The sequence below is a fragment of the Pristis pectinata genome, chromosome 12 (assembly GCF_009764475.1).
Source record: "Pristis pectinata isolate sPriPec2 chromosome 12, sPriPec2.1.pri, whole genome shotgun sequence".
Lineage (NCBI taxonomy): Eukaryota > Metazoa > Chordata > Chondrichthyes > Rhinopristiformes > Pristidae > Pristis > Pristis pectinata.
In genome coordinates, this window is record NC_067416.1 from 22,887,685 (window position 1) to 23,103,082 (window position 215,398).

General features: G+C 39.4%; 1 protein-coding gene across 7 annotated transcripts; it reads right to left on the bottom strand.

Moving 5' to 3' along the window:
• Positions 1-1,741: 1,741 nt before the first annotated feature.
• On the bottom strand, positions 1,742-141,405 carry c12h10orf90 (chromosome 12 C10orf90 homolog). 7 transcript variants are annotated; one of them, XM_052027884.1, is made up of 11 exons: positions 141,173-141,405; positions 136,504-136,606; positions 125,622-126,402; positions 121,388-121,468; positions 55,739-55,818; positions 47,243-48,386; positions 39,151-39,356; positions 21,721-21,925; positions 13,104-13,167; positions 4,191-4,290; positions 1,742-3,438 (listed from the first exon to the last, which is right to left on the bottom strand). In XM_052027884.1, the coding sequence occupies exons 4-11, from the start codon at positions 121,422-121,424 to the stop codon at positions 3,406-3,408; spliced, it is 1,869 nt and encodes a 622-aa protein (XP_051883844.1). In that variant the 5' UTR covers positions 121,425-121,468; positions 125,622-126,402; positions 136,504-136,606; positions 141,173-141,405; the 3' UTR covers positions 1,742-3,405. The 7 variants fall into 7 exon arrangements, 6 of the variants coding, with proteins under 6 accessions (XP_051883844.1, XP_051883845.1, XP_051883846.1 ...); XM_052027885.1 differs by lacking the exon at positions 136,504-136,606 and having other exon boundaries at positions 126,151-126,402; XM_052027886.1 differs by lacking the exon at positions 136,504-136,606 and having other exon boundaries at positions 47,243-48,383.
• Between the last annotated feature and the right edge of the window lie 73,993 nt (positions 141,406-215,398).

Sequence of the window (215,398 nt, forward strand, 5' to 3'; positions counted from 1 at the left end):
TTCCACTTGCCATTTATGTTTGATATCATTTTCTATTATAAGTTTCTGTGAACATGCCAACACTTTTGAAATTCATTCCCATTTCAGGTAAACGACATTCATAATATGTGTTAAGCTGCTGGCATTGCTGCATACCCTTCCATGCCTTGTTAGAGGTTGATTATCTCATGTGCATCATGTGAGCATGCCCAAGGTTAATCTTGATGGAGTGATGTTTTATTCAAAGGTTATAGCCTCATTGCTATGGACTTCATGATTGATCCTAGGAGATGCAGAGGAGTATGAGGGATGCTGGAGGCTGTGATGGAAAATCCACTGCCCGTGCCCATCATCGAAGATCTCCCTTCCCCCAAGATGTTGGTAAGGCCACATTTGGAGTACTGGGTACAGTTCTGGTCACCCTGCTTTCGGAAGGATGGCGTTAAACTGAAAAGGTACAAAAAACATTTAGCAGGAATGGAGGGCCTGGGTTATAAGGAGAGGGTGGATAGGCTAGAACCTTTTTCCCTACAGCATAGGAGACTGAGGGATGACCTTATAGAGATTTATAAATCATGAGGGGCATAGCTAAGATGAAATGTCAAAGTCTTTTCCCCAGGGGAGGAAAGTCCAAAACCAGAAGGGATAGGTTTAAAATGAAAGGGGCAAAATTTAAAAAGGACCTGAGGAGCAACTATTTCACACAGAGGGTGGTGAATATATGGAACAAGCTGCCAGAGGAAGTGGTAGAGGCGGGCACAATTGCTACATTTAAAAGGCATTTGGACAGTTACATGGATAGGAAAGGTTTCAAGGAATATGGACCAAATGCAGGCAAATGCAAGTAAACTAACTCAGTTAGGCAACTTGGGCAGCATGGACAAGTTGAGCCAAAGGGCCCGTTTCTGTGCTGTCTAGCTCTATGACTCTATGAGGATCCCAAATAAGTCTATGCTTTTCCAGATGAGAGTAGATCCGATTCCTGAAACTCTTCTCCAATAATTTCCATTCCACTGGCCTATAATTTTCTGGTTTGTCTCTACTGTCCTTCTTAAATAGAGGAACAACATTGGTTATTCTCCAGTCCTCTGGGGCCTCACCTGTGGCTAAAGAGGATACAAAGGTCTCTGTCAAGGCCCCAGCAATCTCCTCACTTCCTCTCTCAATAATCCCCATGAAGCCCTGGGGGACTTATCCATATTAATGTCCTTCAAAAGACCCAACACCTCCATGTTGTTCTCACTATTCGCCATGTCCATCTCCTCAGTGAACACCAATAAGAAGTACTCATTTAGTATCATACCCACTTCCTCTAGCTTCAGGTATAACTTCCTTCTTTGTCTTTGAGTGGTCCTACCCGCTCCCTAGCTACTTTCTTATTTTTAATGTATGTATAACATGCCTTGAGATTCTCCTTATTCCTACTTGCCAAGGAAATTATTACTTCACTCTATCTGTACTAAGAGAGTCATGTAAATGAGTATGTGCTTAATGAACAGAAAGCGAGCAAGTGCAAGGTTTACTAATGGAGAAAGGATAGTTTTCTCAAATTTTAATGCTAATGTCTTATACATTAACAGCAAAATGTTTCCTCACTAAGGGAAGAAGAATTGGCTAAGACTCTATTTGCCAAGAAACATGGTATATGCCATTTTGCATTGTCCTAGTCTATAATAATTTACAATTACAAATGTGGTGGAATAAAACAACATTTTATTCATTGAAACAATGGAACTGTTCTATGTACAGCCAGCCTGCCAAACTCAGTAGAACAATCCTTTTGAATCATCTTTCATTTGCAAGAATAATACATAATATAGATACAGTATGCTGTGACAGATGTTTCATTAGATAAAGGAAAACAAATACAATCTATTCATATAGTGGGTGACTGATCTAAATGCAAGAAAGAAATGAAAGTTGGAAGTTCATCAAGATTTAGTCCCATTTAATATCATTAATAAAATGTAACAATTTACCCTGATATTGGACAACCTTTGAATTCAATACATTCAAATAGATAATGAAATTGGTGATTCATATTGATTAGTTGGGCAATTTCAAACTACCTTGTCAAATACAGTAAATAGATAACTTAAAATTGCACATCATGAATACTAAATGTGAACCTGCCTTGTCATTTATAATTTGCGACACTAAATTTCAGTTAAAATATCTACAATTACTAATAATTATTGCACCAGGTCATTACAAAATGAGTAAAAATTAGCAGCACTGCTTTAGCACATGAACTCAAATACACAAGATTTCAAAATGGTTTGAATTTTTTTAAGCAAAGCTGCACGTATTTTTTCAAAATGTAAGAAGTATAGCAAAATCAAAAGATTTATCCTTGGCCAGGTTATTGCTTATTTTTGGAAGGATTTCTATCTATATGTCATATCATTCCTCCTATTTTACAATAATTTTTTTCTGGGGCCTGCTTAGGTTTAAAAGCTTCATATAAATCACCACTGCTGGAGTGCATTGGGCCAGAAGGGTAATTTCTACCATTTCCTCTTACTGTGTCTCCACATTTATCTGTTTGCATGGTTGTTCAAGATGCCATAAGATACTCCTAAATTCTACTGGTCTATTTTTTTTCTCAATATGCTAATTCACTATAAAAGTGAAGCCAGTCCGCACATGTATTGGAGACAAGTACAGAATTCAAAGTGCAGAGTAGTAAAGCCCCTTCCACAATAATTACGTTTGTAATATTTCTGTTTGAGATTTTGGATCAGAATGAGAGATTTTTGGATCTTTGCCTGAAATTAACTACATGCAAGAGAACTGAACCTATTCCTGTCTGAGGAGAGGACAATAGTCCAGCTTGTGCCTTGGTTTACAACCAAACGGGAGCTACCAACAGGGGTTGAATGTAAATATAATGCTTGCACCACAATATTTAAGCTTCATATATTTTGATAATATTTGCTTTTATATTAATATACTGTGGAAATATTCTATAGACCTAATTCTTCAAGCATTTAGTTAGATATTTATGTATTAGTGGGTTAGGGAGAACACCCAGGAATTTTCAATCTAGCTCTGAGAAAAACAAGAAATAAGTTCAGGTTTGTTGTCCTTATCAATATCTGTGGTTGAACTTCATTCCAATGGATGATTCATTCCAAACAATGAAACCCCTGAACTACTAAACATGCATTATTCCTAATGGAATTGTAGTTACATCTAATGCACCAATGGACTTAGATGCAAGTGCTTCTCAATAATAACGAACAAACATTTCTCAAAATGTGAAACTCTAAGAAAACTCATGAAAAATTAAATCAATCACCGATGGTTTAAAACTTGAAATGGTGGAGTTTCATACATTAGCATCTTATAAATTGCAATAGCTTCGATTATATGATTTCTCTGGTAGCCTTAGTAAAAGTTCTTCATGATGCTTCCTGAAAATTGTCATTGTTTTTGCAGTATTTGGTCAAGCAATTTCTGGAAAGAATGAGAATAAATTAACACCACTGAAAAAATTAATACCTCTAATGGAACACAGGTCGATAGGGTTGTTAAGAAGGCGTATGGAGTGTTGGCCTTCATTAGTCGGGGTATTGAGTTCAAGAGCCGTGAGGTGATGTTGCAGCTCAATAGAACTCTGGTTAGACCACACTTGGAGTATTGTGTTCAGTTCTGGTCGCCTCATTATAGGAAGGTTGTGGAAGCTTTAGAGAGGGTGCAGAGGAGATTTACCAGGATGTTGCCTGGATTGGAGAGCATGTCTTTTGAGGATAGGTTGAGTGAGCTAGGGCTTTTCTCTTTGGAGAGAAGGAGGATGAGAAGTGACTTGATAGAGGTGTACAAGATGGGAAGAGGCATAGATTGAGTGGACATTCAGAAACTTTTTCCCAGGGCGACAATGGCTAACACGAGGGGACATAATTTTAGAGTGATTGGAGAAGGTACAAAGGGGATGTCAGGGCTAAGTTTTTTACACAGAGAGTGGTGGGTGCATGGGACGCACTTCCGGCAGAGGTTGTGGGGGCAGATACATTAGGGACATTTAAGAGACTCTTAGATAGACACATGAATGATAGAGAAGTGGGGAGCTATTTGGGAGGGAAAGGTTAGATAGATCTCAGAGCAGGATAAAATGTCGGCACAACATTGTGGGCCGAAGGGCCTGTACTGTGCTGTAGTATTAATATTTAAATGGATGTGTATGAATAATTCTCCCTTGGTTATAATACCTTTTTGAAAACCATAGCTCGCAATCGATTTGTTTGAGAAACAACTTTCTTCTTCTCTTCCTCTTTTTTCTTTTTCACCTCCGGCAGCTTGTTATAAATCCTGTCATACAATTTTGAAATGAAAGCAGTCATTAGGAGTTATCAATCTTTATGCATTGTATACTATATAAAAAAGGTATTTGAGTTCTACAGGCAGAAGTTATATATCACTGGGAAATGAGAGCAAGTAAATGGACTGAGCATCAGGGCTTCATTTTAATATGATGCAGTTTATTGAGGTCATGATCATAATTGAACATTTTCTCTACTCCACCATTATCATAATTCATTCTAATATTTTTTCTTCTATAAAATCCTTGTTTTCTTCTTGTAATGCATTTGACTTGCTCCTCTTCCAAGAAACTCCTAAACACACTTTTGCTCTGTATGTACATCTCATTAACAATGATTCCCCACACACCAGCCCCTCCAGTGCTCCAATGCAGCACATTCTCATTCTCATTCTAAGGTTGTAAAAAAGATATTGCATTTATGTGGGGAATTCCATGGTTTCGGGACATCCCAGACTTCTCCCCTCTTTTGGAAAATTGCTTGTTTTCAGATTATTCATAAAGGGATTGCATCTTCAGTTTGGATTTATTTGCACACTCTGGTTACCCATTAGCTGCATTAATGTAATCAGTATTAATCGGTAATGAAATAGTGTAATTAATATACTATTGTAGCAACTCACCGCACTGGCATCGAACCGGCTCCCAACATCGCGAACGTCATCGGAGGCCCCGATCCAAGAAGGCATGGGGCCCTCCTTCTTCCCCATCGTCGGGCTAGGAAAGCCCGCGCGCGGGAAGGTCAGGTAACCTGCACATGACGTCAGCGCGGGAACTGTAGTTTTCGGATATTAAAGGGGCACCGTGCCCCTGTTGTTCATTCGACTCCTGATTTCAAACCAGCGACTCTGTGTCTTCATTTCGTAGTGTGTAGCTGGCCGCTACATTGGTGACCCCGACGGGCCCCAACGTTTTTGGACCCATGATGTCTGCACAACAAGAGGTATAGGCAGTAGCCCTTAAACTGCCCACCTTTTGGACCCTCAAGCCCTGTGTCTGGTTTGACGAGGCCGAGGCCCTGTTCCAGATTCGCCAGATCACCAGGGATGACACCAATTACTACTACGTGGTGAGCGCCCTCGACCAAGACACCGCAGCCCAGGTCGAGGACTTCATCCAGGCGCCCCCGGAGGAGGAGAAGTACGATAAGTTCAAGACTCTCCTTCTCGAGACTTTCGGCCTTTCCTGACGCGAACAGGCCTCCCGCCTCCTCCACCTCAATGGGTTGGGTGACAGACCCCCCTCTGCGCTCATGAACTAGATGTTGGCCCTGGCGGACGGGCACAAACCCTGCCTGATGTTTGAGCAGGCCTTCCTGGAGCAGTTACCCGACGACATCCACCTGCTCCTGGCGGATGCCAATTTCAACGACCCCCGGAAGGTTGCCGCCCGGGTGGATGTCCTTTGGCGGGCGAGAAAGGAGAGCGGGCCGTCCGTCGAGCGCGTTGCCATGCCACATACTCAGTGGCCCAGCAGGCCAGACCTGGCAATCGAATGCACCCCACCCGCCACCAGGCCTGAGACACCGACTGACCAATGGTGTTTCTACCACCAGCGGTGGGGCACAGACACCCGCAGATGCCGGCCACCATGCAGGTTTCTGGGAAACGCCAGAGCCAGCCGCTCTGGGATGGCCTCTTGCATGTGTGGGACAGGCGTTCTGGATGTCGGTTCCTAGTGGACACCGGAGCCGAAGTCAGCGTCATGCCTCCCAACAGCCACGAGACTCGCAACTGCACACCAGGACCCGCCCTCAAGAGTCGCCAACGGCAGCGCCATTCGGACCTTTGGCACCTGTTTGGTACACCACCAGTCCAGCACCTGCAACTTTACTTGGAAGTTCATCCTGGCCGCCGTCGCGCAAGCACTCCTTGGGGCAGACTTCCTTCACGCTCACAGTCTGCTGGTTGACCTGCGGGGTAAGCGTTTGGTACATGCCAGGACCTTCCAAACATTCTCGTTGGGTGAGGCCAAGCTACCGGCCCCACGCTTCGACTCCGTCACCATGTCGACCAACAAGTTCGCCAGGGTCCTGGCAGAGTTCCCATCCGTACTAACGCCTCAGTTCTCCACCACCTTGCCCAAGAATGGCGTCCAGCTTCACATCCCCACCCAGGGCCCTCCCCTCCATGCCCGCGCCCGGCGGCTACCCCCGGACAAGCTCCGCCTCGTGAAAGAGGAATTCAAAAATATGGAGGAGTTGCGGATCATCTGCAGGTCGGACAGCCCATGGGCCTCTCCCCTACATATGGTCCCCAAGGCAGCCAGAGGCTGGCGACCCTGTGGCAATTACCAACGCCTCAACGATATTACTACCCCAGACCGGTACCCCGTGCCACATATTCAGGACTTCGCTGCCAACCTGCACGGGCGGTCCATTTTTTCCAAGGTCGACCTCATCCGCGGGTATCACCAGATCCCGGTGCATCCAGATGACGTTCCGAAGATGGCGCTGATCACACCTTTCGGCCTCTTTGAATTCATCTGGATGCCCTTTGGCCTCAAGAACGCTGCTCAGTCCTTCCAATGGCTGATGGACGTGGTCGGGTGCGACCTTGACTTCGTCTTCATATACCTCAATGACATCTTGATCGCCAGCAGCAGCCGCCAGGAAGATTTCACGCACCTCCACCAACTCTTTTCTCACCTGAGGGATTTTGGCCTGACCGTCAACCCAGCCAAATGCCAGTTCAGGCTTGAGACAATCGATTTCCTGGGCCACCGGATCGACAAACACGGCGCCACATCCCTGCCTGCAAAGGTCAACGCCATCCGCCATTTCGCCAGACCCACCTCCATCAAGGGCCTGCAGGAATTCCTCGGTATGGTAAACTTTTATCACCAGTTCATACCATCCGTGGCCCGCATCATGTGCCCGTTGTTTGCTCTCCTGTCAGGCGGAAGCAAGGACATTGGTCGGAAGAGGCTCACACCGCGTTTGTTGAAACCAAGCAGGCCTTGGCGGACGCGGTCATGTTGGTGCATCCTCGTACGGATGTCCCGACTGCCCTCACGATCGACACCTCCAGCACAGCGGTCGGAGGCGTTCTAGAGCAGCTTATCGAAGGGCGTTGGCAACCGCTGGCATTCTTCAGCAGGCACCTTCGACCACCAGAGCTCAAATAAAGCGCCTTCGACCACGAGCTGTTGGCGTTGTACCTGGCCATCAGACACTTCTGATACTTCTTGGAGGGCAGGCCGTTTATACAGCTTTCACTGACCACAAGCCATTGACCTTCGCCTTCAACAAGGTCTCAGATCCCTGCCCAGCACGGCAGCAGCGGCACTTGTCATACATCTCAGAGTTCACCACTGACGTCTGCCATCTGTCTGGGAAAGAGAACATGGTCGCGGATGCACTGTCACGACCCACCATCCAAGTTTTGTCCGGGGGGTGGATTTCAGCGCCTTGGCGGAGGAACAGCGAACGGACATGGAGATGCCCAGCTATCGCACCGCAGTCTCGGGCCTGCAACTGCAAGACCTACTGGTAGGCCCCGGTGAGCGCACCCTGCTCTATGATATCTCCACAGGTAGACCCCACCCCATCGTCCCAGCTGCCTGGTGCCAATGGGTGTTTGATGTCATCCACGGCCTTGCACACCCATCCATCTAGACTACTGTCCGGATGGTGTCCGACAAGTTCGTCTGGCATGGCCTGCGTAAACATGTTTCCGAATGGGCCCGGTCCTGCACACACTGCCAGACCTCAAAAGTACAGCAGCATGTCAAGGCCCCCCTGCAGGATTTTCAACCTACCCGCCGGAGGTTTGACCATATCCATGTCGACCTGGTCGGCCCCCTCCCAGTCTCCCGAGGAGCGCGGTACCTCCTCATGACTGTAGACCGCTTTACCCGCTGGCCTGAAGCCATTACCCTCGCAGACACCTCCACCCAGTCTTGCACACGGGCCCGTTTGTCCACTTGGGTGGCCTGTTTCGGTGTCCCGGCACATATCACCTCAGACAGGGGAGCTCAATTCACCTCCGGCCTGTGGTCTGCCATTGGCCGACTTGTGGGGTTCCCGGATCCACCTCACCACCGCCTATCACCCGCAATCCAATGGGCTGGTGGAGAGGTTCCATTGACACCTGAAGTCGGCACTCATGGCCCACCTTAAGGGGCCCAGCTGGGTAGACGAACTCCCCTGGGTCCTGCTGGGGATACGTACCGTGCCAAAAGGGGAACTGCATGCCTCGTCTGCGGAGATGGTCTACGGAACACCCTTAGTCGTCCCAGGCAAGTTCCTACCAGCCCCTCAGGGGCCAGAGGAAGAACCTGCCGCAGCGCTCAACCGGCTGCGCAAGCGGCTTGGAAACCTGGCCCCGATTCCCACCTCATGGCACGGACAGGTCCCGGCCCATATGCCGACTTCCGTCCAAGACTGTAAGTTTGTCTTCGTCAGGAGGGGTACGCACCGAACACCGCTGCAGTGGCCATAGTAAGGGCCATTCTGGGTTGTCAGGAACAATGGATCTAGGCTCGTGCTGGACATTGGGGGGCGTGAGGAGGTTTTTACAATTGACCGGCTGAAGCCAGCACATTTAGACTTGGACCAACCCGTGGTGGTCCAGTGAGCACGACACAGGGGCAGGCCACCCAAGTCATAGTTTATTTAATTCTGGTTTTCACGATGGTATCGTCGGTTCTTGGGGGTGGGGGGGGGGCGTTATGTAGCGACTCACAGCACCAGCATTGAACCGGCTCCCGACATCGTGAACATCGTCGGAGGTCCCGATCCAAGATGGTGTGGGTCCCTCCTTCTTCCCCATCGTCGGGCTAGGAAAGCCCGTGCGCGGGAAAGTCAGGTGACCCGCACGTGACGTCAGCGCGGGAAGTTTTTGGATATTAAAGGGGCACTGCGCCCCTGTTGTTCATTGGACTCCTGATTTCAAACCAGCGACTCTGTGTCTTCATTTCGTAGTGTGTAGCTGGCCTCTACACTATAATATTATGTGAGTTCATGTGATTAAAAATCTTTTTTCTGTATTGACATGATAATGTTTTAACAATGAGTTCATATGTAGATTTAAACCTTGCATAGTATTTAAAAATAAACAATATTACTGTGCAGTCACTCCAGTCATAACAGCAGCAGCTCAGCGTGAAGTTAGAAATATGTGAGATTCACTGGACCATGCATGGCTGAGGGGGAAGGAGTGCTTTGCGGTAAAGGGTTCCAGACTAGCTCCAGGACTACCTTGGCCAACAATATTGGCCTATAATATGGGGCAATTGTGAGCCCCACTCAGGAAAATTTGGGCCAATGTGACGTGCATGGAAGAAGTGTGTGTAAATTTCTATGTAATCCAGTTAGTGAATTCATCAAAATATTTTGACATGTGTCCTAATGCCCTTTACTGAAGTGTTCAATAGTAGATTGGTAGATGGATAATTAAAGTCGAACATTAGCAAGAAGAAAAGCATACTTATCAGGGATATAGGAATCGATTCCAAGATGTGGATTATAAAGCTGCTTGCTTTCAGTGGAGTATGTTCTGTCCTTAAATTCGGTGACTTTCCAAATAACTACGTACTCAGCAATTAATTTAAACCTAAATTGACCTTAATTTTATCCTTAACCAGAAATGTAAATTATTTATGTCAATTGTTTTTCAATTGATACAGAAAATAAAACAAACTTTGGGGTGATTTACAAGGTAATAATTTCAACAAAAACTTTAAGTAACACTGTGCTTTGTATGATACTCAGAACCAAATTATAGCACAGGAATTTAAGCTTTGTACCTTTTACCATCCATAATGTCCGTTGCTTCAGCTGTATTTGTTATTCTGCACTGCAATGCAGCATTCATACCAAAGGATAATTTGTAGTCAATTTGTGGAATGCTCAACAAACTCTATACAATACATAATGTTATTACAGTCCATGAAACAAAATGCGATTCCTTGGAGAAATCAATGGACTAGATTTTTAAACGCCTGGCATTGAAAGTGTGGGAGGAGGGTGGGACATGGATTAAAATTCACTCTCATGGGATTTATGTGAAAAAAAAGTAAATAAACACAAAATTTATTTTATTTTCAACTCAGGTTTCTTGGCGTGTCCAGATGACATGGCTTAGTCTTACATAAAATTGCGATAAAGACTGTTTTCTAAGAAGGCCTGTATATAGTATTGGTCTTCTTCAGGGAAGATGTTAGTGCATTTGAAGCAATTCAGAGAAGATTTACTAGACTAATACTGAGAAAAGGTGGGTGATCGAAGGAGGAAATTTTTGGAAGGCTAGGCTAGGCTTGTATCTGCTGCAGTTTAGAAGAGTGAGAAGGAATGATTGAAACATATAAGATCCTGAGGAGACATGACAGGGTGGATGTGCAGAGGACGTTTCCTGTTGTGGAAGAAAAGGTAGAACTAGGGGATCACTGGGTAAAAGCAAAGGGCCTCCCATCTGAGATAATGAAGAAGTGAAATATTTCCTCTGTCACGGATCTTTGGAACTCTCTTCCTCTAAGGTCAATGGATATTTTTAAGGCAGAGGCAGGTAAATAATTAATAAGCAAGAATGTTAAAGGTTACCACTGGTAGATGGGAAGTTGAGGTTACAATCAGATCAGCCACCTGCTTAAACAATGGAGCAGGCTTGAGGACCCAGAGAGCCTATACTTGCTCCTAGTTCATAGGTTCCTAATGCTTCACCTTTGAAATTATAAACCTTATTTTTTTCAAGCATCTCTTATCAAAAAAACACTAATACATCACAAGATGAAACTACTGACCCAGTTGTTGAAGACCCAGCAGTCAGTGTTGAAGAAGTATTGTTTCCTGTTCACCAAGCTGACATTTTCTCACAAAGCTTCTGTGGGCTTTCTATCACTGATTTTCTCTAATCAAATATCTGTTCCAATGCACACTGTCTTAATAACATCTTTGGCACGTGAGAGCAGGACATAAAATAGTGAAGCTCTTTAACCCATTGGATTGAGAAATCCTAATGTCAATTTACAGAGTTTTTAAAACAGCATTATAAATTAGATTTAAATCACATATGGAAAACAAATTTCTCTGCAGTTCCCCAATTTCACATAATTGCCTGAAGTTTTACAGGCAGGACTTTGTGTCTTAAGAAATTTAAAGAAATACAATAGAGGACCAGGTTCAACTATTTGTCTTAGTTTTTTATTCTTGACATTGATGTAGTGTCTTAATGATGTCATGCAATTTAAAATGTTATACCTAAGAGCTTGCATTTCACTACCTGAATATTAACTGCTGAATAGTGCCAAGGCTCTGAAAAGGCAAAGGTCTCCATCCTGCCTCCATGATTATCTCTATCATTTACATCATATAGATGAATAATATATTTCAAAATAGAAAACAGGTAAAGCAACATTAATATAATGACACACAACACACTGTTCTATCATAACAATTTAGGCCATCGTCATTAAACTTCTCAGAACAATTTACATCACTGGAAACTAAACAGAAAGGCAGACCAAGCATTTATTTGATATTCACGAGGATTAATTTCAACACACACTAAGATCTGCTTATTCAGGCTGCTGGTCTGTACAGCTTTGGACTATAGAAAATACAGTTCCAGTTTACAGGATTTTGCTAGAGGATTACACGTTTCCATTCCTGAAGACATCAGCTATATCCAGGGATTCTCCCAAAGGAAAGGGAACTGAGGTCAGATCTGGAGCATTCTCATCTGATAAAAATGAGATGGAGGGATTCAAAGGTAACTCTTGTTCTTACTCCTCCCTTAATTTGAGAAGGTCCCCATTAGAAAGAACAATTAATATGTCAACCAAGTACTGAATCCAGCTATCCAGCTCAGATTGAAACATCTCAAAAAGGAAAGCAACAAGGTTATAAAGCCAAGTAGGAATATTCTTATTTTTGGAACCAATTTGGACACTGTTGTAAAAGAGGAGTCAGTAGTCCTAAGACCAACTGTCCTGCCATGGACAAGTGATCCATACCTGTGCTGTGTTAGATTAGGTGAACAGTCTGAACACAAAAATACAGGTGATTTCAGGTTAGTTTCTAGACATGCATATTTTTGACATTCAGCTTGTGAGGGTTACAGAATCAAAGCTTTTCATTCTTTCCATCAGCTGTTCCAACCTTTTTGTCACATTTTGACACAGCATATTGCAGACAGAAAACAAGCAAATAATATTTTGGTTCAAATAAACAGACTGGATAAAATGTAACTTTTGAGGAAGTTTGACAAAATTTTAAAAAGTATACATGGTTTAAAAAATATGTAAATGAGTTTCCATCAAAATGAGACATACACTGTCACTGCTGTGTATAATATGTAATTAGTTTCTTGTTGTTCAACAGAAGTTTCAAGATATAAAACATCTTCCAAAGGTGGATTAGATTGGTGTACATGTGGTGGATTTGGTTAAGGGTAAGACTCACTACAAGACAGTTGCTTACATTTAATTTTCTTAGCAAAAGCTAAAGCAAATTTATGTGGACTATATTTCTTTACAGAGTTCTGTTCAAAAGGTTTGTTGATTTCAGATCCGGGAGCATAGGTCAGTACTCAAAAGCCATGCTGTTTCTGGCAACTGATTTTATGATGTAAATCATGGTCTTCAGTCACTAAAATGAATGACTCCACATTAAGAAATGTAAAAATATATTGTTGAGTTGCCAACCCTTCAAAATACACTTCCATGAGCAAAACCCTTTACCAGGAATAGAACCTCAGAAGATCTGGTCATTGTTAAGCTGAATGGATAGTTTTCACAAAGAAATTGTGCTCAATTAAGTTGTCATTACAAATTTGAAAACTTTTTAAGAATAATTTCAAATTACCTTTTGGATCTCATCTGCATTTCCTTCTCTGGAATCATCCTCTCCTTTGGTTTGTATAGATTATCTAAAAATGGAGAGATGCATGCTTGATAAAAATGCCATGTTTAATCAGATTTTATACAATCGTACAATTTGAAAAATGAAACTACAAATTCTGTTCAATGATTGTTTACGAACCAAAGGTCGTTGTCACTCAACAACAACAAATGGGCAACACGGTAGCATAGCGGTTAGCACGACGCTATTACAGTGCCAGCGATTGGAGTTTGATTCCCATTGCTGTCTGTAAGGAGTTTATACGTTCTCCCGTGTCTGCGTGGGTTTCCTCCGGGTGCTCCGGTTTCCTCCCACATTACAAAGACGTACTGGTAGGTTAATTTGGGTTTAAAATGGGCGACGCGGACTCATTGGGCCGAAATTAAACTTTTAAAAAATTAAAAAGAAAACTTCTTATGTAGTCCAAAAGTTTCAAGATACAATGACTGTAGGCAGGGTTGAGGAGTCTTTTAAAGTTGAAAGAGAAAGAACAAGGCACTGGGCTTTAGCAAGGGAATTTAAGGGAATGTAATTTATGCATTATAGATTGCCATCAATGATGAAGCAAAGCTGGGAGCATGATGCACAGATGAAAGGCACAGCGTGGCTGTAATGTAATAGGGCTATAGGACTGAAAGAAGCTTCATAAGTGGAATTAACTGGTGGAAGCTGCACAAAGCAGTTTCTAAAGAAGATGAATATTTTGGATCATATCTTTAATGGAAAATGTTACTTTGTGAGCAGAAGATTACTGAATAAACACTGAATGTCTCACTGACATCCCGGTGAGGTAAAATATAGCCAGAACCTTACACATGATAAATCCTAAGAGGTGCCACTGGGGAAGAGTAGGGATGGAAAATGGAGTTGCATGGTGACAATGAAGGCCCCATTGGCAGAACCTTAAACATTAAATGGAGTTAATTATGTTTGTTGATCATCATAGAAGAGGATTAGCTGACTAGGATTAAGGGTAGATAGGTAATCTGTCACTGTGAAGAAAACAAATAGAGATAAAAATGTTGAATCAATGAACGTATCTCCTATTGATTAATGTTTACAATTAAATCTATAGCAATCACAGAGACGTTTGTATAAACTGCTTATAACTGTATGACAACAAACACTTTGTAAAAGAACATAAATATATTGAAATGAAGACTACAAGTAAAGTATATTTAAAAAAAGAAGAAATTAAATCATAAATCATACAGCAATTAATATAATGAAAAGAGTTCTGGCAAAGTTGCTGTCATTTTGAAATGAATGAATTGACCAGTGAAGCAGTAAATTTTTTGCAACAACCAATTTTGAAATGGTGCTATCCTCTCATCAGTTTTGGAACTGGGAGCAAAATCTCAAGCAGTAACTGTGTCAGCTCTAATCAATTATAAACTTCAGCCATCCTGTGATTGCACTTCAGTGTCCTAGAGTTTATTGAACACTAAATCTTCCATGTATTCTCATTGGTAGTACTCCTTCTGATCAAAAGGCTATAGGCATCAAAAAGTTTACTTTTACTTTTCTACAACTGAGAGATTCATCAGCATCTGCAAAGGCAAGTTAAACAGTTGCTGCGTGGCGGATCAAGAATATTTCCCTTGTGAGGCCATTGTTGAGAAGTTCTGCAGCACTGGAGGCCCACAACCTTAGGAGCTACTGAACTCATCTTACATAATGTAAGATCCTTACCAGCCCGAAGAAAATCAAGCAGAGGAATTGGAGCATGAGTTGTTGGGGAATTGAGCAACTAGGGATCATGGGTGGGTAGGGGTCAGTGGTCAGGAAGGGGGCTAGTGGTTATGTTGGTGGATGTTATTGGTAGTTGGATGGTAGGGCTGGCAATTAGGACAGTGTACTATTGTCGCTTCGGGAGGTGGAAATCAATATTTGGGGTGAAGTGCTTGGGGGTATTCCTAGTCATGAAGTGACATAGGATCAGAAAATGTAGAATTCTTGTGGGTAGATTTTAAGAAACTGTAAGGGTAAAAAGACCCTGATGGGAATTATATACAGGCCTCTGAATAGCAGCCAGGATATGGGGTACAAATTACAACAGGAGGTAGAAAAGGCATGTAAAAAGGGCAATGTTACGGTGCTCATGGGGGATTTCAATATGCAAGTAGATTGGGAAAATCAGGTTGGTACTGGATTCCAAGAGAAGGAATTTGTAGAATCCTACGAGATGGCTTTTTAGAGCAGCCTGTGGTTGAGCCCACAAGGGAAAAGGCAATTCTGGATTTGGTGTAGTGTAATGAACCAGATTTGATGAGGGAGCCTAAGGTAAAGGAACCCTAAGGAGGCAGTGATCATAATATGTAGAATTCACCCTGCAGTTTGAGAGGAGTAAGCTAAAATTGGATGTATTGGTATTACAGTTGAGTAAAGGTAACTACAGAGGCATGAGAGAGGAGCTGGCCAAAGTTGACTGGAAGGGGACCCTAGCAGGGATGACGGTAGAGCATCAGTGGCAGGAGTTTCTGAGAGTAATTTGGAAGATGCAGGATCTGTTTATCCCAAAGAAGAAGCAGCATTCTAAAGGGAGGATGAGGCAACTGTGGCTGACAAGGGAAGTCAAAGACAGCATAAAAGCAAAAGAGAGGGCATACAATATTGCAAAAATTAATGGGAAGCTAGAAGACTGGGAAGCTTTTAAAAACCAGCAGAAGGACATCAGACCACTGGAAAATGACACTGGAGAGGTAGTAATGGGGAACAAAGAAATGGCAGACAAACTGAGAAAGTATTTTGCATCAGTCTTCTCCAGCAACGTGCTAGAAATTTGAGAGAGTCAGGGGGCAGAAGTGAGTGCAATCGCCATTACTTAGGAGAAGGTGCTTGGGAAACTAAAAGGTCTGAAGACAGATGTCACCTGGACTGGATGGACTATACCCCAGGTTCTGAAAGATGTAGCTTAAGAGATTGTGGAGGCATTAGTAGTGATCTTTCAAGAATCACTTGAGTCAGGAATGGTTCCGGAGGACTGGAAAATCACAAGTTTCACTCCACTCTTTAAGAAGGGAGGGAGGCAAAAGAGAGGAAATTATAGGCCAGTTATCCTGACTTCAGTGGCTGGTAAGATGTTAGAGTCCATTACTAAGGATGAAGTTTTAGGGTACTTGGAAGCTCGTGACAAAATAGGCCAAAGCCAGTATAGTTTCCTTAAGGGGAGATCTTCCCTGACAAATCTGTTGGAATTCTTTGAGGAAATAACAGGATAGACAAAGGAGAGTCAGTGAATGTTGTTTACTTGGATTTTCAGAAGGCCTTTGACAAGGTGCCGCACATGAGGCTGCTAAACAAGATACGAGCTCATGGTATTACAGGAAAGGTACTAGCATGGATAGAAGATTGGCTGACTGGCAGAAGGCAAAGAGTGGGAATAAACAGGGCCTTTTCTGGTTGGCAGTCGTGTTCTGCAGGGGTCGGTGTTGGATCCACTACTTTTCACATTATATGTTAATGATTTGGATGATGGAATTGAGGGCTTTGTGGCCAAGTTTGCAGATGATACAAAGATAGTTGGAGGGGCAGGTAGTGTTTAGGAAACAGGGAGTCTGCAGAAGGACTTGGACAGATTGGGAGAGTGGACAAAGAAGTGGCAGATGGAATACAGTGTAGGGGAGTGTACGGTCATGCACTTTGACAGAAGGAATAAAGGCGTAGACTATTTTCTGAACGGGGAGGGAATTCAGAAATTGGAGGTGCAAAGGGACTTGGGAGTCCTAGTGCAGGATTCCCTAAAGGTTAACTTGAAGATTGAGTCGGTAGAAGGAAGGCAAGTGCAATATTAGTGTTCATTTCAAGAGGACAAGAATATAAAAGCAAGGATGTAATGCTGAGGTTTTATAAGGTGTTGGTCAGACCACATTTGGAGTATTGTGAGCAGTTTTGGGCCCCATATCTAAGGAAGGATGTGCTGGCATTGGAGACGGTCCAGAGGAGGTTTACAAGAATGATCCTGGGAATTAAAGGGTTAATGTATGAGGACCGTTTGTTGGTTCTGAGCCTTTACTCGCTAGAGTTTAGTAGGATGAGGGGGGATCTCATTGAAATCTATCAAATATTGAAAGGCCTGGATAGAGTGGATATGGAGAGGATGTTTCCAGGAGTGGGAGAGTCTAGGACCAGAGGACACAGCCTCAGAATTGAAGGAGGTCCCTTTAGAACAGAGATGAGGAGGAATTTCTTTAGCCAGAGGATGGTGAATCTGTGGAATTCATTGCTGCAGATGGCTGTGGAGGCCAAGTCATTGGGGATATTTAAAGTGGAGGTTGATAGGTTCTTGATTAGTAAGGGCATCAAAGGTTACGGGGAGAAGGCAGAAGAATGGGTTTGAGAGGGAAAAATAAATCAGCCATGATCGAATGGTGGAGCAGACTCGAAGGGCTGAATGACCTAATTCTGCTCCTATGTCTTATGGTCTTATGTCGGACAGCAGATCAATGGGTAGGGTGAGAGCTGGATAAGGGTTGCAAGCTTGGGGTGGTTGAGGGTGCTACCATGTAGCCTCAGGGAGAGATGGACAAACAGAATACTTAAAGGTGACCAAGCGGAGACCGGGTCCCCAGAGTTAGCCTGGAATCTGCTCTGCAAGCTCTTCTTTTAGACACTGAGAATGTCCACTTCTGCAATGCGTATGCCTGGTACAGGTCACACATTCACACTTTGAAGTTATGGACGTGACGTCTAGATACATGCTGCATGTTGTTGGAAGCCCTTGCACATATCTAGTTTGCTCCATGTGTTAGCACATCAAATGCACAGAGAACCCGAAATGAAGATCACAGACTTCATAATCTACACCCTAAATACCTGGTTTTTAATAAGGTTTATTTTTCATAGAAATTGAATCATGGCTGTGTAATTCTAATTTTTCAATGACTTGATTAAAATTTTTTAAAATGCTTTTCTTTTGCTACGTTTTCAAATGTTTTGCATTACAAGCACCACAACTGAAAATATTGAACCTAATGAGTTTTTTTGGAAAGGGCAGCTGGAGTAGAGGTCAGATATTGCCTGAAACTTGATGTTCTTATAATAATTTAGCTTCAAATTTTATTACATTTCATTATTAATTTTATGAGACATGCTGAACTTTGCAAATAAAACATGATCCTAAATTTTAAAATCTACATTAAAATTGTTTACAGTAAAATACAGGGGGTAGGTCATTGCAACAGTAAATGAAATACAGTGTATCCTTTGTCGTACTCTGAGTTGCAGATTTCCACTGTCATCATTATTTTCCTGTAGGCATTTGTCTTTATTTAACAAGATTCAAGTTTGAGTAATGAATGTTTAGTTCAAATTCTGGATGAAATCAGTCATCACATAGCTTATGAACAGAAGTTAAGATCCTAACCATGATATATGATGTAATGCCGGCTGTTTAGGGCTGCTTTCACACTATTAAGATTACTGGCAAGATACAAGGTTGCTTAAATGCTTAAAATTTGTTGGATTTCTTTTCAAAATTTTTAGGGCCATGTACTGAAATTAGGTTTTATTCTTGACCTGTAGCCGAGATCTCTCATGCTGCCTTTGATTTCACTGATACCTAATTTAGTTTTAAGTGTGTTAAGCATTTCCTTTTAGTATATGCAATGTGACTGAAATGCTTGTTGAATTCAAAATGGTGGTTGGATCATTTGTTCCCAGCCAACAAGCCTACTCTACCTAGGTGGTGTCTCATGCAAGTACTGACCAGTACTTAAAGCTTATCTTATGCAAGTACTGACCAGTACTTATGCTTAACTGGAAACTCACAGGGACTGTGAGAGAAATATTGATCCATTGCTCCTCTGCATATTGGCTAATTTTCACATAATATTAACATTAACAATATTAACATTATTTATTTGGTTCTTTAGGATAGAAACATATTGTGATGAAACATTATCATTAATTTGTTGGTTCATTCTCTTCCCAGACTTAATTAATTGTAGATTTTTCATAACAAATAATGGTACTAATTTGAAATTCTTTTAAATTGGAATGAAAGTTTCTGAATAATTACTGCTGAAATTTTTGATAAACAGACAATGTGCTAGCCTAAACAAACTTCCCTGATCTGAAATTCTGTGTTAGCCTAACCCTAACCCTGCATACAGATTGTAAAGTTTCAGGAGCCCTTGATTCTGGCCCTTACACCTCATCGTAACATAGATAGTCCTGCATTAGGCACCAGCAGAAGGCAGTTACATGGTAAATGACTGAGATGGATCACAATGATCTGGAAAAGAAATATTTGGCTGTAGTGTCTGTAATGGTTCAGTGATGAGGTGGGAAGATCATAGATCTCCACATGTATTGTTTGAGAGGAGGGCATTCAGGAGCATTGTCAGGGTTTGTTCAGAGTTGGGGCCAGAGAAGGGAGGAGGTTAGATGTGCCTGGAGGTCAGAGTCATAGTAAGAGTAGAGAAACGTCAACAGCAGAAGTGATTGGGATGTACCTACTTAATGTTTTACTTAAGTGATGTTAGAGCTGGCATTCACTGCTGCTGGCTGCCTCATAGAAAATCAAAACTGCAGCAAGGACGAGAAGCTTGCTGGTTTGGTTAGACTGCACGTGCACTCTGCATTAGTTTGGTCCCCACATTATCATAAAGGAAATGGAGGCATTAAGAGGGTGTATCCATTGATTTATAAAATTATATCAGTGGCACTCAGTTACATACATGAAGAAGGATAAAGCTGAGAAAGAAAGAATGGGGAATAAATTAATAGACCTACTTTTTGGGAAGAATCAGTAAAGGGTATTCAATAAAGTAGTCGCTAAGATATCAGATAGGGAATTCAGAAGAAACACCAGCTAGAGTACAGCAAGAAAGTGGAATTCTTTATCACAGAGAGTAGTTGAGGCAAACATTGTGGACACAGTTAAAAGGAAGCTGGATAGTACATGAAACAAAAGGGAATGTAGGATTTCTTGACAACATTAAATGAAAAAGAATGGGAGGAAGATCAAGTGGAGTATAATCAGCAACATGTACTCTTTGGGTCAAATTACCTTTTGCTGTACTTTATATTGAGGTAATTCTATGAAGTATTCCCTCTGCAGCATGAGCATATACTGTATATGTTGTTAGATTGCACTCTATGAGGAGTATCAGTGAATTTTGAAAAGTATGATAATGATTGCATAGTGACATGTTTCAGCTTTGAATAAATGTTTATTTATTCAGTTTTCTGAAGCTAGCAAATTTGTCTCCTATCTCCTGTCAATTTCTCTGAAGATTATAAAGGGCCATCTATGCCTATGTAAGACATACCCTCAACTTGCAAGCAAAGCAAGCCTCCCATGTTCTACAGGAATGAATATCACCACATTTACATTATTGAATACTGGAGTTCTTTGTGTAGATTGTGGTGTTGCTTTCCAATGATGCACATTTTCTACCATTATGACTTGATGCCTCCAAAACTCTTCCTGCTAACAAAACGACTTTCCCCTTTAATGTAAGTTGCAAATATGCTGGATTCCTTAACATGCCCCCATTTTTATCACTGTCAGTCCTGGTGGAGAACTTGCAATGAATTTAAAGCAAGGTCATCCACTAAAGAATTAATGCAATTGACAATTTTAATTTGTGAAATGCAAACCCCACAATTTGGCAATCTCTCAGTAACAGTGCAGGGACAAAACCCATTTCTCGTAAAAAAATTTTTATTGCATTGCACTAACATACTGTATACATACTGACTAACAAGAAGTGAGGATTATTAGTTTTTATTATATCCTATCTGTCAGCAGTATTTTTAGTCATGACAAGTTAGCCAGGCATAATATCGCCTGAAATTGACCTAAAAGCAAATCTCATTTTGAATTTCATTTGATTGGGTGTGCCTAAAATGACATTTCCAAAATCCTTCAAAAACTATTGTCGCTGCTACTGATGACTTACCTCTTGAAGGCACTCACACGTGGTGCTAAAATGGAATGATTTACATGCGTCATAATGCTGCTGCTGGTGGAGTTGTTGCCTCACAAGTCCAGCAACCTGGGTTCAATCCTGACCTCTGGTGCTGACTGTGTAGAGTTTGCATGTTCTCCCTGTGACTGCATGCGTTTCCCCCAGGAGCTCTGGTTTCCTCCCACATTCCGAATAACCATGGGTTGGTAAGTTAATTAGCCACTAATGTGTAGGTGAGGAATAAAATCAGTGATTGGAATGTGGGGAGAAGAGGTCACAGAGAAAATTGGTGGGGGAATGAGATTGCTTTGAGAGCCAGCATGGATCTGATAGGCTGAAACAACCTCTTTATATGTTGGAAGGAAATATGAAATGTAATTATGGATGTCTGCTGTGTAATGCCAGGTAGAGATGAGTGTAAATGTTCTATCAAATTTAAATGTTCTAATCTGAATTCATATGTGCTGAAACTTTATGGAAACATATTATCCAAGGAAAACCAAGAAGATTGACAGATAGATTAAAAATCAAAAGCAAACCTCTCAGAATGAAGTGATTTTTTTTGCTTAAATGAGGAAAGTATCGAAACGAATCCATTTTTCTGCACAATATCCTGCATTTTCTCTCCAATATATCAGTCGGGTTTGCAATGTGAAATAACCTACCGCTCAGAGGGTGTGGTATGGTGCACTGACGTTTTTTAAATGGAGAAGGTAATGGCATAGTCTGTACTAGTGGTCCCATTCTTTTCCTTCGCTGCAGCACACGTTCATCCATCTGTACTCTCCTCTGCTTTGCCTTAACTTCAAGTTCCTGTAAGCGCTTTTGTGATCGAAAGATAAAATCTGGCTTGTACAGCTCCAGTGCCTCCTAGTGCCGAAATAAAATAGAAGTAATTATATTATGACTTGCATGTGGTGTTATACAATACTGAATATATAACAACTTTCTTCTGACAACATCTGCTCCATATATAGTAAAGGAAAAGGCTACTGACATCCACATAATGATTGGGTAGAAGTCTGCATGCTTTCATTCGGACTAACTTACATTAGGGCAAAATGACAGGGCAGAGGCACTAAAATTAAATGGTGAGAATAATTCTTTCATTTGAATACCCAGTCCTCTGTTTATACTTCTACCATATTCTTTCCTGCGCTGCTACCTTTATTTATTGCCAACATATTTTGGTAAACTTGATCATCAGTTTCATGTTATAAACTACAAGTGAAATGATTTATCCCTATGTGCATGCATAACATCTTTTCAGTGACTTTATTTTCAATACATTAATAAAAGTTTTCCTCATCATTAGCTCAGACATTCTCTAAGTTATTTTCCTGCCCTTTTATATTTTTTGTAATGCCACTTTGTGGCCATCTGGCCCTCCTCCCAAATTGTATTAAAAAAAAATAATTTGTTGCAGGCAACACTGCAAGGCCATATTCAAAGAGCATTAAGAGTCAAATAAAAATAACATGTACTACAGTAAGGTAGGGGTGAACCACTTGGGGTTCTGTCACATTACAAATTGCGCATAAATTACCACATTTATTGGTTACTTTTATTATTCACCATGGTGGGATTGTGAATTTAAAATCTCTAAATTGCTTATCCAGAACCATAACCACCACGCCAACAGACCCAGATGTTCCAGATAATATTGAAGTTTTGCAAATAATTAGAAACAAAATATTTCATCTTTCTGTCTCACTGCACGGTGCCACAATATTTTGAGGGTGCAATTTTTTTGGGATTCTCCAATGTCCATTGTTGTGCTTGCAGAAGAACAACATAAGATTCCCTCAAATAGCATGAACAATGTTGACTTGTGACTAGGAACAAATTTGCAATAATATCTGTTTATAAACCCATGGAAATGTTTGAAATGGTATAGGATAGGATCCCACTAGATCTGGCCTATCATCAGTGTTTAACTCTCGTTATTTTTGAGGTCACACTTACATTTTGCAGCCCCGTAGGACTAATGGAGCGGAAGGCCTCACTGCTGAGGCTGTTTCATAAGATAGTGTGGGCCATATGTAGCAAATGACTCCAGACTTTTAGACAGCTCTTTTAAAACTGTTCAATGTGTCTGATGAACAATTAAAAACTGAAAAGATTTAAATAATCTTGAATATTATTTTTTTTAAATAATAAATTTACTTTACACCTTTAGGCTCCAGAAATTAACTAAAAACTTTAAGAATAAGTCAAGAGTAAAAAGATCCCTTTTCTGTTTTCACCTTTTCAATCAACCTTGGTAACCTATTCAAATGGATGGGGTTATTCTTCATGTGCTAGCCATGGCAGGCATAAAGCTGAGAAATCCTTGGCCCATGACTGCTCAAAATGGAGGAGCTCCCAGCATGGCCTAGAGTTTCTTTGTCAAGAACACATGGAAGTCCGGCGAAAATAGTGGAAAGAGCACCTGCCTGTCTGGTCAAACATCTCCTGCCCAACTGGTGGCAGAGTTAGTAGATCCCACATGGGCCTCATTTGCAAGCTCCACAATCTACAGAACAGGAATGGGAACAAATCCTAAATCCTGAAGTACCGTCAAAGAAGAAGAAAACAGAGGGACCAGGTGTGAAGTAGATCTGACTCCTCAGCCAAAATGTTATGCTCCACCGTGGACTCACTGTTAATTTATATTAGTCATAAATACACAACTCATAAATATAAATTTATAAAATCATGGAATGAAACAGCACAGAAAGATCTTATTTGGCCCATCATGCCTGCACTTTGGAAGAGCTGTCAAATTAATCCCACTCCACTGATTTTCCCCTAAGTTCTTTCAAGTTTTTTTTCCCAAATGGAGAAATGGATAAAGAAGTGGAGTGTTTATCTGTTTCTCTTTTCAATGTTATTTTTGAAATCTTCTTCGATTGTTCCTACAGGAAATATATTCCAGATTATGAAAGAGGAGATGTTGGCGGTCTTGAATCACATAGAAGAGGATTAATCCGTGGGGCATGACCATGTGTATCCTAGGATGTTGTGGGGAGCAAGGGAAGAAATTACTGGGGCTCTGGCCATGGCTGAGGTACCAGAAGACTGGAGGGTGGCTCATGTTGTGCCTTTGTTTAAGAAAGGTTGCAAGGACTAGCCAGGGAACAACAGGCTGGTGAGCCTAACATCAGTGGTGGGAAAATTACTAGGGGGATTCTGAGAGACAGGATCTATCTACATTTGGAAAGGCAAGGACTGATTAGGAACAGTCAGCATAGCTTTGTGCATGAGAAATTGTATCTCACAAACTTGGTTGAGGTTTTTTGAAGAGGTGACCATGAGTATCGATGAGGGTAAGGTAGTAGATACTGTCTATATGGAGTTTAGCAAGGCCTTTGATAAATTTCTGGATGGCAGGCTGGTCCGGAAGGTTAGACACACAAGATCCAGGGTGATCCAGCGAATTGGCTACAAAAATGGCTTGGGGGTAGGAGGCAGAGGCTGGTGGTGGAGGGTTGTTTTTCAGATTGGAGGCCTGTGATCAGTGGTGTGCACAAGGATTGGGGCTGGGGCTCCTGTTGTTTGTCATATATATATTTGAATGATCTGGATGAGAATGTTGGTGACATGATCAGTAAGTTTGCAGATGATACAAAATTGGTGGTATAGTGGACAGTAAAGAAGATTGTCTGAGATTACAACAGGATCAAGATCAACTGGTAAAGTGAGCCCTGGGGAGTGTGTAGAACAGATACAAATACATAGTTCCTTAAGAGTGGAGAGCAAGTTAGAAAGGGTGCTGAAATCCGCTTCTGCTTGTCATATGATTGCTTTTGTTACATTAATGTCCAAGAGATCCATTCTACTTAAATGGAAGGATTCTATACCTCCTACCACATTTCAATGGTTTTCTCAAACTATAACATGTTTAAACTTAGAAAAAATTAGGAGTGGTACTGTTGATCCTTTGTTTAAATTTGAGGAAAGTTGGAGTCCATTTATTCAGTATTTCCATATGATGTAAGCAGACCTTTATCAAATCCCTTTCAATAACCTTTTACTTGAATATAGAGGAGCGGAGCCAACGCCATAATAATGTTTTTATAACCGAAGAAATAACAGTCCAGCTTTTTTTTTGAAGTTTTTGGTTTGCTTTTGTTTATTTTTTTTAATTTTGGGGTTCTCTTTTCATATAATCAAATCTCTTTACAAATTCTTTTGTATCATGTTCACTTAGTAAGAGATTGGGAGGTTCAGATTATATATTTTACTCCCTGTGAGTGTGTATATTAACTGTTATTATTGTTATCCTGGTCTCTTCGCGCCATATGTATAAGCACTAATGTTATGTATGTTAATTTGAAATTAATTTGAAATTTAATAAAAAGATTGAAAAATAAAGAAAGGGTGCTGAAGAAGGTGTATAGCACAGTTGCCTTCAACACTCAGGGCATTAAGTACAAGAGTTGGGATTTTATGTTACAACCATGCAAGACATTGGTGAGACCGAACTTGGAGCATTGTGTGAGAGACTGGATAGACTGTGACTGCTTTCCTGCAAAGGGGGTTGGGGGATTAGTTTTTTGAAGGTTTAAGGTGGATGATCACAGTCTTTTTCCCAGGGTAGGAAAGTTTAAAACTAGAGGATGTAGGTACAAGGTGAGAGGGGAAAGATTTCAAGGGGACCTGAGGAGCAAATTTTTCACACAAAGGGTCATGGATATATGGAAGGAGCTGCCAGGGGAAGTAGTAGAGGCAGGTACAATTACAATGTTTAAAGACATTTGGACAGGTCAATGGATAGGAAAGGATTCCAGGTCCAAACACAGGCAAAAGGGACTAGTTCAGAAAGGCACTTCAGTCAGCATGGATCAGTTGGGCCAAAGGGCCTGCTTCTGTGCTGTATAACTCTATGACTCTAAACTAAATAGTTCACTGTGTAAAACAAATCTTTTTCATGTTATGTCAGGTTCTTTTTGCCAATTATTTTAAATCTGAGTTCTCTCTAAAATTGGCAACAACTTTTTCCTTATTTACTCTACCAAAACCATTCATGATTTTGTACACCTCCATCAAATCTCCTCTTAATTCACTCCTCTAAGAACAACAACTATTGCTTCTTCAGTATCTCCACAGAACCAAACTCCCTCTGTCCTGGCATCACCTTAGTAAATCTCTTCTACACCTTCTGAGGTCTTGGAATACTTCTCAAAGTATGGTGCCTAAAGTTCAATAAAATGTATACAATTTGTTACCTTTTGAAAGCAAAAGATGATTTAAAATTATCTTGCAATTATGGATTTTCTTTTCAGGTCTATGGTTTAGCATACTTAGAATCGTAAGAAGGCCCTTTAACTAACTGTACCAACTCTCAGGGAGGACGACACAGTTTTTGCTATCTCCCTGCCTTATCACCATACCCATTGATTTTTTTTCCAAATAATTATCCCTTCAAAAATTATGGCTGTTTCTGATTATCTTGTGTTCTTATACACATCCTTGTAATTTTTAAAAATCAATCCCTTTGTTCCATTTGTGATAATTTTAAATGTATGCTTTCTGCCGTCAACTGGAAATAGGAACTCAAGAACTATATGGCTTTTTCCCAGTTTTAAACTTTTTTTTAATACATCTGGCTGGATCATAAACTCAATAACTGCCATGAGATTCTTGGTCTCTATGAGAAACATATCTAGTTCTGTCTTGAATTTGATGATGCAGTTACCATTTAGGACAAATCATTCAGCTTCTTATCAAGTTCTCCAAGGATCCTATTACATTTGCCATACATGACTTGCCTTTCACAAATCTGTTCAGGCCGCCTTTAATAAACCCATGCGTTTGATGATTGTTGACTCTACCTTGCATTACTATAATCTCTAGAATTTATCCACTGCTGTTCTTAGGTTAACTGTTTAAGAGTTACAGGGATGATCCTTTTTTCCATTTTTCTGCAGAGAGATATTAATGGTCCAGTCTTTTAATGTACTGCTGTTAACAAAGCTGGGTCAAACATAAGAAATAAAAATAGAAGTAGGATTTTCTCTCCCATACCTGCGCTGCCATTCAACAAGATCATGTCTGATCATTTGCCTAGGTGCTGTTTTTTTGCCAGAACCCCACGTTCCTTGATTTCTTTAATATTTAATAAACTGTCGATCAAGTCATAAATATTTCTCCTCTGTCTATCCTCAGCTTCTAAAATGGGGTCTGCCAGGGCCCAACGCCTTCTGAACATTGGCTCCTTCAGATTTTTCATTATTTTTCCTGGTTGGTAACTACTTGGGTAGTCACTTTAATTCCTCCTCACGTAGTGTTTCATTTTGACTATCATATACTCCTTCACAAAAAAGAAGTTAATATTCATTATCTTTGCCACTCTTTCACCTTCCATGAGATTACCTTTTACTTTTCAATGATATAAATGCCCTACTGCATTTCTTATTGCACTTTGTCAACCTTTCTTCCCTGTCTTTCTTACACAATTAATCTTCCTGGTTTCTTCTTTAAGTTTTCTGTACCTCTTTGCCTGGCCATTGTGGCACTAAAGGAATGTGAATAATAATACCTTAATTCTAGAATGTTCCAAGTTACTTTCACAACCAATGAAGTCACTGATGTGTTGTGGGCCAATACGGCAAACATGAGGCCTTGCCCATCTGACTAGATGACCAATAACATCCAAATGATGCCACCCCTAATATTGTGGCACCCTCTCAGTAATGCACTGAAATGTCAACTATATTAAGTAGCGCAAGGCAGAATAAGATGAAAAAACAGATGCTGTTTGTTTCAATATTATCTTCTGATTAAAAATATCAACATCAGAAAATAAAATGCTGAAGAAAACATTCCCAGGCATTTTTGAATTTGTCAATATTGATGCTTTCAGAGTTAACATGCACAAGTAGAACAGTTTGTTCCCTACATGATTAACAAAGTAGGTAAAACTTAATGGACATAACAGGAAGGAAATGAATTTAGCCCTTCCTTCTACATCTGGGAAATGAATCAATGCCTATGACAGTGTGTTCAGCAGGATAAGCGGGAATTCCCACAGAATTATTTACCCTGTGGCATTAAAGGAATCCACTCCAAATAATGAAGAAAAGGTGAAAGGCAGAACCATTTGTACTGCAATATTATTAAGTATTCAAACTCTCAGCTAGATTTTTTTAAAGCGGGATTACTTCATATGTAACACCATCTGCATATGCCTCAGTGTGAAATCTGATAGCCTAATCATTTCAGAACCAGAAAATTAAGAGACCATGGAAAAATCAACGATCTGAACTAATTATGAAAATTAATAAAGAAAATTAGAAATCAAATTTAACTTGCAGGATGCTCCAAAAAGGATCAGAAAAACAAAAGAAACAAAGGACTGCAGATGCTGGAATCTAGATGAAAAACATGATGATGCTGGAGGAGCTCAGCAGGCCAGGCAGCATCTGTGGAGAAAAGCAGGCGATCAACGTTTCCGGTCAGGACCCTTCTTCAGGACTGAAAATAGCAAAAGGGGAAGCCAAATATATTGGAGGGAAAAGCAGAGCAGTGATAGGTGGACAAAGGAGGGGAGGCAGGGTGGTGGTAGGTAGATGCAGGTAAGAGATAGTGATAGACAGGTGCAGGGGAGGAGGGGAGAGCAGATCCACCAGGGGATGGGTCAAAGGTAAGAAGAGAGAGGGAAAAAGGAGGCTAGGAAAGGAAAAAAGAGAAGAAGCATGGTGAGGAGGGAGGTGTTTGTGGGGAAGGGGTGTGGGGATTACCTAAAGTGAGAGAATTCAATATTCATGCTGTTGGGCTGCAAGATTCCAAGATGGAAAATGAGGTGCTGTTCCTCCAGTTTGTGCTTGGAAATTTCCTGGCAGTGGAGGAGGTCAAGGACTGTCATATCAATGGAGTGGAGGGGGCCGAGGACTGGGCCAAGAAAAACAAACACTTTTTGAATATTTAATGATAGTTATCTAATATTTAACTGCTGATCCTCACCTCCATAGAGGAATCCTGAGCCACTGATCTTTGCTATTTGACTGCTGGCCCCTGACTAGACCACCACTACCTCCAGTATCTGATAGACACCCCTGCAACCCCTGCTTAGTCTACCACCTCTACCCAACATTGAATTGGAATGCTTGATTAGGCCACCATCACCCACAGATGATTGCTGCCAGTCTTTAAAGATCCTTAACAGCCAAACCCTTTCCTAACCGCCTTCTGCTCCTCAACTTAGCTGTCCAGTTTCTGAAAATCTCCTCACTCCCAGACTCCTCTAACTCATGACCCCATGAAACCCATCCAACCCTATGTTCCACTGTGGTGAGCATCAAGCAAAAGCCTTTGCTCCTGTAAGACTAATTTGGAACTATACAGGACCTGGACCCAACTTAGAAATGTTATTTGAGGGATAAATGTTGCCCAGGTCTCAAGGGATACCTTAAAGAAATAGCACCAAAATGGCCACAGAAGAGAGCAGAAGGGATCTTAATTTAAAGTTTCAAATCAAATTGGACACTTCTGATAGTGCAGGAGACTTTCATGTACACTAGAGTGTCAGGGTAGATTTTTCTGCTTTTGTTTCTGGAGGAGAATTCAACCAGGAGTTTTTGATTTAAACAAGAGTGGTACTAAATGAGCCTCAGGTAATGCATTAAACTGAGGCCTTCTCTCCCTTCTTAAATGGATGTAAAATATCCCACAGGACTTTTCAATAAAGAGTTGGGGAGAGCTTCTGTTGACCTGGCTAAGGCTACCAGAATGAATATCTGGAACTTTTACATCACTATTATTTGTGAAACCTTGCTGAAGACTAATTGGCTGCTGTGTTTCTATATTAAGCAATAGTGGCTTTACATTAAAAGCACTTTGTTGGTTGTAAAGTGCACTTAGACTCCGTGAAACATTTTGTATTAATGCGATTTCTTTTATGTTCTCTCTTTCCTTCACTTTAGATTTACCTATAATTAAATATTCTGCAGGTAAAGAAGGAAACTGTTGAGGCTGTGTCAACAGCATGCTTGAATCATACCATACTTTCTTTTATCCATACATGGCATGCAGACTGGCTTGGAACTGAATGACTTCCAAGGCCATTTCAGATGACAGTTATGAATCAACAATTTGATAGTTTCATGGCCATTGTTACATGTGTGTTTTTTTCCAAATTCCAATTGATTTAATTATTTACATTTAAATTCACCCAGTGGTGTGGTGTGAACTCATGTCTTTGGATCAGTAATTAAGATCTCCAAATTATTAATCCAGTAAATATACCACCAAATTATTGTTTACCTACAGATATAGCCCAAGAATGTCTTGGGATGATGAGTGAGCAGATTGTTCCACTCCCTGAGCCAACTATTGCTCACTGCCTTTCTTGATACAAGAGCCAACATAGTGGCTCTACTCAGTTTGAAAACATAAAGATCTTCCTTGATTTTATTATCTGCACTGTTCAAAAACAAAGAGTAACCATTTCTAGAAGTGTAAATTCCACATACAATAATCGCAGAATTCCAACAGCCTATATGCAATATTTTTTCCAGATCACAAATAATGGTTTATGGGATTGCATCTGTACTGATGTAAATATACATATTCATTACTAAATATTTGTACTGCCTGTGTTGGTAACCAATTTTTTTTATTTAAAGAAAATAACACAATGCACTGAATACTGAACAAACTGCTTAAAGAGTAATAGATTTCTCCACACCACTTCCCAGAAACTGATTTTTTAACCAAAACCATGTCACTTCTGTGCAAATTAGAGGCTTGATACTCCTTCACATATAAAGAAGGAAATAAATCAACGAAAGAGTCATACTAGGCTGCTTTCATGTCTCTTGGAGACCAGTTTTAAAGTTGCCATGCAACCCATTAGCTACATGTCATGCATGCCGATGGAGACCAAAAAAGGAAAAGGAGTAAAAAGCACCTTTTCAGAAAAGCCAACTAATAGAATAGCTTAAATTGATGCCCGGTAGTGTACACAAATTTGCAATTTCATCAAGAAAAATCATAGCCCTGATCTGATTTATGTAAAAGCTGAATCAATATGATTCAAATGTATTCATCAACAACAGCTATTTCATTGATTTATTTAATTTCATTACCTCATTCTGTCTTCTCTACCAACGCATATTGTTGCGGAAATGTGGTTTTAGTTATCTTACGTGATCTGCATCTACAAGATGTGAAGAAATTGATACTTTACCAAGTTCAATTTCTTCTTGACTCTCTGAAATTCACTTTAGTGACTAAAAAGCAATATTATTTGCTGTGCTGATACATTTCAATTGTATTCATCAACAATGCACATTTCATTCACCTATTTAATTTCGTTACCTTCCTCCAGACTCTCTCGTAATATATATTGCTGCAAAATGTGGGTTTTGATATCTTATGTGATCTGCATCCACAAGGTGTGAAGTAATTGAGAACACACACATTTCAATTTCTTCTTCATTCTCTAAAATTCATAGATCGGTGTGAAGTTTGATCAAATGATTCTTTAGTGGCTAAAAAGCAATATTATTTGCTGTGCTGAAATGTGAACTCCATCACTAAGTAATACAGCACTAAGAACTACCAATGAAGCAGGTAAACATTTCATATTTTCATATTTTTGAATATTTTTCATTATTAATGGAAAGAAAGGTTAAAGAGAAATTATCTGATTAAATTTTTGGAACTAATTCTCTTGCTATATTTTGCTCAACTATTGTCTGCAGGTTCCGTCAAATTACTGTTATATATTTTTTAAGTTTGCTTTATTGATGTTCATTGGTCAGATTTTGCTGACCCAGTCCCCACCAGCCCTCACCTCATCCACCCACCTGGAATCGCCATCCAGGGCCTCCTACGCCCAGACTTGCCTTTGCAGTGTTCTGGTCTGAGCAGCAACTTGGCTTCCAGCAGACTAGGGAGGAGGCCTTGGCCCTGAAACCCAACTGAATACCTCTGACAGTGGCAATGAGGTAAGCTGGGAGAGGACCTATGCCAGTTGCAAAAGCTGTAATTGATTATGAGTGTTTTTTTTTAATGTCTCTGATATTCATAGGTGTTTAAAAGCATGAATCTTTTGAAATGAAAATGGCTAAAACATTTAAAAAATAAAAATAAAGTTAACTAAAACAGCTAAAACGTAAAGTTAAAACATGAAAGTACTGCAGTGTCCAGTTATTCTGTGCAAACACAGAGGTCCATGTCTCACTGACAGGATTGATTACCTCTCAATGCTTTGTAGTAGTTCCCAGTTGGAGCCTCAAATCCAAATGGCCCGGAGGAATGTCACCAAAACTGGGGTCTGCTGCTATTCTCAAGTGGAGTCCAGGTCTGGCTTTTGAATCTGTCAAAAGGACTTGGGATTTTGCATTCGTACAGAATTACTGATTTACTCAAGTTTAAATGACTAATCAGCAGCATTTCAGATCAAAGCAACCAACAGGATGTGGTTTGTTTTGAGTAATCAAAATTTTACTTCATTTTTCAAGGAAAAACAAATTGCAAAGAGTAATACTTCTTTGGCATATTTATTTACAATTATGTTTAAGTAATATAATAGATAAAATGGATTTAGTTGGCCTTTGCTAGTGTGACAAGGGTCTAGTTTTGGCTGAGTCGTCAAGAAGCCAACCAGCAGAATTAACCCTTTATTTGCCATGGTGAAGGAAGACGAGTTTGAAGTCCAATTACCTCAGCTGTTTGTGTACATGTTTTAGCAGCTGATAAAACAATGAAAGTGCCCAAGGTATTCCAATAAAGCATGAAAAGTAGGAAGAAAAATTATTAAAACTGCTTTAAAATATGCTATAGTGCAATTTTAAACAAAGACTGATCCCAGTTTTGGCAGTGAGCATTGATGTGAATTTAAAGCACCCTTGCTGGTCCAGAAGTCAGGACTTTCATCTGTCACTTAAATCCCATTTCAGGTGGAACGTCACCAAGAAGCTGCAGAACATCAGGGATTCCAGAGACTGCTACCAAGAGTCAACAAGGGTTTGCTCTGGAGGGATTTTGCAATCAAGGAGGATGTATTTCTGCAGCAGGCAGTTCTCTTGTATATCCCAAAAGAGCACTTCTGCTCCTTCAGGGCCTATGAGGAAAGCAGAAAGAAAAATAACCTTTTGTGCTGCTCGATAGCTTGCCATTAAGTCAAAATGATATTTGGGTTCTAATGATATTCCTGAGACCCGACATGTATATGTTAGAAGGATCCCCATTGGTTTTGTGTAGGTGGCCTTGATGGCTTCAAGGCAAACTACGCAGTTTGCAGGATGGGGGAGGTGAAATGATTCCCTAGATCCTGCCTTACTAAAAATTCCTTCAAGGATATCGAGCAGAGTTTGCGGAGAGAAATAAAAGCGAGACTGTTGGAGTCTAACAGCAACTAATGGAGTGTAGACATGCAAGCATCTCTTCATTGACTCATTACTCCTCACATGGTTTGTTCTTGCAGTCTTCCATTAAAATCTGCAGAAATCAGTGAACTTACAAAAACTAAAACTATTTAGAAACAATCACCTTGCTATAATCAAAGAAACCCTAAAAATATTAAATTTTCTTGCATGAGATGTAACCTCCCTAGTTCTATAAGCATGAATTATCATTCCTTCAGATACCATTGGTAGTATCTACAGGAGGCGCTGCCTCAAGAAGGCAGCATCCATCATCAAAGATCCCCACCATCCGGGCCATGCCATCTTCTCTCAGCTACCATTGGTCAAGAGTAGAGAAGCCTGAAGTCCCACACCACCAGGTTCAAGAACAGCTGCTGTAGTTCCCTTCAACCATTCGGTTCCTGAATCAACCAGCACAACCCTAATCACTACAGTTGAGCAACACTGACCACTTTGCACTTAAATGGACCTTTTTTTTGAATTATGTTCCTTCTTGTAAAAATTGTGTATACTTTATGTTTAATTTATGTTTTTCTTGAGAATGCTGCTTATATAATGCTATGTGCTGTTGTAAGTAAATTTTTCATTGCATCTGTACATACATGTACTCGTGCATATGACAATAAACTTGACTTTGACTTGGAAATGTTTCAAAATTTCAATGTGTTTAACTTACTGACATTTTATTTATAGTTTTGTTAATCACTTGTACCTAAAGCTTATGTTCCAATTGTCATTTCAACTTTAAAAAGTTGACAACATTGCACCTTTTAGTATTTTGTTTGTTGTCTTTGTGAATTCTTCAGTGTGAATGAGCGGTCAGCCTGCTTGAGAACACTACTGTTGGTGGGTACTAGAAACCCCTGGAACTGATGAGTTTAGCCACATGGCAAGTACCAATACTTCACCACTGACCACAAAATCAGAACGATCATCAACAGACACTCAAATTATAAGAAAATAAGGGGCTCTGTTATCACACCTAAGTGAAATGATTAGGAGCCTGGACAGAAGTTGGATGCCAGGGGATAAATATAAGGATTGGAATGCCATTTACATAGAAATAGGAAGTAAATACTACAGAACAATTGAGGAGGAGCACACAAGTGCAACTGGTCAAGTATTATTGTAAGTCTGAGTTTCCTTTCATAACAGGTGCAGAAAATGCATCTGAGAGAAGTGTTATTGTGCAAGAGGTGAAGGAAATTCTGACTGAGGCCATGAAAATATCATGGAATGTGATATGTTCTATTAGAAAGATCACTGAGAATTCTCTGGTAGTTAGGAAATGATATTGAAGGAGAATCCAGAGGCTGGTCACACTCAAACAGATGAACAATTTGAATTGCACAGTCAGAGTGGGGAAACTCAATTCAACTTCTGGCCATTTAAGTTGCCCAAGATTTGGGCAACATAAGAGCCACAGGGCTCATTCCTACCTGATAGAGGAGATTGCATAAGCCAAAGGTTCCTTGAAGACAATGTCCTTATCATTTTGCCAAGAGATCAATTGAAAATGTCAATCCAGAACTATTCTCAACATAAGTTCATTGGGTGATGTCCCAGCTCAGAAGCCAGGTGCCAGTTCCTTTGTTCACAATATATACTGCAACTTTCCATATGGAAGAGGTGATCTTTCCATATAGAGAGGTGATCATGTTTAACGAATCTTGTAGAGTTTTTCGAGGAGGTTACCAAGAAAGTAGATGAAGGAAAGGCTGTGGATGTTGTCTACACGGACTTTAGTAAGGCTTTTGACAGGGTCCCACATGGGAGGTTAGTTCAGAAGGTTCAGACACTAGGTATCCATGGAAAGGTTGTAAACTGGATTGAAATTGGCTGTGTGGGAGAAGACAGAGAGTGGTAGTGGATGATTGTTTCTCAGACTGGAGGCCTGTGACTAGTGGTGTGCCTCAGAGATCTGTGCTGGGGCCATTGTTGTTTGTTGTCTATATCAATGATCTAGATGATAATGTGGTAAATTGGATCAGCAAGTTTGCTGACGATATTAAGATTGGAGGCGTAGTGGACAGCGAGGAAGGATTTCAAAGCTTACAGAGGGATCTGAACCAACCGGAAGAATGGGCCAGAAAATGGCAGATGGAATTTAATGCAGACAAGTGTGAGGTGTTGCATTTTGGAAGGACAAATCAAGGTAGTACATACACAGTAAATGGTAGGGCACTGAGGAGTGCAGAGGAACAAAGCGATCTGGGAGTTCAGATATATAATTCCTTGAAAGTCACATCGCAGGTAGACGGGGTTGTAAAGAAGGCTTTTGGCATCCTGGCATTCTTAAATCAAAGTATTGAGTATAGGAGTCGTGACATTATGGGTGAGGTTGTATAAGACATTGGTGAGGCCAAATTTGGAGTATTGTGCGCAGTTCTGGTCACCTAACTATAGGAAGGATATTAGTAAGATTGAAAGAGCGCAGAGGAGATTTACTAGAATGTTGCTGGGTCTTCAGGAGTTGAGTTACAGGGAAAGATTTAACAGGTTAGGACTTTATTCCTTGGAGCGCAGAAGAATGAGGGGAGATTTGATAGAGGTTAACAAAATTATGAAGGGTATAGACAGAGTTAATGTGAGTAGGCTCCTTCCATCTAGATTAGGAGAGATAAGTACGAGAGGACATGGTTTTAGGGTGAAAGGGGAAAAGTTTAGGGGGGACATTAGGGGAAACTTCTTCACTCAAAGAGTGGTGTGATTATGGAACGGGCTGTCATCTGATGTAGTAAATGCCGGCTCACTCTTGAGTTTTAAGAATAAATTGGATAGATACATGGACGGGAGAGGTCTGGAGGGTTATGGACTGGATGCAGGTAAATGGGACTAGCGGAATACCGTTTCGGCACAGACTAGAAGGTCTGAATGGCCTGTTTTCTGTGCTGTAGTGTTCTATGGTTCTATGTGAATTATTTTGCTGTTCCTTTAACTATAAATCCACCCACCATTAGCATCCTTCCACTGATAACCATCCCAATGACCTCTTGTTCAACCAGCACTAACTTATCCACTGCTGAACAAATTGGCACATCCTCCTCCAGATATATCAAAGCCAAGTCTTCAATAATGTGAATTACAGCAGCAGGCAGGCATCTCCCAGGGACAGGGCTGATATCTCAGGATCTAGCTCAAATAATAACACAAATCTCCAACATGTTTGGTAAATGCCAAGAAGCAGAATAATCTGCCAAGCTTGCAGTCAAGAGATAAAGAAACAACAAATAACAACGGCACAGAGCAGAAGAAGACCATGTCAACTTCTGCCCAGGTCATAAAGAGTAGCCTCATGATGACGCAGTAAGGAACATGCACCTCGGTGAATTACACTCATTTGGTCCCAATCAGCAAGGCCAGACACAGAAATGTCACTGTCACTTTTATGCAATACATTTTTGCCTCTGGCTTGAAGTCAGCATGATTAGTGGCCCAAGGAGCAAAATATAACTGGTCACAGGTGGTTTGGCATGGTGGTTGGGTGTGACGTCACCAATCACTTGTGAATGACTGATCCACACCAGAATACATGCAACTTTAACACAAAGCAATGTCCATGTCTGTGGGTCCATATTTGAAGAAGCAGGGATTCCATGGTAAGACAGACCATTAACTCTCCTCTAGAAAAGCTCTGCCATTAATGAAAAATCTTTCAGTACGATGCAGCCTTTCAGAATGACCAAAGGAGGTGTTAGTGTGATTGATACCTACTGCCTGAACTTACAACATTATCTTCCTGCTGAACAGGAACTTGTGCACATCCGGTAATGGGGGCTGAGTGGTGATGCTAAGTGGAGGGAGGAAAGGAAATTTTCTCTTTCCTGCAAATAAACTTTGTGACGAAGTTTTCCCTGCAGATTTGGAAAATTGAGCATGGCATTATGACAGGCCATGGCCGTGGTGACTGAGGTTATTGTGGCTGTGCATCACTTGGGGTACAAACTGTATACTGGGGGGAGGGGATTATGGATAGGTAGACAACAGCCTGGCTGGGGGTGGGGGGCGGGGGTGGCGGGGCGGGAGACATGTAGGGAGTAGGGGAGTAGTACGTTATTGGATCATGTGGGCCCAAGTATTCTAATTACCTTGCAGATTCTCCCAATGTGGCCCTGCATTTTTAAGACCATGTTGTCCCAGGGTGCTTGACAATTGGTGCCCCAGGGCAACGTGGTTCAAGTAGCCCCTGCATTGCTCCAAAGAGAATATTACCTGTGGAATAACATCATTCTATGCAGCCCTGATGTGTTTTAGTCTGGATTAACTTGATTAATTGCATAGGAATAAAAAAACAGAGGCAAGTGATCCAATGTCCAGGCACATATCATTTAAAAATAGCCCATGACTACCATTATTATATCTACCACACATTATCACCAAAATAACTCAAAAAATACATTCTGACACATAAACTCTGCAGCTTGTGTACGAACTCCCATTTATCTAACTTTCCTATGCATGCTGACCCATGTATGTTCTCAGTTGAACAAAATGTTTTATGTAATATTATTGAGTAATCTCTTCCAACCCTAAGAACTTCTGAGGTATTTGTGTTCCTTCAATTTTGCTTTCTTGATCCTGTATTGTCCAAGCATTGGTCATCTGTTCAAGTTGGATGTAGGACTAAATATTGTTTATTAATGATGATGTAAGGTGTCTTGTGATGTTTTACTCTTGTTCATGTTGCGTGAGAATTCCGAGGTCCAGGGTCTATTTTATGCATGCGTAAACTGATACTGAGAGGCACCAATGACTACAGCCAAATTATCCTCAAAATATTATTAATTTTGTTTCATGAACTTAGGCATACTGGGAAATTGCTTTACATATCACAGCAACATACCAGAACCAGTGAAAAGAAGAGACCCATTCATCTAAGTTATCATCAAACTCAGCTCGTAGAAATGTACTGAGCCAATAAACAACCCAAAGGGTAAAATCAAAAATGTTTTGCTTGCTGTACTTCTCCAACAATCTTCGTCCCTTCTTTCTCTCAGTTGCTGTCAACACAGCATCAGGTATCCTATGGTACCTCACATCAAGGCAGCTTAACAGGGAGTGTTGGCAGGTGATTTCACTGTGGTGGCTGGGAGTATGTGGGAAGGGTGGGGTGAGTGGAGAACATCACAGGATAACCTACTGCTTTCCACTCAGGTCCACAGCTACTTGGATCACTGGATAGCAGTCACCAGCAATAATCTTGGCCACTTATCTAAAGAGACAAAGCCAATTGTAGTCTGTCAGCAACCTGTTTCCCTATGTGAGATCAAGTGACTGAACACAGACTGAAGAAGATACCTGGGATTTTAATGTCTCAACAGCTCATTTAACAAACTCATCCCACAGTGCATTTAGAGAAAAAAATATTGTATTAGGTGCATTGGTCTGAAATAATTGTAAGAATAGAATAAATATCAACTTAATTGTGTAAAACCCATCTGGTGAAAAGTATTTACTGGTCCAATAGTGTAATTTCCTGAAAGGCAGACAAGAGGGCTCCCAAACAATTGTGTTTTGTTTATAGCAGGGGGAATAATTGAACAATAAAATAATTCATTTAGCTTATTTTCTTTAACTAGACAAATTACTTCTAATATTTACGACAAACTTCAATTGTCCTTACTTATTCAATAGTTCATGTCCAAGAATTGTGTATCAACTTCACACACAACACATCTGTGATAGGAACTTCTCTTATTGCTATATCCAATTATATTTACAAGGTTTGAAGCATCTTACCTGCAGTGTGAGTACTTCTGACAAAGTTTTCTTATGCTCAGCAGTGAGCTCTGACTGGTTGGTCTCAGCATCTTCCCCTTGAATTTCAGTGGAAGACCCTGTAAATGTTGTCGTAATGCTGAGGGTGGATTTCTCTCGGTTTTGTTTCAAAGTGTGATTCCTCTTTTCCATTAAATCAACATGACTGTTGGAAAATTTCGTATCAGCTGTGAAGAAAATCTCACATTAATTCATGCAAGTACTGTCATGTTAAGTCAATATATGGAGAACATAAAACAGTTTGAAATACAGCATTCTTGAAATATGCTGTCAAAGAATGTACTTAGTCACAGAAAGGAAAATTCAACCCCCTTTTAAAAAAATATATTTTAGTAGCTTACTTAGAAATGGGATCATTTTCCTCACAATTTATATGATGAGTTGACATTCAAAAATTAACCAGAAGAACATTTAACGTATTACCAGATGCTTGCTGATTCCAGTACATGCTGACTTCCTCATCCAACAATCTCTCAGAGAACCCTGGTGGTGCTGTTGGGGGAGAGGGTGGTGAATGTGGAGGGGCAAATTTACCAAACGTTTGACAGAGCTCTGTTGCCTAGGCAGGATTGGTGGTTTTAGTCAGGGAACAAAAGAAATTGAAACTCTGCTCGGAAATCAGCCTGATTGAGAGGCTTGGCTTCCAGTCAATGGGAAGGGCCCAGAAGCAGGTTGCTGAAGCAGAGAACCTTCAGCATTCAGAGCTGCAATCCCTAATCCCAGGAGCAGGAATGCCCACTCGACTGGTGCCAAAAAGTCAAGTGAAAGAAAAGTTAAATTTAATAGAGAAGAATGGATTCCTAGTGAAAACAATTCATGAATGGGCAATAACCATCTAAGCATGAGGTATGACCATGGTCGATTGTGTAACAGAGTTTCCAAGTATTATTTTCCTGAATCCTCAAGGATACAAAACACAGCCATCTAATTAGTCTTTAGTTTCCTTAGCCAGTTGTTGCCTAGCAATGTTGATAGTAATTTGCAGTTTGCAATTTGCAATTAGCTACAACCATTGGCAATTCTAATCATTGGCCATTAAAGCAGATAAGACACTTTATTTAATCTTGTACTTGTAGTACTTTGAGCAAAAAAATTGCAGATGCTGGAAATCTAACACAAAAACAGAAAACATTGGAACCACTCAGCAGATCAAGTAGCATCAGTGGGAAGACAATCAAAAGCACGTTTCAAGTCAAGGACCTTTCATTAGAACTCGAAAATGGAAGATAAGTTGAACAAAGTGGAAGAATGGGGTAAACAGAGGAATTGTCTGTGATAGGGTACAGACCAAGTTGTCAGAGCAACAGAGAAACTGGGAATTAGAGACCAAAGAGGGAAAAAACCACAAATTGCAACAGAAAGATAGAGCCATATCTGTGGAGAGAAAAAGAAAAAAAACCTGAAATTGTTAAATTCAATATTGTCTCAAGGCCTGCAGTGTGCCCAGACAAAAGGTGAAGTGCTGTTCCCCAAGCTTAGGAGGTTGAAGACAAAGAGGTCAGAGTGCGAGTGGGGTGGAGAACTAAAGTGACAGGAGACTACAAATACAGCGTCGCCCTTGCAGACTGAACAGAGGTGTTCTGCAAAGCAGTCACCCAATCCGCATTTGGTTTCTCCAATATGTGGGAAAGCACATTGTGAGCACCAAATGCTATACACTAATTTGGAAGAAGTGCCAGTGAAGTTCTGCATCACCTAGAAAGGCTGTATGGATCCTTACATGATGGGAAGGGAAGAGGTAAAAGGACAAGTGTTGCATCCCCTGTAGTTGCAGAGGAAAGTGCCATGAGTAGCAGAATGGTTGGTGGAGGTGGTGGAAATGGAAGAGTGGACCATGGAATTGCAAAGGGAATGAACCATATTTCTAATAAAACAGAAACAGACCAGATTCAAAGGGCCAAATGGCCTGCTCCTACTTCTTGTTCCGAGTGTGGAAGTAGAGGAGGTGTAATTGAGAGACCTGTCAACTTTATCTTCAGTAGTTCTTTAAAGTATAACTTGAGATGACATGTACTTTTTGTCAAAGGGAGATAGCTGAATTTTCTGCTACAAGTATCACTACCGATGGTAGAATCCCCTGCTGTGTCTTCATTCTTCTCTCCTACATTACTTTTCCTCCTCCATCCCACACATTCACCAAAATCGCAATGACCAAATTAATCCCTATTGCACAGTATATTTGTTCTTTGTTTCTCCTGCTCTTTGTTCTTTGTTTCTCCTGCTCTTTGATTCCTTGAATCAAAGTTGTAACTTCCTACAATTTTCAGATGGCTGTGAATTGAAACAATCCTCCAATTTCTTCATTGCTTCAGGAAACAAAACATCTTTGGCTTTCTTTGAGACTACTAGATTAGTTAGCATGTGATAGGTCTAAGAGCATATCTCCATTAATAGAATAGACTTTTTTTGTCCTTTCTAGCATTTTAAATATGATCGTCTACCTGTAACATATCATTTACTTAAAAGAATACTTCTATTCTCTGCCCAAATGCTGTGGAACATTCAAATGTTCAATTGCACACTACTATACATCCGAGAATCATAGTGTTATACAGCAGAGAAACCGGCCCCTTGGCCCAACAAGCTGACCATCAACCACCCATTTACAGGAATCCTTCACAAAACTAAATTTTTTAATCTTGTCTGCACACGTGTCATCATTTATCCTTTTCAACCTTACAGTGATGCTGCTGCAATCAAGACTTCTTTGCACTGTGTTCAGATTTCTTGTGTTTTTTTTATTATCAGCAATCCTTAACAACCAAGGTCTTTTTAATGCTGTTACTGAGCACAAGACACAAGTTTCCAGACTCACTGTGCACCAGCAATTGTTGAAACTTTGACATCTCAGCCATTATCTCTTCTGCATCTGTGGATTTTGCAACTTCTGTGGCCTGGGATGTCAATCATTGACCTTTTGGAGATTCAAAGCATGACATTTTTTCCTCTGGCCCTGGGCATTGGGTTTTCCTCTTTATTATTGTCACATGTACCGAGATATAGTGAAAATCTTAGTTTTGCAAGTCATCCATACAGATCATTTCAAAACATAAGTGCATTGAGGTAGTACAAGGGAAAAGCAATAACAGAATTTAGCTTATAATGTTACAGTTACAGCTACAGGGGAGGTGCAGGTACACAATAAGGTGCCAAGCTATGATGAGATAGATTTCCTTAAGTCTGGTGGTGTGTGTTTTCAAGCTTTTGTATCTTCTGCCTGATAGAAGAGGTGAGAAGAAAGAATGTTTGGGATGAGAGGGGCCTTTGATTATGCTGGCTGGCAGTGAGAGTAAAACACATAGATATCACAGATGTGCTAGTAATTTGTTCATTAATGGCAATTCCAACTGCTTCCTTGCATATTTGGAATATTCTTTTCAATAATGAAGTTGAAATCAAGAAATCACACTGACTGGCACCAAGCATGATATGGTAACACAAAGTATGAGCTGAAAACCACCCACAGACAAACTGTAGTTACCTCTGGGTTTCCAGCATACCACGAGACCCTAATACCCTAACCACATCCCTTCCCCAATCCATACACGTTCAACCCCAATCAGAGCATAGTGGGGGACATTAAAATCTAGGCTACTGTGTCGCATTTTGGAGGTAACAAGTTAGATTCCAAAATGCTGAATTCTTGATGTTAACCAGATTGCTGTGAGTTGATGCTTGGAGGCCCAAGGAGAGGAAAAATTAATGAGAGACTCATCATGTGTACAGGTTCTGCACTGGGACTGAAATGAAAGCTATATAAATGTTAAAATCTGTCCGTAATCACCCTAGCATATAAAGACACATACGTATAGGTATGCATATATTCAAATGAGGAAGGTTTGACCACACTGTAGGGCAAAGCAAAGAACAATGTAACAGTACAACATATTGTACCAGTTTTTTTAAACATCTTTTTTCATGCATTAAGGGTTAATGTTCTCAGATTTTATATCCAGTCATAAAAATTTGACTCCGTCATTAATTGCATCTTGCATCTGGAAGTGATGACTGGCCGGTGTTTATTATTAAGAATTAATTGATCGAACATATGTGAACCCTAATATTCTGACAACATATGGTCACATATTTTTCTGCAATTATTAAAAAGGTTCAATGAAAAGTCAGTGATATCATCATAAACAAATGAAATATATCTCATAGTTTGCTCTCTGCAAATCACTGAATTTTTCAAATCTATCATTGAACACTGAACCGCTGTGCTGAACTGTGATGATATATTTCAACATTTCTTTTCAGTGTTTTCAGTTGTCCTTTAAAGGCCTTTCAAATTTTAATGTGTTACATTAGCATTTGAATGCACAGCATGCTTGTTTAGCATTCCTCTGCTTGCTGTTTTAATGGAGGCACTGACCCATTTCTCCTAATCTCCTCAATTAGAATACTGAATAGGTTAAAGCCATTCAACTGTGTTAAATATTCACCTGCTGGTATCAGAAGCAGCACGTTGTAATGTTTTAGAATGATGAACCTAATGTTTCCCATCATGAGACTTCTGAGCACTATGCAGTGGGAGACTTTAATGATTAGTGATTGTGAACAGTGATTCTAACATGCTCTGCCATTCAACAAGAATATGGTTGATCTGCCGTATTTTGCTCCCAATGCTCACATCTTAGTGCCCAAAAATCCATTGGTTAGAATTGAATGCACTTAAAAACTGAATGTTCATAGTCCACTGAGGTATAAAATTCCAAAGATTTATAGCCCTCTGCATGTTGATATTTCTCCCTATTTCAGACCGAAATACCCAACCCCTTATCATCACGGCCCCAGTTCCAGATTCTCCAACTAGAGGACATAGCCTCTTGCCACATTCCCTGCAAATCCTGTCAGAATCTTGGATATTTCATTGAGTTCCCCTGAACTCCACTGAGGATAGGGTTATTTTCCTCAATCTCTCCTCACTGGATAATCAATCTAGAGAAGCTTTACTGCAAGGATAGGAAGTACAGAGACTAAAGCTGCAAGCAATACTCCAAATGAGGTCTCATCAAGCCCCATAGAATTTCAGCAAGATTCCCATACTTTTGTACTGCAACTCCCTTGTAATAAGGGTCAAACACTATTTGTATTACAAAGTGCTTGCTGTGTCTATATGTTCACATTCTGTGTCTGATGAACCAACAAACTAAAGTTCCTCCATACACCAAAATGTAGTGGTTTCTTGCCATTTAGAAAGCATTATGTTTTTCTATTCCTTCTACAGAAGTGAATAACCTCACATTTTCCCATTTTATTCTTCATCTGTTACCATCTTGCCCTATTTCTTGATCCGACAGTATACATTCTTTAAATTCTATACCCTTACATCTCACTTGCCCATCTAACATCATATCAACTTTGTTTGTTCATCCAATTCATATAAATTGTGAAGAGCTGAGAACTCTGACCTCACGATCTACCTTGTTGTGACCTTGCACCTTATTGCACTGCACTTTCTCTGTAGCTGTGACACCTTACTCTGTACTGTTATTGTTTTTACCTGTACTACCTCAATGGACTCTGTACTAACTCAATGTAACTGCACTGTGTAATGAATTGACCTGTACGATCAGTATGCAAGACAAGTTTTTCACTGTACCTTGGTACAAGTGACAATAATAAACCAATACCAGTACCAATACCTAGTACTTACATGTGTGGCGCCTCATTAGAAACAATCGGTCAACCTGAAAATAATCTATTTATTCATACTCTTTAACTAATCCTCTATAAACGTCAATATGTTACTCTCAACCCTGAGAAATATTTCAATTAACAATCGTTTGTGTTTTAAAAGCATTTAACAAAACTTATTATTTGTTTATATAACATCTTCAATAATATGAAATGTCCTGAAGTTCCTTCACTGAAAAATTACTAAAAATAATTGTCTGAGTTGTATCAGATGTTAATAAATATCAAAAAAGTACTGTCATCTCAATACCAACTTCTTAGTTTGCAATTCAAAGTTTAAGCTACCCATTCAATTTGCTGAGTCAAAATTCTGAAAGAGTTTTCACCAATCCTTAAAGGCTAACAAAATAAATTATTAAAAAATTGCTTACACCACATTGGCCCATTGGCTTCAATATTTTCTTCACTTCTTTCCTGACCCCAGGCTCCATGAAATTCAATAAAGCTTTGATTATCTCACTGTAATTATTCCGACTGCATCCAACTCTATCCCATTCACGTACTTCCTCACTTCTCTTCTGAATGGGGTAACTTCACAGCTAACTGCCAACTCCTAAAATCCTCTTGTGAGAATCATTACTTTCAACTGAGGAAGCAAAATCTTCCAGTGAAAGTAGATAATTTCAAATGCCGCTCACAATGAGAATTCTAACTCAAAATTATCTTGAAAGGAAATGATTTTTTCTAATATTATAGTTCCTGAACTCAATTATTTTAGCTAAATTGTAAAACAAAGATAATAATGAAGTAGACTAAATTAAATATTTTGAAATGTAATTTAGAATATGAATAATAAAACAAGACTTGATAAAATACTAAAGGGTCAAAAATCTTGAAACCAGTATCCTTTATACTAAAATTTAAATGTAGTTCACATTTGAAAATTTACTTCAACAGTTGGTATTCAACTTTGATTTCTAAGATCAAGATTTTCTCAAAATTCATATCTACTTATTAACTTTTTTGTATACTTATTCAAAGTTTGAGTTAAAATGTTAACAAATGCACAATGGAATTGCAATACAATGCACAATGAAATTGCAGTACAATGAACAACTAACAATATTACACATGAAACAAAATACTAAATATACAGCTGATCTATCAACATCTGAAAGTGAATCATCAAGATAATATCTTGAATGTAGAAAATCTATATAATACAAGAATTATCAAATTATTCTTCCTCTAGTTTCACCTGTAGCTCAATTGGTGAAATTTTTGCCTTTACGTCAGAGAGCTGGGTTTTCAAGATGCATGGCAGAGAATGATATTCCAACGCAGATGGATTTCTACACTGTTGTAGCACCGTCTTTTGGATGAAATGTTAAAGCAAGGTCTCATCTATCGGAGGAGATAAACCATCCCTTTTCAAACTGTGTTTCCCCAGTGCCTTAACCAGTAGTTATCCCTCAATCAACATCACTGCTGTTTGTGAGAATTTGCTCTCCACAAATTGGTTGCTTCATTTCCTATGATACAACAGTAGCTACACATCAGAAATATTGGTTCCATTGTCTATAAGGCATTTTGCCACATCCTAAAGAAATGAAAGATGCACATGAATACAAATCTTTCTTTTATTATCTGTTCCAATTGAGATGGAGACATTGTGTCTTTCCTACATTTTCAGCAGACTTTTAACAGTTGGAGTTTTCATTCTTTTTATATCCACTGACACGACTTTATTTTCACCCCTAAGCTCTTCAATGGAAGCTTTGGTGCAGTTGTATTTGAAACATTCAAGAGTCAAATTTATGCCAGTACAATCTGGGTGAAATTGGCTGAGTCCGCAAAGATAATCTGAGAAGTTTACATGTAAGTGAATCATACTCAAAATCATATGTTTGTATTGCCCACACTCCTTCATACTGTTTCAAGACCTAGTTCCTTCTGATCAGGCTCCATCCACAGAACTCTGGGGTCAAAGCTGTGAAGTTCCACCACCTGGAAAGTTCTTCAAATTGGTCTAATTTTCTTAGGTGCGTGGGAATTATTAGGTACATTTTGAAAGATTTTGCAAATGGAAAATAAATAATTTACTGAGAAAGTACCTTTAAACTTCTGCTTCAGTGTAGTTTTTAAAGTCAGTTCTAGCTTTTATAAAGTCAGGTTATTCACAGGTGAACTGCACACCCCTTCCAAAAATGCATTATACATCTATTTTCTGTTGTAGTACTAAACCTGCACCAGGTTACTATTCATACTTATGTGGAAAAAAATAAATATTTTTTTGTTTAAACAGCAAGATTGAGGAAGATTTTATGTACGTTTTGGGCATAATTTCCCAATTGTATCTATTGCAAAAATTCTACCACTCCATGTAATTTTAGGAAAGCAATATATTTGTACATACCTGATTTCCTAATAAGATCAGAGAAGGGGCACTGCACTTCACAGTGATTTGGCTTATACTTCTGTTCATTAATTAAATAATTTGTTCCTTTATTCATATTTGAAAGAGAAATAAAGAGGTAAGTCGACCTTTTGGGCGAACTTAGAGTTTCTGTTCCACCAGAAGGTAAATGTTCATTATATTGGCACATAGTCTTAGAAACTTCCTGGGCAGCTGATGATTGTTGCTGAGTAATATCTCTGGTTCTGAAGGATATATCTGGGTATTTCTTATCCAACATGATGCAAGCAACTTCTTGTTTTGAGCTTGTGATGAATGAAATTAATTTAAACATGCCATCACCACCATCTGCTGATGATTTAGAAGAAGTGCAGCTTAGTTTTAAGGACAGAGATGATTTTTGTTTTAATGCAGATCCATTGTTATTTGTAAGAGAGCAAAGATCAACCAAAAGAGATTTGTCTAAGTAGTAAGTACTGTTAAAACACTGTGGTGTGACAATGAAATATACAAAGGAAGTAGCAGGATGAAACTGCTGAGAAGGAAGATTGGTTTTGTCTTCATTGTTGCTTGGTAGCAAGGTTTCATGATACTTGCTTTCAATTTTTAAAGAGCTTACTCTATCTCCTGTTGAAAATAACATTGACTGAGACTGGGAACTCTCTTCTGTAACAGTACATCCCTTACATGGAAACTCATTGATATTATCTGTTTGGGAATGAATGCTCATAGTACCTTCAGAACTCTTGAAATTTTTCAGGACTTTCACAGATCTCTGATATTGAGGCGCTTTTTTCTCACGTGTAGAAGCACCGACAGTTGGCTTAGGAAGCTTATTAGCCGGGCTCACCATTCTTCGGGCAGTAATTGTAATGGAAGAAAACCCATTCCTGGATTTAGTCAATGTTTTATCTTTCCTGCAATATACTGTGGACTCAGGAATGCTTTCTGCAGTTGGCGTTGTCGGCAGTGTGCTACTGAGAAATGTGTTTGGGTATTTTAATGATTCCTGGGAGCCTTCACCCTCGGAATGCTGTAAACAAACAGGCAAAACACCATGATCTTTTTTTGCTTCCTCTCTGATTATCAGTGAGATTAAAGATGATGGATTCTTTTCCCTTGCTTTGCTGGATGTTGCATGCTGCTGAAAAGAAAAAAAGTGAATTTATTTTCAGTATTATGAAAAAAAAACAAAATAATTTTAGTACTTTAAAAAGAATATTTTCTTTCAGTATAGTGTTCTATAAGTTTCTTAAGTATCTTCTGGCCTAATTCCTATTCATTGAAAGAAAATGACTATTCATGCTTTAACCCCATTAAGGAACACAATGCATGTAACACTGAAGCCCTGGTTTTAATCACAGAATTCAGACAGCCATATTAGCTCCCCATATGTTAAAGCTGTAGAGGCTATTTTGGTTCAGCTAGGTGGCATTCAATTACAAGGAATTTCCTTTTTACATGTCATACTACTTGGCTGCAATTTAATTGAAATTTATATAATTTGAGAGATATTCTACACAATGATTAATATTACAATAGGGGAGGAGTAGCAGCAAAATTGCATTTAGTAATCCATGCAATTATGGAAGAAGTTAAGTAATTGTGGAATAGATCCAAATGTAACGAATGAGTATAAATATCAAGAGTTATGATTTTCATATCATGTACACTGCACATGTTAAGCCATTCCTACTTCATCAATTTTCCTTTACGTATTTTGAACATGTATTTTTAAGGGTAACATGCTCTGAATTATAATTGCAGGTATCTGAAAGGTACATTACTATTTCCTTGATCTCCCTCTGTATGGAACTAGCTGAGAAAAACTAATGTCTTCAGAAATTGAGGATGTTTTCCTTTCTTCTTCAGGCTTTTGTAACATTTTGTCAATTAGAAAATGACTATGAATTGAAGCTATTGTCCATTGTTTAAATTGTCTGTTACGTTTTGCCTAAGTGATTATGTTTTTGATTATTTGGAATCTGGAGAAGAAAGGGCACTGTGGTTGTCAGCCAAACTGAAACAAAAAAAAATCCATGAGCTCTGTTCTGAAGATAACAAAATGGCAAGTTTGATACATGTTGCTACTTGGTCATAAGAAGATCAAGCTAATCAGACCAAGCTTGGTGCAGCTGAAAGATTGTACCTGGCCTGTCACCACTCTTGGACTAATGGTACTTTTACTGCAACATTAGCAATGCTATTTCCGCATTGCAGCACAGCTATTGCTCTTTACTTCAATTTGGCAAACCAAAGCAGTGGTGTTTTGCAGTGGGCCATTAAGACACATTCAGATCTTTGTGTGATGTTTGAGTAGGGTACAAGTGACATTTAATTTTAAATGCTCCCAGAGTTGTTGTACAGTATTTTGTATAACTGAAAATTCTTCAGGTGGACCACACAAAACACTGTACTCAGGCAGCCAAATATTGAGATACACTTATCTCTGAAATGCAGGTTTGGCAAAGATTCACCCATTGTCGAATAAAAATGATTATTCTGTACAGCTTCTCATAATTTAAGAGCAACTTCATGAGTAATTAAATGATGACCACAAATTAAATGCTTATCATTATGCATGGCATAAAACTGGGTAGAGATGGGTGCAATGTTCCAATGGGAAATCAGTCAAGAGAATGTGAAATGAGAATATCCTGCAATGATTTTACTTGTTAATTGCCTCATTCTTTTTCCATTTTCAGTTACCCAATCAAAACTTCATATGCATAAAATAAATATAACATTCAGAAGGGCAGGGTACCCACTTTACATTGTCCTCGGAAGGACCATTTGGGAGGAATAGGGGCGCAGAAGTAGTAGTGCAGCTACAGAGCTGCAAGTTCTTGTGCTATGCTTCTGGTGTTTGCCATTACGTTCGACTGTTTGCTGAGAGACAGCTGGCCAAAAACCAGTAGGTTTACAGATTACATTCAGGCAAGACTTGTAGGGCTGGGAGTGTAGGTACAGAGAGAGGAGTTACAAATCTTCATTTTATCTTCTGCTTCCACTGATCTTCAGGGTGGTTCCTGGATCTCTGTAGATTATACAGTTTGAATGAGATTTGGCATCTGCCACCACCCCCGTTTTTTATCTTTGTTAATCTGGTGACAAATCTGGGGAATTTTCTGTCCTACCTAAATTGCATTCTACCTGGGGCCAGTCCTATAGATGGTGGGAACATCCAGAAATTCTCAGATAGTTTTGTAGCTGTGGAATCCATTCACAATTTTTTTTCCCTCTTTACCTTCTTGTTCTTCCTGCAAAATACTGTTAGCCAAATGCAACAGGGTAGAAAATCCTTTGCTAATCTCTTCATTCTTGGCAAAGTGTTGTCTCAGATCCAATTTATTCATTGTTTTTGATTCTAAATGTTCTAATTCCCTCTTAATTTTCCTGTAGTATTAATAGGTGTTGTATATTCATGCCTAAAGGCACTCTTTCAGTGAAAATTAAATAATTTTGAGTAAGCCGTCAAGCCAACTTTAACCAACAGAGAATGAAACTGAGGGAGGAAATGGGCTTCATATAAAAGAAAATAGCATGATTTTCAACAGGACCAGTTGCTATTTTATTGTATTTTCTACAAGATTTAGAGTGCCCTGTAAGTTCTGGCACTAAACATTTTTGAAATCTGCGCCGCAATCTACCTTAGTTAAATATTTAAATAAATGTTCCTAAAAATCAGTTATGAATTCAGCAAAGTTTTATAGACAAATCAAAGCTAATTTATTTAGGCTATATTATTATTGGTCTCTTAGATGAAAGAGTCTCTGTTTATAGTTGTCTGTAGTGGTTGCCTACTGAGTTCCTTTTTGGACACTATGAATTTTACATTCATGGTTGGTGTCTATCAAGTCTGAGGAAGGGAAACCTGCAGAAAACCAAAAAATACTGCTCAAACATAATCAAACTCAAAAATAATACAATATTTTTATTATCTGTACTCAAGCTGAAATTTAGTTAATTGCAAAGAGGGGCACACGTGAATTTAGCATTTAAGAAAAAGTGATGAGCTGTAATGTACTGACACATGATAAACCTTTATAAAACACTGGTTCAACCACAAATGGAGTCTGATGTCCAGTTCTGGCACCACACTTTCAAAAAGGTGTAAAGGTTTCTGTGAGGGTGTAGAAGAGATTTACCAAAATGATTCCAGGGATGGAGAAGCTGAAGTTGTTCTACTTGGAATGGGGGACCTTGCAAGTTAAATTGGTTTATTATTATCACATGTACCGAGGTACAATGAAAAACTTTGTTTTCCATGCCATCCATACAGATCATTTCATTACAACAATGCACTGAGGCAGTACAAGGGAAAACAATAACAGAGTACGGAAATGTTACATTTACAGAGAAGCTGCAAGTGCAAAGCCATAAAGAGGTAGATTGTGAGGTCAAGAGTCCATCTTATTGTACTGGGAGACAGTTCAATAGTCTTATAACAGCAAGGTAGAAGTTGTCCTTGAGCCTGGTGGTACATTCTTTCAGGCTTTTGTATCTTCTGCCCTATGGGAGGGAGAGAAGAAAAAATATTCGGGGTGGATGGGGTCTTTGATTATGTTGGTTGCTGTACCAAGGCAGCAAGAAGTATAGACAGAGTCCATGGAGGGGAGGCTGGTTTCCATGATGTGCTGAGCTGTGTCCACAACTCTCTGCAGTTTCTTGCAACCTTGAGAAGAGCAGTTATCATACCAAACCATGATGTATCCAGATAGGATGCTTTCTATGGTGTATCGATAAAAATTGGAGAGTGTCAAAGGGGACATGCCAGATTTCTTTAGCCTCCTGAGGAAATAGAGGTATTAGTGAGCTTTCTTGGTCATGCCATCTATATGGTTGGAACTGGACAGACTATTGGTCATGATCACTCCTAGGAACTTGAAGCTCTCAATCCTCTTGACCTCAGCACCATTGATATAAACAGGAGCATGTGCAATGCCCCCCTTCCTGAAGTCAATAACCAACTCTCTTGTTTTGCTGACATTAAGGGAAAGGTTGTAGTCATGACAGCATGCCATTGGGCTCTCTATCTCTTTCTTGTTCTCTGACTCATCATTATTAGAGGTTTGGCCCACTACAGTGGTATCATCTGCAAATTTATAGATGGAGTTAGAGCAGAATCTGGCCACGCAGTTGTGAGTGGAGAGGGAGTAGGGTGCTGAGGATGCAGGCTTGTTGCTGCCTATCCTTACTGATTACAGTCTGTTGGTCAGCAAGTCCAGGATCCAGTTGCAAGGGGAAATGTTGAGTCCCAGGTCTAGGATTTTGGAGATGAATTTGCTTGGGATTATAGAATTGAAGGCAGAGCTGTAGTCAATAAACAATAGTCTAATATAAGTGTCTTTGTTATCCAGATGCTCCAGATATGAGTGTAGGACCAGGGAGATGGCTCTAGGGAGGGGGACTGACAGAGGAATTTAAAATCATGATAACTTAGAGTAGATAGAAAGAAAATATTCCTACTAGCAGAGGGGTTAAGAATTAGGGGACACAGAGTGAAGGTAATTGGTAAAAGAATTAAAAATAACACAGGGAAGAAGTTTTTTTTATACAGTCAGGACAGCACAGTCTGGGGAAGTAGTGGAGGCTGATTCAATTCGAAAGGGAAATGGGTGAGTATCTGAATGGAAAGAATTTGCAGAGCTTTGGAGAAAGGGAAGAATGGGACCAACTGGATCATTCTCACATGGAGTTGCTACAGAATCAACCTGTGTTGTAATCATTCTGTAATTCTCCAAAGCGGGACTGTAATATTTCACTAAAATAAAACCAAGCATATTATCTCCCTTGACATTGATCTGGTCACTGTATGGAAAATCAAGAGTTTATTGAGAGCCAAGTTTCAAGAATTGATCACTGCATTTAAAATAGATTTATATCCTGATGCTACAGTACTGCTGGAACTGATTATTTAGTGTAGAAATTCAAGATCAGCCAATAAACTTGTGTTTAATTTGGCATAAGTATGTGAATTTGTTTTCAGCTCATAATGCATAATAAGGTACTGATGTGTGATCTCAAGTCTAAGCTGATCCAAATAGGAAATTAGAATTGGATCAATTTGAATCACGTTTCAAAGCTACTCTGGTTTCCCTTTATATCAAGTAATCAGTTCCCTTGAGTCCTAGGGTAGCTTTATAGTCAATTAATCAGAGACCAGAAAAGAGAAATAATGAACTGGAAGGCTGGTCCACTCTGCATCCTTTTCCAAAAAGAGCAGGTGTGATTCATAATATATATGCAGATTCATAATATATGTCATTCTGATGAGATTGGCCCCTAAAATTAAAATGTGTCAAATGCTTATTAAAACAGACAAATAAAATGCTATACAGGCAAGCAGGGGGAACTGCAAGCAGGGACCACCGAGAAATTATTGCACATCCTTTCCACACTTCATTAGAAGGCTAGAACACTCAAACAGAAAATTTTACTAGATCAGTGGAGACAATCATGCTGACAATTGCTGCAGATTGTAATTCACTTCCAACCCACAAAACACAGAGGCATAACTGAGAAAAAACACAAATTGGTCCTCTGTGCATCTGAACTGACATTTTCTTAAACCAACATGTGGATTGCAATTGGAGTAGAATTTTGTAATTTTCTTCCATTTAAATCATGTCAGATTTCCAATTTGGATGTGGTGTATATCCCTACAGATTTCCTTTTCTGGCTTCTAAGTAGACTTCTGATGGTATTTAATGGCTGAAATGGCACTTCAAATTTCCCAGTGCCTGCTATTCAGAAACAAAAGCAATCTGCCTTTTCCAAGTTACAGATGGAAAGTATGTTGAATGTCCTTGGAATAAGGATAAGGATGCTCCCACCATTCACAAGCTCTCACAGGAACTCACATAGAAACTGACCTTTCTAGACCTGGTCTATTTTATAGCCTTCTGAGCCACTCTCAACTGTTCCTCTCGCTCTATTTGTTACTATCCCATACAGTAAAGAGCAGTTCAACAAGACTTACTTGTGCAGTATTTTTATCTAACCATATATACAGTATATAATTATAAAAACATTTCTTTATTTTCTCACATTCCCCTATGTGTGTTGGATACCTTATTTAACTTTTTCTTTCTTCTAACATACTATGACTCAGTCTGTCCATTAATCCTTCCAATCATCACTTCTTTTTATTCCTCTTCCATCACTTAATTAAGACAGCAGCCCTTAACAGAGACGGGTCCAATATTGTTTATTAAAGCTAACTTTGCACATAGAAAATAGAGTCATTGTGTCACAGAGATGGAAACAGATCCTTTGGCTCATCGAGTCCTCACCAACCATCAAGCACCTATTTTTACATAATTCTACCTTAACCTATTTTATTCTCCTTGCATTCCCATCAACTATCCCCCAAGTTCTACCACTCATCTACATACTAGGAATAATTTCACAGTGGCCAATTAACCTACCAATGTGGAAAGTAACAGAAGCACCTGGAGGAAACTCACCCAGTCACAGAACGAATGTACAAATTCCACACAAGAGCTCTGGAGGTCAGGATTGAACCCTAGTTGCCACACTGTACTGCCTTTTGGTTGAAGTTACCAGCATTTATATTTCAATCACACATTACTCACTGCAGATAAAAAGATCATAACTCTTAGAAAACTTTCATTAATGTTGTGGAGCACAAGTAATATTCATTGTTATTTAGCCTTTGCATAATGATTCATATTTTGACATAGAGTGCAGCATCTTTAATTATTTTGGAATAGCGGACTCAAGATAAGGTGGACTTACAATAAGACTTACGATAAAATGGACTCTTGACCTTACAATCCATCTTGTTATGGCCCTTTTACCTTATTGTCTACCTACACTGCACTTTCTCTCTAGCTGTAACACTTTATTTCTGCATTCTGTATTGTTTTACCTTGTACTACCTCAATGCACTGTGTAATGAATTGATCTGTATGAATGGTATGCAAGACAAGTTTTTCACTGTACCTCAGTACAAGTGACAATAATAAACCAATACCAATTCAAGACTCCTAAGCTGTTGTGGCATTAAAGAAGCAATTCTGCATGAATCTAGGAGTGTTAATGTGTTTCCCAGTGATATTTTGGCAAAAAAGCTGGCTACTCCATTCAAATCTGGGTCAAAATTGGAACAAGAGGATCATTTTCTTTATTTTTGTCCCACTAATCCCTATATATGACTGAAAATGTCCATCATCAAGTCAAAAATTGTTGCCTTATCACTGTAGATCATAATGAAGGAAAATGAATAAAAAGAACTGATGACTGGATGGATAGATAGACAGACCAAGTTATAGTACGTAAGAAGAGGGAATAGGTTAGTCAGACAAGGAATATAACACAGACAGAGGAATGTGAGAAAGGAGTAAAATGTTTTAAAAATTATATATATAATGATCAAATTAATGCCAAGATCGCAAAATAACAAAATTCTACAAATTACATGGCAAAGTTGCCACCTATATTTTACGTTCGTAGCTTCTCATAAATCTTTACCTCAGATTTGGGCGCTCTGGAATGAGGATGTGTCATAAAAAAATAACTCTTCAAGTTATTCTCAGCTTCTTCAGATAAACCTGAAATATTGAAGATATTTAGAATATCACAAGTTTTATTTGGTGTAGTTTTAACAGCTTGATTATCAAAAAAAAATGTGAACTTTAAACTATAAACAAGTAATTGTATAAAGACACAACACAAACAAATGCTCTATTACTGCACAAAAACATGAAGAAGAGAATGAGGGAATGAGCCTTGAATCAAATGCACTTCCTCATAGTGAACTTTTGTTTGTCTTCCAAGAAGACTTGATTTACAAAACTAACATGTTTATAGCACACGTCTAAGTTTGAGCACAGACCACTGAGTGATGGGAGAAAATGGTTATATATTCAGTGAACTGTGAAACTACTGGAATGGTTTTGACGTCATGATAGTGATGCATTAAAAAAGATCAAAAAGACCATAAAGTTTCTCCTATAAATAATTTAATATTGTGTTCGTGTTCGTCGATGGACAGGTAATTTCATGGATGTTAGCAGAGTAGCCCGAGTCCCTTCTGCTTAGGGATATGGAAGAATCAAATATAAAAGTGGTGACCCTAGATACTGTGAAGTAACATCCTGGTATCTGGATGGTGCAGTATGTAATATACTGGTACTGCATGTTAATGTACTGGTGCATCATCTGCATCACTGATTTTCCATATATTGCGCTACTAAGCTCAGTCAATATTCCTAAGATGGAATGGGAAAGAAACAGAGGGGTTCACTGATGCCTCACTCACCCCTTAGAAAACAGCTCCAAAACAACACAAACAAAAAGAATTAACATTCTAGCTTGACTGGGGTTTAAATTTCCAAAACACCACAAAATACAGGTTTCTCCATAATAAGTGATCATATAAAATTTCAAAGTCTGATGATTTTAAAATTTGGTTTCTGAGAATATAACTTCATTACCTCATGTTTTATTTAACTCCATTGGTTGAAAGATGGATGTTATTGTGATTCACTTCAAGAAAGAAGAATAGTGTGACACAGTATTAGATAGATGGTGCAAATAGCACTTATAACAAAAATAGCTTACATAAAAGAAATTTCTAAACTGACTGCTTTCAGAATGGTCACTTGTTTGCTATGTTAACATGAATTCTAGGTCTGTTCATTCACAGCAAAATAGCAGCATTTTTATTTGACTTAACATAAGGTTATAGAAAAGAAGCTATTGAGCATCAAGAAAGGAAATGCTTGAATTCATCGACTTTGAATGTTCACAATCTCTGTCTGAAGCATCAGTTTGAATTGAAATGATTTTAAAATCTGTTCTCACTAGTTTAATAAATAACAGATCGGCAAACTATCTTTCAGGAGCTCCAGGCAAGAAATCTTTCTCTTCCCATCATTATGTCATTGAAGATAATGTTGACTTGAGATGATAATATAAAATGTGGGATATTAGCTCTGTCACTCATTAAACACCTGTTAAATATTGCTTCCATTGATTTCACTTGAAGGTAGTTTTCATGGGAGGAAAGTTTAAAGGAAGAGCTGTTTAATGAGTGGTCAAACCAATATTATGTCAAAATTACTCACATATATTCATTCGCATGGGATTCATTAGGGTTAGCCATATATTATTTTGTAATGATATTTTTTTATATAAAAAGTAAGAAACACTTGCATTTCTCAATTTCAGGACAAACTGTACAGCCAATGAGTTACTTTTGAAGTTCAGGGAGGGGTACATGGATAATCAGGTCAGTATTAAGAAGGAGGAGATATTAAATATCTTGGGATGTATAAGGACTGATAAGTCCCCAGGGCTGGATGAGATCTATATCACTTTGCCATGGGAAGCAAAGAGGGAGATAGCTGGCAGAGATTTTTGAATATTTGTTAGCCATAGGTGAGGTGCCACAAGACTGGAGGAGAGTTCATGTGTTCCTTAAGAAGGGGAGCAGGGATAAGCCAGGCAACTACAGGCCAGTGAGCCTATGTGAGGGGAAGGGAAATTATTGGAGAAAATCCTATGAGTTCGGATTTCTGTACATTTCGGAAGGCAAAAGCTGATCAGGGACACTCAACATGGCTTTGTGCAGGGGAAATCCTGCCTCACTAATTTGATTGAGTTTTTTGAGGAGGTAACTAAGAAGATCGATGAAGGCAGGGTGATAGACTTTACTAAGGGATTTGACAAGGTTCCTCATGGTAGATTGGTCCGAGAGAAACAAGGACTGCAGATGCTGGAATCTAGATGAAAAACATGATGATTCTGGAGGAACTCAGCAGGCTAGGCAGCATCCATGGAGAAAAGCAGACAGTCAATGTTTCAGGTCAGGACCCTTCTTCAGTCCTGAAGAAGGGTCCTGGCCCAAAACGTTAACCACCCGCTTTTCTCCACGGATGCTACCTGGCCTGCTGAGTTCCTCCAGCATTATTGCATTCTCGTAGATTGGTCCAGAAGGCTAAAGCATGTGGGATCCAAGGCAAGCTGTCTAATTTGATCTGAAATTGGCTTGGTGAAAGGAAGCAGAGGCTAATGTTGGAGGGATACTTTTCTGATTGGAAGGATGTGATTAGTAGTGTACCACAAGGATCGGCACTCGGACCCTTATTGTTTGTAATATATTAACAACTTGGATGTGAATGCATGAGACATCTGGATAACAAAGACATCTATGTTATTGACTATAGCTATTTATTGACTATAGCTCCACCTTCAATGCCAGAATTCCAAATATTTTTACAGGTGCACAATAGAAAGCATCCTATCCCATAGCATCATAGCTTGGTATTGCAACTGCTCTGCCCAAGACCACAAAAAAATTTCAGAGTTGTAAACACAGCCCAATCTATCACGTAAACCAACCTCCCCTCCATTAACTTTGTCTACACTTCCCACTGTGTTGGGAAAGCAGCCAACATAATCAAAGACCCTTTCCACCCCAGACATTTTCTTTTCACCACCCCCCCCCACACTTTTCATCGGGCAGAAGATACAAAAGCTTGAGAACATGTACCCCCAGTTTCAAGGACACCTTCTATCAATCTACCTCGTCATGGCCCTTGCACCTTATTTGTCTACCTGTACTGCACTTCTTCTGTAACTGTAACACTATATTCTACATTCTGTTATTGCTTTTCCTTTTGAACAAACTGATGTACTGATGATGTATGGAATGATCTGTCTGGATGGCATGCAAACAAAAGCTTTTCACTGTATCTCGGTTCATGTGACAATAATAAACCAATTACCAAGTATGATCAGTAATTTTGTAGATGACACTGAAAGTTGGTGGTATTGTGCATAGCAAGGAAGATTGTCTAAGGCTATAGCATAGATCAGATGAAGAGCTGGATGAAGCACTGGCAGATGGGATTTAATCCCAAGAAATACAAGGTGATGCATAAGGGTAGGACGTATACAGTAAATGGTAGGTCACTAAGGAATGTTAATGAATAGAAGGACACTGGGGTACAAGCCTATAGTTCCATGAAGGTGGAAACACAAGTAGATAGGGTGGTGAAGAAGGCCTAGGACATGCTTACTTTCATAGGTCTAGGCACAGAATATAAAATTTGGGATATTGTATTGCGACTTTACAACACACTGGTTAGTCTGCACATGGAATACTGTGTACAGTTCTGGTTGCCACACTACAGGAAGGATGTGGTTGCACTGGAGACAGTGAAGAGGAGATTCACCAGGATGTTTCCTGGATTGGAGGACCCTAGTTGTGGGGAGAGATTGGATAGTCTGGGCCTGTTTTCCCAGGAGCGAAGGCAGCAGTAGTCGTAACCTGATAGAGGTACATAAAATGACAAGAGGCACTGATAGGGTAGTTAGTCAGACTCTATTTCCTCATGGTAGCAGTATCAAAAATGAGAGGGCATAAGGTGAGAGAAAGGAGTTTTAAAGGGGATTTCAGGGGGAAGTTTTTTTTTGCACAGAGAGGTGCTGATATCTGGGACTTGCTGCCAGAGAGATGGTGGAATCAGATACAATCACTACATCTAAACAGACATGTAAATAACATATAGAAGAATATAGACCTAATACAGGCAAATGGGATTAGAGTAGTTGGGCAAAAAGGTCAGCATAGACATAGTGGGCTGAAGGGCCTGTTTCTGCACAGTACAACTCCATGTCTGTGACTCTAAAACAGAAAATGCTGGAAACACTCAGCAGTTCATGCAGCATTTTGCAGAGAGAAAAGCAGAGCTAATATTTAAGGTCAATGGGCAGTGCACTGGCACAGGTAGTGGGTCTGCTACCTCACAGCCCCAGTGACCCAGGTTCAATCCTAACCTCTGGTGCGTTCTGTGTGGAGTTGCACGTACTCCCTGTGACCACATGGGTTTCCTCCGAGGTGCTGTGGATTCCTCCTACATCCCAAAGACATGTGAGTTGGTCAGTTAATTGGTCACTGTAAATTGCCTCCAGTATATAGGTGGCGGAAAAGTTGATGAGAAAGCAGGAAGAATAAAATAAGATTAGTATAAATGGTGCTTGATGGTCGGCGCAGATTCAGTGGACTGAAGAGCCCATTTCTGTGCTGAACAACTCGATGATTCTATGGTCTGTCAACTGAAACATTGAGCCAAATCAAATTGATTGTTGCTGGAAGTTAAACCAGTCACGGATAAGTAAGCTCTGGACTTGGTGCCATTCTAAGTACAGAATGAGCTGAGTTTCAGATGCCAATGCATCTGGCACTCTACTGTTTCACTGAACTGACCATGGATTTCACTGAATTTCCTTCTGCAATTCTATGCTAACCAGACCTGCCACTACAATAAAATCCCAGATTCCCAATTTGGAGATTAGGAAGGGAAAGTAAACCCCATTATTTATTTTTTACTTACTTGCCACAGCCAAGAAAGCTCACCAGCGCCTCTACTTCCTCAGGAGGCTAAAGAAATTTGGTCTGTCCCCTTTGACTCTCTCCAAGTTTTACCAATGCACCATAGCAAGCATCCTATCTGGATGTATCACGGCTTGGTATGGCAACTGCTCTGCCCAGGACCGCAAGTAACTGCAGAGAGTTGTGGACACAGCAGAGCGCATCACAAACACCAGCCTCCCCTCCTTGGACTCTGTCTTTACCTCTCGTTGTCTTGGTGAAGCAGCCAGCATAATCAAAGACCCCACCCACCTGGGACATTCTCTCTTCTCTCCTCTTCCATCGGGTAGAAGATACAGAAGCCTGAGGGCACATACCTCTAGACTTAAGGACAGCTTCTACCCCACTGTGATAAGACTATTGAACGGTTCCCCTATACAATGAGATGGATTATGACTTCACGATCTACCTTGTTGTGACCTTGCACCTTATTGCACTGCACTTTCCCTGTAGCTGTGACACTTTACTCTGTACTGTTATTGTTGTTAGCTGTACTACATCAATGCACTCTGTACTAACTCAATGTAACTGCACTGTGTAATGAATTGACCTGTATGATTGGTATGCAAGACAAGTTTTTCACTGTACCTTGGTACAAGTGACAATAATAAACCAATACCAGTACCAATAATATTTGTAGGATGCTTTGTTATAATTGTAATTTTTTAATCATTATATCATTTTTTAGTGTCCCTGTGCACTAAATCTGTAACAAAACTAATAGACATTGAGAGAAGTGGGAACCCTTTCCCGAGTTTTGCTTCCTATCAAAGGCTGTCAGGCATTGCTGAGGTGCAACATCAGACGTACTGCAGCTGAGGCCTAGTTGTCACTGAGACCTCACCATTATCTGATTTCTGAGTCTGGACAACGAGACCCACACATCTGCTCCAGGTAGTGTAAGAGTAGGCTTGGCAAGTAAAGCAAGTAAAGGCAGGTGAAGTGAATTAAACACATTTTCAGCCTGTTGATTATGTTCCTGTCCCCACAAATGTTGGCTGATCTGCTGAGAGTTTCCAGCATTTTCTGCTTTATTTCCAGCATCTGTACTACTTTGCTTGTGAATTACTCCTGAAATGTAGGAATTATGGCATCCTGTTTGCACAAAAATGCAATTTGATAATCACTGTGTAATTTGTTCCCACGATGTTGATTGAGTGATGAATCTTGACCACAGGCACCGAGGGAATAAATCCCTTTAAAATGATGCTGCTTGACCTTCTGCAAAAGGATAGATAGGGGCTCGGTTTAACATCTTGTCAGAAAGATTGCACCTTGGAGTACTGACTACTGCATTGAATATTCTTTCTAGATTTTTTTGTGTTCAAATCTCTGGAGTGGGATTTTAACCCACAACCTTCTTGATTCAAGGGTACTCCTAACTAAGAAGCAGGCAATGCCATCAATCTATAGAACAATGGCATTGTGGAAAGGATAGAGATAAGCATTATCTGGCTGCATCACAATAAAGAGAGGCCAAAGAGCTATGCTGCCACTGGAACAGAGGTTTTTCCAATATCCCACTACAGATAGATTTGTTTTCTCTGCCCCTTCACCCCCATCATTCTCCACTCTAATTATAAACACAGAACATATGTTCATTTTATCATTACAACTCCCTTCTAACATTATCAAAACCCTTAGGGGCTTCACCACCCAGTTTGAAAACCTAGGCAATAGAGTCCAGAGAGAATGCCATTTCCTGAGTTATGTTGCAAATTGCTTAATGGGTCAGTGCCATAGGAAAGAGGCACACAAGGAATTATGTGCAAATTGAGATTCAAATATCTATTCAAGTACAAAAAAAGAAGCTAAAAATACATACACTTGATAGCACTGGTCTTCACATCTTTAAATTACAGTATAAACAATAATTGTTTATAGTATTTTAATATCTGTTGAACAAACAATATTACATCAATTGCAGTTTATTTCTAAGTACATTTAGCTCAGCATTGGAGTACTAATTGGGTCATTTTATCTTCTATTAAAAAAAATCAGTAGTACGGTAATGTCAAAGTAGTTTATGTTTAGCTTGTATAAATAAATCTGAAGCACCATTTATTTGTGTTCTATATGTAAATATAAGTTGCAGTAGTGAGTGACTTGTATATTAAAGAAGTTCAAGAATTTCCAGCTATTTGCTTTTACTGTGGTGGAAGCATGATTGATTCAGGATGTTTTGGTCATCTATCTCAGTCCTTCATCTGCTGTACTACAAATTTACTACAACTGATGTAGGGCCAAGATAATAGGCCTCTGCAGCCTGAGTTAATTACACTTGAGTACTGAAGAAAACTACAGTATTTATGCAGAAAATGTGCGGAGATAATAAAACAAGTGACTAATATAGTGCGATGCTACCTTTATCAAATAATGTATATTTATCATCAACTACTCTCTACACAGTTTTGGTACATGACAATAATAATTGTTGGGACATCCTGAGGATGGGCTATGGTATTACATAATTCCAATAGACATGGTTTTTTCCATATAAATGGCAAGCGGAAATGTAATTCATACATTATACTACAAATACTCAATATTTGCTTAAAAAAATATCTATTGGCATGATTTGTGATCACGAGAACAGGAAATCTGTGATACTGTGACTTAGATTGCCAAATGTGAAACAAGACACTGATCTTACTCTACGATCTAAAGTCAGCAAATTAATATACTCAGGACAAGGGTTGTACCATAACGTGTTCGTTAAATACTGTTCATCAATGTGTAGCTTGTTCAAAGATGGTGCAAGTCAGATGTGATATGGCAAATGATCAAGCTGCAGAGCTTTTTAATACACAAATATTAAAAATGGACAACATAATACAAATAAATATCTACAGAAATAGTTGTAAATGAAAAAAGTACTGACAAAAAATTACTCCTCTGAACCTGAGGGTCCACTGCATCTTAATGATACAGCAACACACACAAAATGCTGGAGGAACTCAGCAGGTCAGGCAGCATCTATGGAGGGAAATAAACAGTCGATGTTTCGGGTTGAGACCCTTCATCAGGACTGGAAGGAAAGAGGGCAGAAGCCAGAATAAAAAGGTCGGAGGAGGAGCACAGGCGGGCAGTGATAGGTGGGTGGGGGGGGGGTGGGAGGAGGTAGGTGGATGGGGGAGGAATGATGAATGGGAGTGATGTAAGAAGCTGAGAGGTGATAGGTAGAAGAGGCAAAGACTGGACGAGGAGGAATCCGGTAGGAGAGAACAGTAGACCATGGAATATAGGGATGGAGGTGGGGAATAGATGGGCAGGTCATGAGGGTGGGAGAGGGGAAAGAGAAGGGGTGAGAAGGAAAACAAAGGGAAGGGGGCAAGGAGGAAAAAAAAGGCCACGTTGAGGCCAGACGAAGGTTGGAGGAGCAACACCTCATATTCTGCCTTGGTAGTCTCCAACCTAACAGCCTCAACATTGATTTGTCTAACTTCCGGTAACCCCTCCCCTCACTTTGTGTGTGTTCCTCCATATTTCAGCATCTGCAGTATCTCTTGTGTCTCTTACTGACACAGAGTGCCTGGAGCACTATTTTGGTACCCCAACTGCATTGTGGAATGATGCCCTAATTTGAGCAAAAGTTCGAATCATGAGCATGTGTCGAACATCGTGGATCCACAAGCTCTGAGCTTCAAAGGGTGACATTCTTGACTTATGCCTTGTGGACAGCAAAAAGGCTTTAGAGTTTTAGGAGATACGTCAGTTATTTCAGGACACCCACACTTTGGCCTGCTCTTGTTATCACAATATTTATCTGGCTGGTCCAATTAAGTTTCTGGCGAGCATTGTCAGAGAGGACTGTCGGAGTAGCACATGATATCAAAACAACATTTGACAGCAATAATAATGACAATGAGGTTTTGAGGTTTGATTGTCTTCTTGGAGATTGTCAATGCTTGGTACCTGTGTGCTATAAATGTTCCTTGTCACTTATCAGATCAGGCCTGAATGTTAGCTAGATCTTGATGCAAGCAAGGATTGACTGTTTCATTTTCTGCGAAGTTGCAAATGGAATTAAGCATCATGGAATAATCAGTGAACATTCACACCTCTGGCCTTATAATCATCAGAAGGTCATTTGCGGAAGCAGTTTAAGATGACTGGCCTATCGCACTGCCTTAAAGAACTCATGAAGCAATGTCTTGTGGATGGGATGACTGATCTCTGACAACCACAACGTTCTTCCTTTGAGGTATGACTCCAACCACTGGAGGTGTTGCAGGTATTCACCCTCAACAACAATAATTGATTAGGCACAGAGAGAATCTGTATTAACTGACAAATACCTTTATTGGTTCAATTAACAACAAACATGCAAAGTACACAAAACTAAGTAGCTGTGCGCACACCCATTAGTTTCTCTGACCCTCCCTGAACAGTCAAAGACTAGAAAAGGTAATACTTGGGATTAGAACTACATGCTGGCCAAGTGTCCCTCCTGATCCCAATGTAATCTCCATGTTTCCAATGTGGGGTCTTCCACTTCTGTGATGATTGGTCTCCAGAGTTTGTTGCAAGTAAGGCTGAGCAAGGTGTCAGACTAAAAACAATGGACCTTCTGTGTCAGAGGCAGGAACAAAACCTGGTGAAAAGTTGCAGGGGAACATTGAGCAACATGGAAACATGAGAGTCCAGATGCCGGAATCTGGAGCAAAAAGTGAAATGCTCGAGGAACTCAACAGGTCAGGCAGCATCTGTGGATGGAAGTGGACAGTGGACATTTCAAGTCATGACCCTTCACCTGGACAATGAGTGACAGATACAAGCAGGCTGAGGAAGCTCACAGACTGAGAATAATGGACCCTCCTTATCAGAGGTTGAGATAACATTGGGAGAAAAGTCAGGGGAACATTGAGCAACAAATGCAAGATGTCAAGTCCCATCCCACTGCTGCCTGTAAGGAGTTTGTACGTTCTCCTCGTGTCTGCATGTGTTTCCTCTGGGTGCTCTGGTTTCTTCCCACATCCCAAAGACGTACAGGTTAGGAGCTGTGGGCGTGCTATGTTGGCGCCAGAAGAGTGGCAACACTTACAGGCTGTCCCCAGCACATTCTTAGCAACACAAAAAGACATATTTCACTGTGTGTTTCGATGTACATGTGACTAATAAATAAATATCTTATCTTATCTACACCTGAAATCCTCCATTCTTACCCTCTTTATCATCAGATCGAGCTGTTGTGTTTCAATTTCGTTGGCTCAGGCTCATCTGACTAACCTGTGTCAGCATCTCATTGGATCTGGCCCAAGGCAACGAGCAGTATTACTTTATTGCTCTTCCCCCAGACTTGTGCCTCAGGTAACTTTTTGTTTTTTTCTGAATCAGACCAGTTCAAAACAGTTTAGCCAGGTCAGCCAAACACTGGGCTCAGGTTACTTCAGGCCACAGGCTGTACTTTCAACAATCCTGCCATTTCTACCTAACCAAATAAACAGCTTCTTATTTGGTTTAGCCGATCGTCTGCAGGGACCTCATTGTACCCACTTGCAATTGCTCTGATCAAGCCATCCCTGAGCAAGAACCAGTTCACAAAACAGTCTCACAATATGGCAGCCTCCCTTCCTTCAACCACATGGTAAGGACAAAGACATTTGGTTTGCCTGCTTCCACTGTACTTGGTTCATTCCAGTTCATTGATTTGCAGATTTTAATTCATTTTGGCCAACAGTGTGTTTTCACCTTTGATGCCCATTGACCCATCAAGTTCAGTTTTACTAGGGCTTCTTGATGCTGCTCTCAGTCATGTGTTGACTTGATATTAACTGCTGTCTCTCTCACCTCATCTCTGGAATCCAGTCCTTTGATCCATGTCTGAGCTACAGCTATAATAAGGTCTGCAGCTGACTTCATGTGGCAGACTAAGGGCTGTTACTAGCAAAGTTCCAATAATCTAGTCCACAGACACACTTGCTCATGCACACAACAAGATTACTCATCCTTGTGGGAAAGAAACAGAAAAATATAGCATTAACAGGAAAGAAACAGAACAAATGATAAATCAAAGTTTATTAAGATTTCTTTATCAGTCACATGTACAGTACATCGAAACACACAGTGAAATGCATCTTTTGTGTAGTGTGTTCTGGGGGCAGCCCACAAGTGCCGCCACACTTCCAGCACCAACATAGCATGCCCACAACTTCCTGACCCGTACATCTTTGGAATGTGGGAGGAAACCAGAGCACCCAGAGGAAACCCATGCAGACACGGGGAAAACAAACAAACTTTTTACAGGCAGTGGCTGGAATTGAACCGGGGTCACTGGTGCTGTGATAACATTACGCTAACTGCTACACTACCGTGCCTGCCCATTCATAATAAAAGGGATAAATATGAAATAAATGTCAAGAAAAGGTGAAAAATACATAAAGAGATAAATACAAAAGCATAAAGAGCAGGAGAAAAATAGGAAATACTAGTGTTTTATTGGAGGCATTTCCCCTATTGTAACAGGACTTGGTTTTCACATATTTTAGCAATCTCTTCAATCTTCACAAGGAGACTAATTAATTTATCTTCACAAATGCAATAAATCTGAAAAGCTTATCCCATGCATGTCATCTAGGATTTAATGCCAACATTTCTCTGCATTATGTGCTTTGCTGACTGAAAGATTGAAATTGTAATCTGTTAAAGTAATTGGTTGTCTCTTAAGTGGGATAGTGGTAGTAAATTGAAGGTACTTGATTCAAATTAATTTACTTATTTATTCTTGATCATATCCTTGGCTGATACAATGTATCACTCTTTGCCATTTCTCCAAAACTGAAATCCCTTATCTTGCATTCCGCTACAATTTTCAAAATTTTATAACATAGGTTTTATATCAATCACCATTTCCTTATCTACTTTAACTTCATTTTAGTTTAGACATACTTACTTCCTTTAGACATACTTGTTCCTTCACCTGGTTTTCTCAATGAAAATGTCTACTTGAAGAGGTTGTAAAATTGAATGCAATTGGTAATACAGATGTCAGACTGGCAGTAAGAGAGTAACACCAAAGAGCCACTTTTCCAATCTTTCACACACCATTTATAAATGTGGACATTAAGTCACTGGAGTGATGGGATACTTGATTGGCATATTTGAATCAATCCCTGCCTGTGAAACTGGAATTTGATTTGAAATTTATTGTCACTGCACAGACTTAACAGGGGTCAGGAAACTTACCAGGGAGTAAGTTTACCAGGGAGTAAGTGCCTGTTTCACCAACCTTTGTGGGCTAACATGATCAGGTGTGGTCTCTTTAGGTCCCTCAAGGGAGCTTTCAACCTCCCTTGCCTTGATCAGCAGTTCTTTTCCCCCAGTCTCTCTCTCCTGATCGCCAACCTTCAATCCCAATTATCAGTCTTCCCCTCAATAGCCACAGTTCTTGATCAACCCCCAATTTTCCAGTCTGGTTTCCCCAGCTGCAACAGTGATCAAGGTAAATTCACCCATTAGCTTCATGAAACATTTTTTTTCCCAACTCGTGCATTTGCAATGCAAAGGTTTGGGGAAACAACTTGCACAAAAATTATTACAACCAATGGTTAATACCATTTAAATTACCAATTAAACCATTTTGGTTAATACTTCCTTTAAAATGGTGGAGAATGAAATATTAAATATTGAACCATTAGTTCAATAATTATGTTTTTTTGACATTACTTTTACAATATTATGGTGAAAATTACACATGACTCTCTTTTCCCTGCTGGATTATAAATGATTTACTAGGCTATTTTAATGACAATGGTAGCCTTATAACAAGAAATATATAGCAACATGGCCTTCTCCTTTGTTTCAAATGAAGTATATCACATTTTGGCAAATGGAAGACTTAATTCTGCTCTTGCAATTGCAATCCCAGTATTCTAAAGCTATCTTAGTCTCTGCTATTTCAAAATAGAAGAAAGTGATCTTGAAAATCATCAAAACAAAATTATACCTTGAGGTCTGGAACAGAGACCATGCTGAAACTCGCTCACATTCCCCTTTAAGTATATTGGGGTGATACCTGTTATTGCTAGTGCCAAAATCACTAAAATGGTTCAAAATGTAACTCTAATTTCCTTTTCTGAACATAGAGCTATAATGCAAGCAAGTAATTGATGCAATATAAGGCATGTGCCATTTGCAATTATTTAGAAAATGGAAGTCAGTATTTTTGAGCCTTTTACAGCAGTGTAGTGTTCAATCAAATCAAGTAATGCCTAGGATCTCCCAGTAGGTTCAGCATGCACTTCAAATGACACCATTGATTTTATGAATACTTCAGATGAACTTCATGGATATCAATCTATAACACAAGTAACCACTAAAAATAATTTGATGAATGGGAAGTCAGAGTAGTTTTCCCCAGATATAGGATTAATGAGTTGTGAGATTTGTATAAGAAGCTGTATTTGTTTAATTCCAGTAGTCAAACCTACACTGAATTCTTTTCATGCCAGTCTTCCAATATTCAAGGACCTAAAGCAATTTCTGCCAGATGAAATGAAAGTTGTAATCGGGTAATCAACCATCATCTTGGCTCCCAGTTTTGTGAAACATCAGGTGCAGCATTTCACTCAGCACTTCGAAAATTCTAATGAACATTTTCAGACAGCTGAAGCCTTATAAAAGGCATACTGAGGAGATCATGATTGCTGCATTAACAGTTTTGTATGACAGCAAGGTAAGGTCAGAGAGATGGTTCTCTATCTCTACTGAGAAATGGAATATGCTGCATAGAATATGAAGTAAGGGACATGAAGGTAGTGCGGTTGAAAGGTGCTTAAAATGTCATAAATTGCATTTGAGCATTACAGTTGGCTGTTGCATATATATTATTTAAAATTTTTGTGCTTTTACTAACCAAAAATAGCTATTTTAATGTTATCATTATACTTCAGATATGCTGAAGGTTATTTTCAATATTGAAGTGAAATAATGTAAAGAAAGTGTGTGGTGCAAGTAATTGTGAATCCTGACTTGAATAATTACTGCACCAATAACAAGCAAGCCGTAATTATATTTTTCCTACCATTTTTAACAAATTGAAACTTGTTAATTCATGAGTTTGCAGAATAAACTGTCATGCTTCAATAGTAACTCTTGAAGAAAAATGAAAGCAAGTAACCATTTCAGAGATTTTGTTGCAACGTAAAAAACAGAGCAACTCATTACAGCAATCTCCATCATGGCAATTATTAGCATAATGAAGACTAGAAGCCACTGATCAGAACCAGAAAATTACTCATCAATAAATTTTACCAAATGCAGAAATTGTTTCAAAAAGAAAATTGATTTTTTTCCTCTTATTAGAAATGCAACATTTGATACATTAAAAAGGTGTTAATTTATGAATCTGGATTTTTAATATGATTCATAACTCTGGCCATAAATTATGCCTTTCAAAAGAACTCTCAATGTATTACTGTAAATGTGGAATCTGTAATTTATGCTCCACTCTGGTTTTTTTTTAAATCATGCTACTGGATAGCCACTCAACCAGGAGTGGATTAGCTGTTTCAGGCAGAACCTGAAGTGATGTATGGGCATCCCATCTTATTTGCATTGTCCCTTTATATTCCTTGGACAGACCCATATGGATCAGCTTTAATCCACAACCCCCCTCCTGATTCTGATGGCCACATTAAGGGATGTATTTGGGGAGTTTTATTGACTTTACAAGGAAATTTTATTTCATATGCCCTATGTGGTGTTCAGTTGAAAATTGGAACAGCTCCAACATGATCTTTAGAAAGAGCCTGATTTTTGCTGAATATGCATCATCAATCCCAGAAGTGCTCCACTAGCTTAGTCAATAGAGACTATGCTCTATGGGGAGTGGTGATTATAATTCTCTCTTCTGCTCTCAAGAGTATAGAGTTGGGTGGAGATAGAGGGGCACATCTCAGCAGGAGGATTGCAAAATTACTCCACTCTCTTATAGGTACATCGGCCCTGTGTTACCGAAGCTCATTTGTGTTGGCAGGTGCACAGGAATCACGACTCCAAAGATCAGATGTTTAGCAAATCTGCAGTTCTCTAAATGCTGCTACTTACAATTAAAGATATTGAAAATATTTAAATGCTCTCTGCTTGCATTTGAAGATGAGAATCAGGTTTCAGATTGCTTTGGGTCCTGTTTTGGATGTTTTCGTCCAGGAAGTGCAGAAAAGGAAGGTTACATTCTTTAAAATTGCAAGCTGCTTTGATTAGCCAACTGGAAACTTTTAGGTCGATATGGCCATGTTCTCATATTCATTGTTTTGTGTCAGAAAACAAAAGGTTTTTTTTACTCTATACAGGAAGATAAGAATACCTAAGCTTTTCCTTCGCTTAGCCTGAGCAAACCTGATACTCTCTGAAATAGCAAGCACAGCCACCAAATATTCCAACTGCATTGCAAAGGCAGTTATTTGCGATACACACAAAGTAATATTTGTACCTTTGTTAGAATATGCATTTTTTAAATTGCTTTGCTGTTGATAGGATATTAGGGATAAGATGTATGTGATTAAGGATTCATTTTACATTGTAAATATAGTATCTGTAAACATTTCATAGAAAAATGTTTGAATAAGTTGAAAAAGCAGGAATTTCAAAAGGTGTAAATAGTAAAGCACACCTTCAATATTTGGAATATGAAATTATACCAAAAATGAGGGTTATAAAAGGAGCTACAGAGATCATGGGCAAAAAATTGAAGTTTATATTAGAATACAGAGACATGAAGATACCAACTTTTAAGCTTATAATAAGATAAAGATCAACAAACGATATCTCAGCCTGAGAAAGAAGCAGATCCATTATTCAAAAAAGATATTAAGATGTAAAATTGTTTAAGGAATATGTATTTCTTTCCCAACCATAATTGTATTATGCATGCACTGTGAAGACAAAGGATAAATAAATCAAAAGGAACAAAATTGATAAGATTCAGGAGGTTGGCAAGATATTCCATTGATGGAATACTTAACCTTAACATGGACGTTGAGGGATCATAAAACAGAGATGATAAGGGAAATGAGAAGGACTTTGGTAGGCATTCAAGAAATTCTGTTCAAAAGAAGGTTGTTGTGGTATTTTATGATTAGAGTCATTGCTAGAAGCAAGGAGAATTGATAACAATTGTGCCATCAAGCATGCATGCAGGACTTTTAGACAGTCTCGTTGTCTCTATCTCCACAATTAAAAGACAAAGAACAGATAGATCAAGAAGGATGTGCACTGCAGAAATGTAACTTTAAGGAGTGTAAATACTTTAGTCTAAAACTTAGTCTATGCTGAATAATTCAGATGCAGATCTCAACAAAAGAATCAAGGGATCAGGAATGGAAAAAAAACAATTTACTCAAGATGCATGGATACAGAGCCAGCAGCTATTTGGTCTGATCTGGTCTGGTAACATTGCCTGGATCATGTGTTTGCTTTGTTTAATGTATATATTATGCAAAGTCCTGATAATTGACTACATTGACTCTGTAACTCTGTTATCTGGTTTGCTAGCACTTTTTAAATAATTTTAAAATTTAGTACCTTCCCATCCCAAGATAATTTGATGCTATCCAAGTAACCCACAAAACCCTGCTGCCAGACATAGGTATAAAAGAACATAAGAAATAGGAGCCGGAGTAAACCAGATGATCCCTTGACCCTACTGGACCATTTGAAAGATAAGATTAATCTGATCTTGGCTTCAACTCCACTTTTCAGCCTGTTCCCTACTACCCTTGATTGGCCTCCGTACCACTTCATTCTATGAAATGGGCAGTCAAATTTATTCTCGCATTAAATGGAGGTGAAGTAGTATTATACCATAAATGTTATTAATGGAGTTACCTAACATTAGTTACTGAAACCTTAAGGACACATTTGTAGTATGGACTTCATTATGCAATAGATGGGAGAAATGACTTAAAGCTTGCTTGGCTGATATTGTCTCTCATGTTTGGCTGTCTGCCCTTGGCATTTCCTGTTTTTTGAACAAATTTAATACAATTTTAATGCAAAATAACTTGTATACAAGATGGATCACAAACCTGTTTGTTTTGTAATGTTCATTGCATTGGCCCTAACAAAGTATAGTTAGCCAGAGATACCACACAGAACCACTCTGCTACTTACTCTTCAGGTTTTACTTCTACACATGCACATTGCACCAGGGATGACTGGTGCAAGAAGTGCAACCCCATTCATTTGAATGAGTAAAAAACTATGAGTAGTTTACTTACACTACATTATCTTATTTGTGTTGCATCCGTACTTTGTGTTTTTTTGTTAGTCTGTTTGCAAGTATGTCAGTTCAAAAGGTCTTTGACAATGTCAAGCCTTTAAAAGGCTGTCAGGGTGGTTCAGGTACAGGGCTTCAGAACATGCCCCCAGGGATCTAGTCACCACTTAGGACCACTACATTTTGTGGGACAAACCTCAAGTATGGAGGGTCTGCTAGGTCAGGCCTCCATATCCACAACATTAGTGCAGGTGGGTAGGCACCACAAGTGTCATAATGGGTCGTAGGTCAGATCCAACATGATGCCTTCATTGTTGGGCTTCCACCATATTTCTTTGAAGATAAGGTGTGCTCTATCAGGAGAATGAGGAAGTGTACTGGGAACAAAGCATAAGTTTGGGAATTTAGGAACCTAGAGATAAAAAGGTGAAAGCCATCTAGGTTGTTTTTTTTAAACCATACTTAGAAATATATGATAATGACAATGAGGTTGTTGACTAATCAATCTCTAACATTCAGTTTGCAAGAGACCCACTCCTGTTTTGAAGAAAACCTTGGAGTTTTATGATATTACTGAGATTATGCATAGACATAAGCCCCAAAATAATTGGATCCAAGATCTGTCTATGCAACCTAATCCATGGGAATGGAGCAGATAGCTAGCTGAAAATCCCATAGTGTGTTACAGCTCAAGCAGGAAAAAGTTTACTTCAGATTAAAAAGTTAAAAGATTCAAGTTGCATTTGAAGGCCTGAGCATAATGCAACACATTTTCTGAACGATACTATGATTTTAAAGGCAAAATCATTTGCTTGACACGTTAAACTGAGATTCAGTCTTCTCATTCAGATGGATGTCAAGGATGGAGCAAGGAGTTCTCCAGATGCACATGTTAAATTCCTATAATGAATGCTGCAAAATTGTACAGCTGGATATTCAACTAATTGGTATTGTTTGTGGGATATTGGCAGGTGCAACTCTTAATATTTAATATAAAATGGACAGATTGCTTTTAAAAATTTACAACAAAAAAGGAAAGGTGTTTGTCTGGTAATTTAATCTCTACAGTATTTGACACAGTACGCCAATACAGCAGATAAAGAAAACTAAGTTATTTCTTGCTTTTTCATGATCAAAACATCTCAAAGTTCTTTAGAGTCAATAAAGCACTTTGAAGAGTAATCACTGTTCCAATGTAAGAAAAGGCTGACAATTTATACACAGGGAGGACTCACATACAGGGATGCAATAATGACCAGATCGTCTCTTTTTTAATGATGTTGACATGAGACAAGCTCAGAAAATTCTCCTGTTCTTTTAAGTAATTCCATAGAATCTTTTACATCTACCCGAGAGGGCAGACACTTTGACGACTTGTGTGTTACTTATTCCTTAGTTAACAGTTCATCTGCATGATGGCACTTCTAGCAGTGCAACACTTGAGTGAAGAGGAATCAACCAGGATTTCTGTGTTCAAGTAGCTGTGGAAGGACTTAACTCCAAAACCTTTTGATTCAAAGGCAAAATGGTTACCTGTTGAGCCACAGCCAGCACAAAACATTGAGAAGATTACAAAGACTGATAACGTTCATGCAAATATATGCAATATTATTAATCACTTCAAATTTATATTCTGCTTTGAGTCTGACAAGTTACTGATTGGCTGTTCAAATTCTCAGGTTTTTTGAGATTAAAAAAAATGTAAAAATGAAAAGCTGGCACTACCTGTGAGATCGATGATGAGTGAAATGCTGGTCGAGTGGGAGAGGTCACCTTGGGGGTGGCCATTTTGTGAGGGGCTGTGAGGTCGGGGTCAATGTGCTGGCTTTGGTGAGGAGGGTGAGTGGTGACAGTTGAGGTTTTTTTCTTTTCTTTCTTAATATAAGGGAGTGGGAATAAAGGATATGGAAGCTAGGACAATGGTATGCTCCTCCTGCAGGATGTGGGAGGTCAGGGAATCAGGGACATTTCCAATGACTACATCTGCTGGAAATATGTCCAGCTGCAGCTCCTGTCTAATTGCATCAAGCAGTTGAAGCTGTGGTTGGACTCACTATGAAACATCCGGGATGTGGAAAATGTTCTACACTGTACATTTAGTGAGTTAGTCATACCACATGTACAGAAAGAATGGAGATAGATGACCACCAGGAAGGGCAGTAAAGGGCAGATAGGTTGTGTAGGGGTCCCGTGTGGTTGTTCCCCTCTCACACGTGTATACTGTTTTGGATACTGTTGGGGGAATGGCCTCTCAGAGGAAAGCAGCAGCCACATTTATGGCACCAAGGTTGGCTCAGCTGTACAGCAGGGGAGGGAAAAGTCTAGGTGAGCAACAGTGATGGGAGATTTGTTAGTGAGGGGAACATACAGGTGTTTCTGTGGTCGAGTGGCAGACTCCAGAAAGTTGTCTCCCTATCACCAGGGTCAGGAGTGTCTTGGACTGGGTATGGAACATTCTGAAGGGGGAAGGAGAACAGCCAGAGGCAATATTGCACATTGGTACCAATGACCATCACTTGAGCATAAGGGTTGATAAGTCCCCAGGCCTGAATGAGTTTTATCCCATGTTACTATGGGTAACTAGTGAGGACATAGCTGGGGGCCTGAGGGAGATTTTGCATCTTCATTAGTCACAGGTAAGGTGCTGCAAGAGTAGAAAATAGCCAACATTATTCCTTTATCTAAGAAGGGCAGCAGGGATAAGCCAGAAAAGAACTCACCAGTGACCCTTATGTCAGCAGTTGGGAAATTATTGGAGAAAATCCTAAGAGGCAGGACTTATATACATTTGGAAAGGCAGGAGCTGATCAAGGATAATCAGTGTGGCTTTGTGAAGGGGAAATTCTGCCTCAATCTTTTGACTGAGTTTATTGAGGAGGCAACTAAGAATATTGATCAAGGCAGGGCAGTAGACATTGCCTACATGGAATGTAATGAGGCATTTGACAAAGTCCCGCATAGTAGCTGGTCCAGAAGGTTCAGGCATATGGGATCCAAGGCGAGCTGGCTTCATGGTAGGATGCAGAGGGTAGTGGTGGAAGGATGCTTGTGATCGGTGGTGTGATCACAGTGATTGGTGCTGGGACCCTTGTTATTTGTCATAATATATTAACAACCTGGATGTGAATGTAGGAGGTATGATTAGAAAGTCTGCAGATGACAGAAGTTGGTGGTGTTGTGGATAGCAAGGAAGATTAACTAAGGCTACAGCAGGGTATAGATCAGATGAAAAGCTGGGCGGAGTGTTGGCAGATTTAATCCCAAGAGATGCAGGGTGATGCACTTTGGGAAGTCAAATGGGTAAGGACATATACAGTAAATGGTAGGGCACTAAGGAATGTGGATGAGCAAAGAGATCTTGGGGTTAAAGTCCATAGTTCTCTGAAAGTGGTAAAAGTTAGACAGGATGATGAAGAGGGCATATGGCATCCAATTTACTTGTAGCATCACAGGCACATAGCATCATATAAGCAGCATTCACAAGAAAAACAAATTAAATGCAAGTTTTGCACAAAAGAACACAATAAGAACAAAAAATGTCCATTTTAGGGCAAAGTGGTCATAGTGTTGCTAAACTGTAATGATTAGGGTTCTGCCAGCTGGTTCAAGGGCATAGAATATAAAAGTTGGGACATTATGGTGCAACTTTACAAAACACTAGTTAGACTGCTGTGCAGTTCTGGTCTCCACATTATAGGAAGGACTTGGTTGTGCTGGACAGAGTACAAAGGAGATTCACCAGGATACTATATTACCTGGATTGGAGAACTTTAGTTCTTGGGAGAGATTGGATAGACAGGGCTTGTTTTCCCTGGAATGAAGGAGGCTGAGGGGGTGACCTGATAGAAGTATATAGAATTATAAAAGGCAAAGATCGGGTATTAGTATATTTATGGTAAGACATCACAAGCAAGGCAGCACGTTTAAGGTGAGAGGAAGGAGGAGGTTTAAACAGAGTTTTGGGAAAAGCTTTTTTTCCCCCTTACACAGAGAGGGATTGATATTTGGAGTTCACCGGCAGAGAAGATGGTGAAATCAGCTATAATCACTGTTTTTAAGGAATATTTAGACAGACATTTAAATAGGCAAAACATAAAAGGAGACAGATCTATTGCAGGCAAAAATGGGATTATGTAGATGGGCAAAAATGTCAGCATGACCCATTTCTATGCTGTACAACTCTTGGAGTCTAGGCCTGTTTAGAAGTATCAACATCATTGTGGACTTGCTTCTTTCTTGGAGAAAGTTAAATTGTCTAACCAGTGTCGTGAAATTGCTAACTGCCTTTGAGCTCTGAGCATTTCTTAAGTGATTGAAGCATAGTGAAGGCTACATCATTTTCTTCTAAAGGAAAGTTCACTGTAATGGATTAATTTGACTATGTAAAAAGTATCAGATAATTTTCTGCAATATTTGTTACAAAGAATAGATGGCTGAAGAAATTTAAGAAAACAGTATTAGCCTAATTACACAGTGATTATGTTATTAGATATACATCATTGTTTGCAGCTTGATAAAGATGGTTTACAGAAATTTTACTGTGTTACTATTATATCCTCTTTCACATGATCACTTTAGTGTGAATAAATGATCAACCACAGTCATTTGATAAAAGATGTAGAACCATCATATCAGACTTAATAATATGGTCCTTATCTTCAGAACTTCTGTGCTTTAAGTGACAGCTAATTATGCAGTCACCCTTAATGTTGCAAAGGGATATGTGAGATGAGAAACCAAAGTGCCATTAGCCATCTTAGGAATGTGTAAACTTGCAATATTTAGGCTTCTCGTACATGCAATTTATTTGACGCTTTATACATTAAATGGGGCATCTAATCAACACAGGGTTGGTAACACAACAAAGAGTAAAGTTGGTAAAGTGCAGTGGAGTCTGTTGATGGTGCTGTAAGTTAAATAGAAGTGCAGTTCAAATGTGAGTCATTCCAACTTCCTTGTAAAAGAAAGCTAGCTTATATAGTAGGATATTTATTTTGGCAATTGTGCAAAGCCCAGGAAATATCTTCATCTCCTGGGTTCAGACAGAGGCACATTCACTTGTTCTTGGACCTACATCCATGATGACTCAATGTTGTTCTTTGTTGCAGGTTGATCTCAATTAAAGATAGGCAGAACCATTCAAAGATCAAGAGGAGAAATATTTATTTCTACATAGCTTCCAAAGCTGTGGCATTAAGTGGAATATTTGCACCCTTTTCTGCCCCAAACTCCATAGAGGAAGGACAACTCTTGAACTGGAAAGCAGGTGTTTAGATCTGCTGGTAGCAGCTGACCCCACTAGCTCCCTGGCATACCTGGTAGATCATATGTAAACCACTGAATATACCATGAATAGGAAGGCAAACATGTGTCAGTCTACATTGGGGGAAATCAGCAGTTGAGAGAGTCAGCAGCTTTAAACTCCTGGGTGTTAACATATCAGATGACTGTCCTGGGCCCAGCACATAGATCCAATCATAAGGAAAGTGCACCAGCATCTTTATTTTCTGAGAAGGTTAAAGAGATTTGGTTTGTCACCGAACAGTCTCACAAACTTCTACAGACGTACTGTTGAAAGTATCCTTACTGGTTGCAACATGGTCTGGTACAGCAATTCGAATGCACAGGAACACAAGCAGCTGCAGAGAGCAGTGGACTCTGCCCAATACATCACAGGCACATCCCTCTCCACCATTGGCAGTACCTACAGGAGGCGCTGCCTCTATCAAAGATTCCTACCATCCGGGCCATGCCATCGTTTCATAGCTACCATCGGGTGGGAGGTACAGAAGCCCGAAGTCCCACACCACCAGGTTCAAGAACAATTACTTCACTTCAACCATTCTGTTCTTGAACCAACTGGCAAAACCCTAGGCACCACTACTGTTCAGCAACACTATGACCACTTTGCACTAAAATAGCTGTTTTTTGTTCTGTTTTTTTCTTGTAAAAAATTGTGTATAATTTATGTTGAATTTATGTTTTTCTTGTGAATGCTGCTTATATTATGCTATGTGCCTGTGATGCTGCTGCAAGCAAGCTTTTCATTCCAGCTGTGCATACATGTACGTGTGCATATGACAATAAGCTTGGCTTTGATTTTATCAACTATCCAATTTTCAGAAATCCCAATGGGTTGGCATCTGGCTCACTGGGTGCTGAATCCTTTCACAAACTAAGGTCCCCGTTCCCGAGCTCCCTTTAAAACACCAGAACTCCAGTTCCCACACTTGAAATAAATTCAATAGGGCTCCATTTCCTCTGCTCCATTTAAACTCACCAGGGTCTTCGTTCCACTGGTCCCTTTGAAATCACAGGGACCCCGATTTCCACAGTGCCTCCAGATACGCAAGGAGTTCAAGGCAGTTGCATTGAGTAATCAAATAGAAACAAAAGCAGAAATTTGGTAATTACTTTGCAATGCCAAAAAATGGTTTCATATGAAAATCCCACAATAATTTGAAAAGACAAAATCAAAAACCCCTTTGAAAAATGGTGATTGAAAAAAAAATCAAACAGCAGATGCTGTAAATAAAACAAAAGACTGGAAACATTCAGCTGGACAGGCAGCATTATGTGGAGAGAGAAACAAAGTTAATGTTTCAGGTCAATATGTGTTTTAATTTGCAGATTCGGACAGGGCTGGAAAGAACAAAGGGGATGTCTGTTAAAGGATGCCAACCAAGGTTGTCTGGGTGACACAATGTTTTCAAAGCATCGAGTTAATAATTGAATTTGGAGAAGCCTAATGTCTCTGGAACATAACTGTACCACTAAACATCAAGCTATTGTCTCCCAGATAGTCACTGAGCTCATTTCCCAAGAGATCTTCCCTCCACAGCCTCCATTTGCAACACCAAACCCTGCTCAGTCCACTTCCATCTCTTCCCCAAGGTCCACAAGCAGGACTATATGGGTAGACCCACAAGTGGGTAATCACTTTGCAGAAAACTTCCAATTAGTCTACAAGGACAACCCTGAGCTTCCTGTCATCAGTCACTTTAATTCTCCATCACACTTCCACTCTGAACTCTGCTTTTGGCACCCTACACTGTTCCAATGAAGCCCAAAGTAGACTTGAGGAACAACACCCTTATCTTTTGTTTGTACAAATTGCAGCTCCACAGACTTGATATGGAATTTAAAAATTTCAGGTCAACTTTTCCCATTTGTGTCAGAATTGGCCTGTTCCAGTGTATAGTCATTCACTTTAATTTCTCTCTCTCTTCATAGATGCCATCTCATCTGCTGGGTATTTCCATCACTCATTGTCTCAGATTTCCAGCACCTGCTCTGTTCTGACTCTCACTGCTCTAGCATGTTCTTTTGATTTTTTTTATTCTCTTCATCTATCTATTACCTGGCTGGCTCACCTGGACAATGTTGGTCTCCATCCTCTTGCAGACATTTCCATTGTTCTTTCCACCTCTCCCTTTCTCTGCAGTGCAAAACAGTTGTTTTCTCATATCTCTAGTTCTACTGAAGGGTCATTGTCCTGAAATATTGACTCAGTTTCTTTCTCCAGAGGATTCTGCCTGGCTTGTTGAGTATTTCCAGTACTTTGTTTTTATTTAAAATGAAAGGTGCTGTGCAGTTGAAAATTGGTTTAAGCAAGTTTAGAGTAATATTGCATGTGTTTCTGAAATCTCAGCATTCATTAGGAAATTTGACACCTGATAAACCATCTTTACTTGGTGTAAGACCCTAATTTATGTCAATAGTAGTGCAAATGCAAAGTTAATTTCCAGTGTGATTTTCATCCACATTGATCTGAAAAGTTCTTGTTTACTCACAAAATAGTGAAGTTTTACTAACCTCACTTCTCCCGAAAGCATGCTATACCAAGAGCTGATATTCAAACTCTATTCTTTGTTCTGATCTAGATTTGTGACCTTCTGCAACTTTAAATGCAGGTGTACATGTGCAGATGTATTTGCTCATGGAAGTCAGTGTCACAGTTACTCTTGCCTTCCTAGCCCCATGATCATTCCAGCCTGTATATGGAGATCTGTCAAATTTCATAGTTTGCTATAGGGATATCACCCAAACTCCATTGTCAACCAAAAGATTTGGTCCACCTTTCCTTCAACCCAGAGGATTGCAGGCATACATTGCTGCAGTCATGTGGTATTACTCCTGCCATCTGTACCCAACTGTAGCCTGGAGGGTTGTTATTGAATCCTTGCAAAAAACATGGCTTTTGTATCACTGTTCTTTAACAGCCTGTTCCCTGAAAGCACTCTCCTCCCATCTCTCATCATTGTGAAATCCATTTATTAAGTCGCTGGAAGAGTGCATGTTTCTTTAAAAACTGACTGTTGTGATCATGCCTGCAAGGTTAAATGCTGATAGGTGTGAGAACTTATAACAGATTAATAGAACAAAAAATTACACATTCAACGAGGAACTTGCAATTGAAGATCAATTTTTTTTAATGGGACTGCCACAAACAGCATTAGCATGGCAGAATGCTACAGAGGCAATTTAAAAGGTTGTAACTCCATTTCTACACAATTAAAGATGGTCCTGATCAGCAACAGAGCTATAAATAATACATCATCTGCTTATGACCCATTTGTTAAGTTTTTTGTGGAACATCCCCTTAATCAATTAAATTCATAAAAGCTCTAACTGAAATGGTCCCATCTACATGCAAGATATGGGATGTGCTATAATCTAACATATCTGCATCATTTTTTGCAATATCTAAACCAAACACAAGTCACATACTTTGCATTTAGTTGATTTTTAATTAATTTTTATTATTCATTTAAGATTTTAATTTATTTTTTGCAACCACTGCTAACATGTTAGAATCATAGTATGATTCTAATTCAATAGGTTTCAGAAAATTGATTGATTAACAAGGAGGAAACAGTTTACCCTACCAAAGTAAACAAGTCCCATAACCCTGCTGATAGTGGAGATCCCTGGCAAATATAACAATCAAAGCCCTCGAAACTATTTTGGTCATAGTTCAAAAGGGAAAACCGCTCAATTGATCCAAGAAGCAAACAGTTCTTAAGCAAAACTGTGTTCTCACATTCTTTCCTCTATTCTAGATTCCTGACAACAACAAATGTAAGAGCGTTGTCTCTGTTTATGGCTTTTAGATCATTCACAAGATGAAGCCCTCCTTCTTTTATACATGTGATCAAACAACTTCTTGTCATGTGATAAGACCTTGCTCTTACATGAGGAATCACAATAGCAAATCAGCTTTAATTAAGCCGTTTCACACATTAACCATTACAACACAAGTGATGTTTAACAATTTTAGTTGCACTTTTCACAAAGTGTTAATAAACCAAGTAGAATGTATAATGTCACAATTCTAAACCAATTACAATATTCTTATCATCTTTTGCATCACAGTACAGTTCTATCCAAAACCCCACCAAAATAATATATAAATATTTATAAAGTAATTCCAAAGTTTTTACTTCCATTACCCTTATCCAGTCCACACTAGATATTGAGAATTCATTAAAGGACTGCTCTTGGTTCTAAATTTACTTGAAAGCATTTGTGCCCTTGTCTTTCTTTTATAAGTTAAACTAGTGTTCTGGGTTTATGGTTTTCCAGTCCTTTAATTATCCATTATGCATTCATGCAATTCATATTTTTCATTTTTTATGTCTGAGAATGATTATACATTAGGCAGTTATGTACCTTGCCTTGTCTCACTCTCTTATCCCAAATGAGTTTCAAATCACCACCGTGAAAAACATCCAAATATATGCAAAATAAGTTGATTACTTGGAGGAGGAATAAATGCTATTTTGCCCATGCACAAATAATAAATGCCTAAAAACTGTTGAACAACTAAATGCTTCTTTGGCATTTAAGAGTGTACTGATGAATTTACAGCTAAACAAGGTTCAAAGGAATTAAAATTGTTAATGTTGTTAATTTTGACTCAATTGGGGATTAATAATTTGTGAATCAAAAGATGAAATTATCAGAATGTTTGATAAACTTTACCTCTTGTCTCTTCAACAGATGCAAAGACTGGAAAGGATCCTAGCCTGTCATTTAAAAATGCACTGAGACCAGTACAAATGCACTGAGACCAGACAAGTAAAATATTCATTGTTGAACTAAAAGCTGCACCATTACAAATATAGTTATGACAATTTTAGTAACTAGGTTCTACTGTGAATTGAGAAAGCACTAATTTGATCAGTCATGTCCTGCACAGCTGGTATCATTTCAGGTACATGAGAGACAGAAATTTAATTGGGGTAACTAATTGCTTTCCAGCATCTATCCCAACAACAGATGTCCTTCTGTAAACTGGTTCCACCACATGTGCTACAATTGATTTATTAAAGAAAGAAGTATAAATGAGTACTAAGGACTTTTAAAAGGCAAACTTCTTGTAAGTTGTAGCATTCATGTTCCTTTTCATATGTTGAGTATTTCCTGTTTGAGTGGATGGTGTTGCAATGCAGAAGAAAGTAAAACTTTCTGGCTGTGCTGGTATTTAATAATACTGAGGAAAACAGTAAAATTGTATTCAATGCAGCATTTTAACCATCACTGAGAGGATTCTACCTACTTCTGAAACCACTAAAGGTGATGTAGCGACAATATCTTGCTAACATTTTTCATAATTAGTTTATAAATAAATATACAAAAATAAAATGCTGATTATAAACTGGAAAGACATTCAGCATTTTTAAAGATTATTTTTTAATGTAGACCAGATGGGTAATATCCCAGATTTGCTTCTGAATGGGCATCATCTGCAGCCAGAGTACAACGAACAAAAATTAACCAACAATTTTCTGTGGCTCTAGAAATTGTTTCCAATATCAGTTTGCTTGTTTTCCAAAATATCATACCATTTGGCACCTTGTAATGACTTAATATACTTAATAATTAAGGCAATGACTGAAACAGATGTGAAGAGTCGTGAGCATCTAACTTCTAGATGTATCAGAAGAGCTCCACAAAGACTTATGTTTTCGGACGCTCGGCACAGGTCACCTTTAAGTCAGCATGCTATATGATCAGTAAGGTGCCAATGTAATACTGGAAAAATGCCGCCAAAAAAATTACAAACAAAATGTTAGCAACATAAGTGAATGAAATGCAAAATGTAATCTGCACTGTATTACATAATGAAGAAGGGCATCTTTTCTCATTCAAATAGAATAAAATTATAAGCAAGTTTCATACCTAAAGGGGAGAAGAATCAAGTAAACATAGCAGACTATATTAGATGAAGTGTTATTTAATTAAATAGATGTACACATTCTGAGAGTCTGTCAATCAAAGTGAAACAATTAAAACCCAAGTGCAGAGAAAATTGCATGTCTTGAATTTATGATCAGAAAAGCTACTACAAGTTGTAGAGAATTCGAAATACAGCAGTATTGTGTGAGAAGTTGCAGATTACTTGTTCAAACAACATACATGCATCTAATTATTTTCAATGATGTTAATAAGTGTAACATGCCGTAAAATAATATTGCCTTTATTCTGCTTGTTGCAATTAAAGGGTGCCATACAATGCCAGTCCATGAGGGGGAACTGTTTGAGGCTCTGCCGGGAATAAACCTATTCCATCCATGAGAAGACTAGATGCTTAGTAATTTATTGAGCTGGAAAGACTCAATATATCACACATAAATAAGCATTGATCTTCTAAGCTGGTATATTTAACTCTTTCAAAGTAAAAGATAATGAATGACTGGAGTTGTTTATGAGAGATCAGTGAAGGATATCACCATTGAACTGACTGTGCATCAAAGAGGTCTCAACTAATCTTAACAAGTGTGCTGCAGCAGAAAATTTCATCAATTAGAACTGGCAGAGAACTCCTTCTTCAAAAGGAATAGCCTTTAGCTTAAATTGCCTCAACAACAATGATCATGGACTTAAAAATGAAGCAGAAGACATCGTCCTTAATTCATGCAAACTAAATTTGCAATACAGGGCCTCTGTCATTTTGGTTGAGTTTTACCGAGTGCATTGTTTTCACTATGATGTGGAAGTTCTTGAAACAAATATGGCATTCAGTTGGATGAGTTTTTGGACTGTTGAAAACATCAGCCTAGAAGCCAACTGGTTCTGGGGCTGGAGCGGAGTCCAAGAATAGGAATATTGCTGTGGAAAGCGACCAGGGCATATGAGGAAGGGCTGTGTTTTGAAGAGTTTGGGGGGAGAGCCGGTTGAGGGATAGAGTTTTTGGATCTAGGGTCAGCTATTTAGAATCAGTGTCGGCAAGATGTGTGATCTAGTGCTTGGGATCTTGATTGGGGGGAGATGCGTTGGTGGTTGGGGGATATCAGGTCAGTTTGGAAGATCGGTAAATGGGGAATGTTGGGTCAGCAGATGGAGTTTTGGTCAGGCAAGAGTCTTGATCTCAGGAAAAAGCTGGGCAGTGCTTTTTAGTTAGGATTTGGGTGTGGTGGTATGGTTGGTAGTTGGTCCAAACAAGAGCCAGAAAAGTTACAAGTCAAGGAACCTCCCTAGGTCAGGCTTCTGTTGTTAACCAGGCACATCCTCAATAGCTCCCCTTTTAACTTGAGCTGAAGCAGGTTTCACATGTGTTGTGGACCATCGACAACATGGATCATGTATGTGTTAATGAAAAGTACAGAAGCTCTGTACCTGTGTTATGCACAAATCACACAAAAATATGTTTATACCCATTTGATGATTAAGTCCCACCCTTTAGGAGTTTGGACCAAGCACTTGATCATTCATTCTACTACTGGTGCCATTTTGCTATCACATTTCACACTCATGCTTATTGACCACAGAAATTGGATCAAGAGGTCCTAACCTACTACCTTCATTATTAACACTCAATAAACAAAGACTACATCATTCTGAAAGTAATGAATCTTGCACGATTTAAAGTGTTCCTTCTAGGACATTATTTTAATGTTTTAATTCCTCCTCAGTCATTTTAAAATATTAAAAAATGTAATTGCCGGTAACCTCAAGCAGAGAACTGAGGACTGACATCTTCATATGCCTTGATCAATGACCCCAGTGTTGCCCTGGTGAGTTGGGGCTATCTGTGGCATAGCATACAATTGTCCCAGTTCATGTGGCCAGTGTTGTGGGGTGGTATTCTTCATCTGGACACCCACGCTCCATTACATTCTTCGACTCTTCCCCCATATCACATTTCCCTGTGACTCCATCTGTTTTCTTTCATCTCTGTGGCAACTGCCTGTTACTTACACAGGTTAGGTATTAATGCTTCATTAGGGTGAGAAAACCACAATAATGATTTCTTTAAAGTAAGGCTAATCTAATTTTGTGATTTATTTTTCATGACATCTGATTTGATATTACTTCAAAGTGATTCATCAGCACTTCAGACACACAGAGAAGACTCATTTTCATTCTGAGTTACTTTATGCAATTTAGTAATGTTCCCAATATTTAATTGCATTTGTTTTTTTTTAAAATGTTGTAAAGGAATTCTGTAGCAAACAAAACCCCGATGCTGCCTAATCCAATTTTTAGGCAAGACTTATAGTGAAACATATACACATGTCAATACATTTATATCATATGCATTTGCCTTTAAATTTTTAATACTCATCGTATAAACAGTATTCCTCTGTCTATTTGTTACAATGAATTCATGTCAGAGTCATACATCACAAAAAAGACCTTTCGGCCCTCTGAGTATGCCAACCATCAAGCGCCAATTTGCACTAATCCTACCCAAATCCCATTTTATTCTCCCTGCATTCACCTCAACTCCCACCATATTCTAACACTCTCCTACACATGAGGGGCAATTTAGTGGCGAAGTAGTCCTTCAACCAAGGATGTGATAGGAATCAATAACACCTTGAAGGAAACCTATATGATAGCTGGGAGAACATGCAAACCCCATGCAGACAGCACCAGAAGTCAGGATTGAACCCAAGTCACTGGAGCTGTGAGACAATGACTCTACTGGCTGCGCCACTGCCCTACCCAAACAGAATAATGTCACAAGGAAAGTCCTTAATATAGTTTGTTTTGATATTCTGAAACAAGCTACTTCTGCTTAATATACCAGTTTCCCTCCCATTGTAGCCTTACGGCAAAATTCTTGTACAATAAATTAAAACTCTTTGAACATAAGGAATTTTATGTTTAACTCAAAGCAAAATATGTATCTGTTCTGAAAATCTATTTTTTGTTTTCTTAAAGTATACTGCACCATTGTACTTTGATAGTAGATTTAAAGTAACAGGATTTTTTTTAAAGTCATAGTAATCGGTGCCAAAGAATTGACAAAGGAGGGAATCTGTGGCCTTCTGTCTTATTAGCACCCATTCATGGTTGGTAGTGAGCCAAAATTTGCTGTTATATCTGGTCTGAATAGTTAATTCTTGAAATTATAGATGAATATTGTACTAAGAAAAGCCACCACAAAATATTGATCCCAAAATTTCCTAATGGAATGCAACCAGCACAAGTCTGTGTAAATGCTAACCCAGAGTTCATGTTTCCCCACAGTTAGTGACAAGTAGATGCCTCATGATCTGCAATTATGTTTGGTTACAGTTGTCAAGAAACAACTAGTAAGGATATATATTTGCCAGCTGTTAATCATCCTGGGTTAACTTCTTTCATCCAGTGTCTCTGCGAGTATAATATACTGTGATTGGAGAGCTTCTGAACAAGCTTCCAGCATCATGGTTAATCAGACATTCATGTAGAGTTCTCTGGAGTTTAGAAAGATGAGAGGAGATCTCATCGAAACTTAGAATTTTTATTCTAAGGATCAACAGGTTGAATCCAAAGAGGTTGTTTCCTCTGGCTGACTATACATGCAGTGGTCACAATCTCTATAGTAATAAGCTATATAGGACTGATATGCAGAGAAATTTCAGGGTTTCTGTACTGCAGCTGTAAAAATTGGTGAGGGTCAACCGGGACATGCTGGAGTTCTTTTGCCTTCTGATGAAGTAGAGACTTTGGTGTGCTTTCTTGGCCATAGCATCAGCACGGCCAGACTAGGACAGATTGTTGGTGATACTTGCACCTAGGAACTTGAAGCTTTCAACCATCTCCAACTCAGCACCATTCAGAGGCATGTACTCCACTCTGCTTCCTGAAGTCATTGACTAGCTCCTTCATTTTGCTGGCATTGAGGGAAAGATTGTTGACTTGACACCATGCCATTACCATAGAAAGCATCTTATCTGGATGTATCATGGCCTGGTACGGCAACTGCTCTGCCCAGGACCACAAGAAACTGCAGAGAGTTGTGGATACAGCCCAGCACATCACAGACACCAGCCTCCCCTCCTTGGACTGTCTTTACCTCTCATCGTCTTGGTGAAGCAGCCAGCATAATCAAAGACCCCACCCACCCGGGACATTCTCTCTTCTCCCATCTTCCATCAGGTAGGAGATACAGGAGCCTGAGGGCATGTACCACTAGACTTAAGGACAGCTTCTACCCCACTGTGATAGGACTATTGAATGGTTCTGTTATACAATGAGGTGGACTATGACCTCACGATCTACCTTGTTGTGACCTTGCACCTTATTGCACTGTACTTTCTCTGTAGCTGTGACACTTTGTACTGTTATTGTTTTTACCTGTACTACATCAATGCACTCTGTACTAACTTGATGTAACTGCACTGTGTAATGAATTGACCTGCATGATCGATTTGTAAGACAAGTTTTTCACTGTTCCTCGGTACAAGTGACAATAATAAACCAATACCAATTAGATTCTTCATCTTTGCGTACTCCATCCTGTCATTTTTTTTTAGTAGTTACAAATTTTGACTTTATTTTAATGGCACAGAAGGAATGAATTTGGCCATCATGTTCTTGGTGGCAAACAATAAAAGATAAGATATCTTTATTCATTACATGTACATCGAAACACACAATGAAAAGCATCTTTTGTGTAGAGTGTTCTGGGGGCAGCCTGCAAGTGTTGCCATGCTTCCAGCGCTATAACTTCCCACAACCTCCTAACCCATATGTCTTTGGAGTGTGGGAGGAAATGGGAGCACCCAGCGGAAACCCACACAGTCACCTAATCCACCTTCCAGCACTTGGTCCATTGTCCTGTAGGTCACAACTCTTCATGTATTCCAGTACCTTTTTAAATGTAAAAAGGGTTTTGGACTTGAGCACTATCAGGCAGCAAGTTTCAGACCTCCACTATCTGGCTAGTAACAATTTTTCCTCATATCCATTCGATTCCTTCTTTTAATCACTTTAAATTTGTGTCCCTGGTTTTTGACCTGTCTGCTAAGGGAAATAAATCCTTCCTATTTATTCCCCTTTCAGTCTCCTCCATATACAATCTTTCCACATAACTAAAGATTTCCAGTTCTGGCAACATCTTCAAATCTCCCTGCACCCTACCCATTGTAATAGCTTCTTTCCTGTAATGAGGTAATCAGAACTGTAAATAATTTTTAAAATGTGATCTAACTAATACTATATGCATTTCTAGTGTAGCTCCGAGATCTTATATCCTGCAGCTCATATGCCTTTAAACCAGTTTGTGTCTTATTCTGCTACCTTTAAGGATCTGTGGATATACGCTTCTAAGTTCTCCTGATCTTTCACAACACTCAATATCCTATCACTTATTATATTTATGTACTACCTCACCTCTCTGGATTAAGTTCTCATGTCTTATTGCACGTTCCTGAATGCATTGTCTAAAATTTCTCTGGATTAAATTCCATTTGCAATTTTTCTACTCAACTGACCAGACCACCTATAATATTCTGTTATCTAAAGCATTCCTCCTCATTGGCAACCAATTTCTGTAATTTTTGGGTCATCCACTAACTTCATCATGCTCCCTACATTCAAGGATAAATCATTAAAATATACATAACAAAAAGAAATCAAGGGATCAAGTAGTGAGCCCTGTGGATCTTGATCAGTAATTGCCTTCCAGTCATAAGAGCACCTAACAACCATAATCCTTTGCTTCTGCCACTTTCTATTGGATCCCACAAGATTTTATTTTCTGACCAGCCTCTTTGGTGGGGGCGTGAGGTTATCCTTGTCAACAGCCTTGCTAAAATCCATATAGGGAACAACAAATGCATTTCCCTGATCAACACTCCTTGCCACATCCTCAAAAAAAATTCAGACAGGTTAGTTAGGCATGTCCTTCTTTTAATTAAATCATGCTATCTCACCCTTAAACTGATTTATCATCTCTGATCAGCCATTGCAGCTTCCCCTCCCACCGCACCCCCCCCCCCACCCCCCATAAACAACAGTGCAACAATAGCAATCTTCCAATCTTCTGTTGCCATTCCAATAGCCAGGGAGGATTGAAAAATAATTGTCAAAGCCCCTGCAATTTTCTCCATAATCCTTTTAACAGACTTGAATACATTTCATCCAGTCATACTGATTTATCCACTTCAAGATGTTAAAACCTCTAAATACTTATTTTTTTATTCTGTTCATCCCATCCAACATTTCACACTCTTCCTCCATAACTAAAACTTCAAGAACATCCCCCTGTTGTGAAGGCAGCCATAAAATATTTTCAAGAACTTCATCCACATTCTGTCTTCACATAGATTACCTTTTCAAGTCTAATAGGTCTTATTCGTTATGTATTTATAAAACTTCTGTATTTTTAATTAATTTACTCGCCAGTAATTTTTCATATCTCTTTTAGCATTCTGAATTTCAATCCTACACTTTCTATATGTTTACACACTTTCCACTGCATTCAGCTACATGTGCCTGATAAAGCTTCTTTTTTGCTTAATCTTCCCCACCATGCACCATAATACTTTCCACAAGCCCAGTTTCATTCCATAAAACTAAATCCAGAACTGCCCCCACACATGCTAGTCTTGCCGCTCATTGACAAAAATCACAAAATGGAAAATGGTTCTACATTATTTTTCACTGTACCTTGGTACAAGCGACAATAATAAACCAATACCATTGAAGATCTCCATGCACTTCTCCGACTGGATTTTGCTGATCCAAAGCTCAAAAATCAAGAGAACTTGTTCATAAAATGCAGGCTAATATTGACGCATAGCTTGATACTTTTGTAATAGAAATTCACATTTATTTTCTACATTAATTTCAAACTAACAGTCAGAAATGTATTTAACTTTGATTTGATCTGCTTTTTCCAGAGAGGAAGTACTTGGCAACTTTCCACATAGGCACATCAATTTAGTGTCACAATTAGACTTGAATAATTCAGTTTGGGGTGGTGGTGGGGGGAATAGAATGTTTAGTTCTGGTACATAGGTTTTAGCACTTTCACAGGGAGGTTGTCAGGGTTCATAGATGTCACTGCATTCAATACAGTGAAGCTCTTAAATGCCATGTGGAATAAAGCAAATCAGAAATTGAGTGATCTCATTATAATACAACCATAAAATGAAGCAAAACCATATTGAAATCAAATACATTTCAAGCATAATAATGTTCTGCCAAGATACAAAATAGCCATACGCATTAAGATTAGTTATTGGATTAATGTATATATTGACAGAAATTCTGCTCAGATTGCATTTGTAAAATTTTAGAAAGAATGTCTCCATAAAATGCTAATTCTGTACTAAAGGTAATGCATTTTCAAATTAAATATCATTTCATTTTCATTGAAAAAGCATGAAAGATAATATAAATGAAAAGGAAATAGCAGTGGTGAAAATGTAGAAAGTGTTTGGTTGGAATCAGATGAGAACAATTCCAGACATTTGCATATGACTAAAATACTAAAGCATTGTCAGCCTGCCAGCCAACATTTGAATACTAATGCATTTTATTCAATTTAAGAATCAGAAATATAATGAAGATAACCAAACCATCTTTCAAGCAGCTTTATAGTCAGATTCATGGTTTAATTATTGGATTCTTTTGTAATTAGTTGCTTCTAATGACAGGTTTCAAAGCCAATCAAGTCTATTCAATTGAAGTTCCAAAAGTCACATGCAATTTTTCATTTCAAAGTTTTTGGCATGGAGACAAAATGTTATTTTTCCCTTCTTCTTCCTTTCTTCGCTCTTTAAAATATTTATTCTCTCCGAAGTATAGCTCAGAAAATAGTTGGTTGCATTTTGATCCCTCACTCAAGATACCATTCTTGACTTGTGAGCCTAGAGACTGAGAGCTTACCTAAAGGATTGGGCTTCAAAAATTAACCATCTCCTCACATCAAATGTTACATTCTATCAGGAGTCACTACTAGTACTTTTAACTGTAGATGTTATCTTTACATCATCCAGTAAGTCAGCTGAGCCACAGATGCTTTTATTACCTTGGTCAAAATATGGACAAACATCTGAATTCTGGAGTAACTGCTCTTGTGGTCAAGGCAGCATTTGATCAAATGTATCTTCAGGAAGCCCTGATAAAACTGAAGCCAATGGAAATTAGGAGAAAACTCTCCACTGGATAGAGTCATACCTCTCAGAAAGGAAATGATTGTGGTTGTTGAAGGTCATTCATCTTGGTTCCAATACATTGGTATAGGAGTCCTTCAGAGCAGAATCCTGGGCCCAGCCACTTTCAGCTGCTTATCAAGTTTCTGTCCTTCCACAATAAAGTCAAAAGCAAGGGATGTTCACTGATTATGTACAGTTCAATTCCATTCACGTTACCTCAGAAGGTGAACCAGTCCATGTCTGCATCCAGCAAGACCTAGGCAACATTCAGGCAGAGACTGGCCGTGGCAAATTACATTTACAATGAGTATCTCCAACAGGAGTGATTTGAACTACTTATCCTTGGCATTCAAGGCTTTACCATCACAGAGTCTCACAAAAATAAACATTCTGAAAGAGGAAGAAAGGTTGGTGGTGGGGGGGCGGGGGGGTGGGTGGTTGGTGGAAAAGGGGTCACATCTTTATCCAGTAACTTCACTAAAGAAAAATAAGAAAGTTTTTTTTAAAAAGTGGTGAGAAACTATAAGGCGTTGATATTCAGAAGAACTTGAACATTGCAGGTACAGCAAGTAATTAGGAAAGCTTTTTCTTGGCCTTTAATGAAAGAGGATTTAAATATAAAAGAGTGAAGATATCATACTACAATCATACAAGGCCCTTGTGTGGCTGAACCTGGAATACTGTATACACCCCTGGTTCCCCCACCATCTAAAGAAGAATATACTTATGATAGATGGAGTGCACCAAAGGTTTACCAGATTGATTTCTGGAAGGAGTGGATGCATCAGGGTGTCTCATGAGGAGAGGTTAAGCAGATTGGGTCAATGCTTTCTTGAATTTAGAAGAATGACAGGTGATCTCATTGACACAGATAATTCCTATGGGGATTGATTTACAAAGGATGCATTCCCAGAAAACACATCAATAAGCAAAATGTTGTAAATCGAAAAGGCTGAACAAAATGTACTGTGGGTATTTCATTTCAGTGTATTTCTCTACCAGTGATGCACCATTCATTATCATGAAAGATAGCTTCATGAATTGAAGACACATACTCCAGGGAATAAATATTGCTATAGTGAAAATTCATCAACCAAACATTTGTAAATTGAGGAATTACTATAGAAGTACTGGTGAAGATGTATAGAAGATTTACAAGAATGAAAGCAGATATGAAAAGGTACTTGTATCATGAAAGGGTGAATGGTCTCTTTTCTGAGTGTGGCGATCTGACAGAGGCATTTAAACTTATGAAATATCTTGACAGTGGATCCAAAGAAAATGTTTCTATTTGTTTGGAAGGAACATAACCAGAAGCAATCAATATAAAATAGTCACCAAGAAAAGTCTCTTCAAGATTCTCATTCATGGCTGCAGAGTATACTATGACTGTTAATGGTTGTTGTATAAAAGAGAGTTCCTCCTTTTTTAATTTAGAACCCAACTCCTGTTATTGTTTCAGTAGGAAAGGACTTTCTGTACAGGCATATTCTCTGAACATCCCCCCACCTGGGTCCATCTGTCCATCATCCCCCACCTCACCTTATTCCACCTATCACCTACCAGCCTCCGCTTCACTTCTATATACTGGCTCTTCCCTCTACAATCTCAGTCCTGATGCAGGGTCTCAACCCAAAACATCAACTATCCCTTTGCCTCCACAGATGCTGCTCAACCTGTGGAGTTCCTCCAGCCGTTTGTTTTTTTGCTCCAGTTTCCAGCATCTGCATTCACTTGTGTCTCCAAGTTCACATTCTCAGTGCACACATGAATATACATGGAGCGTGAACGTTGGACTAACCTTCCTTTCCAAATTCCTCTCCAACTGCTAAGAGATATCCCTTAACTGGCACCATAAAGGGAACACATTTTCCGGATTCTAATTCTTGCCCTCAGAAGATATCATGACTGTCAATGGTTTCCATACCTCTTTGCAACAACTCTGAATTAACACAACATTTCATCCTCAAAACTCCCTCTTTTCCAACTGCCTAAACACCCAGTTCCTGCAGTACCATGAACAACTCATTGCACATCCTCAGGTGGATAATTGGGTAAGACTATAACAATAGTGAAGCTGAAAAAAAAATGCTTTTCACAAGGTGACCATTATCACTACTCGCCATTTTCCATGCTTATGGCTCATCATATCTCCCTGCTGAAAAAAGTTTAAGTGTATGCATATGTGATGTGTATTCATGAGTGCAATGAGAACATAGCTTCCCTGGACACAAAACTAAATATTAAACTGCATTTAACCCATTGTGGGTCTATCCTACACAAGAAATAAAGTGTGCCGTGTATTGAGCCTAACATTTACAGGGTATAATTTTAACCAATTAAATAACCAATTGATATTGAGCAGTTTGGGCATCTCAATTCCTGGTCACCTTAAAATCCTTGATTAGATTCCAAATAACTGTTTATTAATGTTTTAGTATATTATTAAACAATGCTCAAGTTTTAAAACCAGAGGAATTCTAAAATGGACAAGAAATTGAGCAGCATCTCAGAAATTTGGATGATGGCCAAACAACTGTTTAAATTTCCACAACTGTTGAAAAGAAACCAAAGAGCCACAACATTTAATGAACCAAGTATGGACCTGGTGGCAAGTACAAATGAAGCAAGCATGAACTTTGTCCCTTTCTGTGTTTAGTGGTGAATCAAAGCTTTCAAAATTAATTTACAGTTTAATGCAAGATGCTGCTCTCAGCACTTCTCAGCTGTTAAACAACACTGTTCACTGAGACTTCACACAGCTGAGCAGTGCTATGCTTGAAGTGCCAGCTTTTGATTTGACAACTACCCTACAGGACATTATCAGACTATCATTCTTACACCTAGTGATCATTTGTTTAGAATGCTCATTTGGGACCTGTCCAAATCAATGACTATAACTTGATTCCAATCACCCACACCATGAATGTACTTAGAAAATTCCCAGAAGTCCAACAGCTGCACATGAAGGATGAAGACCTGTCATAATGCCCTATAAATCTGGCTACACAGCTTTCTTTTTCAAGAATTGAAAGGTGTAAGGAAGAAATATGGTTTACAGGAAGCACATTCAGATTGTGAGCGAGTCTATCTCTCACCATCGCAAGTATCAAAAATTAACACACAATATTCACAGTTCATAAGGCATTCTCCAATTTGTAAACCAGAGGTTCTTTGTACTTTCAGTAGTTCTGCTGTACTTGAGACTTGAATGTTTCCTAGATACATAATGCGATAATCTGTCCTTATTGCTCCCAGTCCTGTCGCTCACAAGGTACAACTTTACAACCTGGACCCTACCTGCATTAAATTAACATCGAAGTTAACCTGAACCCCCATAAAAGTTTCAGTTTGATCACCCTTTTCCTTATTTATCTCTAATAATTACCCCAATTCTGTATGTGCCTCCACTGTGGACTCTGCCCTCCTTTGCATTTCCCATGACCATCCCTTCTCCTCCATCTGCCTTGCACACCAACTCTGCCTGCAAAACTTTCAACTCCTTCAGTCCAATTTGTGGAACTTTTCTGTAAAACACATCACCCTTTCTATACCTCCGTTCTTCCAAAGCCTCTTTGAACTTAATTTGGTTGCCAGTTCAACTATTCCTTCTCTCCACTTCCAAATGTCTGGTCATTGTCACATCTAAAATGTACTGGAAGTGATTTATTACTTTAAGGCCATTACATCAGGAAAATTGGAATGGGACAGCAAGATTCATTGTTCTTTCAAGGTGTTGATAGGGATATGATGGGCTCATTGAATTCATTCTGCACTGCAAGATTCTATACCACTGGGCTCTTTAGCTCTTTCAATTATAATAAGAATAAAAGATGCAAGGACAAGAATAGGCCTCTCAAACCTGTACCACCTTTCAAAATGATCATAACTGAATTGTCCTAACTGCCCAACCTTAGATATGTTCACCAACTAGAATCTAATGTGGAGAATTCCAAAGATTCAGAACATTCTCAATCAATAGATTTCTTCTCATTTCAGTTCTAAAAAGCGTACATCTTGTGACCATTACCTCTAGTTCTAGACTCTTCAGGCTATGGAAATAGCCTCTCAGCATCTATTCTGTTAAGCCCCTACATAATGCAATGAGATCTACTCTCATTCATCCAAACTGTATTTCTCTTCCTAAAACAGCATTTTCACCCACAGATCTTCATTGCACTCCTATAAGTGTATCCTTCCTTTGGCATCCAGATCAATACTGAACATAATAAATCAAGTTTAGTTTCACGATATAATTGACTGAAGACTTTCTCATTTCAATACTCCAGCTTCCTTGTAACAAAGATAAACAGCTATTTGCCTTCTGATTTGTTTGCTGTGCTTATATTTTTTTTGCACAACCACTCTCACATCATGAATGCCAGCACTTACCAAATATGTTTCTACACATTATATTTGTTCTGCTACTTTCTTCCTACTTCATTTAACCATGCATTATACCTTTCCAATCATCATTCAGATTACTTTTCCTCCTAACTTTGTATCATTAACAAAGTTGGATTTAGTTACCTCAATTAGGCAAAGTATATGGACAGTAAATAACAACAGGCAAACCATTCTGATTCTTCTAGAACATGCCAATTAAAATCTGACAACTCACAAATAACACATTTATACATTCTGCCCAATAAACTAGTCTTCAAAGTATGCTATCCATGAACTGTAATCTTGTGCAACAATCTCATTATTGGCGCAGACACTCATTTTACATATGTTTGTAGTAAACCTACACAATTCCTTAGAACCAGTTCACTTGTAGATACTGCTACTCTCTCGTTCATCAATAGATGTAATATTCTCAATGTATTTTCTTCCAATCATATTTAAAAGTTTACATTTTAGTTATACTTGTGGAACTATTGCTTGATGTAGTACATATATGATAGAAGTGAGTACCATATGGCGTGACTTTCAATACATTTCTGTACCAGACACTGCTGTTAGTTTGAAGTTGACTGCCTGCAAAAACGTCTTGTTTGTACCTCAATCTGTTATTTGCCTTTTAAACAACTGCACCAAAGAGCCAGCTGGAACTAAATGAAATTAGTCCCTAGCATCACTAGGTGGTGGGGAATCAGGGTGAAGCTCGTGGGCGTATGAAAGATAAAAGGTTACAGGTAATTAAATGGGGAAGATGGGATTGCTCTGAGCTAGGATAGATGCAATGGGTCAAACTACCTCCTTCTATGTTTTAGAGAGACATGAAAAATATGAATATAAAGAAGCTAGATAATTCAGGAATGGGCTAGTAAATGACAAATAACATTCATGCCAGGCAATGATCATTTCCAACAAAAGCATCTAACCACCTACCCTTGTCATCCACTGACATTACCAAGTCACCACTGTCAATATCTGGGGAACCTCCACTCTCAAGAAACTCTTCTGAACATCTATTGCACTTCAGAGCCTTTCCACCATCTACAAAGTATAACTCATGAGGACAGAGCCTAGATTAATGCAAGTTCAGCAACAATTATAAAGCTTGACACCATTCAGAGCAATGCAGTCAGCTTGACTGACACCCCATTCCCTTCACCATCAGACACAATAATTGCAGTGCACTCTGTCCATGAGATACATTGCAGTTGGAGACACAAGAGGAGAAAAACTTCTTCAAAGTCAGCATGCCTTGAAGAGACTTCATAGTGGGGTAGTGAAATGGTGACGAATAGGGACAAAAAATAAAATTGCAGTTGCTCACCTTGGCTACTCCAACAGCACTTCCCAGCCTTGTTCACCTTGCAACAATATTTTTATAACAACTATTTGCACATCAATTCATCTATCATGCATTCAGTTAAAGACTCTCTAATTTTTAACCATTTTCCCTTTGATCCTATTTGCTGTTGCTGTTATATATTCTGCCTCTTCCTATCACATCCCACTTATCATTAACCATGTCAGTATGCTGCACTACCACCATGTCTTTTCTGTCTAATTTATTAAATTTTTTCTTACTTGAGCCCACCCCATCCTACTAAAGCCATATTGAGAGCCTTAGTTTTTTGATTTGCCTTAATTATTCAATATTTTGACATAATGCTGTTGTTGCCTGCTGGAAGCTGGGATCAGCCTATAGCATAAATCTTAAACAGCCCTAATTATTCAATTTGACCAGTACCCCAATCCCAGCATGATGCAAATGAAGCTGATCCCAATGGAACAGCTCCCTATTTCCCAAGTATTGATGCCTGTATCTCATGAATGGAAACCCCTTTCTCTGAAACCCCTTTCAGAGAGTGGGATATAGATCCCACTGATTGTGCATCTTATAGACCTATTTCTTTATTAAATGTAAATTCAAAAATATTTTCCAAAATATTGGCCTTTAGATTGGAAAAGGTTCTTCCACACATTATCTCTGAAGACCAGACAGGATTTATTCAGAATCATTATTTACATTTTAATATTAGGAGATTAATGAATATTATATATACCCCTTCATCCCAAATTCTAGAATGTGTTGTTTCACTAGATGTTGAAAAGGCGTTTGAGTGAGTCGAATGGGAATATCTATTCATTACACTTCAAAAATTTAATTTTAGCCCTAAATTTATATCTGCGATTAAAATGATTTATTATACACCTATGACTTCAATACTTACTAATAATCAAAGATCTCCTTTGTTTAGGCTTTTTCGAGGTACTAGACAAGGTTGCCCTTTAAACCCTTTATTATTTGATATTGCTTTAGAACCCTTGGCTATTGCACTCTGGGATTCTTCAAATATATGTGGCATTACTTGTGGACAGAAGGTTCGTGAAATATCTCTCTCGCAGATAACCTGTTACTTTATATTTCTAATCTGGAGGAATCTATCCCCACAGTACTATCACTACTAGATCAGTTTAGTGTTTTATCTGGCTATAGATTAAATCTTAATAAGAGCGAACTTTTTCCATTAAATATGTAAACCCCAATTTACAGGCAATTACCTTTTAGATTGGTAACTGACTATTTTATGTATTTAGGTGTTAAAATTACCAAGAAACATAAGGACTTATTTAAAGCCAAGTAAAATTCTTGGAGTCTGCCATAATGCGATTTGTCTCCAGTTTTCATTTGCTTAATATTACTTGCATTCTCCACTTTTACTCCAGTAATAATTTCATTTACAATTGCTAGAAATAAGTTCTGTCTCAGAGAGTTTAGTTTTGTCTTGAATTGAGTATAAATGCAAATTCTGAACTTCCCACTTGCAGGTGTATGATTATGTGACTGATCACATTACTCATAATTCCTAAATGTCAAAATACTTTGCTGGAAACCTGATCTGCATTCAAAATATTTTGGTCATAATTTGTTAAACTGTGCTTATTTATTGTGTACAGTTCTAGTCACCACACAACAGGAAGGATGTGGTAGCAATGAAGAGAGTGCAGAAGAGATTCACCTGGAGGTTGTCTGGAATGGGGGACTATAACGATAAGGAGAGATTGGATAGGCTTGATTTATTCTCACTGGAACATATGAAGCTGAGGGGTGAACTTATAGAACTTATGTTGAGCATAAGGAGGATGCATAGAATCTTTTTTTCCAGGGTAGGGGAGTCTAAAACTAGAGGGCACAGATTTAAGGTGAGAGGAGAGAAATTTAAAGGAGATCTGAGGGGGTTTTGACACAGAGGGTAGTGAATATCTGGAATGAGCTGCCAGAGGAGGTGGTGGAGGCAGATAAAATTACAACATTTAAAATGCATTTGGACAGGTACTTAGATAGGAAGGGAATGGGGGAATATGGATCTAATGTAGGCAAATGGGATTAGATAGTGTAAATGGACATCACAGTCACCATAGACGAGGTGGGTTGAAAGGGCCTATTTCTGTGCTGTACAATTCTATGATTCTGTGATAATTGCGTTTTCAAAGTGTGCTCAGAATTAGTTCACACAGTTCATCAATTGATAAATGTATATCAACTCTTCTATGTAAATTTCTGTTGCTACGCCTTTCATGAATCACGAACAGAATTTGAGATGGCCAGATTGCATATACTTAAATAGGGAATATTCAAAACGTGTATGTATGTGCTTTGTGTATCAGTTACCAGTTAATGTAGATCCTTCTAACACAAATTTGTTTCATATCAAATATTTCAGAAAGTTATTATGGATTTAAAAAGACAATCACATTATCTAAGCAGTTGTCAGTATCAATTGCGGTGTATCTATATTCAAATTCAATGACTACCTCCACAAAACAGTTCTCTTGCTGAAGTAATGAAATTGAATGTATTACTGCCAACTTTTCAGACAAATTTGCTACTTCTTTTTTGTCATCTTGGCCATTGGGTTTTTCCAATATAAATTGCAATCGGATTCAGTCAAAACCTACAACAACATTCAAAGCTACTGTCATTGTTATCATAATTCATTCCAGGAATCAAGATTGTCTTCACAGACAAATGACTAAAATCTTGCAGACAATTTTGTTTCCATTGCATCACATCAACATTACTTAGCCATTTAGTTTCATATTTTATTTGAAAATAATTGTAAGCAATTATTTAACAACAAATTTACACTTAACTAAAGTCAGCAGCTAAAGTTCCAAAGGTTAAGCTCATTATCAAATACAATACCAGAGCTAGCAGCATGAGAAAGTAGATCCTCTCCAGTCATCAGTATCCCAAGCAACTTATCAGATCTAGAAATTTAAGCAATTATAAGTGTAACATTTTACCTTTGATTTAGAATTTTAATTTTTATCTTGTCAGGAACTGATAAGATCAATACAATGCTGGTTTTATACAGACTAGTTTCTTGAAATCAGAAGACAATAATATTGGCTGAGAGCAAAACAGGTGGTCCACCAGATTCCATCTGTTTTTGACTGGCAAAATATGCTAAAAATACCCAGATTTATTGTAGAGTACTTTGTTGTAGAGAGTCTGAAGCAAAACGTTGATGTTAACTACTAAATGAAATTTCAAAGCTTAAATATTTTGGAGTATGTTAGGAGGTCATTTGACCAGTGCACCTGTGCCAGTGCTTGCTTTCCAGTTGGAGCAATCCATTCCATCCAATTTCACTATTCTGCACCTTTATCCTGATATTTTACACCTTTAAAATAATTACCTAATTGTGCAACAAATGACATTACAATTGCTGTCTCATAAGTATGTTGTATTAAAACATAATCTTATGACAAAAGTGAAAGGAATCCTCCTAACTTCCACTTTCTCTTTCCTAACATCAGTACAAAGGTTATGGCTTCCAACAGTTAGTGGAGGCAGCAGCTCATTATTCTTTCAAACCATCCTTAGTTATACCTGTCATTTCTGGTACAGTCTACTCCAAAGGGTTCAAAATTAATTTCTGTTCAAGTAAATCAAATTACTTTGTAATTCCATCAAAATGACACAAATCCATTTTGTACAATTTGTCTTTTATTTTTTCCAAGAATTAATATGAAAAAACTTTGAATTAATCCAAATAGATTGTACAACACTCAATGCCTCACAAGTATCGTAAATAAATTTAACATCTCCATGCTTTTAATTTCAATGCTGTCTAACCACAAAAATAGAATTCTGTTTGCCTTTTCTCATTGCTTATTCTACCTGTATTTCTCCCTTTGAAATCTACTGGGTCAGTTTTAACTCCCCTCATCTTATAGGTACAGGGCTTAAAGGTTGTGGTGAGTGGAGCACGGTTGGTGAACAACTTCAGTGGAGGTTGAAATCGTGCCAAATGTGCAAGGGTGATTCACAATGGGAAGTGCCTGGTCACATTGCCAGAGTGGTGTGATTTAGCCCAGAAATGTTTCTGCTCCCATTTCACCTTTTAGGCAAGTCAACTTCAAACACAAGAAAAAGAAAACAGCATGTCACAAAATTTCAGAAATGTATACTGTTCCTCCAATAAATCCGTGAAAGGACTAAATTACTAATGTGGAAGATTTGCTTCTGAATACTTCATTTATCATATCAATATCTTCTTAGTGTTTAAAAGTAACTACTAATATCAACATCGCTAATCAGAAAATTCAACTAGCCGGTATTTTCGGCAAATAATCTGTTATTGGTTTTGCTTTGCACTCAGTGGTAAATTAGACTGCCAGTGTCCCAGGATAAAGTCATTGAATAACAATATTACATGGTAATTTAATTGCTGTGCAATTATTTAGTAAAAATCTGTGAAATAATGCTATGGTGCTTCCCAACTGAAGGAAGATTGTTGTTTGCGATTTCCCAATTGGGATTCAATAGTCTGATGCTCCTGATAGCATTTAAAATCATAGCAGGTTGTAAGAGAGCAGCTAATTAAGATGTTAAAAGGTTGCCAGATTTAGCAAAGGGATTGTGAAACTAATTATAGGTGAGCAGGGACTAAACAAAACAGAGATCAATTGCCTTAGAGCATCCCAATGTGCAGAAATTGCTTAAATTCAAATCAGAAAAAATGATTTCCCTCATTCAAAAATAGAAACTCTGAAAAACAAAGCAAATTAATTCAATGGTGGCCAAATGAAGTAATGACTTATTCAAATATGTTACAGGTTTCAATTTGAGGAAATAATGAACACAGTATGGAATATATCAGACAGAGATACAAGACTGCAGATGCTGGAATCCGGTGCAAAAAGCCAACTGCTGGAGCAAGTCAACAGGTCAAAGGCATGAGCGACATTTCAGGTGAAGACCCTGCATCAGGACCAGAATATGTCAAGTTTTGAATTTATAATGCCCAATTAATGTGTTAAATTTAACAATTAAGAAAAGTTAATCTTGCCATAACTTGCATTATAGTGGCACAAGTCACCGGAAAGTAAATTTGCTTCTCATCAATCAGCAAGACCTCAATTCAAACCTACAATTCCAATGATTCTACATTATTTACCTTCAATAAATAACAAAGATATGAATCAAAAGTATGGTAAGCAACTTCCAGAGCAAAGAAAATCAGATGGAAATACAATTCGGATATGACCTTGCTCACAGGTCCTGGACTAAATTCAACATCATTGGGATGCAGCCAAATTACAAAAAAATGTCAAGAAGATCTACCATGTTTGTTAATGTTCTTCAAAGAAGGAAACACACTACCCATACCTGGCCGAGCCTATAGGTGACTCCAGAACCAGAGCTAAGTGGTTCAGTCATCGGAAATGGCCTACCAGACTTCAGTTATATCAAAGCCACTATGCCGAGTACAATATGATTAAAACTGTACAGACCAACTGAAATCAATCACAATACTTGGATATAGCCTGGCTCCTCCAAGCAATTCAATGTTGCAAAGTGCTTCTTATAGATGTCAAGGGGCTGGTATCAAAATTGAAAGGTATGTCTTGCGGCTTGTGAAGCAACAAGCTGACACAGTCATATTAAAAGAACTATACTTTTCAGCCAATTTCCCAGATTAACTGAAGCATTGAGTAGCAAGAACATAGAGTGGACTCTGGATGAGGATTTCAATGTCCAACACCAAGACTGGCTCAGTAGCAACAAGACAGGCTGATTCCTGAAGGACGTAACTGCCATAATTAGTCTGTACCAGATGATGAATTGAACCTACCAAATGATAAGCCTATTTGACATCATCATTACTAATCTACCTTTAAAGATGTTCCCATGACAACATGGTGGGGTGGCACAGTGGAGCAGCCAGTAGAGTGTCTGTCTTATAGCTCCAGCAGCCCCGGTTTGATCTTGACCTCCAGCGCTGTCTGTATGGAGTTTGCACACTCTCCATGTAACCACATGGGTTTTCCCCCAGGAGCTCTGGTTTCCTCCCACAACTCAGGCATGCGGGTTGGTGGGTTCATTGGCCACTGTAGATTGCCCCTAGTCTGTAAATAAATCATTAAATTTGGGGAGTGTTGTTCAAAATGTGGGAGAATAAAATGGTATTAGTAGTGTAGAATTAGTGTAAATGGATGCTTGATGGTTGGCCTGGGCTATGACTATGAGTCAATACAGTCATTGAGAAGTCAAAGTCCTGCCTTCACACTTAGGATATGTTCCACCATGTTATGTGGAACATCAGTCTAATAGGACACATTAAGAATAAATTTGACTCCTCAGCACTGGGCAGTAGAATTATATTCCATAGTAATCTTTAGGCTGTGAACAGCCTGGTTCACAAACTTAAGTGATTTATTACAAATTTTTCTGTGACTATAATCAATGGATTTTGAATAATACAATGACAACTTGTTTTAAAGTAAGTCATTGCCTCTCATTGTTACTGTCTGTGGATCAGCATATGGAATCTCCAGAACTTCAACTATGCTGGTCATACAACTGGAAACATTTCAATTGCAAATATGAGAATACTCAATCAGACAGTACGCTCCTAAACCCAGTGCAATATGGCTATTACGTAATGAATACATATTCCTATTTGTGTTCAGTCAATTTATATTAGATTGAATTTATTCTGCAAAGATAGACTTAGCATATCATTTTGGAATTTATTTTTTATTTTAAAGATATGCATTAGAAAAGTCAGAGCAAACAAGTCCAAGCATAACAATAAGCTTAGAAAGTATTAGGTCTGAAAATAATAACCTTGTAAACAAAACCATCAAACCAAGTCTGATTAACTTCCAAATTATCACAAAAGTTGGTAATAGTGTGAAATATAGACAAACATCACACTGTGCCCCTGTATCAAACTGTAATGACGCTTGCTCTGACATGATAAGGAAAACTCATTTATTTTTCTTGTAAATTTCTTCTGAAACTAATCAGAGATGCTCAAGTTAACTCCGCAGTCAAGCTTGACCAATCTCTCATGTCTCCAAACAAAAGGGAATCACCATCTGATGATAAGTACAGTTAAGTGTATGTCTGTCTGTTGAATCTAGGTTGAAAATTGTAGTTTTTGCATTGTCTGTAACTATTACAGTGAGGTACTGGTACTTGCAACAACTTTATTGAATTTAAACCAGGTTGTGCCTCCAGTGTACTGTATGTACTGAACCAACACAATGGCATACCTACATTGGTTTAACTGGAGTGGAAATGGGTGGCCCTGTATTTATTCAGCTGGAGCTACACTGGCTGCCTTGTTTTGAATGGGTTCCACTGACATTGCTTTGGTGAAAAAGGCAGGGGTTGTACATGGACAAAATTAGACAATGTGGTGGTTCTGTAGAAAATCATACTCCTGTCCCAAGTGTCAAATCAAATTTTATTCTTTCATCAATTTGAAGATTGCGAGTTATGACTCTGGTTACCTAGGTGTATGCCAAGCATTTTAGTTTCCCTTAGATATACTGGATATGGTGACAGCTCCAAAATAACCTTAAGGTTTGCAAGCGCTATTAAAATCCAAGCATCAAATATAACCCTATCAACCTGAGTCAGTTCACAGTAAAATTAATGAGATCTTAGTGTTTCCTGACCAGCTTCTTTGTAAAAGGATTATGAAATGTTTCTACATTAATATCTCACACTGAATTATTTTGGGGAGAGAAATATGCTATGCTGATAATGAATACAAGTTTTTCAATTGCTTTTCAGAAATGAATTGAGATGCCTTGTTTACATTGAGTATTAATTCAACTAAAAGGTTAAAAGGATGTTCCAGGATAAAAATAATCTGATAGTTCCTTAACTATTTTGGAGCTGGAAGTAATCCTAAAGAATGCATTAAAATGAGGGTAATAGTCTTGTGTATAAAAATCAATGATCTGGTCACCTGATGAATTCAACCATCCACGAACAAATCACTGAGAAACTAATCTAAAATTTTGTATGAAGCTGTGTTCATTTTTAAAACAGATTTTATAAAAAGATATTGTCTACCTCCTTTTATTTTTCAATTCATTCATATCTTGTTACCAAGAGGATGATTAGCACTGCCAAACTGCTTTGAGCATCACTAGAAAGATGCTTTACAGAAGTGCAATATTAATTCAGCTTCCATCTTTCCGTCCCTTTGTATTGAGATATTTTGCTTAGCAAGTTTGGAAAGTTGATAGCTTAACGGATCAAGCCTCAATATCCCACTATGTGATCTCCAACATATTGTGCCATTTGTGCAACATTTTAAGTTCGAATATCATGTTATATTATTTCCTGCAAAATCTTTATTAATTGTGATATTATAAGTTATTTCAAGTTATATAAGTTGCAGACTCTGTTAATTCCATGTTGCCATCATCTTCTATCTGGGGAGAAGTTCAGTGTGATTATGTCATAACTTCTGCAAAGGTAACTGCTTAATTGGAATGCAGCATTCACACCCACCATTCCTAAACTGTCTCCTAAACTCTGGATATTCTTTTTTCCCTTTGGAACCATATAGTGTATGCCGTGAAATGAGCTTAAAACAATGTTTACATCTTAAGCCTATAATCTTGCTTGAAAGCTTAAATTTGCTAACATCTAATTGTGACGTTGTAACTCAGTAACAAAGTCAGAAAAGTGCACTGTGTACTTTGTTAGTAAAGGCATTGAATAAAAAATTAAGGAATTCTTGTGAATCCATTACACTTCAGAAGAAAAGCCTCTGTTAGACTAATGTCCACAATTTTGCACAGCACTTCAAAGAGTATCCTTATAAATTCTATAGAGGAGGTTCATGGGATGATATCAGTGATAAGAGGCTTCAATTAGTGAAACGATTGGAGAAGATTGGCTTATTCTCCTCAGGGCAAACAAAGATTAAGGAGGAACCTCATATAGATATGCAAAATCATGAAAGGTTTTTACAGAGAAAGTATCTTGAAAATCAAAAAAACTGCAGATGCTGAAAATCTGAAATAGAAGCAAAAATTGTTGGAAACACTCAGTAGATCAGGCAGCATCTGTGGAAAGAAGTAGTTAATACTTCAGCTCAAGATCCTTTGCCATGCAGTATTTTTTCTGGCCAGTGGGTCAGTGACAATATTTAAAATACATTTGGATAAAATAACAACATTTAAAAGACATTTGGATAAGTACATGGATAGGAATGGTTTAGAAAGATATGGGCCAACCACAGGTAAATTGGACTAGCTTAGGTGGGCGCCTTGGTTGGCATGGACTAGCTGAGCTGATGGACCTGTTTCCTTGCTGTATTACTCTATGATTCCATGACTCTATAACTAAAGGTCATCGATTTAAAATAATTGTCTAAAAGGGAGATATGGGGAGAGATTTTACATTCTGTCAATTGTCATGATTTAGTTGAAGCCCGTCAAAGGGTGAAAAAAAATCAGAAGCTTTATAAAGGATTTGAAACTGATGTAAAGGATCATGGTGGAAAAATCTTGTGTGGGACTAAAGAGCACAGTTCTTTCAAAGAGTTTGCTCTCCCACAAAGGTATATTTATTAGCAAAAAGCATAAAAATTAAAAATGTATTGATCAAGATTTATGCTAATTCTTGTTAATGTATATTTTGAAAGATTCTGGGCAGTAATGATGCACTTCTGCACCATTTTGGAGGATACCGGTGATGATGACATGTTTAATGCTACCCACTGGTCTGACTTCACATCATATTTGCATCTTGATAGCATCAACTCCACTCTCCATAAGTCTCTTAGTGGCCCCATGACTGAAATAGTAATTTTTTTCTCTGCAGAATTTCCAAGACTTTGGATAAGGGGAAGGACCCAAGGAAGGAGGAGATGACCCAAAGAGCCAACCCTCGACACTGTGCAGCAGTTAACAAATAGAGAGACAGCAGATTGCCTGAGAAATCACCAGTGCTTTCCAGAAACATGCCATCGACCACATGAATTTCAGCTTTTAGTCACATAAGAGCCTTACTTTCAAGGGGTACAAGGCCCTTCCTGAAGAGCTCTGATTTCAGACAAGGAGTCTGTGAGTCGCATGAATGGTGTTTATCACTCCATCTTTGGGAAGCCATCAATCCCTGCAAATCCCCTGGCCAATGATCTTGCTGGCCTCAAGGGGAGGGAGATAAAGTCCCTTCTCCTTGAACAGGGGCAAATAATACTGTCCCTAATGCAGCAGAGTGCTTCAAACTGTGATATGTGGCATAGACCAACCACCACTATCTGTAGTGATCTGGAATCTGAGAAGTTTACACATGCCAGTGCTCTTCACCACCACAGGCATGGTGTGCAACTGGACCTCTGCCTGGAGAAAATGTCAGATCTATGTCACCAGTACCTCGGAACACTTGACTTCTGGATACATTCCCTTTCAGAGAGCTGGAGTTAGAAGTCTGGCTCCAGGTAGGTTCTTGTAAGATAGGTTCTCTGGAAATGAGCTTTCTTTCCCTTATCTGTCATGGTCCTTTGGCAAGCTAATCTTACCTTTAGACATTCTGCTCTTGTTCCTGGTTGTGCTGCAAATCCAGTAGGAGCATTACTAAAGCAATTTTGGGAAAGAGATAATAAAATGAAAATATTGCTGAGGATTCACCCAGACACCTTGCAACAATTTCTCTGCCTCTTGGGAAAAAATGGAGATTATCGGCATTTGATTCCCCAGTAAAACAAGTAGCTTAAGGCCTTGATGATACAGTTAAAATATCATTTCCATTGGGTGGCCCATGTTGTTCTTTAATGAAGCAGAATTTCAGCAGGAAGCTAACAAATGAGTGTTGCATTTAGATTCACATCTCTTTAGCTTTGTGTGCTAGGACATTTGGTGCACTGAAACACAAGTTCTCATTACATGTGATGTGTTCTATTTTACCAAGTTTGTGTGAAACAAATGCTTCAATCTGAATATTCATTCATGCAGAAATTAAAAAAAGCAAGTACTATAGAACATACAACATTACAGCACAGTACAGGCCCTTTGGCCCACAAAGTTGTGCCGACATTTTATACTGCTCTAAGATCTATCTAACCCTTCCCTCCCACATAGCCCTCCATTTTTCTATCATTCATGTGGCTATCTAAGAGTCTCTTAAATGTCCCTAATGTATCTGCCTCCACCACCTCTGCCGGCAGTGCATTCCACACAGCCACCACTCTCTGTGTAAAAAACTTGCCTCTTACATCCCCCCATACCTTCCTCCAATCACCTTAAAATTATTAACCTCGTATTCTGCCGTCAAATTCAATCTTCCAAAGTGTATCACTTCACACTTTTCTGGGTTGAATTCCATCTACCACTTCTCAGCCCAGCTCCACATCCTATCAATGCCCTGTTGTAACCTACGGCAACCTACTATACTATCCACAACACCACCAACCTCTGTGTCATCTGCAGACTTACTAACCCACCCTTTCACATCCTCATCCAAGTCATTTATAAAAATCACAAAGAGCAGGGGTCCCAGAACAGATCCCTGTGGAACACCACTGGTCACCAACCTCCAGGCAGAATACGGTCCATCTACCACCACCCTCTGTCTTCTATGGGTGAGCCAACTCTGTATCCACACAGCTTCCCTGGATCCCATGCCTCCTGACTTTCTAAATGAGCCTTCCATGAAGAACCTTATCAAGTGCCTTACTGAAATCCATGTACATCACAGCCACTGCTCTACCTTCATCAATGTGCTTTGTCGCATCCTCAAAGAATTCTATCAGGCTCGTGAGGCACAATCTGCCCCTCACAAAGCCATAGTGACTGTCTCTAATAAGCGTATGCTTCTCCAAATGCCCATAAATCCTCTCTCTCAGAATTTTCTCTGGTAATTTGCCCACCACTGAAGTAAGACTCACTGGCCAGTAATTCCCAGGGTTATCCCTACTCCCTTTCTTATACAAAGGAACAACATTTACCACCTTCCAATCATCTGGCACTACTCCTGTGGCCAGTGAGGATGCAAAGATCATCACCAAAGGTGCAGCAATCTCTTCCCTCACTTCCTGTAAAAACCTTGGATATATCCCGTCTGGCCCCGGTGACTTATCTATCCTAATGTTTTTCAAAAGTTCCAGCACATCCTCTTTTCTCACGTCGATGTGCCTTAGCGTATCAGCCTGTTGTATGCCATCTTCACAAACATCAAGGTCTCTCTCACTGGTGAATACTGAAGCAAAGTATTCATTAAGGACCTCCCCTATCTCTTCTGACTCCAGACACATGTTTCCTCTTTTATCCCTGATCAGTCCTACCCTCACTCTAGTCATCCTTCTGTTCTTCACATATGTGTAGAACGCCTTGGGCTTTTCCTTGATCCTACTCACCAAGGCCTTCTCATGCCCCTTTCTAGCTCTCCTAAGTCCATTCTTAAGCTCCCTCCTGGCTACATTGTACCTCTCCGGAGCCCCGTCTGATCCATGCTTTCTAAACCTTAGGTAAACCTCTTTCTTCCTCTTGACAAGATGTTCTACTTCTCTTGTCACCCATGCTTCCTTCACTCTAGCATCCTTGCCTTGCCTCAATGGGACAAACCTATCCAGAACCCTATACAAGTACTCCCTAAATAACCTACACATTTCCATTGTGAACTTCCCCAAGAACTATCTGAGAGACTTTCTAAACTAAGGAGTTTTATTCCAACTGACATATTAATTTAGTAATTAACAATTACAAAATATGTCCTTAAAAAGGTATGGTAACATTTTCATCGAATTTTTGGTCTGTGCACTTCCCTAAAACAGGCATAAATCTGTTTTCGCTAATGACATATTATCATTGGGTATATTATAGAGTAGCAGATAAAATATCCTCTGCAACATGAGTTTATAAATCTTGTCTTCCTAGCACCATGTTTCCTTTAAAATGAATTTCTGAAGTGCCTTCACAAACTAAACGACCGCATTCTGCTCGCAATCCTGTCTAAAAAAACAGCTTCCCATACAATCTCAGTGGAGATGATACCTTGATAAATTTTTCAGACACTGATTCAAAAATAGCCAGAAAGTACCACAATATTCTGGACAATGTGTGGTCTGAAGACAATATTGCCAGATTCTAAACACAGTCTGGGTATTAAGTAAAGATAATTAAAAATTCTTTCATTTCATATTTAAAAAGTACTTCAAATAACCATCATATAGTGATTATTACTGATCCACTCTGAAGGAAATAGAACCATTAACAAGTTGATTCTTGAAGTTAAAATAAAATAATTTCAAAAATATCAAGGAGAATGATACTGCAAAAGGTGTAAATCTGAAATAAAAACAGAATATGCTGGAACTATTCTGCAGTCAGACTGCATCTGCAGAGAGAAAAAAAACAAAATTATTATTTCAGGTTGATGACCTTCCTCTCAATAAATACCACCTGACTTTGCTGACTATTTTCAATTTCAAAAATACTGTATGTCTTACAATCAGTGTTGAAATCCACAAGGTTCAATCAAGACAATGTTTTTACAATTTAATTGAGATCTCCATGTACGGAAAGAAGTGAAAATATGTAAATATTTCACATGAACATGAATATAGTTATCACTCAAGTCTAAAAGACACAAAATTCCATATCACAGTTTTTATAAATAATGTGTAAAACATTATTTTTGGAAACCTTAACCTCACCTATTAACCAAGTCCATCTCACTCAACTATTATACATACCACTACAATTCATCATTACAGGACCTCTGGCCTTTTATAAATCTGAGTTTCAGGTAGTAAAAACCAAATCTGAGTGAATTCTTCTTTGTATTGAATAGTTCTGCGCACCAGATGGGAATCAAGCCAACTGAATTGGCTGGGATTTTATTTCTGAGTGCCAAGAGAAATAAAGATTAATGTCTAGTAACGTGGCTTAAAAATCTAATTCTAAATGCAGTTAATTTTCAAAAGAGATCTGTAAAAACAAAGGAGAAATGAGAGGAACATTCTTGTCCCTGAAACAATCATCTTTCATATTCATGGTCTGAAGACTTCGTACGCAAAAGGGATACAGAAATAATGTCATTTCCAAATAAATATGTTTTTATTGCTCTCATAGACACATAGACAATTGAATACTTTTTTTATTCTGTGTTTTTTTTATTTTCTATCATTTATTCAGCTGTGTAGGCTGGTACCACTATCCTACACTGCATTCAATTGTTCAGAACAAGTCTAGTAAAAGCTATATGTTTAACTAACTCCGGTATACATTGCAACCGCAATGCAATGCGGTATGGCTGCCCCCCAAAATCACTACGCAAAAGATGTATTTCACTGTGTGTTTCGATGTACATGTGACTAATAAAGATCTTATCTTATCAATGTAACAATCATAAAAATCTAACAATTGTTAACATTCTAACTGAACAAAAGAAGCAGGTCTCCTTTACCAATCCTACCATTGTGGCACTATCCCATGTTAAGACTATTACAGTAAAAAATTGTAAATTACTTATAAACCTACATTTTCCTTATATTAAATGTAAAATGTCAATAAAATAGATACGAGATGGGCCACAACATAAATGGCCACAATTTCCAACTTTAATCCCACATACAACATAGAAAATAAAACTCGGTCCACGACGTCTGTGCCGACCATGATGCCAATCCAAACTACTCCCATCTGCCTGCACATGGTCTATATCCCTCCATTCCCTGCATGTTCATGTGACTGTCTAAATGCCTCTTAACCATTGCTATCATATCTGGTTCCACCACCACCCCTGCCAGCGCATTCCAAGCACCTACCACCCTTTGTGAAAAACAACTTGCCTTGTAAAGCTCCTTTAAATTTTCCTCCTCTCACCTTAAAGCTATGTCCTCTAGTATTGAAATTTCGACCGGGGAAAAGACTGACTATATACCCAATCTATACCTCTCATAATTTTATCTACTTCTATCAGGTTGCCCCTTGCCTCCAGCGCTCCAGAGAAAACAATACAAGCTTGTTCAACCTCTCCTTATAACTAATACTCTCTAATCCTGGCAACATCCTGATGACTTTCTTCTGCACCCTCTCCAAAGTCTCCACGTCCTCCCTGTAATGCAGCAATTAGAATAGCACACGGTAATTCAAATGTGGACTAACCAAAGTTTTATGCAACTGCAACATGATTTCCTGACTTTTATACTCAACACCCCAACAGATGAAGGCACAGAAGTATATTCCAGACAACGAACGAATCATTTAGGGAAAGTTGAAAGCTATTTCAGCTGATGACAAGAAGGTTGCTATCACAGTCTCCGTAACTCAATGAAAGTAATCTTTTTTTCTATACAAATCCTATTTCCCACCACACTTGCAGTTAAGTATGGAATGTGAGAGTTGAACAGAACTTAATCATACTCACATTGTGAGCTAATCATTCTTAAGCAGTAACTTTCATTTCCTTGTTACACCTAAATAAATTTAGCATACGTATCAGTAAGTAAATATCACAAGAATGCATGTTTCCAGGACCTCTATTTATCATGTTGGTGTATTTGTTCAGCAATATGAAGGAAAGTAGATTTCATTCACTTATGTTTTAATGATTCTAGATTGTCAGTCATAAATCTCATCTATATGAAGCATTTTGTGTTGGAATACATCCAGTGCTGTTTCTGTGCTAAAATACTATTCTTCACAAAAATCCTATCAAATATTGCATTCAGATAGTGCTAACTTCTTTTTTTACTGCAGATTGATTCCATAACCTTACTTCAGAATAAGGAATAGTGTGTTTCACTTCTACTAAAATAATGGCTTAAAATTTGCACATCATTCTATGTTCATGTAAAGAAAATCTAACAGAGGGGGTAAGTTTTATTCTGTTAGTTGAAATGATTTAGCATGCTATGCAATGGATGCAGAAGTTGGTCTCTTTTTTGCATTAGACCTCCAAACAATGGGTTTCCTCTGGGTGTTCCGGTTTCCTCCCACATTCCAAAGGCATAAGGGTTAAGAAGTTGTGGGCATGCTATGTTGGCGCCAGAAGCGTGGCGACACTTGCGGGCTGCCCTCAAAACACTCTACGCAAAAAGATGAATTTCACCGTGTGTTTCGATATACATGTAACTAATAAAGGGTACCTTATACCTTATACATGTGGACAGCAAGCAAATGCTGATATTCGCAAGTGTAAATCAATTATTGTACATTTTTAAAGTCTGGATAAATGAAAAAAAAATCTGCCAACAAGACCTATCTCTCCAAATGATTACTTCTTGCTAGTTTCATGAATTTATTTAGATTATAGTGATGATTCACAAGGCAAAAGCTTACAATTTTACGAAGCATTATAATACACAAACACACCCACACATATAACAAAGAGGCACATCATCAAATATTACGGTACGTCCTATTGCCTATTTTGAACGGGCTTCAGGCAGAGGAAGACCTGTCCAGAGGCTCTGTGTACAGCATAGTTGATAGGGAAGTACTAAATCTATCAAAGGAGCCCCTCTTCAAGAACAGCATCCCATCATAAAGGCAAAGCTGTGCAGCAGATAAATGGGTTGATGCTTTTTACAATGGCATTGCAGAAACATATGGGCAATGATGCTTTCTTATGCCATTTGATAGCTTACAATATATGCACTTTCTTTCATCCAGTGATTTCCCAGTATTGCACACATTTACTGCTTCTTCCTCTCAGCATGCACACTATCCTAAGCCTACCCATACATTTTCACAAGTTTTTCACAGGCTCCACATTAACCCACTACTATTCTTCTCGCTCTGGAAACTGGTGCAGAATAGAAGGGAGACTGCAAGAACAGCAGGTTCAAACTCACACTGTAAAGAAAGACACTTCCATCAATGTTATTGTAAAAGTGGACAACATGCAGCTTTTGGAAAGGCAAAGCTGGAACCATGCAAAGATAGTGTTTGCCATTTTTCCTCCCTGTACTTTTTTCCATTTAACTATCAAGTTCACACACAGACAGCATGGTACTGAAGGATATATTGCTCTACCTCTCATTTTACTGAGAGGATGCATGTGCCTCTGCTCTCTCCAAAATCCTACCAATTATTCAGCCCACACAATTATATAGAGCGGAATGACAAATCCTCACCTTAAGACGTTTATTACTCATTCTAACCTCTCCAAGCATGATCATAGAGGTTAGAATCCAGACTTCTATACAGAGAGTGAGTTAAAAGGATCTGCAAAGGATGTTTCACAGCACTGCTGAACAAACACGTCAATGGACAGGAAGCTTCAAAGGCCTAAATTTACTAATGAGGCCAGAGATATAAACATCAGGGGCCAAGCTTTATAAGAAAATAATTACCAAGCTGACAAAACTCTACAACTAACTAGTTCTGGCACACATCATCTGCATCTACCCTTGGCGGGTGTGGATATCTCAATCATTTTGGACCTGTGCTTGGATCAGATCATGGAACTCCTATGATTACTTTCCTGTAGATTAGTGGAATTACTAAGCAACAATCTGATTGCAGGGAAATCATGCAACAGGAATGGAACATGCTGCTACCTTTTAGGATGACACTGCAGCTCTATTCACATGACCCTCTCAAGGTAAACATTGTTAGTCTTGATGCAGGGATTGTTCAGCTGACCTACTGTTCAGTGAAATGCTGCGAAAAATGCAACAGATTGATGATGGCTCCCTTCCACTTATATTCGTCATCCTTGATGTTAACTGTATTACCTTCACTGCCTGGTTGAAGAGCTTCGTCCATATGTTGTTTCCATTTCATACAAACATTGTGCATGATATGGAAAGCTACAACAATAAACAAAAAGCTGTTGGGGGAAGCCAATTGACCTATCTAGCCAGAGATATAATTGTATCAGCTCTCAATTGGTCTGCACAATGAGTGCTCAAGGCAATCTGTAGTTCGGGTTGAGGTGAAGCTTGGCAAATGAGAATAGATTGCCTTGAAGAGACATTAATCAGGTTTGCAGCAATAGCTCTTGTCTTCAAGCAGTCAATTTTTACTTTTTATGTACAGTCAAATATTGGGATAAACAGAGGAATAATTTAAGAGCACAATTAATTAGATAATTAAGAGAATAATTAATTATCACAGCAAAGACATCTAGGATGACCATGCAACAGCTGCACTTTGCAGACCTTGCCGTTTATGAGGAGAGTGTACTTGTTGGCTCGAGCATGGCAACAGCTGCACTTTGCAGACTTGCCGTTTATGAGAGAGTGTACTTGTTGGCTCGAGCATGGCATCAGCTGTCTGATACATCCAAGCACGTACTACATTTTATTCCTATGGAGTAAAGCTGAGAAATTAAGTGCTGTGTTCACTTTGGCTGTGATACACACTGCCAACTCTAGCAGTGTGTTGTTAGTCTGGTGACAGGTGGCACAGTCTTTCAAAACATACCTAGAAAGGAGCAACTTTCTTAAGCACCATTATTCTGAGAAACACTGATACATATTCCTATTGGGAGGGCAAGGTTATCAGTGAGCATTGTCCTTCTCATTTGTCTCCACCAGCTAAATCTCACCCCCTCCCTCTATCATCTTTCAGTCTTTTGCTAATGCTGCCCATCCTATAGCCAGGATGGAATGGCTGAGAGCTAAAATAATTTCTACTTCCAGATGGAGTGTGCACTTCTCCGATCTCACCACCTGCCTGTGACTACTGGTGTGCCGCAGGGATCGGTGTTGCGTCTGTTGTTGTTTATTATCTATATTAATGATTTAGATGATAACATGTCAACTGGATCAGCAAATTTCGCATGACACCAAGACTGGGTGCATAGTGGACAGTGAGGAAGGCTATCAAAGCTTGCAGCATGATTTTGACCAGCTAAGTAAATGAGCTGAAAAATGGTAGATGGAATTTAATGCAGACAAGTGGGAGGTGTTGCACTTTGGGAGGACAAACCAGGATAAGACTTACACAGTGAATGGTAGGGCTCTGAGGTGTGCGGTAGAACAAAGGGACCTGGGAATACAGATCCATAGTTCCTTGAAGGGGCATCACAGGTAGATAGGGTTGTAAAGAGAGCTTTTGGCACTTTGGCCTTCATAAATCAGGGCACTGAGTGCAGGAGTTGGGATGTTATGTTGAAGTTGTACAAGACATTGGTGAGGCCAAATTTAGACTATTGTGTGCAGTTCTGGTCACCTACCTACAGGAAAGATACCAATAAGCTTAAAGAGTGCAGAGAAAATTTACAAGGATGTTGCCAGGACTTGAGGACCTGAGTTCTAGGGAAAAGTTGACTAAGTTAGGACTTTATTCCCTGGAGCACAGGAGAATGAGGGGAGATCTCGTAGAGTTATACAAAATTATGAGGGCAAAGACAAGGTGAATGCATGCAGGCTTTTCCCCTAAAGTTGGGTGAGACTATAACTAGAGGACATAGGTTTAGGGTGAAAGGTGAAATACTTCAGGGGAATCTGAGGAGGAACTTCTTCACTCAGAGGGTGTTGCGAGTGTGGAATGGGCTTCCAGCGGAAGTGGTAGATGCGGGTTCAACTATAACATTTAGAAGAGCTTTGGATAGGTACATGGATGGGAGGGTTGGGGGGTGATGTGGTCTGGCTTCAGGTAGATAGGACAAGGCAGAAAATCAGGTGGCATGGACTAGATGGGCCGAAAGGCCTGTTTCTGTGCTGTCGTGCTCTATGACTATATGATAGCCTGAAATGTTTGTCCTTTCCATCACCATTCAGTTTTATAACTCCACAGCATAAGAGAAAATCCAGACTTCCAGATTTCTCATCCAGAACAATGGTCCTTTGATCTATTTAACCCATCCCAGTTCATTCAGGCCATTTTTTTTTACTTACTCACTTATTACAACATAGTAGGAGGCCAATCAGCCCCTTAAGTTCATGACAGCTCCCAACAGACCAGTCCAGTTGGTCCCATTTCTCCTCCTATGTCTCTGTAGACTTGTAATTTCCTCTCTCTCACCCATCAACTCCCCTTTGATTCTTTGCCACTTACCAACACTGAGGGGTAACTTACAGTAGCTAATTCACCTGCCACAGCACATCTTTGAAAACATGACTAAAATGTCATGGGATTGCATCATCAATAGCTCAGCTCTTTGATGCCTTCCAATTAGTTATGACTGTGGTAAATTTAGACTTCATTTATACTGAGATGTGCTAAATTAATATGGGCACAGTACTAATTCCAAACATATCTATGCTCCCATTTGTGTTGCAACAATGTTTGTACTGGTGAACTCTTCTGTGGGTAAGCTTGAACAACAAGGCATCTAATGTAAATAACTGGTCATCTATTGTGTATTCCCAGATTGCATACTGGACTCAAATCCTGTTGGTTAATACTTCCTGCTCCATGTGCATGGAAGTCAATGGAGTAACAATTAAACTTCTTCCTTCTTATTTACCATACCAGCCTCCAGTGAAGTATTAGGCCTCAATTTAGAAAGAGAAATAGCAACACCTGACATAGGAAGATATTTGCCTCCCACCTTGAATCCATTAACACTTAGCATCACATGTCATGGGAAAATTAGGTCAAGATTCAACAGGTGTGGCTGTAAAATGTAAGAAACATCCTTACAAGGCCCTGTGGTAACAAATCTCTTGAAGAATGTTCTGAAAACAGTCAGAGAAAAAAATGAAGAAATTGATATTTTAAGATTTATTTGCCTAGAAATATTCCTGTTTTAAAGACCACAGTAGATCTTAGCTATTTTTAAAAGTTAGTCTAGGTATCAAATTGTATTTCACAGACAAATTTTATTTTATATTCCAACCTTCACTGATGACAAAGGATTTTGCAAGATTCACCTCTGAAACAATGAACAATGAAAGGTCATAGATTAAAAATATTCACGCTCCATTCTAAATATTTATAATTTGCAATTAACTCTGATGGCCAGATTGAATCTGATACCAACATTTTACAATTCAGAAGCCAATTATTTCTCCAGACAGCTTAACAGAGTCATAGAGTTATAAAGTTTTACATAGCATGGAAACAGGCCCTTTGGCTCAACTCACCCATGCTGACCAAGTTGTCTACCTGAGCTCATCCTCACCCCATTTGCCTGCATTTGGTCTATATCCCTCTAAACCTTTCCTATCGGTAATATGGATTTACATATAATATTTTCAAAAATAACTACTGATACTGCAGAATATGCATTGCTTGCTGATATTTGCTTTATTTACCTTTCTAAAGAGATGAAGTAACAAATCATAACAGCACAGCATTTGGTTACAAGTTTTGTTCATAAATAAGGACTAATTGATCGTCAAATCATTTTTATTTGAGCATTTAACACAATGCTTTGCAAAAGTATTCTAAGAAAAAATTGCTGCACAATTCTTCAGATGTAAATTCAACAATATGGTGACACTAGATAACTAGGGTCAATCACAACAGAAAATATTAAGTAACTTGCGCATATTTGGTGGTGGCAATTTTTATTTTTAATTGTATGAATCAAGACGGCTTGGTAACTTGAGCTTGATTCCCAACTATGAGGTCATTGAGTACCCATCGCTCTGCCTTAGCTGGATGAGGTTCACCAGTTCTTATCAGTGCTGTGAGACAAAGCGATGAGGGACAAGAGGCATCCCTTCTTGGAGAGGAGCTGATAACATTGCTATTGCTAATGTGGCAGTGATAATGAAAATCTGAAAGAGTTCTGATGAAAAAGTCAATGACCTGAAACATTAGCTTTGTTTGTCTCTGCACAGGTGTTGCCTGGTCTGCTGAGCATTTCCAACATTTTTGTTATTATTTCAGTTTTCCAGCGTCTGCAGTATTTTTCTGCTTTTTGAGAGAATGCACTTTGTCTAACGTGCAAGTGTGTGATAAAGAAAATAAATAAAACAAACATCCTTGTAAGTTGCATGGTGGATATTTTAAATCTGTTATATATCTTTCTTTGGATTTAGAAATATCTTGAGGCTGCAGTAATTTATTTCCATAAGGCTTCTAAATCTGTGAGCAATTCTTTTTGACTGCCACATACTGGAATACATTGCCCAATAAGTGTACTCCTTATTACAAGGAAATGGCCATACATAATACAAATATGTATTATCTAGGTCTGTGGACAAAAAGTAGGAAAGCTGATAAATTTCAAAGAAAGAAGGGGGAAAAATGCAAATATCTTGGGGCTTATAAATTTTAAACTGTTTTACAAGATATACTAAATAGATCAGACTAAATATGTGTGCCTTCCTTGAAGGCTCATGTGAAACAAAAAACACCAACATAATCGAAATAGGTAGCCAAATAGCCAATTTCTATGCTGTTCGTATTATGTAAGCAAACATTCATTGTAATATAAGATCTTTTATCTTTATTTTGTCTCAAGACAGTGCAATGGATCATCCTCCTGATAACAACTCAGCAGCATGCCACCCAGTGTAAATTTGTCACCAAACTTCCTCCTGTGTCCCAATTAAGGATCAACAAGCAATAAACTGCAGATGCTGGAAATGTGAGATCAAAAAACCAATGTTAGAAATACCCAGCAGATCATGCAACATATGCAAAGAGAGAAAAACTTTGCTATTATTACAAGTGGATGACCTTTCATCAGAACAAGCCAGTTCAATCACAAACTGGAAGGCTGGTTATCTGAAATGTTTGCATTCAGTGTTGAGTACTGAGGGCTGCAACATGCCTAAGTGGAAGATCAAATGCCACTCCTCAAGCTACATCAGCCTTCTCTGAAATAAATGTAACAGATCAAAAGCAGAGTAGTTAGAGCGGGAAAGGAAAGGAAAGGAAAATTAAACTGAAAGGTAACTGGAGGCTCAGGATCACGCCTGAATGGTCATCCAATCTGAGTTTGGATTTCCACTGAACAGGAAACCACATGATGAGCACTGAATGCAATGCACAAAACTGGAAGAAGTGCAGTTTTCCACTGGGAGGCTTGTTCCACAGCACAGCACAAGTAGTAGAGCATAACGCCCCTTCCAGCATGTGGCCATCTGTGCTGACAGAACGGCATTGATAGTCAGTGAGACCCCATCCACAGACACATTGTATGCCAAAGCTATCACTGTCATTGAAAACATTCAGCAAGATACAGGATCTGTTTAATATTTTAAAATAAAATAAATGCCAAAACAAATTAAAATAATTTTAGAAAACTCAAAAAGTATGCACATACTCACACGGTGTGTCCACACACTGTCCTGGCATGAAGGCTGTTCTCCTCAGTTATGAGCTGATTATGTTACTACCAGGCTCACAACTACAAAATGCAATTACTCATCATGGTAGTCAAGACCTACTCCATGTACAAGTAGCCCAGCATTCCTTAAAGTAGTAAGGATAGCCAAATGCAAACACCCGAATGTCAGAATATGCTTCAGTATTGCCTCCTGCTTTTGCACCAATCTAACTGCAAAATCTTTTGATACCAGAGAACTTTCTTTTACACACATGGTTTGGTCAGATTGTTCCATTACCTTGGTCTTCATTCCTGGTCTTCAATCTATTTTTCATGTTTTGAATTGGGACTGATGGAAATGCACATTCATTTTCTCATTCTGTTGCAAGTAAAATTAGAATCTTATTAATACAGTATCTTTGCTCATCTGCACAGCAATTGATTCAATTTTAACAAAGGCTTTACTACATTTACTAGCTATTACATTAAAATTAAACAGAAATGCATGTATTACATGGAAACTCTCATGATTAACATAAAACCTTGTAGTTGTATAGCTACTTGCCTACTTTTATACTTCCTTTCTCCCTTTTGGACAGAGCCACCTCCAGCCAATTATTCTTAACGTTTGAAAAAAATGTAGACTAGATGATATAATGTTATTTATTTAATCGCTATGCCATTGAAAACATACCCTTCCTGAACGAAATGTAATCGTGATCATTTCCAGATCATTTTGTATCACTGGAAATTCGACCAGGCATTTCTAGAATGAGTTGTACTTGCATGTCTGGCACAGCTTCAGCATCAGGCCCCCATCAAATGCTGTCAGACCCCACGTACCTGCCAACCAAATTCATCTTCCATGTTCTGGGAGAAATGATCATTTGTTACTCCTGGAACAATCGTGCTTTCATTGCACAGCCGAATACTTGGACTCCACTAAGCTAAGACCCATAATTGCTCATAGCCTTTGGCACCCCGATCTTCATTCACCAATCTCAACCCCAATTGGCCAAGACAGGTCCCCTGATTGCCTAACAACCAATCAGCACATCCTGATCCCCCTAAGATGCCAAAAACCCAACACTCTGATACCTTAATCCGCACATGTCCCAAGTCACTGGCCAATAGGATATCTGACCACCACCCTTTTCCCAAACTCCCAACCTGGCCTCAGTTCTAGATAACACATTTTCTTTGTGTGCTCTGCAGTGTACAAAGAAATAAGTACAATGTCTATTCAGTAAAGTCCAAGGCCCAAGTGAAGTTTGCAGTGAAGCAGTGAATGGTGCAGCATACAATGACCATATGCAGGCATTGCAATTTCTAGGCATATCTGTTCATGGCAGCAATATATCCAGGAGACGAGGGATGCGGAAGGCGTTCAATTAACTTCCTTGCCATTTTTTTAGGAGTTTTAGAAGTCAGCTGATGTTCATTTCTCAAAAGGCCACTAAATCAAAAAGAGATTAGAAAACCTATCTTTTAATGGACTTTTTATGAGGTCATCACTTCTGATGAACATTGTTGATGGGGTGAATTATCCAGCCATTCAATGGCACAAACAAAATACCCTACAGTTTCCATGGTTAGCCTGGTTTAATAGTCACACAGTGAAAGGGTCACACCCTTATCCCAAGTCAGAAAGCTGCGAGATCAAATTCCACTAAATGGTTTCAGCTGATACTTCCTGCATTGTTAAAACTGAAGGGTTTTAAAATTTCATTTTAAATGAAGCCTTTGTCTGCCTCTTCAGAAATATTTCCCTGGCATTATGTAAGGAAGGGAAGCAATTCAATTGTTTTCTGGCAAATACTATTTTTCTCAACCAACAACATCAAAACTGATTATTTGTTTGTAGGATTAGCTGATGTGTTTACTTACACAATAACAAGAAAAGGACTTCAAAGTAATTAAATGGTTTGTGAAAATAAATAGGATATTTACAATGTGTTACATAAATGCCAAGACTTCTTTCTGCAATGTGAATTACCCTCATGTGTTTGGAAATGTATACATTTCAAAGAACTGCTGGCAGGACACCAGCAAAGGTGATCATCATTAATTAATATTGCACTTTCAACAAAAGGCACAAAGGATTTTATTTGAAAGATCCACTAGCCTTGAATTTCAGAAATGCATTGAAGTAAGCTGAGGGTCATTTCATGGATATTTAGATTTATAGTATCAAATCTACTTTTAAGTTCAAGATTTCTTCTATACAGGATTAAAATCCATTACAAAATTGACATACCTGGGGTATATTTCCAAAGTTTCTATAATTTTGGCTCAGACACTACCTTAGTTATATGATTATAGAATCACAGAATCATGCAGCACATAAACGGCCACCTTGGCCATGTCAGACATGCAGAGTAAATGGCAGGGACCTTAGGACAATTAGTGTACAAAGGAACTTCGAGTGCAAGTCCATTGCTCACTGAAAGTGGTGACACTGGTGAATAGGGCAGTGGAGAAGGCATTCAGCATGCTTGCCTTCTGAGACCAAGGCACTGAGTATAAGAGTTGAGGTGCCATGTTTCAGCTGTACAAAACATTGGTTAGACAGCATTTGGAGTATCATGTATGGTTCTGGTCACCACACTGCAGGCAGCATGTGGTAGCAATTGAGAGGGTGTAGAGGAGGTTCAGCAGAATGTTGCCTGCAATGGACATGGCCATTCAGGCCACCTTGACCATGTTAACCATAATGCCTTTTTACACTAATCCCATTGCCTGCATTAAGCTCATGTTCCTTTACTCCTTTCCTGTGTAAGTACCTGTCCAACTGTCTTTTAAACATTGTAATTGTATCTGCCTCCACCACCACCTCTGGCAGCTCGTTCCAGATAACCACGACCCTCTGTGATAAGAACTTACCCCTCAGATCTCCTTTAAATTTTTCCACTTCATCTTAAACCTGTGCCCACTAGACTCCCCTGACCTGTAAAAAAGATTCTGATTATCTGTCCTATCTCTACTCCTCATAATTTTAGAAACCTCTGTAAGATCAGCCCTCAGCCTCCTATGATCCAATGAGAATAAATCTAGCCTATGCAATCTCTCCTTATAACTTCAGCCCTCCGTTCCAAGCAACATCCTGCTGAATCTCCTCTGCACTCTCTCAATTGCTACCATATCCTTCCTGCAGTGTGGTGACCAGAACCCTACACGATACTCCAAATGCTGTCTAACCAATGTTTTGTACAGCTGCAACATGGTATCCCAACTCTTATACTCAATGCCTTGGCATTTGAAAGCAAACATGCCAAATGCCTTCTTTACTACACTATTCCTCAGTGTCACCACTTTCAGTGAGCTATGGACTTGCACTCAAAGTTCCTTCTGTATACTAATGGTCCTAAGGTCCCTGCCATTTACTCTGTATGTCTGACCAGAATTTGACCTCCCAAAGTGCATTATCTCAGAATTGTCTGGATTAAGGTTCATCTACCATCATTGTGTCCAACTTTTCAGCTGATCTATGTCCTGCTGTATTCCTTAGACTGCCATCTTTGCTATCTATGACTCCACCAATTTTCAAGTCGTTTGCAAGCTTACTAATGAGACCATTTACATTCTCATTCAACTCGCTTATAGATATATATATTACAAACAACGAAGATCCCAGCCCCAATCCCTGTGGTACACCAGTGTTATAGACTTCCAGTCAAAAGAACACCACTCCCCTCTGCCTCTTTTCTCCAAGTCAATTTTGGATCCAGTTTGCCAACACGCCTTGAATCCTTTGTGCCTTAACCTTCTGGGCCAGCTCACTTTGCAAAACATGTCAAAGGCCTTACTGAAGTCCATGTAAACTACATTTACAACTCTGCTTTCACCAATTTTCTTAGTTACCTCCTCAAAAAACTCAACCCAATTTGTGAGACAGGATGTCCCCTGCACAAAACCATAGTGACTTCTCCTAATCATTCCCTGTTTCTCCAAGTGGCCTGTACGTTCCAGACTTATCACTTCTGCCCTTTTTGGGCAAGGGGACAACATTCACCTGTGGCTAACAGAGATGCCCTCAGAGCCCCAGCAATGTCCTCCCTTTCTTCCCTTAGTGTTCAGGGTTAGATCCTGTCAGACCCTAGGGAAATTATACACCCTAACCTGCACCAATATATCTAACAATTCCTCCTTCCTAATATAGACATACTCCAAACAGCAGTGTACTCCCCCCTTAACTTACCAGCCTCCACGTCCTTCTCCCTGGGGAATACCAATGAGAAGTATTCATTTAGGATCTTGATCATATCTCCTGGCTCCACACATAGATTACCCTTTTGGTCCCTGAAGGATAACTACATTCCGTTTTGAGATTGGAAATTTAATTTAAATGGAGACAATACTTCACTATTATAATCAATGTCTTGTAAGCAATATCCACAATTATAAATGTGATGGCATAAAGAACAAATGAGAAAGCAGGCTGAAACTACAAACGATTCTCTGACTACAGGAGAATGTTCTGGTTATTTTTTAATATCATTGAATTACTCTCTATATTTTCTTTCTAAGCTTACCTCTACACAGTGTAGTATTGGTGTATTATTATCATATTTTTCATTGATAATATAAATTGCAAAACTTCGCTTGGGTAATTGATGGTATTTTGCAGTATCAGAAGTGACTAGCGTAATAGACTCTTTCCTATGCATGCAGAAGTCTTTTATTTGTACTTTCTCAATTCTTGCACCAAAATTAATTTCAGCATTGGTTGTTCTGTAAGCTGGGGAATCTTGTGTTCTCTGGGCATGTGTTGTAAAAGACTTATCCGAATAGTTCAAGTTAGACATGCACTTTGTAGAACCTGAATAATACTGATTAAGTCCTTCTCTGTAGCCAAGTCTGTCATTTGCATTCTGGTGTTCAGGCTTGCTGTGTGTGTAATGTACTCGTTAGACAGCTCTGGCATTGATGCAGTCTGTGAAGCTGCTGGAGCAGCTCTTTTTTTGAAGTCCCCTGTGACCCTTCTTAGTGCCTTTTGAGCCTGCAATGAAATGTTTTCCAAACTACTGTTTGCTATAAAGGCCTGGACGGCAAAATCTTCACCTGAGACATTATAAAATCCCAGTAGTCACTCTTATATTCTCCACTTGTGTAAGTTGTAGGCACTTGTTCCATAGGCAGCTCCATTGTTCCACATTCATTAAATAAACATCAGATAGTTTTAGAATATCAACAGGTCCATTACAGTATTTCATATTCTGCTTTTTGATGATCTGATCAGGAAGTAAAATTCTTTCAGGAAGAGCCCCAGCTCCAGTGTCAAATCCAGTTACAGAACAGAAGTATCTGAAGAACCTAAGTAAGGAGAACACACAGTATTCCATTATCAATAAATGCCAGCCTTGTTAATGCTATCAAATGCTACAAAAACAGATCATTCCTTAGGGTCATTTCCTGATAAATCACCATGTTACTACTCTAATAAATACACATACCTTCATTTCCAATGCAGGCTGCGTCTTTTATCTGCTGTATGAGAAAACAGTTGATGCACATAAATGTTTTATAACGCGAGGAAGCTTTGTAACCCAATCTGCTTGCTTGCTTCTGGATTGATTACGCTTTGAATGCTTTATAGCTTTGCTCAGTCTGCATAAGTATTGTGCAAGTTGACCCAATAAAGTATATAATTGTTTTCCAGTTTTGACTACACTTAAAACTTGTTTGTTCATCATACGGTTATAACCGTCGGAAAATTTTCAAGTCATGCGTGAAATAACTGAGCAAGTCTCCCCTCAAAGTGAACAAAAGACAGCTCTGTTAGAATTCAAGGCAGAGATCACACTGGTTCCATTCAGAATGGAACTGTTATCTTTTTAGATTGAATTACTTCTTTATTTTGTTTTGTGTTGTTATTTTTGATCCAAGCATGCTATATATATTCTACAGTTGTTTTGCAAAATCATATGAATTTTGATATAAATAGTTTATTTATTTTATAAATAGATTTGTTTTTGAATTCATTATTAATTTCCTTAACAAACAGTAATGGAAAATATTGCCATGTGTAATTTCTTTATTTGCTTCAGTGTTTTGCTTCTGATATAGTAAGACTTAATTCTTCTGAACACTATAAGAGTGCAGAGGAGGTTTGCGAGGATGTTGCTGGGACTTGAGGGATTGAGTTGTGGAGAGAGGTTAAGCAGGTTGGGACTTTATTCATTGGACTATAGCAGAATGATGGATGATCTTATAGAGTGCATAAAATTATGAGGGGCATAAATAGGGTGAATGTGTATAGTCTTTTTTCCCAGAATTGGGGAATAAAGAACTGGAGGACATAGGTTTAGGCTGAGAGGGGAGAGATTTAACAGGAACCTGAGGGGCAATTTTTTTCACCCAGACATTGGTCAGTATATGGAATGAACTGTCAGAGGAAGTGGTTGAGGCAGGTACATTAATAACGTTTAAAAGGCACTTGGACATGTACATGGATAGGAAATGTTTAGAAGGATATGGGCCGAATGTGGGCAGATGGGACTAGCTTAGATGGGAATCTTGGTCGGCATGGACCAATTGGGCCGAAGGGCCTGTTTCCGTGCTGTATGACTCTATGACTTTATAATCAATCAGATAATAAAAAGTGTTCAATCCATAACGGTCTAGATTTTGTTCTAAGCAGGAAAGACTTCTGAAATAAAAACAGAAAATACTCAGCTGGTCAGGTTGGAGAGAGAAAGGGAGTTAATGTTTCAGGTCGATGACATTTCAATGGAAGGATTTTGATGTTCATCTCACTGACAGTCCTTCAGAGATTTTTGAAGACTTGTCAGTGGATATATCTACTAACCTGGTGTCTGTTTCGGTGCAAGACCTTCTACAGGGACCTGTTGCATGTATGAGCAGAACAAGCAACAGTGAAATACTGCAGATGGAAGAATCTCACTGGGACGCAACGCGTGTAAACCATGAAGTGAAAAACATAAATTACCTGGAAACTCTGACTTCAGTCATTTTTTGGTATGTGGCCATGGTTGGTAAGGTCAGTGATTATTGCTCATCCCTTGTTGTCCATGAGAAAATGGTGGTGAGTTGTCTTTTTGAAACATTGCTCTTCTTCTGGTGAAGATAATCCCACAGCACTTCTGCGTACAGAGTCCCAGGAATTCAGCCAGCTGGCAATGAAGGACTAGCAATATATTTCCAAGTCAGGATGGTGTATGACTTGTAAGGGATGCTCCCTACTGTCCTTGTCCCTTTGGTAGTAGATGACATGGGTTTGGGATATGCTGTTAGAAAGGCCAAAACAAGTAACAGCAATCAGTGGTACACGCTGCAGCTACTGTGAGTTGGTGATGTAGGGGAAAGAATATCATGGGTGGTTCACGGATGCCAATCAAGTGGGCTGCTTTGACTTGGATGGTCTTGGCTTGTTAAGAATTGTTGCCACAGCACTCATCCAGGCAAGTGGAGGGTACTCCAGCATGCTCCTGACATGCACTTTGAAAATGGTGGAAAGCAACGTGTGTTGGGATGGGGGGGAGGGGGTGGAGTCAATCACCACAGGATTCCAGCCTTAGGTCTGCTTTTGCAGCCCTAGTTTTCATTTGACTGCTTTAGCTGATTTTCTAGTCATTTGGAGATTTTGTTTATTTTTTTCTCTTTCTTTTGATTTGCTCTGCATTTATAAATAATACATTGACATTGTTGACTAGATACCAATGTTCTAACTGTACTGGAACATTTGACTAGAGGTGCAGCTCATCCTGAAGTGCAGACATTCAACACTAACACTGAATGTTGTCTGTTCTCATCGCCTTTGCTGTATCCATTGCTCTCAGCACTTTCTTTATATTACATGGACCAATTCAATTGGCTGAAGACCAGCTTCTATGATGCTGGGGGAGTTTCAAGAGGAAGCTGAAATGGACAATCTTCTGGCACTTCAGGCTAAGTTGGTTTAAACTTGTCTTCAGCACTCACATCTTGGTCCACATCATCACTGAGGATGGGTAAATTCTTGGCGTCTTCATTACCCATTAGCTGTTTAATTGTCCACCACCATTCCTGACTAGATCTGGTAGGACTACTGAGCTTTGATCCAATCTGAGATCACTTATCTCTGTTCATTGCATGATGCTTTTATTGATTAGAATGCATGTCACCCTGTGTTGCAGTCCTACCAGGTTGGCACCTCATCATTGTTAAGAACACCTAGTGCTGCTCCCTGCATACCATTCTGCACCTCTCATTGATCTCCTAGCCTGGGAGTCATGTGAGAATGATGGATATGTCAGATCATGTTTATGGTGGTATACAGACTTGCTCCTGCAGATGTTCCACAGCACCTTGCGATGTCCAGTTTTGAGCTGAGCAGTCTATTCTAAGTCTATCTCATTTAGCATGAATGTAGTGCTACAAAACATGATGGAGGGGTCCTCAATGTGGAAGGTGGGACTGTGTGTTGGTCACTCCCAATCTTATCATGGACGATGCATCTTTACAAGTAAATTGGTGAGGATGAGGTCAAGTAGGCTCACCCTTGTGTTAATTTACTCATTGCCAACTGCAGACCCAGTCCGGCAACCAGTGCTTTTGCTACTAAACCTCTCTTGCTTATAGACATCGATAGTCTCACAGCCAAAGTACATTTCAAGCCCTTGTGAGTGTCAATAAATCTTCCAAGTGTTGTTAGACATGGAGGAGCACTGACTCATCAGTGGAGGGAGAATAGTAGGTGGTAATCAGAAGGGAGTTTCCTTACTCCTGCTCAACTTAATGCCATGAGACTTCATGGGTCCAGAGTCAATGTTGAGAACTCAGATGGGCTAGGGTCTCCTACATGTATATCACAGTGCTGCCACCCTTGGCAGGTCTGTCCTGCCAATGGGTAAGTATATACCCAGGGATTGTGATGGAGGGGTCTGGCACATTGCCTGTAAGGTACACCTCTGTAAGCACAACCATGTCAGGATGTTACTTGACTACTGTGTGGCACAGCTCTCCCAATTTAGACACCAGTCCTGACTGAGCTAGCTGCATTTTCCATGTCTGAATTTGCTGCCTAAGTGTATGAAGTTTTATTCTTTCATTGTTTGAATGTAATGGTAATGGTACAACTGAGTAGCTTGCAAAGTCATTTTCAGATGTGTATTTAGGAGTCTGGAGTCACATAAAGGCCAGTTCGGGTAAGGAATGCAGATTTCCTCCCTGAAAAGCATTAGTAAACAAAATGAGTTTTTAATGACAATCCAGTAGTGTTTTCTGGCCATCGTTACTGTAATTTATTTTCAAAATCCTTAAAATGAATTTAATTTCCTCCGCTATCATGGTGGGATTTGAACTTGGACTTTTTCATCTGGATTATTAACCTGACAAGTTAACCGCTCTGCCACTACCATTGCCTACAGAAACAATAATAAAGAAAAGAATAGTAACCAAAAGCAAAGTTAATAAAAATGTTTTAATTTGGCAGTGTTTAATTTCTTCAATTTCATAAAATAATCAAACAAATTATTAACTGATTGTCCAGGGATCCCCACACCCCCACCCCACTCCATCTCATTTAACATCCCTTTACATAAAACAGTCACCTTAAAGTTAATTTTTCAAGGCTAATAATGTTGATCAGCAGTGACTATCACAGTGTTAAAAACATATTTGCTTCTGAATGCACAAACTTTTTAGCCAATTTTAGCCTGGAATATGGTTCAATGTCATAAACTCATACGTTACAGTTATCTTAGTACCTTGTTTATTGACGAGAACTGCAAAAGTACCCCCCAGCTTGAAACTCAGTCAACAATTTCCAGACTTCATGTTTACTGGAGGTATGCAGATGCCAAAATGTCGTGATTAGGTTTACTTTGTAGTTAATATGAGTTGTAGTCTTGACATTAGTATTGCAGCAAATTCAGGCCATTAATTTTATCAAAGAAGGTTTCATTTAGAAGTTATCAAAGAATAGAATGCTAATCTGCCCCCAAATCACAACTGTTATCGGTTTGCAAGAACTGTACTTGAAAGTAGCCAGCCTATAATCTCCATCTCTCCCTGAGTTGGAGACTGCTAATACATCTGACCAGTATATATAATAACACAATGAAGGATCTCAGAATTGACATTTATCTTACAATGAACGTGGCTGCCCATTGTAATACTAGCTTATCTTGTCATTATTTACTCTTAATCTTCATCATATGCAAGGCGAGGAAACTCAACTGATTAAAATACACTCCAATTTCTGGCAGCCAATTTGCATAACTTGGTTGTGACATTTTAATATTAAGCCAGCTGGTAAAAAGTTGATCTGTTGAGCCAATTTTCATCTATTGATCAAAATCCCAAAAGTTCACAAGGGCTACGTTCCAGGATGTCTGCTCCTGACTCTCACAAACTTTAATGCATAAAAGGATGTCATTTCATGAAAAAAATAACAAGGGAAAATCTGGAGCATCCACGTGGGCAGTGGGCCACAAAATCTAGTGAAGATGGTCAGTCCAAGAAGGTTGCCATTCTCACTACCCTCACTCGAAGCAACTTGATGCTGCCCCAAATGGCTGGTTTAGATTGAAAACATTAAGAAAATAAAATATTTTTGTCTTTAGCATCCTATGAATCAAATATAGTGGATGATCCAAAGAGTTATCATTTTGCCAACTACTTGTCAGGTTCCACTGAAGAACCAATGCACAGATCTCGTGAATACAGAATCTGTCTTTTTTTCTTCAAAGATAGGTCAAGTTTCTCAGGAAGGAGACACAAGAGATTGCAGGAGCTGGAATCTGGAGCAACAAACAATCTGCTGAATGAAGTCTGTGGGCGGAGCAGCATCTGAGGGGGGACCGAATTGTTGGCGTTTTGGTAGAAATCCTGAAGCAGGAACATCGACAATTCCTTTCCCCCCCTCAGATGCTGTTTGACCCACTGAGTTTCTCCAGCAGATTGTTTGTTGCTCAGGTTTCTCAGGATGTTAGTTTTTCTTAGGGAGTACACTTGCCTTTGCCACATAGCCTGTAATCCCAAATTGCAGCCACGTATGGCAGCTTGTAGCAGTCAGATGCCTGCCCTGTGAAAGCTTGAGCCGATTATGGGTGTGTGTTTTATGGTGGCAGTCAGTGAAGTAAAACCTTCATCACAGCATTAGGGCAATCCACCCTAGCTGGAAACATAGGAGAATGAAAATAGGAGCAAATCTGCTCTACCACTACTGTGCCAAATTCACACTTCTAATCAAGTCACACTACTGACAATTGGTTGAAGGTTATTTAGATTTAAACTTTAAAAACTTTATTTATACAGCACGTAACAGGCCTCCTGGCCCACAAGCCTGCGCTGCCCAATTACACCCATGGTAACCTACTAACCCATAAGTCTTTGGAATGTGGGAGGAAACCAGAGCACCTGGAGGAAATCCACACAGTCACGGAGAGAACATACAGACAGCAGAGGAATTGAACTCTGATCACTGGCACGGTAATAGCGTTACACTAACTGCTACGCTATCATGCTTTAATCAAACTCTTAATTGGAACAACTAAGTACAAGTACTCACGGCTTGTACAATATTCCGTCAAGAACAAGGTGATCGTCTCTGGCCTGTGGTGCCCAGCTTTCTCTGAATCCCAGCCTCAGGGTTCCTCCTTTCTGAGTGTTGGTCCTAGGCTTTGGTAAGGAGTTAAATCCTATTTCCAGACTAATCTCCCTCCAATTCCTTCTGTTATCCTCCATTGAGATGGTAGCATATCAATACTCCATTCCATTTCAGCTATCTTCACTCCATTGCAGCTGGATTATTGACTAGCGAGTATCACCTTCATTTTCCACAATGACAATTGTGTAGCATCCTAGCTATTAGTACTCTGATCAGGTACAATGGACATGGATTGATTGCTCCTGACCATTCATACAAGGACCCTTTCTCCACATGGGTCTGATAACCAGGCCTCATCACTTACGTATTTCTGTGCCTTAACCTAGGCCTCTAGTTATGTCATATGTCGTATTACTATAATAATAACCAGCTCTCCTACATGCCATGAGACCCTAGATGCCACTGGAAATGTCTTTGAGTGAGCTTTATTTCTTATTTCACTACAACCAACTGGCCACTGTCTTAATGCATCCAATTCATCAGGCCTCTGAGACCTTTGGTCTTTGTAAAGTGAGCTAACTTCCCAATGTATTACTGTTGCTTAGTGAAGCTGAAAGAATGTTACATTGGGGTAGTTTTCCTTCTCACATAGCAGTCTGGTTCCAGTTTATAGTTATGTTCATTTCTCAGAACAATTCCTGATTGAAAATCCTGTGATCATCCTGGAGATTCACACCTTTGTTTAATTCATTATCCGCCTCCTTGCTTATATTTTCTTACATTCTTAGAGAACTTCAGAGACCATTAACCACCCTTGTGGCAACTTCAACAAATACAAATGTCTGTTAAGGCTGTGTGGACTGTTCTTTCTTCTATTCTATGACGGTTGTCTTAATTCACTGACCACCGGACTATTCAATAAGGTAATTTGGCCTCAATCCACGTTCATGCCTGTTCCCTATAAACCTATAGTCCAAAAATCTATGTATCTCAGCCTTGAATACATTCAAGGACTGAGCTTCCTCAGATCTCTGGGGTAGTGAAATCCAAATATTCACAACTCTCTGAGTGAACAAGAAATTCCTCCACATTTCCTTATAAGATTAAATATCCACTCAGTATCAACCTGTCAGGCCGCCCCTAAATCCTTTATGTTTCAGTAGAATCACCACTCATTCTTCTAAACATCAATGTGTTTCAGCCTAGGAATAAGTCGTTTTTACGACACAAAAAGAGGCCATAAGGTCATCCCATAAGGTCCATGACAGCTCCCAGCAGAGCTTCCCATCAGTCCCATTCCATCTCTTTCTTCCCCTGTAGTCTTGCAAATTTTCTCTCTCATATATTTATCAACTCCCCTTTGATTCTTTTGCAATTTACGTGGTCATTTACAGCCAATTAATTTGCCAGGATATCTTTGAGATAAGGGAAGAAACTGGAGCAACCAGGAAAACTCCACATAGTCTCAGGGAGAAACTGCCAACTGCGCACACACCACCCAAGGTCGGACTGAACCCACAATTTTGAAGCTGCTTCGCCATTGTGCTGCCCCATTAAAAAAAAAGTCTGGATTATTAACCAAATGCAAATTCTAAAGTGCTAAAGTGGGATTTGGTCTCTGGATTACTAGCCCGGTAAATGTAACCACTAACCATCTGTGCAGTCAAGTAAATCTGCTTTGCACTGCTCTGATGAAAATATATCCTTCCTCAAGTAAGGAGGCCAGAACTGTTTGCTGTATTCCAGGTGTGATCTCAGCAATGTCCTGTATAATTTTAGGTCAGACTTTTGTATAGCAACCACCTTGCAATAAAGCCTTACATTCCAAGGCACACACAAGGGAAGGTATGATGGTGTTCATTACTATATAAAATAGGAATGATTTTATTTTGAATAAAATCTACATATTATTACAATATACAAAGTATTTTTGTTGACATTGTGCCAGGAATCCAGTTTACCTGGCTACAACATAAGTGTGCAGACTAGTGAGAGGTTGGACCTGCACCTTTGTATCAATTGTAAAGGCTGGACCTTGCTAGGCTTGTAGCTACTGGATTTAGAAGAATGAGATGTAACTTGTTGAAAACATTTAAGATCTTGAGCGGTCTTGACAAGATGGATGTTCAGAGGATGTTTCCTTTTGTGGAGAATCTAGACTGAGGGATCATTGTGGAAAAACAAGGGGTTGCAATTTTAAGGGCTGTTTTACTGTTGGATTGACGAGTATGGAGCTCAGTGGTTCTAAATTGCAGATGCTTGGATCTGTGGCAAAAAAAATGCTGCTGGAGGAACACAGCAGGTCAGGAAGCACTTGTGGAGGCAAAGGGAAAATTGACATATCGGGTCAAGACCCTGCAGCAGGTGCAGACTGAGTTGCTCCAACAGCTTGTTTTTTGGTTCTGAGTGACAATCAGCAGAGATACCAATAATGAGAATGACACAGCACAGAGGGGAACCCTTTCCCAAAGCTTTTTTTATATAACTGTGTTCTACTAATTTGTATTCAGAACAGACTTTGGATATTTAACTGGATCAACAGTTGCCCACTATGTTTATAGCTAACATTAACTCAAGCAACTGCTTTGATGGGATCCCAGGTGGTACCTTATTAGCATTAACTTGCAATGGTAAATTATTACAGCACAGACACCTAGTAAGACAGGTTCTCAGAGCTGATTACTTAACACAATTAGTTGTAATGCTAAAGATCCTTGATGGCAACAATTTAATTCTGTGAGGCAACATTCCTTTCTTGCTCGGTGGTGCTATGGATCAATGACAAAATAGGCTTGCGATAATTCTTTTAAAGGAACCATTACAGACTGGACACTTGCAGCATGGAATGCATTTGAGGATAAAATATATTTACTTGCTTCTACATTTCTGGAGTTAGATCAATGATACAATAATGCTACATGATTATAAAATCCCTGCCTGGCATGTGTAGTTTTGTGTAATCTTAATCATTTATTGTCTTACAATAATACGGTATTTCAATTGACTCAGAATGTGATGTCCACTGAAGCTGAAGGGAATATTAGCCATGGCCCAGTAATATTTTGTCACAATAATATTTTTGAGACTAAAACGGCCGCAGATCTGTACACAGGCAATAATTATATGTGCTGCGATGTGTCCATGATGGCACGTCCCCCCTCCTATAGTGCATACATCATGCAGTGTCACTTGTGCCTGATGCTAATTATCCTCCTCTCCCTCCTTAGGCTCATCCTGTTTCTCCTCCAGCTCTTCCTAGAATCCCTCCTGCAGTAATCCCTCAGCCAACATCTGAGATCTCCAGTTGGTTATGTTGTGCAGGTTACAGCTAATGTTGATGAAATATGAAGAACTGTTTGGTGTGTACTGCAGTGGGACCCTGGGGCAGTACAGATAGCAGAATCCCAATTTAAATAAGTTGATGGCATTCCCCACTAGTTGTCAAATGTATTGCTAACTTTGTTTCCTCTGCCATGTGAATGCGTATGTCTTGTCCATGAGGGTCCTGGAGACATTGTGTCTTTCATTGCATAATAACATTTGAGCTAGGCAAGTGATTTCACAATGACCTGTTGGGCCCCAAATTCTGGCTTTCAGGGCATAAGAATATATTCACAAAGGAAATGGCAACAGCTGTCGGCCATTTGGACCCTTGAATCTGCTTCACCATTCAACTAACGATCAGAGCTGAACTTTTACCTCAACACCTTCCTCTTGGCCTATCCCAATATCCATTCATTCCACTTATATCCAGAAATCCATCAATCTCTGTTTCAAATGTAATTAATGATTGCATCGCCGCAATGTTTCAGGATAGAGAATCCCAAAGATTCAACACCAGGAAAAAAATGAAGAAATTTTACCTCATTTCTGAGCTAAACAGCCTGTGATCCCTCGATATAGACTTCTCAGCCAGGGGAAAGATTCTCCTGTGCAAGGATTTCAATAAGGCCACCTCTCATTCCTCTAAACGGTAAAGAATAGAAGCCAAGTTTACTTAATCTGTCCTCGTATGACAATCTGCCAACCTAGGAACCAATCTGGCTGCACTCTCTCTATACTAAGTTTAATCTATTTTTAGGTAGGGACACTAAAATTGGACACAATACGGTAGGTGTGGCCTCACTGATGACTTATTTAGTTGTAGAAAGGTAGCTTTACTTTTGAACAAGTTTCTCAAGCAGCTAAAGTTAGTGTACCATTTGCCTATTTTTAGCATTCAATATCAAGACATATAGAAAATAAGAGTACAATTGAACAGTTATAATGGACATTAAAGAGAAATCATCTTTGACTAATCGAATGGAGTCCTAGTTACACCAGTCCAGAAAGAAGGTTGGCAAAATGGATTCCCTAAGCTTGACAGAGTCATGTGAACATCTTGATGCCTGACATTGAATATTCTTTATGATGAGGTATTATTAAACCTTACAATTTTTGAAGAACTCTGGGTTCTGAAGGAGAGCCCAAGGAACTACATGAACTTTAGAAAAACCAGCAATACCAGGAGATCCATTCACCTACTCTGTTCATATCTTGTGTTGAAGAAAGGTAAAGTCCCTTTTCCTTGAATATAGAGCACCAGTGACTTCCCTAATGATGCAGGGAACAGTAAACAGTAGGGCGTAGATCAGCCTCAGCCACCTGGGATGAATCTGAAGCTAGAAGGTTGAGTGTGGCAGTCAGCTTGATCTCTATGGGCTGAGTAGTCCAAGCAGTGGGCATGGGCTGCCCTCAGAATGTCACGTATCTCTGTGTTGACTGACATGGAAAACCACAGCCTATGGAGATAGGTCAAGGTGGAAAAATGAAGACTCAAGAGGCTGCAGATCCTGAAATCTGCAGCAAAAAAACAAAATGCTGGAGGAACTTAGCAGGTCAGGCAGCATCTGTGGAGGCAAAGGGATAGTCGATATTTTGGGTCAAGCTCCTGCCTTAGGACTTACCCAGGGCCTCGACCCAAAGTATTGACTATTCCTTTGCCTCTACAGAAGCTGCCTGACCCACAAGAGTTTCTCCAGTGGTCGGTTTTTAGGTCAAGGTAGACAGTTGGGTTCTTGTAAAATCTGTGGGGATAGGCTCTTCTGACTTGAGCATTTTTTGTCCTCCTCCCTTAAGGTACACAACTTTGTCAGTGACACCAGGTCTGAAGCTCTCACTCAGAGTGGAGCTCACAGATCCAACCACTGGAAGAAGTTTCCCCATGTTGAAATGACAGTGGAACTCAGGGATCTCCGTACTCAAGTGGAACAGATTGAGAACTCACCCTATGGTTCCGTGCAAAATTCAGTGTGAGTGGCCTTTAAATGTGCTGCTACAAATTAAGCACTGCTATGGAAACCTGAGACACAAGAAATTCTGCAGGTGCTGGTATCTGGAGCAATACACAAAAAGTGCTGGAGGTACTCAGCAGGTCAGGCAGCATCCATGGAGGGAAACAAACAGTCGACATTTTGGGCTGAGACCTGGTGGAAACCTGGTGGTGATTGCCAAATGATTGACACACTTAGGAACTTTGTGACCTAGTTTCTACCAGCAATTCTCCAAAATAGCGTTGCATGAGGATTGACGTTGGAAAATTGTAAAAGCCTCCCATATCATCCCTTTACATCTTTGGGCCCCTGCCACTGTTCAGTTCCAGGATCATCGAGATTGACTTTCTGGTTTGGGAGAAGGTAAATAAGGAGGAATGGGGAATGTAAGTGGTAGGTACGGGCAATTGGTCCACTTGGGAAAATCCAGAAGATCACAGCTTGCTGTAAACTAGGCAAATTATTTCACAATGATTCAAGTACCTGGCTTTGGACAGACAGCAGCAGAAGTCTCGAATGCCATTAGCCTTAGGAGGCTCTAACAAATTAACTTAAAAATTAACTTACAAAACAACCAAAGAGTTATTTTTGATCTGTAGTCAGCTGTGTAGGCAAATGTGGTAATCAGTTTGTGCAAACAGGAATGGAATATATCATCTGATCCATTCAATGTTCTTTGTTAAAGGATAAACCTTGGACTAGCGAATGCCACTGTCTTCCCCCCAAGGTGTCATGTGATCTGCAGGGGCAGCCAGTCTTCAGGTTAACATTTCATCCGAAAGACAATGCGTTGCTTACTTAGCACTGCACTGAGTGGAGTTTTGAACTACACAATTTATTAGTAATGAACCAAAGGGTCACAACAGACAATTAATTAATTAATTACGTTACAACATCTTCCATGCCTCTTAGGTTTGTATCAAGATAAGAAATAATGAAATCTTTTATTTTCCAGCAAAAGCAACAAAAAATGAGAAGAGGCCATGGGGTTCAAGCTTTGTACATTCGTGATACAAATAAAATACAACAACTGAGGAATGAGTAAAGAAACTTGTTTTCTGGTTCAAAATATTGCCTTTCATGGGTCTTGTTTGTTTATTCTGTTTGGTCAATGTCAGTTAAGGCAGGAGCAAAGTCAACTAGTCCGAGTTTACTTAGTGTTGAGAGAAGAACAATTGGCCAGAGCTTTCACTCTTGATTGTCAATTAGCATGCAAAAAGAATGTATACAATGGTTCAGGTTTTACAAGCATGATAATCAAACAAAAAAATGGTGCTCATCCGATGCTGGGACTGGGAAACTCTTGTACACCCATTCAAATTCCTGTATACCAAAGACAGCATTGTCAATATCGCCCAATGAAGCCTTGCATAAACTGAGTGGTGCCCATTTCCATCCATGGAAGTAAACCACCAGCACCCCTCTCTTGAGGCTGATTGGGCCTGTGGCTGGTGGTGGGAAGGGAGCATTGAAGTCCAGCGCCTTGGAATGAGGTTGGGATTGGGAGTAGAAAGGACCAGATGATTGTTGGCTAGTGGATTGCTTGGGGGAGGCGGTGGGGACGTCAGAGGCTAGCCAATTGCCTGAGGGAGCATGGGGATTAAAGGCTGCGGATTACGATTGGGAGGGAATCAGGAAGAACAGTGGTTGGCAGATTGTTCTGATTGGTAGGGGGTCAGGACCAGAAGTAAATTAGAGGACTGGTGGGTTGAGTAAATCAGGTTGAGATAAGGCGGGGGGAGGGGGTGGTGGGGTTGGGATAAGGCCTAGAAATCTGGAGGCTGGGAGGTTCTTCTTCAATGGAGGATGAGGCACCCAAGGGTAAAGGAAGTACTTTAGGTACCTAGCAGACTTCCCAGTTTGATTCTGTTGGGAGAAATCCAAGTTACTCTAAAGGTGCCCAACAAGAAGGGCCCTGAGGACAAGTGGTTCAATTCTCCTGCAATTTTCCAAAGTAACACTGGATGGGGAGTGATGTTATCCCTCTTGGCCTAACGCTGAATTCATGCTGTGTTGCAAGGGTCTCTGACATCAGGAAGTGTTCAGTTGTTTTCAAGATGTAATGTTAAAAAAACAGCATTGTGAAATTAGTTTCCAAGCCTGGTTAAAACAAAATGTTCTGGTTTGACTAAGAGGATCCCCAAGGTCAAATAACTTATTATTAATGTTCACTTCAAGGTTCAGAAATTAAAGAATAGCACAGCAACAGCAAACTCTTTCCACTTGAAACTATTATCAATTTCAGCAGGAAATGGAAGGCATAGAAAGGTGCTAGCAAATAAGGAGAAAGAGTAGAAATGTTTAATAACTTCAAAGCAGAATTAGGCAATATACAAATGTACCAGCAGTACTGTGCATTAAAAAAATTATTTTGGCTTTAACACAAGTACAGACAATTCTTCATTTACCTCAACTTCATTTCCCCTGATGTTTTGCCTTGTCATATGCAAACCACAGTCAAAATGGCAGTCATGAAAACAGGGTTTTTATCTAGGTTGCATTTTAGCTAGCTTCTGGAAGCACACAGTAGCCTAATGCAATCGTCCCTCTCATTCACCTCATCCCCAAGCAAAAAACCTGAACTGAAGGTCAGTTCACCATAGCAACAAAATTGAAATCAGGAACTTGGTTAAATGAGGTTGAAACCTGCATCTAACAGAACAGATCCATAATGGTCTCCCAAACACAGTGGTATTCAAATATTAAGACAAGAAAGATTTTATTGAAGCTTGATTTCATTTAGAAAACAATTACATTTTTGAACAAAAATGAAGTCACACGCTCTTTCATTCTCTTGCTCAACACAGATCCATGCATGTAACTGTCTTAAAGTACATTTAAACAAAAGAACTAGTGAGGACTTGCAGCTTTTAAAGATAGGTTACAATAAGTTTTCAAAAAGTGTTTAAGAAAGATATTGTGTACTTATTAAGGTCATTACTTTATCGATAATTGTCCAAATTGTATTACAACAATGAATAGAATTCTTTTAAGAAGTCCTTGATTTCCTGTTTAATCTACAGTTTACCATAAAAAGCTATGTTGATTCAATGTGTTTATTTTATGAACCATATAAGTAAAATGCAATATAGGAAGGGAAATATATTCCAGCTCAAATAAAATCACAGCTTTTAATAGGCTTACCACTTCAGTGAACTAACTACATCTGCATGGATAACTAGATATGTTGTTAATTCCTCAAGACTATGAAATAGCTTACCCATGTAAAGTCCTTTTCCATAGCTCTCCACGGTTAAGACTTGGCATGAAAATATCGTCCTCCTAATGTATGCAGAAAGGCACCAGCATTTCCCAAACTATTTTCAATAATGACAAATAATTTAGGACTTTACTTTTTGGAAAATACTACATTTGTATGTAGTAAATATCTCTTTCTTGACAGAATTCAAGCATACAAAAAGCTTTTAAAAAGGTTCAAAGTGAACACAACGTGTTATGAGGACCAAGTTCAATCAGTCATGCATTCATAACGTTTAAGGTTCACTTAATGATTAACACCGAAAAGCTTGTTTGCAGTGCAAAAATGTTTTAATCTTTTTGTTGGTACTATTTTAAAGGGCAAATCCACAGAATATAATTTTCTGAAGTTGAGGCATTCATTTTTATGTAATTATATGCGCCTAATTTTCCTAAGTTTTGTCATTGTGTCATTAATAAGTAAACTAACGATAATCACGAATTCATAATTTGTTAAGGTCCTACTTTATCAATAGTTGCCTGATGCATATTACAACAATGAATGGAATTCTTTAGAAGTCCTTAATTACTTGTTTAATCCACCATCTATAATAAAAACCTGTTTTGATTCTATGTGTTTATTCTATGAACCATTTAACTGAAATGCAATAATGCAAAGGGAAATCAGTAATCAGTGTAATTCAATAAAATGAAAAAAAAGTGTTTTTTTTTTCTACTGGTTTACTTTGTATATTTTAACTTCTCATTATCTTATCATTTTTTCACTGCAAAAGCAAGAGAAATTTATGTTTTCCAAAATTTGACGAAATAAATTATATTGAAGAGGCTGCTAACTTCAGTATTTAAATAAGACAAAAGTAAGAGAGAAAAATGGGAAGTTACAAAGCTGATTGTAAAACATCTGTGGTGAGGAATTTATGGATTTCAAGACAGAATTCAAGCATATCAGAAGTTTTTTATGAGCTTCAAAGTGAACACAATGTGTTGTAGGGAAGTTATTGGACTGCATGACTGAGGATAAAAAGATTGAGAATTAACAATAATTTTTCTATTCATTCTTGGAATGTGGTCATAACTGACAAGGCCAGCATTTATTACAAAACCTTGAGAAAATGAGATGAGCTGTCATCTTGATCTGCTGCACTCCATTTGGTACTCTCACAGTGCTGCTGGTTAATGAGTTTCAAGATTTTGACCTAGCAATGATAAAACAGAAATACATGTCCAAGTCAGGACAATGTGTTACATGGAGGTGAACCTCCCTACTTTCCTTTTCATCTGAAGTGTTATTTCATTTGAGCAGTGCTATTGACACCATCTTTGGTGAGATGGTGACATACATCTTGTAGATGGCACACACTGCAGCCACAGTGCATTAATGGTTGAGGGAATTAATGTCTTAAGGTGGTGAATGGGTTTCCAGTTAAGTGGATTGCATTGTTTGAATGATGTAAGCTTCTTGAATGTTATTAGAGCTGTACTTATCCAGATGGGTGGAGAGATTCCATCACTCCCCTAACTTCTGCTTTGTAGCTGTAGAAAGGCTTTGAAGCGTCAATGGTGAGACCCATACTGTACAAAACATAGCCTCTAGGTTGCATTATGTGACCAATCCACTAAAGTTTCCACTCTCTGGTGACCTTCACATTGTTACTGTTGTGGGGAATTCAAAAAAAATCATGCTACTCAATATCAATTGCAGATGTTTATGTTTCCCCTCTTAGAGTTGGTCAATACCTGCTAGTTGAGTGGTAAGAATGTTGCTGGTGATTGATTCCATACAGATGCAACAAATCATTATTCAATCAATATGAACAAGCAAGAGAAAATCTCTGGGTCTATCAGATCATCAGAATGGTCTGATTTTTATATACATTTGAGACAAGCACAATGATTGAGGTTAACAGATAGTGATGTTGCCACTAAACAGGTGACCACTTTAGCCCACTCCATTAGCCCTCCATGTTGTTCTCATCACCCTGCACATTGACCGGTACAGGAGGTCTTTGTTCTTTTCAGACCTCCACACTTACTTATGGTTCCCATTCATCTCATATCCCTCCACCCTCATCTCCCAATTCTCAATATAATAACCAATTAACATTCCTGTGCAAATGTTCTTATCCAAATGTTCTCAAGTTGATTGGTTTGGCTGTGACCACCAACACTGAATCAATAATCCTCCTACTCCTGACCTTCTAAAAATCTTATTTCAATCAAGTATCCTGGCAGGTTTTGCACTTTTTTTAAGCAATTCTGAATATACTTTTATAACTGTAGCTTACACTGTTGGTAGATTGACATAACTGCATGTCATACATTTATTAATTTTACACATTCCAATTATCTTCTTTATCGATAAACTAAAATAAGACAATATTCTTATTGGAGGTTGGAGCTTATGGTTAGTATGTTTCTAAAACCTACCTGCTCACTCACCTATACCGCAGAACTATAGCTATTAGTAACACATGTTACTTGCCAGTTTTCAACCTTAGCCTGAATGGTACTATCTGAAGGACTACACATGTGACATTCTTCAATCACCAATAAATATTCCCATTTCTGACCTTAAAATAAAGGGAAGTCTATTGACAAAGCAGCTGAAGTTAGTTGGGCCTATGCCACTGGCCCGAGGAACCCTACAGCAAAATTCCAGGCTTGAAATGATAGGGCTGTAACAACAATAATCACCCACCTTTAAATAGGCATGAATCTAGACTGCGAAAAGTTTTCTCCCAAGCCCTTTGACTTTTACCAGGGCTCTTTGGTGCCCCACTCATTTAATTACTACCTTGATGAAGAGGCAGTACGTCTCATCGTACCTCTTGTTCTTTCGTAAAAGTTTGGGGCAAATTAGTAATGTGAGAGGGGCCTGGCAGAATCCAATGAGCATGGGTGGGCAGGTTGTTGGTGACCAAGTGTTACTTGATGATAGTGTTGGCAACAATTTCCATCATCTCACTGATGTCTGAGAGTAGGTTGGTAGGGAAGGAATTGACTAGATTAGATTTGTCCAGGGTTTTTTTTAATGGACAAAACAAATCAGTTCAATTTTCCAGTTTGTCACATAAATACAAATGTTATACAAGAACATATGAAACAAGAACAGGAGTAAACCATTTGGCCATTCTAGCCAGCCCTGCCATTCATCAAGATCATGGTGATCTTCTCCCTAAGTGCAATTGCCCATGATTCCGTTAATGTCTGGAAATATATTGATCTTTGTTTTGAATGAATGCAATAATTGAGCCTTCACAGCCCTCTGGGGTAAAGAATCCTAAAAGTTCACCATCTTGGAGTGAAGAAATTTCTCCTCCTAAACAACCTACCCCTTATTCTCAAACTATGTGCCCTGGTCCTAGGTTAATCATCAGGGGAATTTCTTTCCCACATCTAGCCTGTCATGTCCTTCAAGAATTTTGTAAGTTTCCATGAGATCTCCTCTCACTTTTCTAAACTCTGAAGGATACAATCCTAGAAAACTCAGTCTCTCTTCATAGGACAGACTCACCATCCCTGATACCAGTCTAGTAAATTTTTGCTGCACTCCCTTTAAAACAAGTACATTCTTTTTTATGTACTATGTAACATGGAAAAATACGAGATCATTTACTTTGGTGCCCATAAAGAAAAGTGGAATATTAAGTGGTGAGAGATTGGATAATATTATTGTTTGAAGGGGCCCCAGTGTGCTTGTACTCAAGTCACTGAAAGCCATCATGAAGGTGAACGAATGGTTAGGGGGAGCAAAAGGCTCACAATACTCGAGGTATGAACTCAATAAGACCCTGTACAATTGTAATAAGACTTCCTCATCCCTCTCCCACAATAAAGACTAGCATGCCTTTTGATCTCCTAATCACTTCATGATGGTTTTCAGTGACACATGTACAAGCACACCCAAGTCCCTTTGAACAACAATACTATCCAACAAGTGCTGGAGGAACTCAGCAGGTCAGGCAGCATCTGTGGAGAGAAATGAACAGTTGTTTCAGGCCAAAACGTCAACTGTTCATTTCCCTCCATAGATGCTGCCTGACCTGTTGAGTTACTCCAGCATTTTTGTGTCCCCAGATTTCCAGCATCTGCAGTCTTTCTTGTGTCAACAATACTACCCAATCTTTCACCGCTTCATATTCTGCTTTTCTTTTATGGGCATCAAAGTAAATCATCTCATATTTTTCCACATTACATTCCATCTGTCATTTACTCGCTCATTCATTCAGCTTGCCCATTTCACCTTAGAGCCTTTTTGCATCCTCCACCACATTCACAATTCAATCGTGTTAGTATTTTCAGCAAACTTTTATATGACATTTTGTCCCCTCAGCCAAATTGTTAATAGCTGTGCCCAAGCATCTGTGGTATCCCATTAGTTACATCCCATCAACCTGACAAGGATTTGTTTATTCCTCTACTTTGCATTTTGTCCAATAAATATATCTTAGTCTTTGTCAGCACACTACCCCTAATTTCATGTGCTCTAACCTCATTAAATATCCTCCTGTGGAGGACTTTATCAAAAGCATTCCAGAAATGCAAACGTAATTCTTCCACCATTTCCCTTTCATCTATTTTGGTAGTCAAATTCTCAAAGAACTCCAAAGGTCAATCAAACATGATTTTATTTTTGTAAATCCAGGATGACTTTATTCAATCCAATAGTTCTTTTCCAATTGGTGCTTTGTTGTTACATCTTTCATTATAGATGTCAACATTTTCCATATAACTGACATCAGGCTAACAAGTCAGTGGTTCCCTGTTTTCCCTCTTCATCCTATCTTAAAATACTCGGGTCACACTTGCCACTCTCTAATAGAAACGAACAATTTAAGAATCCACGGTGATAACCTGAGCATCTACTATCTCTTAACCCACTTCTTTCTTAACTCTGGGGTGTAGATCATCAGGTCCTCGGGATCTATCAGCTTTCAATAGATCACTCCTAAAGATTGACTTTTTTGACCAACAGTTATTTTCCTCATTCTCATTAAATTCTCCGATATATCTGGTAGGTTTCATGTGCCTTTGTTCATGAAGGCAGATGCAAAGTAAATGTTTAATTTCTCTGCCATTTGCTCACTCATCTCTGTCTGTAGTTGGCTCTCCATGTTTGTCCTCAGTAGTCTTTTCTTTTTTACATACCCATAAAAATGCCTTCAGACTGCTTTTATGTTTCTCACCAGTCTCCACTCATATTCCACCTTGCCTTTCTTAATCAATTTCTTGATCCTCCTTTTTTGAGTTCTGCAATGCTCCCAAAACTTAGGCCTACTGCTATTTCTGGCAAATTTGTAAGCTTCTACTGTTGGCTTAGTATTGTATTTAATTTCTGTTCAGGCATGGTAGTGTAGTGGTTAGCGTAACACTATTACAGCGCCAGCGACCCGGGTCCAATTCCAGCCGCTGTCTGTAAGGAGTTTGTACGTTCTCCCCATGTCTGCGTGGGTTTCCTCTGGGTGCTCCAGTTTCCTCCCACATTCCAAAGACAAATGGGTTTGGAGCTGTGGGCATGCTATGTTGGTGCCAGAAGAGTGGTGACACTTGCTGGCTGCCCCCAGAACATTCTACGCAAAAGATGTATTTCTCTGTATGTTTTGATGTACATGTGACTGATAAAGAAATCTTATCTTAGCTTAGATGAATCAACACAAACTTGAGGAACATCACCTTATCTTCTGGACATGTTGCAACGTGCAGGACTGAATGTGGAATTCTCCAACTTTAGATAACTCGCTTTTTCTTTCTGTTTGTATCAGAGTTGGCCATTTCTGCCCGCTATCATCATTTTGACTCCGTTTTTTTGTTTTTGTATAATCTGGCCTGCTGGGCATGTTCCCCAGCTGCACCATGAGCAACACGTTACACAGACAAAGAAGTTTAATATGATTTTAACTTCTCCTTAACTGCCAATTATAATCTCAGCCGATCAGAAATATTCTCTTTGTTCCACCCATCCCCCTGCTACCTGGAACCAACTTGTTTTTTCCCTCTTTCCCAATTCTAATGAAGGCTTTGGACCTGAAACATCAACTGTTTCTCTTTCCAAAAAAAAGCCTGACCTGCTGCATGTTTCCAGCATTTTCTGTTTTTATGTCAGATTTCTGGCATCTGCAGTATTTTTGATTTTTATTTTGAATTTGACTTTTGATTTTGAATCACTTTGTCTTCTGGGGTTTTGTGCCTTAAAGGATTTTTTATATTGCAACATGCACTATCTCTTTAAACATTAACCATTGCCAGTCCAAGGGCATACCTTTCAATGTTTTCTCCCAATCAACCACAGTCAACTCTCCTCTCATACTTCCATAGATTTATTTCATTAGATTTTTTTAATATCTTTTTTAGTCACATGTACATCAAAACACACAGTGAAATGCATCTTTTGTGTAGAGTGTTCTGGGGGCAGCCCGCATGTGTCGCCACGCTTCCGGCACCAACATAGCATGCCCACAACTTCCTAACCCGTACATCTTCGGAATGTGGGAGGAAACCGGAGCACCCAGAGGATACCCACGCAGACACGGAGAGAACATACAAACTTCTCACAGACAACGGTTAACACTAACCACTACGCTTGAAGTATATAATTTTCAAATGCTACATATATTTCTATCATATTAGGTCACTCTCCCCAAAGGCCCCTTGACAACAATCAACCCCTTTCTCAAAGTTTCTCAAAGTCGAGTTTATTGTCATGTGCACAAGTACGTGTACGCACAGGTACAATGAAAAACTTCCTTGCCGCAGCATCATGGGCACATAGCATCATATAAGCAACATTCTCAAGAAAAACATAAATTAAACATAAATTATACACAATTATTACAAGAAAGAATACAATTAGAACAAAAAACACAAAGTCCATTTTAGTGCAAAGTGGTTAGTGTTGTTAAATTGTAGTGATTAAGGTTTTGCCGGTTGGTTCAAGAACCGAATGGTTGAAGGGAGGTGACTGTTCTTGAACATGGTGGTGTGGGACTTCTGGCTTCTGTACCTCCTGCCCGATGGTAGCTGTGAAAAGATGGCGTGGCCCAGATGGTGGGGATCTTTGATGATGGATGTTGCCTTCTTGAGGCAGCACTTCCTGTAGATACTAACAATGGTGCGGAGGGATGTGCCCGTGATGTATTAGGCAGAGTTCACTACTTTCTGCAACTTCTTACATTCCTACACATTCAAATTGCCGTACCTGACCATGATGCAACCCGTCAGGATACCTTCAACAGTACATCTGTTTAAGTTTTTTAGTGTGTTTGGTGACAAGCCAAATCTCCTTAACCTCCTAAAAAGGTAATGATGCTGCCATGCTTTTCGTATGATTGCATCTATGTGCTGGGCCCAGGACAAGTCATCTGATGTGGTAACACCCAGGAAATTAAAGCTGCTGACTCTCTCCACTACCAATCCCCCAGTGTAGATGGGCATATACTCACCCTCCTTCCCCTTCCTGAAGTCAACAATCAGATCTTTAGTCTTGCTGACGTTGAGCGAGAGGTTGTTGTTGCGGCACCACTCAACCAGGTGTCCTACAATAATAGTAGTGTCATTGGCAATTCATTGCACAAAGCAAGATCCAAAATAATCTTTCCAATTGTTGGGTCCTCAAAATTTCTGTATCTGTTCTGGATTAACATGACTAGATGTTGTTCTAGTACTGGAACAGGTGTCTTCAGCATTATAACTGCAATGTAGATGGAGCCCATAGCTTTATCCATCTCCAGTGCAGTCAGCTGTTTCTCAATTATAATAGAATTTAATGAGGACTTGTATCTCCAATGTTGAAGACCCTAAGAAAAAGCCAGGATGGATCATCCATTCAGCATGTCTTCAGCTTTGTCGTTTGCACAAATCTGCTGGACCATGTCACAGTTGAAGTTATAACAGTCATAAAACATTTTCTTCCTATTATCTATAAACTTGTCACCTCCTGGACGTGAGTTTAGCAAATTCCCCAAATGATGTCACTTTTCAAAAATCAAGAGCTCAGTGTCATGTCAAACTAATTTACTTTATTGTTAACCCCCCCCCCCCCCCAGTTACTTTGAGTTACAGATTACCTGATCTTGCATGGCCAGTCTATGTTGATTGTCGTTTATGTTGATTGAAGCTCCACTCCTCTGACTTCGAGAGATTTTAGTCACTTCTCGTACAGTCAAACAACAGACGTGCGAACAAGCAGGTGGGCCAAAGCTTGCTCTCTCTCTCTCTCTCTCTCTCTCTCTCTCTCTCTCTCTCTCTCTCTCTCTCTCTCTCTCTCTCTCTCTCTCTCTCTCTCTCTCTCTCTCTCTATCACTCTCTCTCTGTCTCTCTCTTTCTTTTGATCTCTCCAGTGAGCCCAAGTTTTCACACTTCGCATTACACTTTGCATTCAACGTGTACCAAATGTATCTTGCCGGACTCTGTCAGGCTACTGCCAGATGAATCCAATCATCCTATCATGTCATCTTTGTCTTTACTAAGTACCATTTGTCATGTACCAGCAACAAAAGAAACACACTGAGTCATGTATAAGTGTTAGAAACTATTTTATTAATAACTACTTATGAAAATAAGAAAAATAAAAGTAAAAATGTTAGAATGTTAAAAGTAAAAATGTTAGATTTTAAACATTAACCCCCCCCCAAACTAAGCCCAAAGTGTGTGTGTGGCAAATTCCCAAACTCCAAGTCCAGGAATAGTTCTCAAAGTTCAGTTCAGCAAGCCATAAGGTGAAATGTGAGCAAAGGCTTTTGCAAAACCACCATTGACTGAACAGAAAATTAGAGAGAAAATAGAGAGAAATTACGAAATCCAAATGTTCCACGATGGAACCCATACGACACCTCCGTCACTGATGATCTCCACTACTTTGTTCCGAAGTATCTGCCAGCCCAAAAGGTATTCAAGGCGTGGCCGTCCACAGAAATACCTGTTTCCTTCTACAGGTTAACGACAAAGTGGACTCCACTGGATTATTCCAAAAATCCATACGTGGAATGTAGTGACAGACACAGTTATTGTTTTTCATCCATCAATACAGAGATCAGCAGGCAGTGTCTCTCTCCTCCTCTCTCTCTTTTCTGACCAAACCAGAAACGTCAGCACATTGTTATCTTCTGTTGTTGTCGTAATAACGTCACACACACACACACACACACACACACACACACACACACACTACTATAGTATGTCTTAAAGGGACATTCACCAAATAGTAACCTAATCTGTAACACATTGTTCATTTCAGCTCCACTGACTCCACAGTTTGTCTCTCACATAGTCATTACAGTGACTGTTCCTTGATTAGGCAATATACTGCACTCATCTCAGTAACTAGGTTCTAACAATTAACGTAAATACCATAATAAACAATACCAACACACTAAATCAGAAACACGTATATACACATGCTGAATACTGCTATATTATCACAGATTGGAAATAGCAGGATTCCAGATCTTTGATTTGATTCACTGGTTATGGCATCACTTAATTCTATATGCAGCATGTTCCTTCTGTTACTTAAAGCACACATAGTTCTGCAGCTTCACCATATTAGCACATCATTTTCGGGTTCACCTGATACTGCTCCTTGTGCTGTTCTCGTTGAACTGTGATTAATTTCCGAGTTTGGTGCTAATGATGCAGTAAAGATCATGCCCAGATTTAAGGTGAAGAATGCAGTAGAAAACTATTCTGGAGATGCTGGATGCTATTCTGGTTCTTCTAGTGACTTGCAGTACCTTGTGGATGGTCAGTTTTGACCTATTATATGGTTGTAATTTGCAAGAATTAATTCTGACATAACAGAAGGTAAATTATTGATCTATTGTAGAAGAAAGAACATAGAAATAAGACTCAGTACTTAAATTGGGAAAGAAGTAGCTAATGGTATCCCACAAGGATTAGTGCTAGGCATGTGCTATTCGTTGTGTTTACTAATAAATTGGAAGGCATTTAAATAACACAACAGAGAATCAAATTTGCTAATATCATAATGATAGGTGGCATGGTAATTTATGGAGACAGGAGCATAAAACCACATTTACAGATTAAGTAGTGGTCAAATCTGTGGATTTCGGCATAGGTAATCAGATTCTATTCATTTTGCATCAAACAGGATATACCCGAATGATTTACAAATGATGAGAAGCTAGAATCACAGATTATTAAATTATTGCTGCCAGGTACAAATCAAAAATACTAAGGGAACTCAGCACTTATATCAGAGAGCTAGGAAATAAAGGGAAATAATTTTTTCTAAGTTTATACAAGGTATGGTTAGACTAAATCTGGTGAAGTGTGTACAGTTTTAGGCATCGCCCTTTAAAAATACTTTCCTTTCAAATAGTACACCATAGGTTCTCCAGAAAGGTAAAAGTCCTGGTTCTATTTACTTAAGCTAGTTTCAATGATTCTGATTGATTTTTTATGGGTATGATTTTAATTATTTTTAAAATGCAAAAATATCTCTTTAATATTTTCAACTTTTAACATCACTTTTGTTTTTTTTACACACATATCTCAAGTCTTATTGAAGGTTTGTGACTGGCAAATAGTCAAAAGCCCTGATCGCACTGAAAGCTTTGACAGTGTATGAGTTTGGGCATGGGTTGTCATTAACTATTAAAGCAGTTCTGTGAATGCATCTAAAGCAAGAATTGTTTTATTGGCAACAACTCTCAGCATTGCTGCAAGCACTATGCAGAAGCGAGGTTTCCACTTAAAAAAACAGATGGACTTGTTTTAGCATGCCTCATTCTGAATGATTAAGAAACAGTATTGGCAACAGTTGTGAAAGTATTAATCAGTCTCCACATTCTTTTGAACTGATCTGTGATGAATGGACTGCAAACCTCTTTTTGGAGCATGCCCCTACAGGCCATGTTTATAACTAACTACCAATTTTCCCTTTTACTCTCTCTCTCTCACAGAGTTGAGATCTCACTTTTTGTGTATATTAACATTCTAGTCTAAGTTTTCTGAAACAATGTTTAACAATCTGGAGGATATTTATGCCATTCTGAAGTGCAGTATCAGTGCACAATTACCCAACCTGTTATTTTATGAACTCACAGAGCCTACAATATTTCTCATCAAATTAAGCATTTTAATTAAACTGGGAAAAAGCTGGGATCTGTCAAAGCAATTACCAGAATCTTAGTGTCTTAATATTGCATATTCAGGAAAAGTTTCAGACTGATTATTTTTGTTTAATTCATCAATAATTCTGTATGATACTGTACAGACAGATGGACTGCAAAGTGATAATTTTCTTTCAAACCTCATGAAAGAAAACCATTTAGTTCAAGTGTTTTCTACCAATATCAATTAAAATAATTTGCCAGATGCTGCTGTAAACAGGCATAGATTTATTCTATAATTAAATCTACCATTAAAGCAGAGCTGTCAATGTCCCATAACACCAATAAAACTGGTTTGAGGTGGTGCATGTGTGATTTTAAATAGAAGCAGAGCAATTCAAAGGTGCAGAAAGCTCAGGTAATATATGAATCAATCCATGAAAATAGGAAACAATTTTGCTCCATCTGAGAAGCACACTGCTGATAAGTTACAGTTTACTTTGTAAAAATTGTACTCCAGAGTTTTAAACTAGGAATTATTCTCATATAAACTGCCTACAGTATTGCCACAGATATTTCAAGGCTTCAATGGCTTTGGTAATTAAGCAAGGATGCTGCCTTAATAATGCAGTATAATTGAAATGGTTCTTAATTCAGAATCGGAGATATTGTTAAATGTTCATAGGATAATCTGTACCTACTAATCTATATCTACACACACTTACTGTAAATGGTGTCTATTATTAATATATGTGGATTGAAAATAAAAATGATCTATTTAACATGCTCCTTTCATTAGAGGTGCTGTTTGTTGTATTACATATTTTTAGTCACAATTATGATCTCTTTGGCCCACTGACCAATTTTCTTCCACTTATTCAGAACTGCTTATAGACACCTTATAAACTATAAAATTATTATTGATGCAGTTCAAATACAACATGCATCTTGCAGATCAGAATCTATTCCTGCTAATAAATATAAGAAGCTCAAACTTTCAGAAATCAGGTTTCTCTGAAACTAAGTGAAAATCCTTTTCTAATTGATATGCTTCATCTTTCAGGAGAGCTATTATGTCTATGGTCCCCGCAAATAAATCTACATTTATCTGCTCTTTCCATATATGCATTATATATAGTGATCTCATATATGTTACTCATGAATCCCTGAAATGAGCCAATGTAATTTAACTTTATTTATCAACTTAATTAACTATTTATAGAGATATTTTATCATTTTTAAATATCAGAACATACATAAAGTTGCCAAACTAACATCAATACAAAACTGTTCCATTTAAAAATCCTTAACATTTTGAAATTTTAATGGAGGAAATTATAACACATGCATTTTTTTTAAATAGGGTTTTTTTTAGAGCCAGGTAGTTTAACAGGCAATCACTATATGGCAGTATGCCTTTAATCACTTACTTTGACCTCATGTAATAAAGCAAGGATTTTAGCATAAGTTACAGCAGGAGAAATTCTTTAAATACTTGAAGTGTATGTTAGTTAAACTGAATTCTTGATTGCCGTAGAAAAGGCTGCAAACATATCCTGAATCATTGACAGCAACTTCAGGGTTGAAGCCTTAAATCAAGATATGCTAAAATCCCAAAGTTTCTCAGTATCCAAGAGTATTGATGGTGAATGCCAACAATTTCAATGTTATTACTTCAGCAAAAGTGGGGCTAATATATTTACGACAGTTACAAAAGAAGGAAATAAATTCAAATATAAACAATCTACTGAAGGGACTCAGTGGGTTGAGCAGCATCTGTTGAGGGAAAGGAATCATTGATGTTTCAGGTCAAAACCTTGCATCAGGTCCTGATGAATCCTGATGCAGGGTTTCAACCTGAAACATTAACAATTCCTCCCCCCCCCCCCCCCCCCCCACCCAAGATGCTACTTGACGCTGAGTTTCTCCAGCAGATTGCTTGTTGCTCCGGATTCCAGCATCTGCAGTATCTTGTGTCTCCAAGTTCAAATATAACTAAGGTCTGAAATACAATTGGTGAACATCACGAGGTTCCAACAGGACTTGAATTGACAGCCTCTGTTTTGTTCTGAACAAACCAATAATCTAAACTCCATATAATCTAAGATACTCCAATTCTGTTCTCCTGACAGTGTCCACAGTCTAATTGCCATCAATTACTTCATTTAAAATAGTACATTCAACGCCTAATTCTTCAGGCCATCTTATATTAAAAACATCTTTAAAACAGAAAGGCACATTCTGATGATATGCTTCAAGAAAGAACTTGACAGGTCGTAATATTTAGTCATCTACAATTTAATGATACAATGTTAGTGTATTTATACATTGGATATTGGAATTGCTGCCAGCTGGCTACATTGCCCATCATTAACTGCCCTTGAAAAGGTATTGTACTCCAGAGCATTTGATAGAGATATTCCCACTGTTTCAGGCAGGGAACAGACACTCACCTGTCCACCTAGGTTTTTTCTCCCTTTGTTTACCTTTCCCATCCCCTCCCCCCTCCGCCCCATGGTTCCGTCTGCCCAACATTCCCTTCCCACTCTCCACATCTGGTTCCACCCACTAGCCTGTGTCCAACCCCTAACTCATACTTCTGTACACTGATAATTGTTCCTCTTCTCTCTCAGTCCTGATGCAGAGTCTCAGCCTGAAATATTGCTATGCACCTTTTGCCTCAGGATACCTAGCCTGTGACCTGTTCTTCGAGCTACCTATGTGGTTGGTCCAGTTAAGTTAATGATCAATGGGGAACCCTGGATATTGACAGTGGGGAACATTGTGATGATAAAGTCTTTGAATACCAAGGGGTAATGGTAGTATTTCTCTTCTTGGAGATGGTCATTGCCTGGCGTTGTGTTGTGCAAATGTTACTTGCCATTTATCAGCCATGTTGTCCAGGTCTTTCTGCATGCAGGCTGCTTCATTTTCGGAAAAAATGCAAATGGCATTGAGCAATGTTCAATCATCAACAAAGGTGTCCACTTCTGACATCGAGATGAAGCAGTTGAAGTGATTAAGGCTAGGACATGGCCTGGAGAAATTCCTGCAGCCATGACTCGTGAATGAGATGATTGACTTCAAGTTTTTTTACACAGAGAGTGGTGAGTACGTGGAATGCACTGCTGGCAGAGGTTGTAGGAGCAGATACATTAGGGACATTTAAGAGACTTAGATGGCTACATGAATGATAGAAAAATGGAGGGTTATGTGGGAGGGAAGCATTAGATTTTAGAGCAGGATAAAATGTCGGCACAACATCGTGGGCCAAAGGGCCTGTACTGTGCTGCAATGTTCTATGTTCTGTGTAACAACTACACCATCTTCCTCTGTCTGAGACATAACTCCAGCCAGGGGTGAGGTTTCCTCTTGATTCCCATTGATTTCTGTTTTATCAGGGCTCCATAGTGCTGATCCCAAGAGAATGTAGCCTTGAGGTTAGGGCAGTCGGTGTTACGTTGTCTCTGTAATTCAGATCTTGTCAAGGTAATAAAGTCTAGAACCGAATGGTCTTGGCAAACTCCAGGCTGAGTAAACTGAACAGCTTGCAGGTATCTTGAGTAAATGCTACCTTACAGCACTATTGACAACATCTTCTGTCACTTTGCTGAGAATTGATGGCAGACTCATGGGCCAGTCATTGGCCAGATTGGATTTGTCCTGTTTTTTGTGCACAGGACACATCTGGGCATTATTTCACATTATTGCTTAGATGGCAGTATTGTAATTGTACTTGGATAGGTTTACAGGTAGTGCAGCTAGTTCTGGAGTGCAAGCATTTTACACTACAGCCAGAATGTTGTCTGGTCTCATAGCTTTGTTCCATTCAGTACTCTATGATATTTTGATGATCACAAGGAACTCTGCAGGGAGCCAAGATGGATCATTTACTTGCATTTCAAATTGAGGATGGTTGCAAATTCTATCAGTCTTGTCTTTGGCACACATGTCTTAGGCTCCTTCTCAAATTAGCTGGTTAACTGTATACTATCTTTCATAGCTACATGTAGCAGAACTGCAGATCCTTTGATCTGAATTGATGCTTATGGAATCACTTAGTTCTGTCAATCATTTTCTGCTTTGCTACTTGTAGTACTGCACTGCAGCTTCATCAGGTTGGTGCCTCAATTACATGTGCCTACTGCTGCTCTCAAAGTTTCCTACACCCCTCGTGGAACAAATTTTGTCAATTTTTGTCATGAGTTTGTGTTATGGAAAATTGCAATATGGATGATTTTCGAGGAACGCATCCCCTCTGTAACATGGAGTTGCACTGTATAGTATGAAGAAGCAGGATTTGAGTACTGAGCCCAATGGAACCCCATTGGCAACAGCTTTCAAATCACAAAAACACCATTAGTTTTTGCTTCCTGCAACTGAGTCAGATTTGGATTCAGTTTGCTACTTGCCCTTACATCCCATGGGCTTTTACTTTATAGAAAAGACTGCCATGTGTACTTTGGGTCTGGTGTCACAAATAAGCCTGACAAGACAAGGTATGCAGTACTTTTACCTGTGAGCCAGATGAGTTTCTTCTTCTGCGAATGAAGTAAATTTTTCACTGCAATCCTGTAGTAACCACCATTACTGAGACCAGCAATCTTTTGGAAAATCAGTTACTCACTTAACTCTCCTCAGATTGTTAGCCCAAGCCACTGGTTTACTATTCCAGTAATTTAAAGATATGTCACTGTTCTAATAGGGTCGGCAGAGAGTAATATCACAGCCTTCTACTTCCAAGGCCAAACTACATGAAAAACACTGAGAAGCATTATTAAGGGACAAGGCCTCATCTCCTGCTTTCTTTTCTGCACACCATGTAATTTGAGCCTGAGATTTGTTCTCTTTGTGTGCGTCCAGCCCATGAGAAAAAAAGTTTGGCACTTTATAACATACCTTTCCAATAATTGGAACTTGCCGTATTTATGTATTTCCAGGCAAAATCGTTAATCCTGCAAAGGCTGCAGGAAAATAGCTGTCTGAACTTCACAAAATTTCCCGTGATCCAATGATTTTCATGGGGATTCTAACTACAAATATATCATATTAATCTATGAACTGAAACCAACTGTAATATGTAGTATATGGACAAGAGATATTAGCTGAATTGAAGGAATATTAATTTCATAACTTTGAATAAACTTACATTTTAAATCAGAACTGGAGGTTTCCAGAGTCAATACCTTGAACACAAAATCATAGATCACACCAAAGCAGTTGTCTGTCTTTGTCTTTTTATGCATGCTGATTGAAATACATTGCCTGTCAATCAATTTCACAACCATATTATATCACAAATTGCTTTTCGAGATGAACACTCAATGTTTTATGTCATTATGTTAATCTGTCATTACATAATCTGTGACTTTCACAGAGGTATTAAATTACTTAAAATTCCTTTGTAGTACGTTAAGATCTCCATTATACTTATGCACCGAAAAAATGCCTTATTAAAAATCTGCATTTGCATTTATTGCAACAACATTGCTGTTACTGCAGCTCACCTATTTATTCATTTGCCCCCATTTTAAAACATCAATTTGTTTCTCCTGCAAATAACATCCATTGCATATTATTAATTTTGAATAAGTGTTTGAAAGGCTGAACTTTCTATCGCAGTAGGATTAACTGATTGACGCAAAGGTGAAATTAATTATTGCTACTTCTCGCATTTCTTTGTGGTTGTTGACACATTAATTTGGAAACTGTGGCTGTCTTTCAGATTACTGAATAGAAAGAAATAAGGACCTTGTTCACAGGTTGATAACCATACTTAGAAATGCTTTTTAAAATGTATAGGGATAGATGGGGAGCAATCTTGTCATATTACTTGTTTCTCTTTGGCAATAGGAGCTTTTGAAATCCAAGATTTAGAGATAGGTTATCTATAATAGTTTATTGGCAAGAAAAAATAGCAAGCCAGTGTCAACTTAAATTTCTAATCACTGTTCAGTACTTTTTGTGAAATCCTGCTGGAGAACGTCAAATGCATTATAATCTGGTTGTCATGGAGATACTAGGGGGAAAAGACTGAGAACTACCTGTTGTTAATTCAGTTAATCAAAGGGATAGTTCAGTCATTTTTCTGGATTTGGCCAAAGACAGTATTAATTGACAATTCCAAATTGTCCTTCAGAAGGGACTACTGCGCCATCTTCTTGAACCACTATATCATCCTTCTGGCGAAGGCATTCATGCAATACTGTTCAGTAAGGAATTCCAGGATTTAGACCCAATGACAAAGAAGGGATAGCAATATGCTTCCAAGTCAATGTATTGGTATTGGTTTATTATTGTCACTTGTACCGAGGTACAGTGAAAAGCTTGTCTTACAAACCGATTGCACAGGTCAATTCATTACACAGTGCAGTTCCATTGAGTTAGTACAGAGTGCATTGATGTAGTACAGGTAAAAACAATAACAGTACAGAGTAAAGTGTCACAGCTACAGAGAAAGTGCAGTGCAATAAGGTGCAAAGTCACAACAAGGTAGATCGTGAGGTTATAGTCCATTTCATTGTATAAGGGAACCATTCAATGGTCTTATCATAGTGGGGTAGAAGCTGTCCTTAAGTCTGGTGGTACATGCCCTCAGGGTCCTACCTGATGGAAGAGGGGAGAAGAGAGAATGTCCCGGGTGGGTGGGGTTTTTGATTACGCTGGCTACTACACCAAGACAACGAGAGGTAAAGACAGAGTCCAAGGAGGGGAGGCTGGTGTCCGTGATGCGCTGGACTGTGTCCACAACTCTCTGCAGCTTCTTGCTGTCTTGGGCAGAGCAGTTGCCATACCAAGCCGTGATACATCCAGATAGGATGCTTTCTATAGTGCATCGGTAAAAGTTGGTGAGAGTCAAAGGGGACAAACCAAATTTCTTTAGCCTCCTGAGGAAGTAGAGGCACTGGTGAGCTTTCTTGGCCATGGCATCTATGTGATTTGACCAGGACAGGCTGTTGGTGATGTTCACTCCCAGGAACTTGAAGCTCTCAACCCTCTCGACCTCAACACCATTGATGTAGACAGGTGCATGTACACTGCCCCCTTTCCTGAAGTCAATGACCAGCTCTTTAGTTTTGTTGACATTGAGGGAAAGGTTGTTGTCATGACACCATTCCACTAAGCTTTCTATCTCCTTCCTGTACTCTGACTCATCGCTATTTGAGATACGGCCTACAACGGTGGTATCATCTGCAAAATTGTAGATGGAGTTAGTGCAGAATCTGGCTGCACAGTTGTGAGTGTATAGGGAGTAGAGTAGAGGGCTGAGGATGCAGCCTTGTGGGGCACCAGTGTTGAGAATAATCATGCCAGAGGTATTGCTGCCTTTCCTCACTGATTGCGGTCTGTTTGTTAGAAAGTCAAGGATCCAGTTACAGAGGGAGGTGTTGAGTCCTAGGTCTCGGAGTTTGGTGACAATCTTGCTTGGAATTATTGTATTGAAGACAGAGCTGCAGTCAATAAACAATAGTCTAACGTATGTGTCTTTACTGTCCAGATGCTCCAGAGCTGAGTGTAGGGCCAGGGAGATGGCATCCGCCATAGACCTGTTTCGCCGATAGGTGAACTGCAATGGGGCCAGGTTGTTTGGTAGGCTGGAGTTGATGCGTGCCATGACCAACCTCTCAAAGCACTTCATGATGGTGGATGTCAGGGCCACTGGTCTGTAGTCATTGAGGCATGCTACCTTGCTTTTCTTTGGTACCAGAGTGATAGTGGTCTTCTTAAAACAGGAGGGAACCTGAGATTGAAGCAGGGAGGGGTTGAATATGCCCACAAATACTTCTGCCAGCTGATCAGCACAAGATCTGAGCACATGGCCCAGGACACCATCTGGGCCAGGTGCTTTCCTCATGTTCACTCTCCAGAAGACTGATCTTACATCCTCCATTGTGATCACAAGTTCAGCTGCACTGGTGGCTGTCAGGGTGGATGGCGACAATCCACTTCCCATTTGTTCAAAACATGCATAGAATGCGTTAAGTTCATCTGGAAGGGATGCGCTGTTGTTAGTTATGCAGCCTGACTTCGTCTTGTAGCCAGTTATGGCATGTAAGCCCTGCCATAACTTGCGACTGGTCAGGGACTCTATTTTGAGTTGGTATTGTCTCTTGGCATCCCTGATAGCTTTTCGAAGGTCATACCTCGATGTCTTGTACCGATCAGGATCACCAGGTTTGTGTGCAGCAGTCCTCTTCTTCAGTTGGGAGTGGATCTCCCGGTTCATCCATGGTTTCCTGTTTGGGAATACCCATATTGTCTTCTTTGGTACACAGTCCTCCACACACTTGCTGATAAAGTCTGTGATGGTGGTGGCATACTCATCAAGGCTGGCAGCTGAGTCTTTGAACACGGACCAGTCCAGGATGTGGTTTGGGACTTGGTGGCGTTACCATGCATCTGCAGCTTTTGTCTTTCTTGTTGGTACGAGTCATAGGATTGGAAAGTGCTGTCAAAGTAGCCTGTGTAATGAATTGATCTGTACGAATGGTATGCAAAAAAAGTTTCTCTCCAAGTCACAATAATAAACCAATACCAATACCTTGGCAAGTAGATGCAATGCATCTTTTAGTTGTTACATACTGCAGCAACAGTCTACCTGCAGCAGGAGTAATTATATTGAGGTTAAAGGAGTAGCAGTCAAGTGGTGTCCAACTCCTTGAGTTTTATGGAGCTGTACTTGCCCAGGCAAGTGAAGAGCGTTCCATCATACTCCTGACTTGAGCATTTCAAATGGTGATACATCTTTGGGTGTTCAGAGATGAGTCACTCACCACCAGATACCCAATTTCTCAACTGCTCTTGTACCAATGTGGGTGGTCCAGTTGTAATCCTGCTTATTGGTGACCCTCGGGATGTAGATGATGGGGGATGGAGGGGTCCCCCAGCAAGGGTAATGCCACAGAATGTCATGAAGATGATTTGACTTCTTTTAAAATGGTCATCGTTTTGCAGTTTTGAGGTCCGAATGCTACTTCATATTGATGGTAGAATGAAGGATATATACCAAGGAATGAGGTTATAAGTCATAGGGAAGTACATTCTGCTATTGCTAATTGTCTACAGCACTCTAGTTTTGTGCTGCCAGATCTGTTCCGTGTCTATTCCATTTAGAATGATTGTAGAGACACACAACATGGATGCAGGGTCTCAACCTGAAACTCTGACAATTCCTTTCCCCCACAGATGCTGCTCAACCCATTGAGCACCTCCAATAGATTGTTTGTTGCTCCAGATTCCATCAGTTGCAGTCTCTTGTGTCTCCAAGCTCCATCTCAAAAGTCATGCCTTTGACCTCCCAAAGCTCTTGTCTTCTGTGGCACTTCTGCATTTCATCTTTGTTTTCAAATGGTCTCTGAGATTGAGTGATACATATGCTTTTTCATTTAGCTTTTCTCCCTGTAATGTAGCTTTCTGAAAATATAGTGCAAGAAATATGAATGATGAAAATACAATAATGTGTTTAAGTACAGAGTCCATAATAGTTGTGAGATATGCTATTCAAGATGGAAGGATCAAGATGGAGAATGAACATTGAGGAAGAAAGAGATGAGGTATATAGAGAAAAATCATTACCACTAAGAACATCCAGTCATGCCATTGGTATTCATCGGAAGTATCCAAAGCATTCTGCATGTAAATGTTATGCCATTTTAATATAAACCATGCAATCCATTGTGTTTGAACACTAAAGATACATGGGCATGAAAAGTGAGCTCTTTTCTATTGTCCGTGCTCTAGTAAGGTTCTCACTATAGCCTAAAGAACTGCTCACCTTGTTCATAAATAACATTTTTTGTAGATGTTAATACAAGCATTTTTCCATCCATAAACAGCAAAATTTCTCAGAGATCCTGCTGTAAACAGGCCTGCTGGGCTTTAATATCAATAGAGATCTATTGAAATTACTTGTTCTCAGCTACAGTTCAATACTTTAGAATGTAAAAGGCATAATCTTACATTCATTTTAGGGATAAATCCTTTTTCTTCTTTCAGTGCTAATTGCAACTTGTACTCAAATCCTACAGAGCTAATGCTTGTGAATTGGAAATTTGAAAACAAAGGAAGTGATAGATGCTATCTGTCTTCGAATAAACTGGTGTACAAAACTTGTTCTGTTTACAGTGGGAAAAAAACCAAAAGAGCTGCAAAATGGGCCCATGAAAACACCACAAATAAGTGATGTATTATGAGCAGACACATATTTGCTTGTGCATCTGCAAACAAGAAAAGGATTATGACATTTTTACCAGAAAGGCAGTGCTCCTATTTTATCCCATTAAAACTGCAAAACTATCTTTGGAGCTACCGAGGTTCACCTCATAAGGTAATTTCAGATCTATTTTGCCAGTGGAGATGAATACTCTGGGTTTTGAGCTATTACTAGCCATGAAACCATCAACGTGGTTGTAGTCTATCTTCAGATTCAATTAGCATCCAAGGGAGAACAACAAGAGGAACTGCAAGTTGTGATGACTTACCTGACTGATCCATCACTTGGTTATGCAATTGAGTCATATTTCTTAGACACTCTCAGGTGACATTGTGTAACTACAGTTCTCTAGATTCTAAGATGACTAATGAATCCTATGTGAGATCCACAAATTCTGCCAAGGTGAGACAAGTCATGCTTGACAGGGCACTTAGGTGGGTTGATTGAATTATTGGATGCTCCTGTTGAAGTACTTTGTGCTTTCCTGGATATTTCACTGCCAGTCTGAGAGGTGTTGGGTTAAGAATTCTGGTGAAGATTTACATTTTTTAAAGAAGGTTTTGAGAGGTTCCATACTTGTGCAGGAGTTCTGAACATCCTGACATATGCAGTTAGAACCAACAGTTCAATGTGGAACTGCTAACAGCAAAAGTTTGGTCAATGTAAAAAGTATAACAAAATAGTTCAAAAGCAAAATACTGCTGATACCGAAAGTCTGAAATAAAAACAAAAAACCCTAGAAAAAGCATGTCAGCAGCATCTGTGGAGAAAGAAATAGAATAACCATTTCAGTTCAATCTATTTCATCATAACACAGAAAAGTTAGAAATGAAACAAGGTTTAAGTTGCAAAGAAAGGGGGAAGTAGCAGGGAAAACGGAAAGTAAGGTCTGTGATAGGGTTGGGACCAAGGGAAAATGAATAACACAGGAGAGTGGTGAAGGTATTTCTAGAGGATGCATAAATAGGAAGAGACAAATGAATTTTAAATACCAGAACAGTAGGTAAAAACACTGAATGGTATGCAGTGAGATGCAAGACTGGAACGGTTGATTATCCAAAATAGTTAGACTTAATGTTAAGTCAAGAACGCTGTAATATACCAGAAGATGAAATGTTGCTCCTGTACCTTACATTTGTTGGAGCAGTGTTGGAGGTCAAAGACCGAAAGGTCAGAATGGAGTGGGATATAGAGTTAAAGTGACAGATAATGGAAGCTCAGGATCATCCTTGTAGATTGGATAGGGATGTTGTGCTTTCACCAATGTAATGGAGACCACATTGTGAGCCTTGTATATTGTATTGGAAGAAGAAAATTGCAGCTGTGCTTGGAAAGAACGTTTTGAGTCCTGAATGGCAGGAAGGGAGGAGTTAAAAGGATAGGTAAATGTGACGGTGTCTTGAGAAGTGGAGTTGGTACAGTGGAGATGGAAGAGTGGGCTGGAACAATGTTGAAGAAAGTTTCTTTCAAATGACAAGAGGAGAGTGATGGATGTGTCTGATGGTACCATTAATTTGGAGGTGCAAGTAATTTGGAGAGTGGTGCAGTAGAAGGTGAGGATTAGTGGAATCCTATCCTTGCTCTGGGTGGAACAAGATGGGGTGGGAAAAGAAGTGTTGGAAGTGGAACTGACAGGGTTCAGAGCTGTCAACTATGATGAAGGGGAATAATTGTTGAGGATAAAAGAAAGCATGTCGGAAGCACTGGTGTGGAATGTGACATCATAAGACCAATGCAACAGAGAACCTAGGAGAACGGAATGGTATCCTTACAGGAGTTTGGGTGGAAGAAGTGAAGGGGATAGGTCACTAACTTCTCTGAAATGGAAGTAGAAAAAAATTGAGATAGCATAGAGTCTAAGATGGCCCAGTGACAGCAGTGTTAAAATTGGCAGCAAAGTTGATGACAATTTTAAGTTCTGTGCAAGCACAGGAAACAGTGCCAATATAGCCATGAACATGCAAGAAAAAGAGCTAAAGGCAGGGCTTCTGTAGTACTTAAACAAGGAATTGTATATATATTTCATACAGGGAGAGCCATAGTATGAACCCATACTTGTTCCCACAGCCAATCTTTGATTTAGAGGAAGTGAACAGAGTTTAAGAAATTGTTCAGTGTGAGAACCAATTCAGCTCAGTGAAGGAGGAGATGGGAGATATCTCATGTTGCGGTACATGGAAGAAGAGAAGGCACTCAGGCCATCCTGTTGTGGGATGGAGGTGTTGAGGGAGTGGATATCCACAGAGAAAATGAACCAGTTGGGACCAGGAATCTGGAAACTTAAACTGGAAGGAAGTGTCATAAGTAGATAAAGAGGAAGTTTTCAAATTTTTGAAACATCAGGGAATCGAGAACTATGGGGAACTGGCACAGAATAGGAAACGAAGTCTGGAGCAGATCATCGAATGGTGGGGCAGGCTTGAGGGTCCAAGTGGCTAACTTCCGTGCCTATCTTCTTATGTTCTTAGTGTGGCAGATGTAGGTGGGAAGAGACAGGATGAAGGGAGATAAAATAGAACCAAGGTAGAAAGAGATTAGTTCTGAGACACAGAAACTGGCTGAAATGATGGGTCTCCCAGGAAGGAGATAGAGGTGGCCTGTGTGTACTTCAGAATCAGTATCAGGTTATTATCACTGACATATGTTGCAAAATTTGTTGTTTTGTGGTAGCAGTACAGTGCAAGATATAAAAACATAAAAATTACTACAAGTTACAAAAATAAATAAAGAGTACAAAAGAGGAATAATGAAGTAGTGTTCATGGACTGTTCAGAAATCTGGTGGAGGGGAAGAAGCTGTTCCTGAAATGTTGAGTGTGGGTCTTCAGGCTCCTGTACCTCCTCCCCGATGGTAGTAACATGAAGAGGGCATGTCCCAGATGGTGATGGTCCTTAATGATGCATGCTGCCTTCTTGAGGCACCGCCTCTTGAAGATGTCTTCGATGGTGGGGAGGGTTGTGCCTGTGATGGAGCTGGCTGAGTCTACAACCCTCTGCAGCCTCTTTCAATCCTGCACATTTGAGCCTCCATACCTGGTGGTGATGCAACCAGTCAGAATGCTCTCCACCATACATCTGTAGAAATTTGCAAGAGTCTTTGCTGAGATACCAAATCTCCTCAGATTCCTGATGATGTAGAGCCACTGGCATGCCTTCTTCATGATTGCATCAATATGTTGGGCCCAAGATAGATCCTCTGAGATGCTGACGCCCAGGAACTTGAAGCTGCTCACCCTTTCCACTGCTGACCCCTCAGTGAAGACTGGTGTGTCTCCAAGAATGCTTGGGACACTCTAAGGGTGGAAGCTGTGAGGGAAGATCTTCAGAGAAAATGAGGTGGGTGACTGGGAAACAACGGCCTAGTATTTTGTGATAGGGTCATGTTCTAGAGGAAGATAGGAGGAGGGGTTACAGTTGCCATTCAGCTTCTGCAATGTAGATAGAGGTCCTTTTGCCAAATAACCACACTCTGCTCTTACCATTATTTCAGTTACACATCAATCCCAGGTCAAGGATGCAACATATCAGGATGGACAAAAAAGCTGACAGCCAGAATTACAGATCAGTGGGATGATTATAGTACTTCTATTCTGTGTATAAAGCTAAATGGTCTAACTTGCAAATCCACCAAACATTAACCAGTGGGAGTATTAAAGATGACTAGATTGGGATTGGAACAAAGTGAGTGGAGTGCTTTGCATTTGGACAGGGTGAGGTTGTGAGTGCAGGCAGTGGAGAACTCGAGGTGGTTGATGTTGCGACAATAATTGGAAGTGAAAAGGTCAAGGAAGAGTAAAGACCTGAAGGGGGCATCCAAGAGGAAGGGGAGTGTTGGAGAGCTGCCCCTGGACTTCTGATATCTCACTCTTAAAAGCCTCCCACTTGCCATTTGTTCCTTTCCCTTCAAGCAGGCTCTCCCAATCAACATCTGCTTGATATTGTCTAATTCCCTCAAAATTCGCCCTGCTCCAGTTCAGAACCCTAATTTGTGGACCTGTCCTATCTTTTTCCATCACTATCTTAAAACTAGTAAAATTATGGTCACTAGAGCCAAAGTGCTCCCTGACTGTCAGCTTTGTTACTTGCCCTGCCTCGTTCCTTATGAGAAGGTCCAGTATTGCACCCTCCCGAGTAGGTCCCTCTATATATTGATTCAGGAAACATTCCTGGACACATTTCACAAATTCCACCCCACCCAGGCCCTTAACGCTCTGTGTGGCCCACTGGAATTAAAATCTCCCACTAATACAACCCTGTTAATCTTACAACTATGAACAATTTCTCTACACACCTGCTCAAGTTCCCTCCGACTACTGGGGTGGGGGGGAGGGGTTTAAAATACAGCCCAGCGAGAGCGATGCTCCCATTCTTGTTCCTTCTACCCATATGGTCTCACTGGACAACCCTCCAAGGTTGTCATCTCCAAGCACTGGTGTTACATTCTTCCTTATCAAAAAGGCAACACCCCCTCCTTGATTACCTGTACCTCTGTCATGCCTGTAGCATCTGTATCCTGGAACATTGAGCTGCCAGTCCTGCCCTTCTCTCAGCCATGTTTCTGTTATGGCTATAGCATCCCAGTCCTCGGAACCAATCCATGCTCTGAGTTCATCCTCCTTACCTGTTAGTCCTCGTGCATTGAAATAAATGCAGTTTAACTGAGTATTCTTTACCCTGCCTTTACTGTGCCCCTGGCTATCCTGATTACTGAACTTGCTCTCGCAAGCTACTGCTTTATCCTATAACTTGCTCCTGCTCAGAGTCCCACACCCTTGCCAAACTAGTTTAAACCCTCCCATGCAGCACTAACAAACTTCACTGCAAGGATATTGGTCCCTCTCTGGTTCAAGTGCAACCTGTCCCTCTTGTACAGGTCACCTCTACCCCAGAAGAGATCCCAATGGTCCAAGAATCCAAATCCCTGCCCCCTGCGCCAGCTCCTCAGCCACAAATTCATCTGGCCTGTCTTTCTACTTCTGACCTTGCTTGCACATGACACCGGGAGTAATGCGAAGATCACTACTCTCAAGGTCCTGCTTCTTAACTTCTTACTTCACTCTCTATACTCATTCCGCAGGACCTCAACCTTTGTTACACCTACGTTGCTTGTACCAATGTGTACAACCACCTCTAGCTGTTCACCCTCCCCCTCGAGGATGTTCTGCATCTGCTCAGAGACATCCTTCACCCTGGCACCAGGGAGGCAACACACTATCCTGGTGTCTCTTCTGTGGGCACAGAATCTGTCCCTCTCACTATCGAGTCTCCGATCACCATCGCCCTGTCTGACTGCATCTTTTCCGTCCAAGTCTCAGAGCCAGTCACAGTGCCAGAGACCTAACTACTGCTGCTGGCCCATGAAAGATCACCCCCCAAACAGTATCCAAAAGAGGTATACCCATTAGTGAGGGGAATGGCCACAGGGGAACCCTGCACTGTCTGCCTACTCTCCTTGTTTTTTCTGGTGGTCACCCATCTATCTGAAACCTGTAACTTGGGTGTGACCACCTCAGTAAGAGTCTCATCTATGATGTTTTCAGAATCCCAGAGGATCCTGAGTACATCCAACACCAGCTCCCTGACTTCCCACATCTTGCAGGAGGAGCACTCCACTACCATCCTGTGTACACTGAGTCAAGTGCTAAGGATGAATAAGAAATTAAGAAAAAACCTTACCTGCTCCTCTTCGCCAAAGTCTCAAGTCTCCACTCTTACACTGGCCCACTTTCACTATGGCTGCTCCAAAATGGCTACTCCATCTAACCTCATCTTCCTTTTATTGGTTAAATCACCCTCCAATTAGCCAATCAAAGAGACTTGCCTTTTTACAGTTCCTGCTCTCACTCTCAGCTCCCGACTCCTGTAAAAGGACAACCACAGAAAGCCATTTGAAATGTCGATGGCAAGCTCATTGATTTTTGATGGAACTCGAAGTTATTTTTACTTTAGGGGCCTTACATGCTTTTCACAATATTTTGTGTGGATTATTACTATCTGTGATGGAAAAGAAGGACACCACAGATGAAATATTTTTAAAGTGATGTGTCATATTGATGAAATGAATAGCGAGAGATTGAGAAACTCAGTGTATTGGCCTTCAAATATTTTTGCCTGAGAGAAATTCCTTTTATCAGCAATGGGATTTGCATACATCAGAACTTCACACAAATAGACTCATCTATCTATATAATTGGACAGAACAATGATATTACAACATTATTTACAGATTTATGATAGTTTACCAAAATTCCCTTGGTAGTTTCATTTCTCATCAATTTGTTAAATTTTGAAGTGTCCATTCTTCAAAAGTATTTCATAGGTTGTAAATGTTTTTGAGATGTATTTAGATAATGAATTTCACAATTAAAGGACATCTTTTGGGTTTTTTAAAATTTGTTTAATAAGCATGTTTGGGTTGCATGTGTGGTTTAAGCAGGAAAGTTAGTGACCATTTAATGATTTTCTCCCATAATTGTCATTCCTGCAAGAGTAATCAATTAGTTAAGTTTCAAGAAACTAGACTAAAATAATATAACTACCATTCACCCTTTACATGATTCTGTCAATTGTAAATTTCAAATAAACATTTTATGGTGGACAGGACAATATTCTATGCTAATAGATTCTTTTTTGATTATGATGTTTGAATAGATTCTTATCAAAAATATGATACATTCTGAGAGAAAGTTTTGCTGAATGTGTCAAGAACCAAAGTTAAATGGTCATTGCTAGTTCCAGGTCAACCATCTTGAGTTTTCTGGCTTGCACACACTTTCCATTAACATCAAAGCTCTTAAGCAGGTTGTCCATTGTGATTTACAGAAACCTTCAATGATTAAGAAACACATTCTCACAGTTGCCAAGTCTATTCCAGGGTGAAAAAAAAAGTTTCAGCATGTACTGACTTTCTTGTATTATGAAGCCATTACTATATACGGGGAATCAGAAACAAAGCAGTGTAGGAAGGGAAACTGGGGTCTGGAGTGAGATTGTACACTGGTCCTTTACCTCTGAACCTGGGTTTCAATTGATGGTCATTAAAATTGAACACATTTTCATTCTGTGTGAATTCAGCTTGGGCAATGCAAATCCAAGGTGGCAATGAACCAATTGTGAGAAACTGTCAAATTAGAATTAACAAATAAAATTTAAAATCTTACATATTCAAAGTATATATTAGAAGTCTAATACACCTGTATGCGTGGATCAAAAATTGAGTGAACAATTGTGAATGGACCACGTTATTCAACAGCTGGGTAAAAGATAGGAAACAAGCAAACAGAAGAAATATGACTGAAAACAACTGCCCATAGACAAAAACTGAGGAACAAAAGTAATGAGACTGTTCAAAATATTTATCTGATCTGGTCCACTGGCTCAAAACAGCTCTCATTTAATCAACATCAAAACTGAATAACTTAAAGTATAATCATTCAACATATGAAGTTACTATTCCGTGCTTGGAACCTCTCTAGCAACAGCCCTATTTCACTTTTCTCCACTAGGGTATGGATCCTGTTACTCTGCAGAGTTTGTTAATCACAGTATATCAGGACAAGGACTACAACAGCTAAAGTATAACAGTGTGAATCTGCATAGTTCTGTCTTATAGACCATCACTCCCTGAACATGATAGACAACTGAAACCTTTGGTCGCAAGTGGTTGGGATTTACAAACAGAATTCAATGGAGTGGATTGTTCAATGGAGTGGACAATCACATTGCCAATTTAACTAAAGGTACAATCAGATGATGTTCTGATTCAACAAACAAAAATGCTTTCCTCATTGGAAATCAGACGTAGGGGAGAGAAGTCATTGAGGATCTTTCAGGATGGCACAATGGCGCAGCTAGCAGAGCTGCTGCCTCACAGCACCGGTGACCCAGGTTCAATCTTGACCTCTGGAGCTGCCTGTATGGAGTTTGTACATTCTCCCTGTGACCGAGTGAGTTTCCTTGGGTGTTTCCATTTCCTCTCTTATCTCAAAGATGTTTTGTTGGTAAGTTAAATGGCCACTGTAAATTGCCCTGAGTGTGGGTGAGCGGTAGGGACGGTAAAATGGGATTAGTGTATGATCAGTGCAAGTGACTGCTTGATGTTTGGCGTGGACTGAGTGAGCTGAAAAGCCTATTTTCTGTGACTTTTGTTACTGTTTGTTACGTACCTTCACCTACCCACTGGTTTGCTCCAGTATTGTCAAACAAACATGTCCCCTTTTAAGAGGGGATAACTAATACCACAAAAACCTGAATAAATGTCATAAATTAAATCATAATGTTTCCATCTGTGCTCTCCCCAACCCTTTCATTGTCCACCAGTTATGGAAGTCCTCAAGTGTATCACTCGTGGGGATTGGAATCTCTCGGAAACAAAGAAGGCTATGGAAGTTTTATGGGCAATAAGAGTGAACAACACACCTATGGATAGTCACTTCAGTCAAACCCACAGATATAAGAGGAGGCAGCCAAAGGTCAAAAGTGCAACTTAAATGGAGCCAGATGTGAGGAACAAACTCTTCAAATAATGGTACAGAAGCTAAAGCTTCCCAAACTCTCTCAATGGATGTGAACAGGATTAGTTCAGGCTGCAGAATTTAAAAACTTCCCTGGTAAGTTATGGAGTAGAAATTAATCTTAATCATGAAGAATAGTAGCATATGTACATTGTACTTAATTTCCAAAATTCAGTTTCATTGACTTAATTGGAACTGAAATTCATAAGCGAAGTTCATTGGGTATACACAACCACATAATGTGTTTAGAACATGTAAGTGTGGGGAATGTTCCATCCCAAGTTGTTATAAAGTTATTTGTGACATTAAAATAACAGTAGTTCCACTTCCACTGACAACTGGAAATGACTCTCCCTGACACAAAAAATCCTTTCCACAATCTACAAGGCACAAGTAGGAGTGCAATGGAATACTCACCATGTGCCTGGATGAGTGCAAATCAACATTTGTCAAGAAGCTGAACATTATTTAGACCAAAGTGGCCTACTTGATTGGTACCCTTTCAACCAATCTATACATTCATTCCTTCCACCGTCAGCACACAACAGCTGCAGTTCATATACAATCAAAAAAATGCACTGCAGTTACTCACCCAGGCTAATCTGTGAGCATCTCCCAATTTCGTAACCTCTACAAACAAGAAGGACAAAGACAGGTAGATCCTAGCATCATCACCTGCAGTTTCCCTCCCAAGTTGCACAGCATCCTGATTTGAAAATATATAATTTCATTGGAAGTAGATCCTGGAACTCCTCACCGAACATCACTATTGGAATACCTCCACCAATGGTTCAAGAAGACAGCTCACCATCACCTTCTTAAGGGCAATTAGGTTGGATGATAAATATTGGCTTTGACAGTTATCCTAAAAATGAATGAGTGAATAAATCACCTGCAATGAGATTTTCAACTTCTCTGGTCTGAAAGATGAAGGTTCTTATTTTACTCACAAAACAAACAGGTTTTATTTATCTATTTTCTCATGAAACAGTGATATTAAAATATCCAATGCTCAAACTGCTTTCTTTGTCCTCAGTGAGATATCTGACCTCCTATAATCTCATATTTGTCAAACATCAACTGTCTATTTCCCTCCATAGATGCTGCCTGATCTGCTGAGTTCCTCCAGCATTTTGTGTGTTGCTCACATGTGTGTCTGGATTGCTTGCATGTCTGAGCTGCTCCTGCTAATCTCCAATGCTGGGGATGCCTGGCTATATTTCTGAAAGTTTTCTGTGGTTCTCATCCAAAATGAACATACCTCCAGCAGGCACCACCCTTCAACAGCTTGTTGAGGTTCCTCTGATCCTTTGGGAGCACTTTACCACTCTCCTCCCATCATTGCAGGATCCATTTAATCATTGGTAACATTCCCCAATATATGTAAGAGGGTTCCTTATTAAAGCTGCCTACAACGATCACAGATGTTGTTTTCATACTGAAAACAATGAGAACTGATAACACAACAATGGGAATGTTGTGCTGAAAGTGAATATAACAGTTTCAGTGTGGCAATACACAGAGAAATATGACAAATCTCTTTTGTGAACCTCCTGTACAGAACTGTTCCTGTGCTGTACTGTTCTATGTTCTATGAAGTTCTCTACCTTGATGTAACTTTCACAAATAGCAATAGGGTGATTTGCAATGCTATTTTAACACCAAATAAAAGGCATGAAGCAAATCCAATGACATTATGTCTCATTGAATTCCTTCATCATTGAGAGATAACTGGAAATTTCTAAACTTAGCTAATAATTGCAATTTCCCTGCAAAAATAGCAAGGATAAAAGAAATCTTAAATTAAAAAAGAAATAGTCTGCAATGATGCTTTCAAAACTGCAGGCAACCTTTACGTTATAACCGTTTGAGTAATGGAAACTTGCCTTTACAGAAATCACAAATCACTACCTAAAAATTTGAGATACGAAATAAAATTCAGCCTCATGGAATTTATGTATGAAAAAATAAATAAATAAACTTTTTTTTCAACTGATGTTTCTTGATGAATATGCAGATGATGTGGCTTCATGTTACAGAAAATCGCGATGCATGCCATTTTCTAGAAACCCAAGTTTCCGTGTCACAAGGATTGCCTGTACTGATCTATTGTGAAAACCTATCTGATTCACTAATGTTCTTCAAGGAAGAAATCAGCTGCCCTTATCAGGTCTGGTCCATATGCAACTCCAGACCAATAGCAATGTGATTGACTCTTAAGATCTGTATAAACTGGCTTAGGTAGCAATACAGTTGTATCAAAACACTGTTAATATACTTGTCAAACTTCTTAATATACAATAAGAATGAAACCTGGCATTAATCAAGGATTTGGACATATGTTCTGCTCTCAGCCCAGTCAACTTTGCCATGTTCTCCTCATGAGTATCTGGAGATCAGTTTCTAGATTGGGAGGGAGATCCCAGGGATTGGAAAAGCAACACCCAGATCCAGTGGTGCTCACAGAGTCTTACCTTATACACAACTTCCCATAATTCTCCATCACAATCCCTATGTACATCCTGTTCCACCTGTAAAACAAAACCAACAGAGAGCAAGGTACAGAGGTATCCAGCTAGAGAGAATAGCAGTGGGAGTCCTTAACATTGACTTCAGACCACAATATGTCTCATGAAATGTGATCAAGGAAGTCTCCTCCTGATGACCACTTACTGATTTCTCAACTGATATTAATAGCATTCCTCCATCTTGAAAGCACCAAGACTAACAAGGCCTATTCTGGGTGGGGGACTTCAATGGCAGCAACAAGGATGGCTCAGTAGAAGCAGCACTGATCGAATTAGCCACATCCCAAAGGAGTAGCTGCCAGAATAAGTCTGTGACAAGTGGAAAGTGAACCAACATGATTTCTGCTTGGCTTCCTCCACATTAATCTACTTGACAGACGTTTTTGTTCATAACAACAATGGTTGGAATGACCACTGCACAATCCTTGTGGAGGAAAAGTCCCATCTTTTCACCAAGACCATCATGTTAAATGGCACCACAATTCTACCATATGGGATAGATACAGAACAGAAATGACATCTCAAAATTGGGCATCCATGAGGCACTGTGGGCCATCACCAACAGCAGCAGAAATGTATACCACCCCAACATTTAACGCATGGTCCAGTAAATCCTTCACTCCTCATTGACTGGTAAGTTTGAAGACAACACAAAAATTGGTGGTGTTGTGGATAGAAAAGAAGGTTGTCAAAGAATACAGCAGGATATAAATCAGTTGCAGATTTGGGTGGAGAAATGGCAGATGGTGTTTAATCCAAGCAAGTGTGAGGTGTTGCGCTTTGGGAGGTCAAATGTAAGAGGAAAGTATAAAGTGAATGGAACCCTTAAGAGCGTTGATGTACAGAGGGATCTTGGGGCCCAAGTCCAAAGCTCCCTGAAAGTACCAACGCAAGTAGTTAGGGTGGTAAAGAAGGTGAATGTCATGCTTGCCTTCATCAGTCAGGGCACTGAGTAAAAGAATCAGGAAGTCATGTTGCAGCTTTATAAAACTTTGGTTAGTCCAGATTTGGAGTATTGTGTGGAGTTCTGGTCACCCCATCACAGGAGGGATGTGGGGCCTTTGGAAAGGGTGCAGATGAGGTTCATTGGAATGCTGCATGGATTAGAGGGTATTAGCTATAAGGAGAGGTTGGACAAATTTGGATTGTTTCCTCTGGAGCATTGGAGGCTGAGGGGAGACATGATAGAAGTTTATAAGATTATGAGAAATATAGACTGGGTAGGTAGTCAGAGTCCTTTTCCCAGGGTAGAAACGTCAAATATTAGAGGGCATAGCTTTAAGGTGAGAGAGGGAAAGTTTAAAGGAGATGTTGTTTTTACACAAAGAGTGGTGGTGGAAGCAGACATGATAGTGGCGTTTAAAAGGCATTTAGACAGGCACATGAACATGCAGGGAATGGAAGGATATGGATTGTGTGCAGGTTTAGTTTAATTTGGCATCATGACCGATACAGACATCATGGGCCAAAGGCCCTGTTCCTATTTATACTGTTCTGTTCTATGTTCTATATCCATATGCTTCAAAAGCAACAAAACTTTAATCTGATCCACTGGTTGTAGGATCAGAAACGCTGTAGCCTGCCATATCTCATCATGTGTGATAGTAGACAATTAAATGGGTAATAAAAGGAGATGCTCCAGAACATCCCATCTTCAATAATCACCAGTTCCAGCATGTCAGTGCCAAAAACATCATGGAAACAGGCCCTTCAGCCCACTGAGTCCACGTTGACCATCAAGCACTAATTTACACGAATCCCAAATAATTCTGGCTCAGAGGTAATATTGCTAGAAAAGCTGATAGCTTGGAGGAAAGGGAAAATAAGAGCAAAGTAATTATGCTTTAGATTATGAGTCTGTTGGATAAGCTTAAAATAGGGTGTTTCTAGCACTACACCTTTCATGTGAGGCATCCATGGAGTGTTTCTGCCACTGCTGTTTCAATTCTGATTTGGATCTGAACCTGTCTGGGTGGGGACAATCAGATAAGGTTCACAGGGTAGCACAGCTCAGGACTCCTTTATACAGTGTTTTAAAAACAGAACCAAACACTACAAACAAAGTAATATAAACACAAAAGCTATTACCAAAGACATGATATAAAACGTAAAATGTTGCAAACTATTCCACTCTAATAGGACCCCTGAACATTGAACCTCATTCTTAAATGTAGGTGGTCAACCCAGCTTGGAGTTAAAATTATCTTTCAAATTATCTTTTTAACTCCAAGCATTACTCATTTTCTAACTATAAATGACTTTAGATAGAACTCATGATGCTGACCACTCAATATAATCTGCCTCTGACTTCTTGAACGGTGTCCCTTACGATAATTCATTCCTTAACTGCATCTACTCCTCTCTCTCTCAGCACTCAGAAAATAAAGCAGTCCATGCCTGCATGCAGCAAGACATAGATAACATACAGAGATTGGCTGATAAGTACCAAGTCGCATTCACATCACTCAAATGCCTGTGGACAATGATTATCTCCAATGAGAGAGAAAATAACACCTACCTTTAATATTCAATGGCACTGTGTTCTTCAGGACACCCACCATCAATACTCTGCAGGTTACCATCACTCAGAAACTCAACTGGATTAGATTAGGACTATCTAATCAAACCATGAAGCAGGATTCCATTTCATGTATCTTTTTTTATTCTTAATTTTACCACCATATTTTTGAACAAGTTATTTTTTTCATTACGTATGGCTGAATGTACAATTATGATCCTGACATATTATATTTGTTTGGTTTCACTGACAATAGAAAGCGTTAGAGTGAAACATTAGATATGCAGGACCACTTGCACAATTTGTCGCACAGTTTTCTGCAAAGAAGGTCCTGACCAGGCATGAAGAAGTAGAACTGGGGTCTAACTTCATTTAAGTAGTAAAGCAAATAAAACTAACTCGTCCATTGTATTTTGCATTGTTTGGTACAACTTCAATCCAGTCAGGCACAAAATAAAATTAGCACATATCTACTAGCTGACCTATCTAAAGTATCTTCTTGAAGTCAATAGGAAAATCAATGGCTTTGAACAGCCCCCTTTAAGTATACAAGTGAATATTAAAGTGCTTGCATTGCAAAAATACATTAAAAAGGTGTCAACTTGGTAAAAAAATCTTATCTGCACAACCAATGACACACTAGTTCATACAGCAGCTACAATGATATATGTGACATAAATCCCTGTGCAGTGATCAATTGAAACACCTTGCTGTTTTTCAGGCAGGCATACCTCAAAGGATTATGTGGGCCATCCATAGAAAAGCAGGTTTTAACAGCAGCATCATGTCTTCAACTGTACTACATAAATTAATAATTAATCGCAAAGCTTTGTTGATGAAACTAATGAAACAGGTGCAGGTCACCTCAGTTCCTTCCAGGGGCCAGAGAAGTGGTGGTAGAGTGCTGTGAAGAGGATGTTTGAATGTTGAGAAATACTTTCTCTTAATCGACTTGGATGCCTTATCCTCAGGTCTACAGACCTATTCTGGAAGTTTGGATTACATTGTATATCTCTTTTTCAACCAGCACAGATATGATGGGCTGAAGGGCTCTTTCTGCGACATAAGCTTACTATGAATTTTCAATGAGTACTTACTGCTGGGCCTACAGAATAGCTAGCAGCAAAGGACGAGGGCTTAAAGGCAAAGAAAGACTTTTCAGAGAATCCCAAAATAGTAAGGAGAGAAGGTTCAAGCCAGAAGAACTAACATATCCTTTTGAAAACAGAGTTACAGCATGCATCCTTGCTTGATTGCTTAGTCTGATACTCTGTGGCAAAACCAATTCCAATTCTCCATTATCCTGGAAGATAGAGATCAATTATGATCAGGAGACCAACCAGGTACTTAATCACTGATTGTGCAGCAGAATATGAATATTGGCATTACCTTCTTTCCTGGTCATCTGTGTCTCCATTACTAAGGCTGATATCCAGGATGTTTGAGGAGTCCAAAATGCCAAGGAAAGTTATCTACTTGCCTCTTGAAATGCAACTCACACCAGGAAGTTTCTTATAGATCACATCATAAAGAGCCCTATATGTATTTGCCTTTAACAGTGTTATCCACACCACACGGAACATGCGTCTAGAAATTCATCAGCTGCATTAGTTGGTAATAGAATGATGCTCTGATGATTGTTTTGGTCTTGGATCTTCCTCTTGAAAATTCACTGACACCCAGGGCCCGTGGTGTTGGCTACTGTTGAATTAGCCTTACATGAGAGAAAGCTCTTCCTATCAAACTCTACAACATTTCAGACTACGTAAAGAAAACCAAGCAAGTTTGGGGCCATAGCCAGGTCCAATGGATTATGGGGAGAGAGGCCATGGGCAAGGGCTGACAAAAATAGCTCTGTGCAATTTAATTTCCTGGCCAGAAAGATGACAGCTGGCCACTTACAACCCCATGAGGCAACCTACACTGTCATTGCAGTCCATTATTGATTCCCTGAGTGTCAGTTTGCAGTTGAATGTCTGGACCTTGTGGTAGGATTTCATTTGCAGAATATTCTTCAGAACGTAAAACTGTTTTGAGATGCTGATTGACCAGGTTTTTGGTTTTGTTTAAGATTTCCATTGACTGCAGTGGTTTACATTTAACACTGCGAGCGCACTGATTTCATAACAAGAAACAGACTGTAGCAGATCCACCTGAAACATCGACCATCCGTTTGCTTTCACAGATGCTGCTTGACCTGCTGAGTTCCTCCAGTGGCTTGTTTTTTGTAGCAGATCTCACTGAGTTGAGGATATTCCAGTCTCTTTGGAAAAACATGTATTTTTGATATTTTTTGCTATTTTGTTTGCAGAATATTTTTGAGGCTGTTACAAAATAGAGAAACATACCTGAAAAAATGAGTGAGAACACAAGAAATGCATTTCATTTTTGATGTTGATTTGTACATTATCTTGCTAAGTATAATTTCTATTTTAAAAACAGGAATTATATTTAGGTATATAATTGTGTTACGAGCCAGGTTACTACATGGTGAATGTCCCTTTAAGGCACCTGGACAGTAGTGTGTGTGTGTGTGTGTGTGTGTGTGTGTGTGTGTGTGTGTGTGTGTGTTATCTGATGGCTGCAGGACTATAGTTGGAGCGTGCTGGCTGTTTTGAGAGAGAGAGGGAGAGAACAATAGCTGTGACTGTCACGATACAATCCATGTTTCGTTTTGCAACTCAAAACTGGTTTTGCAAAAGCCTTTGCTCATCGTTCTACCTTATGACTTGCTGAACTGAACTTTGAGAACTATTCCTAGCCTTGGGGTTTGGGAATTTGTCACACACACACTTTGAGTTTATTTTTTTGGGTCAATGTTTAATATCTAATGTTTTTATTTCTCTTATTATTACAAGTAGTTATTAATAAATAGATTCTAACATTTATACATGGCTCATTGTGTTTCTATTGTTGCTGGTACGTAACAATTGTTTGAAGATTGTATATTTACCTTTTAGCAATTTACTGTTTAAGCACATTTTAAAAATCCATATCAGGACATTTAGGCAGGTTTTGAGGTTTTTGGGATGGGAAACTCTGAGATACAGTTTTTGAACGATTGAACTGATCTTTGTAATTTACATCCTGGTATCAGTGTATTATGTTAATTGTCAGGGATATTATAAATATCCCAATTTAAAATAAATCATAAAGAAACCTTGCTTAGTAGTTGAAAAGAGAGTATTTTTTAATGCTCCCTTGTGAGACAATTAGTTTCATTTCCTCCGCAGATCAGGACTGATTTGTATGGCTTCACAACTGGAGATCTGATAGTTTTATCGCACTTAGACCGAATTGTCTGACTTGTGAAGCAGTAGTTACAGAAGTAATTGACAGTACTTACCTTTACTTCTGATTGTAAAGTGGCTGAATCTGCAAAGACCCCAGGTGATCTCTGAACTGCTCATCTCCTGACTTACTACATGCTGGTGAATCAATTCTTTTGCCAGTCCCTCATCATGCCATTAGTAGCTTAATCTCCTAGCATGTGCGTCAACAGGAATCCTCCCCTTTCAGAAAGCCAGGCTCCACTAAGACTTTTCAGGTTGTTGATTGACAAGAGGCCTCTGAGTAAGACCCTGGTTCAGTCTAGAACTGGGGAGTTGTGGGGGAAAAGTCCAAGGAGTGGGAGGGCCTGAAGTAAGAGGAGAGTCCGAGACCAACTCTCTTGCATGTGAACGTCCATTTGGAAGATCTGGCCCTTTATCTAGACTGCACTTCGCACCTGTTAAAGGCTGATTTTTTTTCCCGTGCAATTGTGGATATTTATAGTGATTATGACTTAGCTTGAAATATGCCTTTTGTAAGGTAAGGTATCTTTATTAGTCACATCGAAACACACAGTGAAATACATCTTTTGCATAGGGTGTTCTGGGGGCAGCCCGCAAGGGTCGCCATGCTTCTGTGCCAACATAGCATGCCCACAACTTCCTAACCTGTACGTCTTTTGGAATGTGGGCGGAAACCGGAGCATCCGGAGGAAACCCACGTAGACACGGGGAGAACATACAAACTCCTTACAGACAGTGGCTGGAATTGAACCCTGGTCGCTGGTGCTGTAAAGTGTTATGCTAACCACTACACTACCATGCCGGTCTTCCTTAATAAATTAGCAGATTGATTTGCTCTATCTACTAAAAGTATCAACCCACACAGCATTGTAGTTACCTAGGACTTTCAAACTAAGGAACATTTTCTGGCCTCTAGCTACTTACTCTGCATTTCACTAAGGTTGCCAAATGTCTCATTACAAAGTAAACATTACATGACAGATATGTGCTTGGTTTAAAGTGGTACAGCACGATTGAAAAGTTCATCTTCAAGGACTGTAGGGTAACTATAATAATAATTATGATAGCATTCAATCATTATTTTCTGATACTAGTCCACTTGGGGGAAGTTTTTGGTCCAGGTAGTTGGTCAAATGGTCAGCAGTGCAATATTCCCAAAATAAAACTTGTATCATAAATGTAATAAGAAATCAACAATTACATAAGACAAATGACAAAATTTACCAAGAAGAGAGAGAGGGAAAATGACACAAGTAAAATGCAGTAATGAAAATGTTGAAGAATTGCAGACAATCCAATCAGAATTGTTGCTGGGAATCAAAGATATAAGAATGAATTAAAGACGTCACAACAAATAGAATTTTTTAAAATCTTTTCAGTTGCAGGATCCTGCACGTGTGCATTTTGTTTGCAGTTTCTGCATTCCTCCAGTTCTGGCCTCTTGCATGTCCCCTATTTTAATCACTCAACTAGTTGTAAATGAACTTTCAGCTACCTGGGCACCAGTCTCTTCAACACATTCCCTAAACCTCTCAGATGATTTATTTCTCTGCCTTCACTGTTGCAATTCTGCATCCAATTTTGGGTTAACAAACTCCTCCAAACAACAATGTCATAACGACCAGATAATATGTTTCTTTTGGTGAAGTTGATTAAGGGATAAATGTTGTTTGTATAGCTCCCCAACTTTTCTTCAAAGTGGACTTGTGGAATACTTTACACGAACCTCAAAGGACAGACCAAGGTAATATTATTTCCTCTGAATTCTCTTTCCTTTCCTGGCTCCCTACATTTCACTATTTTTTCTTATAACAATAAATTTTATACATACATGCTCAGGGGTAAGATTTTCTATATCTTGTTGGACAGTACAGCACACTTCATGTTGAATTGGAGGGTCATTCAATAAAAAGAAGAAACATTTCTGATGAAAGGTCATTGATCTGAGTGTTTAATTCGGTTTCTCTCTCCATAGATGCTTCTGGGAGTATTTCCAGCATTGTCATTTTTTTTATTTAATGCTTCTAGCATTTGCAGTTTTTTGCTTTTTGAAACAAACCAAGACTTAATTATATAAACTGGCTTTTATAATCTTAGAGATTCCGAAGTATTTTATAGCCAATCAAATAGTTCTGAAGTACAGTTGTCATTTTATAAAAAGGAAAAAATAGCTGCTGACTTGCACATAAGAAGGTTGGAAAACGAACTAAAGAGAAGCTAATGGTTTTCCGGTGCTTTTTTTGGTGGTATTGGTTGAGGGATAAATGATGCCATAGGAACTCTTCTGTCCACCCTTACCTTGGCATTTAAATTGAGAAACAACTGCAGCAATACCTCAATATTGCGTTGAAAAGCCAGCCTGGATAAAACATTGAAGAGACTGAACTTATAACCTTCTAACTCATGAACATACTGGGTGATGGCTGACCGCATAAAATGCAACAAAAATAGAAACACAACAATTTCAAATCATTTACTTTTGTTTTGTTGCTTTTAAATGGAAGTTATGAAGTTGAGCAGCAACTTATTTATTTTGGGATCCATAGACAAGGAATGCATAGGATATTCCCTGCTGCTTAAAAGTCAAGTGGATGTATTTCTGGTTTCCAGTCTATTTATGTAAATTAGACTGTTTCCTGTTTCTGTGCCTAGCTAGTGTTCCTTCAAAGGAAATGATCACAATTGTCCAATCATTTCCTTTGCCACATTAGTAACAATATGTATTGCCTCTGAGTCAAATGTTTATGCATTCAGATCCCATTCCAGAGACATAAGGATGAATGTAATTTTGAGAATAAGTGTGAAAAGTAGCTGTGGGAGTAGGGGTGGTTGTACGATGGGGGCTGAAATACTGGAAAAATAAAAAGACATGAGAAAATCAGCTACAATCTCCTGAAACTAAAATAAAACTACAGATGCTGAATAAAAACAGAAATATTTGAAATAAAATTGCTGCAAACACTAGGCAGCATCTGTGGAAAGGGAAGCAGAATTAACATTTCAGGTTTGATGATTCTTTTAGAAATTTAGAAATTTTTGTATAATTATAATAATTATAATAAAGTTGCAGAGAAGGGGAAAAATGGGAATAAGCTGATAGGTACAGGTAATATTTGCACCATAAAAAGTGCCAGGCAATGACCAGCTCCAGCAAGAGAGAGTCTACCTACCTGCCCTAAACATTCAATGGCATTGCCATCACTGAGTCCCCCACCATTGACCAGAAACTCAACTGGTCCAACCAGAAAAACACGATGCCCACAAAACTAGATCACAGGCTGGGTTTTCTGCAATGTACAACTCACCTCCTGGCACCCCAAGTCCTTTCTACTATCTTCAACGCCCAAATTAAGAGCATGATGGAATATTCTCAACTTGCCTCAATGACTGTGGTGCCAACAACTGTCAAGAACTCAACACCATCCAAGACAAAGCAACATGTTGATTAGCACCCCATCAACCACACCACACAATCATTCACTCAACCACTGGTGCACAGTAACTAGAGTATTTGCCATTTACTAAATACACTGAAGTGAGTCACCCAGACTACTCCAACACCACCTCCCAAACAAATGGCCTCTAGCACCAAGAAGGATAAAGGCAGCAAGTGCATGGGAATACCAAGTCACACACCATCCTGACTGGGGAATATATCACCAGTCTTTCATTATCACCAAGTTTAAATCTTGGCCCTCCTCAACAGCACTGTGGGAGAACCTTCGCTGGAAGGACTGCAACAGTTCAAGAAGGCACGGTAGCGTAGCGGTTAGCGCGAAACTATTACAGCGCCAGTGATCGGGGTTCGATTCCCGTCGCTGTCTGTAAGGAGTTTGTACGTTCTCCCCTGTCTGTGTGGGTTTCCTCCAGGTGCTCCGGTTTTGTCCCACATTCCAAAGACGTATGGGTAGGTTAATTTGGGTTTGAAATGGGCAGCGCGGACTCATTGGGCCGGAAGGGCCTGTTACCACGCTGTAAAATAAAATTTTTTTAAAAATTTATAAATTTAAAGGCAGCTTATCACCTCCTCCAATAAGAGCAACCAGGGATGAGCAATAATTGATGGTATTGCCAGCAGCATCCATATCCTGAAAATGAATACATAGAAAAAGATGATAGAGTAGAAACCAAGAAAACAGGATGACAAAGATGTCAACTGAGAAAGAGTTAAGAGGGCTGGTTAATTAGAGTAAATCTATCTGGTGTAGGTTTAAATAGAGGGATAATACAGGAGGAAGAAAGTAAAACCTTACTGGAACGGTGAGATATAGATCACAGCCAATGCTGAAAAATCTGAGATAAAGGAGAATGTTGGGAGAGCCCTGCTAGTCAGGCAGCAAGATTATGGAATAAAAAAAATGAGTAACATCAGAACTAACCAAAGATTGAAATGCAAAGAAACAAATTGGAAATTTGAAACAAAATCAGTGAATGCTGGAAACATTCAGCAGGCCAGGCAACATCTACAGAGAGACAAACAGAACCAATGCCTCGAGGTTTCAAATCCCTACAATGAGATGTCATTGAATCAAAATATCAACCAAACCCCCCACCCCCCAGCTCTGACAATAAATGCCACCCAATTTGCTGAGGACACCTAGCATTCCCTGCTCTTTCATCACATCTGGCTAGTTCTGACATAAAATGGAAAGGCTGGTTATCTTAAATTCAGTGTTGAGTCCCAATGACTCTAGCATACCTAAACATGACTCAAGTTTATGTTGGGCTTCATTTGAACATTATAAGACTCTCCGACTTTGGCCTATGGAATTATTGCTTATTTTCCACCTGGACTTGCAGCATCTGTTCCTCCAGCAGTTTGTTTTTTGCTCCAGATCCCAGCAGCTGCAGTTTCTTGTGTCTCCATTTAGACATGCTATAGCTTTGATGAGTTAACCCCTCATGCTCCTAAACTGAGTATTGGCCTTTCTAATCGATAGGACAATTACAGCAATAACTTCATTGAATGTATAATGCATTGTCATCCTTTCTTATGTATGAATATGAAAACTGCATTTAGTACTCCAGGTCTGGTCTCACCAAAGCCATTTATAATTGCAGCAAGAACTATTTACACTTGTATTCAAGCTCTCCTGTAATAACACCGTAATACAAGATTTGTCCATCTAACTATCTACCTAAATGTATTAACTCCTTTGTACTTGTTGTACAAGTACACTCAAATCCTTCTAAACACCCTGTTTCCCTGCTCTTCTGATTGAAATGAATAACCTAAAATATCCATATTTTCTCCTCTACCTACCTCTTCCTTGCTCATTCACTTAATCTGGTTACATCGTTCAGCAGACTTCTTATATTTCTCTCACATCTTATTTCCCCAATTATCTTTGAATTATTAGTATATCTAGGCAAACTACATGGTCCTTTAAGTAGTATAGAATTTAAGAGAGCTAGGACTTCAGCACTGATCCATGTGGCATTTCTTCGGTAACTATGGAAATACCAAATGATGCAATCCTAACCCTGCAGATTGAGAACACCACAAATCAGCAAGAAACCCTAGAACTGCAATCTGTTAGAGCCAGATCTGGAAGGAGAATGCATTGACCAAATGTATGAAAGGCTTTGCATCAAAGTACACAGAAACTAGAGAGCTCTTTTGGATTTTTTTCTTTTTTGTTTTCATTACTAAAGAAGGATTGTAAAATACATGACTTAAATTGTATTAGGAGTATAATTGTACCATGTGAACAACTGATCTCCCTGTACGTATTGTTAGATTGCGAGTGTTAAATAGGATTGATCCAGTTACCAATCTGGAAGTAGGCAAAAAGAAAAGAAATGTTCTGTTCTTCTCAGCACTTTGTTTAATTACGTACATTGTTAATTTCACTTACTCCAGTATTTTAGAAAATAACACTAATATATAGTGTCAGAATTGCTGGTTAAGGAATCTATCAAATTTAAACTTTGTGCCTGAAAATTAACATAATGCATGGCCTTGTGCTGAAAGACAGTGATTGGCATAATTCAATTAAGATACTACACCATGGAACAAATAAAGGAGAAAAGCAAAAATCTGCAGGTGCTCCAAATCTGAAATAAAGAAGTAAATTCTACAGAGAATGCTCACCAGGTCAGACAGCATCGTTGGTAAGAGGAACAGTGTTAGCATTTCAGGTTGAGGACATTTCATCAGAACAAATAAAGACATGCATGCTATTGAATTCCAGGCATGTACCTTGTCCAAAGAATGAAGACAATGGAGGGACAAATTTACATTCTTCATTGAACTGGTGATGCTCGATAAATCAGAACAGATAAAAATAGAGGTGCTATTACATCTCATTAGCAACAAGGTCATGGAATTCCATCATAATGTAATGCCCTCAAATGAAACTCTGGAGAATGTATTAGATATATTACAAGTACATATTACAAGATATCTTACAACAATCCCCCAGAAATGAAAGAGTCAACCACTATTGCTTCTTGTCACCTGGCGCATTGCGCCATGCAATTTACAGTAACCATCTTTCAACCGGAAAATGACTTGATATTCTCAGTTCTTTTGTTCTTAAATGGCCCTCTATCCAAGCTAATACATTAACTTGAACTTCATCATGGTGCTCTGATACATCACAGAAGGTTGGGTGCCACTTACCCTGCATTAAGTTAAACCTCAAATAAGAACCACAAGAGAGATGAGAATCATTGGAAAGGTGTGGTTTGCAAGAAGCCACAACCAACACACATAGGTTTACAAAATGAAAATAAGCTTCCTAGACAAGTCTAAGCAATCAGTGTTTTGTAAAGTCTCGGGACATCACAATAGATGTTGCCAGGTGAACCAGGTGGCCTTCTTTTACTAGTGTCTGCCAATGTCACTATTCTCTTCAATGTATTTGCCTCAGAATGACTCTAGAACTCCTCCAGAGACTTTTGCAGGATCTCAAGACTTTAGTTCAAAATGCAGAACATTGATTACCAATCGCTTCTATTCCAGAGCCAGCAATTACATCAACCTCAATTGCAATGATACCAATCAGAATGAGTGGGCACTTGGGTTTGTTGCTCTGACAGACTTCCCAAAGGTCATCATTGGCTCCACATATGTGGCAATTAAGGCATCACTAGGTCACTCATGAGTATCTGTCACACTCATTAATACCTAATCAATGCCTTGCTAATGTGTAACCACAGTAAGATTTCAAGGCAGTTGCCATGATGCTTATGTTACAAGGTGGTCAATCCTCCTAAACATCTTTGTTACTGGAAGCAGGAGTTAACAACTAACCACTCAAAAAACATAGCTGATTATACTTCTCAGAAACCAGAGGAAAAAGACATATCAATCTGACCTTCAGGTGCCTGACTAGAGCTAGGTGTGTCTTTTAGTTCATTCTAGCCAGGAACATCATAATAATTATGGTCAAATAGTTATACAGTACAGCTCTTCAGCCCATTGTATCTGCACTGACCATCAAGCACTCATCTTCACCATTCGTACACTTAATTCCATTTTCCCTCATGCGTCCCTATCAACATCTGCAGTCCCACCACCAATTCTCCTACACTAGCAGTAATATAAAGCTCCTAATTAGCCTATCAACTCACACATCTTTGGCATGTGGGAGGATATTGGCGTACCGGGGAGAAATCCATGCAGTCACAGGAGAATGTCTAAACTCCACACAGACAGCATCTAAGGTCAGCATCAAACCCAGGTCCCTGGGGTTGTGAGGCAGCAATGCTAACCACTGCACCACTGTGCTGCCCCAACAGCAAAGCTTAGGCCTGCCTGCAGGAGGAACAATGCTGAGAGAACAGAGCCACCTTGGGTGATTCTGAGGATGAAAAGGAAAATGAGGAGGAAGCAGAGGTAGAAAGAGACATAGGGAGCGCATCCCAGGCTGGACATATTGTTTGGAAATTCACTCAAGTTCTAATGGTGCACCCATCTAATCATTACATTCCACAACTTTTGTTCTGCTGTTCCACCAACACCCTGACCCCCACAAGTCCAGAAAACAATAAAGCTTCCCTTTCAAACCCCAATTGCTCAGCTGCTCAAGTCCTTCCATTTAATATCACACACAACTGAAAAGGCCACTTGTCTGACAGCAACCATTTAGAAGTTGCCACTTATACGATTCACATATAAATCATTCTGATAATGTGTCACTCGCCATTTTACAATAAAAATCATAGCTCTTCTTTGCAGGGCACTTCTCTTCCGTCCATGAGAGTGACAGCTGTCACTTTAATTCTCCCTTTCCCACTCTGACCTCTCTGTCTTTGGCCTCTTATATTGCTCCAATGTGTTTCAATGTAATGTCAAAGAACAGTGCCATGTGGACATATTGCAGCCCTCAGAACTCAATACTGAATTTAACAACTTCAGTTAACCACCCATTTTTATCCACAGACTTGGTTGTATACTTCTGTTTCATTTTGTTTCTTTTTTTATCCCCTCTTCTGTCTCTAGCTTACAGCTTTTAAAGTAACTGTTACCTTGATCTTATCACAGACATTCTGTCCGTTCTCTCTCCCCCCACTTCCCCTTATGTTTTCTTACTTTTCCATTTCTCAAGAAGGGTCCTTGACCCAAAACGTCAACAGTGTTTGATCTGCTGAGTGCTTCCAGTACTTTATGTTTCAGTTTCAGATTTCCAGCATCAGCAGTTTCTCACTTCAATGACTTGTTCCTTGCCACGTCTACAAGGTGCAACTGCTTGGCCTCAGCAGAAGAGAAGAAAGGCTGCTCAGATGCTTTTTCCAGGTCATTGCCCACATTTTGAAGCCCTTAAAATCCTCCAAAGACTGCTCTATGTGCTGCTTTACAAGAATGGACTCAGAACACAAGGCTGTATGTGGACTCACTGAGGTAGAAATAAATGGGTGAGAAATGAAAGTCCCCTGATCCACACCCCTTTTACTATTGTTCTCTTTTGATCCAACTGCAATTTTGTGGTAGTGACAAGTTGGAGAATACTTTGCTGTAGATCGGTGGATGCTGATTGGTCAATCACATTTGCTGGTGCTAATTAGGATGGAAATCTAGAAATGATGTAGTAATGACTGATTTAAAAATCCGTTAACAGACACATTACAATAATTTCAGGTTTCTCTTGTGCTATCAAATCCATCTATTCCCAGTACACCCTGTAATTAAAAGCTATTCATATACACAAAAACTAGGCTGACATTTCCAGGACAATAATAAACAAGTGCTACGCATCATTCACATAAGACATTAAACTGAGACCCAACCTCCCTTCTCAAGTGAATCTAAAACATAGCAAGGGATAATTATAATGAATAATAATGGAGATATCTCTGGCGTTCTAATCAATGTTTATCTCAATCAAAATCAATAAAAATAGAATTGTCTAGAAATTAAACTGCAGTGTGAATTATGATAACAATTTCCGGGTCATCTCATGTCATTCTGGAAATTCGACTCACACTTCCCAATGTAAGATTTGCCTGTCTATCAAACTTTGTCATTCTCTGTGCAGCATTCCTTGTGATGCCTTAGATAGAAATTAGATCACATTATCTCTGGCATGAACAATTGTTGGGCACTCCATGGGATAACGAGATGGTGCAGCATCTCTTTAGCAGGGTCCCAGTAAGTCCCAAAATTGCTGCCCATTATCCCGCAGGTCTCATCCCTCTCTGTTACAAGCCTCCCCCACCCTAATCAGCCTAGGTCTTGAATCACTTCCACTCTCTGATCTCTCCCCAGACCCTCCCCAGTCAGTCTAAGCCCTATTCTCCCTCTGTAACCTTCTGATCTCCACAATCCCACTCCCCTAGTTGGTTCAAGCACCAACATTCCTTCCAGTCTCTGATCTCCTTCTCCATTCCTTCAATCTGTCAAAGCCAGACACTCCTCCATTCACTGATTACCAGTCCTCCCAAACTTCCAATTGGTCTAGGCCTCCAACCATCCTCCATGCTCTAATCCTCAACCCTCCAATCAGCCCATAGTCAGAATCAGAATATCACTGATTTATATGTCGTTAAATTTGTTGTTTTGCTGCAGCAGTACAGTGCAAAGACATAAAAATTACTATAAATTATAAAATAAATAAATAGTGCATAAAATGGAGTAGAGTTCATAGGTTCTAAGATCGTTCAGAAATCTGATGGTGGAGGGAAAGAAGCTGTTCCTATGTCATTGAGTGTGGGTCTTCAGGCTCCTGTACCTCCTCCCCAATGGTAGTAACAAGAAGAGGGTATGTCCCGGATGGTGAGGGTCCTTGGTGATGGTTGCCGTCTTCTTGATGCACTGCGTCTTGAAGATTCCTCGATGGTGGGGAGGGTTGTGTCTGTGATGGGGCTGACTGAGTCTACAACCCTCTGCAGCCTCTTGCAATCCTGTGCACTGTAGCCTGTGGTGCACAGGTAGTGATGCAACCAGTCGGGATGCTCTCCACTGTACATCTATAGAAATTTGTAAGAGTCTTTGATGACCTACCAAATCTCCTCAAACTCCAAACAAATTAGAGCCACTGGTGTGCCTTCTTCATGGTTGCATCAATGTGTTGGACCTAGGATAGTTCCTCCGAGATGTTGACGCCCAGGAACCTGAAGCTGCTCACCCTTTCCACTGCTGACCCCTCAATGAGGACTAGTATGTGTTCTCCTGACTTCCCCTTCCTGAAGTACACAATCAATTCCTTGGTCTTGCTGACATTGAGTGCGAGGTTGCTGTTGTAACATCACTCAACCAGTTGAACTATCTCAGTCCTATATGCCTCCTCATCACCATTTGAGATTTTACCAACAACAGTGGTCCTCAAATCCACCCCCCAATAATCCCTCCAATTTTACCCCACCCCAACCTTCTGATCCCTCAAGGTTTCCACATGCACTGATTTCCATCATCCCCTAGCCACATACCTGATCACTGCCCTTAGTCCCTACCCCCTCCAACTAATTACCTGATCAACACAACCACCACGCATCCAGAATGCCATACCCGACCCCTCATGACCTTTGCTCTGATTTCCCCCTATGCCGTTTACTTGTCTGCTGCTTCTGGTCCTAATTCCCTTGCCTCCAACCCCACAGCAACTTCCATACCCACCCCCCACCAAAAAAAATCTCTCTGGTCACTTACCTGATCGCTGATAACCATTGGCCTCCTACCCCACTTCCACCAACCTACCTTGGCAGCACACTTTGTCGCTAACTATGTGCAGAGTTCGTTCAGTACAGGGGTAGACTCATGACCTGAAAGATTGTTGGTGCACCAGGTTTCATATATAACAATGATTTCAAAAGTATATAGCTCCTAAGGTATTTTAAGACTTTCCAAACTTGTGAAAGAATTCTATTTAAATGCAAGACTTTCTTTTTAACATAAGAATTCTGAAATACCTTTGAGGTATTAACCATATTTTTATTTACTGATAAGCCTGATAGGCTAGCCATTAAGCATGAATAAATCCACTTTCCATATTTGTTACCTATGAAATCTTATTTATTTGCAATGTGTAGCAGTTGCTACCACGAAATAAAACAAGACGCTAGTCGGAGGATTGTCGAACAAGAAGTGGTTTATTTTCCCGCCTTGCGCGGACCCTTTAAGGGAGACTGTTCCCGCCCAAAGCAACCGGCAATGACGTAGTACTACGTCATCAAGACTTTCCCGCGCGCGGGTTCTCCCCGTCGCTTGGGAAAGACGAGGCCCGTCGCCATCTTGGGCCTCGTCGCTCCGACGCCGCACGACCCGACTGCCGAGCCGGTTCGCCCGACTAAACGGTGAGTCACCACAAATGGAACAATATTCGTGCAATCAAGCATAGTTAACAATTAGGATCTGAATTTGAGAGACCCTGAAATTCTGGAGCCAGGCTTACCTTTCCAGGAATTTTCTTGCAGACTTCCCAGGGCTAGAACTTTTTCTAGGTTTGGACCAGACCTATAGCTAAGACCCAATCTTTACTCCTTAAAGACAGATGTTGTAGGACTCATACTAAGCAAATTGTCAGGAAATCTATATATCATCAAGATTTTGATGTGAAAATTAATGTAGATCAACCTTCTTTAGGAGGCTAATAGGACAATAGGATCCCTAGAAGCCTGCCTCCCAGAAAAGTGCAGAACTAGATTTTGTGCAGAACTAGATTTTACACAGACCCACAGGGCATTCTTTTAGTAACCTTCTCCACACTAATAAGGTGCCCTGTTACTGCCCTTACCAAATCACAAGCTGCTGGAGGAACTCAGCAGGTCAGGCAGCATCTGTGTAGGCAAAGGTGTAGTCAATGTTACCAGTGGAGAACCTGCATCAAGACTGAGAGTGTAAATAAGAGATAGCCAGTATAAAGAGGTAAGACGGAGGGGCGAGGCAGGACTGGAAAGCGATAGGTGGATCAGGGTGAGAAGGGATTGATGGGCAGATGGAGTCAGGTGAAGGTGAGATCAGGAAGCATTTGTGGAGGCAAAGATAATCTCCACAGATTATCTTTGCCTCCACAGATGCTTCCTGATCCACTAAGTTCCTCCAGCAGCTTGTTTTTTGTTCCGGATGCCAGCATCTGGAGTCTCTTGTGTCTCCATTTTATTGCCCTTATCAACTCTGGAGAGTGGGGGTAAGGAGGGTGGTGTCAAAACATCTATGCATAAATTGAGATCACTTTATAGATTAGATATCCCCTCTCCACAGATATAAAAATTTAAATTCACATTTATTCAGTTTTTTCAAAATGTTATATTGAACAAAGAAAAACAATAGATATACTGTATTTCCCTTGCTTTGAACCAGGTGGAAATCCCATTCCATAATACAAAGACATTCTGATTCAGATAGTCCCCTTGGGTACTGAACATTTTTTAAAAAAGTATGTTTTTATTATACAAATTATACACAATAATTAGGTCTCAGTGGATATACCAAGGGCAGGGAATACAAGTTATTGTAAACAAGTATTCCTGGTGTAGACTCATTAAGAGACTTGAAGTTCACATAGCTAAAGGCAGGTAACATACAAACAGAAGAAGTAGAAACAGGAGTAGGCCATTTGGCCCCTCATGTCTGTTCTGCCATTCAATAAAATCATGGCTGATCTCTTACCTCAGCACTGCTCTCCTGCATTTCCACATATCCCTTGATTCCTTTAATATGTACAACTCTATCCATCTATATGAAAACGTAGCAACCCATGTCATGAATATACTCAAAGACTAAGGCACCACAATCTGCCTGGGTAAAGAATTCCAAAGTTTGAAGACATTTCCTCTCATTTCTGTCTGAATAGCAGATCCCATTTTTTGAGACTCTGATCACTGATTCTGAGACACTTGTGCCAGGAGTAACATCAATTCTGCAACTGCCTGTGAAGCCCCTTAAGAATTTTATATGTGTGAGAGAGGATTGATGTACCAGATACAGTATCTACTATTGATTTTTCCTTGATTCACTGGTGGTACTTTTATGATTTACTTATTCATCTACTGCAATAGTGCATTGGAAACTAAAGCAGAAATATAAATAAAATATTTTAGATCACTAATTTCCCAGGCACTTCCAGGATCCACGAGCTTAATTCCTCTGCAATAATTTGAATGGATGAAAAACCAGGACCTGCAGCCTATAATTTTCCTACTAATGTTTTTAAAGATAATTGCTCCGAGTCTGGAGTCTCCCCGATCAGGAAATCAGCAATTATCTAACTAAAATGTGCAGTTATAATGAACAGTTCAAAGAAATAGCATGGAAAAGTGATGGAGTAGACCTTACATCCTCTGATCCCATGCCAAAACTTAGAGCAGTTTAATTTGAATACTTGAGGCAAATATTCATTGTTGTGCTCAAATCACAAAAGTGTAGGCCATCAGAGTAACACATCACTGCTGTGATGAAGTATCTGTTGGGCTCAGATTGAGCCAAAGAAAATGACAGTAAAAGATCAGGAACTCAACTCAAATCATAAGAAAATATTAAGTTCAAGTTTATTGGTGTCATAGGCATATATACTTAGGGTAAAAATGCCATGAAAATTAGCTTTTTGCAGCAGCAGCAGCACAGTACATTATGAGGACAAACACAAGTTAACATAAACTTAAATTAGCATAAATTTTGGTGCAAATCTATCTCTCAAGGAAATCCAGAACTCTCACAGACTTGTCCAGAAATGTTTGTTCTATGTACATAGAAGCATCTGCCTCTCTACAGCATCGTAAATAGGGGGATCCAACTAATTCTTGTGTGGGCGGAATTTCTATCCACAAGTGTTCAGTTACCAACATGCACACACTAAATATGGCTCTCCGTGGTTTTCCTTTAACTATTTCATTGATTGTGGACATCACTGCCAAGTCTGGTGTTTATTGTCCATCCCTAATTCCCTCCTGAAATGTGGGGCTTGCTAGACCATTTCAGATCTAGTCTTAAAATATATATGATGCAAGTCTTAGATTTGGCTCTTGAAATGTAGGTAATAAACTGTGGGAAAAAAAGATGCAACATGGGGGCAGCAGTCTAGTGAGTAAAATTTTATATCACATGAATGATATGTTTACAGAATTTGATTCAGTAAAAAGAAATCAACTCTAACCCACGTGTTCTGAGTGTGTGAAAGATAAATACAGTTTTTGCACAGTTATACCCTGAAAGATTCACTTCCACTGTGCCTCTAGATGGACAGAATCCACACTGTGATTTGGGTAAAGCAGCACTCAGCCACGGGGAGAAGGAACCTGGTGGCCCCTTTCCCTGTGGCAGACAGTAGAGATACCCGTTGTAGTTATCACAGTTGGACTCATCTTCTTTCTTGAAGATGATCATGATTACAGCATCTCTGAGGTTTCCTTGTATATCCTCCTCTTCCCTAATGTGAACAATGAGATTGTGTATTTATGCCTGAAGATCTTCACCACCAAGTTTTAAAACTTTAACAGTGATACCATCTGCTCCTGAGGCACTGTTTTTTTTTTAAGTTGGTATATGGCCTTCTTGACTTCTTGTTGGTGAGGAGTGGCAGCAAGTTTGGCCAGAAAAGGTTACTATGAATCTTCCTCAACCTCACCTCTGTCAAGGCCACTCCTTCCAGGGACAGAGGTGAGTTTGAGGAGCATTCAAGGACATGCTCAAAGTTTCCATGACAAAGTACAGATGGAGCATTCAGGATGGCATTGAGAACCTCAAGACAATGCATCAGGAGTGCAAGGAAGATGTGCATAAGCAGTGGAAGGAGCACATCACCTAACAAGCTGGCCACCTATTCATGCCATTGGCCACCTGCTGCCCCATCTGTGGAAAAGTCTGCATTTCTCACATTAGACATCTCAGAGCTCGCAAAACTAGGGCAGAAGCAAGTCATCCTCAATCTCAAGGGACGGCCAAAGAAGTAGATAACCCATAATGAAGTGGGATGCCAATGCCATGGCAGGGGTATTAGGAAAATTTAAACAGAAATGTGATCTGACATTCATCAATTTTGTAAAAGGCACAAGTGACAAAGACATGGTCAGCTATATCCTTTTGTGGATGGGTTGAGAAAGGATAGGACCTTTAAAACACCTGGGGAAATAAGTGAATTAGGAATAAAATACTGACAAGATCTGAAAAATTCTGCACAAAGCTCAAGTGAAAATTGAATACTGGATTCACAGAAATGAACTCCAAAGCTCAAGACGGGGACCAGGTAAGCTTGTTGAAGATCTCCTTACAAGCTTGAGAAATACAGCTATAAATGCAAATTCAAGGAAATGAATAAAAATTAATGAAACAACTCATTTGGGGCTCAGCATAACCAGACATGCAAGAAAGCTTTGATTGGAAGGAGGAGTTCGCTATAGCCCAGGACCATAGATATAGGCAGAGCCTGTACAGGCAAGAAGCCGCAGGCAGATGGATGAAAATGCTGACTGCTCAAACAACCAACCTCCAGATCAGGTCCTGGGGAAGGGAGGCAAACAACAGAAACAAAAGAATAAAAAACAGAGTGAAAGGTTGCTATGCAAACTGTGGATTACATAGGAAGAAAATACCCTGCATATGTATGGATCAATGGCAGATTAAGTAGCAACATCAGCCATTGGGAGAAGATGTACAAATCAAAAGTGAAAGCATGTAGAGAAAGATTAAATAGACCCAATGGAAATGATACACAATCAGAACATCCATGCATGGAAGATGATAGAAAGTTTGAGAATACACCAAATTTTGAAAACCTTACACCTGCGTGGATGAATGGAATGTGACAGTACAAGGAGAAGTGAAATACTTAACAGTATGCAGATGATAAAAAGGGTAAGAAACAAAACTACAATCATTAACCTCAAGCCATAAATGGATATGTCATAACATACCACTTGGATTATACTACAAAAAATACCCTGAAAACCTGGAAGAAGATGGGTATCCAAAAGAAAATGTCCTGAAGCAAAGCAATACTGATGAAACAAAATTTCACAACTTGGAATGACCTAAAGGAGAGTGAGCACAAAGGGAAATAATTTATGTCACAGATATTGAAGGAGTTGCCTTCCTAGTCTGAGAAGTTGTGAAGAACTATAGTGTTCTTTAGTAAACCACAAGATGGAGGAGACAATACAAACAACTGAAAGCAAAATAGTCAGGTAGTTTGAGGAATATGTAAATCACATGACTGTTGACCCTTAAGTCATTCACCGCCCAATGCCAAGAAGCAGTCCAATTAAAAAGGTAGTCCTGAAAAAGAACTCCAAGAAATTGAAAGAATGGGTTAAAGCCAAAGGCACTAATCTGAAACTGTGTGGTGAGGGAGAAGTCCAACTGACTTTTAAGGATATTCCTAGACCTAAAAGACTTGAATTAAATGATCATAGGGGACCACTACCTAACTCCAACTCTGGATCAGTGGGTCATTATTTTCATGTAGAAAACACATATTCTACCTCTCAGCCTGCAGACTTAAATTAACACAATGTAAACCATAGATTTAAGTCTTAAAGTTGTAATTAAACACATTACTCTGAAAACAAGACATAATACACTGGAAGGAAAACCTGCAAATCTGGCAAAGTCAATGTTATTATACTTAGTATCCCAGTTTTACCAGTGGCTATCAGCATTAATTGGGGCATGTAATATTAGCATTGTTCTAAGATTTTATAAATGCAAAGGTCAGAGTCTTTCCCTCTTATTTAGCTCCAACCAGCAAATGGTGATAAATTAATTGTACTGTTGAAAGACAGCATCCTTGTGACTGCCTCGGAGCATTGCATAACAATTGACTGAATTTGTTACTTTCCTCTGTAGAACTTAGAATGCCCTGATGTATAGATGTTAACAACAGCATTAACCTTACAACCACAGGTAATGAGTACAAGTTCTGGTACCAGGCTGTAAGCAATGCTGAAAGAGGTGCCAAATCTCAGTAATTGTCTCCCTGGTGAAACAAAACCACTGAACATGCTGCTTCTCACATGAAGTAGAACACAGAGGAAAATGTTAACTGCATTGAGCAAATGGGTTTGGGCACTATTGAAGGTAAAATTGACATCACATTTTAACTAACTTGTTGACTTTCACTCATGTATCAGGCCACATGTAGGAAACTGCCACAGGATTAATAGTTGGCAAGTTCAATGTAGTAATCCCTCATTAATAGGTGTTTGAGGATTTAATTCTTCTCACACAGAGTTCCTGACCTTCTAGGAACTCACTAGTGAAACCAAGGCTCAAGGTGAGAGCATAACTGCATTGGACAGTGAGTGAAGACCTCACAGGTAAATCTGGCAAATAAAAACTGCAGCCTCATAGCTGCTTTTTAGAGTGACCCTGTGAAAGACTGTTTTTACCAAGGTTTTGTTGCTTAGAAAATTTTGGATGTTTGTTTTGTTGGAATTGAAGTTTATTTTGAGAATATTATAATTCGGTTTGAAAACTACGGAGGTAACCATTTGAGAAATTTGTATCTTTGCATTGCCACAGAGGTATATGGCATTTATGCGGTGGTACTATGAAATCCAGAGGAGAACTGGAATTGACATCAATTGCCTCAAAAACAACAGGAAATCACTCTTCGTGTACCTGCAAATGCACAGGAGAGATGAACAGAAACTTTCAGCTTGCATGAGGCAATACCTGCATCATTGGCTTGTATATCCTGTGATAGGTTTCTCTGATATATGATGAACACCATTGTTAGAGGAGAACGGGGACATTGCATTGGGTGATGGAAGTATTTGGTGTTTACAGAAACATGATCAGTTGGCTATTGGACCTGACATCCAAGTCTTATCTCACAGCAATGAGATCATTCCAGGGATATAAACAGAAAGTTCTGGAAATACTCAGCAAGGCAGGCAAATGTTGGGTTATTGGCAGAATCTCACAGTCAGCCACACTTTAATGCCTCTGTTTGTGAAGGCCAATAATTATATCAACCTTGCATATGCTGGGGGTAATCAAAATGAACAGGTGGCCAAGTGTACAGCTCTGGATGACTTCTCATGGCTGCAGGGGCATACTGGTTAATCAAGATACTCATTGATCACTCAGGAGTGTTTATCAATTACAAGGATTTCCAATCTGTCAACTAGCAGCTGACCTACAACAAGGTCTGTCTATGATGCCCAAGCATCCCACAATGCCATACTGAGGCAGTTTCCACTTCCTAATTTCCTCATGTGCTCAAGAAGATTAATTAGCAGGTTGTTCTAAGATGCATCTGGTTTAAGTATGAGACATTTCTTAATTGCTAGCACTCTTTCATTTGAGGTAGAAAATTGTATTATAAATTCCTCTCTGGAGAGCAAGATCATACACCACTGCAATACTGAGAAGGTACTGTACATTACTAGGTGCATTTTCTTGGATCAGATGTTAAAATGAATCCTAGTCTAGTATTAGAGATGCACATAAATGATTAAATGAAGTAGAATGTCGGAGTCATCCCTAATTTCTTGAGCAATATTTATTCCCCAATCCAAAAAAAGAATTAACTGATAATTATCACCTTGTATACTGTGGGAGCACTCTGCATGCAGATTTGCTGACAAATTCATTGGTTGTAAAATAATAGTGATGACCTGAGGCCATCACAGGTGTTGTTTAAATGCAATTGTTTTTCTGAATTTTATAAATGGGCATGCAAACTGCAATATCTCTGTGTAAAACTTAAAATTCAAATATTTAGAAGCACACAATCAAACTAAAAAATAATACAATGAACCAGGAAATTTGCCACATGTATAGAAGCAGTAGTAATTGTGGGTTTGAAAACTGATCTCGAAGAAGCTTTGTGAATGTAAATGAATTTCAGAAACACCGTTCAAAACACATATAATAGATGTTAGGTATTTAGTGCAAAAAACTGAGGGGGATTTTTACCCTATGATCTTTGCCCAGATATATGTGCGGAAATGAGCATGCACTGTTCATGATTACCCTTGTAAAAGGTTCTTTAAGTTGCACCAGAATGTCATGGGAAAATAAACTGTTGTCTGGTGATACAGTCAGGCATCAGCAGCAAAAAATTAAATTCCTTAATAACAATACTACCCGCAGCATTTTGAGAAACAAAGCAATTTTGAGAAACATCAGTTGCATGAGGATATTTTTATGTGGAAATCATAATGCTTTTCTGAAGACTCCATATCAGCAAAATTAAAACACAAAGAAGCTAGGAATAGAAATAAGAAAGTAAGAGATAAACACCTGCAGGAAGGTGACTGCCAAAATCATCCTTTGATGCCCTTCTGGCTCTCAACAGCAGACTGCTGTCCTCTTAAACTATGTATACCAGCTGGTTCTAAGTTCCATGCTTGTGAGAGTCATTGCTTTAAAATCACAAATCCTTGAGTATTTTTTTCAGGCTTTTGTTGGTGACCACTGAGCTGAAGAATTATGTAATTAAGGCCAGGTAACATATTTCACACTTTTGTGATTCGAGCATATCTCAGGAAGATTCTGCTCACTAATAACATTTCCACTTTGGCTTTCATATTGCTGCTTGTCTGACTATGCCAGTCTCAAGTATTTCACTTATTTATATTTAAAAAAGCATTTTGCATGCCTAGCAGAATTTAGTATGCTAACATCCTGCTCATAGATGGCCCTGCCTGAATGCATTTGACGTGAAGATATCAATATTCAGAAACTGGTGCCACTACGATTATCACGTTAAAACCAGTGGTCCTGAATAAACCATACATAAAATTTGGCTTAGCAATTCACTTAACAGTTTCCTTAAAGTTCTGAATTTTTCTTTATTTTATCTTTATATTGATGAAGAAGTTAAATGATTGCAATTGAAGTTATGGTTCCATATGCATTATGCACAGTCATTACAAAGTGACCTTCAAATCAAAAGCCTGCAAATAATGATGAAGTTCTGCATGCCATGAATCTATGGTGTTTAATGGGTCAGAATTCATTAGCTGAATCTGAAAATTTACTAGTTCTATATTTTCTTTATAGTTGAGTAGCTTATTGATGTTCATACTTACTGTTCAAGGGACACACATCTAAGAACTAAACTATGATTTTTTTATCCAGTAGCAAACATTTTCAATGTGCTTAAGAAAGGTCACTTGGGACTATTTAAAAATCTGTTCTACCTTTTAATTTTTGCTGATAGCTTCATCGAAGTATGGATTCAAGGAATTACTGAGGCTGTTATGCTCACCAGATATACTACCTCATCTTAAAAAAGTAAATCAGTATCAATTATGTAGTCCAAATGAGTAGCATGCATTTCTATCCTCACTCTTTTCAAATAAATATTTTAAATAATAACTGAAATGTGAAAAGTGTAATCTTTACAATGAAAAGTCTTGCTTATAGCACATGCCAAAATAATTAATTTGAAATACTTCAAACCTAGAGCATAGCCTCACAAGCTTCAATCCTTAATTGGCATTGAACCTCTAAGGGATCAAATATTATTGAGAGCAGATTGATGGGCTGCTCTGATATCCTGAAGCCTCATTGAACAGAGGTATCCAGAGCACTGATGGATGCAACCTAAGTTTGCAAGACAGCAGTCTAAAATTCTCATGCAGATCACATACCACAGAAGAAAGCTGTATTGCAGCAGAAGCTATGATGCATTGGATAATTGACCTTGGATTATAGTGGATTCCACTGGTGTAGTAATGGAGATGACCACCAATTCCATGACAATCCAAGCGGTGTGCATATTGGTACAGGTATCCCATACACCTTGATGTCTAACACAGGATTTCTGGCTGGATTGCCATTGCATCAAACATTCCATTGTAAGCACCTAACAGCTCTTCTGTAGTCAGGGCCATTGAAATCGTTTGATGATTCTTTTACAACTATTATGAGTGTGCAATGGGGCCTGGCTATGCATTGTCCCACCGTCTTACCTACAATGCTGTTGTGTTCAGTGACTCATCACATGTGAATTCCTCTAATTTTTCTTAACTTTAAAATACATGCAATATTATTCTCTGGATGTCATGGTTTACATGAATACAATCAAGTGATGGAGGCTCTTCACTTCTAATGTCAAGTTCCTCTTCCTCTTCTAACTGAGAAGATCTCAGTTCTTGACAACCTGAAAATGAAAAAGAGCAAGGGTAGGATTGTGAAGAGAGAAGGGGAGAAGGTAAAAAGTGCTTATTTACACCATTTGTAGTTTGTCAACAGAAATGATTTTGGGAAAAGAGAGAAGTGGCAAGAGAAAAGGGGAAGTAGGTGTGATGCCCTCACCATCAATTCATCCAGCGCCACCAGTAGCCACTGCCTCAATGATACCCTTTCCCATGAAACCTATTCCCATCTCCTCTACTGGTGTTAAGGTTTGTAGGTGCTCTTGACTCACTCCATCCCTTTACTACTGCCTCATATTACATGTTACCTTAACTCCTATAAGTACAGCCTATGTGTGACTTCAGGTCCACAGCACTGGCCCTCTGAATTGGCCATACAGACTATCAGTTGTTTGAAGTATCACTATGTTCACACAACATAGGAATAAAAACAGTCAGATCACCCAGAATCAAACCAACTACTGCACTGAGATGGCAAAGTCACTTCTACCCCAGTTGAAATTGCAGAGTCTTCCTTGCTAACATCAAGAGAAAAGGATCAAAATGAGATTGCTGTTCAATGACAAGATTGTATGCACATAATTAACCTTTCAAGCAAATGCCTTAGATTCCTCTATTACAATCCTTGGACATAGAGCCACTGCGTCTAACTCAGCAGACACGGTGGCACAGTATTATACAATGAGGAAGAAATAGCTCTGAGCATCCTCAATAGTGAGGACAGACCCAATATAGTCACATGACATTATCAATTCCAGGCAGGGAAACCTCCTGCTGTTTACCACCTGTAGTCTTCCACAGTTGATAAATCAGTACTCCTCCATATTGAATAACACCAATAGCCCGTCCTGGTCTAACCACGTAGACGCTATGGCTAAGAAAGCTCACCAGTGCCTCTACTTCCTCAGGAGGCTAAAGAAATTTGGCATATTCCCTTTGACACTCACCAATTTTTATTGATGCACCATAGAAAACATCCTATCTGGATGCATCACAACTACTTTGCCCAGGACCACAAGAAACTGCAGAGAGTTGTGGACACAGCCCAGCACGCCACAGAAACCAGCCTCCCCTCCATGGGCTCTGTCTATACCTCTTGCTGCCTTGGTGCAGCAGCCAGCATAATCAAAGATCCCACCCACCCAGGTCTCTCTCTCTTCTCTCCACTCCCATCAGACAAAAGATACAGGAGCCTGAGGGCACATACCACCAGGCTCAAGGACAGCTTCTATCCCACTGTGATAAGAGTACTGAATGGTTCCCTTATACGATGAGATAGACTTTTGACCTCACAATTTATCTTGTTATGACCTTGCACCTTATTGTCTACCTGCAATGCACTTCCCTGTAGCTGTGACATTTTACTCTGTATTGTGTTATTGTTTTTACCTGTACTACCTCAATGCACTCTGTGCTAACTCGATGTATCTGCACTGTGTAATGAAGTGATCTGTACGAACGGTATGCAAGACAAGTTTTTCAGTGTACCTTGGTACAAGTGACAATAATAAACCAATACAAATACATATAGAAAAAGCACAAGTGTAAAAGGGGCACAGGATGCACTCTGCGTAGGAGACAGAACATTACAGCACAGTACAGGCCCTTCGGCCCACAAAGTTGTGCCAACATCTTATCCTTCTCTAAGGTCTATCTAACCCTTCCCTCCCACATCGCCCTCCATTTCTCTATCATTCATGTGCCTAAGAGTCTCTTAAATGTCACTAATGTATCTGCCCCCACAACCTCTGCCAGCAGTGCATTCCACACACCCACCACTCTGTGTTAAAAACTTACCCCTGACATCCCCCTTATATCTTCCTCCAATCACCTTGAAGTTATGCCCCCTCGTCCATCACCATTTACTCACAAAAAATTGAAAGCAGAGTTAAATTAGGCCTTGTGTCATTCCAAAATTGGTTAACTGCTCCCACCATGTTAACCTATTTCATTTCAGAAATTTGACAGCTATTTGGCTCAGCCGCATCGGGCCTTGCCTACAGAAATATTTTCTTGGAATGAAATTTATTGTGCCACAATCTAATACTAATGGAAGATTTTGGATGGCATTAAATTCAACAACAAGACGTGGTTGAGAGGTTGAAGTAAACATAAGTATTAGGCCTAACTGAATGGAAAATGTAAGCATATAAGTTTTATTTTTCTGAAATTCTGAAAGTGATAATTTCTTTGGGTTTGCGGCATCTTCAGACTCCTAACCAAAGTTCCATTCAGAAACAGGGCAGTAACATTTAAATGAAGTTGAGTAGCTAAAATGGTCTAACCCAATGCAGTCTCAGTGGAGTTTCCTTCCCAACCTAAATTAAAATTGATCCTTTTCTATCATAAAGTGACATAATTCAGCCACTGTATTAAGAAAAATGATTAGATACATGTAAATTTCAAAGCTTCTGTTGGAGCAGCACATTTTTTTAATATAAGCCTCTTATTCTCAAGAGATATATTGATCCACCACTTAATATTCTATCAAACATCTAGCTTAGAAATAGTGGTCATTTCCCAGAGGGACAAAACATTATTGTTTATTAAAGTTAGAATCTAAAACTTACCACCTAATCAATTGGCAGACCAACTTTATTGTACCAGCTCAATCAAACAGCCTTAACTTGCTTGAAAAGATCATCTTTATTTTCCACAATGATTGTAGTTTAAAAATTCAGATATTAAATCTTCAAAAACTCTGCAAAATTCTTAAATATATAATCCTTTCCCTTGGGATGGGAAAGATTTAACAATGATGCTCATACTGTCATTGTACAATAGAAGGAGACTAACAGCAAACAGGAAAAAGAAGCATTTTCATTCTAAAAGAAGCACTTTCCTTCCCAACCCAACCAAACAGACTGGGGACATGACCAGTGGCTGAAATGAAAAATAAAAGATTTCAGTACACCCATACTTAATCCTTTCACCTTCCTGTCAACCCATGATCTTTTCTGATTTATTAATTGCAGATGGTGTAAGGATGGAACTTTTACTGTCCTTTTCCGCCCACACCACAGTTGTCGAGGCATTGAAATCCTTTTCAGTTTAAGCCAGTGTAAGCTTAGACCAGTGTGGAGCAGTGGCACAGCTAGAAGAGCTACTGCCTCAGAACTTAGGAACCTGGATTCAGTTGTGATTTCCGATGGTCTCTGTGTGGAGTTCTCCCTGTGAACACTTGGGTTTCTTCCAAGTGCTCCAGTTTGCTCCCACATTCTAAATCGTGTGGGTTGAGTGATTAATTAATTAGCCACTGTAAATCTCCCAAGTGTGTAGGTGAGTCTTAGAATTTGAAAGGGGAGGGGGGAGGTGGGAAGAGTTGATGGGAATATGGGAAGAATAACATGTTACAGGAGGATTAGTGTAAACATGGCTACTTGATGGTCAGCATGGACTCATTGGGCTGAATGGTCTGATTCTGTGTATATATCTATCCATAACTAGGTGACTATAAAACACTAAGCAAATCAGGCACCTTCTGAGGAGAAAGAAATAGTATTACATTTCATGTCATATATGTAAGTGTAAGTTTACCTTTAAGAACTGGGTGACTTTGATACACTGTTAAACCAGACATTGCTGTTTGGTTTGTGAAGGGCTGCCTAAAATAAAGGATGTTCTGTTGTTAGGTCTCTCTGTTCTAAGTGATAGTACTAGCATTGAACCAAAGAAACCCACAGACACTTCAAAGATCTTTCATCAGAGCATTTGTGTTTGTGCCCTCCTATATGTTATAGGGGATGATGGGTGAGGAGTGTTGCTTAATATAGGATCCATTGCGTTTGTACTTTGCAGTTGTTATGCATGCAGAATATTTGCAAATGTCTAAATGTTAAATGGTAAAATATTTATGGAGTAAGAAGCAACTACAGAGAAACATTCTATTTGAAATAATATGCAGTCTAAATATGGGAAAAAATAAAGTGAGCTACCAATTCCAATCATAATCTATTGGAAACTATGGTTAGCTCGTAAAGACTTGGAAACTCTGTTCAGTGACATGTTCAAAGGTGCAGTGTTGACAGAGGCACTATAATTAGCCACAATTCCTTGAACTTGGCAAGAAGATGTAATCAGCTGCAATCTTACCCCTCCTTCATAATCATACGACTGTTCCTTATCACAACATAACCGCCTCTGTTGGAAGTGCACATTTGGGACATGGAATAAAAAATGGAGCTGGTTACATCTGTAAAAATCCATTATCATATAAAAAATCTGCTGACATTCAAACTTAAGATTCACATCTAATAATATTCCTTTGTGAGAGATAGAGGCAATAATTGATTGATAACAAAAACAAGTTTTTTCAAATAATGGCAATAAAAAAGGTCATGGGACAGATTTTGCTAACCTGATCACTTTGGTCCTTCCACTCATAATTGCTGTCCCCCTCTCCCCACCATCAAAATTCTTCATCCGGATATGAATGGCTCAGAGTGATAATGAACTGGTACTGCTGTGAATGAAGTTGGTGGAAGTGGAGATGACCAATAATTTCAAAAGTAAATTGGATTGTCAAGTGAGGGAAACACCTTATGGGGATAAAGTGGGAAAATTGGACTGACTGGTCCCAATTGCTCGACAGAAAGCTGACATAGACTCAATGGGCCAAATGCCCTCGTTTTGTGCCAGGGTTTTTGAACCTTCATTCACCAAAAGGATGCAGTGATTGAAAACATAGAATATTCAACATAGAACAGTACAGCACAGGAACCGGCACTTCAGCCCATGATGTCTGTGCCGACCATGCTGCCAATTTAAACTAGTCCCATATGCCTGTACATGGTCTATATCCCTCCATCCCCTTTTTGTTCATGTACCTGTCTAAATGCCTCTTAAAAGATGCTATTGTGTCTGCTTCCATCACCACCTCTGGCAGTGCATTCCAGGCATCTATTACTCTCTGAGCAGAAATATTACTTCAAAAGTCTCCTCTAATCGTTCCTCCTCTCACCCTAAAGCTATGCCCTCCAGTATCTGTCATTTCTACCCTAGAAAAAAGACTCTGACTATCAACCCTCTCTGTGCTCTCATAATTTTATATACTTCTGTCAGGCTGCCCCTCAGCCACTGAAGCTCCAGAGAAAACAATCCAAGTTTCTCCAACTTCACCTTATAGCTAACACTCTCTAATCCATGCAACATCCTGGTGAACCCCTTATGTACCCTCACCAAAGTTTCCACATCCTTCCTGTTAATGGGGTGACCAGAACAACACACAATGCTCCAAATGTTGTCTAACCAAAGTTTTAAACAGCTGCAACATGACTTGCCAAATGTTATACTCAGTACCCCAACTGATCAAAGACAAGCATGCAGTATGCCTTCTTTACCACCCTATCTACTTGTGTGGCCACTTTCAAGGAGCTATAGACCAGTACCCCAAGATCCCTCTGTACATCAATGCTCCCATTCTCGCACAACCTGTCAGTCCTCACCCTTTGGGTGAGGCCGAACACAAACTCCTCATTGTCTACCTGGTTAGTTTACAACCCAATGGTATGAACAATGAATTGTCTAACTTCAGGTAACCCTTTCCCTGTGTTCCCCCTGCTCTCTCTCCCTCAATCCACTTAGATCCTCCCACTCTCTTTTTTCCATACTCCCCTCTAGTCCCCATTAGCCAGTTTTGTCCCTCTCCCTCACCTGGTTCCATCCACCTATCACCCACACACTTTTCCTATCCCCCCTCCCTAGTCTGGTTCAGTTATCACCTTCCTTACTTAGTCCATTATTTGCACCTCTTGTGCCTCTATTTATCATCCTCCGGCCTCTTTTCTACCTTCACCTTCCACTCCTAACACCTGGATCCTTCTGCCCCTTTTGTTTTCTATCCTTGTCTGCTTCAACTTATCACCCTCAGCCTCTGTCTCCCAACTCCACCCCTCCCCCATCATCTCTCATTCCACCAAGGTCCACCTATCACCTACTAGCCCCTGCCTCACCCATTCCTCTTTCTCCTTTACACTGGCTATCCTTCCTGCATGCGCTCAGTCCCGATGCAGGGTCGCAACCCGGAACGTCGACCATTTCCTTCCCTCCACAGATTCTGCCTGATCTGCTGAGGCCCTCCAGCAGCTTTTTTTTTGCTCCAGATTCCAGCATCTGCATTCTCCTGTGTCTCCAATGCTCCCAAGGGTCCTGCTATTTACTGCACACTTTCCTCTTACATTTGACCTCCCAAAGTGCAACACCTCACACTTCTTCAGATTAAACTTCATCTGCAATTTTCCACCCATATTTCCAATTGATCTATATCATGCTATAACCTTTAACAACCTTCCTCACTATCCACAACTCTGACAATTTTTTGTGTCATCTGCAAGACTTACTCACCTAAATTTTCATCCAAATCATTGCAAACAACAGAGGTCCCAGCACTGATCCCTGCAGAACACTACTGGTCACAGACCGCTAATCAGGATACCCCTCCATCACAACCCTCTGCTTTCTATGGCCAAGCCAAGTTTGAAGTCAATCTACCAAACACACAGAGGTGGAAGCTCATTTTGAATACATAGGCTGAAAAATTGTCTGGTATCCTTTGAGTGGGTCTGCTGCAGAGTATAAAACTTTGTGGAATTAAATTGAAGGGTAAGGGTTATTAATATATTTTGACATGTGCTCACACACACTTTTCAGCATTAATGAATGTCCATATTTATCAAGAGGAAGAGGATCTGACACCATCACATTCTGCATCTGTGATGCTGTCCAGCTGGCCAAGGATGACTTAAAATTTTCTTCAGCTTGAACTGGGCAATACCAAAGCAATTTTTTTCTGCCCTTCACCATAAATCTCAGGGCTTTCAACTTATTTCATTTCTCTTGCTGATTTCTTGCCCAGACTAAACCTAATTGGCTAAGCTTATCCATGGGTGTGTTATTGACAGGTGCCTATAAATACTATGCTTCTGGATCTTTCCAGTGTGCTGTATTACTCAACCTTGTTTATTTTGACAAATCATTTGATCTCCACTCCTCTGGACAGCCTGCAACAGAGTGACACTGCTGTGAAAATTTGCACACTGGTTTTCTGAAGTGCAAGGAGATTATAGATCAAGACAATGTTTCTATGTGCTTTAATTGAAAAATATCACTGTGTGCTCAGATTGCAAGGATTTTGTTCAGACTGCTTAGCTTGTTTGTCACCATCATAAGATTATGCAATTGATTACTCACTAACCAATTAATACAATGACTTGACTTTAAAGTAGCTCACTGCAACAAATTTTGACCAACAGTATTGTCAAAGGTTATTTCTGTACAATCAAGGCTCTCATCAGCAGCTTTGGCTCATTCACATATACAACATCCAAGGTCACCATCTGCAAACAAACACAATGAGATAGAATGCCCGGAGTGTAATCATACAGCAAACCACCAGAATACTAATGCTCCATTTCAGGTGCAGTTGCAGATGCTTGCCAGTAATAGCAGATGATCATACAATCTGCTACATAGAATCTGCTGTAATATTTTCTTTTGAAGAGAAAGGAAACATGCAATTATGTCAATTTTGACAATCTCAGGCATTGGCTGAAAATTACAAGAATGAAGCACTTTCGAACTGCTATAGTGTATGAAAATATGGCAGCCAATTCTGCCCAGGAAAATCTCACAATCTGTAATAATAAATAATTATAAGAATGTTAAATCAGCCACAATGTTGGTAAAACTTTCTCATTTTTCTTCAATCATTGCCATGAAATCAGATACAGTCACCTGAAGGAGAAAATAAAATTTTGTTTTAATGTCGCCCTCAAAAGATAGCACCACAGTTAATGCAGCATTCACTCAGTATTGCACTGAATAGTCTAGATGTGTGCTCAGATTTCTGAAGTGGGATAAAATCTTTACCACCAAGCCAAGTTTGCATTCTGGTACATTAGCATTACAATTGAACAAAGACACCCAGAGAAAATATCAAAAGGCCAACTAGAATGTTAGATAGCACCCAAGACAAGGGTCCTAGCAATACATAATACAAAAGCGCCAACTGATCAGCTGGTTTACTGTCAACTGATGTAGCAAAGAGACAATACTATACAAGCTTCCTTGCCAGTTATATATCATTCTATGCTAGCAAAAAATATCATTCCTATATTCATAATCACTACTTTACCTCCTTTGATAAAGTTGCATACCCCATCAATAAAATAGTTAATTATTTTATGTTACTTTTGATTAATGACCAAGGTATTAGACTATTAAGTTGATGAGCTTTGCCTCCTTTCAGAAATTGTTGGTAAGGAAACATTTTGATTAAAACAAAAGGACCAAGTCTAGTAAATGTCAGGCAAGCTGTTCTATGAATTTGTACTTCTGCTTTGTAATTGGTGTGGAAAAGCATGTTGTCATAAGTTGGCGAATTTTGCTGTTAAGTCTGTACAAGGATTAAATGAATCTATCGCAACAACCACTGAGCTACAATATTGTACACATTTGTAGCTTTTTGTTTCAAACACATGATTATTTAAGTTTCAATACATAAAGTTAAGGAGATACAATGGGAGGGCAGTTGCAAAGAGTGTAACTAAATTTTAAGAAATGTGTTTCTGGATAGGTGGGAATAAAGAAAAATATACCAGCAGAACTGTCTTAGATTCAATCAAGCTTAATGTTGCTGAAGCCTTTCCAATAACAGAAGGTGGAGAGTTTTCTGATACACCTGTTCAAAAATGTGACAATTTTACAGTCTTAGGAAAATAGAAGTGGTTGGGACAGAGTAGTAAGAAAGAAATGCAGTGATTGAGAATATTGCCTTTACAGATACTCAGTAATGAATATCTACACCAGGGATAAAAAATCAGCACTATCAACTCAATGGTTTCTTGGCTGAAGACCTTCCCAAAGGGAAGTCTCAACTACAGGTGCCATAACTTGAGAGACAGACACTTCTATAAAAGTAAATATAATTTTGTTTCAAATGGGATACAGGCATCATTGTCAAACCTAGCATTTATTATCAAATATCCTTTAGGAAGTGGTGATTGGTTCATAATCATACAGTGAAGGAACTTCCGCAATGCTGTTCACAATACTTGCAAAATCTAAGCAACCTTCCCTTTTCTGCCTTTTGTCACATTCGGCCATCCATCCATCATTTGCCACCTGGTTTTGGATAGCAGTGCATGTCTAAATCCACTTCTCTGGAGTTATCTTTGTCTCACACTGTAGCCTTTCCATTAAGCTGGACTCCCAGATTTCACAATAATCTGTTCTTGGTTGCAGGTAAAAAAAACAGCATGCTTCAGCATTTTACTTCTGGGTTGTTTCAATGTCCTTTTGTGCTCATCCATGTGTTAACTGAATTGGCAAGCATCACACTCAATGCTCAGTATTCTAATTCAGGCGCAGGGTCTAAATTTTAAAGTTTTATTGACTACTGCAACTGATACAGATCTCAGCATCTCCCTAAGGTACTGGAAATGATTCAGTAACTTAAACTTACAAGGGTACTTTACAAGGGTATCCCTTCTACTGTTGCTTCTCTACAGAGTCAGACTAACTTCTGGCATGTTCCACACCAATAATATTGCAAGGACACAGAAAGCAGTTGGTTCACAGGATTACAATTCTTAAAGTCAGACTTACCAAAATCAACTCCAGCCTCAGAAATTACCTGAATATCCTTCAATTTTCCTATCACCCCAACAGGTCAACAGCAGATGCTATTTCACTGGTTCTCTGCTCAGTTCTGGATCATCTGGACAACAGTAATGCATACATCGGGCTGCTGTCCATTGACTACAGTTCAGCATTCAACACTATCATCTCCTCCAAACTTATCACTAAGCTTCCAAGACCTGGGTCTCTGTACCTCCCTTTGCAACGGATCCTTGACTTCCTCATCGGCGAACCTCAGTCAGTACAGATTGGTAACAACCTCTCTTCCTCACTGATCATCAACACAAATACACCTCAAGACTGTGTGCTTAACCCTCTGCTCTACTCTCTTCGCACTCACAACTGTGTGGCTAAGCACAGCTCCAATATTGTCTATAATTTCACTGATAACACCACTGTTGACGGTGAAATCATGGGTGGTGATGAGTCAGTCTTCAGCGTGAGATAGGATATCTGGTTGAGTGGTGCTACAATAACAACCTCACATTTAATGTCAACAAAACCAAGAAGCTAATCGTTGACTTCAGAAAGGAGAAACTGGGGGACCACATACCAGTTCTCATTGGTGGGTCAGAGGTGGAGAGAGCAAGCAGCTTCAAATTCCTGGGTGTTAACATCTCAGGTGACCTGTCCTGGGCCCAGCACATAGATGCAATCACGAAGAAGGAAAGCCTCTACTTTCTAAGAAGCTTGAGGAGATTTTGGCGTGTCACCAAATACTCTAGCTTCTACAGATGCACTGTGAAAATATCCTGACTAGTTGCATCACGGCCTGGTACAGCAACAGAAGAGGTTGCAGAGAGTTGTGGACACAGCCCGGTCCATCATGGGCACAGCTGTCCCCACCATTGACAGCATCTACAGGAGGCAGTGCCTCAAGAAGGCAGAATCTATTATCTGGGATACCCACCATCTGGATCATGCCCTCTTCTCACTGCTACTGTTGGGCAGGAGGTACAGAAGCTTTAAGTCCCACACCACTAGGTTCTTGAACCTACCTGGATAACCCTAACCCTACCTCAGCAATGGAACACTTCTTGCACCTCTCGCACTACCATAGACTTGGTTTTGTTTTGCACTAAAGTCTCCTTTTTCCACAATCTTTTTTGTCAATGTATAGTATAATTTTATGTACAATTTATATTCTGCGTGTTGTCTCTGCCTGTGATGCTGCTGCAAGTTTTTCCATCGTACTGTACTTGTGCACATGACAATAAACTCAACTATAATTACCCACAGAGTGATTTTCAGCACACAATACTTTCCTCTTCTCCCCACACTATCACAGTTGAGGCAGTGGAATCCCTTTTGGTTTCAGTATAAGCTAGCAGATACAGTGCAGCAGATTGGAACAGCCAATAGAGCTGCTGCTTCACCGCACCAGCAACCCAAATTCAATCCTAACCTCCAGTTGCTGTCTGTGTGGATTTCTTCCTGTGACCACATGGATTTCCTCCAGAGGAAAGAGTCAATCTCATTGTGTCTGGAATCATGTTGTATGTGGTCACAAAGAAACTAGACCAGATAAAGAAGGCAGATTTCTTTCCCTAAAGGCCTTGTACAATTTCTTGGTAGTTTCATCATCGCTATTACTGAAACTTGATTTTTAATTACTATTCTCAATGTATTTAATTAGCTGAATTTAAATTCCCCAGCTGGTGTGGTAGAAGCTGAACACATTCTCAGAATCCTTCTCTGATTATATCCTATTGTATTCAATTGTATGCCACCCTGTCCTGTAAAAGGAAACAGTGAACCAGTGTCACACAATGTGCTTGGTTAATAGGGTATCATACTTGATATCTGGCCGTGTGTGCAAGCAGTTAGACGTGGATGTGAGGCTTATAGCAGTGCAAATTATATGAGGATGTAATGGAGCATATGAATCATTCACACTTTAGATTATCAGTTCAATAAAATAACTTGTTAGATAACCTTGTGAAAGATAGCTGCTGGACCTATACTCAACACAAGGACTACAAGGTCTCATTGCTACAGGGGTTCATTGACTATGCATGTACTGCTTTGGAGATGCCACTTGTCATAGTCAAGCAGCATGGAAACAGCCCTTTGGCCCATTGAGTCTGTGCTGACCATCAACATCCATTTATACCAGTCCCATTTTATTCTTCCTACATTCCCCAAGATTCTGCCACCCACCCACACCAGGGACAATTTACAGTGACCAATTAATCAACCAACCTGCACGTCCTTGGGATGTGGCAGGAAATTGGAGCACCTGAAGGAAACCCACGTGATCACTTGGAGAACTCCACATAGACAGCATTGGAGGTTTGGGTTGCCAGGGCCTTTGAAGCAGCAGCTCGACTAGCTGTGTCAGTATGCTGCAACTGTGTCTTACTAGCTTATACTGAGACTGAAAGGGATTCCACTGCCTCAAAAGAAAGTAAAAACTTCATGCTTACACTTACTGCAATTGACAAATTAGAAGATTGTAGGTTGAAGGGGAAGTGAGTGGATTAAATGTGGGGAAATTGGAATCTTTGACAGTTCAGTCCAGCCACTGGCCACATCCTCACTAATTGTAATGATCAGCATCATCTCCTCCAGATGTCCTACTTATTAAGCGTAGTGAGGAAAGGGAACTCAGTGCTACATACATTAATTCAAGCAGAAAGTAATAATTCTATTAACAGGAGGCTTGATGCATCTTCCATGAAGAAAGGAATAGAGAGTATATATGGGCATTGTGGAAAACAGGAAATGTTGGAGTAGACTCATGTAGATTGTACAGGCCTGTTGGGCTTAATGATATATTTCTATTCTGTAATTGTGTAGCAGGGCAAATTAGGAAATGCCTGTGATCCTGTCCTCCTCTGATTATATCCTATTATATTCAGTTGAATGCTACCTCATCCTGCAAAAGAGAACAGTGAACCAATGTCACACAACATGTTTGGTTGATAGGGTATCATACTTGAATATAAGGCAGTGTATGCGAGCAGTTAGGTATGGATGTGAGGCTTATAGCAGTGCAAATTGTGTGAAGGATGTGATGGAATACAAGGATGTTAGGTGCAAGTCCTAAATGGTGGATGAAATGGACAGTTGAGCAGTTTTTATGGCTAATCATGAAATTAGTGGACATGATATTTGAGGATGTATTTACTATTCTTGATCTCTTGTGTAAATTCATTATATTTCTTATAGCACTCCACCTACTTCTTTGGTCTATACTAGTGGCATAAACTTTCAAGCTTATTTGCCTTCTGAGTGTGTAATTTCTTGTCTTTTGCAGGTACACCAATACTAAAAAGGATGCCAGAAGAGCATTTGAAAACCTTGAAGCTTGCTCTCTACCACCACTGTCCCTTACGTGCCACCACTCCAGCCACACTCAACCCTCACATTGTGCTCTTCCTCACAGTTTCCCAGATCAATCACGTGAAGAAGGAAGTACAGATTTGATGGAAAGAGTGGGAGGATGCTTGTGCAGAATTTAAATGCCAACAGAGACCAGCTGGGTTGCACACCCCCATTTCTACGTAATTGGGAGACACAGATAAGCCCATTTCCTGAATTAGCTCCTGTAGCATTTGATTATATGGCGGAGTACATGCTAGATAACAGTATATGGTTGGCAATACATAGGTGAGCTTTAGGCAGTGCAGACAAGCTTTAGTTGATACTAGTCACTCACAATATTGGCTCCCTACTGAAGCATCCAGCAATGAATACTAGTTGGATGCTGCCATCATCATAATTAGCAGACTACTCAAAATTAACGCGATGCCACCACTGATCTAAATGAGAGTGAGTTAATTAAGCAATGCAATTACCCATTATCATTTTGAGAGACCGCTGAATTTAGCCCCCACGTTATATGGCACACCCCAAACTATTTGTTTTTGATCAATGTTGTTCTGACAATGAAGGAAACATTGACACTTCTGAGTTGTAAAACAGAACATGTAGTCTAAAGGAAGGATTGTTTCAAAAAGATCATAAAAATCCATTTTTCCATTTAAGAACAAAGAAAGAAAAATCAAATTCAAGTACATTTGATTGCAAAAGAAGATACAATGGAAGAAGATAATGGTTAAGAACACATTGGTGAAGCTATTTTTCTTTTACAGATTGGCTCAATCAAATCAATATTTCAAATAAAAATTGTGGATGTTTAAAATGTGTGAACTCAACCACTTCCAGCATTCACATTCATGCAATTAACTTACCATTTTTTCTATATAAGTTTATTTTAAATGAGGTGCAATTCTGCTGTAAATAGCAGAATTTCTGGAACTGCATATTTAAACCTAATTATCCTGCAATCTGTGTACATGCACTACTTTGGGGGAGGATGCAAAGAAGATTTACAAGGACTTTGCCCAGATTGGAAAATTTTAGTTATGAAGGAAGATTGAATAAGGATGAAAGATCTTTGAACTGAAACATTAATTCTGTTTTCCTCTCCAAAGATACTGCCTGCATTATGACCACTCTGATCACTTTGCACTAAAATGGACTTCGTTTTATTGTTCTAATCGTGTGTTCTTTTTTCTTATAAAAACTGTGTATAATTTATGTTTTTCTTGTGAATGCTGCTTATATGATGCCATGTGTCTGTGATGCTGCTGCAAATAAGTTCTTCATTGCATCTATGCATACATGTGCATATGACAATAAACTCGACTTTGACTTTAATTCAGATTTCCAGCTTATTCAGGTTTCTGCAGTTTCAGAGGCTGAAGCAAACTTAATTAAGGTGCATAATATTATGAGGGACCTAGAAACAGTAAATAGAAAGTAGCCATTTCCTTGGCTGAGGGATCAAAATCCAGGGGGCATAAATTTAAAATTAATTGTAGAAAGATTAGTAGGAGATAAAGGGTGGTAATGGTCGAGCATTCATTTCCTGAGAGGGCCTTGAAGTCAGAAACCCTCACCACATTTTAAAAAAGTGACTGTATGTGCACTTGAGGAGCTAGAACCTGCAGCACTGCAGATCAAG

What these genes read in the sequence shown, in the direction of transcription:
- c12h10orf90 (XM_052027885.1), bottom strand. Translation starts at nt 121,424, where the DNA reads ATGAAAAATAGATTGAAGACCAGGAATGAAGACCAAG. An exon ending in CCAGAGCGCCCAAATCTGAG is followed by an intron (nt 48,387 to 55,738) that starts GTAAAGATTTAT and finishes TTTTCTTTTCAG; the next exon opens with CAGCATGCAACATCCAGCAA. An exon ending in ATGCAGATGAGATCCAAAAG is followed by an intron (nt 4,291 to 13,103) that starts GTAATTTGAAAT and finishes ATTGTATGACAG; the next exon opens with GATTTATAACAAGCTGCCGG.